At 57.6% G+C, this 237,992-nt stretch overlaps 14 protein-coding genes across 29 annotated transcripts; 6 read left to right on the plus strand and 8 right to left on the minus strand.

Moving 5' to 3' along the window:
• Positions 1–764: 764 nt before the first annotated feature.
• Positions 765–12,575, minus strand: EPHA2 (EPH receptor A2). The gene is made up of 17 exons (XM_005528374.3): positions 12,416–12,575; positions 9,760–9,827; positions 8,677–9,340; positions 8,004–8,159; positions 7,596–7,928; positions 7,295–7,419; positions 6,727–6,886; positions 6,541–6,640; positions 6,373–6,428; positions 6,169–6,294; positions 5,903–6,085; positions 5,287–5,348; positions 4,969–5,178; positions 4,328–4,477; positions 3,941–4,134; positions 2,929–3,084; positions 765–1,390 (listed from the first exon to the last, which is right to left on the minus strand). Exons 1-17 carry the CDS (start codon positions 12,573–12,575, stop codon positions 1,285–1,287), a joined length of 3,009 nt encoding a protein of 1,002 aa, XP_005528431.3. The 3' UTR covers positions 765–1,284.
• A 1,187-nt stretch (positions 12,576–13,762) lies between these two features.
• CPLANE2 (ciliogenesis and planar polarity effector complex subunit 2) lies at positions 13,763–15,859 on the minus strand. The gene is made up of 6 exons (XM_005528375.3): positions 15,822–15,859; positions 15,145–15,258; positions 14,920–15,072; positions 14,695–14,819; positions 14,482–14,621; positions 13,763–13,991 (listed from the first exon to the last, which is right to left on the minus strand). The coding sequence occupies exons 2-6, from the start codon at positions 15,245–15,247 to the stop codon at positions 13,763–13,765; spliced, it is 750 nt and encodes a 249-aa protein (XP_005528432.2). The 5' UTR covers positions 15,248–15,258; positions 15,822–15,859.
• Positions 15,860–16,918: 1,059 nt separating this feature from the next.
• FBXO42 (F-box protein 42) lies at positions 16,919–54,127 on the minus strand. Of its 2 annotated transcripts, none has more exons than XM_005528239.3 (10): positions 53,997–54,127; positions 44,450–44,719; positions 42,187–42,303; positions 38,214–38,348; positions 22,587–22,740; positions 21,595–21,705; positions 21,244–21,340; positions 20,525–20,581; positions 19,911–20,027; positions 16,919–19,778 (listed from the first exon to the last, which is right to left on the minus strand). In XM_005528239.3, the coding sequence occupies exons 2-10, from the start codon at positions 44,700–44,702 to the stop codon at positions 18,708–18,710; spliced, it is 2,112 nt and encodes a 703-aa protein (XP_005528296.1). In that variant the 5' UTR covers positions 44,703–44,719; positions 53,997–54,127; the 3' UTR covers positions 16,919–18,707. The 2 variants fall into 2 exon arrangements, with proteins under 2 accessions (XP_005528296.1, XP_014112741.1); XM_014257266.2 differs by lacking the exon at positions 53,997–54,127 and adding an exon at positions 49,952–50,076.
• A 139-nt stretch (positions 54,128–54,266) lies between these two features.
• SZRD1 (SUZ RNA binding domain containing 1) lies at positions 54,267–67,297 on the plus strand. Of its 6 annotated transcripts, none has more exons than XM_088066510.1 (5): positions 54,267–54,318; positions 54,704–54,822; positions 63,145–63,194; positions 64,033–64,290; positions 65,392–67,297. In XM_088066510.1, the coding sequence occupies exons 1-5, from the start codon at positions 54,282–54,284 to the stop codon at positions 65,492–65,494; spliced, it is 567 nt and encodes a 188-aa protein (XP_087922636.1). In that variant the 5' UTR covers positions 54,267–54,281; the 3' UTR covers positions 65,495–67,297. The 6 variants fall into 6 exon arrangements, with proteins under 6 accessions (XP_087922636.1, XP_087922637.1, XP_014112742.1 ...); XM_088066511.1 differs by having other exon boundaries at positions 64,036–64,290; XM_014257269.2 differs by lacking the exons at positions 54,267–54,318; positions 54,704–54,822 and adding exons at positions 61,454–61,879; positions 62,024–62,767.
• A 1,324-nt stretch (positions 67,298–68,621) lies between these two features.
• NECAP2 (NECAP endocytosis associated 2) lies at positions 68,622–73,054 on the plus strand. The gene is made up of 8 exons (XM_005528241.3): positions 68,622–68,756; positions 69,457–69,557; positions 69,655–69,759; positions 70,466–70,547; positions 71,102–71,210; positions 71,533–71,695; positions 71,826–71,901; positions 72,187–73,054. The coding sequence occupies exons 1-8, from the start codon at positions 68,659–68,661 to the stop codon at positions 72,233–72,235; spliced, it is 783 nt and encodes a 260-aa protein (XP_005528298.1). The 5' UTR covers positions 68,622–68,658; the 3' UTR covers positions 72,236–73,054.
• Positions 73,055–74,010: 956 nt separating this feature from the next.
• CROCC (ciliary rootlet coiled-coil, rootletin) lies at positions 74,011–93,026 on the plus strand. The gene is made up of 34 exons (XM_088066691.1): positions 74,011–74,122; positions 75,073–75,212; positions 75,985–76,164; positions 76,243–76,326; positions 76,397–76,488; positions 76,617–76,782; positions 77,195–77,301; positions 77,380–77,586; positions 78,791–78,887; positions 78,964–79,053; positions 79,440–79,604; positions 79,683–79,861; positions 80,103–80,264; positions 80,700–80,844; positions 81,066–81,431; positions 81,654–81,847; positions 81,956–82,083; positions 82,856–83,007; positions 83,713–83,814; positions 84,054–84,188; positions 84,666–84,797; positions 84,871–85,088; positions 85,640–85,799; positions 85,924–86,091; positions 86,590–86,908; positions 87,311–87,432; positions 87,519–87,639; positions 88,237–88,388; positions 88,748–88,909; positions 89,424–89,588; positions 90,314–90,730; positions 91,567–91,683; positions 92,149–92,259; positions 92,499–93,026. The coding sequence occupies exons 2-34, from the start codon at positions 75,078–75,080 to the stop codon at positions 92,547–92,549; spliced, it is 5,301 nt and encodes a 1,766-aa protein (XP_087922817.1). The 5' UTR covers positions 74,011–74,122; positions 75,073–75,077; the 3' UTR covers positions 92,550–93,026.
• A 980-nt stretch (positions 93,027–94,006) lies between these two features.
• On the minus strand, positions 94,007–100,759 carry MFAP2 (microfibril associated protein 2). The gene is made up of 9 exons (XM_088066590.1): positions 100,699–100,759; positions 98,434–98,506; positions 97,082–97,168; positions 96,368–96,394; positions 96,205–96,291; positions 95,195–95,236; positions 94,950–95,037; positions 94,782–94,855; positions 94,007–94,212 (listed from the first exon to the last, which is right to left on the minus strand). The coding sequence occupies exons 2-9, from the start codon at positions 98,468–98,470 to the stop codon at positions 94,109–94,111; spliced, it is 546 nt and encodes a 181-aa protein (XP_087922716.1). The 5' UTR covers positions 98,471–98,506; positions 100,699–100,759; the 3' UTR covers positions 94,007–94,108.
• A 1,730-nt stretch (positions 100,760–102,489) lies between these two features.
• ATP13A2 (ATPase cation transporting 13A2) lies at positions 102,490–125,933 on the minus strand. 4 transcript variants are annotated; one of them, XM_088066549.1, is made up of 29 exons: positions 125,915–125,933; positions 121,120–121,187; positions 120,294–120,461; positions 119,308–119,366; positions 118,769–118,922; positions 118,600–118,679; positions 117,693–117,770; positions 117,175–117,244; positions 116,246–116,380; positions 116,054–116,120; positions 114,085–114,216; positions 112,454–112,621; positions 111,847–111,957; positions 111,696–111,742; positions 111,422–111,610; positions 111,138–111,344; positions 110,920–111,054; positions 110,673–110,829; positions 110,221–110,341; positions 109,912–110,036; positions 109,067–109,227; positions 108,095–108,205; positions 107,459–107,538; positions 106,813–106,965; positions 106,624–106,720; positions 105,897–106,120; positions 104,320–104,471; positions 104,076–104,248; positions 102,490–103,993 (listed from the first exon to the last, which is right to left on the minus strand). In XM_088066549.1, the coding sequence occupies exons 1-29, from the start codon at positions 125,922–125,924 to the stop codon at positions 103,823–103,825; spliced, it is 3,603 nt and encodes a 1,200-aa protein (XP_087922675.1). In that variant the 5' UTR covers positions 125,925–125,933; the 3' UTR covers positions 102,490–103,822. The 4 variants fall into 4 exon arrangements, with proteins under 4 accessions (XP_087922675.1, XP_087922674.1, XP_014112656.2 ...); XM_088066548.1 differs by lacking the exon at positions 125,915–125,933 and adding an exon at positions 123,258–124,164; XM_014257181.2 differs by lacking the exon at positions 125,915–125,933 and having other exon boundaries at positions 118,769–118,877; positions 121,120–121,312.
• An 801-nt stretch (positions 125,934–126,734) lies between these two features.
• Positions 126,735–134,638, minus strand: SDHB (succinate dehydrogenase complex iron sulfur subunit B). Of its 2 annotated transcripts, none has more exons than XM_005528242.3 (8): positions 134,513–134,638; positions 133,520–133,644; positions 132,417–132,502; positions 131,156–131,292; positions 129,769–129,885; positions 128,652–128,753; positions 127,320–127,442; positions 126,735–126,942 (listed from the first exon to the last, which is right to left on the minus strand). In XM_005528242.3, exons 1-8 carry the CDS (start codon positions 134,636–134,638, stop codon positions 126,865–126,867), a joined length of 894 nt encoding a protein of 297 aa, XP_005528299.2. In that variant the 3' UTR covers positions 126,735–126,864. The 2 variants fall into 2 exon arrangements, with proteins under 2 accessions (XP_005528299.2, XP_087922784.1); XM_088066658.1 differs by having other exon boundaries at positions 133,520–133,677; positions 134,513–134,587.
• Positions 134,639–135,845: 1,207 nt separating this feature from the next.
• LOC102107125 (protein-arginine deiminase type-2) lies at positions 135,846–146,259 on the minus strand. Its single transcript, XM_005528378.3, has 16 exons — positions 146,060–146,259; positions 144,310–144,496; positions 144,159–144,228; positions 143,955–144,016; positions 143,757–143,874; positions 143,140–143,265; positions 142,431–142,609; positions 141,918–142,021; positions 141,723–141,834; positions 141,543–141,650; positions 139,096–139,247; positions 138,505–138,649; positions 137,790–137,883; positions 136,999–137,084; positions 136,758–136,886; positions 135,846–136,172 (listed from the first exon to the last, which is right to left on the minus strand). Exons 1-16 carry the CDS (start codon positions 146,164–146,166, stop codon positions 135,939–135,941), a joined length of 2,013 nt encoding a protein of 670 aa, XP_005528435.2. The 5' UTR covers positions 146,167–146,259; the 3' UTR covers positions 135,846–135,938.
• A 4,459-nt stretch (positions 146,260–150,718) lies between these two features.
• Positions 150,719–164,008, plus strand: LOC102099528 (protein-arginine deiminase type-1). Its single transcript, XM_088066570.1, has 16 exons — positions 150,719–150,810; positions 153,251–153,425; positions 154,348–154,417; positions 155,643–155,704; positions 156,789–156,906; positions 156,985–157,110; positions 158,107–158,282; positions 158,361–158,464; positions 158,960–159,083; positions 159,729–159,836; positions 159,930–160,081; positions 161,938–162,082; positions 162,341–162,434; positions 162,822–162,901; positions 163,572–163,697; positions 163,775–164,008. The coding sequence occupies exons 1-16, from the start codon at positions 150,719–150,721 to the stop codon at positions 164,006–164,008; spliced, it is 1,986 nt and encodes a 661-aa protein (XP_087922696.1).
• A 1,754-nt stretch (positions 164,009–165,762) lies between these two features.
• LOC102099349 (protein-arginine deiminase type-3) lies at positions 165,763–175,829 on the plus strand. Its single transcript, XM_005528244.2, has 16 exons — positions 165,763–165,875; positions 168,676–168,856; positions 169,494–169,566; positions 169,653–169,714; positions 170,191–170,308; positions 170,769–170,894; positions 171,333–171,511; positions 171,733–171,836; positions 171,913–172,024; positions 172,104–172,211; positions 172,592–172,740; positions 172,840–172,984; positions 173,071–173,164; positions 173,400–173,485; positions 174,731–174,859; positions 175,403–175,829. The coding sequence occupies exons 1-16, from the start codon at positions 165,784–165,786 to the stop codon at positions 175,634–175,636; spliced, it is 1,992 nt and encodes a 663-aa protein (XP_005528301.1). The 5' UTR covers positions 165,763–165,783; the 3' UTR covers positions 175,637–175,829.
• A 1,918-nt stretch (positions 175,830–177,747) lies between these two features.
• Positions 177,748–187,874, minus strand: RCC2 (regulator of chromosome condensation 2). The gene is made up of 12 exons (XM_088066520.1): positions 187,587–187,874; positions 186,317–186,410; positions 185,405–185,548; positions 184,044–184,175; positions 183,052–183,140; positions 182,360–182,474; positions 181,567–181,733; positions 180,302–180,482; positions 179,677–179,782; positions 179,520–179,592; positions 178,811–178,888; positions 177,748–177,998 (listed from the first exon to the last, which is right to left on the minus strand). The coding sequence occupies exons 1-12, from the start codon at positions 187,872–187,874 to the stop codon at positions 177,894–177,896; spliced, it is 1,572 nt and encodes a 523-aa protein (XP_087922646.1). The 3' UTR covers positions 177,748–177,893.
• Positions 187,875–195,614: 7,740 nt separating this feature from the next.
• Positions 195,615–224,949, plus strand: ARHGEF10L (Rho guanine nucleotide exchange factor 10 like). 6 transcript variants are annotated; one of them, XM_088066538.1, is made up of 29 exons: positions 195,615–195,805; positions 198,357–198,417; positions 199,115–199,342; positions 199,549–199,576; positions 200,194–200,279; positions 200,847–200,930; positions 201,671–201,834; positions 204,501–204,609; positions 205,485–205,577; positions 206,739–206,845; positions 207,682–207,759; positions 207,838–208,017; positions 208,530–208,646; positions 209,241–209,333; positions 210,382–210,555; positions 211,917–212,062; positions 213,263–213,277; positions 213,614–213,798; positions 214,638–214,753; positions 214,844–214,971; positions 216,635–216,735; positions 217,015–217,136; positions 217,798–217,884; positions 218,293–218,513; positions 219,021–219,175; positions 221,042–221,184; positions 221,770–221,938; positions 223,180–223,302; positions 224,011–224,949. In XM_088066538.1, the coding sequence occupies exons 2-29, from the start codon at positions 198,390–198,392 to the stop codon at positions 224,490–224,492; spliced, it is 3,762 nt and encodes a 1,253-aa protein (XP_087922664.1). In that variant the 5' UTR covers positions 195,615–195,805; positions 198,357–198,389; the 3' UTR covers positions 224,493–224,949. The 6 variants fall into 6 exon arrangements, with proteins under 6 accessions (XP_087922664.1, XP_087922665.1, XP_087922666.1 ...); XM_088066539.1 differs by lacking the exon at positions 213,263–213,277; XM_088066540.1 differs by lacking the exon at positions 205,485–205,577.
• Positions 224,950–237,992: the final 13,043 nt, after the last annotated feature.

Consider the following 237,992-nt stretch of genomic DNA (forward strand, 5'->3'; position numbering starts at 1 on the left):
GCGATGTCGGTGCCGCCCGTCCCTGATTATGGTTTGGGGCAGAAAAAAATGTCAAAATCCCCTTTTTCCGCAGTTTTCCTACCCAGTCATTTGCAGGCTCCGGGCAGCCGGCGAGGCCGGGCTTTGGCTTCGGGGAGCGGCCGGGGATGGAAAGGCCAAATTCCTGCTGGGTTTTGCTGGGGAAAGAGGCCCCGCATGGGAAACACTCCCAGAGCCGTGTGAAAACCCTTCAGATCCCTGATAACCCCCTAAAAAGGTGTCAACCCCTTAAGAAAGCGTCTTTAACTTGTTTAAACCACCTTAAAAAACCCTTTTTAACCCATTTAAAGCCCCATTAAAACCCCTAAACCCTCCCACTTTTAAAACTCCTTAACCACCCTAAAAATCCCTAAATAAACCCCTTAAAAAACATTAAGCTCCCCTAAAAAATAACTTAAAACCCCTTTAAAGTCCCTAACCTCCCCTTACAAACCCTGATAACTCCTTAAAAAAAAAAATCTTAAAATGCCTAAAGCCCCCCAAAACTTTAAACCCTCCCTTAACTCCCCCTTAATGCCCCACAAACCCTTTAAAAATCCTAAAACACCTTAAAAAACCCCTTTATAACCCTCTTAAAATCCTTTAAATTTCCTTAAAAATGCCTTTAAAACCCCTAAAATCCAGGGGAAAACTCCTCTTTCTGCCCCCCAAAGTCCCTCAATCTCTGTGAGCCAGTAGGAAAACACAATATTCTAGAAAACCAAAAAGCACATATATTTATTCAAAACCCCACAAAAATCCCCATAAATCCATGAAAAAAAGGGGGGAAAAAACCATCAATTTTTTTATTTTTGTTTTTAAATTTCCCCCTTTTTTTTCTCTCCCAAACCTGACACGACCTTTGATTCTTTGCAATAAATATACAAAAATAGAATAAATTAGGTTAAAAAATACAAGGCAACACTGGCAGATCAGCGTTAAAAAGGGAACAAAACCACCCAAAAAACCCAGTGGGAAAGGAATAAATAGGGAGGAAAAAAAGTAAAAATAAATCAGTTTTGGGACTGAGCCCTTCTTTTCTTGAAATGTGGGGGGGAAAGAAGAAGAAAAATCCCTCCCCCAGCTCCAAACGAGCTTGAAATTCCATTTTTTTTAGAGGGGAGGGAAGTGGCAGCACCCGTTTCATCCCCAGGCGTGGGGACGGAATCGATAACAGTACAAAAAAACCCTCAATAATTACAGAGACAATAAATAAACCCCTCAGGGAGGAGGGGGGGTCTTCACGTGGCATTCTGGGGGTGGGGGTCAGCCCAGGGCCCCCCCGGCCGCCGCCTGCTCCTGCAGCCCCAGCAGGCTGTAGGCGATGCGCTTCTGGTGGCCCGGCAGGCGCACCCCGATCCGCTTGATGTCCCTGGGAAAACGGGAAAGAGGGAGTTGGGATCAGCGGGAACGGGGCTGGGAGGGGCTGGAGATACAGCCCGGGTTTGGGGGGTCCCAGGAGCAGCGTCCTGGGGGTGGGGAGGGATGGGAGGGTGGACGTGGCTCATCCCAAGGGCAAGGGCTGGAATGAGACGAGCTTTAAGGTCCTTCCAACCCAAACCATCCCGGGATTCTGTTCTGATGGATGATGGATGGATGATGGATCAGCGGGATCAGCGGGAACGGGGCTGGGAGGGGCTGGAGATACAGCCCGGGTTTGGGGGGTCCCAGGAGCAGCGTCCTGGGGGTGGGGAGGGATGGGAGGGTGGACGTGGCTCATCCCAAGGGATGGAGGGATGGATGATGGATGATGGATGGATGATGGATGGATGGATGGAGGGATGATGGATGGATGGATGATGGATGATGGATGGATGATGGATGGATGATGGATGGATGATGGATGGATGATGGATGGATGGATGATGGATGGATGGATGATGGATGGATGGATGATGGATGGATGGATGATGGATGGATGATGGATGGATGGATGATGGATGGATGGATGATGGATGGATGATGGATGATGGATGGATGATGGATGGATGGATGATGGATGGATGGATGATGGATGGATGGATGATGGATGGATGGATGATGGATGGATGGATGATGGATGGATGATGGATGGATGGATGATGGATGGATGGATGGATGGATGATGGATGATGGATGGATGATGGATGGATGATGGATGGATGGATGGATGGATGGATGATGGATGGATGGATGGATGGATGGATGGATGGATGGATGATGGATGGATGGATGATGGATGGATGGATGATGGATGGATGGATGATGGATGGATGGATGATGGATGGATGGATGATGGATGGATGGATGATGGATGGATGGATGATGGATGGATGATGGATGGATGATGGATGGATGATGGATGGATGATGGATGGATGATGGATGGATGATGGATGGATGATGGATGGATGGATGGATGGATGGATGGATGGATGGATGGATGATGGATGGATGGATGGATGGATGGATGGATGGATGATGGATGGATGGATGGATGGATGATGGATGGATGGATGGATGGATGGATGGATGGATGATGGATGGATGGATGGATGATGGATGGATGGATGGATGATGGATGGATGATGGATGGATGGATGATGGATGGATGATGGATGGATGATGGATGGATGATGGATGGATGGATGGATGATGGATGATGGATGGATGGACATGACTCATCCCAAGGGATGGATGGATGGACACAGCTCATTCTGGGGGATGGACAGACTGACACAGCTCATCCCAAGGGATGGATGGACACAGCTCATCCCAGCCTCTCCAGCCAAGGAACATCTAATTTTATCCCATCCCTCGGGCCACCAAGGCCATGGAAGTGGTTTCCGTTCCCAGCACATCCCAGTCCCGCGGGAGCTGGAGGGGCCGGGCTGGGAATAACCCAGGGGACAGCACAGGGACAGGGACTCACTCGCCGGTCATCTGCAGGACCTTCTCGATGGTGCTGTAGCCCGAGGCCATGAAGGTCTCGGTGTACTGGGGCATCCGGATGGACTCCAGCCACTCCGGGACCGAGCGGAACGGGACGCCCTCGGAGCCGCTGGTGCTGGGCAGCCGGATGGACACCCTGCAGAGATGGATGGAAAAACGGTGTAAAAATAGAAACAGGCAAAAAAAAAAACAGTGAAAAGCAGAATCTGGGGAAAAGATGTGGAAACAGAAGGGTGAAAAGATGATGCAGAAATCAAACTTCGCAAAAAACGATGCGGGAATGGAGGGATGTAAAAAAATAACGTGCAAATGGAAGGTGCAAAAAATGATGGAGAAAGGTGAGGGCAGAAAAATATTGGAGAAATGAAACAATGCGAAAAATGGTGCAGGAATGGAAGGGTGGCAAATAGAGAGGCAAAAATGGAAATATGGAAAAATAACAGGGTTAAAAAGATGTGAAAAATAATGTGAAAATGGAGGGATGGAAAAACAGTGCAGAAATGGGAAGATGCCAAAAAATGAATGCAAAAATGAGAAGATGAAACGAAGATGCAGCAAAATGAAACAATGCAAAAGGTGGGAATGTGAAAATGAGGAAACACCAAAAAATGATGAAGGAATGGAGATGCCAAAAGCAAGGTGAGAGTGCAGAGATGGAAAACCCAACCCAAACCAGCACCACGAGAGTGCAAAAAATGACTCAGAAAATGCGAAGATGGAAACAAAACGATGCAAAAACCGATAGAAGATGCAAAAATGTGCAAGAATCGGAGAACCCCAGACTGGTTTGGTTGGAAGGAACCTTAAAGCCCACCCCATTCCACCCCTGCCACGGCAGGGACACCTCCCATTATCCCAGGGTGCTCCAAGCCCCAATGTCCAGCCTGGCCCTGGGCACTTCCAGGGATCCAGGGGCAGCCCCAGCTGCTGTGGACAACTTCCCCCCTCCCTCTTCTTGCCCCCCACCCCATCCTGGTGCTCCCCACACTCACCGGGGGTCGAAATCTGCCAGTGCCTTGAGGGACTCGGGGGCGCGGATGAGTTTGTCGAGGATGCTGACGATGTCGGTGAACTTGGGGCGCCGGCTGCGCTCCTGCTGCCAGCACTGCATCATCAGCTGGTAGATGGCCGAGGGACAGTCCAGCGGCGCCGGGAGGCGGAAACCCTCGTTGATGGCCTTCATCACCTGTGAGGATGAGGAGGAGGATGATCAGGGATGGTCCCCCAGAAAAGGTGTTCATTAACAGAATCCCGGGATGGTTTGGGTTGGAAGGACCTTAAAGCTCGTCTCATTCCAGCCCTTGCCCTGGGCAGGGACACCTCCCACTGTCCCAGGTTGATCCCAGCCTTGTCCCAGCTGGCCCTGGCTGTGCACCCACCTCGTGGTTGGAGAGCTCCCAGTAGGGCCGCTCGCCGTAGGACATCACCTCCCACATGACGATGCCGTAGCTCCAGACGTCGCTGGCGGAGGTGAACTTGCGGTAGGAGATGGCTTCGGGTGCTGTCCATCGGATTGGGATCTTCCCGCCCTACAGCAACTCTGGGGTCAACCCTGCGCCCCCAAAAAGCCACCTCACCGTGTTCCACCACCCCAACACCGTGATGGACAGTCACCCACCGTGTTCCACCACCCCAACACCGTGATGGACAGTCACTCACTGTAATCAACCACCCCAACACCGTGATGGACAATCACCCACCCTGTTCAACCACCCCAACACCGTGATGGACAATCACCCACCGTGTTCAACCACCCCAACACCGTGATGGACAGTCACCCACCGTGTTCCACCACCCCAACACCGTGATGGACAGTCACCCACCGTGTTCCACCACCCCAACACCGTGATGGACAATCACCCACCGTGTTCAACCCTCAAACACCGTGATGGACAGTCACCCACTGTAATCAACCACCCCAACACCGTGATGGACAATCACCCACCGTGTTCAACCCCCCCAACAGAACCAAGCACCCCCTGGCCGTGGCCAGCCCCTCCCTGGCCACAGTGACACTCACACTGGTGGTGTAGGTGGCCTCAGGGTCATCCTCCAGCACCCTCGAGAGCCCGAAATCAGACACTTTGCACACCAGGTTGCTGTTCACCAGGATGTTCCTGGCGGCCAGGTCGCGATGGACGTAGTTCATGTTTGCCAGGTACTTCATGCCAGCGGCGATGCCCCTCAGCATCCCCACCAGCTGGATGACGCCAAATTCACCCTCTTTTTCCTGGGAAAAGGGGAGAATCCAGCCTGGAATCCACCTGTTGTCCCACCTCCCGTGGTGGGTGTTGGAGGTTCCTTCACCCTGTGGTTGTTGCCACCATGTGTCACCTACCCGCAGGAATTTGTCCAGCGCTCCGTTCTCCATGTACTCCGTGATGATCATGAAGGGCTTGTCTGTACAGAAAGACCCCAAAATAGGTAAAAACCCCAAAAATATCCCTCCAAGCCCCCCCAAAAAGTCACCCCCATAAAACCCCTAAACCTCCCACAAGCCCTCCCAAAATCCTTTAACCTCCAAATGCCCAAAGCCCCTCAAAAAAACCCAATCGCCCAAAACAACTCCAACCCCTCAAAAACAACCAGAAACTCCAACCACCTCCAAAATCCCAAACCCTTCCAATTCTCTCCAAAAACCCCAGACTCCCAAAACAACAAAAAAGTTTAAAACCCCTTACAGACCCCAATAAACCCCAACAGCCAAAACCCTAAATAACTCCCCCAACTCCTCCAAAAATCCCCTAAGCTTCCCATAAAACCTCCCAAATAAACCAGAATTCCCTCCCCAAAAAAATCCCTGACCTCATCCCCCAAAAAGACCTAAATCCCCCAAATTCCCCTTTGTGTCATTACTCAGAACAGCCTGTTTTTAATATTGCGTTTTTTTGAGGTGTTTCGCTGGGAAATCGGGGTGGTTTTTTGGGAGGGGACAGGACAGAGAGGCCACTCACACTTGGAGACGACGCCCTCAAGGCGGATGATGTTGGGGTGGCAGAACTGCCCCATGATGGTGGCCTCGCTCAGGAAGTCCACGCGCTGCTTCTCTGTGTAGCCCACCTTCAACGTCTTGATGGCCACCAGCACCTCCTTCCTGCCGCGCTTCAGGGTGCCCTTGTACACCTCCCCAAATTCACCTGCTCCGAAAAACGTGGGGCGCCCTTAGCCCCCCTGCCCCACCCCGATTTCGGGGCGTCTCTGGGGGGACAAAGCCACCTACCGGCGCCGATGACCTTCTGGCGGGTGATGAAGGACGGAGGGATCTCGGTGGTGAACTTGAGCATGGCTTGGTTGGGGTCTTCGTAGGTGTGGGGGTCGACGTAGGTCTTGAGGGGCTTCAGCTGGTCTGTGGGTGTCGAGGAGGGGGTCACCACGCCTGTGACCCCCCGCCCATCCCCGCTGTCCCCACTGGCCCATGCCTCACCTGACTTGGAGAAGTAGACGTCCTCGGCGGATTGGCGCGGCCGTGACCTCCTCCTCCTGTGGAAAAGAAAGGTTTTGTCCCAAAAGATCGTCCCTCGCCCACACTCGGTGGTGGGACAATGACGTTTTGGGGTTTTTTGGGGGGTTTGGGCGGGGTTTGTCCCCTTACCGCCGGAGGACGTAGAGGAGAGCTGCCAAGAGCAGCACAACAAAGACGATGCCGGCGACGCTGCCGGTGATGACGGCGGCAGATGCCATGGCCTCGGAATCTGCGGGGACATCCAGGTGAGCTCCCTGCAGGAGCCCCCCTGGAGCCCCCAGCCCGCGCTCCCAACACCCCCCGGCCCCTCCTCACCCTCGGGCAGGGTCTCGAACTCGTGCTGGGGGCTGAAGGCCCCGTGGCCGTCGGCGGTGAGAGCCTGGACCCGAACCACGTAGGCGGTGGCTGGGGACAGCTTGGGCAGGGTGACCGAGGTGCCCTCGCAGCGCAGCACCGAGTAGCTGTTCTCGTCCACCTGGGGACACGGCAGGGTGACACTGGCGTGACACACAGGGAGGGGTGGCAAGGGTGGGGCAAAGAGGGAGGTGATGTGGGGGAGGTGACATGGATGGGGCAGGGATGGAGGTGACATGGATAGAGGGATGAACATGGGAGGGACACGGACGGAGGTGACGTGGATGGGGAGAGGACATGGATGGAGGGGTGACACGGATGGGGAGGTGACACAAATGGGGCAGGGATGGAGGTGACAGGGATGGGGACAAGGACGGATGTGGCATGGATGGGGGGAATGACATGGATGGAGATGCATCGATGGAGGTGACACAGCTGGGGGCAAGGATGGAGGTGACACGGATGGAGGTGACACGGATGGAGGTGACACGGATGGAGGGGTGGGTTTGGGGGTGTCAGCCTGGGTCACCTTCTTGCTGTAGGTGACCTCGTACTTCCAGACTCGGCTCTGCTGCCGCAGTGGCACCGTCCAGGACAGGACCAGGCTGGTGGCCGTCCGTCCATCCAGGCTCACTGATGTCACCCGGGGGGGCTCTGCCGTGGGGACACAGAGGGACGTGACTCAGGTGTCCCCAGAGGGTCACCAACACCAAGGAGGTGTCCCCATGAGAGATGGGAAAATCACAGAGGTGTTCCCATGGGGGACAGTGACACCGCAGATGTGTCCCCAGCACGGAGGGAAGGTGTGAGAGCTGCAGGTGTCCCCTCACCTGTCTGGTTGACGCTGATGGTGGCACTGGCCACGCTGCGCTGGTGGCTGTAGGGGGACACCCCGTTCCGGGCCTCCACGGTGAAGGTGTAGTTGACGTGCGGCTCCAGGTCGGTGACGGTGACCTCCGTCCCCGCGAGCCCCTGGGGGGGCTGTGAGAAGCGGAGCCCCCCGTCGCAGGGCCGGCACTCGCCGCTCTCGGGCCAGCACTGCTCGCAGCTGATGCTGTAGGTGACGTCCTCGCGGCCGCCGGGGTCAGCGGGGGGGGCCCAGCGCAGCTGCACCGCAGCCCCCAGCCCCAGGGCTGTGACGGCCTGGGGGGGCGAGGGGGGACCTGCGGGGGACACAGGGCGGGGTCAGGGCGGTGCCTGTCACCTCAGTGAGTCGCCCCCATCCACAGGTGACTTACGGGTGCAGGGATGCTCCGCGGGGTCCTCGGGGGCCCGGAAAAATCCGTCCTCACACGGGCAGGCGGCGGCGGCGGCCGGGGCGGGCAGGGTGTGGGGGGGACAGGGCTGGCAGCCCCCCGAGGACACCGCGGCCTTGAAGGTGCCGGGGGGACACGCTGGGGGGGACACGCAAAGTGACACCGGTGAGATCCCAAATCCGCTGGATCGGCGCCTGGCAGGCGGGAGGGGAAGCACCCCCCAAGCACCCGGAGAGGTGGAATTCCCAAATGGGGAATTTTAGGGTATTTGATCTTATTTATTACATTCTGCTTTATTTGGATTTCCCTGGCCCACCCTTCACCTGTTTGAGCTCTCCCACCCTCACTGAATGTGACTCCCACTGGTGAGGTGGAAAGATGAGGCTCCAGAACTGGGAATTTTGGAGCCAAAACCTCATTTCTCCGACTCCAAACGTGGGGATTTTTAGGGCATTTCACCTCGTTTTTGCAGTCACTGCCCCACCCTTCTCCAGCTGAGCCCTTCCACACTCACTGCACTCAAGGCTGAGGATCCAGCATTGGGAATAACGGGGCCAAACCCCCACTCCTCTTCCCTCCCACTCCACCCCGGGCACACCCCAGGCCGGCCCATCCTCGGACACCCCTTGCTGCCTCAGTTTACCCCGCTCCATACCTTGGCAGGCGTCTCCCAGGCTCTGGAAGCCGGCGCGGCACAGGCACTCCCCGATGGGCACGAGCCACTCGCCGTCGGCGTTGCAGTGCAGGGCCGGCGCCTGCTCGGCCACCGCCTCGGCCACGCACGAGCCCCGCACCTCGGCCAGGGTCTGCGAGTCGGCGCCGGCCACGGTCTCGGGGAACCGCGCCATGCCCCGCACCACGGCCGGACACCGCTTGTAGTAGACGCGCACGGAGAGCAGCGCCACGCAGGCGCCCAGGTCCTGGAAGGCCAGGTAGAAACCTTTCCTGTGGAGCGGCCCCACCGAGCGCACCTCCACGTTGAGCTTCACGTTGCGGGCGGTGAAATCCTCCTGGACGGTGATCTCGTCCGGGGCGATGGTGTCGATCTTCCTGAACTGCCGCTTCTGGAAGTTGGTGCCGTAATCCACGTCCGACTCGGCGTAGTAGAGGTTGAAGGTCTCCTTGCAGGAGCCGCCGCCGGCCGTGGGGAAGCTGTTGCAGTCGCGCACGGTGAACTGCAGCTCGATGAAGATGCGCTGGGCCACGCCGCGGTAGATCCAGTTGGTGCGGAGCCAGTTCTCCTGCTCGCCCTCCAGGACGTTGCACACGGAGTACATGTAGATCAGGGAGTCGTTGAGGACGTTCTGCAGCTGGTCCCACTGTCCCCGGAGACAGAAACGCGGCTATGGGGGGAAACTGAGGCACAGCCTCCTGTCCCCATCCCCACGGAGGTCCCGAACCCCATGGATGTCCCCGTGTCCATCCCCACGGGTGTTCTGGTCCCACGGAGGGCCCCATCCCAACCCCAGTGGAGGTCTCCAACCCCACGGGTGTCGCTGTCCCCATGCCCATGGAGGTCCTCACGCCTGTGGCAGGTTCCTGTGGAGGTCCCTCCCTACGGATGCTCCTGTCCCCATTCCCATGGGTGCCCCCAGGCCCGTCCCCGTGGATGTCTCTATTCCCATGGATATCCTCATCCCCACTCCTGTCAAGGTCCCCGAAGATGTCCTTGTCCCCACTGAGCTCCTCCACGGCTGTCCCCGTTCCCCATGCCGCTGCTGGACCTGTGGGTGCTCACCCCTTTTCCGTAGGGCTGGGTGAGCCAGCCCAGCTCCCCGTGGGCCTTGGCAAAGTCCAGCAGCACCACTGCAGGAGAGGAGAGAGGACAGGGATGTCAGGAGATGCCACCAGCACCCGTGGACAGCCCCAGGACCTGCAGGTGCCACCAACACACCCCTTTGACCCTTGGATGTCCATCACCAGGACCCACGGACAGCCCCATGGAAATCCTCAGGATGTGCAAACACTCCTGGGACCCACAGATGTCCCTGAAATTCACAGATGTCCCGGGCACCCACAGATGTCCCTGGGACCCACGGATGCCAGGAGGTTCCACGGATGCCCTCAAGACCCCTGGGTACCCCCACGGATCCACCTCATTCCTACAGACATCCCCAGGACCCGCAGGCAGTCCCGGGCCCCAGCCGGGTCCCCTGACCCCCGGATCCCCCCACTGCCGGCAGGTCCCGCTGGCAGAAGCCCCCCGGGGCCGCCCCCAGAGGCGGGGGAGCCGCAGGGCCCGGCGGTTCCTGCCCTGGCACGCCGAGGGCGGTGGCCGGATCCAGCGCCGGGAGAGGAAGAGGAGGAAGAGGAGCCCGGGGAGGGAGCGGGGCCCCCCCGGTGAATCACCCCCCAGGAATGTGCCCGGACGCCCGGATTCAGCGAGGTGGGTCCGGCGGGAGGGGGCGATTTCGGGGCGGAGGGACCCCCTCAGCCCCCCCGGCTGAGCACGGACGAGCTCGCGGCACCTCCGAGCCCGGGGGGGACCCCAAACCTGCCCGGGGGGACCCGGGTGGCTGCAGCGTCCCCCCCGCGCCGTGCCCCGGGTCAGGAAGGATGCCCGGGGGGGTATCCCGGTTTTCCTGAGGCTGGAAATCCCCCCCGCGAGCCTCCGGAGAGCGGAAAGCGGCGGGAGCCGGGACCGGAGCGGGCGGGGGTTCCCTGCGGGTGCCCTCGGGGGTGGCTCCGGGGACAATCCCGGGGCTGGAGCTCCCGGGACAGCGCCGGGGCCGCAGCACCGTCCCGGGAGCCACCTGCACCCACCGCCACCGCCATCATCATCCTCATCATCAAATTCCCCGTCGCCTTCGTCACCCGGCCACGGCCGCCACCACCTCCAGTGCCACCGTGAATGTGGCCACCGAGCCCCAGCGCCACCCCCGCGCTCCGGAGCCGCGTCCCGCTGCCATTCCCGGCTGTATCCATGCCCTGTCCCCTGCCCCAACCCCGATCCCAATCCGTGTCCCGAGCCGAGCCCCATCCCATTCCCAAAGTGAGCCCCAATCCCATCCCCTCCGCTCCCATTCCCCTCCCCATCCCAATCCCACCTCAGCCTTCATGAAATCCCAATCCCAAAATGAATCCCATCCCCATCCTCACCCCAGCCTCGTTCCCTCTCCAGTTGCAGTCTGAACCCCAGTAACAATCCCCAAATGGATCCCATCCCAATCCCAATCCCGCTCCATTCCCTCTTTCACCGCCTCCTCACCTCAGCTCACCCCAATTCCCACAGGATCTCACTGCGGGGAACCAATCCCCCCTAAATCCCCAAATCCCACCACTCTTCCCTTCCCTGCACCACTTTTAAAACCCCAAATCCCAGTATTCCCTCCTGGGAAGCAGCACTTTGGGAACACACCCCAAATCCCACAGTGACCCCCTCTGCTGTCCCCCCGGCACTTCCAAAAATCCTCACTTTGGGATTTTTTACCCCATATTTAGCTTTTAGGGAGTATTTTCCATTCCAGCCTCTGATTTATTTGCATTTGGGGCTGGATTCTTCCACTTTACCCTCGAAACTGATGGATTAAAAAACCCATCAGAGTTTACAGAAACTTAGTCTTAAAAAAAAATTAAATATATACACAAAAAAGTGAATTTCCCTTTTTCTTTCGCTCAACCCTCCCAAACTAAACCCCAAAATCAGCGGGGGAAGGGTTGGGAGGTGGAGGCCGAGACTCTGCTTGTTTTTTTCCCAGTAAATTTTTGGGATTTTCCTGACATTGTTTTCCAGCTCTCCGGCCGGATCCTACCCGGCCCTGCACCACCCATGGGAAACGCTCCAGTTTAAGGTGATTTTCCCCTTTTTGGGGGGTTTATTTTTCAATCCCCCCCACCCTCAAACCTCTGCGAGCCTCCTCGGGGGCTTCCGGCAGGATCAGGCCCCGGCGCGTCAGTCGGACGCTCGGCATGGGAAAAGTTGCCCCAAACTCTCTCAGTTTTCCTCTTATTTTATCTTTTTTCCCTCTCCCCGTTTATTTTTTTTCTCTATTTCAGTTCTCCCCGTATTTTAGCCTCCCTCCCCTTGTATTTTTACTCCCCCCACACCTTTTTAACCCCCTCCCCTTAAACTTTCATCCCTTAATTTAACTTTTCCCCTTTTAATTTAAACTTCTCCACACTCATTTCAACTTTTCCTCAAATTTTAACCCTTTCCCCCCCAAAACCCGCGCTCCAGCACTTGCGAATTCCCCACCGCACCCCAAACCGTGGGAGGGGGGGAAGGTGGAACCCCCATCACCCTTTACCCCCAGAGCGCTCCCCAACCCCTCAGCTGCCCCCAAACCCCCCCAATTTACCCCAAAACCAGCCCAGCCTTGGGGGTACCCACAATAAAGGAGTTTTGGGGTGCTCCTTCCCAACCCCCCCCAATAAAAGCGAAGTGTGGGGCTCACCTTCCTCGGCGGCCAGGGGGCTGAGGGCGGTGAGGAGGAGGAGGGTGAGGCTCGGGGGGCTGCCCGCCATGGCGGGGCGGGTTTTGGGGGGGCCCCACGAGCGGCGGCCCCGCGGGGAGTGCGGGGGGTGCGGGGCGCGCGCCCGCTCCTGTTCATTCATGCCCCGCTGACGTCACCGGCCACGCCCGCTCTTAAAGGCGCAGCAGCCGCTCCCAGTACGCACCAGTACGGAACTGGGAGGGCGCACGCCTCGGGGTGGGGTGGAGGGGAGGGGGTGTGGGAGCTTCCCACAAGGTGGGGCACGGCCCTGGAGGGGGCTCGGGGGTTCCGCAGCAACTCTGGGACCCCCCCGGGCCCGGGCACGAAGGGGTGAACGCGCCCCCCTTCCCGCCCCCTCCCCTTTCATTCATGAATCGGCGTGGGAAGGGCGGGGGGGCGGCAGCCAATGGCTGCAGGGGGCGGGACCGCGGGTTACTACCGGCCACGCCCCCGCCCACCAGTTCCATACTGGGGGGTTTGGGGGGAACTGGTTTGGGGGGGCTGCCCGAGCCCCAGCGGCCCAAATCCTGAGCACCACTGTCCTCGTGATCCCGCAGCACCCCAAATCCCATCACCCACAGCACCCCAAATCCCACAGCACCGCAAACCCTGCATCACCCCAAATCCCACAGCACCGCAAACCCTGCATCACCCCAAATCCCACAGCACCGCAAACCCTGCATCACCCCAAATCCCACAGCACCGCAAACCCCGCATCACCCCAATCCCATCACCCACAGCACCGCAAACCCTGCATCACCCCAAATCTCACAGCACCCCAATCCCATCACCCACAGCACCGCAAACCCTGCATCACCCCAAATCCCACAGCACCGCAAACCCTGCATCACCCCAAATCTCACAGCACCCCAATCCCATCACCCACAGCACCGAAAACCCTGCAGCACCCCAAAACCCCCCCAAAGAAACTCAAATCCCACAGCACTCTAAACCCTGCGCCCCCTGTTCCCATAACCCCTCTGCAGCCAAGTCCCACAACACCCCACAGCACCCAAATCCCCCAAGAGACTCAGCACCCCCATTCCACGATCCCACTGAACCCCAAATCCCCCAGGATCTGCGGCACCCCAAATCCTGATGATCCCACTGCACCCCACACGCCCCAGCACTCCCAAATCTTCATTACCCCAGCACCTCATTCACCCCAAATCCCCCCAAACCCCCATCCCAATCCCGAATCGAGTCAAAAGGCCACCCAGAATCTTTTTTTTTTTTATGAAAATCACCGATTTTATCAAAAGAACACCTTTATCCCTCCCACCCCGCAATCCCACCCCGAGACGGGGTTCAGCTGGGAGTGTCCCCCGTGCAGGCGGGGGTGACACCGGCGGTCACTTGGTCGCGCCGCCAGAGCCCCTCGACCAGGGCGTCCAGCACGGGGGCGACCCGGGCCAGCCCCGCCCGAGCCCCGCCGGCCCCCGGGGACCCCCGGGCCCGCAGCACCCGCAGCCCCCACCTCCCCTCGAAGGCCCGCACGTCCCCCTCTGTCACGGCCGCGTGTGGGGCCAGGTCGAATCTGGGGTGGGGAGGGGACACAGGGTCAAGGGAAACAGCAACACCCCGGAAAATCCCCCCAAAACCATCCGAGATCCGTCGGGAGTTGTGAAGGCATGGGTGTAATGAGGTGGGAGCGTTCTCTGGCTGCCCAGGCACTGAGTGGTTTGAAATCTGAGGGTACAAACCTGATTGTGGGGTCAAGGGAGACACCAACACCCCAAAAAATCTCCTTGAGGGCGGCAAAATGCTCTAAAAATAAGTAGGAGCTGTGAACCCATTGGTGTAACGATTTGTGCACGTTCTCAGCCTGCTGAGATACCAAACGCTGAGAAATCTGGGGGTGCAAACCCGTTTTGGGGCAGGGGGAGGAACACAAGGTCTAGGAACACCTTATAAAAAACCCCCAAAAGCCCGTGAAGGTCAGCGGGAGTCGGGAATGTGCTGGTGTGATGAGGTGTGCCTGTTCTCTGAGAGCCCTGGGGGCGCAAGGGGACCCCCCGAAAGGATACTTGGTGCCCACGACCATCCTGATGATGTCGCGGTCCCCGGGGCCCAGCACGCGGTCCATGAGCGCCGGCAGCTCCTCGAAGGACGCGCGGTCCGTGAAGGAGAACAGGAACAGGGCAGCGTCCGCCTCCTCCTTACAGGCCTGGGGACAGGGACACCCCCTCACTGCGGGGTCCCGGGGGTGCCCCCCACCCCAAAACGCCTCCCCAGCTCACGGGCAGCAGGTGCTCGAACTTCCTGAGCGCTCCATCCCCGCAGTCCCAGAGGTGCAGCTGGAACAGGACGGGGCGGCTGCTGCCGCGGGGCTTGGCCGGCCAGAACAGCGTGGTGGCCTCGATGCCTGCGGGGACAGCGGGGACCGTCACCCCCGGGACCCCCGGAACCCCGCGGGGACCGTCACCCCCGGGACCCCCGGGAGCCGGTGTCCCCCCGGGCCGTACCCAGGGTCTCGTGGTGGGCGAGCAGCCCGGGGGTCCCCCCCAGCCAGGCCACCAGCGCTGTTTTGCCGACGCCGCTTCTCCCGGCCAGGAAGAGTTTGTAGGTGACAGTGGGGACAGCCAGGGCGGGCGGCAGCGCAGGGCGCTCCAGCAGACCTGGGGAGGGGGCTCAGGGTGACTCTGGGGGGCCGAGACCCCGGTTTGGGGGGCGCAGGGGGGGGCACTCACCGAACACTCTCCGCTGGTTCTTGTGCAGGATGGAGTCCAGGTAGGGGCGGCCGGCGGGGGAGAGAAGCCAGCCCGGCTCCAGCGCCCAGTCCTGCTCTGCCATGGGCCCCAAACCTGGAGCCCCCTTCCCTCATGGGGTCACTGCATCCCGCAGCTTTGGGGACCCCTTCTGGCCTCACCCCAGGGTCCCTAAATCCTCCATCTGTTCACTAAAACACCCCCCCCACGTCCCGGCATCCTCCCGTGGGGTCCCCAAAACCACCCATGGGGTCCCTGACACCCCTCTGTGGGATGCCTGACACCCTTCCATGGGGTGTGTGTCCCCCCTGTGGAGTTCCTACATCCTTCCATGGTGTCCCGGACCCCTCATGGTGTCCCTGACCCCTCTCTGGGCTCTCTGTGCCCCTCTCTGGGGCTCCACCACCCTGCCATGTGTTCCCTGACCCCACCATGGGGGTGTCTGAGGGTGTCCCCCTGCCACCCCTGTACCCCACCACAGGCTCCTTCCCCCTGCACCCCCACAGGGCCCCACCGGGCTCCCGTGGGTTCCCTGCCCCAGTCGGGGGTCCCTGACGCCCCTGAGTGTCCCAGTGTCCCTCCCAGCCCCTCACGCCATCCCCGCTCCCTCAGGAATTGTTCCCGCCCCGGCCCTTTAAAAACGCGGCCCCGCCGCTCACCTGAGGCCGCTTCCGCCTCGCCGTGACGTCACGGTGTGGGCGGGGCGCTGTGGGACCGCGCCCAGCCGCAGCTGCGCATGCGCGGGAGGGTTGGGGGCGCCTGGGGTGACCCCGGTCGTGCGGATTTTGGGGGTCCCCATCCCAAATTAATGACACGGACGATTTGGGGTCCCAAACTGCCGGTTGTCCCAGGCCTTGGAGCCCTCGTCCCTAATCGCTGACACTGGAATGCTTTGGGGTCCAGCAGCTCCCACACTGGCAGGACTTGAGGTCCCAATTTCCAGCCTCATCAGGCTCTAGGACCCCCATCCCCAATTCCCATCTCCAACGGGCTGTGGGACCCCCAGTTCCCAGCGCTGGCAGGATTTGGGGTCCCCGTCCCTAATTCCCAACCCTGTCAGGACCTGGCCTCCCTGTCTCCAGTTCCCAGCCCTGGCAGATTTTGGGGTCCTCATCCCAAGCAGGGTTTGCGATCCCTGAATTCCCAGCTCCAACAGGCTTTGGGGTCCCTGGGATCCCTGAATTCCCAGCTTCAACAGGCTTTGGGGTCCCTGGGATCCCTGAATTCCCAGCTCCAACAGGCTTTGGGGTCCTTGGGATCCCTGAATTCCCAGCTTCAACAGGCTTTGGGGTCCTTGGGATCCCTGAATTCCTAGCTTCAACAGGCTTTGGGGTCCTTGGGATCCCTGAATTCCCAGCTCCAACAGGCTTTGGGGTCCCTGGGATCCCTGAATTCCCAGCTCCAATAGGCTTTGGGGTCCCTGGGATCCCTGAATTCCCAGCTCCAACAGGCTTTGGGGTCCCTGGGATCCCTGAATTCCCAGCTCCAATAGGCTTTGGGGTCCCTGGTTTCCACCCCCAACAGACTTCTGGGTCCCCATCCCCAATTTCTGACTCCAGGAGGCTTCAGTGTCCCAAATTCCCTGTGTCCCCCTTTGTCCCCCTCCACTGCTGCAACACCCCAGGTGCAGTATTTCCCTTTCTTACCCAAAAAAGACCCAAAATCCTCCCCTTTCACCCCTAAAGTTCCGAGGGGTGCAGCAGAAACTTCCCCTCCACATCATCCCCAACCCACCCGTCCCCAAGAGCACCGACCATCCATTTATTTTCCTTTTTATTTGTTAAACCACTAAAAATTTGTCGGGAAGGCGGGGGAGGGACCCCCACGAATCCCCCCCAAAACGTACACAAGATTTTAAATATCACCGGAATCGCTTCCCATCGCTGCGCCGGGCCCGGGGACGTTGGGGACACCTGAGTGGCGCTGGGGGGACACACCTCACTCACAGCACCGGATCCCAATCGGGGCTGAATCTCCGCACAACGGCACAGAACCGGGGGGATCCCGGGATGGGAGCCCTGCAGGGATGCTCAGCAGGGACAAGGACACCAAGTCCATCCCAGGGTTTGACTCTTTTTGTGGTTTTTTTGGGGGGGGAATGGATGACAAAAAAACATGCAAAGGGCACGTGCCAATCGATGGCGAAGCCTCGAGCGCCTTTCCCACGGCCACACTCGGAGAGGGAAAATTCCACAGCTCACCCAAGGTGCTCCTGAGGTCTGGGGGTCTTTTTTTGAGGGGGTGGGGGCGGAAAAAAAACAAAAAAAGGCATTTTGCTTTCCCTTAGGAGAAACGGGATCGTTGTGGGACCAACGGCAGAGGTGGGATTCGACGAGGGATTTATTTACAGAGGTGGGAACGCCGCGGGTGAAGTGAATCCCTCCCCGTCCCCACGCGGCTGGGATGGGATTTAAGGCTCCGACCGGCAAAAAGCTCAGTGGGAATGGAGAAGAAAAATTTCGGGAAGAAGGGGCCACGTCATGGCGCTGCCGGCTTGGGGAGGGCTCCGCTTGGAGGGTGCTGGAGGCTGTTGACCAAAACCTGGCAGAATCCGCCCCGTTTTCACCCCCTTGGAGGGGACAGGGGAGGATGGGGGCTGTCCCAGAAGGACGCACAGGTTCAATCCCTTCGGATTTGGATTTAATCTTTGCGAAAGGAGGCACGTGCAAAGATGAGGTGAAGTTACGGCATCGAGGCTGCGCTCGGATTTACCAGTATCTGTCCTTTTTCCCTGGAAAACCCACCCTGTTCCCAGGCTCCAAGGGGCTGCTCCGGCCTTGGATGGCTTCGGGCTGCCGGATTAAATGAAGCCTTGAAGTCTAGGAGGGAATTGGGCAGCCCAATATCTCAGTTTTGAGGGAATAATGGGAATTTTAGAGTATTTTTGCTGGGCAGAGGGGATCAGGGCTGATCCCAAAGCCTGATCCAGCAGGGCAGGGAGAGGAGGGATGCTAACAATCAAGATTTTTGGCATTTTGACACACACACACAAAAGAAAATGTCCTTTCCTCCTTCTTTTGGTCCTGCCTGGAGGACAGGGATGAGCGGCAGGTGAGAGGCAAAATAAAAAAGGCATCGTGTTTGTGTCGAGCAAAGGTTGGCAGCGCTGGGAGGTTCCCAGTGGGATATTGCTGTTGTTTTCCTGACGAAGTTGAGCATGGAATTAATCAAGCTAACAGCCTCCTGCCTGCTGGAATTTGGGTTATTCCTATAAAACCACTTCTGCTCACAACCCCACGAGGAGTTCAGGAGAGACCGAGACTCGCCAACGCTCGGAAAGCAAAGCCAGGAGGATCCCGGCTGGAGGAATTCCCCGGCCGCTCACCCCAAATCCTTGGATCCTTCCCCACCTGTAAACACAACTCGCTCGACTGGGGCTGTACTGGGAACTGCCAGGGCAGTGCCGGAGGGTTCGCTTGGACTTTTATTGGTTTCCTGCTCCCCTAATTCACAGTTTGAACGCCTGTGTGTTGGGAAGGGGCTCGGGAAGGAGGAGGAGCTGCGGGGACGGAGGGGACAGGCGGCGGCGGCGGGCGGGGGCCGCATTATCTCTTTGCTCGCACAAAGTACAAGGCATTTGTTTTGGGGTAATATTTGACGTTTTGTTTCTTGTCCATGAGGCCACCGAATATGATCAGCTCCCCTCGGCCTTGCACCACCGTGTGTAAACTGGTCTCGGGCGGCCCCACCACGGAGCTGCTGTTGAACACTTTCCACTTGACTCGTCCCCGCTCCTTGGTGTCCTTAATGTCCAGCACGTACATCTGCATGGGTTTGCAGTTCATGCTCTGGTACAGCGGCTTGCCCACGTTCAGCGACTGCGGCGGGTGGTGCCCGAGGCGCCGGGCGATGGGGGGCAGCGAGTGCCCCTCGCCCTGAGCGGCGCCCGGCCGCGCCAAGCCCGGCTCGGCGCCCGGGGACCCCGGGGACAGCGCCAGGGGAGGGCTCAGCGCGGCCGAGGGGGCTTTGGAGGAGAGAGCTTTGACGGCCTCCAGGCTGCGGCGGAGCGCGCCGGGGGACACGGCGCCGGGCAGGGCGGCGTGGGGCGGGGTGTGGACGCCGTTGGTGTGCTCCGGAGGGTTCCGCGCGCCCGCTGTCCTGCCCTCCGCGCCATCCAGCTGGCACAGGAGGGACGTGGGCTTCTGCTCCCAGCCCAGCTCCGCGGCGGCCAGGCGCAGATCCGTCTGCTCCGGCAGCGAGCCCCGGCGCGGCGCCAGGGCCGGCCCTACCTTGAGGTCGAAGCCCTCGGCGGCCGAGGGGGTGCTGGGGGACAGGGCCTGCACGGGGCTGTCCAGCGAGGCCCCGCCGGCCGGCGCCGCTCCGGGTGACACGGTGCCGCCATTGAGCACCGGGGAACTGTCCCCTCTGGCTGGGGACAGGCTGCCCTCCCGCGAGCCCGACGGCGTCTGCCTGCGGGGCCGCAGGGTGCCCCAGCGGCCGTTGACGCAGGGAGCCTCGTCCGTGCTCCTGACCGGAGACTGGGAGCGGAATTCCCGCATCTCGGGCACCAGGGCGGGCGGCGTGGCGCTGATGGGAGACGGGCGGGAGTTGAGGCTGGGGCTCAGCGGGGCTCTGCCGCTGGGGGCTTGGCTGAAGACCACGACGCACTGCCCCACCTGCGGGGAAAGCAGGGAGCAGAGGTCAGAAGGACCCTTTGTGCTGGGGAGAAGCAGTTCCGGAGCGTTCTGGGGAGGGAGTAAAGAGGGAGGGATGTGTGGGAGGGAGCAGGGACCCCGCCGTGCCCGTACCCTGCACGCGGGATGGCACCACAGCTCCGGGGCTCCGTGGTCCTCGTTCTCCACCTTGAGCGGCTGCCACGTCCAGGGGTTGGCCTGCATGTGCAGCAACCAGGCGTCTTTGAACAGCTGGGGAGGGAAGGGTGACAGATTCAGGAGCCTGGGCTGAGGTTCAGGAGCCTGGGCTGAGGTTCAGGAGCCTGGGCTGAGGTTCAGGAGCCTGGGCTGAGGTTCAGGAGCCCGGTCTGCTGACGGGCTCAGGCCATCAGGGCCATGCTGGGAGCGGTGCTCTGCTGCTGCACACAGAGGATGCTGACCCAGAGCAGGAGCTGATCACACCTCACTATGGACATGGGTAAATCCCTTCATCCCCATCTGCTACCTCAGTACAAAGTCAGGGCTCATCTTGACGAGCCTCAGTGAACCCAGGGAGCTGCTCAGAGAGCGCCTGGGGTGAGTTTCATTAATTAAAGCAGCTCCAGCAACAGCTAAACAGTTTCTCTGGAAAATCTACCGGGTGAGTGCCCAGATTTGAGGAACAAAATGCCCCCAACGTGCAGAGTGTGCCCATCCCAAATCCAGTCCCCAGGTGCCAAGGGGGTGTCCCTGCTCCCCCAGGTACTCACTGCATTGGGACCCCCGCAGCCGCCGAGGATTAGAATGGTCTGGTTGTCTATCACAATCTGGAGGGGACAAAGCAGAGTTTCAGCCCGGGAAGGATTTCTGGCCAGGCCTCCCAGGGCAGACAGAGGCAGGTTCTCAGCTGCACAGGCGCTGCTGGGTTCTGTGTGCCCCAGGATGAGGAGCGGAGCAGGCCTGGGACCGAGCGGGATGCAGGGCTCATCCCACTCCTTGTCCCACAGCAGTTCCTCTCAGAGAGGAGAGTAATCGCCCTTCCCAGAGCACCAGGGACCCCTCTGCAAAGGGAAGGCGGAAGGATTGTTTGGGAGGGCAGCTGCTGGCAGCACTGAGCTCCCCACGGGCTCCTTTCCACGTTCCAGCACGAGCCACCCCAGCCCTGCTGGGAGCCCTGCTGGCACCAGCCACACTCCAGCAGTCACTGCCCACCCCAGCTGGGGACAGCTGCCTCAGGCCAGGTGACAATCCCGGGATGGGAAGAGTGGAGCAGCCACAAGGGCCCGGAGCCGAAGCAGGCTGTGCTGCCCCTGCACTGACCCGAGGGGACAGGGGTGGGGACGGGGCAGGGGTTTGTTCCCCACGGCTCTGAGGCACTGGGGGAGGTGGGGACTGTGCCCACACGGACAGGGCTGCACAGGGAACTGGGAATGAGCCTGTGGAGAGCTGTCTGGAGCTGGGAGCGAGGCTGAGCCTCGGCTGAGCTCACCTGGGACTGGCCCCCGCGCGGGTGAGGGCTGGGCCCAGAGATGCTGGGCTTGGACCAAGCCCACTGCTCCAGATCCAGCACCCAGACGTCGTTGCTCCTGCAGGGACGAGACAACACGGGCTGAGGATACAACCGGGGATGTGGAACTCGCCTCAGGGCTGGGTTTTATGGCACAATTGGGACTTTTGCAGGCTGGAGCCTTGGGATTTGCTGCAAGAGGCGAAGGGCGTGATAAGGCAGCAGGCAGACCCCAAAATCCTGCAAAAAATTCCTCATGGGCCACCCCAAGACCATCCCATCCCTGTCCTGGCTCACAGGGGCGCTTGTGTGACCCCCTCACCCCTCACTTACATCTGCCGGGATCCAAGGGAGCCCCCAAAAACGATCATTTTGTCCTCGATGACACAGGAGGAGTGCCCTGCCATGGGAGGGGGGCCGTGGGTGGTCATGATGCAGTTCCACCTGGGAAGAGAGGCAGGAACACATTCCCCAATGAAGGAAAATGTTGGATCAAAGGTCCTCAAGAAGATGTCACGGGGGGAAAACCACAGGGAAAACCTCCAGATATCCAAATAGCAACAAAACTAATTAGAAATCCCAATGTGCTAAACATTTTTAAGGCATGAGCGAGTCCCGTGGCCGAGTTGGGAACATCTCCCCTTCCAATTAAGTTTGCCTCAAATTCTTTCCAAGAGGTTTAATTACAGAGTTGTGACGACACAGCCCAAAGTGCACTGGATAATTGATACTTTTGAGGATGAAAAGTTCTCAGTGCAAGAGGAGCAGGAACCTTCTCCTCGATCCAGCATTTTTCCTTCTCACACACGGGATGGGTGAGAAAGCTGGGTCTAAAATCAGCCAAATGCTGTTGAAAGGGAAAAGGGAAAATTCCTGCCAGCTCCACGGACATTGCTGGATGCTCCAGTCCTGGAGCTGGGAAGGCAGAGGTTGAAGTGATGGAGAAATCTGATTTATCACATCTCCCCGAGGGAGCTGAGTTTTGGATCACCACTGAAAACAAGACCTCCAGCACTTCACGCTTATCTCAGCAACACCTCAGTGCTCCCAGCCAAAGTGATTAGGCTTTTAAAACACCCAGGTTTCCCACCTGGATGGGGATGCCAAGGCAGCCTGGAATATTTAGCTACAACTCCAGAAGCATATGGAAGCAGCAGCACCCACGAGGCGCTTGGCAGCACCCCATCCTCAGCTCTGCTGTGCTTGTGTGGCTTTTTTTTTGTTTCAAGAGACACACCTGGGAAAGCAGGACCACGCACAGCTTCCCAGGCATTCCTCCAGCTGCATTCCAGAGCCATTTCTCCAGGATCAAAGCCTGCTCTTACCAGTTTTTGGAGGGGGAGTAGGTGTGGATCTCATCGAAGAACCTCTCGGGCTGGTGCAGGGGGTAAGGGCTGGGCCGGGTCCAGCCCCCAAAAAGCACCAGCAAGTCCTTGTAGACCACCAGCGTGGCCCCAGCCTTGGGAGAGGGGTAGGAACCTAGCAGGGAGGGAGGAAAAGTTAGGAAAATCGTGTTTGAACACAAGCCCCCAGCTCTGCATCGTTTCCTCCTGAAGTGTCACAATGGGGAGACTCCACCTTTACAAAAAAAAAAAAAGAAAATAACTGGAAAAAAAAAAAAAAAAAGAAAAAAAGAAAAAAAAGGCAAAATTAGAGCTGGGAGCTTGGGAAGAAAACTCCTGCCAATTTGTGTCATGGTAATTAGTAGGAGCCTGAAAGCACATCTCAAACACAGCAAAACATCTGTCACTCACTCGCAGGAAATTGCCGGTTTTCCAGCAGATCCCTCCAAATTATTGCTTTAGCGCCAAATAAAAGCAATAATTACCTCCAAATACCTCTAACAGCTCTCCCTGAGGAGGGAGGGAGGAAGGACACAATCCCAAGGCAGCCAGTGTGGCTTGTGCAGATGTGTGGGGTGCTCACACTCGCCGAACCCCGCCTTTGAGAAGGAAGCCCTGGGCGCTCTGGCTGTCAATGAAGCCATCCCTCGAGTCTGCAGGATGCAGTGCTGCTTTAAAAATCATGGAAAACCTTTCTGTGTGGCCTGTCTGAGGTTCAAAGGGCTCTGCAGGGAGCGGGGGACTCCTGAGCAGGACCTGCACGAGGACAGTGTGACCTCCCGGGCTCGGTGCCGTTGGGATTTGCCGGGCTCACACCATTCCGTGTGTCCTGAGGCTTTTCCTGAGCTCACCTCTCAGCCCACTGCTGCTTCTGCTGGCCAGCACATCCCTGAGCAGCTGGGGCTGCCCCTGGATCCCTGGAAGTGCCCAAGGCCAGGCTGGAATGGGATGAGCTTTGAGGTCCTCCCAACCCAAACCATTCTGGGATTTTACGGTTCCTAACCTGCTTGGAGCAGGAGCAGCCTCGGTGCAGGAAACCTGCTGGCAAGAGCAACTGTCAAAGGATTCGATCCCTTCGAATTTATGTTGGGAAACTGGAAACATCCACTGCAAAACCCCAATCCCTGCCTGCCCCTGGAGCCAGGGGTGCTGCTGTGTGAGGTGTGGAGCAGCTGAAGCCTCTCCAGCCCAGCTGGCTCTGAGCATCCTGGCTCCCAGAGCGCCCAGCACACTCCCCCAGCGCTGCAGCCGCTCTTCCCAGCCCATCCAGGAACCCTGGAATCCTCATCCCAGCCCCACGGCTCCCTGCCTGCCTCTGGCAGCGGGGCAGCTCAAGGGCACGGCTCACACGTGGCCGTGGTGGCACCTCTGTCCCCTCCCCTGTCCCAGCAGGACTGGAGAGACACAATTTTAGCAGGGAATGACACCCAGAACAGACTATTTTTAAAAGAAAGCGGAGCATCTATTTTAGGATGTTGCAGCTGAGGGAAGCAATTCCACCACAATGGGTTCCAGGTGCTGGGAGGGGAGAGCCCAGCAAAAAGCAGCCCCTGGGCTGATGCAGAAATGGCCCCAGTGTCCCTTCCCCAGGGACAAAGTGTCCTGCTGCTGCCCTCAGGCCGGGGAGATGAGGGGAAAATGGGATTTTCAGAAGCACTTAATGCAAGGTAACGCATGGCCAGAGCTGCACCAAGGGCTCCATGAGGATCAGGTGCCAGTGAGGGTCACGTTTGGTGAACTCCAGTTCTCCTGGCTCATTCCACGTGTGCAATTCATTAACCCACACCAGCAGGTTTCCAGCCCAAATAATTCCCTGGCAGTGCACAAAGTTTTCCTCCTAAGCCTGACACCGCAACAAAACATTTCATTTGGTGAATAACATTTTATTTGGTGAATCCCAGCCAGGTGATTCCACCAGGGATGCCACAGGGTGCTGGGGTTACGCTGGGTTATTTTTAAACAAAAAAGGGGGCAGCTAGAGTCATTCCAAGATGGAAAAACATTGGCACCTTGCTCAGTGGTGAGGAAAGTCACTCTCCCTCTGCTGAAAGCTGAAGGTCAGCCCCGGCTCAGCCACGGAGACAATTCCCAAGTGAGTCAGTGCCATGCAAACAGCCCAGGGCAGAGGCCAGCCCCGGTTCTTCAGGAAGCTTTGCCTGTTATTGGACATTGTACCGATGTAAATGAGCTGAGTTTCATTCTGCAGCGCAGGAAAACTCGGCATTTTACAAGTCCAAGGAGTGCTGGCCTCTCAAAGCCTCTCCCCACAGCGGAACCGGGCTGTCTGTGGGTGCTCTCCAAAATGAGGTGCACCACAGGGACACACGGGAAATCTGAGGAATTAATGCTGTTTATCCCTAAAGCAAGGGAGAACTGCTGGATCCTCGGGAAGGGCAGGAACATCCCGAGGGAGCTGCTGGAAGGGGGAAGGCAGCTCGGTGACCTCAGGACTCAGGCATGCGGAGGGACACCGGGACATCAAAGGGACTCCAGGCGCTGGTCAAAGTCCGAGGCCTCTGGAGATTGTGGGAGGTGGGAGTGGCCCTTCAAAGGCTCCCAGGAGCACAGGGGATCCTCTCTGGGATTGCACACGGATCGGGCTGAGGAGCCATCGGGGCCTGGGTAATGAACTGCACCGTTCCCAGGGGTCCCAGGGGGGAACTGGCTGTGTGCCTGAGCTCCCCACCCCAGTATCACCATCCAGCCCAAAATCCAGCTTATCCCTCCATGTCCCAGCCCAAAATCCAGCTTATCCTGCCACAACACCATCCAGGTTATCCCTCCATAACATCACCCAGCATCCAGCTTATCCTGCCACAACACCATCCAGGTTATCCCTCTGTAACCCAGTCCAGCATACAGTTTATCCTGCCACAACACCATCCAGCATCCAGGTTATCCCTCCATGTCCCAGCCCAAAATCCAGCTTATCCTGCCACAACACCATCCAGGTTATCCCTCTGTAGTCCAGCCCAAAACCCAGTTTATCCTGCCATAACACCATCCAGGTTATCCCTCCACGTCCCAGCCCAAAATCCAGGTTATCCCTACATAACATCACCCAGCATCCAGGTTATCCTGCCACAACACCATCCAGGTTATCCCCCTGTAACCCAGCCCAAAACCCAGGTTATCCTGCCACAACACCATCCAGGTTATCCCTCCATGTCCCAGCCCAAAATCCAGGTTATCCTGCCACAACACCATCCAGGTTATCCCTCGACGTCCCAGCCCAGCAGCCAGGTTATCCCTCCCGGGGATGAAGGTGTGAGCAGGCTGAGGGGGCAGCACAGTTCACTCCTGCTGAGCACAGCAGGCCCCATCCCTGCACAGCTGATGCTGTTCTTTCTTTCTGCGGGGATGAGGAGTTAAAGGCTGGGCTGAGCTGTTTGATTTCCCTGCTGATGGATTTTCCTGGCTCACAAAGCCAAAAAAACCAACTAAAGATCTCCGGCTTCCACAGATGTTTGGAAAAGAAGCGCCAGCCTGTGATGGCTCCCGACACGAGCTCTGGGTGGTTTATCTGGGTTGGATCTGTCCTTATAAGCAGTTTTTAAAGGTTGGTTATCCAGCCCCTAAAGCCGGCGGGGCCGCACGCGCACAGATTAACGGGAACAAAGGAAAAGCCGGGCTCGAAGGGACACGGGGAGCCAGAGCAGCTCTCACCTCTGCCAGGGGCAGCCCAAAAAGCAGCTGGAGTGGGGAGCAGAAACGCTCACCCCGGGATTATCAGCTTGCACAGCCCAGCTGGAAGGGCTGGCTCAGGGTTGGGAATATTCTCCAGGAGGGGCTGGGGGGCTGCACTGAGCTGGGGAAAAGGGAACACATGGAAAGATTTGTGTCAAGGGGATCTCTGAGGAGCTTTAATTCTGGAGAAGGACGAGGGCTGCAGCCAGGAGCTGTTTTTGCTGGGTCTGGTGGATCCTGAGGGAGCCAACTGCCACCTTTGCAGGCAGCTGGATTTCCATGGAACACCCAGATAACCAAAGCCAAGTGCCCAACCCCAGAGCTCAGAAATTAAAGGATTTTCCCCATGGATTTCCAGGTGCAAAGGAATCCAAGCTCCCAGGTTCAAGAGCCACTTGCAATCTGCGCTCCAGGAGAGCATCCCTGGGCAGGGGCTCGGGGTTGTCCTTTCACAAGAACCCTGGAATGGTTTGGGTTGGAAGGGACCTTAAAGCTCATCCCATTCCACCTCCTGCCGTGGGCAGGGACACCTTCCAGTACTCCAGGGTGCCCCAAGCCTGGCCTTGGACACTTCTTCCCAAGAATGGTGCCTGTTTTGCACTCTGAGCGATCCCAGATGGGATCCAACCCTGCCCACCACGAGTTTTGTGCTTCCACGCTCAAGCAGGAGCTGGTTTTCAGTCTGGCTCTTAGGCTGGACCTGGATTCCCAAATCCCAGTTCCCAGCCTGGAACCCTCATCCAGCCCAGCCGAGGGATGGCCCTGAACACTTCCCATCCCACACAGCTCCATCCCAAACCTGTGTGACAGCGTGGAATCCCCAAACCTTCCCCCTTCAACTGGAAGCAAAACCAGTGAGGATAAAACCAGTAAATCCCTGTGCTTCCCAGGCCAGCTGGGGTTTTTCCACAGCAGCTCCATGCAGATCCCTGCCAGGTTTCCCAGAGGGAAGAGGACAAGCTGCTGAGCAGCAGCCCGGAGGCCAGAGGAGCATCCCAGCAGTCCCAGCAGGAGCACTGGATTCGGGAGGTGCCAAAGGGGCACTCCCATGGGAAGAGCAGACACCCCTGTCGCACACCCACTCATTCCCAAAGTCAAACCCAACACTGAGGACTCTGCTCAGCTGCCTCGGATCCAGCATTTCACATTCACCTGTTTTTAATCCCAAAAAGTCTAAAACAGAGCACTGGGATTAGCAACACGTTCTAGACCAGTTCTGACCAGGCCTGCCTTAACCTTAGAGCCTTTAAAAGCCACAGAAGGATCATTTTCTCTTACTAAACCACAGGCAATTTAGTGTTCCCTTCCAGAAAAACCCCAAATTCCACGCTGGGAAGCAGACAGGAATTCAGCCTTGCAGGAGTTTTACGGAAAAACAGAACAAGGTCTGATTTGTCTCCTCAAGCAGAGCGACAAAACCTCCGCAGGCACAAACAACCTCTCGGGAAGGAAGTGGGGGAACATCCCGAGTTTATCTGCAGTTTTTGGGGGGGCACAGCGGCAGCCCCCCGGTGCTGACACACCGACACAATTCCCACCGCGCTCCCAGCGTGCATTTCCAGCCCGCACTGACTCGGCACTGAGCTGCAAGCCCAGTCAAAGCCCGGCGTGGCAGCCGAGCTTTGGTTTCTCGCAATCCCGGGGAGGAGGAGGCAGCAGCCCCGGGCAGGATCAGTCACCTCCGCGCTGTTGCAAGGTGCCCGTGGGTATTTATTTAACCCCGGCGTTTGCGAGGCGCTGCCGCTGCGATAAAGCCGTGGAGAGGGAGAGGCAGCGCCCTCTGAACCCCGGGGATCTCCTGAGTCAGCCTGGGCTAACGCCTGGCAAAAACGTCCTCGTGCAGCAACTGAGCAAACACTGCCGAGACAGCCAGAGCGCCACGGGCTGGGGTCGCTGGGACTCATTCCTGGTGTGATTCCTGGTGTGATTCCTGCTGTGATTCCTGCTGTGAGTCCTGGTGTGATTCCTGGTGTGAGTCCTGCTGTGAGTCCTGCTGTGATTCCTGCTGTGAGTCCTGGTGTGATTCCTGGTGTGATTCCTGCTGTGAGTCCTGCTGTGATTCCTGCTGTGAGTCCTGGTGTGATTCCTGGTGTGATTCCTGCTGTGAGTCCTGCTGTGATTCCTGCTGTGAGTCCTGGTGTGATTCCTGGTGTGATTCCTGGTGTGATTCCTGGTGTGATTCCTGGTGTGATTCCTGCTGTGAGTCCTGGTGTGATTCCTGGTGTGATTCCTGGTGTGATTCCTGGTGTGAGTCCTGCTGTGAGTCCTGGTGTGATTCCTGCTGTGAGTCCTGGTGTGATTCCTGGTGTGATTCCTGGTGTGATTCCTGGTGTGATTCCTGGTGTGAGTCCTGCTGTGATTCCTGCTGTGATTCCTGGTGTGAGTCCTGCTGTGATTCCTGGTGTGATTCCTGCTGTAACTCCAGCTGTGAGTCCTGCTGTGATTCCTGCTGTGATTCCTGCTGTGATTCCTGGTGTGAGTCCTGCTGTGATTCCTGGTGTGATTCCTGCTGTAACTCCAGCTGTGAGTCCTGCTGTGATTCCTGCCAGAATTCGTGCCATGATTCCTGCTGTGACTCCTGCTGTGATTCCTGTCACAATTCCTGCTACAATTCCTGCTGTGATTCTTGCCACAATTCCTGCTGTGATTCCTAGTGTGATTCCTGCTGCGATTCCTGCCCCAATTCCTGCCCCAATTCCTGCTGTGATTCCTGCCACAATTCCTGCCCCAATTCCCGCAGCTCCACGGCAGGAGAGGTTTTACTGGGAATCAGCTGTCCCTTGTCCCCGGGGCGAGCTCACCCTTTGGGAAAGGCCCCGCACGAGGGGCTGCTCCTGCCAAAGCCGCTGTTCCCCCCGGGCAGGATCCCCCCGGCCGCCTCTCCCTGTCTCCGTGTGTTTATTCCCATCTCCAGTGATTTAACACCCTGACACCTCCCTAAAGCAGCCCCTGCAGAGCTCAGCGCTCCCAGAAAGGGCTGAGCAGCTCCTGCCGCTCGTGTTCCCTGCAGGAGGCAAAGGAAGAGTCGGGAATTGCAGGAACATGGAGAACAGGGCTGTGTCCCAGCCCTGCTGAGCTCCGCACTTTCCGCTCCGGGATCGTCCCAAAATGGAGAATCCCCAAACGAGCGGTGTTCCAGGAAACGGCTGCTGTGTCATTTGGTGAGGTTACAGCAACCACGGGGCTCCAAACCTCAACCATCCTCTAAAGAGCACCCTGTGGGCACAGCCAGTGAATCCCAGAACCATCTGGGATGGAAGGGACCTCACAGCTCATCCCATTCCAGCCCCTGCCATGGGCAGGGACACCTTCCACTGTCCCAGGCTGCTCCAAGCCCTGTCCAGCCTTGGACGTTTCCAGGGATGGGGAACCCACAGCATTTCTGGATGCAGGCAGACAGAGGAAGTGCAAAAAGCCAGGGCTTTGCTGCTCCCAATATTTGCTGCAGGGACAGCAGCTTTTTACTGGAACCTTCCTGCTGAAATTCCCAGCACAGGAAGGGAATTTCAGCCCAGCTCTTCGCACTCCCCTCCCGTGCTGCCTCCCCATTTTCAACCCATCAGTTACTGAACCTCGCTCCCTCCACGCCAGGGAAGCACTTTTATCCCTCATTCCAGTAATTCCAGCCCTGAATGCCAAACTCCCTGAATATTTCACGTCAGGAACCAAAACCCACCTCTGGACTGTGGACAAGCACAAACGAGTGCCCGAGTCTCAGAGCAGATGCTTTGGGGAAAGGTTAAAATCAGGCCAGGAGCTCCGGGATGCGGGGAGGCTCGGATGGCACACGGTGCTCAGCACGGATTAAAGCGCCCTGGGAACGCTGCCTGCTCAATCCCAAATATTACCCACCTAATCCTGGGGGACTGAGTCCTCAAGGCAAAGGCTGGGCTGCCTTGGAAGGAGCTCTTGCCGATAGATGTCAGCACAGCCTGCCCGAAATTCCCAGGAGGACCTTTCCTTCCCAGCTGACAGCGCAGCCATGGGACTGGGGGGTTTTATCCCACACCAGACAGGGAGGAAGGTGCTGTCAGACCAGGAAAACGGGATAATTGGGTGTGAAACCAGCAGGGAATTTGTGTCCAGGGAAAGCATCACCCCCGGGTACCTCCCAGGCCTCGGGAAGGAGGGATGGGCTCGCTCTGGGGTGCAACACATTCATTAGATGTGAGACACCACCAGTGTCAACAACCCCGTGTGTGGCTCTGGGAGCCTTTTTCCTGAAAAGGAAATAAATTGGAGATGATTTGTCCGAGCCACAGCTCGCAAATTCCTCGGCTCCAACCAAACTCAGATGAGCGAGACGTTAAATTCTCCGCAGGGCTGGGAAATCAAACTTGTCAGGGAAAAATAAAAAATAAAATAAAATCCTGATAGACAAAAAAAAGAAACAAAACCCTCTTGGAAAATCCAGCCTACCTTCTGCCTAGGTTAAAGGGATGACAGACCTGCACTTTGGGATCATTAAATGTAAATTGTTTTTCAAGTGCGGGTGTTCCAAGGTCCTCCAAGGTGGAGGAGGGAGTAGCTACTACTACTGTTACTACTACTACAACTACCTGCTAGTACTACTGGGAGGGATTCCTGTCCAAGGGCAGGCTGGGCAGGGTTTGAAGCAGGCTGGGATGGTGGAAGGTGTCCCCCAGGTGTGTACTGAGGGCAGAGGAACCGAGAGAGGAACCAGCTCCCCGCTGCAGCAGCCGCTGCCCTCCAGCCCTTCCTCTCCAGCCCCCTCCGCTTCTCCCTCCTTCCCTTCCCACGGGGCTCCTGCCACCTCAGGCTGATCCCACTCTCAGGGTGAGGGATCATTTCCTGAGGGAGGGCTACAGCCCAGCCCTGCTCCGAGGAGCCCCTTTCCCACTGCAGGGAATGTTTGCCCCCCGTGTTTTCCCCCACGGATAAAACCTGGCTGAGCTTCCTGCGGTGCACAGAGAGCAAGGAACGGCAGAGAGGGGTAAAACCCTGCCAGCCCCTGCTCCTGGGCACATCCCCACCTCCCTGGGCCGCTATCCAGGGCTTCTTCAAAGCCATTCCTGGGAGGCAGCAGGCTCCCGAGGCCGGGCACACCTTGCTGGGATTGCTGAGCTGACTCTGCCCCCTCCCTGCAGCCCCGGGAGCCGAAAGGAGCCCGCAGTGACTCTGGGACCTCGGCGATGTCGGGAGCCGCTGGAAAAGCTGTGGGAGCACAGCAGGGATGAGGAGCTGCCGGCTGGAGGGAGGGGCAGGATGGAGCCAGGCAGGGATGTGGGGCTGGGGAACAGGAGGCACAGGAATGTTTTCCCTCGGAGGTTTCCCATTCCACTGAGCAGTCGTCGCTCCAGCAGGAAAGCCCTTCACCCCTCTGTTGGTAGGGAGCAGGGTGCCCTGCTCCCAGACCTTCTGGCTTTTCCTGCCTGGTTTGGTGAAGGCAGCTGAGGGATAAATCCCACAGTTCACACTCGGTGGGTTTGGTACCTGCGTGTGCCTGGGACTGATCCATGGCCGTCCCAAGGGTGGATGCCAGCGGGATGTGGTTTGGATCCAGACAACAAAAACCTTCCCGAGGTTAAACACAGCCAGAAAGGCCATGAGCTGGAGGAGGACAGAGCCTGGCAAGTCCAAGGGAACAGAAGTTTGTGTGCTGTAAACCTAAACCCATGGATTAATCTCCTGGAAACCAGCAGCGCCTTCCCAACCAGGCGGCACATGATGCAGGAAAAACAACAACAACAACAAAAAAAACCTTCACTTGATTTGGGTTGATTTTTCATCTCCTGCCCTTGAGATATTTCATATTGAACACCACAAATTCCATTAGAGACGTTCTGCAGAACCAGCCAGGCAAAGAGAGGAACAAATGAAGATGGATCCAGGGGCTGGGAACAGCCCTGCTCCCACCTCGGAGCTGCCAGTCCACCCTCTGCAAGGGCAGGAATGAAATCCAAACTCTACATCCAGGGACACTGGTGGAGAGTTTGTCTGTCAAAGGCTTGGTAGGAGCCTCCTTGTAAAACTGGGAGCCCAAAATAAAGGAGGAAAAAATTCCATATATTTAAAGTGGAGAAAGCAATTTCAATCCACCTGTGCTGGGACAGCCTCTGTCCCAAAGAGAGGCACAGGAAAAGCCTGCAAAGTCCTGAGGAGCAGAAATGAGGGATGGGATAAGGAAGAAATGTGTGTAAGGAAGAATTCAGGTGTGTGATCAGGAAGAAATCAGGTGCAGGATAAGGGAACTACGGGCAGGAGGCTCACAGGATTAAAGCTGAGCTTCCAAAGGGGGCAAAAGTCACTCCGACCTCGAGGACTCCAAGAGCCTTTGGAAAGGCTCTTGGTGGGAAAGCCATGGATTTTTGGAGGATAACACGGAATGTTTCAGCTCTGCAGAGGCAGGAACAAGCCCTGCTGCCACCAAACCCAAAGGGAAAAACCACCCAGATCAGGAAAAGAGCTGGAAAAAGCTTTCCTCTCTTCCAGGCTCACCAAAACCGCTCACAGCACGACACATTTCCCTCCACCCCATTAACCTGCTCCACGTTGGAGGCTCAGGCACTCAGCCATAATCAGAGAGGTTATTCCATGCCAGGAATGAGCTCTTGGATCCTCCTGGCTCCCAGGACACCAAGGGCTGTAGTGGGCTCAAGGTGATCCCGAGTTTTTAATAAAGCTGAGCTTTTCTTTCCATCAGACGTGGTGTGGGGCAAGGTCAGAGGCACAGGGGACACCGAGGGAGCTTTGGTCAGGGTTTTGGGGGGTTTGAGTGCCCAAAGCAAGGCATTTGGGAGCCTTCCTGAGAGCTTCCCTGTGCCTGGGAGCTCCACTGTGAAACTCCACTGACTGGAAAATTGTTTTGAAAACTCGCCTCTGTGTTCTAGAAGGGGGAGATGAAAAACAAGGCTGGGCTTTTTAGCTCGGGGCAAGGTTTTTGCACAGCTTTGTCAAGGCCAAACCTCTCTGCTCCACCAGGACCACATCTGACACCAGGAGTCTCTCCCGAGTCTCTCCTGCCTCCTTCGGGCTGCTGCTTTTATTGACACAACACCATCAAAGGCACCTTTCCCTCAATCCCAAAGGGAAACCTGATCCTCCCACTCCCTGAAGAGCTGAGGAGCACGAGGAGCTTTTCCTGTGTCCTGCTGGGGCCACCCAGGAGCTTTCAGCAGCGCCAGGCTGGAGCAGCACGGAGGATCAGAGAGGATCAGGGCATCACACGGAGGAGCTCTGCCTCCAAACCTGATCTCCAGATCCTGAAAGATGAGGAGCTTTTCCCTCTCCCCAGTGTGAGTGTGGGGACAGGAAACACCAGGAGAGAAGTCCTGGGGAGGTGCCCCTGCAGGGCAGCAGCACCAGGAGCCTCCTGCCAGGAAGGGGAAAAGCAGAGCCTCGGGGCTCCTGAACTCCTCTTGGATCCCAGAGGGATATCCCAGCCTGGAAGTGGGAAAACAACGGGGACAGGGAGAGCCCTTCCAGCCCTCCTGACTGCCCTGGCAGCTGGAGCAAGGTGGGAGCAGCAGGGGGAGGATAAAGCAGACCCAGGAGGAGGAGGAGGATGTGCAGATCCTACAGGAATGCAGCTGGAATGCCTCTCCCTGCAAAGCCCTGGTGGTTCCAGCACCATTCCTGACTTTATAAACACAACAGGCTCACTTTTAAAGGGAAAAGCTTTTCACCTCTGTGCCATGAGCCCCTGGGACAGCAAAGCTCCTGGCCCTTTTGTCCCTAATTCAAAAAGGCATTTTCTGGTGTGGTTCTGGCCGAGACCAAGCCTGAAGAGAAACAGCCCAGGCAGGGCAGCAGGAGATTCTGCCTGTGACTTATCCCTGCAGGATGCCATGGACAGGAGGCTCCAAAGTGCCTGGGGCTTCTCTGGGAGCTCCCCTTGCGCAGGGATTGGGGTGGGAGCTCACCAGGAGGGCTCCACATGGAAACAGGACAATCCTTCCTTGCCAGCAGGGCAGCAGATCCAGGGATGAACCCCTGCTCAGCCGAGTCCAGGCATCAAAAAAGGCCTCACCACAACCCCCTGCAGCTCCTGCTGTATGAAGTGATGGAATCATGGAGTGGTTTGGGCTGGACCTTAAAGCCCATCCAGTCCAGGGACAACTTCTGCTGTCCCAGGGTGCTCCAAGCCCTGTCCAGTCTGTGCCAGGGCCTCATCCCCCTCACAGGGAACAATTCCTTCCCAATATCCCATCTGACCCTGCCCTCTGGCATTCCAGGCCCTTGTCCAAAGTCCATCCCCAGTGTTCCTGGAGCCCCTCCAGGTACTCAGAGTCCTGGGACTCTGTTTCAAGTGGGCTTTGGTTTCTTTCCTGGCTGTTCAGCCCATTTTTGGGGAGCACCAGGGACTCTCGCCACTGGAACCAGCGTGCTCCAGCTGGACTCACGGGAGTGGGGCCTCACCCTGGCCTCCAGCTGGATAAACACATTCCAGCACAAACCACCCCCAGCCCCTCAGCAGGATCCCCTGAGCTCAGATGGGCTCCAATCCCAAGGACTGCCCAGGTGAAGCGTGCAGGTGAGGCCAAGGAAAGCATCCCCACCACGCAGAGAAGGCTCTGCCTGCCAGGGACCACCGGGACAGCACCGCAGCGTCCCACGCGCGGGGCTGGGAACCATCCTGCTCCTGCTCCAGCACATCCTGCCTGGGATGGGAAGGGCTGGGAGCAGCTCCAATGGCCAGGAGAGCTCGAGGGAGAAGAGCTGGGAGAGGAGGCACTTTCTGAAAATAGAGATCCTGCTGCCCTCCTCTCCAGAGCTTCCAACCCCACCGAAAGCTCTCCACAAGAGCCAGGCACCGCCGACTCTCCTGTGCTGCTCCAGCCCCATCAGCCACACGTCAAAGCCATTGTTTCAGATCTAAGCAAAAAAATACTTTGAAACCTCAAAAATTAGGGTTTTTTCAAGTAATTATCTCCCTCCTCCGTCTCTGAGACTAAAGAAACGCAGGCCAATTATTTCTTTGAAGGCTAAATATTTACTCCCAGATGAAGCAGCTCGGGCTGGAGGGGAATTATCCAGCTCTGATGTCATCTCATGCCTGGGAGCCAGAAAACCCGGATGAAAACAGGTAAGAACAAACAGCAGCAACAACAACAACAAAAGGGCGTTTTCTCCTGGAAAAGCCTCTCAGAAAGGGACGAAATTGTGTCCAAGACATGGTGCTCCCACTCTCTGCGCAGGGCTCGTTAGAGAAGATGCTTAACGAGGGTGAACGTGGAGTGTGAGGGAACCTTTCTGAGCAAGACCTGGCCTTGGGAAAGGGCCAGGGTCTTATTCCAGAGCTGTGGAGTCAGTGGGGCAGAGGTGTGGGAACTCCTCCACAGCAATTAGCCTGCACACACAACGAGTGGTGATCAATCAAAACGTCAACTCTTCGTTGTTTTGGTTTTTTTAAAACCTTATTTACACCACAGGATTTCAAAGCTCCCGGCTGCTGCCCCCTCCAGTCACTCCCCGTTCCCAGGCAGTGCTCTGGGTCTGGGGCACCCAAAGGAAGAGCGAATCCCACCGGGGGTGACTCATCCCTTTGGAAAAGCAGGAACGGGAGCGCTCCCTGCTCCCAGCCTCCAGTTTCAGCTGCGATCCCATCTCACCCATGACAACGTGCAGGAACATCTCCCCAGGGGATCTTCCCGTGGGACCTCACCCCCCTGCGCATTCCCACAGCAATTCCCGTTCCTGGGGAGGCACTGGGATGTGGCTCCGTGGGAGCCCGGGGCCGGAGCAGGGCAGCTCTCAGCCCGATCCTCCCTGGCCAGGATCCTGTTCATCCTCCCCTCTCCAGCCCCGAGCACGGGGAGAGCTCCAGCAGGGAGGATGGATGGTCTGGAGGGGTGGGGTTTGTGTTCCCCCCCTGTTTAAATCCACAACTCTTTAACTCTCCCCTGTGGGAGTCACACAGATCACAAGGATTTTTGTGTGACACAAAAATCAGAACAGGAACACCACACTTCCCAAGTGTGGGTGGAGACCCAAGCACCAAGAGTGAGCTGCTCACAGCTGGGAACTGCCAGGTGACACCAGCACCTGGCACCTGTCCCCAGTCCCTCTCCAGCTCTCCTGGAGCCCCTGCAGGCACTGGAAGGGGCTCTGAGGTCACCCTGGATCCTTCTCCTCTCCAGGTGAGCACCCCCAGCTTTCCCATCTCCCTCTATATCCATCCCCACCTCTATTTCCTCGTTCCCTGAATTCTGGAGGACTTCAAGCGCCAGACAAGGAAATAATTTGAACAATATCTGAGCAGTCCACAATACTCAGAGCACAGGACAGGGAATTCTGTGCCCAGCAAGGAATGCTGGTGGATGCTGAGCTCCTTTTCTCCTTCCCCCTGCCAAAACAGCTGCTTTAACACTGATTTCTCCTCCCTGCCCCAAGAGCTTCCCCCAATTTTTCTGCTTTCCTCAGAGTTATTTTAGCGGAACTCAGGAATTAAAAGGAAAAAACCAAACTGTTGTGGGTGACATTTCCAGCACCAGAAACAGTGTGGGAAATAATCTGTTGTGTTTTCCTGCCTGGCTGAGGGTGCCTGGACAGCAGGAACAAACCTACTTTCCCACGCTCTCCCACCTGCATGGGCTTGTCTGCTCCACTCCCCAAAATACCTGGAGTGGGAGCCACTGGAATGAGCAAAGAAAATCTCGGCTTTGGGACAATGACTCTCGCCATGGAATCACGGAATGAGACCTAAAACACAGCCAGTGCCACCCCTGCCATGGGCAGGACACCTTCCACTACCCCAGCTTGCTCCAGCCTGGCCTTGGGCACTGCCAGGGATCCAGGGGCAGCCCCAGCTGCTCTGGGCACCTGTGCCAGGAACAATTCCTGCCCAAAATCCCATCTCTCCCTGGCCACTGGGAGCCATTCCCTGTGTCCTGTCCCTCCATCCCTTGTCCCCAGTCCCTCTCCAGCTCTCCTGGAGCCCCTTCAGGCACTGGAAGGGGCTCTGAGCTCTCCCTGGAGCCTTTGCCTCTCCAGGCTGAACAATCATCACATCTTTCTCAGCCTTCTCCAGTGTGAACAATCCCAACTCAGCCTTTCCCAGGCTAAACAATCCCAATTCTCTCAGCCTTTCCCAGGCTGAACAATCCTGATTATCTCAGCCTTATCAACACAGGCTCTGGTGGCACAACAGAGACCAGCAGCTCCTGAGGAGACCCCTCAGAGCAGCACTGAGAACACGGATTCTGCACAAACCCCACATTTCTGTGGGACACAGCCCAAATCCAGGGGGACACAACTCAATCCCAGTGGGACACAGCTCAATCCCAGTGGGACACAGCTCAATCCCAATGGGACACAGCTCAATCCCAGTGGGACACAGCTCAATCCCAATGGGACACAGCTCAATCCCAGTGGGGCACAGCCCAATCCCAGTGGGACACAGCTCAATCCCAATGGGACACAGCTCAATCCCAGTGGGACACAGCTCAATCCCAATGGGACACAGCTCAATCCCAATGGGACACAACTCAATCCCAGTGGGACACAGCCCAATCCCAGTGGGACACAGCCCAATCCCAGTGGGACACAGCTCAATCCCAGTGGGACACAGCTCAATCCCAGTGGGACACAGCTCAATCCCAGTGGGACACAGCCCAATCCCAATGGGACACAGCTCAATCCCAGTGGGACACAGCTCAATCCCAGTGGGACACAGCTCAATCCCAATGGGACACAGCTCAATCCCAGTGGGACACAGCTCAATCCCAGTGGGACACAGCTCAATCCCAATGGGACACAGCTCAATCCCAATGGGACACAGCTCAATCCCAGTGGGACACAGCTCAATCCCAGTGGGACACAGCTCAATCCCAGTGGGACACAGCTCAATCCCAGTGGGACACAGCTCAATCCCAGTGGGACACAGCTCAGACACACATGGAAACATGGAACCCGAGCCATGGGAAGGAGGGATGAGGTGTGGGGGGAGCTGCCAGGGCTCACCTGAGGCCAGGGGCCGGATCCACTCCTTGCTGTTGAGGTCGAGTCTCCAGAGGTCGTTGAAGGCGGCGTTGCAGCTGCTCTGGGTGCAGCCCCCAAACACGTACATGGACTGGTTGGCATCGTAGTAACACGCACCTGCAGCAGAGCACAGCTCCTGTCACTGCCCACATGGTTATTGTCACTGCCCACATGGTTATTGTCACTGTCACTGCTCACACAGTTATTGTCACTGCCCACATGGTTATTGTCACTGCTCACATGGTTATTGTCACTGCCCACATGGTTATTGTCACTGCCCACATGGTTATTGTCACTGCCCACATGGTTATTGTCACTGTCACTGCTCACAGTTATTGTCACTGCCCACATGGTTATTGTCACTGTCACTGCTCACAGTTATTGTCACTGCTCACACGGTTATTGTCACTGCCCACATGGTTATTGTCACTGCCCACATGGTTATTGTCACTGCTCACACAGTTATTGTCACTGCCCACATGGTTATTGTCACTGCTCACACAGTTATTGTCACTGCCCACATGGTTATTGTCACTGCTCACATGGTTATTGTCACTGCTCACATGGTTATTGTCACTGTCACTGCTCACACAGCTGTCACTGCCCTCACACGGTTATTGTCACTGCACACACTGTCACTGTCCTGTGCCTCACACAGTCACTGTCACTGCTCATAGTTATTGTCACTGCTCACACAGTCACTGTCCTGTGCCTCACACTGTCACTGTCACTGCTCACACTGTCACTGTCACTGCACACACAGTCACTGTCAGTGACACTGTCACTGTCCTGTGCCTCACACTGTCACTGTCACTGCTCACACTGTCACTGTCACTGCACACACAGTCACTGTCAGTGACACTGTCACTGTCCTGTGCCTCACACAGTTATTGTCACTGCTCACACTGTCACTGTCCCATGTTCACACAGCTCCTGTCACTGCTCACACACAGTTATTGTCACTGTCCCATGTTCACACAGCTCCTGTCACTGCTCACACACTGTCACTGTCACTGTCCTGTGCCTCACACTCAGATCAGGCTCTTTTCTTTCCTCCCTGGAGAAAAGCAGCCAGGCTGCCCTGGAACCACAGGGTATCCCTGAGCAGGGTGAAGCCCCAGCTTCACTTCCCAAGAGTATTATCCCCTCAGGCAGAGCTCCTCAAAGTGCAGAGAAAACTGCTTTAGAAGCCTGTAATTAATTAGCTTAGCTGTGATTAAGGCACTCAGCTCGCTGACCTTCCCTGAGCCGCTTCACACAGCTCACAGACCCTCTGCACCCAGGGCTGGGGGTTTGTTCTCTTTTCAGGATTTCATTTAAAAAGGATTTTTTTTTTCATTTAAATGAAATGAAAATTTCATTTTCATTTAAAAAGCTCCACTAAAACACAGGAGCAGCCACGGGCATTCCCTCTGCTCCCTGGGGGAAAGGATGAGGCAGCGAGATGGGGAACAGGGAGGGAACTCAAAGATACCCAATTAAGAGATTTTGGCCCCAAAACAAAATCCATGGAGGTGTTTGTAGCATCCAGGTACCTCTGGCAAGAGAGAACTGAAAGGTGGAGCAGGGAGGGCTCTGCCTTGGAGAATTCCAGGTTTCCTGCAAAATTCCATCTGGAATAACCCCACAGCAAAATCACTGGGACTGTGCTTTCATATTTCATTTTTAGAGTAATTTTAAGCTGCTGAAGATAAGGAAGGCAGAGCAGCTTGAGGGGAAAAAAAAATAGGGAAAAATAGGAAAAAGCAAGCCCAATGAAAACTGCATTTTATTCCAGCCTGGAATAAAATTCCCATCTCCCTCCATCTCCACCTGTTATTACCTCACTCCCTAAACTGCCACTGTCCTGCTCCTTGCAGTGCAGGGCCTGGGTGCAGCCCAAAATCCAGGGATATTGAGCAAGGCTGGGTGCTGGGAGGAGCTGCAGCTCTGCTCCAGGAGCAGCCCATCCTGTAAAACAAACATTCCAGCTCTCACCGCTCCCAGCGGCTTTGTCCAACCCACAAATTGCTCTAATTACTTAGCCCGGTGGTGCCACCAACCCCAGGCTCCGTGGAAACAAAAACAATAAATCAGTGCTTAAAATTAGTCACTCCTCCAGCAGAGGATCGATATCCCTGGCACAATGGTCGGCATTCCTTCGCTGCCTTTCCGTTTCTGCATTCCTCAGCCTCCTGACGTGTGACTGCAGTGATTTCACCCCGTGACTCATCGCCCTGCTTGACCTCGCAGGTTCATACATAAAACAACTCGGTGACTCCTGCAAACATCACCCAAAAAAAAAACCCCAAATATGGAGGATTTCTGCCTCTAAACACTCAGAATTACTGATATTTCCTGCCCTGAAGTTCTGCAGCTTCAGTGAAATGCTCTGGAAAAGCGACAGCTCGTCCAGTGTGTCCTCAGCTGTGTGATCCCTGCCAGGCTCCCACGGCAGCACCTTCCATTCATTATTCCTTATCAAGCACTTCTGCCCTTCCTCCCTTCAGGACTGACAGCAGACAGGTTGACCTCCAGCTGCTTAAAATTCTCCTCCTTGTCGGTTTGTGCTCCCTGTGAGCACTTCTGGGACAGTTCTAATAATTCTTGGAAGAGAGAGCCAGCCCCAGACGGAGCTTTGATGGCAGCACTGACTCATGCCTGGGCAATGACGTCTTCCCACAAAAACTGGCGCATCGCTCATCCCTCAAAAAGGGCTTTGTGAGTCCTCCCCACTGCCCAAACTTCTTGTTCCCTCCACCTCAGCTCACAGTCATCCCTTGGGATTTTAGGTGAGGGTTCAGAGATTCAGTTTAACTTTCCGGAATTGGTGATTTGTAGCTTTGCTCTGGCGCTGGAATCCTGCCTGCAGGCACGGAGCGCTGCCGCAGGGAAAGCAGAGCCTGCAGATCTGGGCAGCTGCTAACAAACCAATCCGTTTAAGTCAGCAAACAAGTTAATCCAGATTAGTTTTGTGCCCACAAAGTGCATTAATAACGCTGCCGTGGCCACCGGGGCCGGGCAGAGCCAGGGCACTGTCACCGAGCGAGGCTAATGTGGATTACACGCTCCAAGGGCAGTGGATTTAGGGAGACAACTCACTTTGGAGCCAGGAAGCTCGTGGCAGGCAGCTGGATAAAGGAAAGAACACACATTGCTCTTTGGGGCAAGTCTGAGCCTTTTCCAGGGAATTTCTAGCTGGCCTGAGCTCTAGGCAGTCACAAAAACTGCTAAAATTGAAGGGAAATACATGCAAATATGAAATCATTAATAAGCACTTCACTAAGGCTGCTAAAAATGAGCTGTGAACTGCGGAGCCTTTTCATCCTTCGGGAGGGTGAGGATATCTGGCAGAGCACAATGACTTCACCAGAGCTCCCCACAGCGTCTCCCGGACTTGTCTTGGCAGGAGGCAGCGCAGCGGCTGCCTCATAAATTATTGCTTGGGAAGATGAAAATGCAATGCCTGCTGCTCTTGGAATGGCAGGGCTTGCACTGTCTTTATCTCCCCTTAGAAAAATGCAATTTGCTTCCTGGAAGAGCTGGCCCCCAGAGGGCTCTGACCCCGTGCTGGAGCCACAAGGTGGAATTTTTGTTGTGTTTTGTTTTTGTTGGAGCTGGGGCAGCTCAATGCTACTGCACTCCAAAGAACAGGGTTTATTCCCATCTTTCCCTCAAAGGCTTCAGGTATCTTTTTCCCTTTCTGTTCTCTTCCAGAATCTCAGGAGATTCTCTTCCAGAATTCAGATTCTCTTCCAGAATTCTCCTCCAGAATTCACACAAACACTGAGTGGTGCTGTTGACTGAACTGCTCCCTTTTGTTTGAACAGGGTGGGATTGAACAGGGTGGGATTGAACAGGGTGGGACTGAACAGGGTGGGATTGAACACCACGGATTTGAACACCAGTGGTGATGAGAGGCAGCTCCCACAGGGATTGCAGGGGGAATTGCAGGGGGATTGCAGGGGATACTCACTGTGTGAGAAGCGCTGGGTGATGGGGGTGCCGGGGTAGGGGTACGTGCGGCTCTCCCACTGGATGTTCCCTTCCTGCACTGCCTTGATGAAGCCGTGGTAGCACTGATGGGCCACACCTGGGGACACAACACCACAAAAACAAACCGTGTCTGCACAGGCACAGCAGCTCCAAACCCCCGTGCCTGCCTTAGAAACACGCTGGGAATGCGGGGGATTAAAGAGAATAAAGACAAGGGAACTCTGCAAATGTGGAAATCAGCAGTGTGCGCTGGCCCGGGTCACGACATCCCTGCCAGCCCCAGCTTGGGAAGCAGAGCCTCTGGGAAAGGAAGGAAGCACTGGGATGCTTTGGAGAGCTTGTGTGCAGCCCTGTGTGCTGCACCCTTGTTCCCTCATCACACCCCGAGGGGCAGCTTCCCTTCCCCCAAGGAACCTCAGTGCAATAATCAATTTTTAAGAGTGTGAATGCAGCTACTGCCCTGGGATCTGAAAAAAGTCAGAGAGGAGAGACATCAGTGATAAAAGTCAGCAGGGATGCTCCAAGGCTGCCACTAATTCTGTATGAGGGGTCAGAGGCTGCTCCCTGAGGAGACAAAAGGCTCTGGAGAAGGATTCTGCAGCTCAGCAGACGCTTGGTGGCACCTGCACTGAAGATGCCACAACCTGCCAAGAGTTTTTCCCCAAGCCCTGTGCCAGGAACACCCCCAGCAAGAAATCCCACTCCGGAATATAAAGCAGGAAGGGATTTTTAAAATAAAAAAAATAAAGCCTGGGGGCCTCAAGGAGCTGATGCCCGAGAGTCACACGGGAAAGGGAAGGTGAGATCCAGGACTGCACGGCAGATGTATCCTGGCAAACAGGAAAAATGAACCAGGAGAACACGGAGCAATTGTTTACCTCGACTGACCTCTCTGGGCACAGCTCGCAGGTGGTGGCTCCAAACCCTTTTTTGGCTGGAATTGCCCCAGAAGGGCCCAGCTGCTCTGCACCACTTGTCCCCTGAGAGGTGACACAGCCCACAGCCACGCCGTGCCTCGGGCTGGCTGCTCATCCCTCAGCTCCAGGGATGTTTCCCACATCCCTCTGGGGTGAGTCCCAGACGTTTGTCCATCCCAGCTGCATCCTTTGCAGGCCACTCTAGGAAACAGCCACGCAGCCACTTGGGAAAGGCCCTTCCCCAGGGCTGAGAGCAGCTGCTGCCCCAAAATGATGCACTGGGCCGTGGTCCCTGCTGGGGTAACTGGGGGATTTTAACCCCCAGCCTGTTCAGCTCTGGCAAAGTGGGAAATGCCTGGAATGTGAGCCATGCTTTCAGATGAGGAGAAATCCATGAATGAGCCATCAACAACTGCCAAGGGCGTTCCTCACCTGACACCTGCTCCTGCTTTCCAGAAGGAACACGTTCCCCTTGTCCCATTTCCTAGAATTTAACAGCTCTCATCTGAAACTCCTTGCTTTTTAAATGAAGCTCGTGATTAAAGTGTGCACCCAACAGACTCGTACCAGAAATCACCCAGTATATTAAAATAAAACCAAGCAGAAGGTTCTGCTTGTATCCTCATCCAAATTTCCCCTCCTTATTTGCTGTATCATACTTCTCCAGCATGAAAACACCCCCAGGAGGCTCTGGGATGAATGCTGTGCGGAGGCAAAGGAAGGATCTGTGTCTCTGGGCTACTCTTCCAGGAAGCTGGAACATGCACATCTCCACTCACAGAGATTTTATATTCCACTTATCTCAAGCAGAGTTGGGGCTGTTTCCAGCTGACAGCAGCAGCTCTGGGAATGTGAATTACTGAGTTAAAGCCACATCAGCCATGGGACACTGGCAGGGTCTGGGGAGGAGGCTGCGATCCAAGGTCACCGGTGCAGCACTGGGAGCATCCAAAGGCAGCAAAGGAGCTGCTCTGTTGTGGGGCTTGGCCTTTGTTTCAGTTTGGGCTGGAAGTGACCTCAAAGCTCATCCAGCCCCTGCCAAGGCCCTTCCACTACCCCAGCTCACTCAAAGCCCCATCCAGTCTGGCCTTGGACACTTCCAGGATGGGAATTTGTGGCCTCTGTGGGTTTTCTACCCTGAGAGAGGCTGAGGGGTTCAATCCTGCACAGCCACAGGCCTGCTTTGAGCAAAGCCAGTGACCCCCTGGCCATTAGGATTTCTCTGCAGTCAGATTTCAGAGTTTGAGGGGAAAACAAGAGGCAAAGGTAAAAGAGAGCTGGGCTCCAAATCCCACAATTAAAGAAACGCACTGCCATCACTTGTACCTTTGATCAGTCGATACCACTGTTTGCAGACAAGGGCGGCGGTTTTGTGCTCCTGGTAGGGAGAGAGGAAGGACAGGATGTATTCCAAAACCTCTTCTGGCAGCTCCAGCATCGATCTGGAGCTGGGCCTGGGCTCCTCCACCTCCAGCTCAGTGTGGGGCTCATCCTCCTGCTCCATCGTCCCTTCCACCACGGCGTCCTCTGGATCCACGGCCATGAAGCCATCGTCGTCGCTGTCCGAGGAGCTGGCCATGGCATCCCACGTCACAGCTGGGAAAAGGGACAGTGGGGAGGTCACAGGGAGGGTCACGAATGCACTGAGAGGTGTGTGTCACACCAGAGGGCTCTGGCATGGCAATCAGGGCGCAGGATGTAGGTTTTGCAGTAGCTGAGGGTGGTTTAGGAACAGCTTTTTTCACTCCATCTCTCCCCACCCTGCCTCCAGTGGGAAGCAGAGAGCCAAAGGCAAAGCCCTGGAGCTGCTGCTCCCTCACTGGGCGTGAGGAGACATCACCCTGCCCTGCCCAGCTGGGATGGAGACAGGATCCCTGTGGAATTTCACCCGAGGTGAGACAGGATCACCACCACATTCACAGCCCCTCCACCCTGTGGAACCTGTTCTGCCAGCGAGGCTGTTTTACCCCAAACAGCTCCTTCTGGGGGAAAATTCCCTGCCTCATTTTCACCCTCCTTTTCCCTGTTATTTGTGGAATACCTGCACACAGCCCTGGCTGCCAGAAGGTGAGGAAAGCAAATCCCCCTGGGATTTACTGCTGATGGAAGCAGAGGTTGTACCTCCAGCTATTCCCAACATCATCCCAAGTGTAAGGTGATACCTCGATGACAGAAAGGTATCGTGGAATAAATCCACCTTAACGAGGGGCTGTGTCCAATTTGGGCAGCTGGCACTGTGTGAGGTTAAATCCGTGCCTGTCACTGCAGGACAAACCCCTGGGCTCCCTCTCCTGGGAAGCAGCCAGCCTGTCCTGAGGACAGCAGCAGCACTTTTCTTTCCCAAGGTGCCTGAGTGGAGAGCAAGGGAGGCAGCTGCTGCTGGATCAACAGCCCAAGCCACAGTAACAGCTCCTGGGGATGACACGGGCCTTTCTTGACCAGAAATTCCCTTTTTATCCTTTCACAGCACAAGGAAAGGACCCAAACCAGGGTGAACTTGAACTGACCAGCATTGCTGGAGACAGATCCACACAGCTCATGGGATAAACCCAACCTGCAGCAAGCCAGGAAGCAAAGCAGCTCCTCAACAGGGAAGACAAGACACAGCTTTTCCCAAACATCCTCCAATATAAGGACAATATCATTATTTTTTTCAAACCCTAACTACCCCAGAAAATACAGCTGGAAGGAATTTAAGTTATTGATGTTTAACATGGGTTACTCAACAGGATAAATATCCCAATATAGAAATATCCTGATAAAGAAATACACTGATAAACAAACCCCATTAAACCACATCAGCTCGGGTCATTCAGCTGATTTATAAATGTGGTTTATTTATCAGGAATAACCTGAGCTGTCATTCCCAATCCAGGGTTTTCCCACGCTGTGGGAATGGCAGGCAGTGGAGACACAGACACATGGAAAGCTTTCCATGGCAACCAATGGAACTGGAAGATTAAACCCAGGAAAACGACAGGCGACAGCATCAGCCCCCAGCGCCGTCGGGTTCCTTTGGAAAACCCAATCTTTGGGAGGAAGCATGGCAGAAGCTGGCACAGAGCTGGCATCCCAGCCCATGGCATCCCAGCCCATGGTACCCCAGCCCACATCATCCCAGCCCACATCATCCCAGCCCATGGCATCCCAGCCCATGGTACCCCAGCCCACATCATCCCAGCCCACGGCATCTCCCGGCTCAGAAATCCCTGCTGTGACAGGGGAGGCTCCAAACGCTGCCTCACAACTCGCACCGCTCCCCGGGGACTGAGGGATGGGAACTGGGGGGAAAAAGGGAAAAGTGGAGCTGTGCTAAAAGATAATGGAAGAATGGAGGGTGGGGCTTTTTTCCAAAGGCATCCATGGCTAAGGAAGTGCCTGTGCTTCCATCCTACCACGGCTCGGGGTGCAGAAGGGCAGCAGGCTCTGTCCCTCCCTCCATCCCTCCCTGGGAACACGGAGCAGCTCCCCTGGAGGTTCTGTGCCAGATCCCAGAGCAGGAGGGTTCTGCAGAGTGAAACCTCGGGAATTCTGGCACCAGGGATGCTCCTTATCCCTGCAAAACAGGCAGTTCCAAGAGGGATTCCAAGAAAGGCTTTCCCCCCTTCTTTCCCAAGAGGAAATTGGTTTTCTTTCATACAAGTCACCCAGGAAAAGAAAGAATTCCTAAATTCCATCCACAGGGTTGAAAATTCCAATATTTCTCTGTCTGTACAGCCTCCCTGTGATGGTTTTGCCTGTTAGAACAACAGGGTTTAGGGACTTCAGGAAAAAATCCCAAATTATGTCATTTTTACCGCTGCCCATCATCCTGGAACAGCATCACTGCAGCTGAATTTTGGTTGATATTTCTGTAATAAAAAGGTACCAACATCTCAGGAATTCCTCCCAGCCCAGTGATCACTGACCCTCTGCTATTCTGGATTCCTGCTCGTTTCTTTCCAAGGTTTCAATTAAAAAATAAGCAGCAATGTGACATTACAAACCAGGATTTACTGCACAAACAGCAAAGCAACTTACGAATAAATCCTGCTGAATGTGTTTTCCCACAAAGTAAATGCACTGAAAACCAGAATGAAAACGTGGAGGGGATTTATCCTGGATTTATTGGTGGAACACAAATCAGGGAGCTGGTGTTTGAGGGATGTTTTGGTGTGGGGCTCACAGGAAAAGGGGAAGCAGCAGAGTTTAATGACACCACACTTGAGGTGCATGTAGGGAAATAATAATAATTGTAAAACCTCATAAATGGCTCCAAAGCTTAATAAAAATCTTAATAGATCTTAATAAATACGCAGGAAATTTATAATGGAACCACAAGGAAAACACTTCAACTGCCCCAAAATCCAGCCTGGTTTTGTTCACATGCAAAACAAGTCTGAAAACACAATTCCTGTGAGTTCTGTATTTCCCTTTCCACACCAAAAAAGACAATCCTAAAATACCCCTTCAGAATGCCATGAAAAGAAGCCAAAAATCTCCACCATCCACCAACCCCTCCACTCGTTAGGGATGTATTTGGAATTAGGAGAATTTCCATGTTTTTTGGACAGTGTTATTACCCTTAAAAGAGTTGGATTTGTTTCAGTCCTGCCCAAAGCTGCCTTGCTAAGCCCTGGCAGCACAAGAGGAGCTGCTGGGGTGCAATAATCGGCTGTTCCCTATTCCCGTGCTCCCGAAATCCCCTGAATTTAGGAAGTTGGGAGGATTTTGGGCTCACACACTCCCTCTGCCGGCCCCTGCCAAGCCCTGGATTCCGATTATCCTCACCTCAGCTTCTCCCTGCTCCATCTGCGAGCCCCAAAACCTGGAATAACCCCATGGCAAGCAAATAAAAGGCTGGAAAATCGAGTTTTTTCCAAGGAAAAGGGCAGCTGCTCTTCCTGGTGTAACATCTGCTGTAGGAGGATGAACTTTAAACAATAAAAACACTTATCCAAACCTACTCAGGATGATTTATTGGCAAGGATTCCTGATTGGGAATGCTGAGCAAACACTGGGAGATCCTGGGAATTGCTGTCAGCCTTTCCTTCGTCAGGAGAGCACAGGAGCACATCAGGAGTTGGAAAACTGGGAGAATTGTTTGGACAGCCTGTGAGAGTGCCACAGCATTTCCAGAGTTCTACAACACCTGGAACTTCCCAAAGTCACTGAAATGGGTTCATGCACACAAACGAAGGGAATTTCTAATAGAACTGTGAGGAGAATACAGCCACTGACAAATCCAGCTCGCTCCTGCTCATCTGAAAAATCAGCCTGAAAACACAGCTCCTGTAAATTCTGGATTTCCATCCAGCCCAATGTCCGTGTCCAGGTCCAACTGCCCGGGCGGAATAACCAAATGAAAGATGTGGAAATGTCTTAGGAAAGGGTTTGACACCAAAACAAACACCATCCAAAGCATACTGGATGCCTCAATTCCTGATTTTCTGACAGGTAAAGGAGAGGGAGAAACAGGATTAAATCCACAGGGAATCCCGGCACAGGGAGGTGTGAGGGGCTGGGAACAGCACCCACAAACCACCAGGCACACCCCAGCCACAACTGAGCCACAACAGGAAAACACAAGCCAGGGATTCCACTGGAAACAGATTTAATGAGTCTGACCCACCCAAGGGGCTGGAGGAGAGGATTTGCTGCAGTTTCCACTCATTTGAGTGGAATAAATGAGAGCATTTGTTCTTGTTTTGTACAGGATTTTCTTATTCCTCAGCTAAGGGGAAAGGCAATGCAGGGAGAAGCAGAAGCACTGGATATTGGGGATGAGGAAAGCAGGAGCTCTCCTTCCATCCTTTGTGCTGTGCTTCAAGCCTGGCTGTTTAGGGAGCCTAAATATCAAACACTGAGAAAGAGACGACAAAAAAGCGCAGTCAAATCCATAATATGTGAGTCAGCAAACAAAAATTCAGGGAAATTGTGCAAATTTCAAGTTCATCTCTACCATTCAATGACAAAATGAGCTCCCCAAGGTGTTCCTTTGTTACCATCCTGTCACCCCGACAAGGAGCATTAACCAGCACTGATCCGAGCAGGACGGAGCAATTCCCTCATCATCACATCCAGGAACCCTGGGGTCCAGAGCATCCAGGAATCCTGTCCAGAGCAGCCACAGCATCCCCTGTGCCCCTCCTGAGACACGAGTCTGGGAGGTTTCAGGAATTCCCAGCAGCTGTTGGGACTGGGGAAGAAAACACCCGGCCCAACAGCAGCTCTGGGAAGAGCAGGATGGATCAAAGGCAGCCGCTCGGAGGAACTGACTGCAGAAATTCCACAGTGGATGAGCGATGCTGCACCTGGTTCTCTCCTTCCAGGTGTTCTGGGCAGGTGGCAAAAGGCTCCAGCACCAGGGACAAGAAAAGGCAGCGATTCTCACGGCCAGCCCCTTCCCTGGAAGCTCAGCACAAGGATAACTGCACCCAGAAGGTTCACGAGCCTCTTTTAAAGCACAAATAAATCACACTGCAGGCTCTCCAGAGTGACAAAACCCCAGCTGGAATGATTAACCGTGTCCCAGATTCCCTGCGCTGAGAAGTCTGGGGAGGGACAGCTCTTCCTGCAGCCAGCCCAACTTCACACCCAGGTTCTGACATTTCTGAGCTGCTTTTTACCCAGAAAACCCCAAACCACTCCTCAAACCAGAGATGATCTTCTGCTCACTGAAACCTAACGGGAGTCAAAATCATGGGATGGTTTGGGTTAGAAAGGACCTTAAAACTCATCCCATTCCCTGCCATGGACAGGGACACCTTCTAGATTTGCTCCAAGCCTCATCCACCCTGGCCTGGAAAGAAAAGCTCCAAATAAATAAAAGCAGCTCTGCCAACTTACCTGAAGCCTCAAATTATGAAAAAACTTGCACAAGACATAACGAGGCAGGGAAATACTTCCAAAGAATTCTGGAAGCCAGGGAGAGATGCAGTGCATTGGAATTGCCAGTTGCTGGTGCCTGAACTGCATCCATGTTTCCCTTGGGGGGAAAATGAGGATTCTCAGTCACAGATGTTGCAGTGGGAGTTCAGTAAGCAAATACAAATATTTAAAGATTGCCATAGAAATGGGGGAGAGAACACAGTCCAGAGCAGCTCCTGAAACAGCAAATTCCCAATGGGAAGTGCCCTGATTCCTGCAGGTTGCTCGACACGAGCCGCGATTTTCACGTGGATGTGTCACCCCTGCTCTGCTTTGATCCAGCAACGCAGGCGAGTTCAAAAGGAATTCTGACCTGGATTTCCCAACTCCATCACAAGCTGTGCTGGCTGCTCCTGGCAGCACAGCCTGGATACTGCTGGGGACAGCCCAGAGAGACGCCAGCGGCACCGCTCGGGGTGGGAAACGCGCTCTGAAAGGAGAAACAGCCCTGGAGAAACGGCCCTGGAGAAAAACCACTGGAGAAACAGCCCTGGAGAAAAACCCCTGGAGAAACAGCCCTGGAGAAAAACCCCTGGAGAAACAGCCCTGGAGAAAAACCCCTGGAGAAAAACCCCTGGAGAAAAACCCCTGGAGAAACAGCTCTGGAGAAAAACCCCTGGAGAAACGGCCCTGGAGAAAAACCCCTGGAGAAACGGCCCTGGAGAAAAACCCCTGGAGAAAAACCCCTGGAGAAAAACCCCTCGAGAAAAACCCCTCGAGAAACAGCCCTGGAGAAAAACCCCCGGAGAAACAGCCCTGGAGAAAAACCCCTGGAGAAACAGCCCTGGAGAAAAACCCCTGGAGAAACGGCCCTGGAGAAATACCCCTGGAGAAAAACCACTGGAGAAAAACCCCTGGAGAAAAACCCCTGGAGAAACAGCCCTGGAAAAACAGCCCTAGAGAGACAGCCCTGGAGAAAAACCCCTAGAGAAACACCAGCACTTCCCAGAGGCCTCTTTCCAGCTTTTATCCGCATCTGGGCCAAACCTGGCTCCAGCTCCAACACCTTTCCTAAGCCCTCACAGCCATCTCCAGGTGATGCTGCCTTCCCCAAGTCAAAGCCCGAAGCTTACCCACCTCCAGCCTCAGGAAAATCCTGAATGGATGTTTTCCAACACAGCCTGCCCTGACGGAACACACAGGGAAAAATCACTTCCCTTGGAGGCGCAGCTCTGTTTACACAGAGAGTGGGAAGCCTTTTCCAGCAGCCCTCGCTCACATCCTGTGGAAGTGGCTGGGGTGGAAGCGGGCTGTGCCCAAAGCCAGCGCCTCCTGGAAGCCCTGGGAACAGAACTCCAGGGATCAGCCGCGTGCTGGGAATGCACAACCAGCCCATCCATCCCCAGCTCTCACTCCAAACCTGCCGCCGCTGGCACTCCCGGCAGATGTGCAGACTGCTGCATGCCTTACATTTCCTGGGATTAAGGATGGGATGAGCACCGCATCCCAGCTCTCCCTGGGAGCAAACACCTCTCCAGAAGGTGATGCAGAGGCTGAAATCCCCAAATCAAAGGTCACACACATTCAGCAGTGGGAATAAACCAACCCCACCTTCATTCCAAGCCCAGGCAGGGCAGGAACACGTGTCCTGTGGGTGAGCTTCCTTCAGGGGCTGCTCCTGCAGCCAAACGCAGCGAAAAACGGAGTCCCAGGCAATAAACTCGAAATAAAATTCAAAATTGTACACGCTGCCTGTAAAAACCCATGAGAGAAAATGATAAAACCGTCCAGAGCCTTTCCGAATCCGAGAGCTTCACCTGCCACCCTGGAACAGCAATGCTGCCTGGGTGGAGTCACCTGTCAGGGAAAACTCCAGGGAGCACAGCAGGAAAAACACGCACAAACATCCCTGCTATGCCAAAACAACCATGGGATGTGGCTCTGCCGCCACCTGAGCATGGAGACGCACAGCTCCCGGAGAACAGGATGGAATCCAACGTGACGGAACAGCACCGTGTGCGAGACAGCCACCACCCTGCCCTGGAAAAGTGTCTGGGTTGGACGGGGCTTGGAGAGACCTGGGATAGGGGAAAACGTCCCTGCCCACGGCAGGGATGGTCTGTAAAGCCCCTCCAACCCAAACCCCTCTGGATTCTATGAAACAGCTGGAATTCTGCCCAAGATTTTGCTCTCTTCTCTCCCGCTCGTGACACCAAGGAAATACCAAGCCCAGGGGGACATAACCCAAGGGGAAAATCCCGGTTTTCAGCCTTTCTCTGGCATCAGCATAAGGAAAAGGAAGGAGAGATGGTGGTGGGAACACCCAGGGCGGTGGGAATGAGGAAATCTCCCACTCTGGCCCTTGATCTCCAGAAGGGCCAAGCCCCGGCTGCAGGGGCTATGCCGCGATATAAAGCACTTTGTCAGGACAGCGCAGCATCGCCCCCGAGCCTCAGCTTCCCTGGGAGGCTCCGCTCGTGGGGAAAGGTCCTTCCCACCCAGGGCACGGATTTAGGTCAAGCAGCTCCTCCAAGAGAATTCACTGCAATTCCCGTCCCTCTCAGCCAAGGGAAGAGTTCCAGCTGCTGACCCGAGCCGGCTCCCAGCGATGATTAAAGCACAATCGGCATTCCCGGCCATCCCGGGGTTATCTCCCGTCCCAGTTCCACACACGAGCACTCCCGACTCCCCTTTTGTTCCTGCACCGAGCGTTCCTCGGAGATCAGCCCATTAACACCGAAACACCCCGGCTCCTCCTGCCCCGCTGCAAAACCCGAGTGGAAAGCGCGAGTGGAGAATCCAAGAGGTTCGGGAGGATGAGCTAATCCTCCTGCCGAGCCCTGCAGCGGCTGCTCAGCCCAGCCCCGCCGTGCCAAGAACAGATCCCACCAACGCCGTTCCCAAAGCCCCGAGCGCACACAATGGGGCAGCGACACCCCAAAGCCCCCGGGGGAGCCGAGCTGGGCACCTCGGCTGCTGCCAGGACAGAAATCGAGGGATTCACACACACACATACACACAGAGACACACACGGACCCAGGGGAGATGCGGATTCGCACAGAGAACAAGCGCAGACTGAGCCTCACCTTTGTTTTCACACGTACCCAAGGCGAGCTGAGGTTTTGGGGGCACCCCCAGCCATGTCTGCCCCCCAAAGAGCCTTGCCTCCCCCCTTAAAACCATATTTCCCCCCAAAAAAAGCTGTTTTCTCCCCCTAAATGCCCTATTTTCTCCCCAAAAAAGCCATTTCCACTCCCCACTGCCAGCCTGTGTCCTGGCACTACCCCATGCCAGCACTGAATTTTGGGGAAACAGGGCTTTTCGGGGAAAAATGGGACTTTTTTTTCTCTTTTTTGGGGGGGCGGGAGGGGAGAATATGGCTTTTTTTTTTTTTTAATATGTTTTTTACGGGGCAAACGTGCCTTTTAGAGGGGAAAACATGGCAATTTTGGCGAAATCATGGCTTTTAGGAAGGAAAACAGAGATCTTACGAGAGAAGGATGGCTTTTTGGGGGAAACACGAGGTTTTCTGGGGAAACATGGCTTTTAGGGAGAACACATGGCTTTTCTGGGGAAACACGAGGTTTTTGGGGAAATGTCTTTTTTGCGGGGAAACACGGATTTTTTTTGGGGGGGGGGAAGAAACATTGTTTTCGGGGGGGAAGCTTGGCTCTTTGGAAAGGAACCACGGCTTTTTTTAGGGGGAAACAAAGCTTTCAGAGGGACAGGCTTTGCTTTCTCCCCGCCCTGAGGGAGCCCCCGGGGCCGCCTTCCCCTCGAACCCCGGAGCTGGGAAGGGGCTTCCCCCCGCCCAGAAAGGGCTACAACCCCTTTACAACCCCCTGCCCTCCGCAGCGACCCCCAAACCGCTGGAGGAGCTGGGACAGGGGCTCCCCTCACCCTCCACCCTCAAATGTGGCCCCCTCCACAGCAGGCCTGTCCCGCCCCGAGGGGCCCGTCCCGCCGCTCCGCTCCCCGGGGAAGGGCCCCGCCCGGGGAAGCCGCACGGCGGGGTCGCTCTCACCTGCCGCCGGGCCGAGCCGGGCCGGGCCGGGGCCTCAGGGCTGCGGGCGGCGGGGCCGCTGCGTCGCCCAGGTGACGGCTCCGACCGGCGCCGCCATCTTCCCTCCCCGCCCTCCCGCCGCTGCCCCGGCCGCGCCGGCCGCGCACCGCGCAGGCGCGGGGGGCCGCTCCCGGCATCACGTGATGCTGGGGATGGGTGGGGTTCTGCTGCCGCCATGATGGGAAGGTCAAGCCATCGCTCTGTGGCGCAGCCCTGGGGCCGCCATTCCTCGGTGCTGCTGCCGCCATGTTGGGGAGGTCGGCGCTGAGGCGAAGGTGCCAGGGTGGGTCCCGTTCCTTGTCCCGCTCCCTCCTGGTTTCCCTCCCTCACCCTCAGCCCCGGGAGGCACGGCTGGGGCACGGGGACCCGCTCTGCCTGCAGCGGTGCCCCTCAGCACCTGCTGCAGCCCCTCCATGTCCCTGCGTATCCCTCAGAGAGCTGGAGCCTGTGAGGGCTCAGCGGGAAGGTGTGGTGTGACCCGTTCCTGGAGGGCTGCGGTGCCTCTCTTCCCATGGAGGTGAGGAAAAGAGGGAGTGGAGCCCATTCCATGGGGCAGCATCCCTGTGCGGGGCTGTGCTTTGGCATCAGATGCGGCTGGCGGGTTGTGTGGGGACGTTATTCTCATATACGTGTTGAATAAATACAATCACTGCCCCCCCTTCCCACAGAGCCACATCCCGCATGGAGGAGCCTGCTCAGCCTGTGCCCGTGCCCTGACCGAGGGGATGCTCCAGAAGCCTCACGGAGAGCCTGGATTGCCGGGGAGAAGCCACGGGATGTGTCCCAGGTGCTTTGTGGAGGGCTGGGGTAACCTGGGGGGAGCCATGGGGTTGTCCTCCAGCAGATGAGAACTCTTGGGTTGTGACACAGCCATCAGTGCTGCGGTCCCAATGGATCCCACCGAGATTTTTGGGATGCTCGGGGTCAAACATGGCTGGGAAGGGGATTTCTTACAGCAGGATGGAAGGAAACGTCCAAGAGAACGCCGCTGGAAGGGATCGAGCCAACCATGCCAGGCACAAACTCGGTTCCTGTTACCTTCTGGAAAAACCCCAGAGGATGGGCACAAACAGCCCCAGGCTGCTTCAAGTTTTCCTCCATGGGCAGCATTCCTAAGGAGGGGAAACACCATCTCTCACCCCACTGAGCTGCCAAAAAGAGCTGAAATCCAAGGATTTAATGTTCCCGAAGCACTGCACAACCCCCAAATCCTCTCCAACATTTCCACCTTGGATAAACAGCCCCCCAAAATCCACCTGTAGGGGTGTCCGGGGGTTTCCTACCCAGATTTTGGGCTTAGCAGAGGAGTGGGAGACTCAGGGTCAGGGCAGACCACAGGGATCAGGAATTATTTTAGCTGGAGGTTTATTGTGATATTTTTTTAGGAGTACAGTCGCCATCTGCCGGCAAACTCTGGCTCTTGGGTGGGAATTTGGGGGAAAAGTTAAGGATTTAAGGGCAGGTTCTGTAGCTCCCTGTGTGAAAATTGGGGTTTTATTAAGATGCTGAAGGGGCAGTTAATTTTTAAGCAGGGAAGAGGAAACACAAATCCCACCCAAAAACCTTTGTATGGCTCGGAGCTCAAAGGAGAACATTGGAGTGGTGAATATCTTGGATATAAATGAGAAAGGCTTAAGAAATTACAGAGTCTTGGGGAATTTTTGATGTTTCTGGAGGCTGGAGCCTTATCCTTGTGCTCTGAAAGAGCAGCTTTGGGCTTAAATGAAGAGGCAGAAATTGGAGGATGGACACCTGGATTTCTGCAGGAGGGACCAGAGGTTGGATTGGTGGCTGAAATAGCCTAAATTTGGGAAGAGATTTGTCCAATAACCCAAAACTGGGGGAAGACGCCTCAAAATTAAGAGAAAACAACCTAAAACTAAGAGAAGAGACACAAAAATCACGGGAAAACAAAACTATAGAAAAACAAACCGAAAAAAATACTCCAAAATTAAGAGAAAACACCCCAAAAAACAAGGAAAAACACCTCAAAATTAAGGGAAAACTCCTCAAAATTGTGGGAAAACACACAAAAATTGAAGGCAAAGGCCTCAAAACGAAAACACGCCCAAACTAAGGGAAAACAGCTCAAAATTTAAGTAAAACACCGAAACAAACACCTGCCCTGAGCCTGGTCCTCCGGGCCGCCGGGGGGCGCCGCGGCCCCGCCGCCGCTTCCCGCCCTTTCCGCGCGCTGCGCGTGCGTTGCCGGGCGCGGGCCGGCGGGCGGCGCGCGCATGCGCGGGGCGCGGGCCCGGCGGCGGACGGGAATTAAAATGGAAGATGAGGAGGTCGCGGAGAGCTGGGAGGAGGCGGCCGACAGCGGGGTGAGGGCGGCGGCGCAGGGCCGCGCGGCTGGCTGGGGGCGCCGGGGGGGCGCGGGCGGGGGCGCGGCGCTGCCTGAGGAGGCGGCGGGACGCGTCCGGCGGCGCGGCCGCCCCGCGGCGCTGCTAGGCCTCTTAAGGGGACCGCGGCCTCGCTCGGCGTGGGGAGACTGCGGGCCGCCCCCAGCCCCGCTGCTCGCCCGTTTTTCGGTCCCACATCAGGTCCCTCCTTGGAGCAGCTCCCTGCCCGTTCTCCGTGTGCTCCTCGGTGTGCGAACCGCAGCTGGGCTCGGCAGGGCTGCGGCAGCGGGGGCTCAGCGGGGTCGCGGCCCAGCCCCGCCCCGCGCAAGGCTCCGGTGCCCGGGGGGGTGAAGCAGGAGGGGGAGGGCGGCGAGCAGAGCCAAAATGTGCGTGGTGGTGATCCCTGCGGGGCTCTGGGGACACAGCGGGGCTGCGGGCGCGCACCCGAACGCCTTTTCCCCCTTGATCGGAGCGTGCTCGGGCAGAACGGGGAGAGTCCGAGCTGGGTCCCCGCTGTAAGAGCGGCTCAGGAGCTGGAATTGGCATCGTGTCTGTCACGCTGAGAGACCCCGAGGATTTGTGTGTGCTGTGCTTGCAAATACAGGGACTGTTTTAGCAGGAGTGTGGGCGGGTGCTCTGCGGGGTGTTCGCAGGGAAAGGAAACTCCGCCAGGCAATCTCTGCTTTTAATGAGTTCCCCGGGCTCCTTGAGGATCAGAGGGCAGAAGGAGCTCCGGACAGGGCCTCGCTGAGGATTCTGAACGGGACTGTGGGCAAGGGATTGGATTACACCTGGCCAGAGCCAGGGGAGCAAAACAGAGCCTTGTAACTCAATGCCCGAGAGGGGCCAGTGCCAGGCTGGCAGCGGAGCCGGGGGCTGTGCCCAGCCTCGTGCCCGGTGGTGGAGTTAATTCCAGCACTCTGAAACCGCTCCATGAAGGGACACGGCTGGAGCCCCGGGACCTGATGACTGTGGCCTTGAGTAATGGTTTAAAATGGTTCTGCTGCTCCAGTCCTGCCGTGCAGCATCGTCCCAGTTTGTCCTTCCTGCTGGTACCTCTCAGGTGCTTTTCCTTAGAAGGAAACGTCTCTGTCACTTATCCTTTCTCACGCTCTTTTCCAGTCCAAACTGCTGGGAATTCGTGCTCATAACCTCAGTAGTGCTTGTGCTGGTGGGCAGGGAGATTCCTTGGGGAATCACAGAATTGATTGGAAAAGCCCTCCAGGAGTATTGAATGCTCAATGCCCACCTTGTGCCACATCCAGCCCTTCCTTGGACACCTCCAGGGATGGGCACTCCAAACCTGGGCAGCCCCTGCCAAGGCCTGAGCTCCCTTTCCATGGGGAAATTCCTGCTGCTGTCCACCCTGAGCCTCCCCTGGCCCAGCCTGAGGCCGTTCCCTCTCCTCCTGTCCCTGGGAGCAGAGCCCGACCCCCCCGGCTGTCCCCTCCTGTCAGGGACTTGTGCAGAGTCAGAAATTCCCCCTGAGCCTCCTTTTCTCCAGGCTGAGCCCCTTCCCAGCTCCCTCAGCCTCTCCCTGTAGGCCTGGCAGGAGGAGCAGCTGCTGTTGCAGTTGTTGGGCTCTGGATGCCTGTGGGAGCAGTTGGAGGGGCGTGGGAAGTGAGCTGCCTGTGCAGGGTGGGAGAGGGGGCAGGAGTGGGGGATTTCACTCCATGCCTGGCAGGAAGGAGCCCTGGAGCTGCTGGTGGTGCCTGCAGGAAGTGGGATGCTGAGCAGGATACAGCGCAGGAGAGCCCAGCCTCCTCTTGTCCCGTGGTTCCTGTGGTCCTGATGGACTCTGGTGCAGCTGGGGACATTCCAGTGCCCCAAAGTCACAGCTACAGGAGGCAGGACACGTTGCCTGTGTCCCAGCATGTACCTGTTCAGTATTCCTCCCACAGGGTTCTCCTTGGGAAAGCAAATACACCAGATTTTTAGTTCTGGGGATTTTTGTTTGTAGTTTCTGGTGAGGGTGAAAACTTCTGCTCAAGGCCTGAAGGATGGTTTGTCAGCAAGAGACAGCTCTGGGCTGAGCAGAGATCCCTTGGCCTCGTAATTAAAATCCATTTTATTTCTCTGTTGCAGCTCTCCCAGATCAGGCACCAGGAAAATCTCATTAGGTTGAAGAAAACCCCCAAAAAACCTGACACATCTGCTTGGGTTTGGTCACTCAAGGAGCTGTAAAACGAATCCTCCAGTGGTTGTTTAGGTGTTTAACACAGCCTCTGTTTGTCTCTTGGTTTTGTGCCATCAGAATTGCCCTGAAAACGGAGCAGCTCCTTGGGAATGTGCCACCCCTGAGTGACCACCACGGTGCCCTCTGTTCTGGCAGTGTCCCCTCTCCCAGGAATCCCGGGGCCACGGGGTGCAGCAGAGCTCTGTGGGGGCTCTGGACCCCTGTCACCTCCCTGGTGTCTCATTAGAGCCCTGGAGTGTCTGTGGGATGGGGAGGTTTTGCTTGTCTGGGATTAGGGATGGAAAACCAGGGTGTGAGTAACATGTGAACTGTCTGAGTTTGGAGTAAGGGCTTCAAAGGCCAGTCTGGGGCAGAATGCACACATGGGCCTTAATTCCTGGTTTGTTTTTGTGTTGTGTGGCCCAGCTGGAATCGCAAATGAGAGGTCAGTTGGTGACACTCAGGTCTGTTTACCTGGTTAAAGCAGTAATTAAAGGCTAGATGGGAAGCTGGGCTCCAGAACTGGAGTGTGTCCATGGTCACGGGTGATCCTCGGCTTGGAATCGGTGCTTGATAGATGGACTCATTGGTTATTCCTTTGCCAACTGAAATGTGAGTGTGTCAGAGCCTTAAGAGTTGATTTCAGGTCAGAATCTCTTTCAGCTTCATCCCAAGGGGAGAGACAGCTCTGTTCTCTGCCCTGTGAGCAGGGACAGGACTGAGGGAAGGGCTGGAGCTGTGCCAGGGGGGTTTAGGTTGGAGATCAGGAAAGTCTCTTCCCCCAGAGGTGCTGGCACTGCCCAGGCTCCCCAGGGAATGGGCACGGCCCCGAGGCTGCCAGAGCTGCAGCAGGGTTTGGACAGGGTGGCTTTGCTGGGGTGTCTGTGCAGGGCCAGGGGCTGGACTCTGATCCCTGGGGGTCCCTGCAGCTCAAATATTACTCTGGCAATCCAAAACAGGTTAAAAAAATCATGGAATTAATCTCCTTGTGTGTCTTTTTCACCCTGGAGTTTGCAGATTCCCAGCTGTGCCTCAGCAGTCCCCCCAGGAAGGGAGAACCTGCCCCATGCCCCAGTTGGGCCACTCCAGGAGGATGGGAGCAGCCAAAGGCTGGCCATGGACTTTGTCCCTGCCTGGGGGTTGTGTCACAGCGCTCAGGGAGCACAGGTCACCTGAGGTGGCACCTGTCTGTCACCTCAGTGAACCTGTGAGGCTCAGGTGGGTGTCACCTGCCAGCAAAGGCTCCAGGTCACCAGATCTGAGGGTTTCAGCTCCTGTCACTGGGACTTGCTGAATGGGAGTGAAGTCCAGCAGAGTCAGAAGGGAAATGTTTTGGAGTGTGACGCTGTGACCTCCCTCTGCTAATGACTGCTGTGGTCACAGTAACGAGCTTGGGGTGTGCAGGAGCTGTGTCCACAAGGAAAACTGGGTTTTGGTGTCAGGGCTGGGAGGGTCACAGAATCCCAGAATGGTTTGTGTTGGAGGGATCTTAAATCTCATTCCACGTCCAGCCAGGGGCAGGGACACTTTCCATTATCCCAGGCTGCTCCAAGCCCTGTCCAGCCTGGCCTTGGGCACTTCCAGGGATCCAGGAGCAGCCCCAGCTGCTCTGGGCACCCGGGGCTGGGGCAGCTCTGCAGGTGGGGTCTCACCTGGGCAGGGCAGAGGGGCAGGATCCCCCCTCTCCTGCTGCCATAGTGCTGGGATCAGCCCAGGATGGATTTGGACTTCCCACACCAAAAAGATTCTGGGCAAACCTTTGCAGTATTCTGGTTTTGCTTGGCAATGTGCCTCCGTCCCACGGGGGCTCTGCAGGGCCATCCCTCCCTGAAGGACACGTTCCTGGGGTGCTGAGGGTCTCCAGCTCACCAGGAACACCCCCAAGGTAGCAGCTTTATGGCTGGGCTGGCTTTTAGGGTGGCTTTTAGGATGCCAGGCCACAGGAACGTGGGATCTGAGCAGCCCCTTTGTGTCTGCATTCAGGGGTGGGTTGTGGATCCTGTTTCCTTCAGGGTAGGGGTAGGAAGGATGGCGGTGCTGGGGCTGGAGCTCAGTTTCCATGACGTCTTTGTCCACAAACGCAGCCTAAATGTCAGAGAACAGAGTCTCCTTCAGGCTGTTTGTTTGGGTGCTGTTTGGCATCCACAAATAATAGCCCTAAAAATAGGTGGGTGACATTCCTTGCTAATCTTTGGGGAGGGGGTTTTGTGCAGGGATGTGAACCAGGTTTAGTTTTTGGAGATGGGTTTGTCAGGGAAGGGGGAGCTGGAAGAGCCCCTCAGGTGATGGATGGCTGGGGTTTGTCCACAGTGACCTGTCCAGGTCCTCGGATGCCAAATCCAGCTGCCTCTGCAGACAGCTCATGCCTGTGGTGCTTGTAGTGCCTCTGGCGCTTGCCCTCCAAGTCAGTTCCTAATTTTACCTCCTTACCCAGCCGGTGACAGCGTGACACAGCAGAGGAGAGGGAATGACATCAGCAGACGGATGGATCAGTGCAGAGCGGCAGCAGGGATTTGATTTTAATTAAAAATGAGCAGTGCCAAGGTGGTTCTGCTTTTAAATTGGTGGAGTGATCCCTGTCACGAGCTGTGAGGCTGCTCAAGGCTGGGGCTGTCTCTGCACGTGGTGTTCGAACCCTCCATTCCTACAATTCCAAACATCCTGGTAATAAACACTGAGCTTCCTGGAAAATGCAGCAGCAGTCCCTGTGTTTGAAAGAGAACACAATTTCTGACACCCCGAGTGCTGTGCGGGGCGGGGAGCTGCTTTTGGCCATCTATTTCAACACAAAAGGAGACTTTTTCTACCCAAAAGTCCAGTGGATGTCTGGAGGCAGCTGGAATCCCCTCAGCAGGAATTCTGTGGATGCTGCAGGACTGACAGTTGTTGGGATGGGTGGGAGGGGTTGGTTTATGTTATTCGGCCAAGATCCCTGCGTGTGGAGGATGTTCTGCAGAGAGCACAGTGCTTCCATCAGCTGCTGAGGCTGGAATTCAGGGAATGTTTTAGCTGCTCCCGGCTTTGCTCCTCGTGCCAGCCTGGTGTGGGCACAGGCAGGGGCTGGGAAAACTGAAAATGTGCTTTCAAGAAAGACCACGATGTCACCTGAGCTGGCTCAGCGAGGAGCCAACCCCTTCCCCTGAGCTGGGCTTCCATTGTTTGCCACCAGCTGCTCCGCAGCATCTCCATCCTCACTGGCTGTCCTCCTGCAGCCTGTCCCCGTGCCTCTCTCAGAGGGCAGGAGGCAGCTCAGACACGTTTTCCTCCCTCCTGAGCAGCGCTGGACTCCCTCCCAGGCCCCTTGAAGAGGAAGGAAGCTGCAGGTGTTTGCCCTCCCCGGGAGGCTCTGGCTGAGACCTGCCTTGTGAAGCTCTGCCTGGTTTTGTTACCTCCCAGGACAGGGCTGGGCAGGAAACTCAGCCTCCCACCCACCTTTTATCTTCCTGAAATGATTTATTCCCTTCTAGGTGGAGGCTGCCGTGGCCTGCATGACCAACATCCAGCACTGTGGTTTGGCATCTTGTAGTGACTTGTGCTCCTTCTCTGCTCACAGGGGCAGGGAATTTCTGTCCCATTCCTTTCCTGAGCTGTGCCTGCTCTGTTTCCTCATGGAAAACACGGGAAAAAAAACATGGAAAGCATGGGGAAGCAGCCAGGCCTCAAAGCAGAGCAGCTGCCTCCTGCCAGAAGTTTGGAATTTCTTTCTGTGGTGCCAGTTATCAGCTGGCTAAACTAGGACACTCTCAGGTAGCATTCCCCCCTCTTCCTTGATGATTAAATCAAACACAAAAAGCTGTTTTGGAGAGGATCTAAAAATCCCGGTGGGCCTGGGGCAGGTCAGCTGCAGGAGGGTTGAAACCTGCCTTGGTTCTCCTTAGCCGAGATTCTCTGCGTAACCGCTCCGGTTGCAACACCCGGCCGCCTTTGCTGAGCTGGATCCCAGCCTCGGGCAGAGGCTGACACGCTCAAAGCCCGGCTTTGTCAGCGATGAACGCGTCTCTCCGCGCTGGGTGCCGCGGCAGCAGCGTGTGGAGCAGCACAGGGAGGATCCCAGCCTGTGTGTGGGGCAGGGCAGGGATTTCTCCACGCAGGAATGTGGCCCTGCCAGCCAGCCCTGCCCGTGGGCTCGGCTCCCCCCGGGAATATCGAGCTGGTGGATCGCTGGAATGGCGCCTGAGGATCGCCCCGGCCGCTGCTCCCGTGCCCCGCAGGTCTGGCCTGGTCCCCACCTGGATCTGGGAATGCCTTGCTGGGCAATCCCGTGGGGTTTCGCCCTCAGAGGTGGTGTTCTGCCAGCTGAAGGGATTAAAATGAGCGCCCCACGCCTTGCTCTGGGTGTATGCTCACCAAACACTCGTGCTGGTTTTGCTTTTCTCATGGGTTATCCACGGTGGCTTTGCTTTTCCCTGCCTCTTGGTTCCCAATTCGTCCTCAGGTGGAATCACACTTCCCCCTTTACAGATCAGTGTTTGGGAGAGTGGAATTAAATGTGCGCCCAGACAGGCTCAAACTCCGACCTCCAAGCTGAGATTGGTCTTCATTTTATTAAAAACCTTGTGATTTTTACTTTTCTCTCCTTCTTTTCAAGGAAATAGACAGACGGTTGGAAAAGAAGCTGAAGATCACACAGAAGGAAAGGTAAAATCCTGATTTTCCTGAGGTGCTGTCGGACAGCCCAGGGAGTGGGAACAGTGAGGAAACAGCTTGGAACGGAGCGGGGTTGGAGTTGGGAAATAGGGAATCGCTGTCTCCGTGTCCCTTGGGAGCCGTGTCGGGGCAGCAGAGAGCTGCTGAGAGCTCCTCCAGGCTGGGTGCAGCTGCAGCCCGGGGGAAGCGCGGTAAGAAAGAGGCACTTTTCACTGGAATGGGTCAGTCAGGTAATGCCAGCTCCTGCCTCTGGACTGACTCGCTGTGTCTTGCATCAGGGAGAACTTCTTTTCCTGCTTCCTTTGGGTCTAGGCAAGGGCTGTGTTATTTTCTCCTGCTAGAAATGTTTTTAATCACTGCTGACAAGTCCTTTGTTGTTGGGGTTTTTTTTCCCCCTCTTTGGTTATTGGAGAGTCATGGGGTTTGTCCTCTGGGAGTTCCACGCAGAAAAGGGACTATAAAACCTTCAGATGGTGAGCTGGGGCCAAGGCTGGCTCCGAGCAGTGAAATGGCAGGCTGGCTGTCCTGCTGAGAGGAGCCCTGGAAATCCTTGCAGGGAATGAAATCAAGGTGCTTTCCCAACATCTTCAACTAGAAATGCTAAAATTAAAACTAAACCAGTGTCTGCTCCCTTTCCTTCAGTAGAGTTTGATGGTGTCAGACATAGCAGGGACTGATTTTCCATCCTGCTGTAGTTTAGAGTTACAGCTATGACGAGGTCTTTAATTATTCCTTAATCACAGGAGCACCCCGTGAGCGTGAGGAATTCACACACCAGGCAGAAATCCCGCGTGGAAAACAAGCACCAACCCCATGTTTTTGTTCCCAGCAGCAGAAAGTCCAAATCTCCTCCCAAAGTGCCGATTGTGATCCAGGACGACAGCCTTCCCGCGGGGCCCCCGCCCCAGATCCGCATCCTCAAGCGTCCCACGAGCAACGGCGTCCTCAGCAACCCCAACTCGGCCAGCCGCCCCGCCTTCCCCGTCAAATCGCTGGCGCAGCGCGAGGCCGAGTACGCCGAGGCCAGGAAACGCATCCTGGGCAGCGCCAGCCCCGAGGAGGAGCAGGAGAAGCCCATCCTGGACAGGTGAGAGCAGCCCCGTGGCTCCTGGGGGATTCCTGCCTGGTGCTGCTGGGGATGGGTGGGCTCCTTGGGGGGCGCAGAGAGAGGAGGGCTCTGTTAGAGCCTCAGCCACGTGGGAGTGAGGGGAAGTGCCATAAATCCTGGAATCATTGAGGCTGGAAAAGTCCTCCGGGATCACAGAGTTCAGCCAGTGACTGGCACTGCTGTGTTTGCCACCGAGCGTGTCCCCAGGTGCCACATCCGTGTGCCTTTGGGACACTTCCAGGGATCCAGGCTTCTCTGGGTGACCTGTGCCAGGCCCTCACAGGGAGGAATTCCTTCCCAACATCCAATCCATTCCTGCCCTCTGGCAGAGGGAATCTATTCCCCCTTGGCCTCTTGTCCAGGGTCCCTCTGTCTTTCCTGCTGGTCCCTTCAGGCACTGCAAGGCCACGGTTGGGTCACCCCAGGGGTTCTCTGTTGCAGGCTGAGCAATCTCAGTCCCCTCAGCCTCAACTCCCAGCAGAGCTGCTCCATCCCCCTGATCACCCCAGCAGGCTCCTTCGGACTTGTTCCATGTCCTTCCTGTGCTGGGGATCCCAGAGCACACCACAGCATTCCTGGGGGTGCAGGGGTTTCCTGGAGGCACTGGGAATTGTACACCTCATTCCCTCCCCTTGCTCCCCGTGTCCCTGCAGCCCCAGCTGTGTCCCTGCAGCCTCAGCTGTGTCCCCTCTCCCCCGCAGCCCCAGCTGTGTCCCCACAAGCCCAGCTGTGTCCCCGCAGCCCCAGCTGTGTCCCCACAAGCCCCAGCTGTGTCCCCTCTCCCCCGCACTCCCAGCTGTGTCCCCGCACTCCCAGCTGTGTCCCCACAAGCCCCAGCTGTGTCCCTGAAGCCCCAGCTGTGTCCCCACGAGCCCCAGCTGTGTCCCCACAAGCCCCAGCTGTGTCCCTGCAGCCCCAGCTGTGTCCCCACAAGCCCAGCTGTGTCCCCACAAGCTCAGCTGTGTCCCCGCAGCCCCAGCTGTGTCCCCGCAGCCCCAGCTGTGTCCCCGCAGCCCCAGCTGTGTCCCCACAAGCCCCAGCTGTGTCCCCACAAGCCCAACTGTGCCCCTCTCCCCACAGACCCCCGCGGATCTCGCAGCCTGAGGACACCAGGCAGCCCAACAACGTGATCCGGCAGCCGCTGGGCCCCGATGGCTCGCAGGGCTTCAAGCAGCGCAGATAGAGGCGGAGGCGCCGTTCCGCCGGCACGGACACACGGACCCGGGCCAGGGCACGTCCCGGGGTGATTTGCACTGTGACCCTTTTTTGCTCTGCCCACTGTGACCTTGAGCCCCACGCACTGTGAGCTCCCCTCTGCACCCACTGTGAGCGGCGATCCCGGCAGGGCTGTCCCAGGGGGCCGCAGGGGCCGTGCCGGACCTGGCCGGGCGCGGGGAGTCGTGTGTGTCCCGCTCGGGTCGGAGCGAGCGCCAGCAATAACGTTTGTTGTACTCCAAACCTGGCATTTAAGGATAAAAAAAAAAAAAAAAAAAAAAAAAAAATAAGATGGGAAGCCTCCCCAGCCACGCATGTTGTCCTCATCACTTCCAGAATGAGTTCTGTTTGCAAGGATTTTAGGTTCTTTCATTTGGTTTTCTGTTTGTTTTCTGTATCTTGGATGGGCAGAGTGCATGGGAAGGGTTTGAGCCGTTTGTTTGAATCCAGAGAGGTAGCTGAGTGTTCCGGAGGGAATTCCAATGGATTTCCATGAATGTGATGGCTTGGGGAGGACAAGCTCACGCTCTCCTTCTCCATTTCCACTGCCATGGAAGCGAACTCCTGGATCCCCCCAGGTACCTCGGAATTGGACCCAGTTCACATCTCACTCCTGTTAAAGCTTGGCTCCGATTCCCTGCTGGCTTTGAGGAAAAGCTTAAAATACATCTTTTTGGGTTCTCTTGTACGTGGGGAGGAGGGAATGCAGAGGGACCCTGTGAAAATGCCTGCTGTCCGGCCACAGAGGGCTGGGCAGTGAAGAATTGGGAGATGTGAGGAGGAGGAGAGGCTCTGGCGCCGCTCCAGCCGTGCCACCGGGCAGTGGGATATCCCGAGGGCCCGGCCCCGGCGGCGCACGGACAGTACGAGCCCTCCTGCAACGGCAGAACCGGGAACCAGAGCAGCCTTGGAGAAAGCCTGGACGATCCCTCGGTGTCCCGGGAGGCAGCGAGGCCTCGGGGAAGGGATGGTCCTGCCCCGGCTCCCGGGAAGAGGACGGGGAGGCTGCTGCTCCCCAGGGACGGAGCCGAGGATCACTCGATATCAAGGGATTGGATGAACACTAAATGCTCTTCCTGGAGGGGCCAGAACCTGGAATTCCTGGTGGTTCCTGCCGGATTCTTCAAGGGGGAACGAGCCGATCTTGCTGTGCACGGAAAGCCCCGTGCGGAAACGCGGCTGAAATCCCACAGAAACGGGAGAACGGAAACTACCTGTGTATCCAAGAGATCCACCTGAACCTTCCTGAGCTGCTTTGGGGTGGGCTGGGATTCCCCAGGGATCCCCCCTGGGATCCCGCTGACTTTTGGGGGATCTCATCCACCCGCTCAGCCCGGGGGCCGGGATGAGCTCCGGGAGGGAGCGGGAGGGAGAAGGACGTCAGCAATAACCGTAGTCACTGCGCCTTTCCTTAATTATTCCTACAACTAGCATCGAATAGCCAAAAACCTCCCCAAATCCAGCGGATTTCTGGTGTGGCCACATCGCTGCCTCCTCCGCGTCCGGCACCGAAATCCCCCTTTTCCAGCACTGGAAAATCTCCTTCTCCCGGCCGTTCCTGCCGCATCCCGGTGCCAGGACACATCCCGCCCGCGGGCAGGGCTCGGCGGTGTTCCTGTGGGAAGCGCCTTCATCCCGAGGAGGGGGAGGATGAAACCGCGTGTTTCCAACCCACCCCCCCCCCCCCAAAAAAAAAAAACCACAAAAAACCACGTGCGCTGGAAAGAAAACGTTTTATAAATTGTATTTTAAATAAATGTCTTTAAACTTTTCACGGCGTTACGGCTCTCTCCTTTTACCCCCCTGTGGGCCAGGGGTGGTTTTGTGGTGGCAGGGGTGTAAAAAACCACCAGGAAGGTAAAATCTGGGAGCTTTTGCCCATAATTGTGCTGGTTTTAACCAATATCAGGGGATTTTAACCCGTTTTTAGGGTGCTTGAGAGGTCTGAGGAGGGTGGGAAGGGCGGTGCTCCAAGGGGAGATGTGGATCCCAAATGTGGATGTGAGCGCTGCCCCTCCCTGGAGGAGAACCAAGCAAATCAGTTAATTTAATTAATTAAATCTGATTGTTTTGTTGCTCCATGCTGGGCTCCCCCCTGGATGTTGTGTTCCCTAATATCCAGAGGAGGTGCTGGACAATCTTGGGGTGACAATTCCAAAAGCCCTGGCAGCTCCCACTGGAGCTGATGGGGTTTTTTTACTGGAATTCTGATGGTTTTTAACTATTTACTTATAGTATCCATAATGTAAACACATGGTATTAATATAAAATATAGAAATATTAATATAATAATAACATACTATTATATATTATCTATATTATATATATTGTAATATATAGATAATTATATCTATAATATATTATACAGCCCAGTATCATATTTATATATATATACACGCACATATATATATAATAATAATTATATATAATATTATACAGCCCAGTATCATATTTATATATATAATAATAATTATATATAATATGATACAAACCAGTATCATATATATATGCACACATATATATATATAATAATAATTATATATAATATTATACAGCCCAGTATCATATTTATATATATACACACACATATATATAATAATAATTATATATAATATTATACAGCCCAGTATCATATTTATATATATACACACACATATATATAATAATAATTATATATAATATTATAAAACCCAGTATCATATTTATATATATATGCATACATATATATATAATAATAATTATATATGATACAAACCAGTATCATATTTATATATATACACAGGCATATATATAAAATAATAATTATATATATGATACAGCCCAGTATCATATTTATATATATATACACAGACACACACACACACATACATATATTTTACATATCTTATAGACCATGTAATGCTCTAGCACATAACACTATAATATAAATAAATAGAAATAACAGACCCCACTATGTGATTTATAAAGTTACTGATTTATAAAAGCGGTGAATTCCGGGGCTCGGCCCAGTTCCCGCGGGGTCCTCCCGCCCGCTAGGGGGCGCCATGGGTGCGGAAGCGCCGCTGGCTCCGGCGGGCCCCGCCCAGGCCCAGGCACCATCGAGACTGCGGCCCGAGCGGCGGCGGGGCCGCGATGGCGGCGGCACCGGAGGAGTACGAGTCGGTGCTGTGCGTGAAGCCGGCGGTGCTCGTGTACCGGGTACCGCCGCGGGCCTCCAACCGCGGCTACAGGTGGGGCCCGCGCCCGCCCGCGAGGTGACAGCGCCTCCTAGCGTTGGGGGGGGGCTCTCCCTCTTCCTGTGGGCTTTGTGGGGAGTCCCCTCCTCATGAGGCTTGGGGGGTTCCCGGGAGGCGTTTGGGGTCTGTCCGTCCCCGTGGGAGAGCTGCCCCTCAGGGGGTAGCCCTTGTGTGGGAAATCGCGGCCCCCGTGGGAGAGCTGCCCCTCATGGAGAGCTGCCTCTCATGGCGAGCTGCCCCTCATGGAGAGCTGCCCCTCATGGAGAGCTGCCCCTCATGGAGAGCTGCCCCTCATGGCGAGCTGCCCCTCATGGAGAGCTGCCCCTCATGGCGAGCTGCCCCTCATGGAGAGCTGCCCCTCATGGAGAGCTGCCCCTCATGGGGTGTCTCAGCCCTCGTGTGGGAACTCCCGGCCCCCGTGGGTTCTCTCAGGAGGTCTCTGTGCCCCCCATCCCCACCCCACGGCAGGGTCTCCATCCCCCCGTGTGTTTTGGGGGCCCCAGCGCCGCCTGTCCCTAACTCGGGCTGTGGAAACTCCGCGGAAAAGGAACCGAAACCTCCCTCGCAGCTCCTGCCCGCTCCCCGCCCCAAGCCAGCGGCTGTTTTGGGCTGAAACGAGCCAATTTATGCCAAATCCCCGTGGCACCGTGGCTGCCCCGTTCCCCCGGGCTCACGCTGCCCTTGGTGCCCCCAGAGCCGCCGAGTGGCAGCTGGAGCAGCCGGCCTGGAGCGGCCGCCTGCGAGTCACGGCCAAGGGCAGCACGGCCTTCATCAAACTGGAGGACAAGAGCTCGGGTGAGGAGAGAAAAACCCGGGGCTCGGCGGGGAGCAGCGCTGCGGGGCCCAGCGCGGAGCTACCCAGCGCGGAGTTTTACCCCTCGCTGTTTTCCAGGAGAGCTCTTCGCCCAGGCTCCCGTGGAGCAGTTCCCCGGGATCGCTGTGGAGGGTGTCACGGACTCCAGCAGATATTTTGTCATCCGCGTTGAGGATGGCAACGGTGGGTCCCTCACAGCCCCCCGAGAGCCCTCGCTGCTCCTGATTTCCGTGCTGGAATATTCCCTGCTCGGGGAGGAGCTGCCTCCCTCCCACGGCTCTGAACAAAAACACTTAGGTTTGGCTGCTCAGCGTTGCGGGAGCATCCCCCTCCTGCCAGTTAATTAAAAAGCTGTTTGTACTGAAGCTGCAGGTGCATTTAGAGAAGGGAAGGCTCTGGGGTGACTTAATTGTGGCCTTCTTGTCCCTAAAGGGGCTCCAGGAGAGCTGGAGAGGGATTGGGGACAAGGGATGGAGGGACAGGACACAGGGAATGGCTCCCAGTGCCAGAGGGCAGGGATGGATGGGATATTGGGAAGGAATTCCTCCCTGTGAGGGTGGGCAGGCCCTGGCACAGGAGCCCAGAGAAGCTGTGGCTGTCCCTGGATCCCTGGAAGTGGCCAAGGTTGGACGGGGCTTGGAGCAGCCTGGGGCAGTGGAAGGTGTTACCCTGGCAGGGGTGGGATGGGATGGGATTTACAGTCCTTCCAACCTAAACCGTGCTGGGATTCTGTGATCCCCGGTCCCGTGGCTCGGTCTCCAGTGTCCCAGCTCCCTCTGGAGGCAGCGCCAGGCACGGGGGATGTGCAGGATGGAGCATCCTCCCATCCCTCCTCCTCCTCCTCCTCCTCTGCTGAGCATCCCAGCCCTGACTCCTCCTCCCTGCCCAGGCCGCCGGGCATTCATCGGGGTCGGCTTTGTGGACAGAGGAGATGCCTTTGACTTCAACGTGGCTCTCCAGGACCACTTCAAGTGAGTTTGTGCCTCTCCCTGTGTCCTCTCGGCTCCACTTTTGGCAGTTCTCCTCCAGGAGTGGTGGAGAAGTGGGAGCTGGGGCGGGCAGGTGTGGAGGAGGAAACTCGCAGCTCGTCCTCTCTCCAGTGATCAGTGATCAGCAGTGTCCCAAACTGGGCTTCCAAGCCCAAATTCCCAGTCCAGATTCCCTAATTTATGTCCTCTGCTTCCTGTATCAGCTGTGAGTGGCTGCCCTGAGGGGCTGCTCCAGCTGCTGGGAACGGTGGGGTCTGGGGATTTTGGGGTTTTGGGATTTTGGGATTTTGGGGTTTTGGGGTTTGGGGATTTTGAGATTTTGAGATTTTGGGGTTTTGGGGTTTTGGGGAGGGATGGTGCCGCCTGTGGGATCTGTGGGGCTCCAGCTGCCGCTTCTGGGAATCATCCCCTGGCTGCTCCCTCAGGTGAGGTCTCGGCTCACAGCTCAGAGGGGATGATCCTGAGCAGGATTTATCTGTCTGGGGGAGCCTGGGCAGGCTGTGAGCTCTCCTTTTCCATGGATTTCATTCCCACAGGTGGGTGAGGCAGCAGAGCGAGCTGGCCCGGCAGGCCCAGGACCTGGAGCAGGGACCCAAACTGGATCTGGGCTTTAAGGAGGGGCAAACCATCAAACTCAACATTGCTGTGAGGGCCTTTTCCAGCTGATTCCAGCTTTTCCTTCGAGTGGCACCAGGAAGCAGCAGCTCCTCCCCAAAATCCCCGGGCATGGGCCTGGGGCAGAGCCCATCGGGATAACTCTGCCTGCAGGGATTTTCCTGCTGCCAAAAGCAGGCTTGTGGGATCTGGGGGTAAAATCCACCCCTGCTGTGACCCCTCTGGATACACCAGCAGTGAGGGGTTGCAGCAGTGCAGGATTTTATTCCCAAATCAAAACAATTTGCCTTCCAGGGTTTTCATGCTCTGGGTTTAAATGGAATCCCATCCAAACCTCCTGCTCTCCTTTCAGAACATGAAGAAAAAAGAAGGAGGGACAGGGAGCACCAGGCCACGTCCTGCAGGGCCTGGGGGCCTGAGCTTGCTCCCACCACCCCCTGGAGGAAAATCTGGCTCTGGGGAGCGGCCAGCTCCGTTCTCCACACCCAGCCAGCTCCCAGGAACCCCCATCACAGGTCTGCCCTCCCACAGAGCTCCCGAGGGGCTGCTGCATCCCTCAGAGCGGGCAGAAACGGGGGAGAATGGGAATGAGAGTGGGAAATCACTGCTGGTGTTCTGTTTTGTCTCCTCCCGACTTTGTGACAGACTCCCCGTTGTCCTGGCCTCAGCCCGCTGCTCCTCCTGCTGCTGATGTCTGGGGAGACTTTGCCAAAGCTTCGGGGTGAGCAGGAGGGGGATTTGGGGGGATGTGGATGCCCCAAAACCGCTTGGTTTTGCTGGCAAACCCTGCTGGGGAGGGGGCACTGCTCCATCCAGTCCCAACTTTTGGGTTTGGGAACGGCTCTGCCTCTGTGCTGCCAATTCCCTCAGTTCGGGCACTTCTTGCTCTGTTGCTCCAGGAGAGTTTTGGGCTGGTCCTGGGTGACCCATTTGCAGCCCAGTTTCCTCTCTGGATGCCTTTAGCATTTCCAAACACCGTTTTATCCCTGTTTTTCTCTCTCTCCAGGTCGGCTTCCAGCCAGGCTCAGGGGAGCACAGGCTGGGTTCAGTTCTGATCCTGACCTTGATCTGCTTTTCCCCCTCGGGGGTGCTGGGATCCTTGGGATTCCTTCAGGACCAAAGAAGCAGCCTCAGGATTCCTGCCCTCAAACCCTGCCCAGCTCCAAAATGCTGGAATCGGTGCTGGAAGGAAACAGCTACACGCCTTAAAACGCTGCACATGCAGGGCCTGGATCCTGGGAGAGCTGGAGCCTCCTCCTCCTCCTCTGGGGAAATCCCTCAGGTCCTTCCCTCTCCTGGATAAGGAGGGAGAGCTCCGAGTCCCCTCAGAGGCTCCTCTGCCTTCTGCTCGTGCTTTTGGGCTGGATAAATCCTTCCCTGGGCGAGGAGCATCCTCCTGGAGCCGTCCCACCTCCCAGATCCACACAAACCTTTCCCTGCCAGGACACCAAGCACCGCCTGGAATTTTTTCTGAGCACTTAACCGGGATGTGGGGAGCCTGATCCTGGCCTTTCCATCCTGAAATTCCTCATTTCTTACTCTGGGAAGTTGGTTTTACTCCTCCTCTATTTTGAAGACACGATTTTTTTACTCCTTTCCATGGACATTTTATTAAGGACAGAACGGAATCGGGCTCTTGGACACCTCTGGGGTTGAGATTCCTCTTGAAACAAATAAATATTTTCTTACCTATTTATATTAAGGCTTTTCCGAGTACGAAATCCCACTTATTTTTATCCAACCCTTTGGATTTTCCTTTCCATTTCCAACTGGATGACGGGCATTTTGCTTTCAAAGCTTTCCCCTGGGCCTGGCAGCGAACCCAGGTGAGAATGTAACGCTTCCAAGTGAACAATAAAATGCTTTTGATGCCAGACTGGAATTTTGTTTTTTCCCTTCCCCTGGGTGAGCTCGGAGCGTCCAGGATGGGCTTTTGAGATTCCCATTCCTTGCCGGTGCCGAGGGAATGGGATTGGACACGGAGCACAACAGAACCTGTTGCTTAGCAGTGGTTTCTGTTGGGAAGGACGCCGGGAGGGGAAGGTTGGAGAAGAAATGAGGGGAAAAGGAGGAGTTTTGGGACGCTGTGGGGTGGAATTGGAGTCAGTCCCTGCCTGGCTGGAGGCACCCAAGGCACGGTAAATCCTCAATCCCCGCTGCTGGCCCGGGTAATCCCGGCTCTCCGGGGGAGAAAGGGCACTTTCCTCGCCGGGGGGGCGAGCGGAGCGCGGCCGGGCGAGCCCCGCCCTGCCCGGAGCGCGGCTCGGGACCGGATCCATCCCTTGTTTCGGGAGCAGCGACGCCTCCAGCCCCCGTTCTCGGCGATTTGGGGCCCGGCTCGGGGATTTAGCCCCACCTTCCCCTACCGGGGTGGGGGCAGAAAGCCTCCAATTACCCGGGGGCTAATTAAAGCTCCGGCGGGGGGGATGAGCCGGGGTCCCGGGGCCGTCCCCGCATCCCGGGGATGTTAAAGCCGCTTCACCCCTCGGCAACCCCGGCTCGCTCCACCCTGGAGCTTTTCCTGCCGGGAGCGAGCTCCGGGCGCTAAGGAGCTTAAGGACCGCGGGGTTTAAGGCCCGGGCCCTGCGGGGAGCTCGCTGCCCCGCCGGAGAGCGGCTCCAGCCCGGCCAGAACTTCCCCTCCCACCGCAGCGCCGGGGGCCGGCGTTCGTTCCTGTTTTCCTTCCTCTTCCTCGCTCTCCCGCCGCCGGGAGCCGCGGGTGGGTCCGCCGGGGGCTCGGGGGGGGGGACGGGACCTCCAGGAAGAGGAGGGTCCCCGCTCCCGCCCCCACGGGGGAGGGGACGCGGATTTCGGGCTGATCCCGACCCCGCATCCGCTTCCCGCGGGCGGCACCGAGCCCGGAGCGCCCCGGATCCCGGGAAAGCGGGGCTGGGAAGCAGAGGCCGCGGACAGGGGGTGCCCGGGGATCGGGGGATGCTGAGGTGGGGTCACCGCGTCCCCCCCCCGGCCGGGGGAGTCGGGATGGGGTCGGGAATGGGGCCGGGATCGGGAATGGGATCGGGAATGGGATCGGGACCGGGAATGGGGTCGGGATCGGGATCGGCACTTGAGCAGCGGGTTTGGGAGGGCAAAGGGGGTTTGTGATGGAAAAATCGCGGATCGCGGCGGCTCCGTGATCCCAGCGGAGAATCGGGGGCGGGTCTGAGGCTGCGAATAGAAAAGCGCGGCGGTTTGGGATCTTAAATGTGAATTTACGGCGGGTTTGGGATCTTAAATGCGAATTTGCGGCGGGTTTGGGGTCTCAAATGTGAATTTACGGCGGGTTTGGGGTCTCAAATGTGAATTTGCAGCGGTTTGGGGATCATAGCTGTGAATCTGCAGCAGGTTTGAGATCACAAGCACAAACTTTTAGTGATTTTTGTGGTTGCAGATGTTAATCTGCAACAGTTTGGGGATCACAAATAGGAATTCACAGCAGTTCTGGGATCTCAAATTCAAGTTTGTGCCAGTTTTATAATTGCAGCTATAAATCCACAGTGGTTTTGGGATCACAAATATGAATTTGCAGAGGTTTTGGCATTAGAAATGCAAATTCTGTGTCAGTTTTGTTACAAATTACAAGTTACAAATCTGCAGCATTTTTTGTGATTGTAACTGGAAATCCGCAGAAGTTCTGGAACCAAACGTGAATTTACAGCGGTTCTGGGATCACAAACGTGAATTTGTGGCAGTTTTATGACTGCAGCTCTAAATAATCTGCTACAGCTGGGGAGGGCTCAGCAGAGCAGCTCGTGGTGCAGATGATGCCCTGGCTAGGTCCTGGATCCCAGATCCCAGATCCCGATCTCGATCCCAGATCCTGGATCTCAATCCCAGATCCCAGATCCCGGATCCCGGATCCCATCCCTCCTCTCTGCATCCCACCCCGCAGGGGCCATGGCCTCGCTGCTGTCCGTGCAGGAGGAGAACCGGATCCTGCAGCAGGAGCTGTCCCGGGTGGAGGATCTGCTGGCGCAGAGCCGGGCGGAGCGCGATGAGCTGGCCATCAAATACAACGCGCTCAGCGAGCGGGTGTGCCTCCCGAATCTGCCTTTACAGCCCCAAAATCTGCCTTTGCAGCCCCAAAATCTGCCTTTGCAGCCCCAAAATCTGCCTTTGCAGCCCCAAAATCTGCCTTTGCAGCCCCAAAATCTGTCTTTACAGCCTCAAAATCTGCCTTTTCAGCCCCAAATCTGCCTTTTCAGCCCCAAATCTGCCTTTGCATCCCCAAATCTGCCTTTTCAGCCCCAAATCTGTCTTTGCAGCCCCAAAATTTGCCTTTTCAGCCCCAAATCCAGGCGCTCCCGGTGTGGGGTGGGAGAGCTGCACTGTCCCTGTGCTGGGATTTGGCCAGACCGGTCCTGGCTTGCCGGGGCTTGTCCATCCCTGCTTTGTTTGTCCCGCTGGTTTTTTGGGAATGACGCCCCTGTGGGAATCCTTCCATTTTCCAGCACTTTTCCCTGGCAACCGGGAATTCCGAAGGGAACCGGTGCCCCCAGTGTGGCTCCAAACTGAGGGGCTGGTGGGGTTCTGGAGGAATCCCTCGGTTCATACCTCATTATTTAAACAAAAAAAAAAATCAAATATCAGGAAAACATCCCCAGGCAAGTTCCCACTCCTGTCCCAAGGAACTTTTATCCATCAGCTGCTCCACTCAAACCGGGAAGGGGCTTCACTAGAGGTTGGGTTATCCTTAAAAGCACCCTTGAAATTCAGCCCCTCCCTGTGCACGGAGCAATGAGGGAATGTGGGAGCTGGGGGGATGCTCGGGGGGGGGGTTCAGCCTGGATCCCCCCGATTCCAGCTGGAGCAGAGCCTGCAGCTGGAGCCGGGGGAAGCAGCCGAGAGCCGGAGCCTGGCCCAGCACAACATCGAGCTCCGGAGGCTGCTGGAGGAGGAGCAGGCTGCCTACAAGAGGAAGCTCCAGGCGTACCAGGAGGGCCAGCAGCGCCAGGCCCAGCTGGTGCAGAAGCTCCAAGCCAAGGTAAATCCTTCCCGGGGGGGGCGCTGGGATAATTTGGGGTCACCCCCGGTGGGTGTCACCCCCCCCGGGCCTCCCCAGGTGCTGCAGTACAAGAAGAAATGCGGGGAGGTGGAGCAGCAGCTGCTGGAGAAGGCGACGGAGCTGGAGCAGGAGAGGCTGACGGTGAGGGGGAATTCGGGGGCCCCCAAATCCCCAGACGGGGGTGATGGCCAGCGGGGGGATATTCCCACAGATCCAGCTGGATGCCAGCGGCTCCCAGCCCGAGGAGGAGAGCAGCAACGAGCTGGAGAATGCCCTGATCCGGCTGGAGGAGGAGCAGCAGAGGTGGGTGGGAGTGGGAGGATTCCCGGGATGCTGAGCTCGGTGATCCCCGGGACCCCAGGAGCAGCAGAGGTGGGTGGGAGTGGGAGGATTCCCGGGATGCTGAGCTCGCTGATCCCCCGGGACCCCAGGAGCAGCAGCCTGGTGCAGGTGAACTCGATGCTGCGGGAGCAGCTGGAACAGGCCAACGTGGCCAACGCGGCGCTGAGCGAGGACATTCGGAAGCTCACGGCCGACTGGGCACGGGCCCGGGACGAGCTGGAGCAGCGGGAGGCGGAGTGGAGACGCGAGGAGGAGGTGGGGGGACACCCCAGGACACCCCAGGGACACCCCAGGGACACCCCAGGGACACCCCAGGACACACCAGGGCACCCCAGGACACACCAGGGCACCCCAGGACACCCCAGGGACACCCCAGGGACACCCAGGGATCCACCGGGAGCAGCAGCGGGGACAGGGGTGTGGGGCAGAGGGATGTGGGGTCACCGAGGAGGGATGCGGGCCCGGGGGATGTTCCCTGGGGGAGGATTTGGGGGTTTGATGGGAAGTGGAAGTGAGGCAGGGACGTGTCGCCCCCCACCCCTCTCCATGCCCACGAGAACTGGGGTGGGGCTGAGGAGAACCGTGGGGGTGATGGGTGTGGCCAGGACGGATATTTGGGAATTTGGGGACAGCGGTAGATCCCTGACCCGGCTCCATCGCATCCCAGTCCTTCAACACCTACTTCAGCAACGAGCACAGCCGGCTCCTGAGCCTCTGGCGGCAGCTGGTGGCCTTCAGGCGCCACTTCGGGGACATGAAAGCCACCACCGAGAGGTCAGCGGGGCCCGGGCGGGGGGAGCTCTCCCTCTGGGGGTCCCTGCGGGTGCCACCCTGCTCCTCCCGCCCTCGCAGGGACCTGGCGGAGCTCGGCCACGAGGTGTCCCGGACCGGCCGGGCCGCCCACGCCGCCTGCCTGCACCTGGCGGCCAACCTGAGGCTGGCCGAGAGCCAGGCGGGAGCGGCCCGGGAGCGGCAGGAGCTGCGCCTGGAGCAGCTGCAGGAACAGCTGGAGGCGCGGGCAAGGGACGCGGAGCTGGAGAAAGCTGCCCTGGCAGCCAGGTACGGGGGGCTGGGGGTGGCACAGGATGGGGAGGAAATGAGTGGGAGGGGAGGGATGCAGGGATCCAGGAGGGATGCAGGGATCCAGAGGGATGCAGGGATCCAGGAGGGGATGCAGGGATCCAGGAGGGATGCAGGGATCCAGGAAGGGATGCAGGGATCCAGGAGGGGATGCAGGGATCCAGGAGGGGATGCAGGGATCCAGGAGGGGATGCAGGGATCCAGGAGGGGATGCAGGGATCCAGGAGGGGATGCAGGGATCCAGAGGGGATGCAGGGATCCAGGAGGGGATGCAGGGATCCAGAGGGATGCAGGGATCCAGGAGGGGATGCAGGGATCCAGAGGGATGCAGGGATCCAGGAGGGATGCAGGGATCCAGAGGGATGCAGGGATCTAGGAGGGGATGCAGGGATCCAGGAGGGGATGCAGGGATCCAGGAGGGGATGCAGGGATCCAGGAGGGATGCAGGGATCCAGGAGGGGATGCAGGGATCCAGGAGGGGATGCAGGGATCCAGGAGGGGATGCAGGGATCCAGAGGGATGCAGGGATCCAGGAGGGGATGCAGGGATCCAGGAGGGGATGCAGGGATCCAGGAGGGGATGCAGGGATCCAGGAGGGATGCAGGGATCCAGGAGGGGATGCAGGGATCCAGGAGGGATGCAGGGATCCAGGAGGGGATGCAGGGATCCAGAGGGATGCAGGGATCCAGGAGGGATGCAGGGATCCAGAGGGATGCAGGGATCTAGGAGGGGATGCAGGGATCCAGGAGGGGATGCAGGGATCCAGGAGGGATGCAGGGATCCAGGAGGGATGCAGGGATCCAGGAGGGGATGCAGGGATCCAGGAGGGGATGCAGGGATCCAGGAGGGGATGCAGGGATCCAGAGGGATGCAGGGATCCAGGAGGGGATGCAGGGATCCAGGAAGGGATGCAGGGATCCAGGAGGGGATGCAGGGATCCAGGAGGGGATGCAGGGATCCAGGAGGGAATGCAGGAGCACCAGGGGGGATGCAGGAGCACCCGGGGGATGTTCCACAGGGAAGGTTTTGGAGATTCAGGAGCACCAGGAGGGGATTCAGGAGCACCAGGAGGATGGGCCCATGGGGGATGTTCCACAGGGAAGGTTCTGGGGCTGTGGCACGGATGGGAAGGGGTGCAGGGCAGGGATGTGCTGTGGGTGGACGTTGCCCGTGTCCCGGGCAGGGCGGAGGAGCTGACGGCGGCCCTGGAGCAGCGGCGGAGCGAGGACGAGGAGCGGGAGCGGGCGGTGGAAGCGCTGAGCCTGCGGCTGCGGGAGCTGGTGGGCGCAGGGGGTGGGGGGTGTCGGGGGGGGCGCCCCCGGCATTCCCGACCCCACCGTGTGCCGGGGCCCGCAGGAGGCCGCTCGTGCCCGGGAGCTGGAGCAGGCGCGGGCTCTGCGCTCCGAGCTGCAGCTGCTGCGCCGGACGCTGCACGAGGTCACCCAGGTGCTGCGACACCCTGGGGCCACTCACAGCCAGGAGGGGCCTCTCCGTGCCTCAGTGTCCCCTCCCTGCCTCAGTGACCCCTCTGTGCCTCAGTGACCCCTCTGTGCCTCAGTGACCCCTCCCTGCCTCAGTGTCCCCTCCCTGCCTCAGTGTCCCCTCCGTGCCTCAGTGTCCCCTTCCCTGATTCATTTTTGCATTTCCTGATCCGGTTTCCCCCTCCCTGCCTCAGTTTCCCTTTTCCCTTACCCACTTTCCCCCTTATTTAACCTGATTTTCCCGCCTCAGTTTCCCCTTCCCTTAACTCCCCCTTTCTCACCTTGGCTCCTGCCCTCATTGCCTGAATTCCCTCCCCTGCCTCACTTTCCCTCGGGATTTCCCGGAAACAGGCGGTGCTGGCGGATGACCCCGAGCCTGCCGTGCTCTCCGTGTCCCCCGCGTGTCCCGGGGTGTCCCCCGCGTGTCCCGGGGTGTCCCCTCTCCGCAGCCTCTCCGCCAGCGCCGCCGCCGCCGCCGTTCACGCGGCGCTGAGCCGGCGGCAGCTGCAGCTGCAGGTGAGGCCGGGATGGGATGGGGATGGGGATGGGGATGATGATGATGAGGACGGGGATCTGATGAAGGCTCACCCCCAGGAGGCCCGGAGCCAGGTGGAGGCGGGCCGGGAGGCGGCCGGGAGCCTGCGGCGGGAGCTGGGAATGCTGGAGCAGCGGCTGGAGCAGCTGGGAGCCGAGGCCGGGAGCTGCCGGCGGGCGCAGGAGGAGGCGCAGCGGGAGGAGCTGCGGCTGCGGGCCCAGGCCGAGGGGCTGCGCAGGTACCGCCCCGTCCGTCCGTCCGTCCGTCCGTCCACACATCTGTGTCCGTCTGCCCTCACCGCGTGCCTGCAGCCTTCCGTGTCCGTCTGTCCGTTCCTCCCAGCTGTGTCCGTCTGTCCGTCCAGCCACCCGCCCGTGTCCATGTGTTGGTGCCCTCATGCCATGGTGTCCGTGTGTCCCCATGTCCGTGTGTCCCCATGTCCGTGTGTCCCCATGTCCCCGTGTCCGTGTGTCCGTCAGGGAGCTGGGCCGTGCGGAGGCGGCGCTGGCGGAGGAGCAGCAGCGGGCCGGGGCTCTGCAGCAGGAGCGGGAGCAGCTCCGGCGCCAGAGCGAGGAACTGCGGGATTCCCGGGAAGAGGCGGCTCGGGATGCCCAGAGCGCCCGGGAGCAGCTGGAGAGCAGGTGGGGACACGGGGGGGACACGGGGGACACAGGTGGGTGTGCCGGGGGGTACAGGAGGTTTCGGGTGGGTTCAGGTATGCACAGGTGGGCACGGATGGGCACGGGTGGGCACGGGTGGGTTCCCGGGGGACACAGGTGGGCACGGGTGGGTGCCGGGGGTCACAGGTGGGCACGGGTGGGTGCCGCGGGACACAGGTGGGCACGAGTGGGTGCCGGAGGTCACAGGTGGGCACGGGTGGGTGCCGGGGATCACAGGTGGGCACGGGTGGGTGCCGGGGATCACAGGTGGGCACGGGTGGGTGCCGGAGGTCACAGGTGGGCACGGGTGGGTGCCGGGGGACACAGGTGGGCACGGGTGGGTGCCGCGGGACACAGGTGGGCACGGGTGGGTGCCGGGGGGACACAGGTGCGCACACCTGCGCTGTCCCCGCACAGCCGGCAGCAGCTGCAGGAGCTGGAGCTGCAGCGGGCGCGGGCTCAGCGGGAGCTGCTGGAGGCTCGGGAGGCGCTGAGCCGGGCGCTGCTGGACGCGGAGCTGGCCCGGGGCGAGCAGGAGGCGCTGGCGGAGGCTCTGGGCAAGGTGGGAGTCCGGAGCCGCCCCAGAGCGGGGCCGGGCACGGCTCCAGGCGCATCCCCAGGATGTATCCCCAGGAGTGCCAGCCCTGCCGTGGGGACAGCCCCGTGCCCCAGCTGTCCCCGTGCCCCCACATACCCCGGGTGTCCCCAAGTGCCCCCCGGTACCCCCCAGCCCCCCGGTGCCCCCCAGCCCCCGGTCCGGTTCCAGCCGCTGTCCGGCCGCAGGCTCAGGGCAGCTGCGGGGAGCTGGCGGGGGCCCGGCGGGCGGCGGAGGCGGAGGAGTCGCGGCTGCGGGACGCGCTCGCCAGGACCAGCGAGCTGGCGGCCGGGCTGGCCCGGGACAAGGCGGAGCTGAGCCGGCGGCTGGAGCGGCTGGAGCAGGAGCGGGAGCGGGGCCGGCTGCGCACCCGGGAGCTGTGCGGGGAGCTGGCGCTGCTGCGGGCGCGGCTGGAGCGCGGCCCCCGGCCCGGCAGCGAGCGGCGGGGCCCGGAGCGGGCACGGGGGGACCCCCGGGACGACGGGCGGGGGCTGCGGGAGGAGCTGCGGGAGCTGCGGGGGCTCCACGAGCGGCTGCGCCAGAGCCTCGGCCAGGTGAGCACCGCGGGGGCCACTGGAAGGGCGCTGGGGCGACTGGGAGAGAGGGGGAAGGTGCCGGGGTAACTGGGAGGGCATCGGGAGGAACTGGGAGGGGGGGGGAGGGGGTCTGGGGTAACTGGGAGGGGTGCGGGGGGTAACTGGTGATCCCTGGGCTGTCCCTGGGCTGTCCCGGGGCTGTCCCTGGTGTCCCTGGTGTCCCCTGGGCTGTCCCCGCAGGCGGTGCAGGAGCAGAGCGCGGCGGGCGAGGCTCTGGCGCGGGCGCGGGCGGAGCAGGAGCGGCTCCGGGCGGAGCAGGAGCGGCTGGGCCGGACACAGGCGGCGCTGGCCCAGGACGGGGCCGGACTGGCCGTGCAGCTCGAGGCTGCCCAGCGCCGGGACCGGCAGCGGAACCGAGAGGCGGCCGGGCTCAGGTGGGTACCGGGATCTGGGGGTACCGGGCTCGGGTGGGTACCGGGCTTGGCTGGGGGTACCGAGATGGGTCCAGCCCCATGCTCAGCCCCGTGCCCCACGTTGCACAGGTCGGAGAAGGAGGGGCTGGAGAGCAGCGTGTTCCAGCTGCAGCAGGAGCTGGCCCAGCTCCAGGCCCACAATCAGCAGCTGGAGGCCCAGGGCCGGACACTGACCCAGGCCAAGGAGGCGCTGGAAGGTGAGGGGTCCTGGTCACTCATGTGCCACATCAGCCTGGCTGTGCCCAGCTCCAACCCATCCCCCTCTTCATCCTCATCTTCATCCCCATCTTCATCCTTATCTTCATCCTTATCTTCATCCCCATCTTCATCCTTATCTTCATCCTTATCTTCATCCCCATCTTCATCCCCATCCCTGTCATCCCTGTCTTCAGTGTCCATCTCCAGCCATGATTTCCATCCCCATCCTTCTCCATTCATCCCCACCTTCATCCCTGTCTGTCCCCATCCTCATCCTCAGCTCCATCCATATTTCCACATTGACTGGGGCTGTCCCATGGTTGATGTCCCATGGTTGATGTCCCATGGGGTGATGTCCCGCGGTGATGTCCCGCGGTGATGTCCCACGGTGATGTCCCATGGTTGATGTCCCATGGTTGATGTCCCATGGTTGATGTCCCATGGTTGATGTCCCATGGGTGATGTCCCACGGTGATGTCCCGCGGTGATGTCCCACGGTGATGTCCCATGGTTGATGTCCCATGGTTGATGTCCCATGGTTGATGTCCCATGGTTGATGTCCCATGGTGATGTCCCATGGTTGATGTCCCATGGTTGATGTCCCATGGGTGATGTCCCACGGTGATGTCCCATGGGTGATGTCCCATGGTTGATGCCCCATGGATGATGTCCCATGGATGATGTCCCACGGTGATGTCCCATGGTGATGTCCCATGGTGATGTCCCATGGTTGATGTCCCATGGTGATGTCCCATAACCGGTGTCCCTCAGCGGAGCTGGCCGTGGCGCGGCGCGAGCGGGCGCAGGAGCTGCGGGAGCGGCGCCAGGCGGTGGCGGTGGCCGAGGCGGCCGCGGTGACGGTGGCCCTGCAGAGTGCCCGCGACGCCCACCGGGACCAGCTGGAGCAGCTCCAGCGCGAGAAGGTGCCTTGGTGGGGGGGCACGGGGATCTGGGGCTGCGGGAGTGATTTTGGGGGGGATTTTGGGGTGCTGTGGTGGAGTTTTTTGGGGTGTAACGGTGATTGTTTGGGTGTGATGGTGACTTGGGGGGGTTTAAGGATGATTTTTTGGGCACAATCCTGGTTATTGGGGAGCAATATTGATTTTTGGGGTGAAATGATGAGTTTGGTGGCTCAGAGGTGATTTTTGGGGTGAAATGATGGGTTTGGTGGCTCAGAGGTGATTTTTGGGGTGAAATGATGGGTTTGGTGGCTCAGAGGTGATTTTTGGGGTGAAATGATGGGTTTGGTGGCTCAGAGGTGATTTTTGGGGTGAAATGATGGGTTTGGTGGCTCAGAGGTGATTTTTGGGGTGAAATGATGGGTTTGGGGGCTCAGAGGTGATTTTTGGGGTGAAATGATGGGTTTGGGGGCTCAGAGGTGATTTTTGGGGTGAAATGATGGGTTTGGTGGCTCAGAGGTGATTTTTGGGGTGAAATGATGGGTTTGGTGGCTCAGAGGTGATTTTTGGGGTGAAATGATGGGTTTGGGGGCTCAGAGGTGATTTTTGGGCTGCAACCTCGATTTCTGACATTTCCAATTGCTGGCGGACGCCGCTCAGGGTGCGGCTCCGGTTGTTTGGGGGTCGCTGATGATTTTTGGGGCTCACTGGTGACTTTGGGCTTGGCAGGAGGAGCTGGAGGCCGAGCGGGGCCGGCTGGTGCAGGAGCACGAGGAGCTGGTGGCCGAGCTGGCGGCAGCACGGCAGCAGCGCCACAGCGAGAAGCAGCAGGTGGGTGGCCCGATGTCCCCAGCCCCGTGCCACCCCCGATGTCCCCAGTCCTGATGTCCCCAGCCCCGTGCCACCCCCGATGTCCCCAGTCCCGATGTCCCCGGCCCCGTGCCACCCCAGATGTCCCCAGTCCCGATGTCCCCAGCCCCATGCCACCCCCGATGTCCCCAGCCCACTGCCAACCCCAGATGAACCCAGTCCCGATGTCCCCAGCCCCGTGGCACCCCCGTGTCCCCCAGGCTCTGGCGCTGCAGGAGGAGGAGCGGGTGGCCCTGGCGGGGACACTGGCAGGGCTCCAGCAGAGCCTGGACAAGGCCATGGCCGAGCTGGAGCAGCGGCGGCAGGAGGTCACCGGCCACCAGGAGAAGGAGCAGGTGGGTTTGGGGGGCTCCCGGATCCCACAGAGCCCCAGAGAGCCCCAGAGAGCCCAGGTGTCTCCCCATTGCCAAAGCGTCCCGCTCTACTGCAGCCAGCCCTGCCCGGGTGTCCCCCGTGTCACCCCCCAGCTCCTGGGCGTCCCCCACTGCCGCCACTCCGGTCTCAATATCCCCCGTGGTCCCCCCATTGCAGCCCCCCATTCCTGGGTACCCCCCAACCCTCCTTGAGCCTCACCCCCACCACTGCAAGACCCCCCCAGCGTCCCCTTCTCTCGCAGCCCCCCAACTTCACCCCCCATGTCCCCCGGCAATGGGGCTCAGCTGTGGTACCCGAGCCCCCTCATCCCATCCCTGACCCACCCCCGCTGTCCCCCCGGGGTCCCCCGAAGGCCGGGGGGGGTCTCAGGGTGGGTGTGCTGTCCCCCCAGGGTCCCCCGAAGGCCGGGAGGGGTTTCAGGGTGCCGTCCCCCCCAGGTTTTGGCCGCGGAGCTGCGCTCGCTGCGGGCGCGGGCGGAGGAGGCGGCGCTGAGCCACGAGCGGGAGGCGAGGACGCTCCGGGAGCGAGCGGCAGCGGCGGCCCAGCAGCGGGACAGCGCCCTGCGGGAGGTGAATCCCGCACAAAAAACCCTTCCCGTGCCCCCCAAAACCCCGCAATGGCCCGAGGTTCTGCTCCGGGCAGGCGGAGGAGGCGCGGGCGCAGCTGCGGGCGGCGGCGGAGGCGCGGCGGGAGCTGCTGGAGGCGCAGCGAGAGGCTCGGGAGAGCAGCCAGGGCGAGCGGCGGAGGGCGCAGGAGGCTCGGCGGGCCCTGGAGGACGCGGAACGGGAGAAGGAAGCGCTGCAGAGCTCCAGCGAGGAGCTGCGGGCCGCCCTGCGGCGCTCCGAGGGGGAGCGCATCAGGTCCGGGATGAGGGACGGCCTCGCCGGGAGGGGCAGGGAGAGGGAATGCCCGAGCTGCAAGGGACAGAAATCGGAGGGGTGGGTGAGACGAGGGGCTGCCCGAACTGGGAGATGCAGGAGCTGGGAGATCTCGGGATGAGGGAAAGCAGGAGCTGGGAGATGTTCAGGATGAGGAAAAGAAGGATCTGGGAGATGTGGAAGTTGGGAGATGCTCGGGATGAGGGAAAGCAGTTCAAAGATTCAGGAGTTGGGAGATGCAGGAGTTGGGAGATGCTCGGGATGAGGGAAAACAGGAATTGGGAGATGCAGGAATTGGAAGATGCAGGAATTGGGAGATGTTCGGGATAAGGAAAAGCAGGAGTTGGGAATTTCAGGGGTGACCCCCCCATCCTGGAGGGGGATGCCTGCTGTGCTGGGGGTGATGCTGGGACACCAGGGGCGTTGGGATGGGGCGATGCTCCAGGTCAGGAGGACACTGAGGAGCAGGAGACGGAAATGTGGGGCCGGGGGACAGCCGGGATGGGCCCAGCCCCCGCTCCCCGCTGCCGCAGCCTGAAGCGCTCCGGGGAGGACAAGGAGCAGCGGCTGGCGCTGCTGGAGGCGGCGAGGGCGGCGGCGGAGCGGGAGGTGTCGGAGCTGCGGGCGGCGCTGCGGGGGCTGGAGAGCGCCCGCCTGGAGAACCGCCGGGAGCTGCAGGAGCTGCGCCGACAGGTCAGGGACAGCGGGGGGACAGCGGGGGACAGCGGGGGGAACAGCGAGGTGACAGCGGGAGGACAGCGCGGGACAGCGGGGGGGACACAGAGCCTCCCCGAAGCGCTGGTCCCCCCGCGGGCAGGTGAAGGAGCTGGACAGCGAGAACAGCCGGCGGGGCCGGGAGCTCGGGGAGCTGCAGGCCAGGGTGGCCCTGGAGGAGCAGCGGGAGCAGCGGAGCCGCCGCGAAGCCTCCGGCCTCAGGCAGAAGGTGGCGGAGAGCGAGGCCGGCACCGAGGCTGCCAGGAAGGAGGTGTGGGAGTCCCCAGGATCCCATTGCGGGAGTCCCACATCCCCAAGTGTCCCTGTCCGCCCCGGAGCTGGCTGTCCTGGGGCTGGAGGTGTCCATGTCCCCTCAGGCCCAGCCTGTTGTCCCCAATCATCGCCATCGCCGTGGTGTCCGGTGTCCCTGGGTGTTCCCATTGCTCCATCCCCGCATCCCTGGGGTTCCCCGGGACCCCACTGCTGCATCCCTGGGGTTTTCTGGGACCCCACTGCTGCATCCCGTGTCCTTACGGGTCCCCCACCCCTCCCAGTCCCGTTCCCCGTCCCCTCAGTCCCGTTCCCAGTCCTGTTCCCCCATTCCCAGTCCCGTTCCCAGTCCCGTTCCCAGTCCCGTTCCCAGTCCCGTTCCCGGTCCCGTTCCCAGTCCCGTTCCCAGTCCCGTTCCCGGTCCCGTTCCCGGTCCCGTTCCCAGTCCCGTTCCCGGTCCCGTTCCCGTTCCCTCACGGGTTCCCGGCCGTTCCCGCAGCTGCAGCAGCTGCAGCAGCGCCTGGCAGCGGCGGAGCTGCAGTTCCGGCAGCGGGAGCAGGAGCTGGCCCGCAGCCTGGAGGAGGCTCGGGGCAATGAGAAGAAGCTGCTGGCGGACGCTCGGAACCTGCAGCTCAAGGTGGAGGCGGCGCGGGCCGAGGTGGCGGAGCTGGGGCTGCGGCTGAGCGCGGCTCAGGGCCGGGCGCAGGGGCTGGAGGCGGAGCTGGCCCGGGGCGAGGAGCAGCGCAGGGCCACCGAGTCCCGCCTGGGCGGCCTCGAGGCCACCCTGCGCCGCACCGTGGCCGTGGCCAGGGCCAAGGGTGAGCGGCCCCGGGGGCACCGGGGCTCCGCGTGGGGCTGAGGGGAGGGGAGGTGTCACCCCACTGATCCAGCCCTGGGGGTCTCCAGTGCTCTGCTCCCTGCATCCCGGGGGTGTCCCGAACCCTGTTATTCCATCCCCTGCATCCCGGGGGTGTCCCGAACCCCGTTATTCCATCCCCTGCATCCCGGGGGTGTCCCGAACCCCGTTATTCCATCCCCTGCATCCCGGGGGTGTCCCGAACCCCGTTATTCCATCCTCTGCATCCCGAGGGTTCACTTCACTCCATCCCCTCCATCCCTGTATCCCCCATTTTTCCATCCCCTGCCTCCCGGGGCTCTCCCATTGCTCCACCCCCTCTCCCCGGCTGTGTCCCCATGTCCCCCCGCTTGTCCCCCGGCAGGAGGGGTCCCGGAGGGCCCGGCCAGCCCCGGTTCACTCCCGGACGCCTCCGCGGATCCCGAGGCGCTGCGGGCGGCGCTGCGGGAATTCCTGCGGGAGCTGCAGGACGCGCAGCGGGAGCGGGTGAGTTCCCCCGTTCCCCCCGTTCCCCCCGTGCCCCCCGAGCCCCCAGCCCCAAAACAATCCCTTCCCAGCGCTGTTCCCGGCAGGAGGAGCTCCGCGGGGAGCTGCGCAGCCAGGCCCGGCGGCTGCGGGAGGCCGAGGCGGAGCGGGACAGCGCCCGCGGCCGCGCCCAGCAGCTCCAGAGGCTGCTGGAGGACAGCGAGCAAGGTGATGCTGCGGGAATTGCGGGAATTGCGGGCTTGGAGCCTCTCCACAGCCGGTGGGAGCGCGGAGGGAGCGGGGAGGTGATGGCCAGGCCGGGGGATGCTCCCCAAAATTTCCTCCAAAAAAAAGATTTCCTCCAAAATGCTGGCGGGAGAATTCATAAATAGCAGGAAACTCCAGTAAAGCTTTATTGTTCCTGCTTTAAACCCCAGTACAAGCGGTAAAAATTTCCATATAGCCTTCTGAACCCAATAAAAAAAATAAAAAATATATATACATATATATATAATTTTATATATATATATGTATATATATATATTTATATATAATAGCATATCCCGTCAATCCCTCTGCAATTACCATAAATCCCGTTAAGCCCCAGGAGCCCCCACTGCATCCCCATAAACCCCACAAAGCCTCTCTTTATCCCCCACACACCCCGGGATCCCCCCCTTGTACCCCAATAAACTCCAATAAAACCCCATTGCAAACCTCGCAGACCCCGGGATCCCCCCTTGTACCCCCATAAACCCCATTGCAAACCCCACGGACCCCACACGCACCCCACACACCCCACACACCCCGCCCCGTTCCCCGCAGGCCGGAGGGAGCTGAGCGCCGCCCGGGCCTCGCGGCTGCTGCAGGACGAATCCCTGCGCAATTCCCGGCGGGAATGCCGCGAGCTGCGGGACAGAGCGGCCGCGCTGCGGGACAGCCTGAGCACCGCCGAGAGACAGCGCAGGGCCGCGGAGGTGGGAACCGGGAACGGGGGGAATGGGGGGTCCGGGGGGGAATTGGGGGCCAGGGCGGAATGCGGGGTCTGGGGGGTAATCCAGCCGGGAATGCGGGAATCCAGGTGGGAATGGTGCGGAGTCCAGCTGGGAATGCAGGGCAGTCCAGGTGGGAATTCGGGGCAGTCCAGGTGGGAATGCGGGAGAATCCAGGTGGGAATGCGGGAGAATCCAGGTGGGAATGCCGGACAGTCCAGGTGGGAATGCAGGAGAATCCAGGTGGGAACTCGGGGCAGTCCAGGTGGGAATGCGGGGATTCGGGTCAGTCCGGGCGGGCACGGCCGCGGTCCCGGCACATCCCGGCTCCATCCCCGCGCCAGGAGAAGCTGGGGGAGCTGGAGGGGGCCCGGCAGAGGCTGGAGCTGTGCGAGAGCCGCAGCTCCCGGCTGGAGGCCGAGCTGGGCCGGGCCCGCCGGGCGCTCGCTGAGAGGGACGCGGAGGCTCGGGAGGCGCGGGAGAGAGCGGAGCAGCTCCAGGGACAGGTACCGGCACCGAGCCCGGACAATTCCAGTGCCTCAACTGCCTTTCCATTGATCCAGTCCCGCAGATCCCCCTGAGCACCGCCCAGCGCCTCCTGAGCCACTCCCGACCCCGCAATTCCCACTGATCCCACTCCCGACCCCACAATTCCCACTGATCCCACTCCCGGCCCCACAATTCCCACTGATCCCACTCCCGGCCCCACAATTCCCACTGATCCCACTCCCAGCTCCCCCTGAACACCTTCTGCTTTCCACAATTCCTCCCAAACTCCTTCCCAGTTCCCCCGAAAGCACTCCCAGTTCCCCCTGGATCCCATCCCAGTTGTCCCCAGTTCGCCCAAAACCCCTCTCAGTCTCCCTGAATCCTCTCCCGGTTCCTCTGGGTTCCTCCTAAACACCCACCCAGTCCCCCTGAATCCCTTCCCAGTGTCCCCAGTTTCCCCTGAGCCCTTCCCCAGTGTCCCCAGTGTCCCCAGTTGTCCCCAGTGTCCCCAGTGTCGGTTCCCGGGCACAGCTGGCTCGGGCCGGGGCCCGCCCGGTTCCGTTCCCGGTGCCGTTCCCGGTTCCGCCGGGGAGCGGCTCCAAGGGGGAGGCTCCGGCCGGGTCCCCGCTCCACGAGCGGCTCCTGCAGCTCCAGAACGCGCTGGCCGCCGGCGAGATGGACCGGAGGCTGCTCCAGGTGGGATCGGAACCCTCCCCAGTGCCCCCAGTTCCTTCTGAACCCCCTCCCAGTCCTCCCACTTCCCCCCGAACCCTTTCCCAGTTGCCCCAGTTCCCTCCGAACCCCTCCCAATGTCACCAGTTCCCGCTGGAACTCCTCCCTCTTCCCCCGAACCCCTCCCAGTTCCCCTGAACCCCTTTCCCAGTACCCCCAGTACCCCCAAACCCCTCCCAGATACCCCTGAACCCACTCCCAGCCCCCCCAGTTCCCCTGAATCCTGTCCCAGTTCTCCCCGGACCCGTTCCCAGTCCCCCTGAGCCCCCTGACAGTCCCGGGGTGTCCCGGGGTGTCTCGGGAGTGTCCCGGGGGTGTCCCGGTGTGTCCCGGGGCTGTCCTGGGCTGTCCCGGTGTGTCCCGGTGTTTCCCGCGGGTGTCCCGGTGTGTCCCGGGGGCTCACGGGTCCCGGTGTGTCCCGCGGGTGTCCCGGTGTGTCCCGGGGGCTCACGGGGCTGTCCCGGTGTGTCCCGAGGGTGTCCCGGTGTGTCCCGGGGGTGTCCCGCTGTGTCCCCGTGTGTCCCGGTATGTCCCAGTGTGTCCCGGGGGCTCGCGGGGCTGTCCCGGTGTGTCCCGGTGTATCCCGGGGGTGTCCCGGGGGCTCACGGGGCTGTCCCGGTGTGTCCCGGTGTGTCCCGGGGGTGTCCCGGGGGCTCAAGGGGCTGTCCCGGTGTGTCTCGGTGTCCCAGGAGGGGCTGGAGGAGGCGCGGCGGGCGCTGGCGGAGGCGCGGCGGGAGAAGGGAATGCTCCGGGAGCAGCTCCGGGAACAGCGGGAGCTGGGAATGCCGCGGGAACCGGGAATGCCGCGGGAACCGGGAATGCCGAAGGAACCGGGAATGCCGCGGGAACCGGGAATGCCGCGGGAACCGGGAATGCCGAAGGAACCGGGAATGCCGAAGGAACCGGGAATGCCGAAGGAACCGGGAATGCCGCGGGAACCGGGAATGCCGCGGGAACCGGGAATGCCGAAGGAACCGGGAATGCCGCGGGAACCGGGAATGCCGCAGGAACCGGGAATGCCGAAGGAACCGGGAATGCCGCAGGAACAGGGAATGCCGAAGGAACAGGGAATGCCACCGGAGCCCTCCCAGGACCCACAGGACGAGGTGAGGGTCAGGGGGGGCCGCACCCCAAATTCGCTGAGCTTTGACCCCAGACAGGACCCTGGGGATCCCCCACAGAGCCCGGCACTGTGGCTTAATGAATTAACTAATTATCATATCTGTATCATCATGTCTAATTATCTGTTACTCTGTTATGCAATGGGTACATTGTCCAATACACAAACACACACACATATATATATATATATTTATGTATATATTGAAATGGCTCTGTTTTAGCTGCATCCATGGGGGTTTATCCATGGTTTTAGATCTGTAACTCATTATTTAATGCAGGTCTGTGTTTGGATCTGTATTTAATGTTATTTAATGCAGGTCTGTGTTTGGATCTGTATTTAATGTTATTTAATGCAGGTTTGTGTTATATCTGTATTTAATGTTATTTAACGCAGGTCTGTGTTTGGATCTGTATTTAATGTTATTTAATGCAGGTTTGTGTTTAGATCTGTATTTAATGTTATTTAATGCAGGTTTGTGTTATATCTGTATTTAATGTTATTTAATGCAGGTCTGTGTTTGGATCTGTATTTAATGTTATTTAACGCAGGTCTGTGTTTGGATCTGTATTTAATGTTATTTAACGCAGGTCTGTGTTTGGATCTGTATTTAATGTTATTTAATGCAGGTCTGTGTTTGGATCTGTATTTAATGTTATTTAATGCAGGTTTGTGTTTAGATCTGTATTTAATGTTATTTAATGCAGGTTTGTGTTATATCTGTATTTAATGTTATTTAATGCAGGTCTGTGTTTGGATCTGTATTTAATGTTATTTAATGCAGGTTTGTGTTATATCTGTATTTAATGTTATTTAACGCAGGTTTGTGTGTCCGGGCAGGAGCGGGAGCCTCCCGGCCGGGCTGGATCCCCGCAAATCCCCGCGGGCTCGGCCGAGCAGGAGCTGGAGGAGGCTCGGAAGCGCATCCAGGTGCTGCGGGTGGGTCCCTGCACGGGCTGGTCCCGATCCATGGGATGGGAATGGGGCTGATCCCGATCCATGGGCTGGTCCCGATCCATGGGATGGGAATGGGGCTGATCCCGATCCATGGGCTGATTCCGATCCATGGGATGGGGCTGGGGCTGATCCCGATCCCGATCCGCGGGATGGTCCCGATCCATGGGATGGGAATTGGGTTGATCCCGATCCACGGGCTGGGGCTGCTCCTTCGGGAGCTCATCCTGATGGGAAGGATCCCAGTGGGATTCCTGATGGGAATGGTCCCGGTGCTGGTGCCGGTTCTGGTCCCGGTCCCGGTTCTGGTGCCGGTTCTGGTCCCGGTTCTGGTCCCGGTCCCGGTTCTGGTCCCGGTGCCGGTTCTGGTCCCGGTGCCGGGTCCATCCCAGCGGCACGGGCAGTTCTGGGGTGTCCGGAGCAGGCAGTGTCCCCTCCCGTCCCCTCCAGGCGCAGCTCTCGGTGCTGGAGCTCCGGGCCCGGCCGCTCCCCGGGGCGCCTGCGGAGCTGCGGCGGGAGCTGGAGCGGATCCGGCTCGGCCGGGGGGACCTGGAGGAGCAGGTGAGGGGACAGGGCCGGGGGGACACGGGGACAGCTCGGGGGGACACGGGGACAGGGCTGGGGACAGGGCCGGGGGGACACGGGGACAGCCCGGGGACACGGGGACACGGCCGGGGGGACACGGGGACAGCCTGGGGACACGGCCGGGGGGACACGGGGACAACCTGAGGACACAGGACAGCCTGGGGACACGGGGACACGGCCCGGCCCCACAAGGTCCCCTCTCCACGTCCCCGCAGATCGCGCTGCTCAAGGAGCAGGAGCTGCAGCGCCATCCCAGCGGGATTTAGGGAATTCCATCCAGCAGAATTCAGGGAATTCCATCCAGCGGGATTTAGGGAATTCCATCCAGCAGAATTCAGGGAATTCCATCCAGCGGGATTTAGGGAATTCCATCTGCTCAGGGCTGAGCCAGCCCCATCCCGGCCCGTTCTGTCTCCTCATTCCCTTCCCTCCGGGAAAAAGCCGCACTTTTCCCACCAGCCGACAAAATTTGTCTGTTTTTTAAACAATTTTGGACCTCATGGATGGTTCACCCCATTTTCCTGCTGCAGTTTTAAACGAGAAAAAGAAAAGAAATGGAAAATATTCCCTTTTTTTAGCCCCAGAAGACACAACTGATTTATTCCACCCCATCTCAATTTCCCCCCTTTTCCTAACAAAAACCTCCCCGGATTTGTGCTTTTGAAGGATTTTTTTAGGAACCGGTTTTTCTATGGGATTTTTGGGGATTTTTACTGGTGCTCTGAGGTTGGGAAAGCCACGGGGAGGGGGGTGGTGGCTCTGATCCCCCTCAGTCCCGGCGGGAATAAACGTGGAAAATCCAAATTGGGAGCTCTGAGGGATCTGTTTTTTGGGGAAGGTGGCATTTTGGGAATGCCAGATTTGGGCTGGGTTGAATTAGGTCCCTAAATAATAATGAATAATAAGAATAATATTAATAATAAACAGAAATAAGCAAAGAACTGCAGGAAATCCCCACGCCCTACAGCCCAACCCATCCCCCTTCTATAGGGGACCCCAAAAACTGCGAGACCCCACCCAAAACCCTTTTTATAGGCTTGGGCAGCACCCCAAACCCACCCCAAAAATCCACCCCAAACTCCCCCAAAATCCTCCCCAAACCCCCCAACCCCCCCCAAACCCCCCTAAAAATCCACCCCAACCCCCCCCAAACCCCCCTAAAATCCACCCCAACCCCCCTAAACCCACCCCAAAATCCACCCCAAACCACCCCAAAATCCACCCCAAACCCCTTTACTGTCTGGAAGTGACTCAGACTTTATTCCAAATATTTCTTCCTGCAGGAACCGCCCCAAACTGAGCCCCCACATCCCCCAACGCCCACCAAAATCGATCATTTTACATCCCAAAATCCCCCGACCCCCTCCCCCGACCCAGTGCCCAGGGCTGGGAATTGATTGTCAGAAACTCCTCCCGAAATTGGGAATAATCCTAAAGGAAGGAACCCCAAAGATTGGGAATGATCCCAAAGGAAGGAGCTCAAAGACTGGGAATGATCCCAAAGGAAGGAGCCCAAAATTGGGAATGATCCCAAAGGAAGGAATCCCAAAAATTGGGAATGATCCCACAGGAAGGGGCCGGGAGCCGCAGGGTCCCACCGGGGCTCTCCCCCCGCCGCAGAACAGAGAAAGGCACAGAAACAATAACCCCCCCCCTTGCCCGTTTTAATTATTATGTGCACAAAAAAAAAAAACCCAGAGAGAGAGGGAATTCCCGGGATTTCGGGGAGCTGCTCGTTGATGCCCGGGAGCTCCGGAGCGGGGCCGGAGCGGGGCCGGAGCGGGGCCGGAGCGGGGCCGGAGCGGGGCCGGAGCGGGGCCGGGGCTCAGCAGCCGCCGCAGCTGCGGGCGCAGGACGCTCCCACGCTCTGGCACAAACCGCTCGTGGCCATCACCCCGCACTTGGAGAACTTGTCCCGGCACAGGTCGGCTGCGGGGAGCGAGGGGTTAGCCCTGGATATGGGGAAAATTCCGGGGGAGCAGCGGGGGAGAGCCCCGGTCCCTCCCCAAAACGCGATCCCGCTCTGATCCCGGGGGTTTTGGGGTTTTGGGGGCAGCGAGGGACCCCCGGCTCTATCGGTGCGCACCCCGGTCCCGCCCCAAAACGCGATCCCGCTCTGATCCCGGGGGTTTTGGGGTTTTGGGGGCAGCGAGGGACCCCCGGCTCTATCGGTGCGCACCCCGGTCCCGCCCCAAAACGCGATCCCGCTCTGATCCCGGGGGTTTTGGGGCTCCGTGGGCAGTGAGGGACCCCCCGCCCGATGGGTGCACCTCCTGACCCCACCCCAAACCGCGATCCCGCTCTGCCCCGGGAGTTTTGGGGTTTTGGGGACAGTGGGGAACCCCCCGCCCCATCGGTGCTCACCCTGACCCCACCCCAAACCGCGATCCCGCTCTGCCCCGGGGGTCTCCTTGTCCCAGAGGGATTTTCCCTCGGAATTCGGGGGACAAGGGCGATTTGAGCGGGCACGATCCCGGTTTTTGGGGCGCCCCTCTCACCTCTCAGCAGCTCCTCGTGGGCGCACACGGTGCGGACGCAGATCTCCTTGTTGATGACGTAAACCCGGCGGAGGCTGGAATTTTGGGAACAGAAAGGACGGGATGTGAGGCAGAGGGGTTCCCGGGATCTCCGGGGGGATCAAGGAATGTTTCCCCGGCCTCACGCACCTGTAGAAGCAGATCTCGTTCAGGCACTGCTTGCAGGGCTTGTGCACGGAGTAGAGCCGGGTGCAGGGGTACTGCTCCTCCCGGCAGTCTGCGGAAAGCGGCGATTCCCGGGAATTCCGGGCAATTCCGGGCAATTCCAGGCAATTCCCGGCAATTCCCGGCAATTCCTCACCCAGCGCCTCCCCCCGCCCCGGTTGTCGCGGCACAGCCCGGCCCCGGGGATGGGGAACGGGATCGGCACTCACCGAGCGGTCCCGGCTCCGTGGGCTCCGTCTCGGGCACCGCGGCTGAGGGGGGACAGGGACAGGGACAGGGACACAGGGAAGGGGACAGGGGACAGGGACAGGGACAGGACAGGGACAGGGGAGGGAATTTCAGGATGGGGCAGAAGCGTGTCCTTGCCCTTTCCCTGGATTTTAGGGCTGGAGCAGCCTCGGCACCCCCCGGCTGCTCCGGGAGGAGAACAGGAAGGGACGGAGAGCGCCCAGCCCTGGGCCTGGGGGTCCTGGGGGAGATGTCACCCACCCGGGGACTGTCACCATTCTGGGACTGTCACCCACCTGGGGACTGTCACCCACCCCGGGACTGTCACCACTCTGGGACTGTCACCCACCTGGGGACTGTCACCCACCCGGGGACTGTCACCACTCTGGGACTGTCACCCACCTGGGGACTGTCACCCACCCGGGGACTGTCACCACTCTGGGACTGTCACCCACCCCGGGGACTGTCACCCACCTGGGGACTGTCACCCACCCCGGGACTGTCACCACTCTGGGACTGTCACCCACCTGGGGACTGTCACCCACCCGGGGACTGTCACCATTCTGGGACTGTCACCCACCTGGGGACTGTCACCCACCCGGGGACTGTCACCACTCTGGGACTGTCACCCACCCCGGGGACTGTCACCCACCCCGGGACTGTCACCACTCTGGGACTGTCACCCACCTGGGGACTGTCACCCACCTGGGGACTGTCACCACTCTGGGACTGTCACCCACCTGGGGACTGTCACCCACCTGGGGACTGTCACTCACCCCCGGGACTGTCACCACTCTGGGACTGTCACCCACCTGGGGACTGTCACCCACCTGGGGACTGTCACCCACCCCGGGACTGTCACCACTCTGGGACTGTCACCCACCTGGGGACTGTCACCCACCCCAAGGACTGTCACCCACCTGGGGACTGTCACTCACCCCCGGGACTGTCACCACTCTGGGACTGTCACCACTCTGGGACTGTCACCCACCTGGGGTCGGGGCCGGCACGGTTTCCTGCTGGGATTGCTGCTGGGATTGGTACCGGAACTGCTCCTCCGGGACTCGGGGGGTGACATCTGCAAGGACAGAGCCGGTGCAGGGACACCCCAAACCCCGATCCCCCCGCCGCGGTCCCGGGGGGGAAACACTCACCGTGGTAATCGTAGTAATCCTGAATTTCTGGGGATAAAACAGGAAACTGCCTCAGGATGGGTTTAGGGAGAAAACTCATCCCGTGGGGAGCGGGAAATGAGATCCCTGGAATTCTGTGGTGGGTCGGGAAAACTCCCCCCAGGCACTCCAGGGCCGCTTCCCGCCGGGTGGGGATTTGGGATGGATAAAGGTTCAAAAAAATAACTGGATAAAAGATTTTTAATAGATACCCCGATTAATTAAGGTTTAATAAAAATTAAAAAAAAAAATATTAAGGGTTAATAAAAAATTTGATAAAGGTTTAATAAAGAATTTGATAAAGGTTTAACGAAGAATTTGATAAAGGTTTAATAAAGAATTTGATAAAGGTTTAACGAAGAATTTGATAAAGGTTTAATAAAGAATTTGATAAAGGTTTAACAAAGAATTTGATAAAGGTTTAACAAAGAATTTGATAAAGGTTTAATAAAGACTTTGATAAAGGTTTAAGAAATAATTGGGTAAGGGTTTAAGAAATAATCGGATAAATAGTTTTTAATAAAGAATTTGATAAGGATTTAATAAAGAATTGCCAGTGAGAGCAGAGACGGAAGTTTGGGGATTCCAGAGGCGCGGAGGATGAGGATGGAGAGGAAGAAGAGGGAGGAGTTTTTCCCAGGGTGTTTTTCCAGGGAAAGCCGAGGGGATGGAGGCAGGGGATGTCCCGGCTCTCACCGGCCTGCTGGTCGTACTGGGAGTACTGGACTGGCTCGGGGTACGTGATGCCCTCGAAGCGGCTGTACTGGCCCTGCACCAGGAGCGCTGCGGGACACGGGCGGCCATCGGTGTGGGACCCCCAAAACTGGGATCCGAGACCCCAAATCTGGGATCTGGGACCCCAAACCCGGGATCTGAGACCCCAAACCCGGGATCTGGGACCCCAAATCTGGGATCCGGGACCCCAAACCCGGGATCTGGGACCCCAAACCCGGGATCTGGGATCCCAAACCCGGGATCTGGGACCCCAAACCCGGGATCCGAGACCCAAAACCCGGGATCTGGGACCCCAAATCTGGGATCTGGGACCCCAAACCCGGGATCTGAGACCCCAAATCTGGGATCCGGGACCCCAAACCCGGGATCTGAGACCCCAAACCCGGGATCTGAGACCCCAAACCCGGGATCTGAGACCCCAAACCCGGGATCTGGGACCCCAAAACTGGGATCTGGGAACCCAAACCCGGGATCTGGGACCCCAAATCTGGGATGTGGGACCCCAAATCCGGGATCTGGGACCCCAAAACTGGGATCTGGGACCCCAAACCCGGGATCTGAGACCCCAAATCTGGGATCTGAGACCCCAAATCTGGGATCCGAGACCCCAAACCCGGGATCTGAGACCCCAAATCTGGGATCCGAGACCCCAAACCCGGGATCTGGGACCCCAAACCCGGGATCTGAGACCCCAAATCTGGGATCTGGGACCCCAAACCCGGGATCTGAGACCCCAAAACTGGGATCTGGGACCCCAAATCTGGGATCTGGGACCCCAAACCCGGGATCTGAGACCCCAAACCCGGGATCTGGGACCCCAAACCTGGGATCCAGGATCCCACTGACACCCCAAACCAGGGATCCTATGGACACCCCAAAAGCAGGATCTGGTTTAAAAAATGAGGTTTTGGGCATTAAGATGAAGCTTTAGACCTCAAAAAGGGCATTTGGAAGTTAGAAATGAAGGTTTGGTCCACAAAAATGAAGTTTTCAACCACAGAATCAGAGCTTTGGGCTCCAAAAAGTGAAGATTTGGGACCTAAAGGTTCGGTTTGGGGATGTAAAAATGAGGCTGGGGCATAAAAATGAGGGTTTGGAGCATAAAAATGAAAATTTGGGATGTAAAAATGAGGTCTGAGGACACAAAAAAAATAGATTTTCTGCTCTAGAGAGGGGGTTTAGACCCCGAAAATGAGAGTTTGGACCCTCCAGATGTGCCTGGGGATTTCAAACTGAGGAAATCTGGTCAAAATGTCTGTGGGAAAGGCGGATTTGGGGGATGGGAGCAGCGCCGGGGGTTTGGGGACGCTCACCTGGCAGACACAGCAGCAGGAGCTCCGCCGCTCTCATCCTGCTGGAACGAGGGACGGGATGGAGCCGGAGGATCTGGATGGGAACAGAGGGAATCGGAGTCAGGGGGGCACTCAAAAAAACCTCAGGAATGAAGGAATTTCCCCCGAAAGGCGTCCCGCCCCTTCCCAGGAGATTCGCAGGGACCAAGCCCTGGAATATCCCGCGGGCAGAGCAGGGAGGAGAAACGCCGGGATGTGGGATCAGTCCCGGGATCATTCCCGGGATGTGGGATCAGTCCCGGGATCATTCCCGGGATGTGGGATCAGCCCCGGGATCATTCCCGGGATGTGGGATCAGTCTCGGGATGTGGGATCAGCCCCGGGATCATTCCTGGGATGTGGGATCAGCCCCGGGATCATTCCTGGGATGTGGGATCAGTCCCGGGATCATTCCCGGGATGTGGGATCAGTCCCGGCATCATTCCCGGGATGTGGGATCAGCCCCGGGATCATTCCTGGGATGTGGGATCAGTCCCGGGATCATTCCCGGGATGTGGGATCAGCCCCGGGATCATTCCTGGGATGTGGGATCAGTCCCGGGATCATTCCCGGGATGTGGGATCAGCCCCGGGATCATTCCCGGGATGTGGGATCATTCCCGGGATCATTCCCGGGATGTGGGATCAGCCCCGGGATCATTCCCGGGATGTGGGATCAGTCCCGGGATCATTCCCGGGATGTGGGATCAGTCCCGGGATCATTCCCGGGATGTGGGATCAGTCCCGGGATCATTCCCGGGATGTGACCGATCCGGACCCCCCGGAGCAGAACTCTGGGGCTTTTTTTCCAAGGTTTCCAATTCCTTGGGAAAGGAATTGTTTGCGGGGGGTGGGGCGGGGGCGGGTGCTGCGACTGCTCGGGCATCCCCTAAATCCATGGGAACGTGGATGGATGGATGGATGACGGATGGATCCATGGATCCATGGATGGATGGGGGCTGAGTGGATCCATGGATGGACAGACGGACAGCCGCACACCCCCTCTGGAGCCGTCCCCGCTGCCCTCCCCGCCTCCCAAGGCCGCAGCTCCGGGTTTCCCCCGCTCCCATCCCCATCTCCAGCCCTCGCGGCTCCTCCCGAGCTCCGATTCCCTGGATTTCCCCCCAGCCTTGGCCGGAGCTCGCGGGCTTTGGCTGCGGGACGGGGACAGTCGGGTCACGTCTGCCCCGGGGGCCACGCCAGGGCTGCTCCCGACCGGGACCCCGGAGAGACCCCCACGGTGTCCCCACGGTGTCCTCAGGGTGTCCCACGGTGTCCCACGGAGCCCCACGGTATCCCCACGATGTCCCACGGTGTCCCACGGTGTCCCCAGGGTGTCCCAGGGTGTCCCAGGGTGTCCCCAGGGTGTCCCCAAGGTGTCCCCCCTTCAGCCAAGGCCACCGAGGAGGGGCTGAAGCCGCCCCCGTCCCCGCCGGGCGGGCCCCGCTGTTCCCCCTTCCCTTCCCCGGGCTCCGCTCCCTCCGTGCGGGGGTCCGGCGGCTCCGACCGCGCCAGATGTTTTTGCAACTGCACATCTGGGAACAATCAACCCCGGAGAAAGAACACCACAGTCCCTTTCATTCTGCTAAACCCCACCTTCCCCCAGCCTCTCCTCCTTCCCCCAGCTTCCCCCCCCCCTCCCCAATTTTCCTTTCTTTCCTTTTTCTTTCATTCTTTCTGTTTTGCTTTTTTAAATTTTTTTTTTTTTTAAAGCTCTCTCCTTGCCAGAGAGTTGGAGAACAAAGGGAATATTAAAGGATTCCATTTATTTTGGCCCCTGACCAGAGGTAAAGAGCTCAGTGCCCCCATCCCCGTTTTCACACATCACCTTTTCCTCAGGGGGGGCCCGTCCCCCAAAATAAATCGGAATAAAAGATCCCTTTCCAGGGTGGAAAAACGAGGGGGAAAAAAAAAACCCAACCAACAAACCCACAGCTTCCTCCAGGCTTTGGGGTATTTTTAGACTTTTTGGAAGCGGTTAAAAATCTCCAACAACTGTCAGGCCTCAAAGAAGGGCCCCCCTCCCCCCCCCCGGGCTGCCGCTCCCTCAGCACCCCAAAAATCGAGGGTTTGTGAGCTTAAAAAGTTGAAACTTTTTTTTTTTCCCCAAGGTTTTTCCAAGCTCCCAACCGCTGGAGGTTTCACAAAGTCCCCCCAAATGGGGGTTCAGCCCCCGTTTGCTGCTGGGGAGGGGTCCCCGGAATTCCTGGGAATTGGGGAGGGGGTTTTTCCCTGGCCTGGTCCTTACCAGTGAGTGCCGGCTCTGCCCTCGCCCACCGCCTCGCTCTCCTCTCTCTGCTTCTCCAAAACTCTTGAAATGAGAGTCAAAAAAACCAAAAAAAAAACCCGTAAAAAAAAAAAAATCCCAAAAAAAAAACCAACCCTAAAAACCTCCAACCTCCAGCACGGGGGATCCGCTGGGTCCTAAAGCCACACCTGAGCCGGCCCCTTCCTCCTCCCGCGCTGGGGAGGGGGAAACCCGGGAAAAAACCCACAAAACCCCACAAAAACCCACAAATATCCACCCCTGAGAACCGCTGCTGCCGGGGCCGGGGTGCACCGAGGGGTTTTTGGGTTTTTTTTTTCCCGGTGGGATGTTTTGGGTCCGAGGAAGCCGCGCGGAGCGGGCCGGGGTTTGTGGGGCCGCGGGGAGGGAGGGAGGGGCGGCAGGAGCTGCTCAGGGGGGGTTTCTGTCACCTCTTGGAGTAAAAACACCCCAAAATTTGGGATGCTGGGATCACAGCTCCCCTCCCGAGGCACGGGTGGATCCCGATTCCCCCCCAGCAGCGAGGATGCTGCAGCCCCGAGGGGGATTTATCCCAAATCCCCCAAATCCCGCTGTTCCCAGGCGGGGCGGGGCTGCCGGAGGCTCCGCAGCCCCCGGGGCCGGCCTGGGGCCCCTTTCCCCGCTCCTGGCGCATTCCCGGAGGGATCGGGATGATCCCAAAGCCCACCGAGCTCGGCAGGGACGCAGAGCCAGGGCCGGGGGGCGAATCCCGCAGGTTTGGGGTGAAAAGCCAGGAAAGGAGCGAAGGGAGAGCGGCGGGATGGAGACAGGAGGTGTCTGGAGATGGGAATGGGGATGAGCAGGGGAGATTTTGTCCCGTGGGATTGGATTCCTGGCTGAGCACCAGGACAGGGGCTGAGAGCTGCAAAATGCGGGGAAAAAGGGATTTTCAGAGCGGGGTGAGAGACAGACGGGGCTGGAAGGCGCTCCCGCCTCCTCTCTGGTTTTCCGGGCTGAAGGATGGATGAAACCACCCCAAGGACCCCAAAAACTCCCCCCGAGCTTCTGCCGGCCCCTCCTGCAGCTTTATCCTCAGCCCTGCTCGCTTCCATCCACGAGCCGCCCGTCAATAATTAATATAACTAATCATTAAATAATTCAATAACTCAATAACTCTGCACACCCTCCGAGCCGAACCCCACCGAGGAAATCCCGACGGGAAAACGGCTCCCGGCTGCTTCTGTTCTGAAAAGCTCCAAGAACGGGCGCGGAAGGTTTTTCCGAGGCTCGGGAATCCTGGATTAACCAGCGCAGCCTTGGCCGGGCCTTCAGGAAACCTCTCTTACCTTTTTTTGTGCCTCATTTCCTGAGCTAATCCCCGGCTCCCCGGGGCAGGGAGGCGCTCGGGGGGGCTCGGGTTTTCCATGGAAGCGGATCCCCGCAGGAAGCAGCAGCGGGAAAAGGCCGGGATGGGGATGCGGGAGGCGCAGACCCTCCCCGGGAGCCGCTCCTTCCCTCGGGGATGCGGCGGCTCCGGCTTTTCCTCGGTGGTTCCGCAGTCTCGGCCAGGACACCTGGGCTTTTTCCAGCCGCTGTTGTTATTTTCTAGGAAATTCCAGCCGGAGGGAGGTTGCTCCGTTTGGGTTTTTTATTGGGATTGATGGGTTTTGGGAATCCCGGCGGTGTCATCCCTGGCTCCGCTCCCTGCTTTCGAGCATCGAGCGTTCCCCCAGCCCGGCTGGGAAAAGGAGGTGACCCCAAAACCTCCTCCTGCCCCATCCCCACCCCCAGCGCGCAGCAGGGACGAGCAGCCAAGAAAATAAAGTGTTTGTTTATTGGAGAAGAGCCTGAGAGCCCCGAGGGGATCCCCCGAGCGCTCGGGGAGAGTTCAAAAATAGAATTTGTGGGGTCTGCGGCACTGCAGAGGTCCCGGCCCGAAGCAGAGGGGCTCTGCCCGAGCATTCCCAGCGGAAAAGGGATGGGGATGGAGCCTTGGCAAGGCGGGGATGGGGATGTAAACTCCCTACACATCTAGGGGGGATTTGGGGTCACAGTGACACTGCTGGGGGGGCTGGGGACACCAGGGACCCCTCCCGGCCCCCAGCCGGGGGTGGCCAGCGTGGAGGGAGCGGGGGAATCCTGCGGGAAGAGCTGGGATGGATCCTCCTCTTCCTCTGGATCTCCTCACCCGATCCTCCTCCTCCTCCTCCATCTGTGGTGGCCACGGGATCAGCACGGCCAGGGATCAGGGATATGGGATCAGGGTGGATATGGGATCAGTGTGGATATAGGATCAGGGTGGATATGGGATCAGTGTGGATATGGGATCAGGGTGGATATGGGATCAGGGTGGATATGGGATCAGGGTGGACACGGGATCACCATGGATATGGGATCAGGGTGGATATAGGATCAGGGTGGATATGGGATCACCATGGCTGTGGGATCAGAGTGGATATGGGATCAATGTGGATATGGGATCAGGGTGGATATGGGATCAGAGTGGATATGGGATCAGTGTGGATATGGGATCAGGGATATGGGATCAGTGTGGATATGGGATCAGGGTGGATATGGAGTCAGGGTGGATATAGGATCAGGGTGGATATGGGATCAGGGATATGGGATCAGTGTGGATATGGGGTCAGGGTGGACATGGGATCACCATGGATATGGGATCAGGGTGGATATGGGATCACCATGGATATGGGATCAGTGTGGATATGGGATCAGGGATATGGGATCAGGGTGGATATGGGATCAGTGTGGATATAGGATCAGGGTGGACATGGGATCAGAGTCGATATGGGATCAGGGTGGATATGGGATCACCATGGATATGGGATCAGGGATATGGGATCAGGGTGGATATGGGATCAGAGTGGATATGGGATCACCATGGACATGGGATCAGTGTGGCCATGGGATGAGCATGGCCAGGGGTTCAGTGTGGATATGGGATCACCATGGCCATGGGATGACGGTGGCCACGGGATCAATGTGGATATGGCCACAGGATTCACATCTGCAATGCCGAGGGATCCCGCCCGCCGCGTCCCCGCTTTTTCTGGGATCAATAAATTAAGGAAGTGTGGGAGGGCTGGGGCAGAGGGCACAGCTGGCACAGCTGGCACAGCTGGCACTGCTATCTCACAGCCAGGGACATCCTGCGTGTGGCGAACAGGGGCTGCTCCAGGGGTGGCCAGGCCGGCTGCTGCTGGCTCAGCTCCTTCTCCAGCCTCTTGAAAAGCTTCTTGGAGGCTTTTTTCCGGCGCAGCCTTCGGAAGCAGCCCAGCAAACCGTGATCCAGGGCGGTCTGGGAAACGGGCAGGGAAACTGGGTTGGGGGAGGAAAGGAGAGCCCCGTGCCCACCCGCCCCAAATCCACCCCTGACCCACCTCCAGCGCGAAGGCGGCGAAGAAGTTGAGGGCGGCGATGCCCAAGAGGAGCAGCTTGAAACTGAAATCCTCGATGGGCTGGAGCTTGAGCAGGGATTTGGGAAAGCCCAGGGGGTAGAGGGTCAGCCAGCCCATCAGGCCGAAGAGCAGGATGAGCACGAGCAGGAAGAGCACTGGGGGCGAGAGGGGACGGGGTGAGGGGCGGGAGGAGGGCTGGTGGCCCGCGCCGTGGCCGTGTCCTCACCGTTGGTGTAGAGAGGCTCCCGGAAGGGGTGGCCCTTGGACATGGCCACGGCCAGGATCAGGTACTGGAAGCCGCTGACGCAGAACAGGACGGTGTTCTCGTAGTTGGGCAGGTTCTGGGGCGCCGTCACCGTGCTGTTCAGGGGGACGTACCTGGGGAGGGGACAGGGTCAGCAGGACGGGCAGGGGGGGCCTGGACAGCACCCCTTGTTCTCCATTGTTGGAGTCTGAGATGTAGAGTGTGCGCCCTTGTTTCTAATGCTTAGTTCTAGGATCCAGAAAAAAACTGAATTTTATAGAATATGAAATTCATGAGTGTGTTTTCACGGTGATACATGAGAATAAATGTTAAAGTTAGATAGGAAAAGTGTGTGTAGATTAGAAAGTTTCTTAAATCACTGGGTGAAAAAGGAGTTTAGAGAACAGGAGACAAGATGGAGGATTGAGGGTGTTGTCTCTTGTCCTTCCTCTTTCTTCTTCATCTTCTTCCCCTTGGGGTTTTTGGGTGGTAGTGAGTGATTGGGTAAAAAATGCCGCAGGGCAGCGCACAGGTGTTGGGTCATTGGGTCACTAAGAAAAATAATTGAGTTGGCATCTGTTAATTGGGTAAATGGACAGATAAAAGACCCTGAAGAGGATCTTTGTTGGCCATTTTACCCTTTTCTATCAGAGTGCACACAGCTCCTTGTACCTTGTGATGCTGATAAGAAAAAATAAACAACTGAGACCGAACGAGAGAAAACTGCCTCGCTCTGGTCAGTCTTCAGTTCAAAGGGAAAAAGAACCCAAATCCAAAATGAGACACTCCATCACAGCTTTGGGAGCTCCAGTCTGTGCTCTGGGAGCGGGGATGGAGCCCTTGGGAACTGGAGCTGGATGGAGGGGTTAGGATGGAGGTCAGGAAAGGTTCTGCTTCCCCCAGAGGTGCTGGCACTGGCCAGGCTCCCCAGGGAATGGGCACGGCCCCGAGGCTGCCAGGAGCCTTTGGACAGGGTGGGATTATTGGGATGACTCTGATCCCTTCCAGCTGAGGACATCCCACGGTTCCCTGTCTGCTGCCGGATCCCAAATCCCAGGATAATAATAAAAATAAAAATAAAAATAAAAATAAATAAAAATAAAAATAAAAGTAAAAATAAAAATAAAAATAAAAATAAAAGTAAAAATAAAAGTAAAAGTAAAAATAAAAATAAAAATAAAAATAAAAATAAAAATAAAAGTAAAAATAAAAGTAAAAGTAAAAATAAAAATAAAAATACTACTACTACTACTAATAACAATAATAATAGTCCTGGGCTGCGCCGCAACCGTCCCGCCATCCCCATCACCAAACCCACGGGGAAGCAGGGCAGGTTCAGACGGGATATCGGGAAAGATTTCCTCACGGGGAGGGCTGCAAAGCCCTGGAAAAGGGGAGGGCAGGTGGGGAATCCACCCCTGGAAGTGCCAGAACAACCCACGTTTGCAGCACTCGGGGCTCAGCGGCAAACAGGCGCTGACGCTCGGACTCCGTCAGCTTTTCCAAGCCCGCAATCCCGCGATCCCCGGAGTTGGGGATTTGGATTTTCGGGCGCTCACCAGCTCTGTGAGACGGTGATGAAGTAGCTGAGGACCTGCACGGCGATGAGCAGGGCTGTCTGCAGCAGGAGGCTGCCCAGCACCAGCGCGCTGATCAGGGCTCCCTGCGGCCGCCGCACGCCCAGCGCCGGCGCCGGCCCTGCGCGCCCCATCAGCACGGCCACCGTGGTGGTGATGACCAGGTCGAAGAACAGGAACTGGAAATCGCTCAGGTTGGTGTTGATCTGGGGAGGAGGGGAGGGAGAGGCTCAGATCCATTGGATTTTCTGTTTTTTCGTGGATTTGTGATCCTGGAGTTCTTTAGAGCTCTGAACTCCACACACGGTGTCAGCCGCTGCGCTCCCGCTTTGGGCAGACAAAATTCCTCTCCAGGGCTGGCAATCGAGGACACCTCACTGCCTCAGAGCCCCAGAAATGGAAACAAAAGGGAGCTGGGGACAGCAAACTTGGGCTAAATGACTTCATTACCTGCAGCTGGAATTGCAGGATTAACCCCCAATGTGCCAATGGACCAAACTTACACAAGTGTGAAAAGCCAAAGTGAGCCGTGGAACATTTTGGGTGCAGCCCCTGGGGGGCTTCGTCTGCCCAAAACGCACCTGAGGCCCTTCAGTAAATAAATAAAAACCAGTTTTGCTTTTTATTCCCTTAATTTCGCCTGGCCTCTGTTTTCAGGGAGCCCCGCAAGGAATCCTGGAGGGAAACGGGAATTCGGGGAGGGACTCACGGTGTAGAGCAGGAGCACGGACACGAACTGCACCAGGCTGTACAGGGCCATGTACTTGAAGACCCCAAAGGAGGTGACCAAGGAGCACCGGCCCTCCCTGGAGGGGGGGAACACGGCGTCACCACCGGCCTCCCCTCCCCGGGAGCCATCCCGAGGGGAGAGCGGCATTCCCGGGATTCCCCCGCTCACCGGATCACCCTGGGCACGCACTCGATGGTGGCCACGCGGGAGGTGAAGGGCGAGGCCACCGACGCCTCGGCCTCGGACAGGGAGATGCCGACGTCGGCCGCCCGCAGCGCCCCGCAGTCGTTGGCGCCGTCCCCGCACATCCCCACGCAGTAGCTGCGGGAAAGGGATCCCACATTCCTCAGGGAATGGGGAAGGGACCCCACATTCCTCAGGGAATCCGGGAAAGGGACCCCACATTTCTTAGGGAATACAAGAAAGGGATCCTACATTCCTCAGGGAATGGGGAAAGGGATCCCACGTTCCTCAGGGAGTGGGGAAAGGGATGCTTGGAGTGTCTCCCACCCTGTAATTCCAGAATTGCTCCCCCGGGATCCATCCTCGTGATCCATCCCTGTGATCCATCCCCTGTGATCCATCTCTGTGATCCATCCCCATGATCCATCCCTGGGATCCATCCCTGGGATCCATCCTGGGATCCATCCCCGTGATCCATCCCCGTGATCCATCCCTGGATCCGTCCCCGGGATCCATCCCTGGATCCATCCCTGTGATCCACCCCTGTGATCCATCCCTGGGATCCATCCCTGGAATCCATCCCTGGATCCATCCCCGGGATCCATCCCAGGATCCATCCCCGGGATCTTACTCGAGCTCCTGCAGGCTGCACACCAGCTGTGTCTTCTGCTCGGGCAGCATGCGCGCAAACACCGTGGCCCGGAGCAGGATCTGACAACGGGAAACGTCCGTCAGCATCCGGCGGCATTCCCGGCTGGACACGGCACTGGGAATCCTCAGCAGGACACTGGGGATGTCCAGCAGGGCACTGGGAATGTCCAGTGGGGAACAGGGAATGTCCAGCAGAGTGCTGGGAATGTCCAGCAGGGAACAGGGAATGTCCAGAGGGGAACAGGGAATGTCCAGAGGGGAACAGGGAATGTCCAGCAGGGCACTGGGGATGTCCAGAGGGGAACAGGGAATCTCAGAGCAGCCCAAGAAAGCCCTGCAGGGAGCTCTGGTTTGGAGTTGTGAGGTGAAACCCCGGACAGTCCAAATGGGTGGAAGGGTCCCCAGCCCATACGGGGGGATCCCTGCTGAACCCTGGGATCCCTGCTGAACCCTGGGGATCCCTGCTGAACCCTGGGGATCCCTGCTGAACCCTGGGATCCCTGCTGAACCCTGGGATCCCTGCTGAACCCTGGGATCCCTGCTGAACCCTGGGGATCCCTGCTGAACCCTGGGATCCCTGCTGAACCCTGGGATCCCTGGAAGGTTCCCTCCTCACCCTGGGCAGGAGCTCGGCGAAGTGCTCGCACACCACCTGGAAGGATTTCCCGTTGAGGGCCAAGTGGCAGTGCCGGGCTGGGAGGGAGGAGCTGTCCCGCTGCTGCAGGCCCTGCCAGGAAACAGCTCCAGAGCTCAGCCCCGTCAGCTGGAGCAGCAGGAATGGATCCTCAAAATCCCCATCCCACTGCTGCAGCCCTGCTGGGACACAGCGCCAGAGCTCAGCCCCATGAGCTGGAACAGTGGGAATGGCTCCCCAAAATCCCCATCCTGCTGCTGCAGGCCCTGCTGGGACACAGCTCCAGAGCTCAGCCCCAATCCCCTGCAGGCTGAAGCAGCGGGAAGGGCTCCCCAAAATCCCCGCTCCCAGTGGGGCTGTTTGGGGTCCCGGAGCAGCATCCACCAGGGGATGTTTGGAGCTGCCCCGATGCGCTCCCAGGGAAAGGCCGGAGCCGCTCCCGGAGGATGGATTTATGAGGAGCGGGATCACAGCCGTAACTGCCTCCAAGGATAATAAAATATAAAATTAAACCAGGCTGGAAAAAACCCTTCCCACCCCTGGGAGGGCTCAGGGCCAGGCTGGAGCACTCTGGGATACTGGAAGGTGTCCCTGCCCATGGAATGGGATGAGCTTTCAGGTCCCTTCCAACCCAACCCATTCCGGGATCCCGGGATTCCCAGGGCTGCGGAGAAAGCTGGATTTGAGGGACTCAATTTCATAGAAACTGGGAAGGAATTCCTCCCTGGGAGGGTGGGGAGGGCTGGCACAGGGTGCCCAGAGCAGCTGGGGCTGCCCCTGGATCCCTGGAAGTGCCCAAGGCCAGGCTGGACGGGGCTGGGAGCAGCCTGGGATAATGGGAGATGCCCATGGAATGGGATGAGCCTTAAGTTCCCACCAACACCAACGACGCTGGAACTCCGTGATCCCACAAAAACCCAGTCTGGGCTCCCAGAAGGTGCTCTGGGCTCTCACCTCGGGCTGCTCCTCGCCCTGGGAATGCTCAGCCAGGACGAACTTGAGGCTGGCGGGTTTGTCGTGGCCGGGCGGCGAGGCGGTGACGAAGACCACGCGCTCCCTGGGCTCCAGCATGCGGCACCCCCGCGCCACGTTCATGGCTGTCAGCATGTTGTCCCCTGCCAGGGACACGGGGGGGGCTTCAGGAAGGAGATTCTGGCATTCCCAGGATGAGAGGAGCAGCTCCAAGGTGCCACCTTCCCTCTCCCGGCCACCGCGGGAGTTTGATTCCCTCTTCTCCCTCTCCTGCCCGCCCTGCCCCAAGGGAATGTGGATTCCTGTTCTCCCGCCTGGAAAACAGCCGGAGGTGACTCCTCACCCACCCATGAGCCACGGAGTTTGGGATTTCACCACAGCAATATTTAGGGGATGGACAGCAGAACAACGAGGTCTGCCACGCCCTGAGCCCAGCAGCGGATCCAGCATCCACGGGCAGGGATGGACGAACAGGATCCAGGAATCCTTGTGGTGTCCCCACAGCTGCTTCAGACATGGATTCCTGGTGGGATTTCCAGTGGGATTCCCAGTGGGATTCCCAGGGTGGGATTCCCGGTGGGATTCCTGATGGGATTCCTGGTGGGATTCCTGGTGGGATTCCCAGGGTGGGATTCCTGGTGGAATTCCCAGGGTGGGATTCCCGGTGGGATTCCTGATGGGATTCCTGGTGGGATTCCTGGTGGGATTCCTGGTGGGATTCCTGGTGGGATTCCCAGGGTGGGATTCCCGGTGGGATTCCCGGTGGGAAAGCCCTTTCCCATCGCCCACCGCCCGGCGCTGTCCGTGTGCTGTCCCCCCAGGGTCACCTGTCACCATGACAGGACGGATGTTGGCGCTCCGCAGCAGCTGGATCACCGGCGCCGACTCCGGCTTCAGGACGTTCCTCATCACCAGGAAGCCCAGGAAGTTCAGGCCGCTCTCCACCGAGTCCCTGGTGGGAGACAAGGAGCCTTCCGTCGCCTCCAACACCAGCAGGGAGGATGGAGGGGTGTGGAGAGCTAAAATCCATCAAGGAACCAGCCAGGGATTCCCTCCCGTGTGGATCAGGGTGGAATTCCCTGCAGGGAATCCTGGGAGCGAGAGAGAAGGCGGAGAGAGGAAGCTTTGGCACCGACCTGGGGAGCTGCAGGGCCTCCTCAAAGGTGGCCACCGAGCTCAGGGCTTTGCAGGCCAGCGCCAGGACCCGGAACCCGTCGGTGGTGTAGCGCCGGAGCATCTGGGAGAAATCCGGGGGCACTGGAAAAGTGAGGCCAGAACGGCTCTGGAGAGGGGACATGGAGCTCTGGGGTTTGGGTTTCACCAGCAGCTGCTCCTCAGCGAGCCTGGAGAGCCCAGGATGGGCTGGGGGAAGCTCTCCCACCCCACAGAGCCTGGAAATCCCAAATTGGGCCGGGAGAAGCCCCCAACCCCACTCCCCATCTTCTGGCTCCCGTTTCCTTTCCCTCCTGTGGCTGGAGCCACCCCAAAAGCCTTTTGGAGCTGCCCAACGGCATTCCCGAGGATAATTCCACGTGGGATGAGCAGCAGGGATGCGGGGCTGGGGGTGAGCCCACCTCCCAGTACAAACCAGTTTCCTTCCTGCACAGACTGGCCACCATCTCCGGGGCGCCTTTGGTGTAGGCGTGGGCCGAGGCCTCCCCGGGCAGCTTGACCAGGACGCTCATCCTCTGCAGGGAGGAGGAGAAGGGGAAACGCCGCAGGATCCCCAGGGGGGCCTGGTGCCTCTGCGGAGAGCAGGCGGGCTCAGGGATCCCTCCCGGAGCCGGGAATTCCTCTGGGATGCAGGAGTGGGGGGAGATGCTCCGTGGCCTTACCCTGTCCTGAGGCTGCTCCTCCTCTGGTGGGGGCTTCACCACGGCCAAGACCTTCATCCCGAAGCGCTGGAACGGCGCGAGCTCCCCTTCCTCCTCCTCCTCCTCCTCCTCCTCCTCCTCCATCACCTCCAGCCGCTGAAAACAGAGAGGGCAAAAAACCCCTGCCGAGCTCATCCACCCGGGACCCCCGACACCTCCCCGCCCAGCTCCCGCCTCACCCAGCCGGTGGATTCCAGCATTTTGATGTCCACGGGGTCCCCGACGAGCTGTCCCCGCAGCGGCGACACGGCGTGGCAGCTGGCCAGCGCGTAGAGCAGCGCTCCGGCGGGCAGGCGGCGCGGCTCGGGCACCATGGGCAGGAAGCTCTGCCGCTCCAGGGGCACCACTCCCCACACATCCAGCCCCTCCTGGGTCAGCGTCCCCGTCTGCGGGCACAGCCGGCCGCGCCGTGGGTCCCGGCGCCCCCGCGGCCGGCGCTGCCCGCCCGGGGGACGCGACTCACCTTGTCGAAGCACACCAGGCGCAGTTTCCCGCACAGGTTGATGCGGGGAGGGCTGATGCAGAAGATCCCCTGCTTTTTCAGCCGGTTCTGCGCGTAGATGGTGCCCACGGTCATGGCGGCCGGCAGCGCCGGGGGCACGATGACGGTGACCAGGTCCAGGGCGCGGATGATGATCTGTCCCACGGGGACCTGGGGAGGGAAGAGGAGGAGGAAGAGGGGTGGGCAGCCCTCCTCCGCTGGATCCCCGAGGGCTCCCCGGCTCCGCCAGCCCTACCTGGTTCCTAACCAGGATGAGGATGCTGTACAAGGTGCCGATGAGAGCTGTGCCGGGGGAGAACGGGCTCGGTCACGGAACAACAGCTCGGCCCTAATCCCATTCCAAGGAATTTGGCTGCTCCAGGATGCGCCTCCGAGCCCAGACCTACCCAGGACGGCGAGGAACAGCACGAACTTCACAGCGTCCTTGTAGAACTTGAAGCTCACGGGCTTGGGGTAGAGGATGGAGCTGATGAGGTCCCCCTTGGCCGTGCAGAACCCTGCGGGACAGGCAGGACGTCACCGCCTCTGAGGGCACGGATTCACCCTGGGATTGACCCCGGGATTTGTGCCGGGATTTGTGCCGGGATTTGTGCCAGGATTGTGCCGGGATTGTGCCGGGATTGTGCCGGGATTTGTGCCAGGATTGTGCCGGGATTGTGCTGAGATTGTGCCAGGATTGTGCTGGGATTGTGCCGGGATTTGTGCCGGGATTGTGCTGAGATTGTGCCAGGATTGTGCCAGGATTTGTGCTGGGATTTGCGCCGGGATTGTGCCGGGATTTGTGCTGGGATTGTGCCGGGATTTGTGCCAGGATTGTGCCGGGATTGTGCCGGGATTTGTGCCAGGATTGTGCCGGGATTGTGCCAGGATTGTGCCAGGATTGTGCCAGGATTGTGCCGGGATTGTGCCAGGATTGTGCCAGGATTGTGCTGGGATTGTGCCAGGATTTGTGCCGGGATTGTGCCGGGATTTGTGCCGGGATTTGTGCCCCACCTGTGCGGGTGACCACGGCCAGCACCTCCCCGCCCACGTAGGCCTTGGCCTGGATGAGCTGCGTGCCGCAGAACAGCGTGTGCCGCCGGTGCTCCTCGGGGCCGTACGCGGCCCCCGCCGCCTGCCCGCCCGCCGGCAGCGGCGTCTTCATCACCGGCACGCTCTCCCCTGCCGGAACATTCCGGAGTGTCACCCCAGGGCGGGGGGAAAGGCAACTCTGACTGAATCCCGTGGGAATGTGATGCTTTGGGATTCAGTTTGTGCCTCCAGACCCTGCTCAGTGCCCAGCTCCGAACCCCACGGCCTGTCAGCTGCTGCTCGCCCGTTTTATTCAGACAAAACAAACCCAAGGACACCTGACAGCCCCAGGCCCCGCAAAGGATCAACAAAATGAGTTATTAAAACTTTAATAAATTCATTACCTGGAGCTGTAATTGGGGGATTGACCCCCGATATGCAAATGGAGCAAGTTTATAATTGTCTGAAAAACCCGTGAGCATCGTCCACCTCGGGTGGAGCCTGGGAGGCTCCTGAGTGCCCCAGGGGTATCTGTGGGAGGCCTTTAATAAATACCCATCAATACCCAATTAAATACTAAAATAAAAATAAAAAATACCCATAAATATCATATTGAATACTAAAATAAATACTAAAATAAATACAGTTATTCCTTTAGCATTGTCCGCTCTCTGCCAGGCAGCCACTCTGAGGCACCAATGTGTTGGGATGGGGTCACCGGTCAGCAGCTCTCACTGACCGTTCACTCACCGGTCAGCAGCTCTCACTGACCGTTCACTCACCGGTCAGCAGCTCTCACTGACCATTCACTCACCGGTCAGCAGCTCTCACTGGTCAGCAGCTCTCACTGACCATGCACTCACCGGTCAGCAGCTCTCACTGGTCAGCAGCTCTCACTGACCATGCACTCACCGGTCAGCAGCTCTCACTGGTCAGCAGCTCTCACTGACCATGCACTCACCGGTCAGCAGCTCTCACTGACCATTCACTCACCGGTCAGCAGCTCTCACTGGTCAGCAGCTCTCACTGACCATTCATTCACCGGTCAGCAACTCTCACTGACCGTTCACTCACCGGTCAGCAGCTCTCACTGACCATTCACTCACCGGTCAGCAACTCTCACTGACCATTCACTCACCGGTCAGCAACTCTCACTGACCGTTCACTCACCGGTCAGCAGCTCTCACTGGTCAGCAGCTCTCACTGACCATTCATTCACCGGTCAGCAGCTCTCACCAGTCAGCAGTTCTCACTGACCATGCACTCACCAGTCAGCAGCTCTCGTTGACCATGCACTCACCGGTCAGCAGCTCTCACTGGTCAGCAGGCTCTCGTTGACCATGCACTCACCGGTCAGCAGACTCTCGTTGACCATGCACTCACCGGTCAGCAGACTCTCGTTGACCATGCACTCACTGGTCAGCAGCTCTCACTGACCATGCACTCACCGGTCAGCAGGCTCTTGTTGACCATGCACTCACCGGTCAGCAGGCTCTCGTTGACCATGCACTCACCGGTCAGCAGGCTCTCGTTGACCATGCACTCACCGGTCAGCAGACTCTCGTTGACCATGCACTCACCGGTCAGCAGGCTCTCGTTGACCATGCACTCACCGGTCAGCAGACTCTCGTTGACCATGCACTCGCCGGTCAGCAGCGCGGCGTCGCAGGGCAGCAGCGCTCCGTCCGCGGGCAGCCGGATGCAGTCCCCGGGCACCAGCTCCGCTGAGCTGACCACCAGCTCCTCTGGAAAACAACAGTCCTGCTGAGGAAGGCAGCAAGGTGCCATCCCGAGCGGTGAGAGCGGCACAAATGTCTGTGGATAGCCAGGATTTGGGCAGCGTGAATAAACGGAACCTCCGGAGGAACCCCAGGGATTCCCAGCGCTGGGAAGAGCAGGCAGAAAAGGGCTGGTGGGACAGGGCAGGGATTCACAGTGGGGATTATCCTCATGATCAATGTCTCTTTCCCTGAAATCTCCTGTTAAATTCAATCCATACTGGCTCTGGAATGTGGTCTCGTTTGCACCTCCTTTGGGCAGGGGCATCTTTTACTAATTGGACCCCAAAATTATTCCAGTGTCTCTCATAAGATTATTCCCATGTATCCCAACATCATTCCTGTTTTATAGCATTAGTCCCATACATCATATCATTATTCCCATATATATCATTATTCCCATGTATCATATTGTTATTCCCATGTATCCCAACGTTATTCCCATGTATTCCAATGTTATTCCCATGTTTAATAATGTTATTCCCATATATCCTAACATTATTCCCATGTATAATAATGTTATTCCCATGTATCTCAATGTTATTCCCATGTTTAATAACGTTATTCCCATGTATCCAAACGTTATTCCCATTTATCCCAACATTATTCCCATATATCATATTGTTATTCCCATGTATCCCAATGTTATTCTGGTGTCTCACAACGTTATTCCCATGTATCCCAAGGTTATTCCCATGTATAATAACGTTATTCCCATTTATCCCAACGTTATTCCCATTTATCCCAACGTTATTCCCATGTATAATAACGTTATTCCCATTTATCCCAATGTTATTCCCATTTATCCCAACGTTATTCCCATTTATCCCAACGTTATTCCCATTTATCCCAATGTTATTCCCATTTATCCCAACGTTATTCCCATTTATCCCAACACTATTCCCATGTATAATAACGTTATTCCTGCGTGTCCCAACCCGTTCCCCATTCCCACCTCTCCCGATGCTGTTTCGGTGCGGAACCCAGATCCCAAAGGACACTCCATCCCAACACCCGTCCCAACACCCATCCCAACGCCCATCCCAACACCCAACACCCGTCCCAACACTGATCCCAACACCCAACACCCATCCCAACACTGATCCCAACACCCGTCCCAACGCCCATCCCAACACCCATCCCAACACCCAACACCCATCCCAACACTGATCCCAACACTGATCCCAACACCCGTCCCAACACTGATCCCAACACCCAACACCCATCCCAACACCCAACACCCATCCCAACACCCAACACCCATCCCAACACCCATCACAACACCCATCCCAATACCCAACACCCATCCCAACACCCCTCCCAACACCCAACACCCAACACCCATCCCAACACCCATCCCAACGCCCATCCCAACACCCAACACCGATCCCAACACCCATCCCAACACCCAACACCCATCCCAACACCCAACACCTATCCCAACACCCAACACCCATCCCAACACCCAACACCCATCCCAACACCCATCCCAACACCCAACACCCATCCCAACACCCATCCCAACACCCATCCCAACACCCAACACCCATCCCAACACCCAACACCCATCCCAACACCCATCCCAACACCCAACACCCATCCCAACGCCCATCCCAATACCCATCCCACAAATCCCAATGCCCATCCCAACACCCAACACCCATCCCAACACCCAACACCCATCCCAACACCCATCCCAACACCCAACACCCATCCCAACACCCAACACCTATCCCAACACCCAACACCCATCCCAACACCCAACGCCCATCCCAACGCCCATCCCACAAATCCCAACCCTCACCTCCACCGGGCCGCCGCACCCGGACCCCCACGGACATCTTGGCCATGTCCCGCAGTGTGGTGCTTTGCTGGGAGGGAGGGAACAATCAGAACCCACCCCAAAAAAAAAACCCCAAAACCCGGGAAACCATCCCTAAAAACGGTCTGGAGGGGTGGGGAGCGGGAGAGCTGGGACGGGGCTGTCCCCACCCACCTTGCGGGTCTCGTAGAGGGACAGCCCCAGCGAGAAGGTGGAGATGAGGAAGATGCAGGCGGCGTAGTAGTAATAGGCATCGCACACCCACAGCACCATGCTGAGCACTTGGAACAGGTAGAAGGGATTCAGCACCTGCAGCAAGGAGCAAAACGAGGTTCAGGAGAGGGGAGAGCCCCTGGCAGAGCTCCTTGGGGTGGAGAGCATCCCCCAGCCCGGCAGGAGAGCTCCAGGTGCCCTGGGGTGGGAGAAAATCCAGCAGGAGAAAATCCCAGGCTCCTGGGACTGGGGAGAGCTTCCTCCATCCCAATATGAGAGCTCCAGGTTCCTCGGGGTGGGAGAACTTCCTCCATCCCAATATGAGAGCTCCAGGTTCCTTGGGGTGGGAGAACTTCCTCCATCCCAATATGAGAGCTCCAGGTTCCTGGGACTGGGGAGAGCTTCCTCCTTCCTAATATGAGAGCTCCAGGTTCTTCGGGGTGGGAGAACCTCTCCCAGTCCAATGTGAGAGCTCCAGGCTCCCTGGAAACGAGGAGAGCTTCCTCCAGCCCAGTATGGGATTTCCAGGCTCCTTGGGGTGGGAGAACTTCCCTCAACCCATCATGGGATTTCCAGGTTCCTTGGGGTGGGAGAACCTCCTCCAGCCCAGTATGGCATTTCCAGCTGGGAGGAATTTCTCCAGGCTCCTTGGAGGAGGAAAAGCTTCCCCCAGCCCATCATGAGCTCTCCAGGCTCCCTTCCCTGGGGCTGGCATCCCCCAAACCCCCCATCCCCATGGATTTCCCTATGGATCCTGTCCCAGCCCAACTTCCACGGCTCCACCTCCCCCTGAAATCCTCTCCTGCCTTCCCAAGGGCCGGGAGAGGGACAGGGAGCAGGGGAGGGATTCTTCCTGGGAAAATCCACTTGGGAATCCACCCGGAACCCACCTCCTCCACCAGGAGCCTGGCATAGGACTTGACGGGCACCTCGATGAGGTTGGGGCCGTAGATCTTCCTCCTGCAGGGGGGGAAGGACAGGGAGGGAGTTGGATCCTTGGGGAAGGACAGGGAAGGAGTTTTAACCTTGGGAAAGGAATTTGATCCTTGGGAAAGGAGAAGGAGGGAGTTTTAACCTTGGGGAAGGAATTTGATCCTTGGGAAAAGAGAGGGAAGAAGTTTTATCCATGGGAAAAGACAGGAATGGAGTTCTATCCATGGAAAAGGAAAGGGAAGGAGTTTTATCCCTGGGAAAAGAGGGAAGGAGTTTCATCCTTGGGAAAAGCTGAATTTCCAGCCCAAGGGCCCCTCATCCTGAGCTCAGCTGGGTTATGCTGGAGAAGCCAGTCCCAGGAATTCCATCCCACCGGGCAGTCTGGGCTCTGAGCACATGGAAAGCCGAGGCTCCAGGATTTCCTGCTCCCTGGAAAAGCCCCGTCCGTGCTTCCCAGGAAGCTGCCAGCCCCCACCTGGCGCTGTGCTCCTGCTGGTCCAGCCCGGCCTGGCACAGGTGCAGCTCCGCACACGTCCAGCCCTCGTCCAGGACACTGCAGCAGAGGAAAACAGGGAGAGCGAGTCCCAGGCAGCGGGAGTGGCGGAACAAACAGCACGGCCAAGTCCCTGGGACAAACCCCCGCTTTGGAAAGGGAGAGTGCTCTGTTCCTTGGCCTCTCCGCAGCCCTCGGCTGCCAAGGGAAGGCAACAAAAGGGGCACAGTTCGGCTCTGCCAAACCGCCCCGGCCGGTTCCCCGTGCCCGGGAGTGCCCCCAGGCACCAGGGATGGCTCCAAAGGCCTGGGAGAGCTGAGGGTGATGCCTCAGGATTTTGGCTTTTCTGTTTTTTCGTGGATTTGTAATCCTGGAGTTCTTTAGAGCTCTGAACTCCACGCACGGTGTCAGCCGCTGCGCTCCCGCTTTGGGCAGACAAAATTCCTCTCCAGGGCTGGCAATCGAGGACACCTCACTGCCTCAGAGCCCCAGAAATGGAAACAAAAGGGAGCTGGGGACAGCAAACTTGGGCTAAATGACTTCATTACCTGCAGCTGGAATTGCAGGATTAACCCCCAATGTGCCAATGGACCAAACTCACACAAGTGTGAAAAGCCAAAGTGAGCCGTGGAACATTTTGGGTGCAGCCCCTGGGGGGCTTCGTCTGCCCAAAACGCACCTGAGGCCCTTCAGTAAATAAATAAAAACCAGTTTTGCTTTTTATTCCCTTAATTTCGCCTGGCCTCTGTTTTCAGGGAGCCCCGCAAAGCATCAAGAGGGCAGGAGGATCCAGGAGGGAGCTGAGGGATCTGGGGATGCCAGGATCCAGGAGGGATCTGGGAATGCCAGGATCCAGGAGGGATCTGGGAATGCCGGGATCCCGGAATACCTGACCCTGCAGAAGGCCTGCCGCCGCTCCAGCCACACGTAGCGCATTCCCTGGAACAGGTAATACCTCAGGATGTTCTTCTGCCGGACAGGGACGGGAAAACGCGGTGTGAGGGGGATGTGCGGGGACAGGCAGAGGGGTTGGAGGTTGGGAAGGTGCCGGGTGCCACCTCGTCCTTGTCATGGAGCCGGACGGTGTCGCGGCTCTCCTCCTCATCCGGCACCCCGACGGCCACGCTGCTCCTGCGCTCCTGCTGCGCCCCGGGGTGCTGCTCCAGGCTGCTCCGGGGGGAACTGGCCTCAGTGCCCGGCCTGCCATGATCCCTCAGAGCCAGGGTAAAGCTGGGCTCAGCTCCAGGCCTGCCATGTTCCCTCAGAGCCAGGGCAAAGCCGGGCTCAGCTCCAGGCCTGCCATGATCCCTCAGAGCCAGGGTAAAGCCGGGCTCAACCCCCGGCCTGCCATGATCCCTCAGAGCCAGGGTAAAGCCAGGCTCAACCCCAGGCCTGCCATGTTCCCTCAGAGCCAGGGTAAAGCCAGGCTCAACCCCAGGCCTGCCATGTTCCCTCAGAACCAGGGCAAAGCTGGGCTCAGCTCTAGGCCTGCCATGTTCCCTCAGAACCAGGGTAAAGCCGGGCTCAGCTCCAGGCCATGTTCCCTCCCCGGAGCCAGGAGCAGCTCCCGGATCCCAAGGGACAGAGCCCAGCTCACCTGGCCTCGCCCAGCGGCTCCGTCAGCACCTTGGTGGTGAAGCACTGCCCAAAACGGTCCTGAAACACAGGGATGGGCTGGCAGGGGAAAACCAGGAGCGCCCAACCCGTTCCCAGCTCCTTCCAGAGCCCTGGGAAGGCCCTGGCCACCCATCCCAGATGGTGGCTGAGCTCTGGGGACAATGAAGAGAAATTCCACGCTGGGATGGAAGGGGGAAATGTGGAGTTATTTTGGGAATAATAATGGTTCCTGGGATGGGACAATTCTAGGAATTATAACAGTAATAATGATCATAAATTCCTGGAATTGTGTTTGGGGAAAGGAGATGCCAGACACAGGCAGGAGGACAAGGAGAGGGAACATTCCCAGGGTTCTGTTTGGAGCCCGGGGCAGAGTCCAATGCTGGATGCCCAGAATCCAGCCCCAGATCCACAGAATTCAAACCTGGATCCACAAAATCCAACCCCAAATCCACAGAGACCAACCCCAAATCCACAGAGCCCAACCCCAAATCCACAGAGCCCAACCCCAGATCTCCAGAATCCAACCCCAAATCCACAGAATCCAACCCCAAATCCACAGAGCCCAACCCTGGATCTGCAGAGGCCAACCCCAAATCCGCAGAACCCAACCCCAAATCCACAGAGCCCAACCCCAAATCCACAGAGCCCAACCCCAAATCCACAGAGCCCAACCCCGGATCTGCAGAGCCCAACCCCAAATCCACAGAATCCAACCCCAAATCCACAGAGCCCAACCCCAAATCCACAGAGCCCAACCCCAAATCCACAGAGCCCAACCCCAAATCCACAGAGCCCAACCCCAAATCCTCAGAGCCCAACCCTGGATCTCCAGAATCCAACCCCAGATCCGCAGAACCCAACCCCAAATCCACAGAATCCAACTCCCAACCCACCGAATCCACCCTGGAATGCCATCGCGGAGCCCGGGGAGCCGGGGCTGGGAACGCTGCCCACGGGACTCACCCTGATGATGAGCCAGTCCGCCTGGGCCAGCGCGCAGGGCTCGCCCTTGGCCTGCACCTCCAGGCTGGGCTTCCAGTGGAACAGCAGCAGGAGCAGCCCCGCGCTCAGCACGGAGCCCGCGTGGCACAGCAGCACCCGCCACGGCCGGCGCTGGTAACCCGTCACCTCCTGGGGACAGGGAACCACCGGGAATCACCGGGAATCACCGGGAATCAATCACCAGGAATCACCGGGAATCACTGGGAATCCATCACCAGGAATCACCGGGAATCAATCACCGGGAATGACCGGGAATCCATCACCAGGAATCACCGGGAATCACCGGGAATCAATCACCAGGAATCACCAGGAATCAATCACTGGGAATCACTGGGAATCCCCAGGAATCACTGGGAATCACCAGGAATCCCCAGGAATGAATCCCCAGGAATGAATCCCCAGGAATCCCCAGGAATGAATCCCCAGGAATCCCCAGGAATGAATCCCCAGGAATCCCCAGGAATGAATCCCCAGGAATCCCCAGGAATGAATCCCCAGGAATCCCCAGGAATGAATCCCCAGGAATCCCCAGGAATGAATCCCCAGGAATGAATCCCCAGGAATCCCCAGGAATCCCCAGGAATGAATCCCCAGGAATCCCCAGGAATCCCCCGCACCCCCCTCCCCAGCCCAGAAATCCACTCCAGCTGATTTCCAGCCATTAAACCCCAAACCCCCCAAACCCCGGCGTGACCCAGGCAGGGATCCCCAAGGCGCTGGGAAAGCAGCCCCTGGAAGGGTTGGGGATCACCGGGGTTCGCTCTGGGAGATTCCCGGCCGGACCTACCATGCGGGCCGGCTCCGTGTCCGGCCGCAGCGTCCCGTAGCCGGGGCGCCGGGCCCCCAGCAGCCGGTCTGCAAATCCACAAAAAGCACGGAGAGGGGTCAGCAGGAGAAGGAGCGGTGATCCCCGGGGCCGGGCTGGCATCCCCGGGCAGTGCCAGGAGGAGCTGGCGGCTCCCGGCCCATCCAGCCGGGATCGCTGCCCCGTCACCCTCCCGGGAACGTGACGGTCACGGGGACGAGCCCGGAGCTCCCCGGGGTTCCTGGCGTTATCCCAGCAGCTCCGCGGGCACGGGAAGGGAGCGGGGCTGGGCCGGGGCCAGCTCTCCCTGCCGCTTTTCCAACTCGTTTGCTCCTTGTTTGCTCCCTGGGTTCGCTCCCGGCCGCCAAAAAATTGGCATTTCCCAGTTTTAACCATGCAATTCCCAGCGGGTTCTGCCGCACCCCAACGCACAGCCTTGGAAACTGGGATCGGGAATGACCCCCGGGATCATCCCGGGATCCCCCAAGTGGGATCTGAACCATCCCCCTCTGTGCCTGAAGCCGAGCCTGCCCATTCCCTAAATCCAGGATGGATCAGGGATCACTGAACCTGCTCATTCCCTAAATCCAGGATGGATCAGGGATCACTGAACCTGCTCCTTCCCTAAATCCAGGATGGATCAGGGATCACTGAACCTGCTCCTTCCCTAAATCCAGGATGGATCAGGGATCACTGAACCTGCTCATTCCCTAAATCCAGGATGGATCAGGGATCACTGAACCTGCTCCTTCCCTAAATCCAGGATGGATCAGGGATCACTGAACCTGCTCCTTCCCTAAATCCAGGATGGATCAGGGATCACTGAACCTGCCCATTCCCTAAATCCAGGATGGATCAGGGATCACTGAACCTGCTCCTTCCCTAAATCCAGGATGGATCAGGGATCACTGAACCTGCTCCTTCCCTAAATCCAGGATGGATCAGGGGTGACTGAACCTGCCCATTCCCTAAATCCAGGATGGATCAGGGGTGACTGAACCTGCCCATTCCCTAAATCCAGGATGGATCAGGGATCACTGAACCTGCTCATTCCCTAAATCAGGATGGATCAGGGGTGACTGAACCTGCCCATTCCCTAAATCCGGGATGGATTAGGGGTGACGATATTCCCAAAGCCGGGATCTCAGAGCAGCAGTGGGGAGGCAACACGTGGCACAAGCACGGAGCCGGGAGCTGTTCCCACTGCTGGAACACCGGGATATTTCCTGCCTGGGCCGGGTTTCCAGGAGGGCACGGAGACCGCCTCAAGGATTTACACTGGAAAAACCGCCCTGGCTGGATTCCTGCTGCTCCCGTCCGACCCCAAAGCTCCTCTGCAGGGAATGAAAGCCGTTCCTTAAAACCATTCCCTGTTTTTGGTGATGCCAGTAGTGCGGGATCTATCCCTCCATGGGATAAATTTGGAGGGGAGGAATTGAGGGATGGACGGTTCAGTGGAACAAAAGCTGTGCCAGGAGCCCAGAAAAGGCAGGGAGGGGTCAGCTGTGCCCGGTGCCAGCCGCAGATCCTGCAAAAAGCAGGAATTCCAGGGGCATTCCTGGGAGTGCTGCCCTTCCCGAGGGCAGGAGTGGTGGGGGGATGTCTGGCACAAGGGCTTTTCCCGGGATCTGCAGGAGGAGGGAAAAGCATCCAAAGAAGCTGAGAACAGCCCAGATCCCTCCCCGGAGATCTCCGGGCATTGGGAAGCCCGGCCCGCCCCTCTCCTGAGCGGAACCATCCCGGCTTTTCTTCATCTTAAAGCAACAAATCCTTGGGAGGAACCGGGCGGTTCCGCACAGCCCCGTCCCGGGGATCCCAGCTCAGCTCCCGGGGATCCCAGCTCCATTCCCGGGGATCCCAGCTCAGCTCCCGGGGATCCCAGCCCTGTCCCGGGGATCCCAGCTCAGCTCCCGGGGATCCCAGCTCCATTCCCGGGGATCCCAGCCCCGTCCCGGGGATCCCAGCTCAGCTCCCGGGGATCCCAGCCCCGTCCCGGGGATCCCAGCTCAGCTCCCGGGGATCCCAGCTCCATTCCCGGGGGGATCCCAGCTCCCCTCTCTCTCCCATCCCGGCTGTTCCCAAAGCTCGGCAGGTGAGGAAAAGCCCCGGCACAGACTCACCCCGCCTCATCCTGCCGGGAGCGCCAGCGGAGCCGCTCCCGGTCCGGATGGGATCGGGAAGGGTGGGATCGATCGGGATGGGACCGGGATGGGACCGGGATGGGATCGGGATGGGATCGGGCCGGGACCGGCAGCAGCCGGAGCGGAGCAGCCGCCGCAATCCCGGCCCCGAGGCCGCTCCCTGTGGGCAAACACCGCGCGGGGGCTCCTGGATGTCCCTTCCCCGCCTCCGGATCCCGGGAATTTCCCCGGAGCCCTGCACGCAGCTCTCTGCTTCCCTCTCCGCCGCTAAAACAGGGATTAGGGGGAGGACAAGGGCCAGGAGAGGCTGGAATCTCGCCGGGGGCTCGGGATGCACCGGCCCGGCTTGAGGGAGCCAAGATCTCGCTCCGGTGATGGATCCCAAAATCCCAGCGGGAATTCCGCGCAGCCGCCCGGCTCCGAGGGCAGGCCCTGCCCGCTCCTCTCGGGAGGAAATTTGGGAAGAGGCTGCTCGGGATGCTCCGACAGCCACCGCACATCCTGGCAGCGGGGAGAACCCTCGGATGGCAGCCGGGATGGGATCGGGATCCGGGACTTTGCTGGGAATGCCAGGATTTCATGGAAAACCGGCGGATTCTGCTCCCGGAGCCCTCCCCGGCAGCTCCGGCCCTTCCCAAATCCCAGCGTTTGATTTGGGGTGGTTCTGGTGGATTCTCCCTGGCTCTGACATTCCCAAACCCAATCCCGGGAACATCCCGGCCCCGGGGAACAGCGCGGTGCGAGCGGGAGAGCGGCGGCTCCAAATCCCCATCCCACATTTCCCGCAGCTCCAGGGAAATCAGGGACAATCCCGCCCTTGGGAAGAGGAACCAGGCTGGGAACATGGAGGGGTTGGGGTTTGGAGGGTCTGGGGTTTGGGGTTTGGAGGGTTTGGGGTTTGGGGTTTGGAGGGTTTGGGGTTTGGGATTTGGGGTTTGGAGGGTTTGGAGTTCGGAGGGTTTGGGATTTGGGGTTTGGAGGGTTTGGAGTTCGGAGGGTTTGGGGTTTGGGATTTGGGGTTTGGAGGGTTTGGGGTTTGGGATTTGGAGGGTTTGGGGTCTGGAGGGTTTGGGATTTGGGATTTGGGGTTGGGAGGATTTGGGGTTTGTGGTTTGGAGGGTTTGGAGTCTGGGACTGGGGAGGTGGAGGATTTGGGGTTTGGAGGGTTTGGGCTTCAGAGGCTTTGGGATTTGGGACTTGGAGGGTTTGGTATTTGGGGTTTGGGATTTGGAGGGTTTTGGGTGTGGGATTTGAGATTTGGAGGATTTGGAGTTTGGAGGATTTGGGGTTTGGAGGGTTTGGGGTTTTGGATTTGGGGTTTGGAGGATTTGGGGTTTGGAGTTTGGGATTTGGGGTTCAGAGGGTTTGGAGGGTTTGGGATTTGGAGGGTTTGGGATTTGGGGTTTGGAGGGTTTGGGATTTGGGGTTTGGGATTTGGAGTTCGGAGGGTTTGGGGTTTGGGGTTGGGAGGATTTGGGGTTTGGAGTTTGGGATTTGGGGTTCAGAGGGTTTGGGATTTGGAGGGTTTGGGATTTGGGGTTTGGAGGATTTGGGGTTTGGAGGGTTTGGGATTTGGGGTTTGGGATTTGGGGTTTTGGAGCCCCCCAAAGCCCTTGCCGCGATTCCTTTCCCCTTGGATCCATGGCTGCATTCCCAGCGCTGGAATTCCCGAGGGATGCGGAGCCAGGAGATCCCACCCGGAGCCCCGGGGTGGGAGAGGGGCCGGGAAAGCAGGAAAAAGAGTGGGATAAAAACGGGAAATAAAGCAAAATGAAAAAGGGAAATAAAGCGAAATAAAAAGGGAAGCGGAACAAAATAAAAAAGGGAAGTGGAGCCAAATAAAGTGAAATAAAAGAGAAACGGAACAAAATAAAAAGGCAAAATAAAGTGAAATAAAAGAGAAACGGAACAAAAAAAAGTGAAATAAAAAAAATAATAATCATCAAAATGAATCGGAGTAAAAAAAGGGGGAAAATTCAAATAAAAAATCAAAATAAAGGAAAATAAAAAAGAGGAATGAAGTGGCAAAACGAACAAAGCAAAGGAAGAAAGAAAAATAAAGCACAATTAAAAAGTAGAAAAACAAAGTTAGGAAACAAAACTACAGCAAAAATAAAGATGCCAAATGCAAAATAAAAAAAGTGAAAGTAATAAAAACCAAACAAAAGAAAGCAAAAATAGGGACGCAAAAGAGCAAAATAAAATGAAATTAAGTCAAATAAAGTGGAATAATAAAGAGAATTAAAGCGAAACAAAAAAGAAAAATAAAAACGCAGCATTAAAAAAGGCAACAGAATAAAGCGAAATGAAAAAAAAATAAATAATAAAGCGAAATAAACGGGAATGAATGGGAATAGATAGGAATAAATGGGAATAGAGAGGAATAAATGGGAATGAATGGGAATGAATGGGAATGAATGGGAAGAAATGGGAATAAATGGGAATAAATGGGAACGGCTCTGGAGCCGCCGGCTCCCGCCCCGCTCCGGGCAGGGCAGGAGGGGTCCCGGGAGCCCCCGGCGGCTCTTTGGGGGTCCGGGCGGCTCCGGGCCCTGCGGGGGTCCCGGTCCCTGATCCCGATCCCGTCCCATTGCAGGATCCCGATCCCGATCCCGATCCCGGAGCCGGTGCCTGACCTGAGCTCATGGCGCGGCCCCGCCGGAAGCGGCGGGCGCGGAACCGCGGGGGATGCCGGGAATTGGAGTTCTCACCCCAAAACCGGGGTGTGGTACCCGGGGGATGCCGGGAATTGGAGTTCTCACCCCAAAACCGGGGTGTGGTACCCGGGGGATGCCGGGAATTGGAGTTTACACCCCAAAAATGGGGTGTGGTACCCGGGGGATGCCGGGAATTGGAGTTTACACCCCAAAAATGGGGTGTGGTACCCGGGGGATGCCGGGAATTGGAGTTCTCACCCCAAAACCGGGGTGTGACACCCGGGGGATGCCGGGAATTGGAGTTCTCACCCCAAAACCGGGGTGTGGCACCCCCAGGTGACCTCAGCAGGAGCAGCATCGCATTTCTGGGAGGTTTGAATTATTCAGACCAAAAATCATGAATTCATCAGCAAAGCTGAAGCAATTCCTTCCTCTCACCCCCAGGAGCTGCTCCAAACACCCCGAACTGGAGAAAGCTGAAAATATCAGGAAATAAAGGAAGATTCACCCCTAAAAAAAAAACCCCATTTTCTCAGGATTTGGAGTAAAACTCAGGAATCCAAAGCAGGATCCCACGGGGTGGGACAGGACGGATCCAAAACCCCGGATCTGCCCCCAGAGCTCCAAACCCTCAGCTCGGGGATTTCAGCCTCCAGATCCCTCCAGCATTCCCTGTTCCCAGCCACTCCCAGGATTCCCAGAGGTTTGGGCTGGTAAAACATTCCACGAAGGGAGTTAAGAAAGGGTTAATTAATAAACGATTAATTAATAAATGATTAATAAAGGACGCAGCCCGAGCTGTTCTTTAGAGCCTTTATTGCAAGTAACGCCCTGCTGGAGCTGTCCGGCTGTGAGGTCACTGGGGTCACTGGGGTCACTCCAGGGTCACTCCGGGGTTACTCCGGGGTTACTCCGGGGTTACTCCGGGGTCATGCAGCCGCTGCCTTCTGCTTGTAGGTCGCCATCATCTTCTTGATCTCGGCGATGGCTTTGCCGGGGTTCAGCCCCTGCGGGAGGGGACGGTCAGCGCCCTGGGGGGGCCCAGCCCCAAAACTGCTGGCACTGACCCCCAGAACTGCTGGCACTGACCCCCAAAACTGCTGGCACTGACCCCCAGAACTGCTGGCAGTGACCCCCAGAACTGCTGGCACTGCCCCTCACTCCCACCCCAAAGCTCCCCCTAATCCCTCCCCGTGAGCGTGGGGAGAACCTGGAATGGGATTCCCAGAGAAGCTGTGGCTGCCCCTGGATGCCAGGACTGGATGGAGCAACCTGGGCCTGTCCCCTTCTGGTGTCCCAGCCCTGCCACCGTCACCTGTCCCCTCCCTGTGTCCCCCCAGTGTCCCCTCCATGTCCCCGGTGTCCCCCCATGTCCCAGCCGTACCTTGGGGCAGGTGCGGGTGCAGTTCATGATGGTGTGGCAGCGGTAGAGCGAGAACGGATCCTGCAGCTGCGCCAGCCGCTCCTCCGTGAAGTCATCGCGGGAGTCGATCATCCAGCGGTACGCCTGGGGACAGTGACACCGCTGGTACCGCTGGTACCGCTGGTACAGCCAGCACTGACACCGCTGGTACCGCTGGTACCGCTGGTACAGCCAGCACTGACACCGCTGGTACTGCTGGTACCGCTGGTACAGCCAGCACTGACACCGCTGGTACTGCTGGTACCGCTGGTACAGCCAGCACTGACACTGCTGACACTGCTGGTACTTCTGGTACCGCCCGGTACCGCCTGGTACAGCCAGCACTGACACTGCTGACACCGCTGGTACCGCTGGTACAGCCAGCACTGACACTGCTGGCACTGCTGGTACTGCTGGTACCGCTGGTACAGCCAGCACTGACACTGCTGACACTGCTGGTACTGCTGGTACCGCTGGTACAGCCAGCACTGACACCGCTGGTACCGCTGGTACTGCTGGTACCGCCCGGTACAGCCAGCACTGACACTGCTGGCACCACTGGCAGTGCCCGGTACCGCTGGTACCGCCCGGTACAGCCAGCACTGACACCGCTGGTACCGCTGACACCGCTGGTACCGCCCAGTACAGCCTGGTACAGCCAGCACTGACACTGCTGGTACCGCTGGCACTGCCCGGTACCGCCCGGTACAGCCAGCACTGACACCGCTGGCACTGCCCGGTACCGCCCGGTACCAGCAGCACCGACACCCTGGCATTCAGATTTTGTGCCTCCAGACCCTGCTCAGTGCCCAGCTCCGAACCCCACGGCCTGTCAGCTGCTGCTCGCCCGTTTTATTCAGACAAAACAAACCCAAGGACACCTGACAGCCCCAGGCCCCGCAAAGGATCAACAAAATGAGTTATTAAAACTTTAATAAATTCATTACCTGGAGCTGTAATTGGGGGATTGACCCCCGATATGCAAATGGAGCAAGTTTATAATTGTCTGAAAAACCCGTGAGCATCGTCCACCTCGGGTGGAGCCTGGGAGGCTCCTGAGTGCCCCAGGGGTATCTGTGGCAGGCCTTTAATAAATACCCATCAATACCCAATTAAATACTAAAATAAAAATAAAAATACCCATAAATACCGAATTAAATACTAAAATAAAAATACCCATAAATACCGAATTAAATACTAAAATAAAAATACCCATAAATACCGAATTAAATACTAAAATAAAAGAAATACTAAAATAAATGCAGTTATTCTGTTGAGCTCACCCCACCTCTGTGCCAGGGGCTGTGTCCTCACCTGCATGAGCACGGCGGGGCCCAGGTACTTGTCACCGTTCCACCAGTAGCTGGGACAGCTGGTGCTGCAGCAGGCGCACAGGATGCACTCGTAGAGCCCGTCCTGCCACCACAGGGGACACGGTGACACGGTGACACGGTGACACGGGACCCACCCCTGGCACCCGCGGGACAGCCCTCCCAAAGCGGGAGCTGCTCCTCGACTCAGCGAGCCGGGAGCTGGGACAGCAGGGAAAGGCACGGCCTGGAGAGGAGGGGAAACTCCCAGGATCTCCTGAATCCCTGCCCCGGGATCTCTCCTGAATCCCTGCCCTGGGATCTCCTGAATCCCTGTTCTGGGATCTCTCCTGAATCCCTGCCCTGGGATCTCTCCTGAATCCCTGCCCTGGGATCTCCTGAATCCCTGCCCCGGGATCTCTCCTGAATCCCTGCCCTGGGATCTCCTGAATCCCTGTTCTGGGATCTCCTGAATCCCTGTTCTGGGATCTCTCCTGAATCCCTGCCCTGGGATCTCTCCTGAATCCCTGTTCTGGGATCTCCTGAATCCCTGCCCCGGGATCTCTCCTGAATCCCTGCCCTGGGATCTCTCCTGAATCCCTGTTCTGGGATCTCTCCTGAATCCCTGTCCTGGGATCTCTCCTGAATCCCTGTTCTGGGATCTCTCCTGAATCCCTGTCCTGGGATCTCTCCTGAATCCCTGTTCTGGGATCTCTCCTGAATCCCTGTTCTGGGATCTCTCCTGAATCCCTGTTCTGGGATCTCTCCTGAATCCCTGTTCTGGGATCTCCTGAATCCCTGTTCTGGGATCTCCTGAATCCCTGTTCTGGGATCTCTCCTGAATCCCTGCCCTGGGATCTCTCCTGAATCCCTGTCCTGGGATCTCCTGCATCCCTGCCTTGCTCCCAGCCCATCCCTGCCAGGACAGCACTCTGGGATCCTGTCCCACACTCCGGGATCGGGTCTGGGAATGGGAATGGGAGTGGGAAGGGGATTCTGCCCCACACTCTGGGATCCTGTCCCAGACTCTGGGATCGGGTCTGGGAATGGGAATGGGAGTGGGAAGGTGCTGAGGGCTCAGGGCTGCTCGGGGAGGGTTTCACCCAGGAATTGGCAGTGACCAGTTTCTGGCGGTCCTCGATGGACTGCAGGTACTGCTCCTTGCCCTCCTTGGACTCGTCCTTCTTCTTCAGGTAGGGCTCGATGGATTTGTACTGGGCGTAGAAGTTACTCAGGTCCTGGGGCAGGAAAACAGGGATCTGAGGAGAACCCAAAACACCCCAGACCCCTCCTTCCAGCCCCACCCCTCATCCCAACATCCCACCTAAACCACCCCAAATTTACACCCGGCCGGGAGGTGACGTTCCCTGCCCGGACCTGCCACATTCCGGGCCACCTTTAGTCACGGGGACCCACCCAAGGGACAGCCTTGTCTCGTTAGGGACTTTTGGATTTGGGTTCCTTTTCCCTTTGAACAGCCCAGGATTATTATTATTGTTATTATTTTTATTATTATTTATTACTATTATTATTACTATTACTATTATTATTATTACTATTATTATTTTTTTTTTTTTTTAAATTATTTTTATTATTATCCTGGGATTTGGGATCCGGCAGCAGACAGGGAACCGTGGGATGTCCTCAGCTGGAAGGGATCAGAGTCATCCCAATAATCCCACCCTGTCCAAAGGCTCCTGGCAGCCTCGGGGCCGTGCCCATTCCCTGGGGAGCCTGGCCAGTGCCAGCACCTCTGGGGGAAGCAGAACCTTTCCTGACCTCCATCCTAACCCCTCCATCCAGCTCCAGTTCCCAAGGGCTCCATCCCCGCTCCCAGAGCACAGACTGGAGCTCCCAAAGCTGTGATGGAGTGTCTCGTTTTGGATTTGGGTTCTTTTTCCCTTTGAACTGAAGACTGACCAGAGCGAGGCAGTTTTCTCTCGTTCGGTCTCAGTTGTTTATTTTTTCTTATCAGCATTACAAGGTACAAGGAGCTGTGTGCACTCTGATAGAAAAGGGTAAAATGGCCAACAAAGATCCTCTCCAAGGTCTTTTATATGTCCATTTACCCAATTAACAGATGCCAACTCAATTATTTTTCTTAGTGACCCAATGACCCAACACCTGTGCGCTGCCCTGCGGCATTTTTTACCCAATCACTCACTACCACCCAAAAACCCCAAGGGGAAGAAGATGAAGAAGAAAGAGGAAGGACAAGAGACAACACCCTCAATCCTCCATCTTGTCTCCTGTTCTCTAAACTGCTTTTTCACCCAGTGATTTAAGAAACTTTCTAATCTACACACACTTTTCCTATCTAACTTTAACATTTATTCTCATGTATCACCATGAAAACATTCTCGTGAATTTGATGTCATACGAAATTCAGTGTTTTTCTGGATCCTAGAACCAAGCATTAGAAACAAGGGCACACACTCTGCATCTCAGACTCCAACACCCCCTGTCCCTGCTGGCAGCTGCCAGGCCCCTGCCGGGGGCTGCACTCACCGGCACCAGGTCCTTCACCACGTACATGTGGGGCAGGGGGTAGATTTTGGTGACTTTGTTGAGGTCGCTGTCGATTTTCTTGATGCAGGCCAGGGTGTTGCCCCCGGCGATGTTCATGGCGCAGGAGCCGCAGATCCCTGAGGTGGGGGGGGGAGAAGCAGAGCAGAGGGTGGGATTCTCCCTCCTGGCCCCCCCCTCCCCAAAAAAAACCACAACAGCACTGGGGAAACGCCACTCGGTTCTTCCAGCATCCCAAAAAAATCCCATTTCCAATCCCAGGGTGGAATGGCTGGGATCCTCACCGCCCAAAGGGGAGAGGAGAGTGGGGACACAAAGGCAGGTGCACAGAGGGAGGGAGTGACACCTCTGGAGGTGGCCCCAGCCCCTCAAAAAGGGGTTTTCCAGGTGTTTCCTCCCAGGTGTTTTCCAGCCAGCTGGGAACGGCTGCAGAGCCGGGACCACGCGCCTGCGGCAGGAATGTGGCACCGGGGAAAGGGCAGGAGGGAACCAGCCCGGCCTGAAAATCTCTCTTGTCCTGGGAAAATATTCAGGGCAGTGAATTCCCCTGGATTGGGAAGAGTTTTGGCTGCCTGGGAGCCCCACTCCGTGTGGGATTCCTGCCCTGCTGTGCAGATTCCAGAGGAAAAGCTGCCTCGGGAGCGCAGCTCTCCGTTCCCATGCCAGACAGAACAGCTGCAGGCAGCACCTGCCCCGAGACTGCCCCTGCCTGCAGCCCCACCTCCTTATTCCAGAGCCATTCCAGCCAGGAATGAGCTCCCACAGCCCCAATCCAGAGCCATTCCAGCCAGGAATGTGCTCTGCCAGCTCAGCAGCCCGGTGTGACCCGTGAATCAGGAGGTTTTCCCAGGAAAAGCCTGGGAGCAGCCACAACCCCAAACCGTGGGTGCCCTTTCCCTCGATCCGCCCCTGCCCTCAGCCCAAAGGAGGAGATTCCTGGAGCTGTTCCTGGAAATCCTGAGCACTCTCCCAGTTCCAGCCAGTCTGATTCCCATGGCAGCACCCATTCCAGCACCCATTCCAGCCCTCGCCCTCTCTCAGCCTGGAATCTTCCCCTGGACCTCCCCACGCACTGGGAGGCGGCAAATGAGCTGGGAGGGGAACTGGGACAACTGGGAGCTGTGGGAGGAATTCCTGGAGCTCAGAGCTGTGCTCCAGCCTCGCTCCTGGCTGCACTGGGGCTGGGAGGGGAGGGGGCTCTGAGCTCCCTGGCACATTCCAGGCGGGAATTCCCTGTCCTTACCCTCCCTGCAGGACCTGCGGAAGGTCAGCGTGGAGTCCACCTCGTTCTTGATCTTGATCAGGGCATCGAGCACCATGGGCCCACACCTGCGGCACAAATCCCCAGTCAGCGGCAGGGATCCCCTGTGGGGTCAGCCCTGTGTGTCCCCGTGAGTCACAGCGACACTCGGGGACAACTCCTGTCCTTTGACACCCAGGGCACCACCCAGGGATTGTTCACTGGGACAAAGCCACCCCGAAACCGGAGCTGCTGCTCCTGCGGGCTTCGGGCAGGGTGGGAGCTCTGGGGTGGATCCCTCTGGAGGAGCTCCTGGGGATGGAGGAGCTCTGGAAGAGCTCCTGGGAAAGGTTTGGGATGGATCCCTCTGGAAGAGCTCCTGGGAAAGGTTTGGGATGGATCCCTCTGGAAGAGCTCCTGGGAAAGGTTTGGGATGGATCCCTCTGGAGGAGCTCCTGGGGATGGATCCTTCTGGAGGAGCTCCTGGGGATGGATCCCTCTGGAAAAGCTCCTGGGGATGTATTCCTCTGAAGGAGCTCCTGGGAAAGGTTTGGGATGGATCCCTCTGGAAAAGCTCCTGGGAAGGAAGGGTTTGGGATGGATCCCTCTGGAAAAGCTCCTGGGAAGGGTTTGGGATGGATCCCTCTGGAGGAGATCCTGGGAAAGGATCCCTCTGGAGGAGCTCCTGGGAAAGGTTTGGGATGGATCCCTCTGGAAAAGCTCCTGGGAAGGGTTTGGGGTGGATCCCTCTGGAGGAGCTCCTGGGAAGGAAGGGTTTGGGGTGGATCCCTCTGGAAGAGCTCCTGGGAAGGGTTTGGGATGGATCCCTCTGGAGGAGCTCCTGGGAAGGAAGGGTTTGGGATGGATCCCTCTGAAGGAGATCCTGGAAAGGGTTTGGGGTGGATCCCTCTGGAGGAGCTCCTGGGGATGGATCCCTCTGGAGGAGCTCCCGGAAAAGGTTTGGGGTGGATTGGTGTCCTGCTTTTTCTGCTTTTTCCTGGGATAACAGCCACGGTGGCTGCGCAGTGCTAGAGGGGAGCAGCCCCTTCCCGGCCATTCCCTGGAGCCGGGATTGCTCCCGGGCCCCATTCCCGAGGGACACCCACTTGTTCAGGTCCACCTCGTAGGTCTGCATGCGGGGTTTGTCCCCAGCCTTGTCGGGGTCCCATCTGTAGATGGCGAATTTCTTCAGCCGCGGCGCCGCCGCCGCCGTCTGCGCCTCACGGAGCACCTGGATCCAGAGAAAAACAGCCTCAAATCCCACCTGGATCCAGGGAAAAACAGCCTCAGATCCCTCCTGGATCCAGGGAAAAACAGCCTCAGATCCCTCCTGGATCCAGGGAAAAACAGCCTCAGATCCCATCCTGGATTCATTAAAAAACAGCCTCAGATCCCATCCTGGATCCAGGGAAAAACAGCCTCAGATCCCATCCTGGATCCAGGGAAAAACAGCCTCAGATCCCACCTGGATCCAGAGAAAAACAGCCTCAAATCCCACCTGGATCCAGGGAAAAACAGCCTCAGATCCCTCCTGGATCCAGGGAAAAACAGCCTCAGATCCCATCCTGGATCCAGGGAAAAACAGCCTCAGATCCCATCCTGGATCCAGAGAAAAACAGCCTCAGATCCCTCCTGGATCCAGGGAAAAACAGGCTCAGATCCCATCCTGGATTCATTAAAAAACAGCCTCAGATCCCATCCTGGATCCAGGGAAAAACAGCCTCAGATCCCATCCTGGATCCAGGGAAAAACAGCCTCAGATCCCACCTGGATCCAGGGAAAAACAGCCTCAGATCCCTCCTGGATCCAGGGAAAAACAGCCTCAGATCCCATCCTGGATTCATTAAAAAACAGCCTCAGATCCCCCCGAATTCAGGAAAAAACAGCCATCCATCCCCGATTCCCACAGCCCCTTCCACATCCCACAGCCCCCATTTCCCCACATCCATCCCCGATTCCCTCACAGCCCCTTCCCCATCCCACGCTCCGATTCCCCCCGCTCCCCCCTCTCACTCCCCTTTCTCTCCTTCCCCTCCAGCCCCCCCGGCCGCCTCTGCCGGGCCTCCCCTCCCTCCATTCCCCGCTCCCCGGTCTCTCACCGCCCGCGGCCCGGCCCGCAGGAGCCGTGCGGGGACTCCGCGCCTCAAGGAGACTCCGACCGCGGCCGCCGCCATCTTGGCACTGCGCACTTCCAGCCGCCCCGGAAGCGCCCCCGCAGCCGCCATGTTGCGCGCTGAGGGGGAAGGGCCGCCCGCCATTTTGAGTGTGGCGGAGCCCTCAGGGGGGCGCCATGTTGGGTGTGGCTGTGGGGCACAGCAGGGTGGCGGGCCACGATGCTTAAACCGCCCTATTTCTGTATTAAAATCCGCTTGTTTTATCTCCATTAATGATCAGCGTCGTTATCTTGTGTGGAGGTAGCTGTGGTGCCACCCGCCTCCTCCAAGGGGACCTGCTCTGGTGCCAGCGGGGCAAATGGTGGGCGCTGGGGAGCGAAGAATCCAGATTCTCGCTTCAGAAAAGAGAGCTTTTCCCACCAGATTAAAAGCTCTTCAAGGTCCCTCCAGGATCAAATCCAAGCTGTGACTGATCCCCACCTTGTCCCCAGAGCACCGAGTGCCACATCCAGCCCTTCCCCGGACACCTCCAGGGATGGGGACTCCAAACCTCCCTGGGCAGCCCCTGCCAAAACAAATGCTCCTCTCTTGGAAACGATGTAACTTTCCTAACTAGTTTTTAATGAGCTGTTATAATTACCTGTAAGCAGTGCCACTTTTAGCCAGCACAGGTTAAAACTTCTTCACAGACTCTTCTATTTTGATCATTACATCACTGAATCAGGGCCTGAAACCTTGTGTTTGTTAAAGCTAACCCTGACAAACCTCAACAAAACCAAAGGGATTTGAAGATTGGACATGTGGGATCTTAAATCTGTGGCACTTTAAGGACAGAAGATACAGAGGAGATTGAGGCCTGGAAAACTGGGGATTCCTGATTGAAAAAGATGAGAAAAAGATAATAAAAGAACTAAAGAATGTGGCCCGGCATAGTATGAAGAGTGAAAAAACAATAACCAATATTGGACAGAATGCTAATCAATGAAAAGAATTTTTAGAACCCACGACCAGTGCCTTCTTTGTTAAAAACGTGTAAACAAATGAAAACGTTTTGTATTGATGTGGAGGCTGGAGTTCTGTCAGCCACACACAAAAGGCTGAGGATAAAGTGATGCCTGACTCACCAACACTACAAAAACAGCATTAGAGACAATTTCAGAGGATTTTGGTAACACCTCCACCCCTCCTCACCCCTCCGAGCCCTTCCCCTCCCTTCCCCTCCCAGTTACTCCCTACGATTATTCAAATCCCCGGCTTTTTCCTCACAGCAAATTCATTTATTAAGCAAATCGCACACAACACACGCTGGGGGCAAACACGGAGGGAGGAGGAGGAAGAAGAGGAAGAGGAGGAAGAGGAGGAAGAAGAGGAAGAGGAGGAGGAGGAAGAGGAGGAGGAAGAGGAGGCCTGGCTACGGCGTGAAGTGCCACCACTTGAAGGCGAAAGGCCGGCGCTGGACGCTGGTGCCGCAGCGCACCTCGCCCAGGCTGCCGTGGTACGAGGCCACGTCCTCCAGGAAACGGCAGCGCAGCCCCAGCGGCTCCAGCAGCGCCCGGATCCGCCGCTCCAGGCAGCACTCGCCGCCCGCCACCGGCCCAAACGGCTTGGGGATGCCCAGGTCCCTGGCCAGCACCATCATGGTGACCTGCAGGTGACACCAAGGGACAGTGGCATCAGAATGTGTGACACTGAAGGACTTGGGGACGGCCAGGTCCCTGGCCAGGTTGCTCATGGTGCCCTGTGGGGTGACACCAGCAATGTCGGGATGGATGAAACCAGAGGAAAGACCTTGGTCACTCTCCTCAGCACCACTTTTTGCGGCTGCCCTCCCTCAGGATTCCAAACCCAACAGAATCCACGCTTTTTTATCTTTAAAGCACGCCTCGCCCCTTGCAATTTCACCACTTCTTTTCAAAATTGCGCTGCAAGCACGAGAGAGCCACCAAGCTGTGTTACACCTGTGTTCATCCACACCCGCCTGGATATATTTCCTTTTCCTAGACAGCTGGGGCGTTTGTTTTGGGAAAACTTTGGGGAAAATGTGCCTCTCACCTTGCAATTTCACCACTTCGGAAGGGTTTTGAGGCAAAACCAAAGCCACCCCAAAGCTGTGTTAGACCCGTGTTTATCCTGGAGATATTTTCCTTTCTCAGGAAAACTTTGGGGACTCGTCCTGGCTGACTGAACCCATTTTTTTGGGGATGACCCAAGGGTGGGAATCCCCCAGTACCGTGTTGGGGAAGTAGGGAACGGCTTTTCCCTGCTTGTCCAGCTTGAAGAGGGCCGGCAGGTCGATGATGTCCTCCTCCAGCAGCCCCAGCTCCTTCTTGAGGATATCCCTGTTCCAGTCGATGCAGCGCTGCCGGGGACGGAGCAGAGCCCGGATTCCAGCGCTCCCTGCGGGGTTTGCGCCACGCCGGGGTGGTCGCTGCCAGAAATGGGGGCTGTGACCCGGGGGTGTCAGGGATTACCTGGACGTACTGGTTCTGCTGCGCCAGGGCGTCGTTGGAAAGGACCTTGTTGATGGTGATGCGCTTGGTGTCTGTCCCCGAGTACCCTGGACACACAAAACGCCCTCAGCAGCGCTGGCGGGAGCCTGGCTTGAGGTGGGGTAAAGAGATGGGAAAAGCCCCCAAAATCCAGGTTTCTCGAGGCTGGGGTGAAAGCTTGGGAAGATGAGGGGGGGAAATCTCTGCCCGTTGGAAGGAGCATTGGAAAAGGCTCCATCCATCTTCCTGCCCATGGGAATCTGCTGAATTTCTCCAGAGCATCCCCCTGCATGGGGTCACCCCTGCTCTGGGGACCCCCTCAGTGACCAGAGGAACCCTTGGAGACACGGGGACCTCCTCCCAGCCCTGCCACGGATCAGAATCACAATGAAAAGGAAAAAAACCCGGTTCTGATCCGCCAGCTGTCCCTCTCCATGCTGGAGCTCCGTATCCTTGGAGACACGGAGACCTCCTCCCAACCCCATCGTGGATCGAAATCACAGTGAAGGGGGGGAAAAAAAGCCAGGGCTAATCTGGGGGGTGACATGAGAGCTGCCAGTTGTCCCTCTCCGTGCTGGCATTTCCAGAGGCTCCATGCTGGGCAGCAAACATCCCTTCCACGCAGGGGCCTTTATCCCTCCCATCCCACTCGATTCCCGAAATAGGGCCGGAGGAGGCTGGGGGCGGCGGGCAGGCATCCCGCTGAAGGACAACCAGCCGGGGAAAATGTCCCCGCGTGTCCCCGGCTGTGCCACCGAGCGCTGTCCCCTTGCCTTTGAACATGGTGGCTTCTCCCTGTCCCTCCTTCTGCTTCTCGCGGAAGAGCCGGTAGCAGGCGGCCGGACTGGCCAGCAGCATCCGGAATCGCTGCGGGAACACGGCCGGGGTCAGCTGCGGCCCCCCAGGGACTCGCTTCTGCCAAAACCGGAGCTGAAACTCCAAAAAATCGTCTGTCTTTGCTGTTATCCAGTGTCTCGTTCGCCCACCGAGGGTTTGCGGGCCTAAATATTCCTTTTTGGAGCCATCTGGGTCAAGGCTCGGTTTCCGTGAGGGAAAAATTTATGTGAGAAGCAGCCAAAGCCGTGACAGAGGGAAGAGAAAGGTTCTGAAGACATGTGGGCATAAATATTCTTTTTTTTTGGAGCCATCCTTGTCAAGGCTGGGTTTCCCCGAGGGAAAACTCCATTTCAGGAACAAAAAAGGCCATGAGAGAGGGAAAAGAAATGTTCTGAAAAACCTCTGAGCGGCCACAAACCTCAGGGGAACTTAAGGCTGGAATTTCTTGGATACCTTTGGATCTTTTCCCTTCTATTTGCGGTCATCAATATCCAGGAAAATCCCCTTTTTAGCGCTCAGATCCCTCGTTTTGGGGTGGGGGATGAACCCCAAGCGAACACCGGCTGGGGGTGCCGAAGGAACGGGGTTTTCCCGGCGGGATTTGTGTCCCGGAGGAGGAGCCCCGGGGCAGCACGGCGGGTCTGGGGGTACCTTTTTGTCAGAGGCGGGCACGAAGGTGACGAACTCGTTGACGTTGCCCACGGCCAGCCAGTCGGAGTAGAGCTCCACGGGGGCCTGGACGCGCTGGGCGAAGAGGAAATCCCGCACCAGCCTGGTCATCCTGCGGCCCGCGGATCTGGGGGGAAATTCCCGTCAACATCTGCCTGGATACTCGGATTGGGAGAACATTCCCTTCAACATCTGCCTGGATTCTTGGATTGGGAGGATATTCCCATCAACATCTGCCTGGATTCTTGGATTGGGAGGATATTCCCATCAACATCTGCCTGGATACTTGGATTGGGAGAACATTCCCATCAATATCTGCCTGGATTCTTGGATTGGGAGAACATTCCCATTGACATCTGCCTGGATTCCTGGATTGGGAGGATATTCCCACCAACATCTGCCTGGATTCCTGGATATAAATCGCCACTGAGGTGGAGGAGCCCGGGAGCCCTCACCCTGCCCGGGCAGTGTCTGACTAACCCAATAAACCCAGTTTTGGTGGGCGCTTGTTTCGGGGCTTTCCGAGGCTCCCAAATCCGCTTTTCCCAAAGCTGCTCTTCCCCCGTCTCTTACGCAGGGAAGCTGCTGCCGATGAGGATCCTTCCCAAGGGATACTCCTTGCCAGCCACGGACACAGGCGGGCTGACCTCCACGTTCCCGAAGGAGTCCAGGCTGGCCACGGCCTCAACCAGGGGCTCCTTGTGCACGTAGCCGAAATCGGGGCCCTGGGGAAAGAAGAAGTGCCCTGAAGCGCCTTCCCCCGTGGGGATATCTCCAAGGGATTGCCCAATCCGGCTGTTTTCCATGCTGGGCTCTCCCAAAACGCCCCATCCCAGACTGGCCCCGGCCCTTTTCCTCTGCCCAGGAGCCCGCAGGGATGTCCCCGTGGTTTTCTCCTCCCGAGGGGTGGGTGAGGACAGCGAGGGCACGGGGAAGGCGGGAGGAGAAAGGTCTCGGGGTCACGGAGGTGTGGGAATAATCGGGAGCAGAGCCTGGGCCTGATCTCCTCTGTCATCCCACAGCCAAGGTTTAAATGTTCACATTAAGCCGAGGTTTAAATGTTCACGTTAAACCAAGGTTTAAATGTTCACGTTAAGCCAAGGTTTAAATGTTCACATTAAACCAAGGTTTAAATGTTCAGGTTAAACCAAGGTTTAAGTGTCTGCATTAAGCCAAGGTTTAAATGTTCACATTAAACCAAGGTTTAAATGTTCAGGTTAAGCCAAGGTTTAAGTGTCCACATTAAGCCAAGGTTTAAGTGTCTGCATTAAGCCAAGGTTTAAGTGTCCACATTAAGCCAAGGTTTAAGTGTCCACATTAAGCTAATTAGGCAGCCCCGAGGGAAGCTCCTGGCTGGCTCTGGGAGGGAGGTGAACTCCAGCCCCCGAGGGTGACTCTGCCCTGGGCTAAGAGCCACCCCAAGGCCTGCACAGCACTTGAATCCTGCTTAAGCCCTGATTTCCAGGACTTGTGCGCAGTGCAGGGGTAATTAGTGCTCAGCTCGGTGTGCCAAAGCCCGAGGGAGTGTTAAAAACGGCAAAACCGGCAGGGATGGGACCCAAATCCCACTTTTCCTGCGCTTCGGTTGGAGCCGATGCGGGCCCAGAGCACACGGGATGGGATCAGGTGTCCGTGAGGTTTGAGTTAAATCCCGGTCACTCATCAGGGTTGGGTTTCCATGGGGATAACCCAAATACACAGGCCGGGAAAAGCGAGCAGGGACACCTGGGGGACACCTGGAAATTCCCGTTTTGAACCCGGGGTGTTTGGAGACGCCGGGATAGAGGGAGCACGGCTTTTCCCGAGGCTCCCGCTGCGTCTTTGGGGTGCGTTTCCGCGGGATGGCCGGGATCAGATCCCTTTTTCTCTGGGTGCTGAGGGAGAGCCTGAGCAGCAACCACCTGCTCCCAACTCATTTCAGCTTAATAAAACCACGGAGCCGGCCTGGTTTCAACTGTCAGGGCTCTGGTTCATCCCGGGTTTGAGGGTCACATCCAAGTCCTATCAGTTCCATGCTGATTTTGAGGGGATAATTCCCTCCCGTCTCCTTTTTCCCTGGCATGGGCTTCCAGGGGCTCATGACCCGTGCCCATGGCACGGGGCTAAGTATTCCTAGCTGGAAAATGAGATTGGAAAGGTCGGGCGGTGGATTAGGGCAGGCTTCAAAGCAGAAATTGGAGGATAATGTGTTAGCAGCTCCCAGGGCTGAAATTGCTGCCCTAAATACGAGGCAGAGCAATTCCTAAAGAGGGCAGATCCCTCGTTAGGATTCGCTGGATGACTCCGGGACTGGATGTTCCCATGCCAGGCATGAGAAACGATGGATTCCAGCGCTCCCGAAAGCCCCCAGCCTTCCCCAAAGGGACAAAAGCTGGGATTTGTCCTCGTCTCCTGTTCCTGCTGGGGCTGAGGCTGCTCCAGAGCCTGGATGGGAGTTGGGGACAGCGGCTCCGAGGCTGCCTGGGGGTGTCCTGCCCTTCCCCCGTGGGGATATCTCCAAGGGATCCCCCAATCCAGCTTTTTTCCATGCTGGGCTCTCCCAAAACTCCCCATCCCAGACTGGCCCCGGCCCTTTTCCTCTGCCCAGGAGCCCGCAGGGATGTCCCTGCCGCCGGCTGCGTCCTGTTCTCTTCCGAGGAAGTAAACTGACCCTTTCCTGCTTCCCTTTCCTGCTTCCCTTCCCTCTCCCGCCTGGAAGCTGCTGGATTTTCCCAGGCACAGAGGAGGAAGGGAAGAAGCAGCCCATTCCTGGGAGGAATCCCAGCGCTTGGCAGGATCATTCCCGGGGCAGCAGCTCCTGCTTTCCCCTCTGGATCAGAGGTTTCCTGGAGGGTGAGGCTGGCTGGGGGATGAGGGAATGGAGGCGGCTGGGAGGAGGGAATCTCCCTGCGGAGCTGTTCCGCTCTCATTTTCCAGCCAATTCCACGCCTGGAGCCGAGGCCAAGGAGGGTTTTGGAAACGTGGGCTGGGCAGGAGCCCTGGGAGCTGCTCCGCGGGGAATTCAGGGAAGCTTCTCTCACCAGCAGCTCCTTGACGGGGAGCTGCTCCATCCCTCTCTCCCGAGGGGAGTCCAGCACCACCGGGAAGCTCTTGTGGGGAGCGTGGGTGTAGCCGAGCTTGATCTCATCCTGAGGAAGGGAGGAAATCCCGCGTGGGGCACGGGCAGGGAAGGCTTTTCCCGCTTTTTGGAGCCCCCCTACCTGCATCCAGCGGTCCCCGCGGTTGATGTAGCCGAAGCAAAGCTTCAGCTTGCAGCCAGCCTTGGCCACCAGGCTCTGGATCTCCTTAGTGAACAGGTAGTTGTCCTTCATGCTGGAGGGAAAGACGGGGAGGGTGGGAAGGAGGGAGATTCCCTGTTCCCAGCACCGGGGAGGGCGGGGAGGCGCCAGCTGTACCTGCAGACGAAGAGGTTCAGCGGGGGCAGCGTGTTGGGGGTCATGATCCACGGCGCCACCCGGAACACCACGGTGTCCCTGAAGATCGGCGAGTGGGGGATGCCCTGAGGGAGCCAAGCAGGGATCAGGGACGTTCCTCCCCCCAGAACACCCTCCCCTGAGGTCATTTTTGGGATCAGTTAGCGGGATCGCTCTCCCTTCCAGCACCATCCCAACCTCCTGGGCGCAGCCTCCCATCTGCTCCATTCCTGGGAGTTCCCAGGAGGTCCCAGGAGGTCCCAGGAAATCCCAGGACTTTCCAGGAGCACCCAGGAGGTCCCAGGACTTTCCAGGAGCTCCCAGGAGGTCCCAGGAGGTCCCAGGTGTTCCCAGGAGCTCCCAAGAGTTCCTGGGATTTCCTGGGAGTTCCCAGAAATTCCCAGAAGTTCCCAGGAGGTCCCAGGAGTTCCCAGGTGTTCCCAGGAGTTCCCAGGACTTCCTGGGAGTTCCCAGGAGTTCCCGGGAGTTCCCGACCTCGGCCAGTGGCTCCAGGAGGCTGACATGGATGGACACCAGCCCGGAGAAGGTCTCGTCGGGGAAGCGCAGCCCCTCCACGAAGAAGTGGAGCTCGGCGGCCCCGCCGGGGTAGGGCACGGCGTGGAACAGCTTCCTGCGGCCCAGCACCTGCACGTAGCGCTGCCCGAAGAAGGGATCTGCCGGGGAAAGGAAACGCGGAAATCCCGAGGTTTATCGGGATTCGCGCCTGCTTCCTTGGGCAAGGAGCTCCCGCCGTGCCCGAGGAAACAGGGCTGGGATAACCCAGATATGCACGGGAAAGGTGAGCAGGGACACCCGAGGGTGCGGAATTCCCGTTTTAAACCCCGGGTGTTTGGGGACGCTGGGATAGAGGGAGCACGGCTTTTCCTGAAGGCTCCCCGTGCGTTTTTGGGGTGCGTTTCCGCGGGATCCCTCAGATCTCTGAGGGGATCCAGCTGGGAGAGGCACCTTGAAGCAGGAGTTGAGGGGCTTGGAATTTTGTCGTGGACAAGAGGGATGAGGGAAAAGGTCTCAGCCTTTCCTCGGGTGGAGCTCCTTTCCTTACAAACACACCGAGCTGTTTGCCACCGCTCCTTTGCCGCGTGGACTTGGGTAAAGGGTTTTGTGTCCCCCTCCCTCTGCCTGTTCATCTCCAGAGTTTCCCAGGTGATGGAAAAGAGGGAAAAAACGGGGGGGAAATGCTTACTCTGCACATGGAAGACCCCGACTTTGTCGGCGTTGTTGACGGAAATGGAGAGGACGATTTCGTACCCCCGGGGCAGGCGCTGGGGCCCCTCTGTCCTCAGCACCATCTGAGCCAAGTCCAGCAAATCTGGGGGCAAACGGAGCGAATCCAGCCGTGTTTTCCACGTTTTCCCTCCTGGGGTTTGGATCTCCTCCCCAAAAACCCGCTCTTCCCTCGCCACCTGGCAAACCCAGAGCTCGTGCCCGGCGGGCCGTGACCCAAACGCCCTTTTCCCTTCTCCCTGCCCATCCGTGACCTCGGGACGCCGCCGGGCCCGGCTCCGCGTGCCTTGGGTTTTCCAGGAACGGGTGGGCGGATTTCTGGCCGCCGGCCTCGTGCCTCGCCCCGCGCTCCTCTCACCTGCGTGAAGCATCCCCGGCCCGCGCCGCGCCAGCCCTGGAAGCTCAGCCTGCCCCCGTGCCCTGCCCGGCTCCAACGAGTTGGCGCGGCATTAATCCCGCAGAAATTCCCACGTGGGAAGCTGGCTGGGCAGCCGGTGGGGAGCAGCTGGCTCCTGGGCAAGGTCACGGAGAGGGGATGGTGGGGATTTCGGGGCAGGGGTTTTGGGGAGCTGTTACCTTCCCTGTTGAACACCTGCTCGCTGTCGCAGTCGGAGGGTGGGATGAAGGGGAACTCCTTGTCACAGCTGACCAGCAGGATGGCCCCGTGTCCCTCCGGTCCCCAGGCCCAGCTGGCCTAAAGCACCGCCGGGGCTCAGCGAGCGCGGGATCCCCCGAGCCCGTGGGTTTTCCGTGGGGTGGGGGAAGCTGGAGTACCTTGTTGGGGCTGTTCTTTTCCACCACTCCATCCCGATCCGCGTCCACGTCCAGGGAGATCCCTGCGGGGACAGAGCCGCCTCATCCCCGGGCGAGGGGATGGGGTGCCACCCCCCCCCGAGCCAGCAAACCTGCCTTTGCTGTCCCCAGCCCTGCTCCGGGCACGAGAGGGACAGGGACGGGCTCCCGGCGCTCCGGACTCACCGACGCCGGTGAGGAACACCCCGGCTTGGTTGATGGGCTTCCCTCCCTCTGCGTAAAAGCTGACGGTGACCTGCAAACCCCAAATCCCGCATTGGGGCGGGATGTTCTCCCTCCGCGGACGCCCCGCTCCCGGGATCCCCCTCCTCCTCACCTTGTTGTCGTTGACCTCGGAGCTGGCCCGGCTCATGCTGAACCTCAGCACCGTCCCCTCGTCCAGCGGCCACCGCGTTCCTGCGCCGGACGCGGCCTCGGGCTCGGCGCGGCCGCGGAACAGCACGTCCACGCTGACCCCTTCCGTGTGCTTCACGCCAAAGGCCACGGCCCCGGCGGGGGCCGCCCTGCCAGAAACACCCGGAATTCTCAGGGATCTGCAGGGCCAGCGCAGAATTCCCTCTGGGATTCATTCCGCTGCCCAGAACGCGGCCAAGACGTGGCACGCCGGCGTCTCCACGCTCACCGCCGGCACCTTCCTGCCCTGCTCCTGCCTGGCAGCTGGAATTACCCCGGGTTCAGGGCCGGTTTAGCCCCGTGAGTGTTTGCAGCCATGGCTGTGGGTAAGGATCTGTAATAATCCCAAACAACCCGGTTTGGCACTTCCAGAAATCCCTGTTTTTTCAGCACGGTGGTTAACGGCTCCTCCAAACACCGTGGCCATCCCTCTGAGAGGCTTTTCCACGGGAAACTCTCATTTCTGGGGGATTTCACCCGGTCCCAAAGCTGACAGTGCTGCCCTGCTCCCCGTCCGATGTGCCCTTGTTCTTCCCCTCTCTCCTTTTCCCAAATTTCCCTGCCTTTCCAGGTTATTATTTTTGGGCTCTTTGCCCCGACACCCGAGACCTCGCGTTGATCAGGTTTCTCGGATGCCGCTGGTCCCGCCAACCCCGCACCCTTGGCAAGGCGGGAGGAAATCCAAGCTCTCCTCTGCTCCCGCCTGGGTGTTCCTCAAATCCTCCAATTGCTTGTAATTACACATGGAAAAACTGGTTCGGTTTCCTGGTTCCCTGGATCTGGGGATCCCACTGGGAAGGGATTTGGCCTGGAGAGGTGCCAAGGGAGCTGGAACTGCGCTGCTTGGCTTGAATATCGAGGTTGGGGTTTGTAACAGCAGCACCGACCAGAATCGAGCCTGGAATGAGCTTTTCCACCTCCTTTTTCCCTGGAGGGTGGGAATAACTATCCCCAGGTTCAGCCATGGGTTTGTTTTAGGGAAGTGGGGTTGGCGCCGTGGGGATTTCCCACTTTCCCAAGGTTTTGGCCGTGAGATTTTCTGCTCTTTCCTTATTTTGCAGTCCCTCCCCGGGCTGCTGCTCGTCCCTCTGCCCTCCAGCAGGATGGGGTAGATCCAGGGATGTTCAAAGCTTTCCAGGGATTTGTGCAGCTCTGCAGAGCCCGGGAAAGGTTTTGCCCGCAAATTGCATCAAAACGGTTGTGGGGTTTGGGAAAGCAGAGGGAAAAACCAGGAGCAGGGATTCCCAGAGGGATAAACAGGAGGGAAAGGTGAGGAGAAAGGTGAAGGTGGAGGAGGAAAGGAAATTTTGTGGCTCCCACTCACCTGTGGACATGGATGAGGCTGCCCAGCAGCTGTGGGGTTTGGGAAAGCAGAGGGAAAAGCCAGGAGCAGGGATTCCCAGCAGGAAAAACAGGGTTGAAAGGGGAAGAGAAAGGTGAAGGTGGAGGAGGAAGGGAAGTTTTGGGGGGGTCCCACTCACCCATGGGCACGGGTGTGGATGTGTCTGCCCAGCAGCTGTGGGGTTTGGGAAAGCAGAGGGAAAAAGGAGGAGCAGGGATTCCCAGAAGGAAAAACAGAGGAGCAGGGATTCCCAAAGGGATAAACGGGGGGAAAGCGAGGGGGAAGGAGGAGGAGGAGGAGGAAGGGAGGGAGGTTTTGGGGTCCCCCTCACCCGAAGACGTCGGCGCGGATGTGGCTGCCCAGCACGCACAGGGCCTCGATGCGGTTCCCGTGCTGCAGCCGCAGCGTGCGGGGCTCCCCCGGCATCTCCCCGGCCATGGGCACCGGGACCTGCTGCTCCTGCCCCCGGCCTCCTCCTCCTCCTCCGCCCGGAGCTCGCGGGGCTGCGGTGGCAACCGGAGCGAGGGGGCGGCTGGGCTGGACCTCTGACACCTCGGAAAGTGATCTGGGGGGAGGGAGGGACGGACAGGGACGGACAGGGATGGACGGACAGGGACGGACAGGGAGGGACAGGGTGGGATGGACAGGGAGGGACAGGGTGGGATGGACAGGGTGGGATGGACAGGGAGGGACAAGGAAGGACAGGGATGGACAGGGATGGACAGGGTGGGATGGACAGGGAGGGACAAGGAAGGACAAGGATGGACAGCGAGGATGGGCAGCGAGGGAGGGAGGGCAGCTGGCCCCAGGCCTGGCCAGCTCCCAGCCTTGGACAAGCAGCTCCCCCAGCTGTCCCCAAGCTCCCGGTCCCTCCTCACCTCCCTGACCCCAACCCGGCATTCCCGATGCGGATTTGCGGCGTTTTGGGACCTGTCCACATCCCTGGGGCGCATTCCACCCTCTCTTTCTGCTCTCTAGGGAAAATCCCTGCCTGCTCCCGCTTTCCCAGCCCGGAGGCAAGAACAGAACTCTCCTTTTTTTTTTCCCCGCTCTGCTTATTTTCAAAGGGAACCTCGGAAGCGGTGGCTGGTTTTGTCACCCCGGGCCGCTCCGGAGCGCGTCGGGAGCCGTTCCCGCCCACGCTGGGTTTGCATCGTTTATGAACAGCCGCCTAAATATTCATTTTCCAGCCCAAAGTGCTGCCCCAGATCCTGGAAGCCGCAAGCAATTAGCGAGCAGCAGCAGAGCTCGGGTGGATGTTCCTTATTTCCATTCCTCTCGGGCTTCCCTTTTCCGTCCTCTTCCCTCCGTGGGGATGGGTGTTCCTGGGATTTATAGGGATCATCTCCCTGCTGCCATTCCCCCCGTGGAAAAACGGGGAATGGGGTGGGGTTTGAAGCCCTTCCAGCCCAAATAATTCCGGGATTGTTCTGAGGAATAGCCTGGATGGATATCCAGGCTGGGAGCTGGGAAGTTCAGGAAAATAGGGAATCTGAGTTAACAGGGATCATTTAGAAATACCTAAAGAAAACCTGGAAATACCCAAAGAAAACCTGGAAATACCGAAAGAAACCTGGAAATACCCAAAGAAAACCTGGAAATACCCAAAGAAAACCTGGAAATACCTAAAGAAAACTTGGGAATACCTAAAGAAAACTTGGGAATACCTAAAGAAAACCTGGAAATACCCAAAGAAAACCTGGAAATACCCAAAGAAACCTGGAAATACCCAAAGAAAACCTGGAAATACCGAAAGAAAACCTGGAAATACCCAAAGAAAACCTGGAAATACCTAAAGAAAACCTGGAAATACCCAAAGAAAACCTAGAAATACCTAAAGAAAACCTGGAAATATCTAAAGAAAACTTGGGAATACCCAAAGAAAACCTGGAAATACCCAAAGAAACCTGGAAATACCTAAAGAAAACTTGGGAATACCTAAAGAAAACCTGGAAATACCCAAAGAAACCTGGAAATACCCAAAGAAAACCTAGAAATACCTGAAGAAACCTGGAAATACCTAAAGAAAACTTGGGAATACCCAAAGAAAACCTGGAAATACCCAAAGAAAACCTGGAAATACCTGAAGAAAACCTGGAAATACCCAAAGAAAACCTAGAAATACTTGAAGAAACCTGGAAATACCTAAAGAAAACTTGGAAATACCCAAAGAAAACCTGGAAATACCCAAAGAAACCTGGAAATACCCAAAGAAACCCAAAAGAAAAGCAAAAGAAAAGCAAAGTAAAGCTACAGAAGCCTAAAAAAAGCCTGCAGGAAGCGCAGGCCCTGCCGAGCCCAGCGGGATTTGATAACTGGTTTGATGTCTTGCCCTGGTGCCGGTAATTAGACTGACACGGCTCGTAAAGGTTCCCGCCTGCAATTCTGCATGCGGGGTAATTAACGAGCTGTAATTAACGAGCTGTAATTATCGGTTTAGGGAGATTATCAAACTTTCCTTGGCAGAGTGGTGCTGCAGGATGGGCGAGGAGCGACGCCCCAGAGGGATCCGGCTGCTCCTGGGGGTCCTGGGGGCGTCTGGGGGGGCTTGGAACGGGCTGGGGTTGGGAAAAGGGAGTGGGATTGGGAAAGGGAGTGGGGTTGGGAAAAGGGAGTGGGATTGGGAAAAGGGAGTGGGGTTGGGAAAAGGGAGTGGGGTTGGGAAAAGGGAGTGGGATTGGGAAAAGGGAGTGGGATTGGGAAAAGGGAGTGGGGTTGGGAAAAGGGACGGGGATTGGGAAAAGGGAGTGGGGTTGGGAAAAGGGAGTGGGATTGGGAAAAGGGAGTGGGATTGGGCAAAGGGAGTGGGGTTGGGAAAAGGGACGGGGATTGGGGAAAAGGGACTGGGATTGGGGAAAGGCTGGGATTGGGAAAAGGGATGGGGATTGGAGAAAAGATACTGGGTTTTGGAGAAAAGCTGGAAATGGGGAAGGAAAGAGGCTGGAAATGGGGAAGGAAAGAGGATGGAATTGAGGAAAAGAGGCTGGCATTGGGAAAAGAGCTGGCATTTGGGGCAGGGGCTGGAACTGGGAGGAAACCAGAAGCTTTTCCCCGCAGAGCGGGCTGCTCAGCTCCCTGGGCGTGATGGACAGGCGGGATCCCGTCTGTCATGCGCCACGTTCCCAGGACAAGCTGTAATTAGGGAGAAGCGCTCGGCTGCGGCTGGGCCAGGTGACTCCAAAGCCTCCTGTCCCCGAGCTGATGGCAGGTGGAGGAGGAAGAGGAGGGAGCGCAGGTACCTCCCAAAACCTCCTGGTGCTTGGGGCTGGGGCCGAGCTGCCAAACCCACCCAGCCCTGCAAGGTTTGGGCCCCTCGGAGCCCAGGGAAGGCAATCCCGCTGGATTTCCATCCCAGCTCCCCTCCCCGCGGCTTCCAGAGCGCCCCAATCCCGCTCCCCGGGCCTCAGGTGTCTTCCTGTCCAGCCTCGGCCCAAACCAGCCCAGCAGGCTCGGGGCACGGCCCCTGCCCAGTGCAAACCAGTGCAAACCAGTGCAAACCAGTGCAAACCAGTGCAAACCAGTTTTTTTTGGGACGGGGGTGCGGGGCGGCTCCACCATCCTGGCTCCCAGCCCAGGGATCCATCAGGGCTCCCCAGGAACAGCACCTGGAGAGCCAGCACCATTCCCAGCAGGAGTTTGGGATAAACAGGCTTTTATCCACAATCTCGGGTCCTGGGAGAGCCTGGGAATGCCAGCAGCATTCCCCACGGGAGCATCCCGGCTGCTCGAGCAGCTCCCCGAGTTACTGAGGCTGTTCTGGGGTACAGGACACGGGGCTGGGGGTGCAGTTAGGGCGGGAGGGATCCCTGTCCCAGAGCCCTGTCCCAGAGCCCTGTCCTGGATCCCCTATCCCAGATCCCCTATTCCGCATCCCCTGTCCCAGATCCCCTGTCCAGGTCTGCTATCCCAGATCGCCTGTCCCAGATCGCCTGTCCCAGATCCCCTGCCCCAGATCCCCTGCCCCAGATCCCCTGTCCCGGATCCCCTGTCCCGGATCCCCTGTCCCGGATCCCTGTCCCGGATCCCCTGCTCCAGATCCCCTGCTCCAGATCCCCTGTCCAGATCCCCTGTCCGGATCCCCTGTCCCTGATCCCCTGTCCCTGATCCCCTGTCCCTGATCCCCTGTCCCGGATCCCCTGTCCCGGATCCCCTGTCCAGATCCCCTGTCCCGGAGCCCAGCTGGGCTCATCCCACAGGGAATTCCCTGCTCCCTCCATCCCCGGCAGGCAGGGACTCCCTCCCTCCTGCTCCAGCCAGCTTTCCCCGCTGGCAGGCGGGCAGATCCTCCGGGATGGCCCGGAGAGAGATGGATATCTGCTGTTCACCTTCCAGCAAAGGGGATCTCTCCTGTGGGCCTAAAAACCCTCTGAAACGGGAGGCACGGAGGAGTTCGGATTTCCTCGGGAAGCCTCCGGTTGTTGGTGTTTTCCCCTTCCCCGCCTGCCCCATAACCTGTTCTCCCTGCCTGTCCCTCCCGTCCTCGGGATGGTTGGGATGGGAAGGACCCATCTGAGCAAACATTTCCTTTTGTTCAGCTCTACTCAGGCATGGCCCTGCTGCTGCAGCCGGGGCCGTGACTCACCCGCGCCGCCCGAGCCCGCCTGGAAAATTTGGGGTGTTTTAAAGAAAATGCCCGGTTTTAATGACAGCGCTGTAATAACCCCAAACAACCACCCTGCGCTGCCGGGGGAGCGGGGATGTTTAATGCATGAACCGCGGGGTTTGAGATGCAGCTGGGAAGGAATAAAAGAGGGGAATAAACCCCAAATCCCTGCTGAGGAGCATCCAGCAGGGCTGGCTCTCACCTCGTGCTTCCCCCGGGGCTGCCCTATCACCTCATCTCGGGATGGAGGTGGAACCAGGGTCCCCTGGCCGAACCCCGTCATCCCGGGAAGGAGGAGTTACCTTCCCGAGCCTTTTAATCCAGTCCTGCTGGTTTCCCCGCAGAGCCGGCGCAGCTCCCTGCCCGTGCGGCCGTGCCTGGCTCACCATGGCCCCGCGTCACGTCGTGCCCATGTCCACCAGCCAGGCCGCCCGCGGCGTCTGCGTGCTGGGCACCGAGGTCGTCCTGGACACGCGCCGGTAAGGCCCGGCACGGGGGCACGCCGGCGTGTTCCGCCGAGCTGCTGGGCTTTGGGATGGGATTCCTCAGGATTGGGTTCCATGGGGCTGCCGGGCTTTGGGATGGGATTCCTCAGGATTGGGACATCCCAGAGTGTTCCACGGAGCTGCTGGGCTTTGGGATGGGATTCCTCAGGATTGGGACATCCCAGAGTGTTCCACCGAGCTGCTGGGCTTTGGGGTGGGATTCCTCAGGATTGGGTTCCATGGAGCTGCTGGGCTTTGGGGTGGATTTCCTCAGGACTGGGACATCCCAGAGTGTTCCATGGAGCTGATGGGCTTTGGGGTGGATTTCCTCAGGATTGGGACATCCCAACATGTTCCATGGAGCTGCTGGGCTTTGGGGTGGGTTTACCTGGCATTGAGGGATCCTGGAATGTTCCACGGAGCTGCCGGGCTTTGGGATGGGTTTCCTCAGGATTGGGACATCCCAGCGTGTTCCATAGAGCTGCTGGGCTTTGGGATGGGTTTCCCTGGCACTGAGGGATCCTGGTGTTTTCCACAGAGCCCCCAGGATTTGGGATGGGTTTGGAGGACAAACGGGCGGTGAGGGACTCGGAGCTCGTCAGGAGTTCACCCAAGGGTTTGGGGAGCTCTGGTTCTGCTTTGGGGGATGATGTCCCGTGGGGACCTCACCCCAAATTCCTGGTTTTGGGGGCGATCCCCCACAGGGAGCTCATTTTTAGGGACAATATCCCACAGGGAGCTCACCCAAAGGCCGGACCTTGGCTCGAGGTGACGCAGCGGGGCCAGGCCAGGATGGTTTGGAGACAAAGCCCGAGCACACCCTGGCTGAGGCCGGGTCTATTTCTGGCTCTAAAAACATTGGGCAAGAACAATTCACGACGAGCAACTCGGAGCTAAAACGGGAGGAGGAACAAAATGCGGGGCTCAGGCAGAAAAAATCCAGCGGCAGCCGTGCACGGGCAGCGTCAGGAAAAGGGATTTTTCCAGAATTAAATACGGGGTGGCTTTATTGGGCAGATAGGCGGCTGTCCCTGCCCTGCTGCCACCGTGTCATTATTTAATAAATCACATTTATAATGACAGAGAACGCAGGCCCGGCCGGTCGGCATCGCATCCGGGCAATTATTGGGATGGAGCGCTGGAGCCGGGCCAGGATGTGCCGCCGTCCCCTCAGAGAGCCTTGGCTGCCCTAAAACAGCCTCGTTTCCCCCTCGTTTGGACAGGAGTGCAGAAAAACCCATTTTCTGCCATTTTTTGTCCTGCTTTGGGACTCAAAGCCCTCTCAGACCTGTTTAAACGTGGAGCCAGAGCCCCCAGATGGGGTAATTTGGCTTCTGGGTAACAAATTTGAGCCATGGTCAGATGATGGAGGCTCTTCCTGCTGAAAAACTGGATCATTTTATTCCCAGGGAGCACTGGCTGCAGGGAATTTGGTGATGGATGCACCAATTTTGGGCTGTTTGGGGCAGAACACGGAGCTCGCTGGGAACTGGGCCACAAACCCATGGCAAAGGGCCCCAAATCCGCGGGATCCCAGCATCCTGTGGCTCCGTGGGGTGTTCCGGATGGGGATGGGATCCAGCAAATCCCTGGGATCCAGGGCTCCATGGGGTATTCCAGAGGGGGATGGGATCCAGCAAATCTCGGGGATCCAGGGCTTTACAGGGTATTCCAGATGGGGATGGGATCCAGCAAATCCCGGCGATCCAGGGCTCCATGGGGTATTCCAGATGGGGATGGGATCCAGCAAATCCCGGCGATCCAGGGCTCCGTGGGGTATTCCAGAGGGGGATGCCAAGCCCAGGGAATGCCTCAGCCTCCTCACAAGCTGCTGCAGGCACCGGGGACGCCGCGCCAAGAGCAGCGCCGGGCAGAAATCCCTGCCGCGGCGGGGTTTTGATGTTGCGTTTTTTATGTTCTCCCTGCCGAAATTCCCACCTGGCTCCCCCTGGGATGCAGCCGGGGGAGCTGGGAGCAGGTGGGAGCTGCCGGGATGGAATGAGCAGGGAGCAGCACTTCAAAGGCTCCCGAGGATGTCACGGAGCCGGGCGCGGGCGCTGCGTGCCCGGATCCAGGCTCCGCTCCAGCCCGAGCATCCCTCGGGTCACGACACGGTCCCACAACACCCAACTCGGCGCGTGGTTGGCACGAAAACCATCCCGGCTCTTCCCCCGCTTGGGGTTTTGTCACGCTGAAATTCCGGGAATTTCTGGCTGCCGTGGAGGGAGGTTGGATGTGGGATAAACCACGGCCGGACGTGCCGGAGCTGCAGTGGGAGCTGGGCTTGCTCAACGCCGCCGCAGAGATCCCACGTGTGGCACTCCTGGGACCATTTCATCACCGAGGGATGGTCCCGGGGCTCTTCCTGCCCGGTTAATTCCAGGTTCAGGGATTTGGCTCCCGTGGGTTCTGACCCAAGGTTGCCCCATTGCAGGTCCACCCCCAGAGGTGCTGCGTCCTTTGACGTGCACGCCACGCCGGCGGTGACGGTGCACGTGATCCACAGCCCCACCACAAAGCCCACCACGGACTCGCGGTGGCCCCTGGATCCCGACATGGAGGTGGTGGTGACCATCGATGTCACCAGCAGGACCGTCGATGACAACCAGGTCAGGCGCTGCTCGTGTGCCCAAACTGGGGAAAATAAGCAAAATTTCCTAGGAAATTTGAGGATTTCTGAGTAATGCTGACACCAGGGTGGTTTTTACAACTCGAGGGGAGTTGTGCAATCGGCACTGATGAGAAATGAAACCCAGAAGGAGAAGGCCCCACTTGGTGCCCTAACCATGGCGTCACGGCGGTTACAAAAGTTGGTGCCAGGCAGCAAAAATTATCCCAAGTTTGGCTTTTTCCATGCCCGATTTTGTGCTGAAGCTGGCACGGAGGGTTCTGATGAGCTGTGATTAATGGGGGACGGCTGGGATGGACCTCCCGTGGACCGTCAGGGTGGGCAGACAGGGGTTGGATCCGTGATCCTTGTGGGGCCCTTCCCGACTCCTTCCATGGTCCGGGAGGGCAGAGATCCCACCAGGCCGGTGGGGTGTGGGGATGGAGATCCTGCTGGCCTGGTGAGATGTGGGTCACGGTGTGGGGATGGAGATCCCACCAGGCTGGTGAGATGTGGGTCACGGTGTGGGGATGGAGATCCTGCTGGCCTGGTGAGATGTGGGTCACGGTGTGGGGATGGAGATCCCACCAGGCTGGTGAGATGTGGGTCACGGTGTGGGGATGGAGATCCCACCAGCATGGTGAGATGTGGGTCATGGTGTGGGGATGGAGATCCCACCAGGCTGGTGAGATGTGGGGATGGAGATCCCACCAGGCCGGTGGGGTGTGGGGATGGAGATCCTGCTGGCCTGGTGAGATGTGGGTCACGGTGTGGGGATGGAGATCCTGCTGGCCTGGTGAGATGTGGGTCACGGTGTGGGGATGGAGATCCCACCAGCATGGTGAGATGTGGGTCATGGTGTGGGGATGGAGATCCCACCAGCCCAGTGAGATGTGGGTCACGGTGTGGGGATGTCTCTGCAGGTGAAGATCTCCTACTACGACCGCGAGGGCCGCGAGCTGGCGGTGGCCTGGCTGTACCTCACCTGTGTCGGTAGGTGCCCACCGAGGCCGGAGCTCCTCGGGTTTGGGTGTTCACCCATGCTGACGACCAAGAGGGAAATAATTAAAACGTGATTAATTAAACACCGCCTTATATGGTGGGGGAGAGAGAGAGGCTGGGCCGTGTCCCCACCCAGGGCGCATCCTGTGCCTGCTGAGGTGGTTCCTCTGGGAGAAGAGGATCCAGGGGAGATCTCCTCACCCGGCTCCAGCTGGCGCCTCCTCCGCGGCAGCGAGGGGAGAGGGATCGGCACCGAAGCGGTGCCTGACCTATTTCAGGAGTTTAGGGCAAGGTGAATCATTCCCTCCGGATGCCTGCTCTCCCCTGCTGGCTACAAAGGGAGTCTAGACAACCGGTCTGGGTGCAGAAGCCTCCGCTTGGATGGATTAATTACCCTAAATTTGGGATTTTCTGAAGAATTCACATGACAGCCAGACCGGTGTCCTCAAGTTGTGCATCCCAAAATTGCCCCTGGAGAGGCTGAAGGTTTCCCATGGAGCCAACTGGGGCCACCACTGGCCACGGGGATTTTGCCTTCCAAATGTTCCTCTCCTGGTTAGAGTTTCCCTCCCAGCTTTTCCTCTCTGCCCCAAGGAGAGCAATCTCTGCCTCAATCCCTGTGTTTTCCACATCCCACCTGGAGGAGTTTTTGTGTTAGGGTTGAGGTCGGGTTTGGGCGAGTTCACCCAAATTTTTCTGCAGCAGAGGCAAAAATTTGGGGCAAGAGGAGCTCTGCGAGGGGAAGTCCTGCTCAGATTTCCTGGGAATTATTTGGGTGTTTGCTCAACCACGGTGGAAATGCGTTTTTGTGCCTCCCCCGTGTTTTGGCTTCGTGGAAAACGGGGCAGTGGATGGGAAATCGGTGAAAACCGAAAATGCCGTGCAAACATAAAATCTGCCAGGCAAACATAAAAAATGGTGTGAAAACAAAACCTGCCATGAAAACATAAAAAATACTATGAAAACGTAAAACCTGCCATGAAGTGAGGATGTTCCTCCTGGGGGGAACCGAAATGAGAGGAGATGGCTGGAGATCAAAGAGGTAAAGTCATGGCAAAGCCCTGGGGTTGGATTTTCTTCTCCTGCTTCGTTGGAATTGCTGTGTCTGGAGCAGCTTCGGGGGGATGAGGTGGGGTCGGTGTGGGGTCACAAGTAGGAGCCCAAAACAGCACTGAGAGCTCGTCCCCTGCTCGTTCCTTCCCTGTCGCTGTTCCAGAGGTGTCCCTGGACGTGGACTGGAGCCGGAGTGGGCGAGTGAAGAGCAAGGGCAAGGACAAGGTAACGAGAGGCCTTGTGGGAGGGAGGGATCCAGGCTTCTTCCTGGAAAATCCAGGAAAACCTCCCTGTCCCCAGCAGGGACAGGGACCCAGGTGGTGGCTGCACGAGGGCGAACGGCCCGGCAGATCCTCAGCCTGCTAATTGAGGAGGAAAAGGATTTATTTTCCTATTCCACGCCAAAACCTCCTGCGGCTCCAGCCTCGCTCTGAGGATCCCATAGAAGAAAACTTTTCCTTTTCCTTTTCCTTCTCTTTCCCTTCTCCTCTTTCCCTTCTCTTTCCTTTCCCTTCTCTTTCTCTTTCCTTTCCCTTCTCTTTCCCTTTCCCTTCCCTTTCCCTTTCCCTTTCCCTTTCCCTTTCCCTTTCCCTTTCCCTTTCCCTTTCCCTTTCCCTTTCCCTTTCCCTTTCCCTTTCCCTTTCCCTTTCCCTCTCCCTTTCCTTCCCCTTCCCTTTCCCTTTCCCTTTCCCTTTCCCTTTCCCTTTCCCTTTCCCTTTCCCCTTCCCCTTCCCCTTCCCTTTCCCTTTCCCTTTCCCTTTCCCTTTCCCTTTCCCTTTCCCTTTCCCTTTCCCTTTCCCTTTCCCTTTCCCTTTCCCTTTCCCTTTCCCCTTCCCCTTCCCCTTCCCCTTCCCCTTCCCCTTCCCCTTCCCCTTCCCCTTTCCCCAGGGTGCTGTGAATGAGTTGGGAAAGCAGCACCAGGAGATTTCCCCCTTCGGCCACACATCTGCCGGTGCCCAGGCGCTTGAGCCGGGCTAATTAACCGCAGCCCAGCCAGGCTAATTAACCTCAGCCCGATCGGTGGCGCAAATCGGTTATCGAGATGGGCTGAGCTTCCAGAAACGCTGGAGAAACGCTTCCAGAAACGCCTCCAGGCCAGGCTGGGGGCACTTCCAACCCCTCTGGGAGATAAAATCTCGGAGCAGGCCCTGCTGGGAGCTGGCATTGGGAACGGGGTGATTTGGAGCGGCACCGGCTTCTGCCCCGAATGTGGGGCTTTCCTTGGGGAAAATCCTGCTCCCTCCTCCGAGTGTGGGGCTTTCCTTGGGGGAAATCCTGCTCCCGTCCCCTCTGGGTGCTTCTCCCCCAGGCCAAGTGGACGTGGGGCCCGGATGGACAAGGAGCCGTGCTGTTGGTCAACTGCGACCGCGACAGCCCCGGCGCGGGGGGCCCGGACAGCGGCCAGGCGGACGTACGGACACTGGCAGGTGGGCTGTGACCCCGAGGGGCTCCCCGGGGGCTCCCCCACTGCCATCCCCTCCCTCCGTGTCCCCTGCGTCTCCCAGACCTCCAGGACATGTCGGTGATGCTGCTGCGGACCCAGGGACCCAGCGCTATCTTTGCCGAGTACCAGGTGGTGCTGCACGTCCCCGAGAGCGACGCCGACAAAGTGCGCGTTTTCCACTCCGTCCGTGAGTACCTCCCCTCGTCCCCAAATCCCCGCGTGACCCCAAGGTGAGCCAGCCCCGTGGCTTCTGCTCATCCGGGGCTCCCCTATTTGCCACGATCGCCCTTTTACCCCCAAAGCTCTTCCGCTGTCGCACAGGGTGGGGAGATGTAGGAAAAATCAAGGCTCCAAAGAGGCTTTTCCCAACGAGGCTGCTGGAATTTTGCCATTCCCATGGCGCAGGAACCCCCACGTGGCTCCCGGCGCTGTTTTGGCTTGGGCAGGGATCCAAGCAGCCAAGCAGCCCATCCCGTTGGGCAGCGCCCTTCGCCTTTGAACGGTTGCATCCCCGGCAGCTCCGCGCCGAAAATCAGGTCCGGGGAGCCAAGGGTGTCATTAGATCCTCAGCCGGAGCCACGCACCTTGAAAGGGCTGGAGCCGGGGGGACGGAGCCGTCCGTGTCCCGGGAAGATCAAGCGTGTTCCCCAGGGAGGAGGACGAGGAGGAGGAAGCGGCTCCTCCGCCACCCTTGGGCACCAGCCACCGACTCCTTCTGCTGCTGGCATGTCACACTGTGGGCAGGCTGCCGAATTCCTGCTGGGAATCCAGGGTTCTCCAGGCTGCCAAATTCCTGCTGGGAATCTGGGGTTCTCCAGGCTGCTGAGTTTGGGGTGGAAATTTGGGTTCTCCAGGCTGCTGAATTCCTGGTGGGAATCCAGGGTTCTCCAGGCTGCTGAGTTTGGGGTGGGAATCCAGGGTTCTCCAGGCTGCCAAATTCCTGGTGGAAATCTCGGTTCTCCAGGCTGCCGAACTCCTGGTGGGAATTGGGGTTCTCCAGGCTGCTGAATTCCTGGTGGGAATCCAGGGTGCTCGAGGCTGCCGAACTCCTGGTGGGAATCCGGGGTTCTCCAGGCTCCTGAGTTTGGGGTGGGAATTGGGGTTCTCCAGGCTGCCGAATTCCCGGTGGGAATCCGGGGTTCTCCAGGCTGCTGAACTCCTGGTGGGAATTGGGGTTCTCCAGGTGGTGACGCCCACCCGCTCTACAAGCCCGTGCTGGGGCCAGACAAGCTCTCCTACGTGCTGGAGCGCGCCGGCCACGGCGACAGCACCTTCTACGTGGAGGGGCTGGCGTTCCCCGACAGGGGCTTCTCCGGCCTCGTGTCCTTCAGCGCCAGCCTGCTGGAGGTGCCCCACAAGGTACGGGGGGCCGGCCCCACCCGTGCCCCGGCGGGCTCCCGGCGGTGCAGGTCCCAAATCCCGCTGTGGCTCCCGCAGGACTCCCCGGGCACGCCGATCTTCACGGACACCGTGGTGTTCCGTGTGGCGCCCTGGATCATGACCCCCAACACGCAGCAGCCGCTGGAGGTGTTTGTCTGCAGGTAGGAGGGGGTGTCCCCACCGTGCCCTGCCCCGGGCACGCTCCGGGGAGGAGATCCCGTGGGGTGAGCCAGCCTGAGGCATTCCTGACTGGGAATGTTTGGGAAGGGAGTCATTTCCATCCCGAGGAGAAAGGCTGGAGCTCCTTCTCCAGGTCCATTCCCATGCAGGAATGTTGCCCGGGGGGTTTCAATCCCAAGGGAAAAGGCTGGAGGACCCTCTCCAGATCCAGTCCCACAAAGGCTGGAGTTCCCTCTCCAGCTTCAATCCCATTCAGGAATGCTGCCCAGGGCATTTAGATCCCAAGGAAAAACGCCGGAGGGCCTTTTCCAGGTCCAATTCCATGCAGGAATGCTGCCCGGGGTGCAGTTCTGGCTGGAGTTCCCTCTCCAGCTCCCATCCCGCACGGGGGTGTTGCTCAAGAACGGGGAACGCGCTGCGGGCTCGCGGTTTTGGGGGCTCCCCCTCGCAGCCCCGGTCCCTCCCTGTCCCCGCAGCATCAAGCAGGGCTCGGATTCCAACGAAGCCTTCCTGGAGGGGCTGCGGGCCCTGCTGCGGAAAGCCAACTGCAAACTGACCGTGTGCTCGGAGCAGGACACGCGCAGCGACCGCTGGATCCAGGTCCGCACCCCCCCGGCTCGGGCAGCGCCCGCAGCGCCGGGGATGCGCCGGGAACGGGCACGGAGGCACCGGGAATGCTGCCGGGAGAGGGGGGACAATGCCCGGGGAGCCCGGGCTGGCACCAGGGACACGGGGGACACCGGGAAAGGGACGCCGGGGGGCCGGGCAGGAGGGTCCCGCTGCCAGGAGACCCCCGAAAGACGCGGTGTCACCCTGTGGGGACGGATAGGAGGGTCCCGGTGTCGGGGGACCCCCGAAGGATGCGGTGTCACCCTGTGGGGCCGGGCAGGGACCCCAGCAGGACCCGGTGTCACCCTGTGGGGCTGTGCAGGACCCGGTGTCACCCTGTGGGGCCGGGAAGGACCCGGTGTCACCCTGTGGGGCTGTGCAGGGACCCCAGCAGGACCCGGTGTCACCCTGTGGAACTCTGCAGGAGGGTCCTGGTGTCGGGGGACCCCCGAAGGACCCGGTGTCACCCTGTGGGGCTGTGCAGGACCCGGTGTCACGCTGTGGGGCTGTGCAGGAGCCTCCCCAGTGGTTTAGGCTGGGCTTTGCCAGGCTCGCCCCATTCCCTGCCCCACCTTCCCCACATTCCTGGTGAAGATTCCTGTCCAGAGCCTTCCTCCTCCTCCTCCTCTCCCACAGGATGAGCTGGAGTTCGGCTACGTGGAAGCTCCGCACAAAACCTTCCCTGTGGTCTTTGACTCTCCCAGGAACAGAGGCCTGAAGGATTTCGCTTTTAAGAAGATCCTGGTGTGTCCTTGCCTTGAAATCCCACCTTTTTCCCCAAAAAAACCCCAAAATCCCCGCACGGGAGGTCCTCGGCACCTCTTCCCTCTTTTCCAGGGCCCGGATTTTGGCTACGTGACCCGGGAACCGCCCGGGAAGAGCGTGACCAGCCTGGATTCCTTCGGGAATCTGGATGTGAGCCCGCCGGTGACGGTGCGGGGCAAGGAGTACCCGCTGGGGCGGATCCTGATCGGCAGCCCCCTGCCCTGGTCAGCATCCCTCCCTCTGCAATTCCCAAATATCCCCTCGGGAATCTCCCGGAGAAAAGAAAAAAACCCCGGGGCAGACCCCCGGCGAATCCCAGATCCCGCAAAAAAAAAAAAAAAAAAACCCGCCGGTTTTTTATCCAGTTTTCCCCGTTTTTTTGGTCCTGGGTTTGTCCTTTTAGGAGAGGAGCGGGGGGAATCCGGGAAAGGGTGGGAATCCTGGAAAACTGGGAATTGTTGTGCCCAGGGCCGGCGGTGCTTGGCAGCGCCGGGGGAACAAAGCTCCCTTCACAAAGGAGGGAATTTTCCGGGAAAAAAACCAATTCCCGCACCGCATCCTGCCCCGATCCCAAAAAAAAACGGGCGGGAGCTGCTTCCGCAGGCAGGGAAATGGGATTTTTAATTGTCACATTAATTAATTATCCCTCCTTAGAGGGAATTTAATTAACGTCTGCCCAGCCCGTTCTAAGGAAACTCGGTCCTGACACCGGAGTGAGGCGGGATTTGGGGATTTGGGGATCACGGGGGTGGGAAAAACTCAACCCGAAGGGGTCTGGGCGGAACAGGGCATGGAATGATCCAATCCCTATGGATGGATACAGCCCGGAGATGTATCCATGGAAAAAATCCATGGAAAATAGGGGGATATAGGGTTTTGATATTATTTTTATATTTTTTAATTTTTTAGTTTTACATATTTTATATTTTTAAATATTTTAAATATTTTTTAATATTTAAATAATTAAATATATATAAATTGTATCTTTATATTTATATATTGATACATATATTTAAATTAAATATATATATTTATATAATTATACATTATATATAATTATATTTATATATTTATATATAATTATATTTATATATTTATATATAATTATATTTATATATTTATATACAAATATATTTGTATATTTATATATGTATATATTTATATATTTATATATTTATATATTTATATATTTATATATAAATATATTACAGGGATTTGGTTATATATATTTATATTGATATATTTATATGATACAGGGATTCAGTAATATATAATTATACTGATATTTTTATATAATACAGGGATTTATTAATATGTATTTATATTGATATATTTATATAATACAGGATTCTAATAATGTATATTTATATCGGTATATTTATATAATATAGACATTTAGTAATATATATTTATATAATACAGGAATTTAATAATATATATTTATATTGATATCTAATACAGGGATTTAGTAATTAAAATAGTATATAAAATATATGTATATTTATATATTTATATAAGCATTTAGTAATATATATTTATATCGATATATTTATATAACACAGGGATTTAACAATATATATTTATATTGATATATTTATATAATATGGGGATCTAGTAATATATATTTATACTGATATATTTATATAATATAGAGATATAGTAATATATATTTATATGAGGGATTTAGCAATATATATTTATATAAAGTCTATATATTAACACACTTCAGGGATATATTAATATATAACAGATATAATGACACATAATTGGGCTATTAGACAGATAAATCTATATTAGGCTAGAACAATCTATAATTTATATTATTATAATATTTAATTAAACACTTGGCTGTCTACAGTGGAGCTCAGACCATTTCCAGCCTCTTCCCAGAAACTCAGGACAAAAAATGGGATTTTTGGGGTGGTTTTGGGATGAATTTTGGGGAGGGGAGCAGTGTCCTGCCTCTGGTCATGTCCTTGCAGGGCGTCCTGTTTGGGACAAAAAATGGGATTTTTGGGGTGGTTTTGGGATGAATTTTGGGGAGGGTTGTGGTGTCCAGCCCCCGGCCGTGTCCTTGCAGGGCGTCCGGCCGCAGGATGTGCAGGGCCGTGCGGGATTTCCTCTTCGCGCAGACGGTGCAGGCGCCGCTCGAGGTTTACTCGGAGTGGCTCAGCGTGGGCCACGTCGATGAGTTCCTCACCTTCGTCCCTGCCCTCGACAGGAAGGTGCAGACCCCGCAGCCTCCCCGGGGCTCTGCACCCCAAAAATCCCCTTCTCCCGTGGTTTATCCTGCTGGGGGGATGGAGCTGGGCTGGGTTTGGGATCATTTTGGGCATCCCATGGCCCTGGGGTGGATTTGGGATCATTTTGGGCATCCCCATGGCCCAGGGCTGGGTTTGGGATGGCCGTGGTGCCTCCCAGCTGGGCTCTGGGGTGTTTCGTGACCCCACAGCCGGGCGTGACCGCCGGGCTCTGTCCCGCAGGGATTCCGGCTGCTCCTGGCCAGCCCCAACGCCTGCTACAAGCTCTTCAAGGAGAAGCAGCAGCAGGGCCACGGGGAGGCCACGCAGTTCATTGGTGAGGGGTGGCCGGGGACATCCCTGGGGGACGGCATTCCTGCTGTCCATCCTGCTGTCCATCCCGCTGTCCATCCCGCTGTCCATCCCACTGTCCATCCCACTGTCCATCCCTCTGTCCATCCCTCTGTCCATCCCTCTGTCCATCCCCTCTGTCCATCCCTCTGTCCATCCCTCTGTCCATCCCCTCTGTCCATCCCCACTGTCCATCCCTGTGTCCATCCCGCTATCCACCCCTCTGTCCATCCCTCTGTCCATCCCTCTGTCCATCCCTGTGTCCACCCCTGTGTCCACCCTGCTGTCCATCCCTCTGTCCATCCCCTCTGTCCATCCCCACTATCCACCCCACTGTCCACCCCTGTGTCCCTCACCGCCCCCACGCCCCCAGGGCTGAAGGGCAGCGAGCAGAGGAGCATCGACGAGATCCTGGCGGACGAGTCCCTGCGGAGCGACAACCGGCACGTGCAGGTGGCTCCGGGATTCCCGGGATCCACGGCATTCCCGGGATCCGCGGCATTCCCGACTGCGGGGAGCGGATCTGGGGATCCGGGAACGGCCGGAGCGGGAGAGGAGGGGGAGATGTCCCAGGGGACACAGAGGGGATGGCTGGAGGGAAGGGGAGGGTGGGGTGGGGTGGGGAGGTGGGGTATGGGGTTGTTCCCAGGGATGGGATGGGATGGGATGGGAGGTTGGGATCGGGTGGGAGGTTGGGATGTGAGGTTGTTCCCGGGGTTGGGATGGGGTGTGAGGTTGTTCCTGGGGATGGGGTGGGAGTTTGGGGTGGGAGGTTGGGATGGGATGGGAGGTTGTTCCCGGTGATGGGATGTGAGGTTGGGATCGGGTGTGAGATTGGGATTGGAGGTTGGGATGGGATGTGAGGTTGTTCCCAGGGATGGGGTGTGAGGTTGTTCCCAGGGATGGGATGGGGTGTGAGGTTGTTCCTGGGGATGGGATTGGAGGTTGGGATTGGAGGTTGGGATGGGATGTGAGGTTGTTCCCAGGGATGGGGTGTGAGGTTGTTCCCGGTGATGGGATCTGAGGTTGTTCCCAGGGATGGGGCAGGACCCAGGCAGGCTCCAGCCGTCCCCGCGGGTGGGATTTGGAGGGTCGGGATGGCAGCTCCAGCCCCTCCCCGCAGCGCTGCATCGACTGGAACCGCAACCTGCTGAAGCAGGAGCTGGGGCTGAGCGAGCAGGACATCGTGGACATCCCGCAGCTCTTCATCCTGAAGGGCTCCCGCGCCGACGCGCTCTTCCCGGACATGGTGAGACCCCGACCCCACCACCCCACCCCTTCCCCGACCCCCCGGGGCCGCTCCCCGCTGGAATCTCGGCGCTGCAGGTGAACATGCTGGTGCTGGGCCGGCACCTGGGCATCCCCAAGCCCTTCGGGCCCGTGGTGGGCGGGCGCTGCTGCCTGGAGCAGCGCGTGCGGGAGCTGCTGGAGCCGCTGGGCCTCTCCTGCACCTTCATCGACGACTTCTTCTCCTACCACGTGCTGGCCGGGGACGTGCACTGCGGCACCAACGTGCGCCGCAAGCCCTTCGCCTTCAAGTGGTGGCACGTGGTGCCCTGAGCTGCCCTCCCCGGGCCGGGTCCTGCAGGGAAAGGTGCATTTTCTGCATCCCCGGGGAGCGGAAGATGTATTTCCTGCATCCCCTGGGCGGGGGGAAGGCGCATTTCCTGCATCTCCGGGGGAAAAGGCGCATTTCCTGCATCCCCGGGGAGCGGAAAGATGCCTTTTCTACATCTCCGGAGGGGGGGAATGTGAATTTCCTGCATCCCCGCTGGGGAAAGGTGCCTTTCCTGCATCCCCAGGGAGGGGAAGATGCATTTCCTGCATCCCCTGGAGGGGAAAAGTGCATTTCCTGCGCCGGAAAAGCACCGAGAGCACGGGTTTGGCCAATAAAGCTTGACGGACACTGAGGGGGCTGCGCTTCTCCGTCTCTCGCCCTCCCCTCCCGGGGTGAGGATCTTTCGGAGCCCGCTTTGGGGCACAGGGCTTTGCTTGGGGGCTGCTGGCTCTGGGGGACGCCGGAGCCCCCGCTCGAGGCTTTGTAGCTTGATACCACCCCCAAAATTCCTCGTTTCGGCCCCAAAATCGCTCCCTGCCGGGGCAGCTGCTTCTCAGAGCTCCCCCGTGCCCTCCTCGGGACCTTTCCACGCCTTCTCCAGAAGGGAGTTTCCTCCTCTTGGTCTCCAGCGGAGCGCGACACTTCCCCGTGCCCGCCCGGCCCCCGCCTGGCACCGCCCGGGGAGCCGCGCCCCGCCCGGTGCCCCGGGCACGGCCCCGCTGCCCTTTTGGGGCCGGACGAGCCCATTTCGGGCAAAATTCCCTTTCCTGGAGCTGAGGGGCAGCCGCACCTGCGCTTCCAACACCTGCGGCCCCAAAAAGCGGGGAGGGGATGCTCCCGCACCTCTCCTCAACCCAAAAAGCGGGGATTTTGCCCCAAAAAGCGGGGTTTTTTTGCCCCAAAAAGCAGGTATTTTTGCCCCACAAAGCGAGTTTTTTTTTTGCCCCAAAAAGCAGGTATTTTTGCCCCACAAAGCGTTTTTTCTTGCCCCAAAAGCGGGGTTTTTTTTTACCCCAAAAGCGGGTTTGTTTTTTTTTTGCCCCAAAAGCGGGTTTATTTTTTCCCCACAAAGCGGGTTTTTTTTTTTGCCCCGAAAAGAGGTTTTTTTTTCCCCAAAAGCGGGTTTCTGACCCCATTCCCAGCCCCGTTCCGCCGGGCCGTGTCCCTGCTGATATTCCCGGACCCCGAGGAGCGACACCAAAGCCGGGCCGCGCGTGACCCGGCGGGGAGGGGGTTTGCGAACAGCTGCAGGGACAAAGGGCTCTCCCACGCGCGGCCGGGCATTTTAATTAAATTTAATTAAAACAAAGGCGATTAAAGCCGCCGGGGGTCCGCTGTCCCCAGCGCAGGTGACATCCCCCCGGTGGCAGCGCCCCGGGAGCCGGGGCGAGCGCCCGCCCTGCAGCTCCAGCCCTGCCCGGAGGAAGAATTCCAGCGCATCGTCACAAAGAAAACCTTTCAGCAGGAGGAGAAATGGAACCCGGCCGTGCCCGGCGCTGGCTCGGGGCCAGCTCGGCTCGGGTGTCGCGGTGGATATTTCCCAGCGGGGGCCGGACGGTGACCGCCACCCCCACGTCCCTTTGTGCCGCCCGGAGCCCCAACCCCTCCCCGGAGCCCCGAACATCCCGTGGGTGCCGCGGGCCGCTTCCCCCGCTCCCAGCGCCGGCCCGGAGGTGGGATTAGGCCGGGCTTTGGCTGATCCCCTCCCAGCAGCCCGGCTTTATAAATCCCCCGCGGCCGCCGGGCGCGGCACCCGAGGGTGTCCGGGGTGGCGGCGATGGCGCAGCAGCGCCGTGTCCAGCTGTCCACGCAGCGCCCGGGCAGCACCGTGTGCGTGCTGGGCACCGAGCTGGCCCTGGACGTGTGCGGGTGAGCGAGGGCACAAATCCGCTTTTCCCCCTTGATCCCATCAGGCGAGAGCCCGAAAATAGCGCGCGCTGGGGCGGGGGCGGGGCTGCTGCTCCAGGGGCTTTTCCCAGGGGATGCGGCCCCGGGAGGGGTGAGGGATGGCACTGCCGGTGAGCCTTCCCAGTGTCCCTTCCCAGTGTCGCTTCCTCCTGTCCCTTCCCCCTGTCCCTTCCCAGTGTCCCTTCCCCCTGTCCCTTCCTCCTGTCCCTTCCCAGTGTCCCTTCCCAGTGTCCCTTCCCCCGTCCCTTCACTGGGATGATATTCCCAGGGTCCATCTCAGTGTTCATCTCCTCTGTCCATCCCTCTGTCCATCCCCTCTGTCCATCCCTCTGTCCATCCCCTCTGTCCATCCCTCTGTCCATCCCTCTGCCCATCCCCTCTGTCCATCCCTCTCTCCATCCCTCTGTCCATCCCTATGTCCATCCCTCTGCCCATCCCCTCTGTCCATCCCTCTGTCCATCCCTCTGTCCATCCCCTCTGTCCATCCCCTCTGCCCATCCCCTCTGTCCATCCCTCTGTCCATCCCCTCTGTCCATCCCCTCTGCCCATCCCCTCTGTCCATCCTCTCTGTCCACCCCTCTGTCCCTCACAGCCTCTCCGAACACCCCCACAGCAGCGGGACCGCCGCATTCCCAGCGGGATTTTGCCACTTTTGGGGCGCCACCAGCCCTTTTTGGGATTTCCACGCTGCGCTCCGCATCCCGGCGGGATTTGGAAAACCTTTCCCACTGCCGGGGGGAGGCGGAGAGCGAAGCCCCGGCCCGGGCGGCCCCTCCGGGCTCCGGAGCCGCTGCCCAAATCCCGGATTCTCTTCCCAAATCCCGGATTCTCTTCCCAAATCCCGGATTCTCTGCCCCGGCTCCGTCCCCAGTCCCGGCGCTCCGGGTTTTTGTTCCCCGAGCGGCGCTCGGGGTTCATTCCCCGTCCTCTCCCGCTGCTCCAGGCTGGGATTTTCCCCCTTTCCAGGGCAGGGATCCGCGTTTCCTTCTCCCGGCTGCGCTCCGGGCCCATCGCCCGCAGCCCCGGGCGGGGCGGGACGGGCTCGGGCCTGCGCTGCGCCGCTCGGGAAATGCCGATTTTGGGGAGATCCACGCCCCAAATCCCCCCCGGGCAGCTCCGGGATCGATGGGAGCGCGGCCGGGTCCCGTCCCCGCTGCCCTCGGGAGGTTCGCGGATTTTATTCCAAGATTTGGGGCGTTTTGGGGGGATTCCCGCAGTTATTTTTGTGGGATTTATTCCCCTTTATTCCCCTTTTTTTCCCCCTTTCCCATGGCGGGATATCCCCCAATTTGCGGGATATTGGGGGGATTCCCGCCGTTATTTTGGTGGGATTTATTCCCCTTTTTTCCCCTTTCCCATGGCGGGATATCCCCCGATTTGGGGCGTTTCGGGGGGATTCCCGCGGTTATTTTTGTGGGATTTATTCCCCTCTGTTCCGTTTATTCCCAGGCGCGCTTTGCACCTGGAATACCCCCGGATTTGGGGTTTTTGAGGAATTCCCGCCGTGCGTTTGGAGCCGCCGCCTTTCCCAGCCTCGGGCGGGATTTGCTTTAATCCCTTTCGGGGATTTGTCGGAATTGCCTTTTCCAGGAGCGGCTGCCCGCACGTTTTGGGGGATTTGCCGCATATCCAGGGAATTGCCGCAATTCCAGACTGCGGGATTCGCTGCGGGCTGTGACACTTCGCTCCCCACTGAAGGATTTATCCCAATCTCATCCCGCAGCACCTCCTGCAGTTGCATTTCTCGGGATTAATTCCATTTTCCAGGACCTTTTCCTGTTCTAAATTTCAGGGTTTGCTCCACATTGAAGGATTTATCCCAATTTCATAGCTCAGCCCTTGTTGAAATCACATTTTCCAGGAATATTTAATTTTCCCAGGACTCATCCATATTCCAAGCCCCAGGATTCATTCCCCGTTGAAGGATTTACCCCAATTCCACATTGCAGCCGTCGTTGAAATTGCATTTTCTGGGAATATTTGCGTTTCCCGGGAATATTCGTGTTTCCCCGGAATACTTGCATTTCCCAGGAATATTTGTGTTTCCCGGTAATATTTGCGGGAATATTGGCAATATTTTCCCAGCAATATTCACATTTCCCAGGAATATTCATGTTTCCTGGGAATATTGGCGTTTCCCTGGAATATTGGCGTTTCCCTGGAATATTGGCATTTCCCGGGAATATTCACATTTCTCAGGAATATTCATGTTTCCTGGGAATATTCGCGTTTCCCTGGAATGTTTGCATTTCCCGGGAATATTCACATTTCCCGGGAATGTTTGCATTTCCCGGAAATATTCACATTTCCTAGGAATATTCGTGTTTCCCGGGAAGATTCACGTTTCCTGGGAATATTTGCATTTCCTGGGAATATTCCTGTTTCCCAGCAACGTTCCCGTTTCCCAGGAATATTGGCGTTTCCTCGGAATATTCGCATTTCCCAGGAATATTTGCATTTCCTGGCAATCCTCGCGTTTCCTGGGAACATTCGCATTTCCGGGAATACTTGCGTTTCCCGGGAATATTTGATCTTCCCAGCAATACTTGCATTTCCCGGGAATATTCCCGTTTCCCAGCAACATTCCCTTTTCCCGGGAATATTTGAGTTTCCCTGGAATATTTGCGTTTCCCGGGAGTTTTCGCTGGAATATTGGCAATATTTGAGTTTCCCGGCAATATTCCCGTCTCCCGGTACTGTTGGCGTTTCCCGGGAATTTTCGCGTTTCCCGCTAACATTCCCGTTCCCGCGGCTGTTCCAGCTCGGCTCCGCGGGGCGCGGCGGCGTTCCAGGCTCAGGCCACGCCGGGGGTGAAGCTGTGGGTGCTGCGCGAGGCCAGGAGCGTCAAGCTGCCCTCGAGCGTGGGGCGCTGGCCCCTGGCCCCCCGCCCCGAGCTGCTGCTGGCCATGGACGCGCCCAGCAAGGACGTGGGCGACGAGAAGGTGGGACACGGATCCTGGCGGATCCCGGGATTACCGCTGGATTCCGGGATTTCCGCTGGGGGCTGGGATTCCTGCTGGATCCCGGGATTCCCAATGGGTCCTGGGATTGCCAATGAGTCCTGGGATTACCGCTGGGGGCTGGGATTCCTGCTGGATCCCGGGATTCCCAATGGGATTCCTGCTGGGTGTTGAGATTCCTGCTGGGTGTTGGGATTCCTGCTGGATCCCGGGATTCCTGCTGGATCACGGGATTCCCGATGGGTGTTGGGATTCCTGCTGGGTGTTGGGATTCCTGCTGGATCCCAGCATTCCCAATAGGTGCCAAGATGGATGCTGGGATTCCCCCTGGATCCCAGGATTCCTGCTGGGTGTTGGGATTCCTGCTGGGTGTTGGGATTCCTGCTGGGTGTTGGGATTCCTGCTGGGTGTTGGGATTCCCATTGGATCCTGGGATTCCTGTTAGGTGTTGGGATTCCCATTGGATCCCAGGATTCCCACTGGGTGTTGGGATTCCTGCTGGGTGTTTGGATTCCTGCTGGATGTTGGGATTCCCGTTGGATCCCGGGATTCCTGCTGGGTGTTGGGACTCCCGTTGGATCCCGGGATCCTGCCCGGCTGGCTCGGTGCCTCGTTGCAGGTCAGGATTTCCTATTTCCGCGAGGCCGGCGGGGTTCCCGTGGGCCGGGCCGTGCTCTACCTCACCTGCGTGGGTAAGGGGGAACAGCCCCAAAGCCCCGTTCCCAAAACACCATTCCCGGGATTTCCCCCTTTTCCCATCTCATTCCTGTTCCCGCAGAGGTGTCGCTGGACGCTGACGTCAACCGCAGCGGGGCCGTCAGCCGGACACTGCTGGACAAGGTATCCTGAGGGGCCGGGAAGCAGCCTGGGATTGGGAATGCCTGGCTGACCCCCAGATCCCAATGGGATTGGGAATTCCCGGTGACCCCCAGATCCCAATGGGATTGGGAATTCCTGGTGACCTCCAGACCCCAATGGGATTGGGAATTCCTGGCTGACCCCCAGATCCCAATGGGATTGGGAATTCCCGGTGACCCCCAGATCCCAATGGGATTGGGAATTCCTGGCTGACCCCCAGATCCCAATGGGATTGGGAATTCCTGGTGACCTCCAGACCCCAATGGGATTGGGAATTCCTGGCTGAGTTCCCTGACCCCGATGGGATTGGAAATTCCTGGCTGAACCTCAGATCCTGATGGGATTGGGATTCCTGGTTTACCCCCAGATCCCAATGGGATTGGGAATTCCCAGGTGACCCCCAGATCCCAACGGGATTGGGAATTCCCTGTGACCCCAAGCCGCTCCGTGTCCCCCAGGCCAGCTGGACGTGGGGGCCCGAGGGCCACGGGGCCGTGCTGCTCGTGAACTGCGACCGCGACGACGCCGGCGCCGAGGGCCTGGACAACGAGGACAGCGCCGTGCGCTCCTACAACGGTCCCGCACGGCCCCGAGCCCCAGACTCCCACTTTTCCCTCCATTTTCCCACCTTCCCGCCATTTCCCCACCTTTCCCGCCATTTCCCCACCTTTCCCGCCATTTTCCCACCTTCTCCTCCATTTTCTCTTCCTTCCACAGCCCAAACCCCACATTTTCCCACTTTTCCCCTCAATTCTCCCTTTCCACCACAGCCCAGAATCCCCAATTTTCCCTCCCTTTCCCCCGAGTTTTCCCCCTTTTCCCTCAGTTTTCCCACTTTCCCCTCAATTTTCTCTTCCCACCCCAGCCCAGAAATCTCAATTTCCCCACTTTCCCCTCAATTCTCTCCCGCTTTCCCCTGAGTTTTCCCTTTTTTTCCCCACAGCCCAGAACCCCCGATTTTCCCACTTTCCCCGCGGTCTTCCCGCTTTTCCCCAGGTTTTTCCCGGTTTTCCCTGAGTGGTTCCCGTCTCCCCAGACCTGCGGGACATGTCGCAGCTGGTGCTGCGGACGCGCGGGCCCCGCGCCATCTTCGCCGGCCACCGCCTGCTGCTCCACGTCGACTTCGGCGACGCCGACAAAATCCGGGTTTTCTACGGCGGCGGTGAGCGCCTGGATTTGGGGGATTTGGGGGATTTGGGGGATTTTGGGGGATTTTGGGGAACAGACCCCCCTGGATCACTGGGATCAACCCCAAATCCTTGCACTGCTCCCCCAGCATCCCACGGCGGGATTGGGCTGATCCACGCGGGGTTTGATCCGGGCGGGGTGAGATCCGCGGGTTTTGGGGTGGATTTAGGGACAAAGCGGGAGCACTGTGGGAATGGGGGTGGATTTGGGAATTCTCTGGGAATGGGGCTGGGTTTTGGGACCACTGTGGGGATGGGGGTGGATTTTGGGAATTCTCTGGGAATGGGGCTGGGTTTTGGGAACACCCGGAGAATGGGGCTGGGTTTTGGGATTGCTGTGGGAATGGGGCTGGATTTTAGGAACACTGGGGTGTGGGGCTGGGTTTTGGGTTTGAGGTTTCCGTGTCCTGCAGACAGTGCGGAGCTGGAGAAGTTCCGGCACGTTCTGGGGGGCTCCAAGCTGGCCTACACCGTGCGGCTGAGCCGGCACTGCCACGAGAGCGTCTTCTACGTGGAGGGCCTGGCCTTCCCCGACGTGGCCTTCTCCGGCCTCGTGTCCCTGCACGTCACCCTGCTCGAGAGCCCCGAAAAGGTCCGGCCAGGGCGTGTGGGAGGGTGGCACAGCGGGGACAGATCCCAAACTCCATCCCCACCATCCCAGGAGGGTGGCACAGCGGGGACAGATCCCAAACTCCATCCTGACCATCCCAGGAGGGTCTGGGACAGCGGGGACAGATCCCAAACTCCATCCCCACCATCCCAGGAGGGTGGCACAGCGGGGACAGATCCCAAACTCCATCCCCACCATCCCAGGGCCTCCTGGAGTGGCCGATCTTCACGGACTCCGTGGTTTTCCGCGTGGCTCCCTGGATCATGACCCCCAACACGGCAGCACCGCTGGAGGTCTTTGTCTGCAGGTGGGTGCCGGCTGCTCCCACCCTGCCCGCCTCCGGATCCGCTCCCAAATCCCGATTTTCCCGTTTTTTCCCCCAGCGTGGACAACAACGAGGGGTTCGTGGCGGCCGTGGGAGCGCTGGCCGAGAGGGCGCAGTGCCCGCTGACCGTGTGCCCGGCACCGCAGAACCGCCAGGACCGCTGGATCCAGGTGGGAGCGCGGCGTGCCCGGCCCCTCCGCGCCGCGGCAGCGCCGGGGGCATTCCCAAAATTCTCCGTGCCTTCTCCAGGATGAGATGGAGTTCGGCTACGTCCAAGCCCCTCACAAGACCTTCCCTGTGGTCTTCGACTCGCCCAGGGATCTCGGCCTGAAGGATTTTCCCATCAGGAGCATCCTGGTATCCAGCCCCTTCCTCCTGCCTTGCCCAGCTTGGCAACCCCCTGAAAACTGGGATAAACCCCTTTAAAAACTGGGATAAATCCCTTTAAAAACTGGGATAAACCCCTTTAAAAACTGGGAAAAAAACCCTTTAAAAACTGGGAAAAAAACCCTTTAAAAACTGGGATAAACCCCTTTAAAAACTGGGATAAACCCCTTTAAAAACTGGGATAAACCCCTTTAAAAACTGGGATAAATCCTTTTAAAAACTGGGATAAACCCCTTTATTTCCCGCATTTTCAGGGTGGGAAGCTCCAGCACAAGATTTGGGGGTGCAGTGCTTTGGTGCCAACAGCTGCATTTTTTAACCGTTTTCTCCCATTTTTCCCCCACACCCAGGGCCCCGATTTTGGCTACGTGGCCCGGCAGGCTCCGGAGGGCGCTTCCAGCCTGGATTCCTTCGGGAATTTGGAGGTGAGCCCTCCCGTGACGGTGGCGGGCAAGGAGTACCCCTTGGGGCGCATCCTGATGGGCAGCAGCTTCCCCAGGTGAGCCGGCAGCGGGAGAACCCCAAAGGAAAAGGATTTCCCGGCCGGGTTTGGGGTCGGCTCCGAGTGGGGTGTCCCAACCGGCCGGCGCTCCCCCAGGCTGGGCGGCCGCAGGATGGCCAAGGCTGTGCGGGATTTCCTGCTGGCCCAGAAGGTCCAGGCGCCCGTGGAGCTCTTCTCGGACTGGCTCCACGTCGGGCACGTGGATGAGTTCCTGAGCTTCGTCCCCGCGCCCGACCGGAAGGTGAGGAATCCCGGGATGGGGAAAAAGTGGGATGAGACCCTCGGAGCCTTCCCCGACCTCCTCCTCCTCCTCCTTCTGGCCCGCAGGGATTCCGGCTGCTCCTGGCCAGCCCCAGCGCCTGTTACCAGCTGCTCAAGGAGAAGCAGGAGGAGGGGTTCGGAGAGGCTGCCATGTTCCAGGGTAGGGGGGGACGGGAAAAGGGGCTCCGAGCGTCCGTTTTCCCTTTTTCCTGCAAAACGCGGTGGGGAAGGTGGCCGGACCCTGAAAGCCGGCTGGGAACTGGGGGCAGAACGGAGCAGAATGAATGAATGAATGAATTCACAACACGGATCGCGTTCCCGGAGCTCTGGGGTCACAGCAGGGGTCTCATCCCGGCCAAGCTGGGCAGAATTCCAGCCCGGCTCCCTCTGGGCAGGGCTGGACAGGGACGGGGTGCCCAAGCCGACCATCAACGAGATCCTGGCTAACGAGGAGCTCCGCAAGTTCAACGAGTACGCCCAGGTGAGGGCAGGGAGCAGGAGGCTCTGATCCATCGCTCCCTCCGTGTCCTTCTGTCCCCTTGTCCCTCTTTCCTCCCCTCCAGACATCCTCCATCACCACCCCCACTTCATCCATCTCCCCATCACTCTGTCCCTCTGTCCTTCCCTCTGTCCAGCCTTCCGTCCATCCACGGATCCATCCATCCATCATCCATCCATCCATCATCCATCCATCCATCCATCATCCATCATCCATCATCCATCCATCCATCATCCATCATCCATCCATCCATCATCCATCCATCATCCATCCATCCATCCATCATCCATCATCCATCCATCATCCATCCATCCATCCATCCATCCATCCATCCATCCATCCATCCATCCATCATCCATCCATCCATCCATCCATCCATCCATCCATCATCCATCCATCCATCATCCATCCATCATCCATCCATCCATCCATCCATCCATCCATCCATCCATCATCCATCATCCATCATCCATCATCCATCCATCCATCCATCATCCATCCATCATCCATCCATCATCCATCCATCCATCATCCATCCATCCATCATCCATCCATCATCCATCCATCATCCATCCATCATCCATCCATCATCCATCCATCATCCATCCATCCATCCATCCATCCATCATCCATCATCCATCCATCCATCCATCCATCCATCCATCATCCATCCATCCATCCATCATCCATCCATCCATCCATCCATCCATCCATCATCCATCATCCATCATCCATCCATCCATCCATCATCCATCCATCCATCCATCATCCATCATCCATCCATCCATCATCCATCCATCCATCATCCATCATCCATCCATCCATCCATCCATCCATCCATCATCCATCCATCCATCATCCATCCATCATCCATCCATCATCCATCCATCCATCCATCATCCATCCATCATCCATCCATCATCCATCCATCCATCCATCATCCATCCATCCATCCATCATCCATCCATCCATCCATCCATCCATCCATCATCCATCCATCCATCCATCATCCATCCATCCATCCATCCATCATCCATCCATCCATCATCCATCATCCATCCATCCATCATCCATCCATCATCCCTCCATGGATCCCTCCCTCCCTCTGTCCACCCCTCTCTCCAGCCCATCCAGGCTCCCATCCCTCTCTCCCTTTCCCTCTCCCTGTCCCTCCATCTCCCCTTCCCATTGTCCATCTCCTGACGCTCCGTCCCTCCCGGCTCCCAGAGCTGCATCAGCTGGAACCGGGATGTCCTGAAGCGCTCGCTGGGCCTGGCCGAGCCGGACATCCTGGACATCCCACAGCTCTTCCAGGGCGATGCCGCATCCGGAGCCCAGGCTTTCTTCCCGGACATGGTAACGGCACCCCCGACCTCCCTGGGATGGGATCGGGGACAGGATTGTGGCTGGGATGGGATCGGGGCTTGGATTGGGGCTGGGATAAGGGCCAGGATGGGATGGGAGCTGGGATGGGATAGGGGTTGGGATGTCCCCAGGGTGAGATTTGGGCTGGGATTTCCCTGGGATGGGATCGGGGCTGGGATGGGATCAGGGGTGGGATTTCCCTGAATGGGATCAGGGCTGGGATTGCAGCAGGGATTTCCCTGGATGGGATTGGGGACAGGATTTCCTGGGCTGGGATGTCCCTGGGATTTCCCCAGGATGGGATCAGGGCTGGGATTCCCCGGGATGGGATGCGGGCCGGGATTCCCTGGGATGGGATTGGGGCTGGGATTTCCCTGGATGGGATTGGAGCTGGGATTCCCCAGGATGGGATCAAGGCTGGGATTCTCTAGGATGGGATCAGGGCTGCGATTCCCCCAGATGAGATCAGGGCCGGGATTCCCCAGGATGGGCTCGGGGCCGGGATGGGATCCCACTGGAATCTCGGCGCTGCAGGTGAACATGCTGGTGCTGGGCCGGCACCTGGGCATCCCCAAGCCCTTCGGGCCCGTGGTGGGCGGGCGCTGCTGCCTGGAGCAGCGCGTGCGGGAGCTGCTGGAGCCGCTGGGCCTCTCCTGCACCTTCATCGACGACTTCTTCTCCTACCACGTGCTGGCCGGGGACGTGCACTGCGGCACCAACGTGCGCCGCAAGCCCTTCGCCTTCAAGTGGTGGCACGTGGTGCCCTGAGCTGCCCGCGTCCCCTCCGCGTCCCCTCCGGTTCCTTCCGTGTCCCCTCCGCGTCTTCTCTGTCCCCACTCCGTGTCCCTCTTGCTCCCTTCTGTGTCACTCCTGTGTCCTCTCCGTGTCCCTTCTGTGTTCCTTCCATGTCCCCCCCATGTCCCCTCTGTGTCCCTCCATGTCCCCCCGGTCCCCCCGTGTCCCCTCCATGTCCCCCCCATGTCCTCTGTGTGTCCCCTCTGTCCTCACCTCCATGTCCCCTCTGTCCTCTTGTGTCCTCCCTGTGTCCCCCCATGTCCCCCCCATGTCCTCTGTGTGTCCCGTCCATGTCCCATCTGTCCCCACCTCCGTGTCCCCCGTCCCCATGTCCTCCCCGTGTCCCCCTATGTCCCCTCTGTGTCCCCTCTGTCCCCACCTCCGTGTCCCCCCATGTCCCCCCCATGTCCCCCCCGTGTCCCTCCCATGTCGCCTCCATGTCCCCCGTGTCCCCCCTGTGTCCCCCGTGTCCCCTCCATGTCCCCCCCCATGTCCTCTCTGTGTCCTCCCCATGTCCCTCCATGTCCCCCCAGTGTCCCCCTGTGTCCCCCCCGTGTCCCCTCCATGTCCCCCCTGTGTCCCCCGTGTCCCCTCCATGTCCTCCCTGTGTCCCGTGTGTCCCCTCCATGTCCCCCCCGTGTCCCCCGTGTCCCCTCCATGTCCCCCCTGTGTCCCCCGTGTCCCCTCCATGTCCTCCCTGTGTCCCCCCCGTGTCCCCAGTCCTGCCCCGTCCCTCCCAAGTGCCTTTGGGGTCAGGAACAAATCCAGGCTGCGGCTCCGGGGTCTCTCCCGGCACTGGGAGAACGCTGGACTGGTTAAACTGGTGGGGAGCGGGAGCCGCTGTCCCGTGGAACCAGGGAACAACAACAAAAAAAAATTAAAAAAAATAAATCTTCAGTATTGAAAAACGAAGAAACCGGGACTTTAAAAGGCCAAAAATCAGAATTTTTGAATCTCAGACCGACGGAAGCGGATGGAATTCCTCGGGAATGGCCCCTCGGGAATGACCCCCACCCTTCCCCGAGCCGGGAATTCCTCGGGAATGTGGGAACGCCCCCACCCCCACCCCACCCCCCCCCCGAGGCTTTTTTTGGGGTTTTGGTGATTCCCCACCCCGAAATCCTAAATATTGCTCCAAAAACGGGATTTTGGGATTTTCCAGCCGGGACCTCCCCTCTCCAACCCCTCTGGAAAACAACCCCGATCCCAAAAATAAACCAAATTGACCAAAACCCTTTTTTCTTTTTGTTTGTTTTACTGCAAACTCCCCGAGCGCCGCCCCGGGGGAGATGGGAAGGAGCAAAAAATCCATGGAAAAATCCAGGAGAATCCCTAAAAACGGCCCGAAGGGAGCGGGAATGGCGCGGGGCAGAGCCGGGCTCTGCTCCTGAAGGCACCTCGAGATTCCAGCACAGTGACCTGGCACGGAGGGAATCGGGAATCGGGAATGGGGAAGGAGGGAATGCGGGAATTCCCGCTGATCCCGGGCCAAACCATCCGCCAGAAGGGGAAAAAGAAAAATCCCAAATTCCCGGGAAAAGGAATTCCTTTGGGACTCCCCTCGTGATCCCTGAGATGTCCCCGGGGTGGGCGAGGGCGGGGAGGGGAGCCCGGGAATGCTGCTGGGATGGGATCCGGGAATGCTGCTGGGATGGGATCCGGGAATGCTGCTGGGATGGGATCCGGGAATTCTGCTAGGATGGGATCCGGGAATGCTGCTGGGATGGGATCCGGGAATGCTGCTGGGATGGGATCCGGGATCCCCGCGGATGGTGGAGGGTGGGAGGGGGGGAAATCCCGAAAACTGTAGCACCCAAAGTAGGGAAAACCAGCAAAAAAACGGGAATGTCGGGGGAGAAAATGGGAATGTCGGGGGAAAACCAGGCGTTGGCAGCTGCTCTTTATGGATCCCGAATCCCTAAAGGGATCCCAAGCCGGGATCAGATCCCCGAAGTGATCCCGAGCCGGCAGCCGTGGGGATTCGGGGCCGGAAAAACGGGAAACAGTAAAAAAAAAGCTCCGGAAAAACACAAATAAAATAAAAATAATTGGAGGCCAGAGGCCAGAAAAGCCGGGGCGGGAAGGTCCGGCTGCGGCTGGGAATTCCAAAAGCCGGGAATGGGGGTGGGAATGACCCCCCCGTGGGGGGCTGGCAGTGCGGGAAGGGGGAAGGGCGGGCGGGATGGAGAAGCGGGATCGGGATCGGGATCGGGATCGGGATCGGGGCCCCTCAGAGGGTGCGGGGGTTGTACTCCGGGAGCTTCCGCAGCTTCTCCTGCTCCGCCTCCGACTCGTCCCGGGCGATCACCAGAGAGTGGGAATAGCCCATGGCCACCTGGAACGGGAATGGGAATGGGAATGGGAAAGGGAAAAGGAATGGGAAAGGGAATAGCCCATGGAACTGGGAATGGGCCAGCTGAGAATGGGAATGGCCACCGGGAATGGGAATGGGAAAGGGAAAGGGAAAGGGAAAGGGAAAGGGAAAGGGAAAGGGAAAGGGAAAGGGCAGCTGGGAATAGCCCATGGCCACCTGGAATGGGAATGGGAAAGGGAATAGCCCATGGAACTGGGAATGGGCCAGCTGAGAATAGGAATGGCCACCTGGAATGGGAATGGGCAGCTGGGAATGGGAATAGCCCACGGAACTGGGAATGGGGAAGGGAACAGCCCACGGAACTGGGAATGGGGAAGCTGGGAATGGGAACAGCCCAGAGAACTGGGAATGGGAATGGGAACAGCCCACGGAACTGGGAACGGGAACAGCCCGCGGAACTGGGAATGGGAATGGGAACAGCCCAGAGAACTGGGAATGGGAATGGGAACAGCCCGCAGAACTGGGAATGGGAACAGCCCACGGAACTGGGAATGGGAATGGGAACAGCCCGCGGAACTGGGAATGGGAACAGCCCGCGGAACTGGGAATGGCCCCGTGGGTGTGATGAGCCCGGCCTCAGTTTCCCCGTTTGTTTAGGGAGGGGCCCCAGGCGCCCCCTCCCTCACCCGGTGGCTGCCACGGGCTGGGTAAAGCCTCAGCCCCACCCCGGATCATTCCAGGGGTCCAGGACCCCCTCCCCAACCCCCCCGGATCATTCCAGGGGTCCAGGACCCCCTCCCCAGCCCGAGCCCCCCGCTCCGGGGTCCCCCCACCTGCTCGGTGTAGATCCCATCCAGGGTTTTCACCTCCTGCGCTGCCGTGGACGATTTGGGTTTGTGGTCCCCGTAGCCCTGTGGGAGCAGGGGCGGTCAGTGGGGCCACAGGGGCCAGGCCTTGGGGGGTTTGGGGTGTGCCCTCGGGGTTCCCAGGGGTGTTTGGGGTTCCCAGGGGTGTTTGGGGTGTGCCCTCGGGGTTCCCAGGGGGATTTAGGGTCGGTACCAGCTGCCCGCAGGTGGGTGAGGGCCCTCAGCTGATGGTGGGTTTGGGGTGCCAATTTGGGGTTCTCAGGGGGATTTGGGGCTCCCAGGGGGTTTTGAGGTGTCAGTTCAGGGCTCCCAGGGGTGTTTGGGGTTCCCAGGGGTGTTTGGGACTCCCAGGGGTATTTGGGGTGTCCCTTTGGGGCTCCCAGGGGTATTTGGGGTGTCCCTTTGGGGTTCCCAAGGGGATTTGAGGTTCCCAGGGGTGTTTGGGGTTCCCAGGGGTGTTTGGGGTGTCCCTTTGGGGTTCCCAGGGGTGTTTGGGGTTCCCAGGGGTGTTTGGGGTTCCCAGGGGTGTTTGGGGTGTCCCTTTGGGGTTCCCAGGGGTGTTTGGGGTTCCCAGGGGTGTTTGGGGTGTCCCTTTGGGGTTCCCAGGGGTGTTTGGGGTTCCCAGGGGTGTTTGGGGTTCCCAGCGGTGTTTGGGGTGTCCCTCTGGGGTCGGTACCAGCTCCCCGAAGGTGGGTGAGGGTCCCCAGCTGATGGTGCTCTCGTCGGCCGCCACGATGACGGAGCTCTTCCTGCGGGGGAGGTGAGCCCTGAGCGCCCGCCCGCCCCCGATCCCGGGAAAGGGGATTTGGGAATTCCCCCGGAGCCGCGCTCACCCGCAGGCCAGGCTGCGGATCTTCCAGCCGCAGAGATCCTGCACGGCTTTGGGATACATGGTGGATTCCCGGGAAGTGTTGGTGGCGCCCCAGAAGAACAATCCGCCTGCAAGGGAACCCGTCAGGGCACGGATCCCCCCGGAATTCCCAAATCCTGGGAATCCCACCCGTCAGGTTATGGATCCCCCCAGAATTCCCAAATCCTGGCATTCCTGGGATCCCACCTGTCATGGCACGGATCCCCCCGAATTCCCAAATCCTGGGAATCCCACCTGTCAGGGCATAGATCCTGGAATTCCCAAACTGTGGGAATCCCACCTGTCACGGCATGGATCCCCCCAGAATTCCCAAATCCTGGCATTCCTGGGATCCCGTCTGTCAGGGCACGAATCCCCCCAGAATTCCCAAATCCCGGCATTCCCACCTGACAGGACACAAATCCCCCCAGAATTCCCAAATCCCAGATCCCAAATTCCCACCTTTCAGGGCACAAATCCCCCCAGAACTCCCAAATCCCGGCATTCCCACCTGTCAGGGCACAAATGCTCCCAGAATTCCCAAATCCCAGATCCCGAATTCCCACCTGTCCCGCTGCCCTACCCCCGGCGTTCCCGGCGTTCCCCACCTGTCTCGCTGACGGCGAAGGAGCAGGTGTATCCCGCGTAGATCTGGGAAGCGCCGCGTCCCGGGAAGTCGAAGAGCTTCACCAGCCGCGGAACCATCTCGTCCTTCTGCTCGGCGTGGCCCAGGCGCCCGTAGCCGCCGAAGCCCCAGGAGAAGACGCGTTTCTGGGAATCCAGCACCAGCTGGGAGCGACAGGGAGCGGGGATCAGGGATCCCAAAAACCCCAGGGAAAGACTGCCCCCATTCCTGTTCCCATTCCTGATCCCGTTCCCATTCCCCTTCCTGCTTTGTCCATGTCTGTACGGTGTGGTTGGCTCCGCAGGCCACGTCCCGCCCCCATTCCCATTCCCATTCCTGTTCCCATTCCCATTCCCATATTCCCATTCCCAATCCCAATCCATACAGTGTGGTTGGCTCCGCAGGCCACATCCCGTCCCCATTCCCATATTCCCATATTCCGATTCCCATTCCCAATCCCAATCCATACAGTGTGGTTGGCTCCGCAGGCCATGCCCCACCCCCATTCCCATTCCCGTTCCCATTCCCACATTCCCATTCCCACATTCCCATTCCCATTCGCGATCCCGATCCGTACGGTGTGGTTGGCTCCACAGGCCACGTCCTGCCCCCAATTCCCATTCCCACATTCCCATTCCCACATTCCCATTCCCATTCCCAATCCCGATCCATACGGTGTGGTTGGCTCCGCAGGCCACGTCCCATTCCCATTCCCACATTCCCATTCCCATTCCCGATCCGTACAGTGTGGTTGGCTCCGCAGGCCACATCCCGGACCCATTCCCATATTCCCATTCCCACATTCCCGGTGCCATTCCCAGTTTCCCGGTGTCCGTATGCTGTGGTTGGCTCCACAGGCCACATCCTGCCCCCATTCCCATTCCCACATTCCCATTCCCAGTTTCCCAGTGTCCATACGGTGTGGTTTGCTCTGCAGACCATGTCCCGCCCCCATTCCCACATTCCCATTCCCATTCGCGATCCCGATCCGTACGGTGTGGTTGGCTCCGCAGACCACATCCCGCCCCCATTCCCGTTCCCATTCCCACATTCCCGGTGGCATTCCCAGTTTCCCGGTGTCCGTACGGTGTGGTTGGCTCCGCAGACCATGTCCCGCCCCCATTCCCACATTCCCATTCCCATTCCCGATCCGTACGGTGTGGTTGGCTCCGCAGGCCACGTCCCGCCCCCATTCCCGTTCCCATTCCCACATTCCCGGTGCCATTCCCAGTTTCCCGGTGTCCGTACGGTGTGGTTGGCTCCGCAGGCCACGTCCCGGACCACCACGTTGGGCACGGGCAGCACCTGCCCGTCCTTGGTGCGCTCCACGAAGAGCGCCAGGCGCCGCGGCAGCAGCTCGCAGTCGTACTCGATGCGCTGCGCCCGCGCGATGAACTTCCCGTCGGAATTGTGCCCTGCAGCGCCGGGACAAGGCGGAGACACCGCATTCCGGACCGCCCCCGATCCCATGGGATCATCCTGAAATGCCCTGATCCCATGGGATCATCTTGAACTGCCCCGATCCCATGGGATCATCCTGAAATGCCCTGATCCTGCAGGATCATCCTGAACTGTCCCGATCCTGTGGGATCATCCTGAACTGCCCTGATCCCGTGGGATCGTCCTGAACTGTCCCGATCCCATGGGATCATCCTGAACTGCCCTGATCCCGTGGGATCGTCCTGAACTGTCCCGATCCTGTGGGATCATCCTGAACTGCCCTGATCCCGTGGGATCGTCCTGAACTGTCCCGATCCCATGGGATCATCCTGAACTGCCCTGATCCCGTGGGATCGTCCTGAACTGTCCCGATCCCATGGGATCATCCTGAACTGCCCCGATCCCATGGGATCATCCTGAACTGCCCTGATCCCGCGGGATCATCCCGAACCATCCCTTTCCCACAGGATGATCCCGAACTTCCCCGATCCCATGGGATGATCCCAAATCCCGTACCCAGCTGTCCATACTCCGGTCACCCAAGGAGTACACAGAGTACATCCATGGGGTTATCCCACGGGATTATCCCGGCTTTCCGTACCCAGCTGCCCGTACTCCGGACACCCGAAGGAGTACAGGTTCCCCTTGCAGTCCATCACCATGCTGAACTCGGCACCGCAGCCCAGCTTGCAGATCGGCTGCCCGTTGTACAGGATCTGGGAAAAACCGGGAATCGGGATCAGGAAAACCGGGAAGGAGGGGAAACGGGATGGGGAACGCGGGAAAAAGCGGGATCAGAAAAAAAACGCGGGGGAAAAGGGAAAAACGGGGATCGGAAGCGCAGGAGAAGCTGGGAAAACGGGATCAGGAGAGGCAGGAAAAAGGGAAAAATGGGGAGTTTCCATGGGAAATCCCCGGTCTGCAGGAAAAATGGGATCAAGGAGATGGGAAGAGCGGGTAAAAAGAAAGACACGGGAAAAGCAGGAAAAACAGGATCCAGAAACAGAGGAGAATGGAAAAAAAAGGGGAATTTCCATGGGAAATCCCCGATCTGCAGGAAAAGCCGGAAAACCAGAATCCAAAAAAATATTTGGGAAACAGGGGAAAAAAAGCTGAATTTCCATCAGAATATCCCCCAACAACTCAACTTCCAAATCCCGGTCTTTCCTTTCCCCGCCGCAGCCGGGAGCGGCTCCCGGCTGAGATCCCGAGGGGGTTTTCCCGGGAATATTTCGCGGGACGCCCCCAGATGGGTGGATTTGGCCGGGAATGCCGGGAATTTGGGATCCGTACCTGGGTGGGGCTGGGCACGGCGTCCGTCTGGTTCCCCAGCCCCAGCTGGCCCAGCTTGTTCTCCCCGAAGGCGAACACGGAGCCGCTCTCTGCGGGAACAGCGGGATCGGGGGGAAAAGCGGGATCTTGGGAATGCTCTCCCAGAATCCGGGGGATAAGGGGTTGGGTTTTGGGATAAAGGTGCAGGTTTTGGGGCATTTCCCAGGATTTTGGGCATAGGGTCAGACTGGGTGCAGTTTTCCCGGGATTTGGCGCACTTTCCCTGAGATCCGGGCTGTTTGCTGGGATTCAGTGAAGTTTTCCCAGGATTGGGGCAGTTCCCGGGATGGGGCATTTCCCAGGCCGGGGCCATTCCCAGGCCATTCCCAGACCGTTTCCAGGTCATTCCCAGACCATTTCCACACCATTCCCAGACCATTCCCAGACCATTCCCACACCATTCCCACACCATTCCCACACCATTCCCACACCATTCCCACACCATTCCCACACCATTCCCACACCATTCCCACACCATTCCCAGGCCGTTCCCAGGCCGTTCCCAGGCCATTCCCAAGCCATTCCCAGACCATTCCCAAGCCATTCCCACACCATTCCCACACCATTCCCACACCATTCCCAGACCATTCCCACACCATTCCCAGACCATTCCCACACCATTCCCACACCATTCCCACACCATTCCCAGACCATTCCCACACCATTCCCACACCATTCCCAGGCCGTTCCCAGGCCGTTCCCAGGCCATTCCCAAGCCATTCCCAGACCATTCCCAAGCCATTCCCACACCATTCCCACACCATTCCCACACCATTCCCAGACCATTCCCAAGCCATTCCCACACCATTCCCAAGCCATTCCCACACCATTCCCACACCATTCCCAAGCCATTCCCACACCATTCCCAGGCCATTCCCACACCATTCCCACACCATTCCCACACCATTCCCACACCATTCCCACACCATTCCCAGACCGTTCCCGGGCCGTACCGGTCAGTGCCAGGGTGTGATTCCGGCCGCAGGCGGCCGCCACGATGGCCTCGCTGCCCAGGGCCTCGATCGGCCGCGGCGCCTCCACGCGTTTGGTGTCGCCGTGGCCCAGCTGCCCCTTCTCGTTCCGGCCTGCGGGAAAATCCCACATTCCCATGGGAAAACCTGGGATGCGGCTCCCAGCCCCGCCCCTGGCTGCTCCTTCCCTACTCCCGAATTTCCCCGGAGGGCGTTCCCGCTCATCCCTGGGAATGAATCCCGATTACGGGGACCCCAATCCCTTTTCCCTCCAGGATGAGCCCTTCCCAGCTCCCTTGGGAATTCTCCAGCCCCTTCCCAGCTCCCTTGGGAATTCTCCAGCCCCTTCCCAGCTCCCTTGGGAATTCTCCGGCCCCTTCCCAGCTCCCTCAGGAATCCCACATTCCCAGGGGAAGTTTATGGGCTGAATCCCGCATTCCCAGGGAGGTTTCCGGCATCCCAGATTCCCAGGGGAGGTTCATGGGATCAATCCCGCGTTCCTGGGGAGCTTTCTAGAATCCCGTTTTCCCCTATTCCCTCATTCCCAGGGAGATCTCTGGGATCCCACATTCCCGTATTCCCGCATTCCCAGGGCAGTCTCTGCACTCCATCCCTCATTCCCGGAGAGGTCTCTGTGCTCCATCCCTCATTCCCAGGGCAGGTCTCTGGGATCAATCCCGCATTCCCAGAGAGGTCTCTGGGATCCCACATTCCCGTATTCCCACATTCCCAGGGAGGATTCCACACTCTATCCCACATTCCCAGGGAGGATTCCACACTCTATCCCACATTCCCATGAGGTCTCCGCGCTCCATCCCGCATTCCCAGGGAGGATTCCGCGCTCCATCCCGCGATCCCAGGGAGGTTTCCGCACTCCATCCCGCGTTCCCAGGGAGGATTCCACACTCCATCCCGCATTCCCAGGGAGGATTCCGCGCTCCATCCCTCATTCCCATGAGGTCTCCGCGCTCCATCCCGCATTCCCAGGGAGGATTCCGCGCTCCATCCCGCATTCCCAGGGAGGATTCCGCGCTCCATCCCTCATTCCCATGAGGTCTCCGCGCTCCATCCCACATTCCCAGGGAGGATTCTGCGCTCCATCCCACGTTCCCAGGGAGGATTCCACACTCCATCCCGCGTTCCCAGGGAGGATTCCGCGCTCCATCCCGCGTTCCCAGGGAGGATTCTGCGCTCCATCCCGCGTTCCCAGGGAGGATTCTGCGCTCCATCCCGCGTTCCCAGGGAGGATTCCGCGCTCCATCCCACATTCCCAGGGAGGTTTCCGCGCTCCATCCCGCATTCCCAGGGAGGATTCCACACTCCATCCCGCGTTCCCGGCTCACCCCAGCTCCAGAGGCGGCCCTCGGCGGTGATGAGCAGGCTGTGCGCGGCGCAGGGCCCCGACACCACCGAGCGCACCCGCAGCGTGCCCAGGCTGCCGTAGCGGTGCGGCCCCCACAGGTTCTGACCCAGGTTCCGGTACGCCGCTGGAAAAGCGGGAATGCGGCCGTCACAGCGGGAAACGGCCCCGGGAAACCCGGGAAAATCGTCCGGGAAAATTGTCAAGGAAATCCGGGAAAACAGCCCCAGGAAACCCGGGGAAATTGCCCAGGCAATCTGGGAAAACAGCCCCAGGAAATCCGGGAAAACAGCCCTGGGAAAATCCGGGAAAATCGCCCAGGAAATCCAGGAAAACAGCCCCGGGAAACCCGGGAAAATCGCCCAGGAAATCCGGGAAAACAACCCCAGGAAATCCAGGAAAACAGCCCCGGGAAACCCGGGAAAATCGCCCAGGAAATCCAGGAAAACAGCCCCGGGAAACCCAGGAAAATCGCCCAGGAAATCCGGGAAAATCCCAGAAAATTGTCGAAAAAAATCGTCCAGGAAAATCCAGGAAATTATCTAATTGACCTCAAATACCAATTAATCCCAGCAATTAAGGAGCCCCTGCCCCGCTACATTCGCTGATTACTAATTAATACAAATTAATTGATCATCTGTTAACAAGGCCCTACCGTGCCCCAAACCATTCATTAATTAATAACAGATAATTAATCAGCCATTAATAAGCCCTTACTCTGTCCCAATGCATTCATCGATTACTAATTAATATCAATTAATCCCAGCCATTAACCAGCCCCTCCCCTGCCCCGAGGCGTTCATTAATTACTAATTAATGAACACCCATCCACTGAGGAGCCCCGTGGCCGCCCCGGGGGCTCATTAATGACCAATTAACCCAAATTAACGCCTACCCTGCTGCTTGGGCACCTCCTTGCGGCCGATCAGGTCCCAGTTGGTGGCACCGAAGATCAGGAGCTGCCCCCGGCTCTTGGAGCCCTCGAGCTTCTGTGGGACCCAGGGGACACTCAGGGACAGCCAGGGGACACTCGGGGACACTTGGGGACACTCAGGGACACTTGGGGACACTCAGGGGACACTTGGGGACACTCGGGGACACGGGGACAGCCAGGGGACACTCAGGGGACACTCGGGGACACTCAGGGACACTTGGGGACACTCAGGGACAGCCAGGGGACACTTGGGGACACTCAGGGGACACTCAGGGACACTCGGGGACACAGGGACAGCCAGGGGACACTCAGGGGACACTCGGGGACACTCAGGGGACACTCGGGGACACTCAGGGGACACTCAGGGACAGCCAGGGACACTTGGGGACACTCAGGGACATGGGGACACTCAGGGGACACTCAGGGACATGGGGACACTCAGGGGACACTCGGGGATGCGGGGACAGCCAGGGGACACTCAGGGACACTCAGGGACACTCAGGGACAGCCAGGGACACTTGGGGACACTCAGGGGACACTCAGGGACACTCGGGGACACTCAGGGACATGGGGACACTCAGGGGACACTCAGGGGACACTTGGGGACACTCAGGGACAGCCAGGGGACACTTGGGGACACTTGGGAACACTTGGGGACATTCAGGGACATGGGGACACCCATGGACACTCAGACGAACAGGGACACCCAGGGACATTTGGGGACACCCAGGGCACACTCAGGGACACCTGGGGACACTCAGGGGACACCCAGGGGACACCCCAGGACATGGGGACACCCAAGGGACGCTCAGGGGACACCCAGGGACACTCAGGGACTGCCAGGGACACTTGGGGACACCCAGGGCACACTCAGGGACACCTGGGGACACTCAGGGGACACCCAGGGACACTCAGGGCACGGCGGGTGCAGGGGCACACTCGGGGCATTATGGACAACAGGGCACACTCGGGGCACACTTGTGGGGCACACTCAGAGCTCAGTGTGCAATGGGGCACACTCGGGGGGCACTTGGGGGGCACTCGGGGCACACTCGGGGATCACTCAGGGCACACTCGGGGCACACTCAGAGCTCGGTGTGTAACGGGGCACACTCGGGGCACACTCGGGGATCACTCGGGGCACACTCAGAGCTGAGTGTGCAATGGGGCACACTCGGGGCACACTCGGGGCACACTCAGGCGGTTCCCGGGGTGCCCTCCCCGCTCTCACGATGCGCTCCTTGCTGTGCTCGGGCTCGCAGATCACCGCGCTCTGCCCTCGGGCTCCGCCGCCTCCGGGCCCCGCCGCCGCCGCCGCCGCCGCCGCCGCCGCCCCGGGCCTGCCGGGCCTGGGGCTCCCGGGGCTCCCGGCCCCCCGCCCCCGCTCCCGGGGCGCCTCCTCCTCGCTGCTGCCGCCGCTGCTGCCGCCGCCGCCGGGCCGGGGCCGCCGCCGCCCGCCGCCCGCAGCGCCCGCGCCCGCCGCGTCCCAGGGCGGCCCCGCCGCCTTCCTGCGGGGCATGGCTGCGGGACACGGTCACCGACGGCACCGGGGAGGGACAGCGGGGAGGGACAGCGGGGACAGCGGGGAGGGACGGCGGGGGCAGCAGGAGAGATAGCCGGGGACAGTGGGGGGACAGGAGGGACAGCCAGGGATAGCCAGGGACAGTGGGGACAGGGGTGACACGAGGGACAGGAGGGACAAGAGAGACAGGGGGACAGGGGGCACAGCCAAGGACAGATACCCAGGGACAGGGGTGACAGGAGGGACAGGGGGGACAGGACAGGAGGGACAGGGGGGACAGTGGGGGGACAGGAATGGGACAGACAGGAATAGCCAGGGACAGACACTCAGGGACAAGGGTGACAGGGGGGACAGGAGGGACAGTGGGGGGACAGAAGGGACAGCAGGGACAGGGGGACAGGGGGCACACCGGGACACGCCTGAGGGACACAGGGAGGGAAACGGGGACAGGGAGGGACCCGCTGTGGGAGAGGGGCGCGGAGGGGATGAGAGGGGACACGGGGTGAGGGGACACGGGGGGGACATTTGGGACACGGGGTGAGGGGACATTGGGGATTTGGGGGACATTTGGGGACACGGGGAGGGACACGAGGGGGGATGGGATGGGAGGGAGGAAGGGGAGACCCCCGCGAGTGGGACATGGAGGGGATGGGGGGGGACAAGGGGAGATGGGGACAGAGTGGAGCCCCGGTGAGGGGGACACGGGGGGGGACATGGGGGGACAGGGGGACACGGGGGGAGGGGACAGGGGGGACCCCAGGGCTGGGGGGGAGAGGAGGGGGCTGGGAAGGGGCTCTGGAAAAGGGGGCTGGAAAAGGGGGCTGGAAAAGGGGGTTCGGCGGGGGGTGCTGAGGGGGTCCCGGGGGGCTGCAAAGGGGGGGTCGCGGGGAGATTTGGCCTTTGGGGGGGGGTCCCGGTGTTTTTGGGGTGCTGGGGGGGTTCCCAAAGAGGATCGGAGCAGGCCAAGGGCCCGAGACAAAGGGGGACCCCCGGGGGCTTTGGGGCCCCCCATCCCCACCCCAAAGCCCAAACCCCAAAGCGGCGCCGCTCCCGCTGCATTTTGGGGTGGGGGCGACTCCTGAGCGAACCCCCCGGGCTCTCCCCCGTGTCCATCCCTCCCCCCCCGGCATTCCCAGATTTCCCTGGAACAATGGGATCTCTGTCTGCCCCCCTCGCACCACGTGGATCCGCCTCGCCGCTTTTTCTTTTTTTTTCCCCCTTATTTTCCTTTTTTCCCCCCACCCCCCCCCCCCCAATTTTTTCCCGTCCCCTCTCCTCCCGCCGCCCCCCTTCCCAAAATCGCCCCCAGCCGATCCCAAAATCCCAAACCTGTTTTTAGGGAGAGAGCTGCCGCACGCAGCCAGCGCCGCGCGGCCTCCGGGGGCGGCTCCGGCTGCAGGAAAAGGAAAAAGGGAAAAAAAAAAAAACAACACACACACACAAAAAAAAATCAAACCGGAATTTGGGGTTTTTCTCTCGCTTTTCCCCCTTCCCTCCTCCTCCGCGATTTTTTTGGGGGTTTTTTTTTTGTTTGTTTGTTTGTTTGTTTTCCTTTCTCCCTCCCGTTTTGGTTGTTTTTTTTCTTTTTTTCTTTTTTTCCCGATTTTTTGGGGTTTTTTTTTCCCCCCCCTCCGGTTTTCCCTGGAATCCCACGCACCCGATCCCTGGAGCCGGGAATGCGGGACAATACAAAACAGATCCACGCGGAGCGGCCGGGAGCAGCGCGAGCTCCATCCACAGGGCTGGAAGACTCCGGGAATTCCCTCCGGATCCCGGGAATTCCCTCGGATCCCGGAGCAGCGGCCGGAGGGTTTTGGGATGAGGGGAGCCGGGATCTGCGGGTTTCTTGGGAAGGGAATCCGGGATTTATTTCTTGGGAAGAGGAATCCGGGAATTTCTTGGGAAGGAGGATCCGGGATTTGGGGGTTCGGGGTTTTTTTGGGAAGAGGAATCCGGGATCTGCGGGTTTCTTGGGAAGGGGAATCAGGGATTTGGGGATTTATTTCTTGGGAAGGGGGATCCGGGAATTTCTTGGGAAGGCGAATTCAGGGATTTGGGGGTTCCTTCGGAAAGGGAATTCAGGGATTTGGGGGTTACTTGGGAAGGGGAATTCAGGGATTTGGGGGTTTCTTGGGATGGGGGATCCGGAAATTTCTTGGGAAGGGGGAATCCGGGAATTTGGGGATTTCTTGGGAAGAGAAATCCGGGAATTTCTTGGAAAGGGGGATCCCGGATTTGAGGATTTGGGCGTTTCTTGGGAAGGGGAATCCAGGGGATTTGGGGATTTCTCAGGAACGGGAATCCTGGAATTTTGAGGTTTGGGGGTTTAGGAGAGGGAAAACCTTGGCGAGGAGGGAAACGGGGATTTTTTTTCCTAAGGAAAAGCGGAGGTGGGGATTTTACACCAGAATTCCAAAGGCTTCATTCCCAAAAAATAAAGGCGCAGAGCCCAAACGAATCTTGCAAATATTCCCCGAGAAATCCATTTATTGCCTTTATTCCAGAGGTTTTTCCTGCTCCAAAATTAAACGAACGCACTAAAAAGTGGATTTTCCCCAAGAAATAAATGGAAATATTCCCTTTATTCCCGTTTCTTTTTTCGGTTTTGCTCACTCCCTTTATCCCAGGTTGTTTTTGTTTTTTTAACCAGGAGAAAATTCCCTTTCTGGAGAGGAGGGGAATTTGTGGCGATAAATTTGGGATCGTTCACGGAAATTTGGGATCAGTTTGGAATTTTTGGGGATCAGCTTGGAGCGTTTCCCTGGGCTGGCGCCGCAGCAGCCGATGCTTTTCCAAGGAATGTTGCAATCCCAAGGGATGATGCAATTTCGGGATCGCGGGCCCCGAGCCCATGGAATTCCCATGGAAAACCCTCCCCCAAATCCCAAAAAAAAACAACCCCTTGGAATGGATCCCCCCGAATGAATTCCTTACTCACGGAATTATCCCGGGAGATCCCAGCAGCGCTTCCCAGGGATCGGGGCTGGCTCGGGGGTTATTCCAGGATTTCCTGGGAATGGGCTGGGATCCCTAAAAGCGGGATTTTCCCCCCAAAAGGCGCGGCCGGGATTTATAGGGAGCCGGGAATGCGCGGGACAGGCCGGGACAGGCCGGGAGGAGCCGGTTTTTCCTGGCGATGGAAAAACGGGATTCGCTGCCATTCCCGAGGGAGCGGGAGCGGCTGACCCGGGATAACCCCGCATCCATCGGGATCGGGATCGGGATTTGGGATGGCCTCGGGAATCCCGGGAAGAGGGAGCGGCCCGGGAATGGGGGCCGGGATCGGGAGCAGCCGCGGGATGCGGGGATGGGAAATGTGGGATGGGAAATGTGGGATTTGGATCCGTGGGATTCGGGGATGGGAAATGTGGGATGGGAAATGTGGGATTTGGATCCGTGGGATTCGGGGATGGGAAATGTGGGATGGGAAATGTGGGATTTGGATCCGTGGGATTCGGGGATGCGAAATGTGGGATTTTGGAATGGGAAACGTGGGATTCAGGGGTGGGATCTGTGGGATTCGGGGATGGGAAATGTGGGATTTGGATCTGTGGGATTTGGGGATGGAAAATGTGGGATTTGGGGATGGGATCTTTGGGATTTGGGGATGGGATCCACGGGATTCAGGGATGGGAAATGTGGGATTTGGATCTGTGGGATTTGGGGATGGAAAATGTGGGATTTGGGGATGGGATCTTTGGGATTTGGGGATGGGATCCACGGGATTCAGGGGTGGGATCTGTGGGATTCAGGGATGGGGAATCTGGGATTCAGGGATGGGATCTTTGGGATTCAGGGATGGGAAATCTGGGATTCAGGGATGGGATCCACGCCAGGCCCTTCCCAGGCTCCTTTTCCAGCCCGGCCGCAGCTCCGGAGATTTTCCAGGAATTGCGGAAGCTCCGGGTGACACAAAAACGGGATTTTCCCGGGGATTTCTTTGGGATGGGGCGGATCCAAGGCCGGGCAGGGTTGGCCGGGAATCCGCCGGGAATTCCCTGGGAATTCGCTGGGAATTGCTCTGGAAGGATCAGGGGATGAGCTGGGATTCCGGATCCGCAGAACTCCCGAGCTCCGCCGGGGACTTTGCGGGATTTGGGGCTGGAAAAGCGGGATCAGGGATCCGGGATTTGGGATCAGGATCAGGATCTGGGATCGGAGGTAGATATATATCAATACATATAATCCAATATACCATAAATAAATATAAATATAAATATAAATATAAATATAAATATAAATATAAATATAAATATAAATATAAATACAAATGTAAATATAAATATAAATATAAATGTAAATATAAATACAAATATAAATAAATATAAATATCCAAATAAATATAAATATAAACATCCAGATAAATAAAAATTAAAAATATAAACATAAATATATATATTTATATAAATAAAAGCATAGACATATAAATATAAATATAAACATAAACATAAATACAATTATCAATATATCAATAAATCAATATAAATAAATATAACTCTAGATATAGATATGGATATATAAATAGAAATATAAATATAAACAATAAATATAAAATATATGTATAAATATAAATATCAATATATCAATATATTAATATAAATATAAACTATAAATATAAATATAAATATAAATATAAATATAAATATAAATAGAAATAGAAATAGAAATAGAAATAGAAATAGAAATTAGAAATAGAAATAATAAATAGAAATATAAAATATATATAAAAATAGAAATACAAATATAAATACAAATATAGAAATGTGAATATAACTGTAAATTTTGGGCTAGAAATACAAGAATTGTCACAAACCGTTCATTTCCCACTAAAAGAACTTCCAGCCCGGCCCGGCTCGCTGGAAGGGCCCGGCAGCGCTCGGAGCGGGAATTCCATCGGGAATTCCATCGGGGGGAATTCTACCGGGAATTCCATCAGGATTTCCGCCTGGAATTCCGCCGGGCCAGGGCTGAGCTCGGCCCCTCCCGGCCCCTCCCGGATTCTTCCCATTCCCGGCCCCTCCCGGGCCCTCCCAGACCGGTCCGGGCGGCTCCCGCGCCTCATTTGCATACATTTGCATGGATTTGCATGGATTTGCATAGAGCGGCTTCAGGGGAGCCGGAGCGCTGGGCAGGGATGGGAACCCGAAATCCCCGGGAATTGCGGGATCCCACCTGAGATCCCTGGGAATTCCAGGATCCCGCATGAGATCCCCGGGAATTGCGGGATCCCGCATGAGATCCCCGGGAATTCCAGGATCCCACCCGAGATCCCCGGGAATTCCAGGATCCCACCTGAGATCCCCGGGAATTCCAGGATCCCGCATGAGATCCCTGGGAATTGCGGGATCCCACCTGAGATCCCCGGGAATTCCAGGATCCCACCCGAGATCCCCGGGAATTCCAGGATCCCACATGAAATCCCCGGGAATTGCGGGATCCCACCTGAGATCCCCGGGAATTCCAGGATCCCGCATGAGATCCCCGGGAATTGCGGGATCCCAGCCCTGGGAGCTGTTCCCAGCGGGATCCCATTCCCAGCGGGATCCCATTCCCAGCGGGATCCCATTCCCAGCGGGATCCCATTCCCAGCATTCCCCGGATCCGATCCCTATGGCCTGACCCCATCCCAGGCTCTCCATTCCCGATTTTCCCAGGGTGATCCAACGCACCTTGCTGAACTTCCCTGGAATTTTTTCCCAAGCCAGGAGCCCTCAAACCTCCCCGCTTTGGAAAACCCCTGGAAAAATCCCTCCCGGGCGTTTTTTTGGGATCATTTCCCCCCGGGGGGGCCCTGCATCCAGGAATCCAAGGATTTATTCATTCCCGGATCCCGGGTGGGATGGATTCCCGCTGGATCCCTGGATGGCGGCGCGCTCGGCTGAACCCCTGGAATGAACCCCTGGAATGAACCCCTGGGATGAACCCCTGGAATTCCAACCCCTGGATGAACCCCTGGGATGAACCCCTGGATGAATCCCTGGAATTCCAACCCTGGGATGAACCCCTGGAATGAACCCCTGGATGAATCCCTGGAATTTCAACCCCTGGATGAACCCTTGGGATGAACCCCTGGGATGAACCCCTGGGATGAATCCCTGGGATGAACCCCTGGGATGAATCCCTGGGATGAACCCGTGGAATGAACCCCTGGATTAATCCTTGGAATTCCAACCCTGGGATGAACCCCTGGAATGAACACCTGGAATGAACCCCTGGATGAACCCCTGGATTAATCCCTGGAATTCCAACCCTGGGATGAACCCCTGGATCAACCCCTGGATCAACCCCTGGAATGAACCCCTGGGATGAACCCCTGGGATGAACCCCTGGAATTTCAGGCTCGGCTGGAGCCCGGCCCCGCTCCCGCCCGGCCCCGCCCGAGCCCGGCCCTGCGGCCGCTCCAGAGGGAAATTCCCGGCGCGCTCCCGCTTTTCCCAGCCCAGGTGAGCTTCTCCGGGCCGGGGGAGGCTGGAAAAGCGGGAATGGGGCGGGAATGGGAGCGCGGGGGGGGCTCAGGAGGGGCGGGCTCGGGGTGCGAGGATTCCCGATCCCAAAAAACCACCGGGAGAGGGCTGGATCCCCCCCAAAAAAAACACCGGGAGAGGGTTGGGTCCCAAAAAAACACTGGGAAAGGACTGGATCCCCCCCAAAAAGCACCAGGAAAGGGCTGGATCCCGATAAAACACCGGGAAAGGTTTGGATCCCGATAAAAAAAGTGCGGGAATGGCTTGGATCCTTAAAAAAAATCACCGGGAAAGTTTTGGATGCCGAGGTTGATCCCCTTGGGATGGAATCACAGGATTTTTCCAAGGGTTTGGGAGCCATCCCAAAAATCAGAGCTCATCCCAGAATTCCAGGTGATTTTTGGGATGAGCAAATCGCGGATCCCAGGGTTTGGGGCGGGGGAGGAAGGTTGGGAATAAGGTTTGAGAAAAAAAACCTGAGGAAATCGCCGGAATTCCCTGAAAAAACTCCGGGAAAATCGCTTTAAGTCCCTGGGAAAATCACTGCAATTCCCAGGATAAAACTCCAGAAAAAACACTTTAATTCCCAGAAAAAAAACACCATAAAAATTCACTTTAATTCCCATAAAAAATTCACTTTAATTTCCAAAACAACCCGGGAAAATTCCCTCTAATTCCAGCAGCCGCTTTTGCCGCTTTCCAGGAATAATCCGGGAAAGGTTTTCCCGGCCAAAAACTGGGACGGGAGGGATCCAAAGAAAGGGAAAACTGCGGGAAGAGGAAGGGGGTTTTGTTTTTGGCAAATAAATAGAATTTTAGGGCGCAATGAAAGGGAATTCTGGGGCCGATTAAATGGGAATTTTGGGAAAAGAATGGGAATTTTGGGGCCGAATGAAAGGGATTTTTTGGGGGGCGGGAAAAAAAATCAGGAATCCTCGCTCGGGGCGCTTCAAATCCCGAGGTTTGGGGGGGGTTTGGGGGAGATTTATTTAAAAGGAATTTCGCCGGGAATTTCCAGGAAAAATCCGCTTTGCGCGGGAATTCCGGGAGAAACCCCGAATTCCTGGGATTGGGAATGGAGGGAAGAGGAGGGGGAGGAAGAGCGGGAGAAATAAAAAGGAGGAGGAGGAAAAGGGGGAAAAGGAGGAAAAGGGGAAAAAGGAAAAGGGGGAAAAGGAAAGGAAAAGGAAACGGAGGAAAAGGAAAAGGAGGAGGAGGAGGAGGAGGAGGAGGAAGGGGAGGAGGGAGCGGCCGATGATTCCCAAATCCCGGCATCCCTCGCTCCGCTGGAAGCGGCTCCGGGCCGGGGCCGGCGCCTCCCGCCGGGATTTGGGGATTTCGGGGTCAGCCCCGGAGCCGGGAGAGCCCCGGGGGGATCCCGGGATCCCGAGCTTCCCGCCGGGATCGGGAATTCCCGGCCCCGCGGCCCATGCGGACACCGAGCGGCGGCCGCGGCCTGCCCAGGTCAGCGCATTCCCGATTTTCCTGCCCCCGATTCCCGAAAAAATCCCTGGATCCAGCCGGGGACCCACCCCCCGCGGCCGCGGGTCCGCCCCCAAATCCATGGATCCGGAGCTTTTCCCTGCCCCGCGCCCCAGCCGCTCCCGGTTTTCCAGCCCCTGCTTCCCGAAAATCCAGCCCCAAATCCCTGGATCCAGCCCTAGATCCCAGTTCCCCGCCCCAAATTCCCATTTCCAGAGGTTTTCCCGGCGGGAAGAGCCCGCCCGTTCCTCCCCGCTGTCACCGCCGCTCCCGCTTTTCCTGCTGCTCCTTCTTCCCCCAAATCCGCCCCCAAATCCCTGGATCCACCTGGAAATTCCCATTCCCACTCCCAAATCCAGGGATCCCGAGGTTTTCCTGGCCGTTCCCGCTTTTCCTGCTCTCGCTTCCCAAAAATCCGCCCCCAAATCCCCGGATCCATCCCCCAATCCCGAAATCCAGAGCCCTTCCCACGGCCCGGCCATTCCCGCTGTTATTCCCACTCCAGAATTCCCAGTTTCCCCCCTAAGGCTTGGATTTCAAACTCCCAAAAAGCCGGGAATGAGAAATAAAATTCCCATGGGAAAACTCCCCCCCCATTCCCGCCCTTTTCCCGAATTCCCAAATCCCCGCGGGGTTTTCCTGCGGGAAATCCTCAGTTCCAGAGGCGGCGGGAGATTCCCGGAGCTTTTCCCGCTGTTAGGGAATTTTTGGAAAGCTTTGGCTGCCGCAGGAATGGAACCTCGGGAATCTCTTATCCTCCTTTTTTATCCCCCCGCTCCTCCTCCTTTTCTAAGGAATTATTTGGGATTTAGGGATTCCAAACATTCCAGGGAAAACCCCAAGGAACTCGGCTCCGGGGGGGAAAAATTCCCGATGTTTTGTGCCGGAATAAAACCAGGAATAAAATCCGGGATCTTGGGGAGCTCAGATCCGCGGGGGATTTTTTGGGAAGACGAAGGGAGTTTTGGGACAAAGGAAAGGGAATTTTTGGGGAAGATGATTGATTTATTCCCAGGTATTTATTCCCGGGATTAGCAGCAATTCCCGGACAATCCCGCTGGGATGGATCCCGGATTTCTGCTGGGATGGATCCCGGATTTCTGCTGGGATGGATCCCGGATTTCTGCTGGGATGGATCCCGGATTTCCCGCTGGGATGGATCCCGGATTTCTGCTGGGATGGATCCCGGATTTCCCGCCGCTGTTTCCAATCCCTGATCCGATCCCGGCTGGGATGGATTCGGACCCACGGGAAGGGCTCGGGATGATCCCGGGCTGGATCCGGATCCCTGGGATGATCCCGGGCTGGATCCGGGTGGATCCTGGAACGGCTCCGGTGCCAGGGATAAAAATATCCCGGGATAAAATTCCTCTGGGATCGGGAGAGCCGGGCCGGGCTTGGATCCGGCTGCTCCCGTTCCCACCGGGAAGCGCCGGAGCCTCCTTGGGAATCGCCGTTCCCAGGGATCATTCCCATCCCCACATCCTTGGATTTTCCCGCTTTCCCTTTTTCCCGGCCTGTTGTATTTCCATGGATCCCCGCTTCCCGTTTTTCCTCCCCAGCAGCTCCGGGAATTCCCATTCCCAGGGATTTTCCCGCTTTTCCTCTCCCGCGCATTCCCGCAGATCCCCGCTGGGCTGATCCCGTTTTTCCCTCATCCCACGGGATCCCTTTTGCTCCCGGGATGTTCCCGCCCGCAACTGCGCAGGAAACTCCGGGAAGATTCCCTTTTCCCCTTGGATCAATCCCAATCCCAGGATTATTTTGGAGGGCTGGGATAAATCCGGCGCTGGGATAAATCCGGGCCGGGCTGAGGTCAGCGCTCCAAACGGGAGTGACCTTTTCCCGGGATAAAATTGGGATGGGCCGCGATTCCCGCCGGGAGAAGGATCCAGAGCGGGGAGGGGCCGGATCCCGATCCCGGGGTTTTTTTTTTCCCGAGGATTCCCAATTTTTTTCGGGAGCCGGCGCTGCAAGGCCCGGGAATTCTCGGTGTCCCGGCTCCCGAGCTTTCCTGGGTTTTTCGGGATTCTTCTCCCACTTTTTGCGGATCGATCTTTCGCTGGATTCTTGTCCTGGATTCCCGGCGCCGCATCCCCAGGAAAATTCCCAGGTCGGGTGAGCCGGCAGAGGTTCCCGCTCCGGGAAAAGGGAAGATCCCGACTTTTCCCGGGAGATTTCCCCGGGATCATCCCTGGGGAGCGTTCCCAAGGCTCCGACCTTCCCGCCCTTCCCGGCGCCCTCCAGGCGCTCTCCGCTTTCCGGGCGGATGCTCCATCGATCCTGGATTGATCCCGGCCGGATCCCGGCGCTTCCCGCCCTTCCCCGGGAGCGGGATCCACAATTCCCGGGATAAATTCTCCCTGAGCCATTCCCGGCTCCTTGCCCGAGCTGGAGCTGGGCTTGGATCCGTCCCGCCAGGGCTGAGCCCCCTTTCCCAACCCTTTTTCCCCCTCTTTTCCAATCCTTTTCTCCCCTCTTTTCCAAGCCTTTTTTCCCTCTTTTCCAAGCCTTTTTTCCCGGTTTTCTGCAGGAACGCCCCTGGAGCAGCCGGGCCCCCCCCGCCATGGCCTCGCCCCCCCCGCCCGCAGTAGGTACTGTCAGCCTCGGCATCGGGAATTCGGGAATTCGGGGAATTTTGGGAATGGGGTGGGAAGGAGGGAGCAGCGCCCGGGGTATCCCAGATTTCCCGGCTGGAGCCGCTGGGGATTGGGAAGACACAGAGGGCTCTTGGATCCTGGGGTCTGGGGGGTGCTGATCCCGTTCTCTGGCTCTGTTTCCCTGGATCCCGATTCCCTGATTCCCGATTCCCTGATCCCCCATTTCCCGGGGTCCTGATCCCCCATTTCCCTGGATCCCGATTCCCTGGTCACTGATTCCCTGATCTGATTCCCTGATTCCCGATTCCCTGGTTCCCGATTCCAATTCCCCATTTCCCTGTTTCCCTGGTTCCCTGCTTCCTGAATCCCCGATTCCAATTCCCTGATCCCCCATTTCCCTGGTTCCCGATTCCCTGGTTCCCGATTCCCTGATCCCCCATTTCCCTGGTTCCCGATTCCCTGGTTCCCTGTTTTTTCCTCTTTCCCTCCATTCCCGGTCTCTGTTCCCATCCCTCTCCCTCCCCTTTCCCTTCTCCATCTCCATCCCCCTTTTCCCCTCCTCCTCCTCCTCCATCCCTTTTCCATCCTCCATTCCCGTCCTTCTCCCTCCGTCCCCACCCCTTTTCCATCTCCATCCCCTCCTTCCCCTTTTCCCATCCCGGTTTCCCGTTTTCCCGTTCTCCCATTCCAGGATCTCCCCCGGAGCCCCCCGGCCCCGCGGGGATGGAGGAGCTGGGCCAGGCCTTCGACTTCCAGGACAGCGAGGAGGAGGAGGAGGAGGAAGAGGAGGACGAGGAGGATTCCGGAGCTGATCCCTGCCCTGATCCCGGAGCCGATCCCGGAGCCGATCCCGGAGCCGATCCCGGTGCCGACGTCGCTCTCCGAGCGCCCCCGCGCCGGCGGCGCCCGCCTGGCTCCGGTGAGGAGCGTTCCCGGTGTGGAATTCCCGGTATTCCCAGCGTGGAATTCCCTGTATTCCCGGCGTGGAATTCCCGGCATTCCCGGCGTGGAATTCCCTGTATTCCCACTGTGGAATTCCCGGTATTCCCGGCGTGGAATTCCCGGTATTCTCGGTGTATCCCAGGGGTGCCGACACCGTTTCTCTTTGCTTTTCCTTCCCTGCAGACGGGCTGGGGATGGAGACCCAGGAAGGGTGAGTGGGATTTGGGGAATTTCCCGGGATTTCCTGGGAATTCCGGGGGTTTTAGTGGGATTTGGGGCATTTCCTGGGATTTCCTGGGAATTCCAGGGGTTTTAGTGGGATTTGCGGCATTTCCTGGGATTTCCAGGGAGTTTGGGGGTTCTGCTGGGGTTTTGAGGACTTCAGTGGGATTTCCATGGAATTTGGGGGAGTTCAGTGGGATTTGGGGGATTTGGTGGGATTTCCATGGAATTTTGGGGGGTTCTGGCGGGATTTCAGGGGGTTTCCTGAGACTTCCATGGAGTTTCCTGGGATTTTGGGGGATTTCAGGAAGTTTGTGGTGGAATTCTCAGTTTCCCCCAGCTTCTCGCCATTCCAAGGAGCTCCAGGCGGGAGAACTCTGGGATTTTGGGATCTTTTCCATCATCCCTAAGGAGCTGGGATGACCCTAAAACCTGGGATCCCCCAAATCCAGGGAGGAGCAGCTGGGGGGGGAATTCCTGATTTTGTTCCTGCCGTGGGAAGGGGGTGACGGGGAGCTGGGAGCTTTGGGAGCGCCCAATCCCGAGGGATTTGCCCCCATCCCGAGGGATTTTTCCCTGGAATGCTGCCTGACACCGCTCCCGCAGGATCCCGGCCCAGGTGAGCAACGGCGAGGCCGGAGGAGATTCCCAGATCCGGAACCGCACATGGAAGAGGGAGAGCATCTGCCGAGGTGGGGAAAAGCTGGAATAACCCCTGGGATAACCTTGGGATAACCCTGGATAACCTCTGGATAACCCCTGGATAACCCTGGAATAACCTCTGGATAACCCTGGGATAACCTTGGGATAACCTTGGGATAACACCTGGATAACCCTGGGATAACCTTGGGATAACCCCTGGATAACCCCTGGATAACCCTGGGATAACCTTGGGATAACACCTGGATAACCCTGGGATAACCTTGGGATAACCTTGGGATAACCCCTGGATAACCTCTGGATAACCCTGGGATAACCCTGGATAACCCTGGGATAACCTTGGGATAACCCTGGGATGATCCCTGGGATAACCCCTGGATAACTCTGGGATAATTCCTGGATAACCCCTGGATAACCTTGGGATAACTCCTGGATAACCCTGGGATAACCCCTGGATAACCTTGGAATAATCCCGGGATAACCCACGGTGGGCTTGGGGGTATTCCTGCATCCCGGTGGGATCCCAGGCTGCTGATCCCGATCCCGATGATCCCGATGATCCCGATGATCCCGATGATCCCGATCCCGGGCTTTTCCAGGGGAGCGTTTCTCCTTCCCGGAGGTGGAGGACGAGGTCATCTACGACGACGTTCCCTGCGAGGGCCTGGATGCGGAGCAGGACGGTACGGAAGCGCCGCTTCCCGCTTTTCCAGCTGGGAACTGCCTCTTCCCGCTTTTCCAGGGCTCCCCATCCCATTTTCCATCAAGAAGGAGGATCCCAACCTCCAGGGGGCTGTGGATGGGAATAAGCGGGGAATTCCTGGGATTTGGGAGGGGTGGAGCCCTCCCCAAACAAATCCCTGCTGGATCCATCCCGGCGTGCTCCCGGCTCCCCTCCGAACAATCAAACCCCAGAATTCCCATGGGGAGAAAAACGGGAATTGCGTGGGAATTGAGTGGGAATTAAGCGGGAATTGAGTAGGAATTGAATGGGATTCCTAGGAATGCAGACACGGGAATTGAGTGGGAACTGAGCGGGATTCCCGGGAATTCAAGCGCGGGAATTGAGCAGGAATTGAGCAGGAACTGAGCAGGAACTGAGCGGGATTCCCAGGAATGCAGACACGGGAATTGAGCAGGAATTGAGCGGGAACTGAGCGGGAATTGAGTGGGAACTGAGCGGGATTCCCGGGAATGCAGGCGTGGGAATTGAGCAGGAACTGAGTGGGAACTGAGCGGGAATTGAGCGGGAATTGAGTGGGAACTGAGCAGGATTCCCGGGAATGCAGACACGGGAATTGAGCGGGAATTGAGCGGGAATTAACCGGGATTCCCGGGAATGCAGACACGGGAATTGAGCGGGAATTGAGCGGGAATTGAGCGGGAATTGAGCGGGAATTAAGCGGGATTCCCGGGAATGCAGGCGCAGGGCTGCTCCCGGCCGCGGGGCCGCGCCTGGGCCCGGAGCTGGCCTGGAGCTCCAGCGAGTTCGAGAGCTACAGCGAGGGCGAGTCCGGAGAGGAATCCCGGCCGGAATCGCGGCGGGACGCCGAGCCCGCCAAGCTCCGAGCGGCCTTCCAGCCCAAGGTACCCATCCCGGGAATTCCCAACCCTCTGGAATGTTCGTCCTTCCCTGGGAATTCCCACCTCTCCAGCCCGAGGTACCCATCCCGGGAATTCCCAGCCCTCTGGAATGTTTGTCTCTCCCTTGGAGTCCTGATCCCTCCAGCCTGAAGTATCCGTCCTGGGAATTCCCAAACCTCTGGAATCCTCATCCTTCCCTGGGAGTTCCCACCTCTCCAGCACAGGATGTCCATCCCGGGAATTCCCATCCCTTTGAATCTTCGTCCCTCCAGCCCAAGGTGTCCCTTTGGAACCCTCATCCCGGCTTTTCCCGGGATTCTCCTGCGTGGAGGCACCGGAGCATCCTGCAGATGCTGCCGCGTTTTTCCTGGAATTCTCTTTCTCTTTTCCTCCTTCCCTTTGAATTTTTCCCCGGCTGGATCCTCTCCCTGCCTTTCCCTGCTGCACTTCCCGCTGCATCCCAGCTGGAATTTTTGGGATGATTTCTCCTGTTCCCGAACCTTTCCCTGCTGTCCCTGCGCTCCCTGCCTGCTCCCGGCCGGAATTCCGGGCTGCCGCCGCTGTTCCCTGCTCCTTTGGGATGATCTCTCCTGTTTTTTTGCATTTGCTGCTTCCCGGGATCTCTGCTCCGCTCTCCCGCTTTGCTTTGGGCTCAGCTCTCTCCCGACTTCCATAAACTCAAGGAAAAATGCGCCAGGACTAAGCGGGAGCTCCTGGCCCGGAGCCTTGGGGGGAAGGAAATGCAGGAGCTGAAGCACAAATCCGATTGGAAGGTACCGGTCCCATCCCGAAATTCCCAACATTCCCCGCGTGGAACGGATCCGGTCCCGTCCCGAAAGATCAGCCTGGAGCTGCCGAGGCGCCGCCGTCGGAATTCGGGGATTGCGGGGATCAGGAAGGAAGGGATTCAGGGATTTGGGAAGGAATCCAGGAAGGAATTCAGGAATTTAGGAAGAAATTCAGGAAGGAATTCAAGAATTCGGGAAGGAATTCACAAAGGAAGGAATTCAGCAATTCAGGAAGAAGTTCAGGAATTCAGGAAGGAATTCAGGAAGGAATTCAGGAATTCAGGAAGGAATTCGCAAAAGAAGGAATTCAGGAAGGAATTCAGGAAAGAATTCAAGAATTCAGGAGTTTGGGGGGGGGGGATGAAGGAATTCGGGGAGGAGTTCCAGAAGGAATTTGGGAATTCAGGAATCCAGGAAGGAATTCAAGAATTTAGGAAGAAATTCAGGAAGGAATTCAAGAATTCGGGAAGGAATTCAGGAGGGGAGGAAGGAGAATTTTGGGAATTGTGGAATTGCAGAGCCCATCCCATCCCGGAATTCCATGGGGTAAAGCAGCGGGATTTGGGGTGAAGCTCTGGGATTTGGGGAGTGAAAGGCCAATCCCCCTTTTCCTGCCCCACTCCTCCGATCCCGCCTCCCTTCCCGGCCCCGCTGGGCTGCTGCAGATCCATGGGCAGCATCCAGAGGGATCCGGAGGGATCCGGAGGGATCCCGGAGCCCTGGCCGCGTGCTGCTGCTCCCGGCTGCGTGGGAGAACAGGGAATGGCGCTCCATGGATGTTCCTGAGGGGCCGCCTGGAGCTTCCTGTGATCCCTGTGATCCCCGTGACCATCCCTGAGATCCCCGTTATCCTTGTTATCCCTGGGATCCTCGTGATCCCTGTGATCCCTGTGGCTCCCGTGATGATCCCGGTGATCCCTGGGATCCCGATGGTCCAGCTGATCCCTGTGATCCTGGTGACCTCTGTAATCCTGGTGATGATCCCGGTGATCCCTCTGATCCCTGTGCTCAGATCCTGCTGATCCCTGAGATCCCAGTGATCCCTGGGATCCTGCTGATCCCGGTGCTGATCCCGGTGATCCCAACACTGATCCCTGCGCTGATCCTGCTGATCCCCACGCTGATCCCTGCGCTGCTCCCTGTGCTGATCCTGGTGCTGATCCCACTGATCCCGGTGCTGATCCCAGCACTGATCCCCGTGATCCCAGCCCTGATCCTGCTCTGATCCCCGTGATCCCAGCCCTGATCCTGCTCTGATCCCCGTGATCCCAGCACTGATCCCATCTCTGATCCTGCTGATCCCATCCCCGATCCCAATGATCCCAGCCCCGATCCCGGTGATCCCAACCCTGATCCCAATGATCCCATCCCCGATTCCTGCACTGATCCCATCCCCGATCCCTATGCTGATCCCAGCCCCGATCCCGGTGATCCCAGCCCCGATCCCAGTGATCCCAGCCCCGATCCAAATGATCCCAGCCCTGATCCCGGTGATCCCAGCCCCAATCCTGATGATCCCAGCCCCGATCCCGGTGATCCCAGCCCCGATCCCAATGATCCCATCCCCGATCCCGGTGATCCCAGCCCCGATCCCAATGATCCCAGCTCTGATCCCGGTGATCCCAGCCCTGATCCCAATGATCCCATCCCCGATCCCGATGATCCCAGCCCCGATCCCGGTGATCCCAGCCCCGATCCCGGTGATCCCATCCCCGATCCCAATGATCCCAGCCCCGATCCCGGTGATCCCATCCCCGATCCCTATGCTGATCCCATCCCCGATCCCTATGCTGATCCCAGCCCCGATCCCGGTGATCCCAGCCCCGATCCCGATGATCCCATCCCCGATCCCGGTGATCCCAGCCCCGATCCCGTTCCCAGGTGTCGCAGCTGATGCGGGCGGCGCGCAGCGGCACCAGGGACGGGCTGGAGCGGACGCGCATGGCCGTGCTGCGCCGGGTCACCTTCCTGCAGCGCCGCGACGGCCCAGGTGAGCCCCGGGAATCCTCGGGAATCCTCGGGAATCCTCGGGAATCCTCGGGAATCTCATCCCCCGGGAATCGCCCGCCCCGCTTCCCTCCCTCATTCCAAGGATTCGGAGCTTTCCCGGGGCTCTGTGCCTCCCTCCTTTCGTCCTTTCGGGATGAGGCCTCAGCTTCCTCCTCAGGATTCCTTCCCGGCAGGATTTCTTTCCCTAAATTCCCAATTCCCAGGGGGTTTCCCTCAGATTTCTCCCTCAGGATTTCTTTCCCTAAATTCCCAATTACAGGGGGTTTCCCTCGGATTTTTCCCCTCCCGATTTTTTTCCCTAAATTCTCAGGGGGCTTCCCTTAGACTTTTCCCTCAGGATTTTTTCCCTGAATTCCGAATTCCCAGGTGGTTTCCCTTGGATTTTTCCCATCAGGATTTTTTCCCTGAATTCCCAATTCTCAGGGGGTTTCCCTTAGACTTTTCCCTCAGGATTTTTTCCCTAAATTCCCAATTTCCTGGCGATTTCCCTCCGATTTTTCCCTCCGGATTTCTTTCCCTGAATTCCCCATTCCCAGAGGGTTTTCCTGACCCTTCCCTATCCCGCAGGGGATGGGGAGCGGGAAAACCAAACCCCGCAGCCACGCGAAGCCCTTGGCGAGGGCGGTTTTTAGGGAAACCTGATCCCACTCACCTTTCCCGCTTTTCCGGGATTTTCCCCTGCATTTGAAGCTTTCCTTTGGCCGTTCCCTGCAAACTCCAACTCGCTCCCTGCGTTTTTGGGATGCGGCGGTGACTCCCCGCCGGCAGCAGCGGGGGTGTCCTTGGATTCCTTGGATTTTTCCCTCCGGGTTTCCCTCGGAATTCCCAATTCCCGGGGCTTTCCCTGTCCCGCAGGGGATGGGGAGCGCAGGAGGAGCGCGGCCGAGGCGGAGAAGCCGCCGCGCTCCCGCCGGAGCTCCCGGGTTTCCCTGGAGCAGCCGAGGGGAGGTAGGATCCGGGGGAGGTAGGATGGATCCCGCCGGATCGCCAGTGCCTGGAGCTTCCCGTGGGATCGGCTGCGTGTGTTCCCGGCATTCCCAGAGCATTCCCGGGGATTGGCTGCGTGTTCCCACCATTCCCAGAGCATTCCCAGGGTTTGGCTGCGTGTTCCCGGCATTCCCAGAGCATTCCCGGGGATTGGCTGCGTGTTCCCGCCATTCCCAGAGCATTCCCAAGGATTGGCTGCGTGTTCCCGCCATTCCCAGAGCATTCCCAAGGATTGGCTTCATGTTCCCGCCATTCCCAGAGTGTTCCCATGGGATCGGCTTCGTGTTCCTGGTGTCCCCGCAGCTTCCCATGGGATTGGCTGCGTGTTCCCGCCATTCCCAGAGCATTCCCAGGGTTTGGCTGTGTGTTCCCGCCATTCCCAGAGCATTCCCAGGGATTGGCTTCGTATTCCTGCCATTCCCAGAGCATTCCCAGGGATTGGCTGCGTGTTCCCGCCATTCCCAGAGCATTCCCAAGGATTGGTTGCATGTTCCCGCCATTCCCAGAGCATTCCCAGGGATCCATCCCGCCATTCCCGCACGGCCAGCGCGGCTTTGGGGCGCGGCAATCCCGGGAGAGCATCCCCGGGAGGAGGAGCCGAAATTAGGGAAGGAAAGAGGTCCCCGCAGCCCTTCCCTTCCTTCCTGCCCCCCGGCCCTTCCCTCCCCTCCGATTCCCGGGATTTCTGGCCCGGGATGGGGCCATGTGGAGGCGGCGGCCGCGCTCCCGTCCCGACCTTTCCTTGGCTCATCCCGAGCTTTCCTTGGCTCGCTTGCCCTCCTCCTCCTCGGCTGCTTCGGCCTCGGGTAAGGGCTGCCCGCTCCGGCGCTTCCCGCTTTTCCTGCGCTTCCGGCTCCTTTTCCCGGCTCTTTTCCCGCTGGCTTGGACTGAGGGCGAGGAGCTGTTCCCGGGCAGATTTTTGGGATGGGGACCATCCCTGTCCCATCCCTGTCCCATCCCTGTCCCATCCCTGTCCTGCTCCCGCTCCTGCCTGGCTCGTCTCGGTACCCGGTGATCGCTCTGGAAGATACCGGGAAAAGTGGGAAAAGCGGGAAAAGCGGGAAAAGCAGGAAAAGCGGGGAAAAAGGTTCAGTTGGGGGTTTCTGGTGTTTCCCTGCCCAGGGGACTCGGAGGAGGAGGATTCCGGGTTCCTGGAGGTCACCGTGTCTGACATGAAACATCCCCCACCCGAGCTGGGCCCCGCGCCCGAGGGGCTGAGCCCGCAGCAGGTCTGGGATTGGGATTGGGATTGGGATTGGGATTGGGATTTGGATTTGGATTGGGGCTTTCCTGGGATTGGGATTGGGGCTTTCCTGGGATCTGGGATCTGGGCTTTCCTAGGATTTGGGATCGTGGCTTTCCCGGGATTGAGACTGTGGCTTTCCCGGGATCTGGGATCTGGGCTTTCCCAGGATCTAGGATGAGGGATTTCCCAGGATTGAGATCGGGGCTTTCCCGGGATCTGGGATCAGGGATTTCCCGGGATCTGGGATCGGGGCTTTCCCAGGACCTGGGGGTGTCACGGCCTCCCCTGGGCCCCGGCGGTTGAGCAGTGGGGAAACGCCGAGTCAGCAGAACCGGCGCTGCTGAGTCAGCACTTCCGCCAGGCTGGGGCTGCTTCCCTTTTCCTGGGATTTGGGGTTGGGGGATCACGGCCGGGCCCCACAGGCTGGGCCTGCATTTCCCTGATCCCGGGATTCGGGATTTGTGGGATCGGGGCTCTGCCTGCATTTCCTCGATCCTGGGATTTGGGATTTGTGGGATCACAGCCGGGCCCCACAGGCTGTGCCTGCATTTCTCGGATCCTGGGATTTGGGATCTGTGGGATCGGGGCTCTGCCTGCATTTCCTGGATCCTGGGATTCGGGATTTGGGGGATCAGGGCTGTGCCTGCATTTCCTCGATCCTGGGATTTGGGATTTGTGGGATCACAGCTGAGCCCCACAGTCTGTGCCTGCATTTCCCGGATCCTGGGATTCGGGATTTGTGGGATCAGGGCAGTACCTGCATTTCCCGGATCCTGGGATTGGGGGTTTTGGGATCCCGGACATTCCCGTGTCCCGCAGGTGCTCCGGCGGCACATCCTGGGCTCCATCGTGCAGAGCGAGCGCAGCTACGTCGATTCCCTGAAGCGCATCCTGCAGGTGGGGGGACCCCGTTTTCCCGGGATTGGGCACCCAACTGGCGCCGATCCCGGGATCCCAGCGCCGGAATTCCCGCAGGATTACCGGAACCCGCTGCTGGAGATGGAGCCCAAGGTGCTGAGCGCCCGCAAGTGCCAGGTGGTGTTTTTCCGGCTGAAGGAGATCCTGCAGTGCCACTCCATGTTCCAGATCGCCCTGGCCTCCCGCGTGTCCGAGTGGGATTCCAATGAGAAGATTGGAGACCTCTTCGTGGCCTCGGTGCGGGGAAAACCGGGAAGAGCCCCAAATCCCGCCGGGATCCCAGAAAAAGCCAGGAATAGCCCCCGCCAAAATCCCCCGGGGTCGCGTCGGAAAAAGCCAGGAATAGCCCCCAACATCTCCCTTGGATCCCATAAAAAACTGGGAATCACACCCAGAGTTCCCCTGGGATCATCCCATAAAAAACCGGGGAAAATCCCTTTGGGATCTCATCCATGAGGAATCACTCCAAAAATCCCCCTTGGATCCCATAAAAAAACCGGGAATCACCCCCAGAATCCCCCTGGGATCATCCCATAAAAAACCGGGGAAAATCCCTTTGGGATCTCATCCACGAGGAATCACTCCAAAAATCCCCCTTGGATCCCATAAAAAACCAGGAATCCCCCCCGGATGGATCCCATCAGGGGCGGGTGGAGCGATAGAACCCCAAGCCGGGACACCCCCAGCCCCCACGCTTGGCCCATCCCGGTTTTTCCGGGAATTCCCACCTCATTCCCGCTCTCTCCCAGTTCTCCAAGTCCATGGTGCTGGATGTCTACAGCGACTACGTCAACAACTTCACCACGGCCATGGCCCTCATCAAGAAGGCGTGTCTGACCAAACCCGCCTTCCTGGACTTCCTCAAGGTCAGCTTCTCCCCAAAATCCCGCTTTTTTATGGCTTTTCCCAAAATCCCATTTTTCTGGCATTTCCCCAGAATCATAGTTTTTATGGCATTTCTCCCAAATCCCGGTTTTTATGGCTTTTCCCCCAAATCTCTGCTTTTATTTTGTTTTCCCAAATCCCTGTTTTGATGGCATTTCCCAGAATCCCTTTTTTTTATGGCTTCTCACATTCCCAGTTTTTATGGCTTTTCCCCCAAAATCCCAGTTTTTATGGCATTTTCCCAAAATCATAGTTTTTATGGCATTTCTCCCAAATCCCAGTTTTTACGGCATTTCGCCCAATCCTGGTTTTTATGGCACTTCCCCCAAAATCCCATTTTTCTGGCATTTCCCCCAAATCCCAGTTTTTATGGCACTTCCCCCAAAATCCCAGTTTTTCTGTCATTTCCCCCAAATCCCACTTTTATGCCATTTCCCCAATCCCAGTTTTTAATTTCCCCAAAATCCCTGTTTTTATTTTATTTCCCCCAATCCCGTTTTCCTGTCATTTCCCCCAATCCCGGTTTTTATGGAATTTCCCCCAATCCTGGTTTTTCCGGCGTTCCTCCCTGGCAGAAGCGGCAGATGGCCAGCGCCGACCGCGTCACGCTCTACGGGCTGATGGTGAAACCCATCCAGAGGTTCCCTCAGTTCATCCTCCTCCTGCAGGTGAGGAGGGAGAGATCCTGGAGAACCTTGAGGAGCTCCTGGAGAACCTTGAGGAGCTCCTGGAGAACCTTGAGGGGCTCCTGGAGAACCTTGAGGAGCTCCTGGAGGACCTTGAGGAGCTCCTGGAGAACCTTGAGGATCTCCTGGAGGACCTCGAGGAGCTCCTGGAGGACCTTGAGGAGCTCCTGGAGGACCTTGAGGAGCTCCTGGAGGACCTTGAGGAGCTCCTGGAGGACCTTGAGGAGCATCTGGAGGACCTTGAGGAGCTCCTGGAGGACCTTGAGGAGCTCCTGGAGGTGGTTTTGGAGAAGGTTCTGGAGAAGAACCTTTATGAACGCTGCAGGACAGGGCCAGGCTTCTTTTTGGTTGGATTTTTGGATCCATCCCAAGGATCATCTTCCAAGCTTTGGTTTTGGAGGTGCCTAAAGCGCTCCAAATTCCCTCAGTCCATCCTTCTCCTGCAGGAGAACCTCCTGGGAAGGGAGGTTCTGGAGAAGGTTTTTGGGGAGGTTCTGGAGAAGGTTTTTGGGAGCTTCTGGAGAAGGTTTTTGGGAGATTTTGGAGAAGGTTTTGGGAGGTTCTGCACAAGGTTTTTGGTAGGTTCTGCAGAAGGTTTCTGGGAGGTTCTGGAGGAAGGTTTTTGGGAGATTTTGGAGAAGGTTTTGGGAGATTTTGGAGAAGATTTTGGGAGGTTCTGGAGAAGGTTTTTGGGAGGTTCTGGAGAAGGTTTTTGGGAGGTTTTGGAGAAGGTTTTGGGGATGTTCTGCAGAAGGTTTTTGGGCGGTTCTTGAGAAGGTTCTGGGAGGTTCTGGAGAAGGTTTTGGGAGGTTCTGCAGAAGGTTTTTGGGAAGTTCTGCAGAAGGTTTTTGGGAGCTTTTGGAGAAGCACCTTTTTGGGGAACTGCAGAACAGCGCCGCACTTCGGCACGAGCACCCTGGTTGGATTTTTGGATCCACCCAAGGATCATCCCCCAAACCTGAGCTGTGGAGGCTCTGGAGGTCGCCGGTCCCTGTGGACCGCGGCCATTCCCGGTGTTTCCGTGTGCCAGGACATGCTGAAGAACACGCCGCGCGGCCACGCCGACCGGTTGGCGCTGCAGCTGGCGCTGACCGAGCTGGAGACGCTGGCCGAGAAGCTCAACGAGCAGAAGCGCTTGGCTGACCAGGTGGCCGAGATGCAGCAGCTCAGTAAGAGCATCAGCGACCGCAGCAGCCTCAACAAGGTGGGGGCTCCTCGTCATCCTCATCTTCATCCTCCCGCTCGTCTTCGTCCTCAGCCTTGTCCTCAGCTTCATGCTTGGCCTTATTGTCCTCATCCTCCTCATCCTCCTTGTTCTCCTCATCTTCGTCCTCGTTCTGTTTCTCTTCCTCATCCTCTTTGTCCTCTCATCCTCTTCTTCCTCCTCCTTCTCCTCATCTTCCTGCTTATCTTCATCCTTATCCTGCTTCTCCTCCTTCTCCTCCTTCTCCTCCTTGTCCTGCTCATTGTCCTGCTCCTCATCCTCATCTTCATCCTCATCCTCCTCCTCCTCCTGCTCATCTTCATCCTCAGCCTTATCCTGCTTGTCCTCCTTGTCCTCCTTGTCCTGCTCATTGTCCTGTTCCTCCTCCTCATCCTCGTCTTCATCCTCATCCTCCTCATCCTCCTGCTCATCTTCATCTTCAGCCTTATCCTGCTTGTCCTCCTTGTCCTCCTTGTCCTCCTCCTCCTCATCCTCCTGCTCATCTTCATCCTTATCTTGCTTGTCCTCCTTGTCCTGCTCCTTGTCCTGCTGCTCCTCCCCTTCATCCTCCTCATCCATCTCCTCCTCCTCCTCATCCTCCTGCTCATCTTCATCCTTGTCCTGCTTCTCCTCCTCCCCATCCCCATTCCTGGCCGGATCTGGAGCTGCTGGGTGGGATTTGCGGCTCCCTGTCCACCCTGGGGATTTTGGGAAGCCGGATCCCTCTCTGCTCCCAGAGGATCTTGATCCAAACCGAGCCTTGAGGGTGGAATTTGGGAATTCCTCCCCAAGGATCTGTTGGATTTGGATTTGGAGCTCCCTCTCCGTGTCAGGGCGTCTCCAGGTTCTGGAGAAGATTTTTGGGAGATTGTGGAGGAGGTTTTTGGGAGGATCTGGAGAAGGTTTTGGGGAGGATCTGGAGAAGGTTTTGGGGAGGATCTGGAGAAGGTTTTGGAGGACTGGGGAGATTCTGGAGGAGATTGGGAAGGTTTTGGAGATGCTTGGGGAGGTTCTGGAGAAGGTTTTTGGTAGGTTCTGGGGAAGGTTTTTGGGAGCTTCTGGAGAAGGTTTGGGAGGTTCTTGAGAAGGTTTTGGGGAGGTTCTGGGGAAGATTTTTGGGTGGTTCTGGAGAAGGTTTTTGGGAGCTTCTGGAGAAGGTTTTTGGTAGGTTCTGGGAAAGGTTGGAGAAGTTCTGGAGACGGTTTTGGGAGGCTCCAGAGGAGAATTTGGAAGTTCTGCAGGAGCTTTGGGGACCTTTTGGAGCAGCTTTATCTTTTGCCAATGGCGGGAATTCCGGCTCCGTGGTGGGCTCGGCCTCTCTGGGGTGGCCTCTGGAGTGAGACCTGGGGCTCGTCCCGCAGCTGCTGAGCTCGGGGCAGCGGCAGCTGCTGCTGTGCGAGACGTTGACCGAGACGGTGTACGGGGACCGCGGGCAGCTGCTCAAGTCCAAGGAGAGGAAGGTGTTCCTGCTCAGCGACCTCCTGGTCTGCGCCAACGTCAACTTCAGGTACGGGCCGGCCACCTGCTGAGCCCGGAGACTCTGGAGGGGGCAGCGCCTCCTTGTCTTCGTCCTCGTGCTCGTCCTCATCCTCATCCTCATCCTCGTCGTCGTCCTTGTCCTCATCCTCGTCCTCTTCTTTATTCTCATTCTCCTTGTTCTTGTCTTCATTGTCCTTATTGTCCTCCTCTTCCTCGTCCTCATCCTTCTCCTCATCCTCGTCCTCCTCGTCCTTGTCCTCCTGGTCCTCACCCTCCTCCTCTTCCTCCTGCTCCTCCTCTTCCTCTTCCTCCTCTTCCTCTTCCTTCTCCTCGTCCTCATCCTCATCCTCATCCTCTTCCTTCTCCTCCTCCTCCTCCTCCTCCTCCTCCTCCTCATCCTCATCCTCATCCTCTTCCTCCTCTTCCTCCTCTTCCTCCTCTTCCTCCTCTTCCTCCTCTTCCTCCTCTTCCTCCTCTTCCTCCTCATCCTTATCCTCCTCCTCCTCCTCCTCCTCCTTCTCCTCATCCTTGTCTCTCTTGTCCTCATCTTCCTCTTCCTCATCCCCATCCCCATTTTTAGGGAGAATCCCACCGAGTTTGGGGGTTTTGAGAGAATCTCCATCAAATTTGGGGTTTTTGGGTGGGAATCCCAACGAGTTTGGGGTTTTTGGGTGGGAATCCCAACGAGTTTGGGGTTTTTGGGTGGGAATCCCATCGAGTTTGGGGTTTTTGGGAGAATCTCCATCAAATTTGGGGGTTTTGGGTGGGAATCCCAACGAGTTTGGGGTTTTTGGGTGGGAATCCCAACGAGTTTGGGGTTTTTGGGTGGGAATCCCACCGAGTTTGGGGGTTTTGAGAGAATCTCCATCAAATTTGGGGTTTTTGGGTGGGAATCCCATCGAATTTGGGGTTTTTGGGTGGGAATCCCATTGAGTTTGGGGTTTTTGGGTGGGAATCCCAACGAGTTTGGGGTTTTTGGGTGGGAATCCCATCGAATTTGGGGTTTTTGGGTGGGAATCCCATCGAATTTGGGGTTTTTGGGTGGGAATCCCATCGAGTCTGGGGTTTTCCTGCCCGCCTTTGACCCCCCGCTGCTGCTGTGGGGTCTCGGAGCCGCTGTGGGTTCCAGGAACGGGGTGGGATGGGCGGAATTTGACACCGCCAAGCGGGAAAAGCTCCCGGAATTCCCAGAAAATCCCGCTGAACTCCTCCTTTTTGCCCTCTCCAGGCCGGTGCCCGCAGGGTAGGTGCCGGGCGTGCTGTGCTGTGTGGCGTGCCCCACTTTTGGGGGTTCCTGCACGGTGTGGGGTGCTCGGCCTGCCGCCTGCATTTCGGGGGGGGAGATTTTGGGAAATTCCAGTGGGTTTTTTGGGAAAATCCGGGCGTTTTTGTTAAACCTGGAATTCTTGCCGTGGCTGGAAATCCGCAGCCCGGCCTTCGGTGGGTTCCCGTGTGGCGTGGGCTGCTGGGCTTGCGGGAGGCGTCTGTTTTTGGGGAAAATCGGGGTTTTTTGGGGGAAAATCCGGGTTTTTTTGGGAAAATCCGGGTTTCTATTGACCTGGAATTCTTGCCTTGGCAGAGGCCAGCTGGAAATCAGCAGCCTGGTGCCGCTGGGCCCCAAGTACGTGCTGAAGTGGAGCACGGCCCTCCCGCAGGTGCAGGTGGTGGAGGTGGGCCAGGAGAGCGGCGCCGGCGACAAGGACGGCGCGGCCGCGGCCAACGCCGGCCAACGCCGGCACGCGCCCGCCGGCCAGGCCGCCCACAGTGAGCTCCAGAGGGAATTCGGGGGGATTTCTTCAAGCTGGGAGGTGGTGGGGTCGTGGGTGTGGAGCTCCAGCGGAATTCCTGATGGGAGAACTTCCCTGGGCTGGGATTTGGGGGATTTTAGGGGGTTTCATCACTCTGGGAGGTGTTGGGGTTGGAGATGTGGTGTTCCAGTGGAATTCCTGATGGGAGAACTTCCCTGGGCTGGGATTTGGGGGATTTCATCAGTCTGGGAGGTGGTGGGGTCGTGGGTGTGGAGCTCCAGCTGGATTTCCAATGGGAAAAACTCCCTGGGCTGGGATTTTAGGGGATTTCATCAGTCTGGGAGGTGGTGGGGTCAGAGATGTGGATCTCCAGCTGGATTTCCAACGGGAAAACCTCCCTGGGCTGGGATTCGGGGGATTTTAGGGGATTTCATCACTCTGGGAGGTGTTTGGGTCAGAATTCCAGTGGAATTCCCAATGGGAGAACTTCCCTGGGCTGGGATTCAGGCGATTTCATCACTCTGGGAGGTGGTGGGGTTGTGGATGCAGAGCTCTGGACGAATTCCCAATGGTAAAACCTCCCTGGGCTGGGATTTGGGGGATTTCATCACTCTGGGAGGTGTTGGGGTTGGAGATATGATGTTCCAGTGGAATTCCCGATGGGAGAACCTCCCTGGGCTGGGATCTGGGGGATTTTGGGAGATCTCACCCCTCTTGGAGTCCCCACCCGTGGCCGTGTTTGAGGCGCTCGGGGCTCTCCGTGGTGCCGCTGGCTCCCGGGCTCCAGCTCGGGGTCTCCTCCACCCCGGGGTGGATCCCGGGGCGTTCCTGAAATCCCGTTTTTCCCCCCCAAAGACAAGGTGTACCTGGGCCCCCCGCGGCTCTTCCAGGAGCTGCAGGACCTGCAGAAGGACCTGGCGGTGGTGGAGCAGATCACGCTGCTCGTCAGCACCTTGCACGGCACCTACCAGGTACCGGCCGGGAGCGCCGGCTTCTCCGGCGGGATCGGGGGTGATCCCGAAATCCCACGGCGCTCTGGGAACGTTCCCGGTGTTCTCCAGAACCTGAACATGACGGTGGCGCAGGACTGGTGCCTGGCCCTGCAGAGGATGATGAAGGTCAAGGAGGAAGAGATCCACTCGGCCAACAAGTGCCGGCTGCGGCTGCTGCTGCCCGGAAAACCGGACAAGTGAGGGCGGGAATGCGGGAATGCGGGAATGGGGGAATGCGGGAATGGGGGAATGCGGGAATGCGGGAATGCGGGAATGCGGGAATGCGGGAATGCGGGAATGCTGGGAATGCAGGAATGCGGGAATGCAGGAATGGGGGATTGCGGGAATGCTGGGAATGTGGGGAGGAAGAGGGAAAGGGATGAGGGAGAGGAGGATGAGGATGAAGAGCAGGATGAAGATGATGAGGATGAGGAAGATGAGGATGAGGAGGACGAGGAGGAGGATGAGGAGGATGATGGGGATGAGGAGGAAGAGGGAAAGGGATGAGGGAGAGGAGGATGAGGATGAAGAGCAGGATGAAGATGATGAGGATGAGGAAGATGAGGATGAGGATGAGGAGGACGAGGACAAGGAGGAGGATGAGGAGGATGATGGGGATGAGGAGGAAGAGGGAAAGGGATGAGGGAGAGGAGGATGAGGATGAAGAGCAGGATGAAGATGATGAGGATGAGGAAGATGAGGATGAGGAGGACGAGGAGGAGGATGAGGAGGATGATGGGGATGAGGAGGAAGAGGGAAAGGGATGAGGGAGAGGAGGATGAGGATGAAGAGCAGGATGAAGATGATGAGGATGATGAGGAAGATGTGGACAATGAGGAGGAGGGTGGGGAGGAAGAGGATGAGGAAGATGAGGAAGAGAAGGGAAGAGAAAAATGAGAAGGAGGATGAAGAGCAGGATGAAGATGATGATGAGGAGGGTGAGGATCACAATGAGGAGGAGGATGAGGATGAGGGTGGTGATCACAGTGAGGAAGAGGAAGAGGAGGGAAGAGGAAGAGGAGGAGAAGGTGGATGAAGATGAAGATGATGATGAGGATGAGGATGAAGATGATGATGAGGATCACAGTGAGGAAGAGGAAGAGGGAGGAAGACGAGGAGAAGGAGGATGAAGATGATGAGGATGAGGGTGGGGATCACAGTGAGGAAGAGGAAGAGGAGGGAGGAGGAAGAGGAGGAGAAGGTGGATGAAGATGATGATGATGAAGATGATGAGGATGAGGATCACAGTGAGGAAGAGGAAGAGGGAGGAAGACGAGGAGAAGGAAGATGAAGATGAGGCTGATGAGGATGAGGGTGGGGATCACAGTGAAGATGAGGAAGAGGAGGGAGGAGGAAGAGGAGGAGAAGGAGGATGAGGAGGAGGATGAAGATGAGGAGGAGGATGAAGGTGGTGATCACAGTGAGGAAGAGGAAGCAGAGGGAGGAGGAAGAGGAGAAGGAGGATGAAGATGATGATGAGGATGAGGATCACAGTGAGGAAGGGAAGGAAGACGAGGAGAAGGACGATGATGATGATGAGGATGAGGGTGGGGATCACAGTAAAGATGAGGATGAGGAGGGAGGAGGAAGAGGAGAAGGAGGATGAAGATGATGAGGATGAGGACGAGGATCAAGGTGGGGATCACAGTGAGGAAGAGGAAGAGGAGGGAGGAGGAAGATGAGAAGGATGATGAGGAAGATGATGAGCATGAGGGTGGGGATCACAGTGAGGAAGAGGAGGAAGATGAGAAGAAGGAGGATGAAGATGATGATGAGGATCGCAGTGAGGAAGGGGAGGAAGACGAGGAGAAGGAGGATGAAGATGATGACGATGAGGCTGAAGGCTGCCGTGTCCCGCAGGTCCGGGCGCCCCATCAGTGTCATGGTGGTGTTCATCACCCCCAACCCCCTCAGCAAGATCTCCTGGGTGAACCGGCTGCACCTGGCCAAGATCGGCCTGCGTGAGTCTTCCCGGAAAACCCGGGAAAGGGGGGAAAACCGGGAGCGAGGGGCCGGAGCCGGGCTGGGAAGTCGGAATATTTTCCTGTAATTCCGGGTTTTTCGGGATTTTTTTTTTTTTATTATTATTTTTCTTTCCCCCCGCCCTCCACGCTGCGATAATTCCGTGAAGCGGGTGAGGCACGTCCCGAATCCGTGGGAAACGGTGGATTGGGATGGGATTGGATCCCGAAGGTGGGGTTTGGGGTCGGGCTGATCCCGGAGCTCCCGGTTTTCCGCAGGGGAGGAGAACCAGCCGGGCTGGCTCTGCCCGGATGAGGACAGGAAGAGCCGAGCTCCCTTCTGGTGCCCCATCCTGTCCTGCCACATTCCAGCCTTCTCCTCCAAAGCCTTGGATCTGCAGGTGAGAGCCGGGAAAACCCCGGATCCGGGAGGGAAAGGCACAAATCCCATCCTGGAAAGGCTGGAAAAACCCCGGATCTGAGAGGGAAAGGCATAAATCCCACCCTGGAAGGGCTGGAAAAGCCCCGGATCCGGGAGGGACAGGCACAAATCCCATCCTGGAAAGGCTGGAAAAGGCAGGAATTGGTGCAGTTCAGCTTGGAAAGTTGGGAATAGTAACTGGATCCCAGATTTTGGGATCTGCACTGACATCCTACATGTGTTGGGATAATTTGGGTTCTCCATCCCCGTTTCCCTCCTGATCCATCATTTTTGGGAGGAAAGGCCCAAATCCACATGGAAAACCCTCGGATCCAGGTGGGAAAGGCACAAATCCCACTCTGGAAGGGCTGGAAAAAGCAGGAATTGAGGCAGTCCAAGGGGGAAAATTTGGAATAGCAGCTGGATCCCAGATTTTGGGGTTCCCACTGATTCCCTGCCTGTTTGGGGTGCTTTGGGTTCTCCATCCTCTTTCCCTTTGCATCCACGAACTTTGGGGCGGAAAAGCCCAAATCCCACAGCGGAGGGGCTGGAAAAGGCAGGAACTGGGACATTCCAAGGGGGAATTTCGGGAATGGAGGCCGGGCCGTGTCCGAATCCCGATGTTTGGGTTCCCACCGCAGCTGGGAGCCGCTGTCCACAATCCCGTCCATTCCTCGCTCCTGGGATTCTCGGCCGTCAGCACCTCCCTGCCCCAGGGCTTCCTGTGGGTGAGCAAACCCCAAACTCCAGGATTTGGGATTATTTGGGATTCATTTGGGGTTATTTGGGGTCGTTTGGGGTGGCTCTGGCTGGAATCCTGGAATGCTCATTCCTGGTTTTCCTGCCCCACGGTTGGGAGGGGGTCAGGAGGGGGCGAGGGGCAGGTGGAGATCTCCGGGTGAGGAAAACCCCAAACAGATCCCGGGGTTTGGGATTATTTGGGATTTGGGATGGCTCTGGCTGGAATCCCCTTCCCATGGAATCCTGGAATGCTCATCCCGGTTTTCCTGCCCCGCAGGTGGGAGGGAGTGGGGTGGGGATCTCTGGGTGACCAGCGGATCCCAGGATTTGGGATTTGGGATGGCTCTGGCTGGAATCCCGGGATGCTCATTCCCACTTTTCCCCTTTTCCCGCAGGTGGGAGGGGGGCAGGAGGGGGCGGGGGGGCAGGTGGAGATTTTCTCCCTGAACCGCTCCGTGCCCCGAACCGTCAAATCCTTCCCGGTGCCGGCCCCGGTGCTGTGCATGGAATTCATCCCGGAGCCGAATCCCGAGGATCCCGGGGAGCAGGGAATGGCCCCGGATCCGGCCCCCAACGCCCCCCACCCCGCAGTGTGCCTGGGGCTGCAGGACGGGAGGTGAGGTCCCAAATCCCGGCTCTGATCCCAAATCCCGGCTCCGATCCCAAATCCTGGCCCTGGTCCCAAATCCCGGCCCTGGTCCCAAACTCTAGGTCCGATCCCAAATCCCAGCTCCCTTCCTGACTCCCAGCTCCCATCATCCCAAATCCCAGCCTGGATCCCAAATCCCAGCTCTGATCTCAAACCCCGGCTCCGATGCCAAACCCCGGTTCCAATCCCAAATTCTGGCCCTGGTCCCAAACCACATCTCCGATCCTAAATCCCATCTCCCATCCCAAATCCCAGCCTGGATCCCAAATCCCAGCTCCCATCCCAAATCCCAGCTCCCATCCCAAATCCCAGCCTGGATCCCAAATCCCAGCTCCCATCCCAAATCCCAATTCCCATCCCAAATCCCAGCTCCCATCCCAAATCCCAGCTCCGTTCCCTCAACGGCATCCTGGGATCCTCGAATCCCAGTCGCTCCGGGGCTGATCCCGGAATTCCGGCCCCAATGCTTCCCAGCCTGCTGGTGTACGGCAGCGTGGATTCGGGAACGCCGTGCCTGCTGCGCTGCCAGATCCCGGGAATGCCGCCCATCCTGTGCCTCCGGAACAGCCCCGAATTCCTGCTGGCGGGGCTGCAGGACGGGAACGTGGCCGCCTTCCCCCGGAACCACGGTGAGCATTCCCGGGAATGAATCCCTGTTCGGGACATCCCATTGGGATAAATCCATCTTTGGGATATCCCATTGGGATAAATCCATCTTTGGGATATCCCATTGGGATAAATCCATCTTTGGGATATCCCATTGGGATTGGGATAAATCCCCACCTAGGATATTCCATCAGGATGAATCCCGGTTTGGGATATCCCATTTAGGATAAATCCACATTTAGGATATCCCATTGGGATAAATCCCATTTAGGAAAAATCCCAGTTTATGATATCCCATTGGGATAAATCGATATTTAGGATATCCCATTGGGATAAATCCCTGTTTAGGGTATCCCATTGGGATAAATCCCCGTTTTTCCTTTGTTTTCCCAACATTTTCCCTGGCATTCCCAGAGCAGGAAAATCCCAGTTTTCCCGTGCTGGATCCAAACAAACTCGTTTTGGGGGAAAACCTTGGCAAAATGGTCCTGCAAGATCCAATGTGGGATGCACAAGGAATGGGAATTGCCTTCCCAAAATTCCCATTTTTGGGGCTGGAAATGGCGTTGGTCCCCTCCAACCCCCCTCAGGTGGAATATTCCTTTTATTCCCTGGATTTTGGGGTCATTTTCCCGGGATTTGGCTCAGGCTGAGGTCCCATCCTGCTGCCATCCCTCTTTTCCAGGAATTCCTGGACTGGGAAATTCCTCGTTTTCATCACTAGGGGGTTGGAAAGAGCCGGGAATCCGGCGGAATTGGGGCGGTTTTCGGGCAGAATTCCGGGTTTTCTCTGGAAAAGCTGCAGGAAGCAGCCCCTGGCTCAATCCTGAGCCACCGAATTCCCTTAAAATCGTAATTTTGGGATTGTGCCCGTCCCCCTTCCCAAATGATCCGGCGCTGGGAGCCAATTAACGGGATTTAATTAATTGTAAATTGATTAAAGAGCAGCCACAGGGGGGAGTTCTGAACCTCTTCCCGATTTTCTGGGAGGGAAAAGCTTCCCTGGAATCGCTCCTTTTCCATGGAAGTTGGGATTTGCTGGGAGAAGGGCTTGGAGCATCCAAAGGCTCCTTCATCCCTGGGATCCGATGGTTTGGGTAAAAAATACACGGATTGGGAATAAAAAGATGGGAAGTGCCGATGGATTGGAGCCTCTGGCCTTGGATTCATCCTGACCCAGCTGCTCCCGGATCCTCGGGATTGGGCCTGGAATGGCCCAAATCCATTACAAAAAAAGGGAATTTTCCAAAGAGCCCTCAGGGTGGAGGGGCCGCTCCTTCCGAAAGGGAATTCTGGGAATGTTGGGAAGTGGGAATGACCCTCCTGGTGACCCCTGGGGGGACTCGGCTTCACCTGGAGCTTCCCGGGTGTGCCAGGTTCCGCGTTTTCCCTGCTGTTATCCCATTCCCTCTTCCCTGTTATCCCATTCCGTTATCCCATTCCGTTATCCCATTCCATTATCCCATTCCGTTATCCCATTCCGTTATCCCATTCCGTTATCCCATTCCGTTATCCCATTCCGTTATCCCATTCCTGTTATCCCATTCCGTTATCCCATTCCGTTATCCCATTCCATTATCCCATTCCGTTATCCCATTCCTGTTATCCCATTCCATTATCCCATTCTGTTATCCCATTCCTGTTATCCCATTCCCCATTATCCCATTCCTGTTATCCCATTCCATTATCCCATTCCGTTATCCCGTTCCTGTTATCCCATTCTCTGTTATCCTGATGCCATTATCCCATTCCATGTGTTCCCATTCCATGGCTCCCATTTCATGTGTTCCTGTTCCACATTCCCGTTCCACATTCCCACTCCACATTCCCGTTCCACACTCCCATTCCACATTCCCATTCCACATTCCCACTCCACATTCCCGTTCCAGCGGGTCTGTGGGACGCGGCCGCGCTCCGGCTGCTCCGGCTGGGCTCGGGCCCCGTGCGGGCGCTGCTGGCGCTGGAGGAGTCGCTCTGGGCCAGCTCCCAGAACCTCGTCAGCGTCCTGGGAACGCCGGAGCTGCAGAGCCAGGTACGGAACTGCGGGAATAACGGGAACGGCGGGAATGGGAACGGCCACGGGAATGGGAATGGCCACGGGAATGGGAACGGCCACGGGAACGGCTACGGGGATGGGAATGGGGATGGGAATGGGAATGGGAATGGCTATGGGAATGGGATTGGGAATGGGAACAGCTATGGGAATGGAAATGGGAATGGGAATGGGAATGAGAACAGTTACGGGAATGGGATCGGGAATGGGAACAGCTATGGGAATAGGAACGGGAACGGGAATGAGAATGGGAATGGGAATCAGAATGGGAACAGGAATGGGAATGGGAAAAAGCCCTGGAAAAGGCTTGGAGTGGGGCTGGATTCTGGCAGGCAGCGCTGGGAGCTGAATTCCCATCGGAGCCCCGTGCTCCCAGAGCGGCTCCCAAGATCAGGAATTCCGGGAATCGTGGGGCACGCGGGATCCCAAAACACCCTCAGCGAGCCTCGAGGCGAGGCCTGACCGCGGCAGGGAGGGCCGGGAGCCGAATTCCCAGCGGGAATGGTGGAAATCCCGGGGGTGTGGGGTGGAGGGCAATCCCGGGAACGTCGGGAATTCCGTCAGCACCGTTTCGAGGCGCACCCGGAGGCGGCGGTGACGCGGATGGTGCGGGCGGGCAGCGGGGTCTGGATGGCCTTCGCCGAGGGCTCCTCCATCCGCCTGTTCCACACCGAGACCCGCGAGCACCTGCAGGAGATCAACGTGGCCACCAGGACCACCCTGCTGCTGCCCGGTCAGCAATTAGTGCTTAATTAGGGGAGTTAATTAGTGATCCATGGGAATCGGGGAATGGGATCACCCTGCTGCTGACCAGTCAGCAATTAGCGTTTAATTAGGGGAGTTAATTAGTGATCTATGGGAATCGGGGAATGGGATCACCCTGCTGCTGACCAGTCAGCAATTAGCGTTTAATTAGGGGAGTTAATTAGTGATCTATGGGAATCGGGGAATGGGGTCACCCTGCTACTGCCCAGTGAGCAATTAATTACTAATTGGGGTCATTAATTAGTGATCCCTGGGAATTTGGGAATGGGACCACCCTGCTGCTGCCCGGTGAGATCCTAATTAATAACTAATGAGAGGAATTAATTAATTAATGGATCCAGGGGGGATTAGTGAGGGGAATCTTCCTGCTGCCCAGTGAGAGTCCAATCAGCACTAATGAGGGGTGGGAGCTAATTAATGATTCCATAGGGAATGGGACTTTCCTGCTGCCCAGTGGGATGGTAATTAACAGCTAATGAGATGGATTAATTAATGGATCGGGGGGAATTAGGGAATGGGGTCCCACCAGGATCCGTGGCAGGGATGGAACTGGGCAGGAATTGTGTCCCGTGATCCCATCCCTGGATCCCGACTTTATCCTGTGATCTCATCCCTGGATCCCGACTTTATCCTGTGATCCCATCCCCGTTCCCCATCCCATTCCCACTCCGGGTTATCCCGGCCTCATTCCCACTCCACAATTCCAGAATCCCTTCATTAGTTCCCGGCACCAGACTTGTGTAGTTCCCTGTTTTTTCCCTATTTTTCTCTTTTTCCAGGCATGTCCCAATATCCCGATATCCCAGTATCCCAGTATTCCGGTATCCCAATATCCCTCCCATCCCTGCATTCCCAGGCAGGAGCATTGGGATTAAATCCATTCGAGCTCCTGCTCCCAAACCCTCTGGAATGTGGCAGCTCCTCCGTGAGCCACTGTGGATTCATCCATTTCCTTGGATTTCTCACTTTTCCTGGATTTCTCACTTTCCCTGGATTTATCACTTTCCCAACTCCCGCCAACTCCTTCCCCACAAAATCCTTGTTTCCTGTTGGAATCTCTTTTCCCTCTTCTAATTCCGTTCTATTCCCAGCGCTTCCCACTGGGTGCGGCTCTGCCGGGATCTTCCCGAGGCTGTTCCCTACGGAAACCGGGGGTTGGGCCTCGGGATTCTCCCTGATCCCGGCTTTTCCCGGCTTTTCCCGCGGCAGGGCAGAAGCTTGTGCGCGTCACCAGCCTCCTGCTGTGCCAGGGCTCTCTCTGGGTGGGGACGGATCTGGGAATCATCGTCCTGCTGCCGGTGCCGCGCCTGGAGGGCATCCCGAAAATCACCGGTGAGCCTGGAAAACGGCGGCATTCCCGGAGAAACCGCGCCGATCCCAGAGAAACGGCGCCAATCCCAGAGAAATGGCGCCCGTTCCCAGAAAAAGCGCCAATCCCAGGCTTTTCCCAGCCCATTCCCATGCTGTTCCCAGAGAAACTATGCCCGTTCCCACGGAAATGGTGCCCATTCCCAGTCCATTCCCAGGTACTTCCCAGCCCATTCCCAGCCCATTCCCAGGTTCTTCCCAGCCCATTCCCAGGCTCTTCCCAGATAAACAACTCCCATTCCCAGCCCATTCCCAGCCCATTCCCAGGTTCTTCCCCGCCCATTCCCAGGCTCTTCCCAGATAAACAACTCCCATTCCCAGGTAAATAGTGTCCATTTCCAGGGAAACCGTGCCATTCCTGGAGAAACGGAGCCCATTCCCAAAAAACCAGTGCCATTCCCAGGGAAACGGCGCCCATTCCCAGGCTGTTCCCAGATAAACAACTCCCATTCCCAGGGAAACAGTGCCGTTTCCAAATAAACCAGTGCCATTCCCAAAAAACCAGCGCCCATTCCTAGAGAAATGGCGCCCATTCCTGGTCTTGCTCCCAGCCCATTCTCGCCTTGTTCCCATCCCGATCCCGCTGTTTCCGTTCCCAGCCTCGTTCTCGCCTTGTTCCCATCCCGATCCCGCTGTTCCCGCTCCCATCCCACTCGGATCCCTGTTTTCCAGGGAAGGGGATGGTGTCCCTGAACGGCCACGCCGGCCCCGTGCAGTTCCTGGCGCTGGCTCTCAGCACTTTGGCTCCCGACGCCCTCCGGGCCGAGCAGGACGAGGCGGACGAGGCGGACGAGGAGAAATCCCCGGATCCGGAGGGGCTCCCGCCGCGGGAAATGCGGAAAAAAGGGATTTTGTTACAATACCGGCTGCGCTCCACCTCCCACCTGCCCGGCCAGCTGCTCTCCGTGCGGGAAGCGGCGCCGGGAACGCCGGGACACGCCGAGGAGGATGGATCCATCTACGAGCTGGCCGATGATCCCGACGTGTGGGTGCGGAGCCGGCCCTGCTCCCGGGATTCTTCCCGCAAGGAAATCTCCTCGGTGGCCATCGTCTCCGGAGGCCGCGGGTACCGGGATTTCCGGGCGGAATCCGCGCACCGCTCCGGAGATGCCGACAGCTCCCTGCTCATCTGGCAGCTCCCGCTGGCGCTGTGAGCCCCGCACGGAATTCCCGAATTTCCTACCTCAGGAATCCCCCGAATTCCCGGGAGCGCCGCCGCCCTGGGCGCTTTGGCCACTGCGAGGAAAACAAACTGGGAAAAACGCCGGATTTTCGCCCAAATCTGGCGGACCTGGAGTTGGGAGTGGCAGGATTTTCCCGGTTTCCCTGTGTGTGTGTGTGGATAATCCCTAGAGATAGAAATCCCTGGATTATAAATAGGCTGTACATTATTACCTGTAAAAAGAAGGAATCTGTATATATTGGGAATGCCGGGAAGAGCGGGAGCAGCTCCCGAAAAAGCGGCTCCGGCTGCAATATCCACTCCTTTTCCCGATCGGGAATTTAAGGATCTTCCATACTGAAATCCCCTGGATTTGGGAGCCGAGCCTGCTTGGCTTCCCAAGGAAAGGAAAACAGGGGGAGTGTGGAAATAAATCCCATAGGAATGGCCATGGTTTCCTTGGTTTGTGGCTTCGGGGCTTTCCTGGGATTTGGGGGCAGCATTCCAAGGGTTCTGCTTTTCTGGGAGGGGGCTTGGAGCAGCCTGGGATAAGGGGCCATGTGCTGCACCAACCCCTCATCCCAATCCTTGGGAATTCTGGATCCATGACGGCGTCCAACCCATAATGGCACTTGACCCCGTGGAGAACCCACAGTGGAGGAAACCCGTAACGACGTCAATCCCAACCACCCCACTGGAATCCAAACCATCCCAATCCTTGGGAATTCTGGATCCATGACGGCATCCAGCCCGGAACAGCGCTCATGGCGAGCCCACAATGGAGGAAACCCGTAACGACGTCAATCCCAACCACCCCACTGGGATCCAGACCTTCATCCCAGCCCTTGGGAATGTCGGACCAGGGGACCCTCAGCCCCAGCTCAGTGGGACAATCCCGTCCTTGGGACCCCCCTGACCTCTGCGCTGTCCGAGCCCCTTGAGCGCTCATTGGGCGTTAATTACCTCCTCATTAAGGCTCTGGCCAGGCTCTTTCCCAGCTCCGGATTTGGGCAGCTGGGCGGAGGTCGGGAGGTCCATCCTTAATTCCAGCCCCGCGTGAGCGCCCCCCATTAGAGTAATTAGCCGCGCTAACGAAGAGCTGTGATGTTTTATGCATGGTGCCTAATTTTACTCCGGCAAGCTCAGCTAAATTTAACTCCATTAATCATTGATTCCCGAGGGGCTGGATCCCTGATTAGTGTCACATGGATTAGGGCAGGAAAGGGATTTAAAATAAACCCCCCTCGCCTTCCTCCTGCGGGAGACGGAGCCGCCGCTCCTTGGATGAGTCTGGAATGTGGCTGGAAGACCTCGCTCCTTTCCTGGGTTTTTTTTTTTTGGTGCTGTTTTCTGGGAAAAACCAGGAAAACAAAAGCATTGTGGCATCGTTTCCCCCTTCCCCGTTCCCAATCCCGGTTTTCCTGGCCGTGTTCACACAGCGGAGCCGTCAGCGGTGAATTTATTTATTGGGGGCGCCAAGAGTTTATGGAGCAATTCCCAGATTTCCTTGATGAATTCCCAAGGTTTGGTGCCGCATCAATCAGCCCGTCCGGATGCCGGCGGATCCATCAATCCCCATCGCAGACGTCGGAATTCCTCAAGGAGCTTGAGGACGAGGCTCAAATCCCTTCGGTGTCCGGCTGCTCCTGGTTTCCTCCTGTTCCCTAAGGAAAAAAAATCCCCCTCATTGTTCCAGAGCCACTGGATTTTGAGGGATTTTCCCCCTTCCTTAACCCCATCCCTGCAATTTTCCATGGATCCACCCCATTCCCACCCCGCACGCTCAGGGATGGGAATTTGGGAGGTGTCCATGGAGCCACCAAGATCCCTCTTTTCCCCAATCCACTGGATTTTAAGGGATTTTCCCAAATCCAGTGAGGATTTCATGGATATTTTTGGGAGCAATGACTTTTCGTCAATTCCCAGATCCTCATTTCCTTCTGGAAAAAAAAAAAGTCCAGGGAATTCCATCCTCACCCCAAATCTGCTCCCTCTGTCCCCAGTTTGGGAACAGCGGGATCCCGATTTTTGGGGGAGATATCCGTGGGGTTGGGGCACGTCCTGATTTTTTGGGAACATCTCCATGGGATTGGGATCTGGGTGGTTCAAGGATCCAAATCTTATCTGTGAGGGAAAACTGGGATTGGGGAGTGTGAGCTCCCAAATCCTGGGTGGGAGGGGAAAATTGGGATTTGGGGGATCCAAACACTCAAGTTCTGGACTGGGTGACATTGGGACATTTGGGTCTGAGCATCCATGTCCTGGGATTGGGGGAAAATTGGGATTGGGAGGTCTGGGCATCCATGTCCTGGGATTGGGGGACACTGGGATTTGGGAGTCATTGGGATTTGGGGGATATGGGGATTTGGGGGGACATGGTGGGGGGGTCTGAGCATCCAAATCCTGGCCTGGGGTGGAATTTTGGGGTCTGGGTTGTGCAAAAATCCATGTTCTGGATTGTGGGGATGTTGGGATTTTGGCGGGATGTTGGGATTTTGGGGGGACGTTGGATCAGGGGGCTCTGAGCATCCCGATCCCGGCCTGGGGGGATACTGAGACCTGGCCTTGTCCAAATATCCAAGTCCTGGATTAAAGAAAATCGGGATTTGGGGGGTCTGAGCACCCCAATCCTGGATCAGTGGGACGCCAGGACCCAAAATTGCCGAGTTTTCCTCGGAGGCAGGAGAAAAATGAAGGAGAAACGGGAAAACCGGAGCCGAGGCCGGGCTGGAATCGCGTCTTCCCGAGGCACGGACGGAACAATTAGAGGACAAATCCTTCCCAAAGGATTTTCCCAAAGGATGATCCCAAAAATGCAAACACTTCCACGGGGGGTCCTTTCCCGGCTTTCTGAGGCTGCTGGAAATTCCGAGCCTGTAATTCCTTGGGATTCCTGATGGGAATGGGATATCCAGGTGCTCGAGATGGTTACAAGAGCAGCGGAAAACAAGGACAAAGAGCCTCTCCCACCTGCAAAACTCCTGTTTTTTTGGGAGCCAAAAATCCCGGGAAAAAATGAATATCCAGGTATGTTGCTACCCAGCCCAGGTGGAGCTGGGATTTGGGAAGCAGCGGGAGAATCCCAATCTCCCTCCCATCCTCCTTTCCCGTGTCCTCGGGCGACGGATTCCGGCCCTGGGGAGCAGAACCAATTTCCCAACGTTTCCAATTAAACGCTTCCCATCCGAGCCGTTAATTAGGAGGTTCCAGGGCACTTCCCAGGCACTCAGATTTCCCAAATATAATTATTAATATCCCATGAAACAATGAATTATCGCCCACAATTAAAATTAATTACGTTTCTCCAAGTTAATTAAATTATTCCTCGGATAGGGAGATGAGGGAATTCCACCATCCGAAGGAGAGGCTCCGTGGGGGACTTGGAGGAAGCCGGAGTGGGGAGGGGGGCGGTGCTACGAAATTCCATGTTTTTCTTGGCTTCCCGTATTCCCATTCCAGCGTTCTCCCGTTTCCTTGGGCTTGGATACGGTGAGGTTTTCCAGGGAGGAAAAAAACCCAACCCTGATATCTTCAGTTCTCCAGAAAAAGGGAGTTGAAAGAATTCCTGGTTTCTATGGAAAATGGGAATTGGCTCTGGAGCTGAGGCCAAGGAATGCTCAGGGAATGCTGAGTGAAGCGTCGATCCATGGCAACACATTCCCAGCACTCCCAACCCCCCCAAATTCCGGCTATTTCCCCCTTCCATGCCCCAGGCTCAGTTTTTCCCACCAGGTTTCCACACAGAGGGAATAATTCCAGAGGTTGGGAATTCCCTGTGGAAGGAGCGGCTCCGCTCCAGGCTCAGCTCCTCCCTATCCCTCCAGGATCCGGGATCCGGGATCCGGGATCGTTTGCCCTTCCTTGTTCTTGTCCACAAATCACCGTTATCCCCCGAAATTGCCTGGAAATAACTCGGGGTCACGGAGCTGCTCCGGGTAATTTTCCCGCATTTATCCGCTGGGGATGGGATGGGATGGAGCGGCTGGAGTGGATTTTTATTCCCTCCTCGCTTTCTTAGCTGGATTAACCCTTTTGTGGGAGTTTAAAACAAAAAAAAATGGGAATGTTGGGATTTTTCGCTCCTCTGGGAGCAGCGCCTGGGCCTTTCCCTCTCTTTTTCTGGGAAAATTTGGGAATCAGGATCTCACAGGGAAAGGGAGAAATGGAAAAGCTACAGATAATGGGAAAAAGGAATTTCTCTCTTTGGAGAGACGGAGCTAAAATCCCAATGGATTGGGATAAAAGAAGGAATTTGGGGATGTGTTGGATACCTTGGGGGAGGGGTCTCCCCTCCCTAAAAATTTTGGTTTTCTCCCCCTTTTCCTTCGTTTCCCACTTCCCTCGGGATTTATTCCCATCCATATTTAATCCTCGATGTATAATTCAAACATTCCTGCCCTGGATTTCCTCATTCCAAGGACTTTCCTTCTCCAGGCCTCCCTGGAGATCCTCCCTGGATTTCCCCCGACCTCGATGTTCCCGTTCCATGTCCAAGTGTGAAAAACCCCTCCAGCCGATTCCCAAAATCCCCACAGAAGCTAAAAATTCCCACTGAATCCCAGCCAGCCGAGCACTTAAACATCTCCACGGTGATTAATAAGGAATAAATGCCTGGATTTGGGATGGATCCGGGATTTCGGAGCAGCGGGAGGAGGAGGGAAGAGCCCTGGGAGGAAACACCGCTCCTCGTTTTATACCGCCACCGATTTTCTCCTATTTTCATCCAAGAGCTGGAGCCAGTCTGGGAAAAAAGGGAAAAAATTCCCTCCGGATGTGTCCAGGAAAATCCAGGCTCTGCTGAGCCCCTTCCCTTTATCCCAGGAAAATATTGCAAATTCCGCTCTGTGAGAGGAGGGAAAACAAGGAGAAAAATCCATTTATCCCCCAGGAATTCCGTGTTTTCCCGCTTTTCCTCCTCCCAGGGGATTTTTGGGATGCCGAAGTTTTCATCGAGGGGAGATTTTTATAATCCGGAGGTTTTTGGGACGCTCGGATTTGGAGCTGCCCCCAAACCCTTTCAACTCAAACCTTTTCCAAAGAAAACAAAGGAGAAGAGTTTGGCAGCGGGAATTTGGGACAGGGAGTAAAGCTCGGCCTAGGCTGGGTTTAAACCCAGCCTTGACCTCAGCAGGAGCCGCAAATCCTTCCCCAAGGAGCCAAAAAAGAGGAATTTCCCTGCAGGAAGCAGCTGATTTGGGCAGTTTCCATTTAAAATGTGAAGTTTTTCCTCAAATTTTGCAGTTTTCACATTATTTTTTGGGGAAATAAACAAAGGGAATTTCCCTTTGTTTTCCCAATTCCAATCCCCATTTTTCCCCCCTTTAAAAAAAATTTCCCAGTCATTTTTTGAATTTCCCTTTTTATTTCTCAAACTGGTTTTGGGATGGGATTTGTGCCATCCCAAACTGGGATTGGGATGGGGTTTGTGCCATCCCAAACTGGGATTGGGATGGGGTTTGTGCCATCCCAAACTGGGATTGGGATGGGATTTGTGCCATCCCAAACTGGGATTGGGATGGGGTTTGTGCCATCCCAAACTGGGATTGGGATGGGGTTTGTGCCATCCCAAACTGGGATTGGGATGGGGTTTGTGCCATCCTCGCCCTCCAAACTGGGATTTCATCCTCTCCTTGAGCTGCTCCATAAATCCCAGCACGCCCTGGAGCTTTTCCGAGCCTCTGGAATGGGGGACGCTTCCCTGCGGGCGCCTTTGACGTGCCAACAGTGTCCTGGATTTCGGGATCTGCTCCATTTCCTCCGTTCCCTGGCCTGGGAAGGACTTTAATTAGCAGGGCCTGGAATTAGGGCGTTAATTTGGGAAGCAGGAATCGCTCCGTGTCCCTTCCAGCACGGAGCTGCTGCTGCATTGCACCAGCAACACCAGAATTTGGGAACTTTGGGGGGAAAAGATCCCAAAATCTGCCTTTTTTCCATCATTTTTTACCCCGCCGTGGTGGAAACCCCAAAGCTGGTTTGCAGCCGAGTTGGTTTTTTTTTTGAGGAAATGGAACAAAATTCCATGGAATCTCGCATCGATTGGAATTCTGGCTCGGATGGGGCTGGAAAAGGGGGAAAACACCGCATTCCCGGCACGTTTGGGAACCTTTTAGAGGCAGAACATTCCAGGGAATCGATGGAGCTGTTCCATTTGGAGCCAGGACTAAAAGCCTAATTCCAGCTTTTAACGGGCCAGGAGGAAAATGGGAAGCGACGTAATGGGATGAGCTTGGAGCCGTAATGGGATGAGTTTGGAGCGGAAAAGCTCCGGTGAAAAGGGAGGGAAGAGCAGTTAATGGGATCGTTTGGAGGGATTTGGGAGCTGGAAAATGGAGGCGTTACGGCCTCGTATGCTCCCTTGGGATTGGAGGGAAATCCGGCTCGTTTTTCCCTAAAAAAACACAGAGTTGGTGCAAGGAACAGCAGGAGGAACTGGGAAAACTGGGATTGGATCCACCTTAATTCCAGGACTTGGTTTAGGGAGGGTATTTTGGGATTGATCCCTGTTTTTTGAAAGGCAACCACAATTCTTGGCATTGTCCTTCCCTGCCCTCCCATTCCCGCCTGGCTTTTGGGATATTTTTGGGATAAATCCCAAATTTTTAAGGAAATGCATCAGTTTTCTGTCCTTTCCCTCCCATTCCAGAGTGTCCCAACTTGGCCTTGGCTCCAATTTTCCAACTCCTACAGGGAATGGGATGAGGATCCTTGAGCTTCCCACTTCCAAAGCCGGAATTTTGCCTCCCCAAATTCCGGCTGTGCAGGGAAATCTTAGATTCTCTGGCATGGATGGAATTTTGTTGCTCTGGGAATCCTCCTCCCTCTTGTTCCGGGAGCATTTTCCGGCTCAATCCACAAATCCACATCCCAGAATTGAGTTTTTCCACATTTTTCCTCATTTCCCGTTCTTCCACCGACCCCCGGGGAGATGCTTGGGAAAAGACACCGGAATCGCTCCCAGACTCATTCCCATCCCTTTTATCACCTCTGCGCTTTCGCCTCCTCCATCCTCTTTGATTTCCCGGGAATGTCGTGTTCCCTCCCGGCTGCTGGATCAGCACACGGAAATTTAGATCCGGGTGGAGCCGATTTCCATCCAGAAATTCCCGATTTCCTTGACCCGGAGCATCCCTTGCTCCAACCATAAACCCACGATCCTCTCTTGTTTTCCATCTTTTTTTTTTCCCCCCCTCTCTCCCTCTGATTTTAATGGAATTGTTCATTCCAGGCGTTTCCAGGCAATGGCAGGGAATAAACACCGGGATCAGGCGTCGTTCCGTTAAATTAAACTCCTCCATTCCCGTTATCAGCGGGAAAAGCGTGGCCGAGGAGCCTCGGGAGGAGGGAAATGTCCTTATCTGCAATTCCATGTGCGCCAGGAGCCGGGAATTATTGGGAATTGGGAATTGGTCCCTGCTGGAGCCACTGATCTTGGAAAAGGCCTCCAAAACCATCGAGTTTGGGAAAAGATGGGAATTTTTGTAGCGCCGAACGCCCTCCCTGGGCTTTTCCTGGAGCTTCGCAGAGGGAATAAAGGATTTTGTGGAGGGAATTTCGCAATGGGAAAAGGAATTTTGGAAAGGAAAAAGGAATTTTGCACAAGGAATAAGGAGTTTTCCTTTTTTCCGGACTGACTGGGGGATTTTGCGAAGGAAAAAGGAATTTTGTGGAGGAAATAAGGAATTTAGTGGAGCGGATAAGAAATTTTGCAAGGGAATAAGGAATTTTTCAAAGGAAATAGGGAATTTTTGTGGAGGAAACAAGGAATTCCAGGTATGGAGGGGTTTTCCTTCTGGGAAGCAAAGGCTGGAGACAAGGACACCTCTGTGGAGCACAGCAGCACCAAACCCCTCATTTCCATCTTAATTAATGAATTAATCAGCATCGAGCCTTTCCCACCTTTCCCCTTTTCCAATGGATCCATCGAGCGCTCCCCATCCCGCTCATCCCATTCCCGCGGGATCTGCTCCCACGCCGTCGCTTCCATGAGTTATTCCCGGCCTTCGCGGGCGCCGCGGTGTCCCCGAGCCATCCCTGGGTGATTTTAAGGCTCCGTGACAGCTCCGGGACCGGATCCGTGGCGTCGATCCCGGGATTGCGGCAGAGCTGCGGAAGTCACAGCGCATTAAGGGCACGAGGAGGCCCCGTGGTGACATCGGGAGATGATCCCGGCCCGGAGATGATCCCAACCCGCAGAGCCAAGGGATAATTAACGAGGATTTGATGATCCCCGATGGCTGAATCCAGGCAGAGCGCGATCCCCGGAGCTCCTGGGGCGGGATGAGGAGGGAGAGGGATGAGTTTTCCCAGGGTTTGGTGCCTGTGGGGATGATCCTGGTGCCGGAGCAGGTTGTGCGTGTTCCCACCGCGAGATCCGAGCCTTTGAGGCGCTGTTATCTTCGATTAATGTCCTTCGCCTCCCCTTTCCTGCTCCAACCTTTCCTCCGGAGCGTGAAGGACAGGGAGGATGAGTCGGGATTATCCAAACCCCACCTTGGATGCTGAAGGTGAAGGTGAACCCACCTTGGCTCCCTCCTTTTGGTTGGGAGCCAGGACGGCCCAAAACGCCAATTCCTGCCTTTTTTTCATCCCTTTCCTGTGAAATTCCTGGATCCTGCTGGCAGGGAGGAAATCAACCGGAAGGGAGGAAAAGCTTGGACTTGGATCCGGAGCAGAAACCAAACCCTGCTGGTGCCAGGCTTGGAGCTGGCGGCTCCCGTCACGGTCGGGGCTCGTCTGCGCGGCTTCCTCTGCCAAAACCACCCCGGGACGGCTCCGAACTCCCTGCTCGGATCCAGCTCCTTCCTGGGATGCTGGGATCCCATCCAGGCCCTGCCGAGCGCGGCCGCTCGGATTTGGGCTCGCTCGGAGGGACGATGAGGTTTCGCTCCAGCCAAGCCGAGCGCCAAAGCTCTCGTTAAAATAGAAGGAGCTTGGCAGAGTTTGAATCCGAAACTTGGACAAAACCGCGGTTTTCTCCCCCCAAAGTACAATCAATTCCTTTCGTCTATAAATAGCCTCTATAAATAGCGACGGGAAGAGGTTTTCATTCTTCCAAGGGCTCTTCTGGGGGGGGAAATAAAGCTGGAAAATTGGAGCTAAACCCCTTTTTACCCCCGCGGTGGCTCAGCAAAAGCAGCGCCGCACCCAGAAGCACCCCAGAAAAGCCTCTTGGCTCTGCTCCGAGCGCCTCCAGGAGCTCGCTTTGGAAAAAAGCTCGGGAATAAAGCGGGTTTTTATTCCCAGCCGGGTGTCTGGAAGAGGCCGAGTCCGTAATGGGGTCAATGACTCGGCCGCGCTTCCCCCGGGCTTGGCGAGAACCTGACAAATTGCTGAGCTGCCGCCCGGCTGCGCCGATTTCCCGAGACCTCGGAGCAGGTCATTAGTGCCTAATTAGCGCCTAAACGCTCTCATTTGTCCTGCCCTTGTCAGCCCAGCCCGGGGAGATCCCTCTCGGCCTCCTCCTCCGCATTCCACGGCCTGGAAACGCTGGAAAGGCTGGAAAAGCCACGAGCCCGAGGGGCTTTGAGCTTCTGCTTTGCGGAGGGATCTAACCCAGCCCTGCCCGGGTTAAAGCCCCGCTTGGATCTGCGTTCCTAAAGCCTGGCTTGGGCTTTTTTTTGTTTTTCCTGAGCCCGGTTTGTCTCTTCCTTCTTAAAGCCCTGCTCGGGTCTTCCTTAATCCCCACTTGGCTCTTCCTTCCTAAAGCCCGTCTTGGCTCTTCCTTAATCCCCACTTGGCTCTTCCTTCCTAAAGCCCGGCTCGGGTCTTCCTTAATCCCCACTTGGCTCTTCCTTCCTAAAGCCCGGCTCGGGTCTTCCTTAATCCCCACTTGGCTCTTCCTTCCTAAAGCCCGTCTTGGCTCTTCCTTAATCCCCACTTGGCTCTTCCTTCCTAAAGCCCGGCTCGGGTCTTCCTTAATCCCCACTTGGCTCTTCCTTCCTAAAGCCCGACTTGGCTCTTCCTTAATCCCAACTTGGCTCTTCCTTAATCCCCACCTGGCTCTTCCTTCCCAAAGCCTGTCTTGACTCCTTCTTCCTTTCGAAATTCCCACTCGGTTCTTCCTTTCCAAAGCCTGACTTGGCCGTTTCTTTCCAGATCCCGATTTAGTCTTTCCTTCCTAAAGCCCGACCTGGCCACGTCTTTCCAAAGCCCCGCTTGGGTCTTTGTCATTCCCAATCCCAACTTGGCTCCTTCTTCCCAAAGCCCAGCTTGGCCTTTCCTTCCCAAAGCCCCCAGCAAGGCTTGGCCCATCTCCTTGCTTTCTTCTCCTCCTTTTCCCAAGGAAACGATGGAATTCCCACCCCTGGAAGCATTCCAACCCCGTGGGGCCGTGCTTGGTGCCAGCTTCACTCCGTGACCTTGGAGATCTTTCCCAACCACCCCAATTCCATGATCCCTCTTCCCTTCGCTCGCCCGGGTGCCGCTGTTGGCTCCTCCCGCCCAAACCGCCTCCGGTTTAGGAATAAATTCCCAGGTTTTGTGTTATCGGGACGGCAAATCGAGTTTGGGGAGGTTTGGAGCATTCCGATGTTTTTTTTTCCTTCTTTTTCCACCGGATTTTTTTTCCATCTCGCTCAGAGCCCGGCTCGGCATCGCCGGGTGACAACGTGATGACAGCGGCTCCGGGATGAGGGGGAGGTGATGGATTCGAGCGGGGGTGGGGGGAAAAAATCCAGGGAAGAGGAGGGAGAGAGGCAGGGAAGGAGGTCGGGAAGGAACGAGGAGACACGGAGCCGCCACTTCGCTGCTCGAGCTCCCCGTGATTATCCCACCGCAGCTCCTCGGAGCCAGATCCGCCTCCCCCTTCCCTGGGAGATGGGATTCGTGTCCTCCCCCGCTTCTCCTGGATTTTCCCAGGTTTATTTTTATAGATTTTTTGTAGATTTTATATTTCTACTTCTCCATAAATAAATCAGGAGCCATCCCAGTGTTGTGCGACGTGAGGACGTGGAAGGATCCACGTGGATCGGGGATTGTCCCTTCCCACGTCCAACCTGGAGCACAAAGAACTCCGAAATTAAGGCAAAATGGGTTTTTTCCCTAAAATAATGTGGAGTTCTCCTCTTTTTTTTTAACCCGAGGTGAGGGTGAGACCTTTGCAGGCTGAGTTCATTCATCTTTAATTCCTGTGAAATTCGCTGCTGGCTGTGGAAAAGGCTTTTTGGGATGCAGATTTTTGGGATGAGGGTTTCCATCCATGGGGCAAAGCGTGCTGGGATTCACGGTGGGAGATGGGAGTTGTTTTCCCTACGGAAATTCCCTTGGGAATCGGTCATCAGCTGTGTCCTGGCTCTAATCCCATCCCAGGCCTTTCCTTTGGATTTTGGGGGTCTCCTTTCCCCAAACATCAATCCGGAGGCGTGGCCGCATCCCAAATTCCCCAAATCCTTCATAATTCTGTGGCACGTGGGGGTCTCAGGGGCCGGAGATGCTCTCACCCAGGTGAGAGCTGACAGAGAGACCCAAACAAATCCCCAAAACAAAAACCTCCAAAATTTTTATCATTTCCTTCTTTTCCTCCCTTTTCTGTCTCACCTTGAGCTCCCCCCCGGCTCTTCCCGAGGCGCCGGCACCTGGCTCCGGGATTATTTTTCCCATCCCTTTTTGGCAGCGCTCCCTCCTCCCGCACAAACGCAGCTCCTATAAATAACCGCGGCTCGTGCTCGCTCCCCCTCCCTCCCTCCCTCCCTCCTTCCCTCGGATCCGTTCCTTTCTCCTTGTCTGTCCCTTCTCCTGCCGGGAGGAGCCGCCGGAAAATCCAGGAGTGGGGGTTGAGCTCATCCATGTCCCCCTCATCCCTGGAATCGGCCGCATCCGATGCACGCGGGGGGAATTTTCCATCGGATTTATGCGAAAACCCCCTCCCCCGCTCGATTTCCTCCCCAATCCGTAATTAATTCCTGGATTTCCTTTTATCCGTCCCAACGGTCCCAAATCCAAGCGGCCGCTCCCTAAAAATTTCCCCCCCGACAATGCCGTTGGGTTTCCAGCCCCAAAATATCCCTAAATCTGCACGTTTCCCGAAGGAAAATGTGGGGAATGATGTTTTCCAGGCTTTTTTGGGCGTGATGGGGTTGGAATGGACTGGGAGGGAATGGCTGCACGTGGATTGGGAACAGGGTCCCTTGGCCCACGGGAATGTGGAATTCCAGAAATAATTCCAGGGTTGGGATGAGCGCAAAGCTCCAAAAAGTCAAAATTATCCCCATGAAAGGGACGGAATTTTTTGGGAAAAGCTAAAACCGAGCTCAACCCGGGAGATCCTGAAGGATAAATCCAGGTCTGGAGAGCGGAAACCGCTCCGGGTGCGACCGAGGATGGATTTGGGATCCCCCATCCCGGGGGAATCTCAGGGACGGCAAATCCACCTTGGACTTTGGGTTTTTCCAGCGGGGAATTTGCCGGGAATGGTGGCGGGGTTGGGATAATGAGATGCTGCTCACGCTCCCTAATGAAGTGCCGAAGGAAGTCGGCGCTGGCTCCCGGCAAATTAGATCGGGATTATTGGAGCAGCGAGAACGGAACGATCCGAGATGGTATCGGAGCGGGCGGGAAGGGCTGGAAGCGCCCGCTGGCCTCGATCGCATTCCCTGGAAAGGAAGAAAGGATGGAAACCCCTCCCAAAACCTGGATGAGAGGGGGAGAGGGAAGGGATTGGCCTCCCCGCTGGAAACGCAGATTGGAGCGGGAATGGGATGTGGGAATGGGGTTCTCCGGAGAATCTCCAGCTTTCCATGGGCTGCATCCCCCTGGATCTGCGCCCCCACTCCTGGCTGGATTCGGCTCCTTTGTTTTCCCTCCAATTCCCAGCCGGATCGGGCTCTGTGCTCCCTTCCAAAAATTCCTTGGATGTGTTTGCACCCTCCAAACATGACAGATTTGGGAATATGAGGGGTATGGGAATGTTGGCACCCTCCAAACGCGGCATGTTTGGGAATATGAGGCTGAAGTCGGGATTGTGGTCAAATTTCCCCGGAAAAAATGGAATTGGGATGAGCCAGATCCGGCTGCCGAGTTCCCCTTTTCCCTTCCAACCACAATTCCTGGGATTTGGCTCAGTGCTCCTTTCCAAGAGGTTCTTGGATGTGTTTGGATCCTCCAAATGTGGCTTTTTTGGGAATACGAGCGATTTGGGAATTTTGGAGTTCTTTGAACACGACAAATTTGGGAATGCGAGGGATATGGGAATGTTTGGATCCTCCAAACGCGATGTTTTTGGGAAAACGAGGGATTTGGGAATGTTTGGATCCTCCAAACATGACGTTTTTGGGAATACAATGTTTAAATTGGGATCATTCTCAAATTTCCCAAGGAAAAATGCGTTTCCAATGGATTTCCCCGATTTCAGCCCTTTCCCATCCTCAGCTGGGATTGGGACGAGCCGGATCCGGCTGCCGGTTCCCCCTTTTCCATCGCGATCCCTCGGGAAGGAGCCACCCAACAACGGAGCTCCTTAAAAGCGTGGAAAACACAAATTTAATTAAAGCCAACC

This window comes from Pseudopodoces humilis, chromosome 24, assembly GCF_049639895.1.
Source record: "Pseudopodoces humilis isolate 2021_Gansu_Grassland_sample_001 chromosome 24, ASM4963989v1, whole genome shotgun sequence".
Taxonomy (NCBI): domain Eukaryota; kingdom Metazoa; phylum Chordata; class Aves; order Passeriformes; family Paridae; genus Pseudopodoces; species Pseudopodoces humilis.

What these genes read in the sequence shown, in the direction of transcription:
- SDHB (XM_005528242.3), bottom strand. Translation starts at nt 134,638, where the DNA reads ATGGCGGCTGCGGGGGCGCTTCCGGGGCGGCTGGAAGTGCGCAGTGCC. An exon ending in TACGAGGTGGACCTGAACAA is followed by an intron (nt 132,503 to 133,519) that starts GTGGGTGTCCCT and finishes TTTGTGCCGCAG; the next exon opens with GTGTGGGCCCATGGTGCTCG. An exon ending in TGGTGAAGGACCTGGTGCCG is followed by an intron (nt 129,886 to 131,155) that starts GTGAGTGCAGCC and finishes TTCCTGCCCCAG; the next exon opens with GACCTGAGTAACTTCTACGC.
- FBXO42 (XM_005528239.3), bottom strand. Translation starts at nt 44,702, where the DNA reads ATGGCCAGCTCCTCGGACAGCGACGACGATGGCTTCATGGCCGTGGAT. An exon ending in CACCCAGCGCTTCTCACACA is followed by an intron (nt 38,349 to 42,186) that starts GTGAGTATCCCC and finishes GCTCTGCTGCAG; the next exon opens with GTGCGTGTTACTACGATGCC. An exon ending in GATCCGGCCCCTGGCCTCAG is followed by an intron (nt 22,741 to 38,213) that starts GTGAGCCCTGGC and finishes CCTCCCTGCTAG; the next exon opens with GTTCCTACCCCTCTCCCAAG.
- MFAP2 (XM_088066590.1), bottom strand. Translation starts at nt 98,470, where the DNA reads ATGAGAGCGGCGGAGCTCCTGCTGCTGTGTCTGCCAG. An exon ending in CCTGCTGCTGTGTCTGCCAG is followed by an intron (nt 97,169 to 98,433) that starts GTGAGCGTCCCC and finishes CGTGTCCCGCAG; the next exon opens with CGCTCCTGGTGCAGGGCCAG. An exon ending in CCAGTACGACCAGCAGGCCG is followed by an intron (nt 96,395 to 97,081) that starts GTGAGAGCCGGG and finishes TTTTATCCCCAG; the next exon opens with AAATTCAGGATTACTACGAT.
- CROCC (XM_088066691.1), top strand. Translation starts at nt 75,078, where the DNA reads ATGGCCTCGCTGCTGTCCGTGCAGGAGGAGAACCGGATCCTGCAGCAG. An exon ending in TGGCGGAGGCTCTGGGCAAG is followed by an intron (nt 80,845 to 81,065) that starts GTGGGAGTCCGG and finishes GTCCGGCCGCAG; the next exon opens with GCTCAGGGCAGCTGCGGGGA. An exon ending in GGGACAGCGCCCTGCGGGAG is followed by an intron (nt 84,798 to 84,870) that starts GTGAATCCCGCA and finishes TGCTCCGGGCAG; the next exon opens with GCGGAGGAGGCGCGGGCGCA.
- LOC102107125 (XM_005528378.3), bottom strand. Translation starts at nt 146,166, where the DNA reads ATGGCCGGGGAGATGCCGGGGGAGCCCCGCACGCTGCGGCTGCAGCAC. An exon ending in GCAGGTGTTCAACAGGGAAG is followed by an intron (nt 143,266 to 143,756) that starts GTAACAGCTCCC and finishes GTTTGCCCCCAG; the next exon opens with ATTTGCTGGACTTGGCTCAG. An exon ending in AGCAGAACCAGTACGTCCAG is followed by an intron (nt 136,887 to 136,998) that starts GTAATCCCTGAC and finishes CGTCCCCGGCAG; the next exon opens with CGCTGCATCGACTGGAACAG.
- LOC102099349 (XM_005528244.2), top strand. Translation starts at nt 165,784, where the DNA reads ATGGCGCAGCAGCGCCGTGTCCAGCTGTCCACGCAGCGCCCGGGCAGC. An exon ending in CTGGCCCTGGACGTGTGCGG is followed by an intron (nt 165,876 to 168,675) that starts GTGAGCGAGGGC and finishes CGGCTGTTCCAG; the next exon opens with CTCGGCTCCGCGGGGCGCGG. An exon ending in TGCTCGAGAGCCCCGAAAAG is followed by an intron (nt 171,512 to 171,732) that starts GTCCGGCCAGGG and finishes CCACCATCCCAG; the next exon opens with GGCCTCCTGGAGTGGCCGAT.
- EPHA2 (XM_005528374.3), bottom strand. Translation starts at nt 12,575, where the DNA reads ATGAATGAACAGGAGCGGGCGCGCGCCCCGCACCCCCCGCACTCCCCG. An exon ending in CGCGGAGCATCCCTGCACCC is followed by an intron (nt 7,929 to 8,003) that starts GTAAGTCACCTG and finishes TGTCCCCCGCAG; the next exon opens with GTCCCCCCTCGCCCCCCCAG. An exon ending in GTTCGAGACCCTGCCCGAGG is followed by an intron (nt 6,641 to 6,726) that starts GTGAGGAGGGGC and finishes ATGTCCCCGCAG; the next exon opens with ATTCCGAGGCCATGGCATCT.
- LOC102099528 (XM_088066570.1), top strand. Translation starts at nt 150,719, where the DNA reads ATGGCCCCGCGTCACGTCGTGCCCATGTCCACCAGCCAGGCCGCCCGC. An exon ending in GCGCGTTTTCCACTCCGTCC is followed by an intron (nt 157,111 to 158,106) that starts GTGAGTACCTCC and finishes GGGGTTCTCCAG; the next exon opens with GTGGTGACGCCCACCCGCTC. An exon ending in GCAGCGACCGCTGGATCCAG is followed by an intron (nt 159,084 to 159,728) that starts GTCCGCACCCCC and finishes CCTCTCCCACAG; the next exon opens with GATGAGCTGGAGTTCGGCTA.
- SZRD1 (XM_088066510.1), top strand. Translation starts at nt 54,282, where the DNA reads ATGTTGGGGAGGTCGGCGCTGAGGCGAAGGTGCCAGG. An exon ending in GCTGAGGCGAAGGTGCCAGG is followed by an intron (nt 54,319 to 54,703) that starts GTGGGTCCCGTT and finishes CCCTTCCCACAG; the next exon opens with AGCCACATCCCGCATGGAGG. An exon ending in AAGATCACACAGAAGGAAAG is followed by an intron (nt 63,195 to 64,032) that starts GTAAAATCCTGA and finishes TTTTGTTCCCAG; the next exon opens with CAGCAGAAAGTCCAAATCTC.
- NECAP2 (XM_005528241.3), top strand. Translation starts at nt 68,659, where the DNA reads ATGGCGGCGGCACCGGAGGAGTACGAGTCGGTGCTGTGCGTGAAGCCG. An exon ending in ACTGGAGGACAAGAGCTCGG is followed by an intron (nt 69,558 to 69,654) that starts GTGAGGAGAGAA and finishes GCTGTTTTCCAG; the next exon opens with GAGAGCTCTTCGCCCAGGCT. An exon ending in CCGCGTTGAGGATGGCAACG is followed by an intron (nt 69,760 to 70,465) that starts GTGGGTCCCTCA and finishes CTCCCTGCCCAG; the next exon opens with GCCGCCGGGCATTCATCGGG.
- ARHGEF10L (XM_088066538.1), top strand. Translation starts at nt 198,390, where the DNA reads ATGGCCTCGCCCCCCCCGCCCGCAGTAG. An exon ending in TGCCCCAGGGCTTCCTGTGG is followed by an intron (nt 217,885 to 218,292) that starts GTGAGCAAACCC and finishes CTTTTCCCGCAG; the next exon opens with GTGGGAGGGGGGCAGGAGGG. An exon ending in CGCCTTCCCCCGGAACCACG is followed by an intron (nt 219,176 to 221,041) that starts GTGAGCATTCCC and finishes TTCCCGTTCCAG; the next exon opens with CGGGTCTGTGGGACGCGGCC.
- ATP13A2 (XM_088066547.1), bottom strand. Translation starts at nt 121,260, where the DNA reads ATGCCAGCCCGGCCCCGGGGATCACCGCTCCTTCTCCTGCTGACCCCT. An exon ending in TCATCCTGGTTAGGAACCAG is followed by an intron (nt 111,611 to 111,695) that starts GTAGGGCTGGCG and finishes TTCCCTCCCCAG; the next exon opens with GTCCCCGTGGGACAGATCAT. An exon ending in TCGCCGAGCTCCTGCCCAGG is followed by an intron (nt 107,539 to 108,094) that starts GTGAGGAGGGAA and finishes TCCCGTTGTCAG; the next exon opens with ATCCTGCTCCGGGCCACGGT.
- RCC2 (XM_088066520.1), bottom strand. Translation starts at nt 187,874, where the DNA reads ATGCCCCGCAGGAAGGCGGCGGGGCCGCCCTGGGACGCGGCGGGCGCG. An exon ending in TCCGGAGTACGGGCAGCTGG is followed by an intron (nt 181,734 to 182,359) that starts GTACGGAAAGCC and finishes CCGGCGCTGCAG; the next exon opens with GGCACAATTCCGACGGGAAG. An exon ending in CCTGCGGAGCCAACCACACC is followed by an intron (nt 180,483 to 181,566) that starts GTACGGACACCG and finishes TGTCGCTCCCAG; the next exon opens with CTGGTGCTGGATTCCCAGAA.
- CPLANE2 (XM_005528375.3), bottom strand. Translation starts at nt 15,247, where the DNA reads ATGGCAGAGCAGGACTGGGCGCTGGAGCCGGGCTGGCTTCTCTCCCCC. An exon ending in GAACCAGCGGAGAGTGTTCG is followed by an intron (nt 15,073 to 15,144) that starts GTGAGTGCCCCC and finishes CCCCCTCCCCAG; the next exon opens with GTCTGCTGGAGCGCCCTGCG. An exon ending in CGCCCACCACGAGACCCTGG is followed by an intron (nt 14,820 to 14,919) that starts GTACGGCCCGGG and finishes CTGTCCCCGCAG; the next exon opens with GCATCGAGGCCACCACGCTG.